The 286,180-nt window shown below is 50.5% G+C and overlaps 2 protein-coding genes and 2 long non-coding RNA genes across 8 annotated transcripts; 1 reads left to right on the top strand and 3 right to left on the bottom strand.

The window, feature by feature from the left end:
* Window positions 1–92,226: 92,226 nt before the first annotated feature.
* WSCD2 (WSC domain containing 2) lies at window positions 92,227–193,037 on the top strand. The gene is made up of 9 exons (XM_037511024.2): window positions 92,227–92,581; window positions 147,443–148,362; window positions 158,237–158,351; window positions 162,043–162,227; window positions 173,689–173,810; window positions 174,996–175,170; window positions 179,830–179,994; window positions 186,857–187,057; window positions 191,023–193,037. Exons 2-9 carry the CDS (start codon window positions 147,984–147,986, stop codon window positions 191,373–191,375), a joined length of 1,695 nt encoding a protein of 564 aa, XP_037366921.1. The 5' UTR covers window positions 92,227–92,581; window positions 147,443–147,983; the 3' UTR covers window positions 191,376–193,037.
* Window positions 130,598–135,538, bottom strand: LOC119244897 (uncharacterized). Its single transcript, XR_005125155.1, has 3 exons — window positions 135,372–135,538; window positions 131,185–131,385; window positions 130,598–130,812 (listed from the first exon to the last, which is right to left on the bottom strand). It is a non-coding gene; the product is annotated as an uncharacterized LOC119244897 (long non-coding RNA).
* Window positions 188,557–198,472, bottom strand: LOC119244896 (uncharacterized). The gene is made up of 3 exons (XR_005125154.2): window positions 198,310–198,472; window positions 190,339–190,423; window positions 188,557–189,978 (listed from the first exon to the last, which is right to left on the bottom strand). It is a non-coding gene; the product is annotated as an uncharacterized LOC119244896 (long non-coding RNA).
* Window positions 198,473–219,321: 20,849 nt separating this feature from the next.
* Window positions 219,322–271,424, bottom strand: CMKLR1 (chemerin chemokine-like receptor 1). Of its 5 annotated transcripts, XM_054695291.1 has the most exons (5): window positions 271,272–271,424; window positions 271,010–271,142; window positions 238,946–239,036; window positions 226,657–226,732; window positions 219,322–226,028 (listed from the first exon to the last, which is right to left on the bottom strand). In XM_054695291.1, exons 4-5 carry the CDS (start codon window positions 226,657–226,659, stop codon window positions 224,919–224,921), a joined length of 1,113 nt encoding a protein of 370 aa, XP_054551266.1. In that variant the 5' UTR covers window positions 226,660–226,732; window positions 238,946–239,036; window positions 271,010–271,142; window positions 271,272–271,424; the 3' UTR covers window positions 219,322–224,918. The 5 variants fall into 5 exon arrangements, with proteins under 5 accessions (XP_054551266.1, XP_054551268.1, XP_054551267.1 ...); XM_054695293.1 differs by lacking the exon at window positions 271,010–271,142; XM_054695292.1 differs by lacking the exons at window positions 271,010–271,142; window positions 271,272–271,424 and adding an exon at window positions 270,799–271,003.
* Window positions 271,425–286,180: the final 14,756 nt, after the last annotated feature.

Raw genomic sequence — 286,180 nt, 5'->3', positions numbered from 1 at the left:
TTATGTGGCAGATGACAGAACCCATTTAGAGAAGGTAGGCTTGGAGGTCCCGGGTCTCCCTCAGCCTGCCCATTATTCCCATTTGCTTTTATTGAACCTCTCAAATCTCCTTCCTAACCAGAAAGAGGACTGGCCACTGAAGGGTTAACTCTTTGGAAAGAACAAAGACAGGAGGAAAGGTGTTTCTAGGTTCCACCACATTAGGACGCCCTGCTCCATTGTGCGTGGTTTTGACTGCTCCTGAGATACTTTGTGCCCATAAAGGTCTGTGTCTGGAAGGGTTTTCAGATTTATTACTTTTGCTGAAGGTGTCTTCCTATACTTGAATGCACTTCATTTTCTTTCCCTGCAATTACTCTGAAGTTAGGCAGTCAGTAGTGCATATAATCACAGGTAGGACAACTTGTCAGACTCCTCTTGACTTTCTCAAAGGCCTTATAGGTTAGGACCTCACAAAGCTGAGCTTTCTTTTCTTACCCAGCAAAGGATCTTCTCATGTTGTCTTTTTCATTCATTCAGTCATGAATTTGTTCACTTTTGCCTTTCATGTGGATTACTCCCTCCACATTGTTTATGTGGTGAACTCTTTCTCAGCCTTTAAGGGTCGGTCTAAATGTCACCTCCTCTGAAAAGTCTTCCATGATTGCCTTCACGTCTCTCTTCCATGCTTCCATTGATCTGTGCACCTAATCAATCTGTTTTGATTATTTAATTAATGTCTGACCAGTTCTATTAGACTGAAAATTCATGGAGGGCAGGGGTTTGTCTAGGTCCTCTCTGATTCTAAGTGCCTGACATGACTTGTGACATTGAGCAGTCACTGAAAGAGTTATTAGTGAATAAATTTATGGCTGAATCTTGACTTACAATAACCCTAATTTCAACTATGTCCTAGTCTCTTATGTGTCCAATAGCTTCTTTCCCAACTCCAGGGTGATGAATGTGGTTTCTTCAATGTGGTGATGTCACAACTCCAGTGATTGGTTTAGCTGTGTGGGTGTGTGCAAACCCACCCAATGAGACGCAAGGCAAGTGTGCTGAGTAGGGGGATTCTGGGAGATGGTGTCTCCTGTCTTTGGATGGAATTCTGGGAGCCCAAGATGTCTCAGATAGGACCAACAACTCTCAGGCCACATAGAGGGTGGCAGCATCAGGATGGAGCACCTCACACGCTGTGCCTTTGAACTACCCAGTCTAGGTCTATCATAATCCCATAATAATGGGTTTTCCTTGTAATTTAACTTCTCCCTAGAAGGGGAAGGTTTTATTGTCTCTGGAAGGGAGCTGCGGAAGATGTTAGAGAGCTTCTCAAGGCCTGGAAAATCATCCACTTATTTTACTAAATCTAGCAACCTAATGTGAATGGGTTCCCTCCACAAACAATGCATAGATTTAATTTTTAGATGAATTCTGATGCGACAGTATTCCCCCGACAGGTGAGTGTGCAAAAAATAGTATTCATTGGAGAGTGTGGTCAGGAGTACTGGTGTCTTTGTTATGTGGCTTAGTAGACTTTCTGTGACAAGGAAAAGTATGCCTCCCTGTGCCTTCTCACATGACCAGTGAAGTGTAGGCTGAAGCGTTGTATGTCTCTCCCATCCTAAGGTGATTGCACACCCTCCACGCTCTCTTTCCTTGCTGTCTCAGCCTTCAGGGCTGTGTGTCCCAGATGGCATAGTAACAAGACAGCATCAATCCTTTAGCTTGCAAAAAAAGTTATTGCACTAAAAGTACTGATTGAGATATTATTTTGTTTTCTTATAGTCTGCAGTGACTAATATACAGAGTAATATATTTGAAAAATATAGACAAGCATAAAGAAAGACAGAAAAAAACCTCTTTTGTAGTTCCACCTGCACTGTTGGGCCTCAGAAGGCCAAGGTACACTGTGGGATGATCCTGGAGAAGACATACCTCTTTGCCTAATATTGCAGTGAACTTTCGGGAGTGTTCTAGGTTCTTTTGCATGCGTGACTTTCACCTGATTTCCAGGAGAGATGTGGTCCGAGTGTCCAGAAAAGACACACGAGAGGAGAAGCTTGGAGACAGCCTTTACTCTTCACGGTCACGGTCACGGTTACTGACAGCCGTCTTCATGGAGGAAACTGAGAAAGAGGGGGTGTCTATGCCTGTGAGGGGCTGTGTTATTTTCTGCTCCATGTAACTGTCTCCAAAAGTTTCTGAATCCTTTCCCATTAAAAACAATGTTCATTTTTCAACGGGGGCCACTGGCGCCTTTCTTCAGTAACATAATATATTACCATTCAAAGGTAATCCTGTTTGTGACTTTTGTTTCCAGTATTACATTTCTTTTCCATAATTGAGTTTCCACAATTAAATATTAAACCACAATAGTTATCCTATATTTATAAAGCTGGCAATGTATTGCCTGTGCAATTACAGAAAAGTCTTCTTTTTTTTTATGTAGGATATTATGAACATCTTTCCAAACCATTAAACATTCTTCTATAGCATCCATTTTAATGCCTGCCTAGAATGCCAACATCTGGATATATCCTCATGTACTTGACAAATCCATTGCTGGTGGACATTTAGGATGATTCCAAATTTTCAGCACTGAAAATAATGTCCTTGTAGATAATCTTGGCTTGTATCCATTATTAGTTCTTTAGAATAAACCCCCAAAGGGATTTCTCCAAAGTGTGTAAAAAATTTAAGGCTTCTGATCCATTTGGAAATTTGCCTTTTCTAGAAAGACTAGAAAAACGGTGTCAACCTCTAGAGGCATGAGTGTCCTTTTCTCACTCTCCTACATCACATTCTTAAAACCAGCAGCAGAAACTGAACAGGTGACAAGCTAATTTCACCTCCCTACCTCTCCCTCCCCCTCCCCCACAAACCTCCCCCATGCCAGCTTTGTGTCTTGTGATTAATGCTCTGTAGCTGCTGTTGATTCTATTTTCTTTTTTAAATCCTATCAATCGTACACTCAAATAACCTCAAAGAGACTTTTAAACAGGTCTTGTGCATATAGCTTCTATGGTCTAAATTTCTTTATTACTTGCATTTTCTTACTCCCACAAGAGCTTGGTTTCTTGATGTACTTGCTAATTTTTAACTGTGAGCTCATCTTCACTGGGAATTTTTCCCTTTGAGATTCCCAGGGGGACAAGATCGGGCAAGTTCATGGCACAACCTTGATATTTAAATATCCCCCAGTGAGTCTTTTCCCACCAGTGGTCTGTGATGTCACTCATTCACATGCCAGGCACTTAAGCCAGTGGGCAGAGTGTCTGCCCCTGTCATGGATGGAAAGCCTTTCGTGGCTCCCTCCCTGATCCTGTGGCTGTGACTCTGCTCTCCAGCCTTGGTGTTCTGACTAGCCAGGAGTCGGCAGTTCTGATAACCATGTGGACCACTTGTTTCGTTGAGTTTGCTCTTCCTCGCTGACACCTGGTATTCCATTTTCCTTTATTTTTATTTTTGATCTAAGTGATGTATTTGAAGCTTTTGATGTGGTATTTAAGCCAGCATTCCCATGTGTTTGGAGTACTCAGAGGGCTCTGATGTCAGCTCAGGCACTTTATTAGCTGGAAGTCTCTGAGCTCTTTCTGCACCTGCAGGGCTGATTTGACACTCTTTGATGGTGGTCATAGGCAGGAGAGTCGTTAAAGCAACAATTGCTGCAATTGTAAGAAATCTTGAGGCTGCATGTTAGAACACTTGAGACTTGGACGCATGTATGCAATACTCATTTGCAAGAAGCTTGTTATTGCAGGGGTGCACATGGGGAGAGGAAGAAGCATGCCAAAAGTCCTTGAGCTCCTGGTTCAGGTTATCTCTTTTTATATCCACCACCTTATAAATAAAAACAACAACTAACCTGCCGGTGCACCAATACACCATTGAGTGCGAGGCGCTGCTATAAGCACATCCCATACACTAGCTCATTGAATCATCAATAAAACCCCTGTGAGATAGAATTTGCTATTGCTCCCCCTGCTCCCTCCCACTAAACAAATAATGAGACTGGTCCAGAGAGGATGAGCAACATGCCTGAGGTCACAGAGCTATGAAATGGGGAAGATGGGATTTGAACCTGGGCAATTCAAGATCTCATATGATCTTTCCTTGTCGTCTGCATACTGTCCTATCAAACTCCACTATAGAACCTTTCTCTTGAGATGTCCTTGGTGTTCGGGCTCTGTTTCTTTATTATTAAATATTTTCATCTAATTCTATTCATTCAAAACATTTTATTTCTAGCAACAAGAGACAACTTAAACAGCCACATGATTACAGGCCCTAGTCTCTCCTCCTTACTTTCTCTCTGTCTCTCTGTTTCTGCTCTCTCTCTCTCCCTCAAACACACACACACACACCTTATAAGGTACATTTACCAACTAATTCAAAGCATTCTCCCTATGTAATGTGTTCATTTCCCATTGCGAGCAGTACCACCATCACCCTCTCTACAGCATCTGGCTAAACCCCAGCAGGTCACACTATCAGGCAGAATTTCCAGGTGTACTGGGTCCTGGCTAAATTTGCAACTCATTCTACAAAAAAGTATAGAACCATGATTCTCAACCATGTCTGTACAGCGGAATAACACAGGGAGGGTTAAAAAACCTCCTAGAGATTCTGGTTTAATTGGTCTGCAGGTAGCCCAGGCATTAGGAATTTGTAAAGCTCTCCAGCTGATTTTAATGGGCAGCCAGGGTTGAGAAACACTCAGAAGTTATCCCCAGGATTCTATCCTGATGGCCATCTAGATGGTTTTGGGTAGATATCTTGACTTTGCCTTACCCTTATAACCGTAGTCCTCGAGAATATCTTGTGGAGACTTCTTAAAAAACTGGTTTCTGGATTCTACACTATCCTCCCACCGCCCAAAGTTAATAGGTCTGTGTGGAGCCTGAAAATCTGCATTTATAACAAATTCCAGGTGATGCTGATGCTGTGGATCCCGGGCCATCCTTCCAGAGAACTACTGCCCTTTTGATGCCTCCTGTTGGTGCTGCTCACTGCCAGGATTTGGAGCGCCAAACCGCCCTGTTCTCGTTTTCCTGACTTGTCCTTCAAGGTCCTGTTCAAATCCTCCCTGCACAGATCTTCCATTTCTAGCCCAGCTGGTGGCATCTCTTCTGTCCCCCCAAGCCTTCCAGCTGCTGGAGGCCCGTTCTCTGTGCCACTCATTGTGGTTGTTAGTTACAGGTCAGAGACTTCAGAGCTGGAAAGATGCTCAGAATCCAACAATTTTAAACTTTATCTTTAAATTGAAGACCTCTTTTTCATTCAAGTGAAATCCTACTTCAAGTGGCAATATTTTGAATATACATAGGTGGGCTGGGACTAGGAAACACCCTATGTCTATCTCTTTTTCCCTATGAGGTTTTCAGGCACTTTGGAGAGGCACTTGGGACGTGGGGTGCAGAATTTAGAAATCATACATTGTCTAAGCCTTTAATAGATGAGGAAACTAAGGCTCAGAGAGAGTAAATGAAATGCCCATTCATTCATTTGATATCGTTCATCAACAACCCTGTGCCAGGCACTGTGCCAGTTCCTGGAGATGGTGAACGGGATGGCCAGCCCCCTACCCTCATGAATTTTTATTCTAGCTGGAGAGCCAACTAGTAAGTAAGCACACAGACAAAATGATCACTAATTGTGCTGGGAGCTAAAAAGGAACTGTTCCTCCAACACAGGCTCGGGCCCCCTGAGATCAAGGAGGGTCTTTATGAAATGACCTTCGTCCTGAGTCTTGAAGGATGAGAAGAAAGCAGCTATGTGAAGCTTGGCTTGTAGGCCACAGTAAAGTCTGGATTTTATTCTCAGTCAGTTGGAAAACCAGTTTAAGTCAGGAAATGACAAGATCTGATCTTGTTCCTCCAGCTGCTTGTCTCCTTGCAGACATACACACTATCGATCGCTGTATTTTTCATGGTATTCCATGCAGTGTGAGTGCTGCAAATATGACGTTGATGGCTGATTGCCTGAAATCAACAAGGATTTGTAAGCTCTTTTATGTTAGCTTTCCATCTCCCATATCTCTATCTTTTAACTTATTTGGGGTTTTAAATCCCTTCAAATGTCTGATCAGTGCTATGGAGATTTTTCCTTACAAATGATTACCAAGTACACCGTGTTTTGCATAAGAATTCATGAATGCCCCCAAGGCCAACTCAGGCCCTTATATCAGGACCCCCTGCTGCAGAAGCTGTATGGTGAGGCCTTTCCTCTGAAGACCCACTATTTGCCTGCCTGGCTGCCATTGCTAGCCTGGATTAACAGTCCAGTTTATCTTAATCTCTTAAAGCCCCAGCTTTCCTGCCTGTATGGTGGATTCAAGCATCCATCACGGGGATTGGGGGTGGGGAGGAGAGGCTGGAGGGGAGGGGAGACACTTTGAGGATTAAATGAGATAATGTGGAAAGGTGCCCCGAACACAAGTGCCAGGTAGGGTAACAACTTCCCCCCTCTTTGGCAAGAAAGAAAGTGACTCCTTGTGAGCAGAATCCCACAGTTAAGAACCTGACTCTGGAGGTAGGCAGATGTGAACTGAGTCCTACTCTGTCTCTGACTTAGTTTGTTCATCTATACAATGGGGGTCCCTATGTAAAAACACTTAGTATAGTGCCTGGCGCTTGGCAAGAACTTTGGCAATTAGTATCTGATAATTTTCATAATGACAAGGAACTAATATTGTCTGCTCTGAATCACTCTATGTCTTCTGGGTGAACAATGCCAGGACTTACAGGATGGATTTGAAATACAGACACGATTCTAAGGAGTTAGACTCTGGGGAATACCACTAGTCTGGGGAAAATCCTAGATTTTCCTGCACTTTAGAAATACTAGAGAGTTGTCCCATGGGTACCACCTTGGCTAAAGATGACCTGATACTCCCCAAATCTGTGTCCCTGGGACAGCTCTGTCAGCTGAACCCAGACAAATCAGAGTGAGAATGAGATTCCTGCAGCTTCTGAGATGGAACTGCTTTCCTCTGGTAAAGCTTGACTGTATAGAAAATCTGCACCCCCATGGAGTGCTTGGAGACCAATGAAATGAGGCCGATGCATAATGCAAGAGCCCGCTTTCTCCCCAACTTAATTCTATTTTGTTAAGTAATGGTGGAATAAAAATTCAGGATAGTGGAAGATGAGATTTGCGGCTCTATTTGATCAAATGCCTATTCTGTCATTTCAAGTCAAACAGTAGCTTCATAAACAGATAAATAAATCAGATATCAATGGCAAATGAAAAGTCATGGCCAAGAATGGAATGGGACAGAAAATCATTCCTAGCTGTGGTACTCATTTGGGGGTATCACACCCAGCTGCAGTGGCTGCCACGAGTGACTGATGGGGGATTATTAGGGTGTGGGGATGCAGTCCCCAAGCAAGCCCCTGCTAGGGAGCACCATCTCCCTAAGCCAAAGTCATCACAGGAAAGCACAGAGGCCAGTTATTGACCCTGTACCATTAATGCTCCATTTGTGGGATTAACTGGGCTGTGTGGGTAATAATTTATGGGGAATCATTAACCTAATGATATTGGGTCTCTATAAACTGCTTAGTCTGTCTCAGGGAAAATGGGTTTCATAAATCTAGGTGGAAAATTCTAGGTGACTCATAGAAGGCCTGTCAGCAAGGTGGGGATGGGTGACCCCACAGTAAAACGCTGTACTCTTGGCTTGGTCCACGGGCCTTGAAGTTCACGCCTTGATTTTCTTTTATCCACCACTGTAACAGTTACTCAGGTTGAAGCAGGAGGTGCCCAGGGTTGAAAAGCACCAGCCAGGAAAAGGTGTGTTGATTTTCCTCGCCTTCGATTTTAGGTCCCAGGCTTGCTCTGCAGATCCTAGCGAAGGAGAGAAGACAGCGTTCCCAGGGTGGTGAGTTCCTGGGATGCAGAAACCACATCTTTCCTTCTTTAGAAAAGTATCGATCTCCTTTACACGGCTTGGTTTCTGCATCTGCTCTGTGCCAAGCTGGGAGGTTCACTACTTCAAACAGGGGCGCCAGGGAAGCCTCTGGGAAAGTGATTTAAGATAGTGAATGATGAGACAGAGCCAGCATGTCAGAACTGGAGGGAAGAACAGTTCAAAGTAGAAAGAAGAACAAGGCAAGTGCAAAGGCCCTGAGGTCAGAGCAAGCTTGGTTTGTTTGGCAAACAAAGAATTTATCATCATAATTGTGGGAGAATGTATATTTATCCCCATCTGAGATACAAAAACTGAGACTCACCAGGATTTGGCAGGTCATTCCCACCCCACTGGAAGATGGGGTTTGCAGGAAGAGGTGATGGACACCAGTCTGTGTGCATAACCACTTGGCTGGGAAACTATGACCTGTGGGTCCGATCAAACCTTCACCTATTTTTTTGTAAATGTAGCTATTTATTGCATTTTTGTCTGTGGCTGCTTCATGTTACACTGGAAGCCTGAGTAGTTTCACCGGCAAACTTGTGACCTGGAAATTGTAAAATATTTTCTACCTCGCCATTGACAGAAAAAATTTGCACAACCCTGCACTAACATGAACATCTCTCCTCTCTCATTGGTCCTTTGTGGAAGCAGATGACAATCACGGCCCCTGAGACTGTGGATCATCCAGTCCACTGTGGATCCGGAGGAGAAGAAGGAGGAGAAGCAACTCTGACAACATCTTTTATATGCGAGCAAACAGGGAAGGAATGGCCCTTCCAAGTGAGCCGAGGGCACTGATATCCAGGGACCAGCATCTGATTCTTGTGACCTTGGGATTGTCTCTGCCACAGACAACACAGTGACGGCCACTTTAGGTCATACCAGACTAGAAACAGCTTGGGGTGAGAAAGCGGAGGGTATCTCCTCCATCAACAGCAGCCTGGTCTCTGTCCGATCAGAATGTGGGGTGCATGCAGCATCTTGGCATTTCCCCAATATGCTCCCCCAATCAGTAGCGAACCAGCTCATCTCCTCTTCTCCCTGAATCTGAATGGCAGGCAAGGATAACTCCCCCTGCTCACATCTCCCTCCTGCCTCCTGCTGATGCTCTGGCATCGTGTAGAGAAGGGGACATCAGAATTCCCAGTAAACCTGCCTCGGTTTAAATCTGAACCCTGCCATGTGGTAGCTGGTTGATTTGAGTGAAGCTACTGCCCTCTTCTGAGCCTCAGTTTCTACATCTGTAATATAGAGCTGTTCATACCACCGGTCTCATTGGGTATAGTTAAGATTAAGATGAGGACTATAAACCACGTGCCACTGGTAGTTTAAATTCCTGCTCTTGATTTTGAAATTGGGAGTAAGAATTGTATTTCCCAATTTCTCTTGTAGCTGGAGATGGTCATGTGAGCAAGGAGGCGTAAAGGATACTGGTGTCTAAAATTTCTAGGAAACACCTTTTTCCTCCTTGCTGGGTGCTAGGGAGATGGGCGTGATGGCTGGTGCTGGAGCATCCATTTTGAACCATGAGGAGGAAGCTTTATGTTGAAGTGTGAGAACAACAAGTTAGAAGGAGCTTGGGCCCTTGCACTCAATAGCTTGGTCTTTTGATTCTGTGTGAGAGAAATAAAGCAATATCTTGTTTAAACCATTTCACATTTTGAGTTTCTCTCCTAGAGTAGAAGTGATTCCCATTTATTAGTTGTGTGACCTTGAGCAAATTTTCATAATCTCACTGAGTTTCAGTAACTTATATTAACCTTAGTAAACAGGAACAAAATAGGTTTAAAAATCCCAAGCTCTCAGAGATGTTGTGAGGATGGATTGGATTCCACCTCTGGGGCCAGGTAACAGCTTGGCAGGCGGGCACAACCAGGTGCCTCAGAAACGTTTTGTGTGATGTCTTGTGATGGGGCTAAAGAATGTGCATCTTTATCATGTCCCCAGGTGGTGCAGACACAGCCAGGTTTGAGAAGCAGGGGACTGAGAGCTTCACCTTTCTTCCCTGCTTTCCAAGTTAAAGAGAAGACAGAGCGATGCTGCACCTATATCTTAAGGAGCTCACCTTCTGGAAGGGTCCTTACAAAGTCTCCAGCCACCCCTCCCTGACCGTCCCTGCCCCAAGTGCCCTCAGCTTCCCCTAAGAGGGGGAGGGGGATGATTTGCTATGTAATGACATGGAGTGTGTCATCCAGTACCAACAGCTCAGCCCCATCTGAACCCCTTATTCTGAATTTCTGTTTAAAATGCATCGGGCTCTGTGGATTATGGCTTTCTGGTTTACATGCTCATGATGGATCTTTTAATCTAATTAAAGGAAGGCAAAGATTTTCCCCTGATGCTTTTAACTGCAGAGAGCTCTGATTTTTAAGCATAGCATACTGGCTGAGAATATTTGTTTGAGGAGCAGGAAAACCTGGGCTCTGATGCTGGCTGTGTGTCCCTGGACAAATCACTTAACCTCTCTGAAGAGTCAGTTTCCCTCTCTATGAGCCAAGTTTTGAGCCAAGACCTTCGCATGAATAGAAAAATCCACCAGCAATCCCACAGGCCAGGTGTCCTCATTAATTCCCTTTTGCAGATGGGGAAACAGCAGTTCAGAGAGGCTAACTAAACCACCCAGATCACACAGCAATAAATGGTGTGAATCTGATGGAACAATAACCTTAGGCAGGTGGCTTCTTCTGAGGATGACATTGCTGAGTGGCTCCAGAGCTAAGCTAGCCTGTTAACCTGTGCACACACCACATGCTGTTTTAACAACTAGCTACTATTGTTATTGTCATTGTTATGTGATCATCATCCACCACGGGAGCACAGGAAACTGGAACACGGGAGCAGAGCAGCACAGGAGCATGGGAGCGGGAGTTCAGGTCATCTGTGACAAGCAGCGCTCCTGTCCAGGTGGAGGACCGTGGAAGGTAGAATGAGGTACTCCAGTCCCACAGAATTGCCCGCTCTGGTCCGGATGTGGGCTGATGTCTCAGGGGGTGGACATCTCATTGGGCACGATTCTTGACTCAAAGGTCTTGGCACCACAGGATCAGGAGACCCTGGTTTTTTGGTCATCCTATCAGCTATCTTGCTTGTTTTCATTCCACCCCCCACTGGGTCTCCCACTCTCTCCTTATTATATCTCCTCTGGTCAGAAATCAACGCACAACGATCATAAACCAGAACCTGCACTTGACCATCTGCATCTACTGTGCTTGCATCGTCACATCCCTCCATCTAGGATGTATCGCAATCTAAACGGCAGGTGTCAGCACTTTTGCAAAGCTTCCGAATCAGTTCAGCCCTGAAGTCTGGCAGCCTGGTGTGTTTGGCGCAGATGGACACGGAGCCCCTGAGGTGGTAGTGGATGGGGGAGCTGAACTCTGGAACCCTAGGGCCATTTTCTTATTTGAGCAGATCCCAAGGTTTTGGGGGGTTTGAAGAGTACCTGTTTATTATGTTTTGGCTGGTGGAAGAGCTGGGTCCTCTTGGACAGCAGCTGCTTGTTGGCCCTGCCTCCGGCCGCCTTCTGAACTGCTAGCATGCCGCCAGCTTCCTGCAGACGCCAAAGCAAATATCCCCACAAGTGTTTGGAGTCTGGACGGAGGGATGGGAAAGCCATCTCCAGTCAAAGGCCAGCCTTCCTGAGGTCTCAGAGTCTCCTCAATTTTCTTACCTACCTCCACCTCTCCCTTCTCTGAGTCTAGAGACCCCTATGAGCAGGCTGTGGGGGAGCTGGTCTGGCACTTGGGGGCCCCTGGACAGCTCTGACCAGACACATGGAGCAAGATAGAGTGTTCTAGGATCCCAGAGAGTGGGACCAGATCCAAACCCCAGAAGGGCAAATAAGGTCAAGGGCAGAAACAGTTTTCTAGTCTAAAGAATTCTGTTCACTCAACCTACAGAGCATGGTGTGGGGTGGGGTGGAGGAAGAGGCTAGAATATGAGGGACAATGAAACAGTGAGAGGAAAGGAAATATCATGAAGGCCAGGGAGGTAGTTAAGACCCTGATGTGTGGAGTCCCTCTCTCTCTCAATCCACCCACCCACCCATCCATCTAATCATCCTCCTCCACTCACCCGCTCTTCCATCCATCCATCCACCCACCCATCCATCCATCCATCCATCCATCCATCCATCCATCCATCCACCCACCATCCACCTATCCATCCTACACTCATCCATACTTCCTTCTATCCATTCATCCATCCATCCATCCATCCATCCATCCATCCATCCATCCATCCATGCATCCATCCATGCATCCATCCATCCATCCATCCATGCATCCATGCATCCATCCATCCATCCATCCATCCATCCATCCATGCATCCATCCATCCACCCATCCATCTATCCATCCATCTGCAATACCCCTCACTCCTGTGTATCTCCTCACTCTTCCTTGTGGGCTTGTATGTGTGTCTGTCTTTGTACCTACATTCACCTGATGTTTATGGAACCTCTCTCATGTGCTAGGTGTATGACAGGAATTTGGACTATAGCAGAGAATATGTCTAAAGCAGCCCCTGCCCTCAAATACCTGATATTCTAGAGTGAACTACTCAACAATCAAAAAGATAATAATAAACAGGTAATGATAAGGACTCTGATGAGATTATAACAGGATGATTTGATGGAAAGTGAAAAATGGCTTAATTTTTTAACTTAACCTTTTGAGGAGACAATACACATACAGGTTCAGACTTTATAATATATATTTAATTTTTATTTTCAAAAAGATAATAAACATGAACATTAAAAAATGAACATAAAAATCCAAAAATAGGAGAAAGAGGTGTTTGGTGCTATAGAACTTGCTTCAGATAACCAAAGCAATCCTATGTTATCTTATTTGATTCTCATAGCAACCCTTTGAAGTAGAAAACAATAATCCCATTTTACAGATAGGAAAACAGAGGCTCAGAGTCATTAAAGAGTATCATAAATTACATTCTTCGGAAATATCGGAGTTGAATCTCAGATCTTGGCTTTTATGTGGGTTGCATATACAAATGTGGACCCAGTGATTGATCCTAATGTAACAGGGTGGTCCCCAGGAAAGGGGGAGGTTCCCTGCCCCCACCCAAGGGAGGGTGGAGCTGAGCAGGAAGAGGAGAAGCTGCAGAAGAGACTAAGGAAGGAAGCAGGATGGAGCCAGGAGACCTGGAGGAGGCGCATGGAGCCTAGAGACACGTGAAGAAACTGCGCTTGTCTTTTGGTCGTGGACTGGGTGACACAGATGTGGGTGAGACCCGTGGGGAGGTGACCATGGCAGCTTTTATCTGGATGTTGATTTTGCTCTTTTCCTTCCGGGCTTGTCCAGTTGTTTGTGACCCTTTTCTGTGGGTCCCCACTGGAAGATGCTTTAGACTTGTGGCAGGCTTTGGGGCCTTGCTCTGGGCCAATCCCATTTGGATGGACTTTTACCCACAAGGGGACGGGTAACTTTGGGTGCTTCATTTAGAAACTAGACTCTTTGCCTTTCCTGTATTGTTTCCTAGTTTTATTAAAGTTCCTTCCCATTAAAGTCTCCTATGTTTTGTGTTGATGCGGCGGATGGCAGAACCCATGTAGAATAGGCAGGTTTGCGGGGTTTGGGCTGCCCCTCTCCCTGTCCTATAACACTAAGGAAATCATCTTGGATGTGTACAGAGATTTATTGAAGAGGTTGTTCATCACAATTTGTAATGTCAATACATGGAAAAAAACTTAAATTGCCACCCCTAGGGTACTGGTTAAAAAAAATGGAGGGACAGGAGAATGATATACCCGATCCTGCAAGCTGGCATGTTCTCTCTCTCTCTCTCTCCCTGGCTCCCTCCCCCCAACCCCCATCTCGCTGTGTCTCAGAAACAATACAAATCTTCATTGGAGTCTCCCAAAGAGTAACAAAGGGACTCAACCTTGTAATCCTTAGCAATCCTTCCAAAGTCCCTTCCTCTCCTTCCGTTTGCTCATACCCCAGCCACTTCCTGATGCTTTTCTCCAAATCACTCCACTGACATCTAACCATCTTAGGATCAAGCCTTTCCTCCCTCCCCTTCCACTTTTGTTCTTTTTCACTTTCAAGAATAAGAATCCCCAGGTCCTCACCATCCAGCTCTTTTTATAACTCCATTTTGCATCATAAAAGCTCAGGAACCCCATGGTTAAGACCTCTTCCTTCTCGGGGAGAGGAGGAAATGCTGAACAGGGAATCTCAGAATTATTTTTAGCAAGTGGAGGAGGGTAAAAAAATGTAAACAGGGCCTCCCCTGGTGGTGCAGCGGTTGGGCACTGGGTTGCGAAGCTGCCCACAGTCTCTGTAGCACCGGTTTGATCCCTGGCTGCTCCCTGGCCACTGGAGGAGGGTCCCACATGGCGCGCAGACCTCTCCTGCCGCCCGCTGCTCCCCTCAGCAGTGTATTTTGTCAGTCTGCCTGTTCTGATCTCCTCTCTGGCTCTGGTGAATTCTCTCACCCTCCCACGCTTCTGACTGTACCCCAGTGCTTGTATAAATAAATAAATAAATAAATAAATCTTTTTAAAAAATGTAAACAAATGTCATGATCAAATGTCATGATTTTACCCTTTTCCAGCACACGTACATTTGAAAAGATGTGTGATTTTGGACAAAGTTCCTTTCAGGAAATGGATGCCAACCAGCAGCCCATGGCTGTGTATCAAAGTGTCAGGAAGGGCTGTGGGGTGGTTGTCTGTGAACTAGAGAAAAAACTCTTGGGAAAATCCAAAGTCCCTTGCCCGGCCATGGGCATCACTTCCAGAGAGACAGAAAGAGCCTTGTCTCCTCCTGCGGCCTCTGAAGAATTGGTCCAGAAGCAGTTTCCTGGTTTGGGCCTTGAAATGAATGAAAATAAATTATCTTCATGTGACACCTGGTCAAGGAGGTCCTATTCTCGTCTCTGTTCAGAATCAACCCGGCTCAGTATTGATGTTCCTGGGTGAAGGGAAGCGGCCTCCGCAGAGGGGTAGACTTGGCAAGGCCTGGGGAGAGTTTATATTTCAAGTGACTTCTGAGGCATTCATTGGGTGTATTCACATCTGTCTGGGAGAGGTCTGAAGAGTGGAAACTGATATATATTGCTGCTAGAAATGGGCAGTCTTCTTCTCCTGGGGGCCAAGCCCCTCTGTCCTGGGGGGGGTCCATTCCACATGGTTTGGTCCGGTGGATCTGACTGATCAGCCACAACTATTGGCAGGTAGCTGCAAGGATCAAGTCAAAATAGCTCCTTCTCTGCCCACAGTGGTTCGTCCCACGATGGCTTCATGAAGCAAGCTGGCCAATCGGAGCCAGATTTTTCTACTGGAAGCAATGGGGGTGCCGAGGGAGGTGGTCCTATTTCATGAGCCAACACATAATGATTTTCCTTAAACCTGGTTTGCATGGGGTCTCTATGACTGCAAAGCCAAAGAATCCTGGCTAATATAATTCCAGTATCCAAGAGGTTATAACATTTTATGTGGCCTCTCTGATCCATAATCTCGGTCTCAACCTACCTGGCAAGAAGTCATTCAGTTCAATTCAATTCAATTTGATTCATCCAACTTGAGCACCTAGTGGCCATTTTACTAGGTTCTTGGGATTCAGAGATGAAAAAGTGCCCATCTTTCCTCTTAAGGAGTTGAAAGTGACTTATAAAGGGTCAAAGACCAATGTGATATATGAGCTTATGTTCCAAGTGCAGACAGTGCCCACATTCAGATTTTTCTTTTTACTATGATGGAGCCAGTGTGGTTCATGCTCAGGAGCGAGGAGGGCTTTGGGCTAGAGATTCATCTACTGCTTTTTAGTTGGGTGTCTTTCAGTGACTTTACCTATCTGAACCTTAATTTCTTCATCTGTAAAATGGGGACAAAGAGAGTATTGGTGTAGGCTTGTTGTGAAAAGTCATATGGAAGAATAAATGGGACAAGTGCCTGCCACACAATGGTCAATAAGTGACCAATCTCTTCTCCTTTCCTCTGTGGTGGGGAGTGGTGGTGGTTTGTAAGGGGTGCCAGAGAGCAGTGGGGGTCAGCAACACCCTTTAGTCACTGAAGTATAGGGTCTTGCACACTTTCTAGCCATAAAAGGAGCTTGAAACAAATTTCATGAGTGTGCTGGATGAAAAGTTAAGGATGTTGGTAGAACAGCAGAGCGAGGGGTCCAGGTTCCCAGTGGGGGCTCAATGTTCATGCCTCACTTTCTTTCTGGTAGAGTCTTAGGGGGTGCAACTTGGAACCATGTGCTGGGGACTTGACTTAAAAGTGTACAGTGGGCAAAGCCCTTTATCTTGGAGTCACAAAATGTTCATTTATTTCAAGAAATGGAGATAGAGAGTGGAAATTATGGGAGGGAGGGGTTGTAGGAAGTGAATCTCAACATACTGAGGATGGTCAGTGCCTCCCCAGAGCTCCGAGACCCTCTGTTTACTCGACATCCTCCTGGGGACAAACGACAAATCGCTGGAAGTTCATAGGTCAGTAACCCAATACAACAACTGCACTGTACAGGAGAAACCCAAGCACAGAGAACTTTGCCCATAGTGACCTAGCAGGTTGATGGTAGATCCCAGCAGGGACCCGTCACTCCTCTGGGTGCTCAACCTACCCTATCACCACTCTCAGAGGCTTTTATGTGTGTTACAGCTGGAGGGAGACAGGGTGGGGGGTGCTGAAGCAGCAGCCCAGCTTGTGTGTGTCCCATGCCCTCTGCCAGGCCATGCCTTCCCACCCATGAGGCCTTCCTCTCCTCACCTGCAGCATTCCCTACTTTGATCTCACCTCTGAATGGTCCATGGGCTGTTGATTAATTTCCTGCCTCTCCCTCCAACGCCTCTTGTAACCAGGCCTGCCTCTGCCAATTCAAAACAAAAACTCAAATTTTCACAGGGGTCAGACCTGTAACAAATGAGACAGCCAGGTGCAGCACTGTAGGGAATGGTGGGGACTGTGGCAAACCAGAGAATCTGTGTGCGTCTGAAAGTGGTGGGTCTCACGGACGTGGCCACAGGTGGGCTCGGTGTGGCCAGATCTTGCTTTTTTCAGAAGCCAGGAGTAGTGATTTGGGGGTACAATTTCCTATTTAGAAAGACCACACCTCTGCTTGGGGAGTTAGCTCAGGGCCCTTGGTGGCACCCCTTGCTGTGCTATCAATATCCATGGTTGACCCGGCCTCAGAGCGTGAAGATCAGCCCCACAGACCAAAGGGGGAAATGGAGCAGTCGGGAGCCTTGGCACCAAGTCAGCGGCTGAGAGGAAGGGGCCTCGGCAAAGCTGCTGAGTTTCCAAAATCCCAGGCACTCTGCGGTGTGATTTTTTTCTGCTGCACATAACAACTTCTGCCAGGCTCCTGGATGCTGACAGCCCAAGATGTGGAATTTACTTTGAAATGCTAATCACGGGAAAAAGTGATATTGATGCTGCTGACTAATTAAGGGCTGGCCTGGTTTAAACTTTGGAGGGCTCCTGCCTGTCTCGGGCCTTGGCGGGAGCCCCGGAGGATGCTGTTTTTATTAAATCAGAGAGATGGATCAAATGGCCTAAGTGGACAGGGAAGGCAGAGGGGGAATCACAGTGGCGTGGAGACTCGCGAGTTCTTCACAACTCATTTACGGAGACGCCGTCTCAGAACATTAGCGCCTGCGCCCCGTCCCTCCCGGGGTCTCTGGTCGTGGCAAGGGGTGGCCTAATGGGTCGGGCAACAGGGCTGGGCTTTATTGGAACTGAAAGCGGCACAAGATGGCTGATTAGAGTGGTCAGCTGTGATTTACTCGAGGGCTCCTTTGCAGTTTCTCTCTGCAGGGCCTGACTTACTCTTGGAGACGAGCCAGAAGCAGTCGCTGCCAAGACAGCTGGGGGTCACGGCCTCTGAGAGCCAGCGCCTTGGTAGCCAGGAATCAGGCTGGGGCCATCTCCCTGCTGCTCCGCGCAGGATCCCCTGTGAGAGCTGCCGTGGGACGCAGGCGGGTGGTGCGCTCGTGGTTTCCATTTCACAGGTGAGGAAACCAGGACCTCGAGAGGGTCCTGCAACAAGTGAGGGGCAGGACTGGGATTCGGCCTGGGAGGGTCAGACTCCAGAGTTCAAGGTCTTAATCCCTCAACTACAGCTTCTTGCTGTCTGCCCAGTATTTGTCATGGACAGACGCTCCTGCCTTCATGCATCCTCCAGCTCGTACCAGGTGCCTCCATGTTGTCTTACTGGCTCCGGCAAGAAGCTGGAAGCGTCACTTGGGGTGCTGCATGTGCAGGCATTGCAGGAGGGCCTCCCACTCCTCTGACAGTATTGATCACAGAGGATGTGTGCCTGTGAGGCAGGCCTCCCAATAGTTATGTCCATGTGTGGTGTTCTCTGATCCCCCTCTCATCCCCCCCATCCTCCACATCCTCCCCCAGTCTCCGCCCAGTCCTCCTGACTCTGGCCAGCCCAGGGACTGGCGGTAACCACCAGTATATGGCAGAAGTGAGCTGTAAGTCTGAAACGAAAGTGAGTTATTGAAATCTGGGTGGAAGCTTGTCTGCCTGAGGGTCTTCCCTGGGGCTTGATGGCCCTGGGTTAAGACAGGACAGATTAGCAACTGCCAAGTGTTAGCGACCTGCTATTGCCAGAGCGACTCCCTCCTTGGCTTAATCAGATGGATGAAAGGAAATGAAAATGGGAATGATTTTCTTGCTGCTGTTTGAGACCTGAAAGGGAATGGCTTTCTCGCAACGTGATGGGCTGCCCCACCCCCAAACCACCTAGCAGTGAGCACGGCATGTTGAGAAATGCTGGCTAGGTGACAGAGGGTTTCTAGCAAATTCTGTCCAACTGTGGGATGCTGCCTGCTTTTGGTCATGGTTCCCTAGCACGTCCCTGCTTCCCTGGGCCTTGCCCATCATCTGAACTCCCCATCGGGAACTCCATGCCTCCCCTAGGACTTCTGGCCAGGTACAAGAATAGTATTTATGGCTCAGTGACCAGGTACAGCAGGAATGGGGTGGGCAGTAGTGGCAGGTGAAAGGTCAGAGGTGCTCAGGCTGGCATCAGTTACTTACGGTTGAATTGCAGTTTTCCTCCTATTCCAGAAGGGACATTTCAATTTTGTCCTTGTCACTTTGGTTTCTTGTTAATGCATCCCTGCATCTTGCAGGCAGGAAGATAATTGGTTGCAGAGGAGAAGGGTGTGCCTGGGACACCTTCAAACCAGGGACATAACACACCCAATTGTGGCCACTTACAGAGGACTTGGGCTCGGCCCCCCTCCTTCCTCATCCCGAATTCTGACCATTTTCTCTTGAAATCACATGTGGAGTATCAATAATGTCGCTGATTGCTCCCCTGCCTTCCTGCTGCTTGGGCTAGAGGCATTTTGAGATCCCAGCCCTTGAAAAGGTGTTAACCCCAAACAGAAAGCTAATCTTGAGGTCTTGAAAGATGGACTTTTCACCTCCACTGGGGAAGTACTAGGGGCTGGACTTGAGCAAAAGCATTCCTCTTTCCAGATCAAGTTCCTTGACATCTACTCTCGTTGGCCATACTTTGGATTGCTTTGTAACTTATTTTCTTGGAAACATGGACTTTATCTGACAAGTAGGGATGCTCACTTGAGCCTATGTGGTGACCCTGTCATTCATTCCTCAGGAAGCCCCCAGGGAGACAACTCACTTAAGGGAGGAGGTGGCCCTGGTGATGACACGTCCTGGCAGCAAAGCCTGAGTGGTCACAGGACATGGGGATTCAGAGTGGGAAGATTATTCTATTTCTTTTTGTTTTAAAGGATTTATTTTATTTATTTATGCATATAAGAGCTGGGGTGCAGGCCAGAGGGGTGGGGGGGTGAGAGGATTCACCAGAGACAGAGTGGGGAGCAGAACAGGTAGACTAACTGAAATACACTGCTGAGGGGAGCAGCGGGCGAGACAGGAGAGGTCTGCTGGGCCATGTGGGCACCTCCCTGCCTGGGGATTGAACTCATCAACAGTGGCTGCTGATAGCTTCATAATGCTGCGTCTTAACACCTTGTGCCACCAGGGAGGCCCCAAGATTATTCTTTTTCAATGCTTGCTCAGAGTCACCCCTATCTAGGCCAGTCCCCTGGATACATGTGTTGGTGAAGCAGCAAAGGAGGAGCTTCTCAAAGCTTGTTGTCCAAGCAGCACCGAGACCCTCTCATCTGGTGCAACACAGGGGGGGAGCCACTCACACCTGCTCTTCCTCCCAGACCAAGGCAAAGTCTGCTCAGCTCATTAGGACTGGCTACTGGTGGGGCAAGTTGGGGAGTTGATGCCTGTGGAAGATGGGAAATGGTGTCTAGTCTTGGCCACGCCCCGTGGGGCAATGTAGGGGAGGTGCCATGCGTGGGGGGACATTTGGGGCACACTAACTCTCACCCCATCACTCTGGATTGCTGAGAGGGGTTGGGTGAAGTCCAGTGACCCTGATATTAGAATTAAGCTCAGGAGAGAACAAAAAAGGAAGGTGAAGAAACTCTGAAGAAAGCGTGTGCTTGCACGCGAGGACACAGCGTGGGTGGCTCAAAGTCATGGATAGCTGCCGAGCCAGACAGAAGCCCTTTAAAGGGCTTGAGAGAGGTCAAGAGCACACCACTAACCTGCAGGGAGTAGCCAATTAAAGGGATTTTTTTTTTTTAAGCCTGCAAATGGAGCCCCAGTGATCAATGAATGTCTCTCCTAGAGGCTGCCCCAGGCCACAGGTTAGAGATCCGCGGGGTAACTGGTGGCTGGGCTCTGGGGGTGAGCAGCTCGCCAGTCCCACACCAAGTGTGGTGAGTGTTACTTGGTCCCCAGGGACTGACACCGGGTCAGCAGCCTAGAGTGAGCATTGCTTCTCCAGGAGTGCAGACTCCTTTGTAAGAAGGGAGGCTTCCTGTTCAGATATGGGGGTACAGAGGTGTAGCCTTCAGAGGAACTCAGTTTGGCGCTTTAAATGACCCAAATTTTAGAAAGTTAAACTGAAACCACGTACCAACAATGTGGGTGCCCTGACTTTCTCTGTGCCAGGGAGATAGTGTGATTCCCCGCTGCTCAGATGATGTGGTAGATAATGGTCAGCAAATGTTCAGGCCTTGCCCGGCTGCCGGAGGCCTGTGTGTCTTGCCCTTTGCCTTGGGTTTGGTCACGTGATTTTCTCGGCCAATAGGACCTTAGTGGACACGACTCAGAAACTTGAAATGTACTTGAAATGCCTCTCGGGTCAGGCTGCTGGGGGCGCAGATGTGGACCCAACCCGACTGGAGCCAAACCCAGCACAGTCAGGCTGAGCTCAGCAAAAGCCCAGCAGAGCCACACACCAGGAGTGAGAAATAAATACTTGGGGGGCACGGATGGAGAGCTTCATCATCTTCGGGCCCCCAATGCCTGGAACACTTTTGAAACCCATTTCTGCTGCTAAGTGGGAAGTATGATCCTCTGAAAATTCCCCGACTCTATAGACACCTCTCCAGCCTTATCTCAGGCCTCTCCTCTCCCCGGGGGTCTTGGGTAAGTGTTGGTCACACCACTGGAATTCCAACACTGGGTTTGTGACTTTGGGTAAAATGAATTTGCAATCGCCTACCTCAAAAATGGTCTGAGCTTTAAATGAAGCAATGCTTGTGAGTATCACCGGGCACATAATCAATGCTTTTCCAACAGGTAGTAGCTGATAATTATCCCTTTTCCTGGAAGGAACTCATTAATCCACACCAATTACTTTTGGATTTTACTCATGGCTCATTCAGAATGGAGGCTATGATGCCTGCATTCACATCTCCTTGCTGGGGAACCTGGCCTCCACCCTCACCCCTGCCCCTCACACTTTGATTCCTTGTCGGGGGAGGACTCAGCAAATTCTGGGAGGCTAATGTCAAGTGCTGAGAAGGACACGCATCATGGTTTCCCAGGGAGGTTAAAATCCAGACCCTGGGCAGCTGCCAAAGATCACAGAGTGTGGGGTCAGCTTCTGAGTGTCTTGTAAACTGTATTCTCTCCTGATGGAGACAAGTCTGAACCCCCCTAGGAGGAATATCAAAAGCCCAGCTGGCCGTCCAGGTTCATAGACACACAGGCCAGTGGCCGGAGGATTGCACCGCCCGGGCCTCGGGAGAAGGTTCATCCGCTCTCCTGCACCCAAGCGCTGTGTCGAGGGTAATCGGTACCATTTGCTCATTTCTAGTGGTTCATGAAACGTGTATCTTATTATCAATGGCACCTTGGATTTGGTGAAATCTTTTTTTTTTTTTAATAGTGTGTATTGATATAGATTTTTTTGGTGCTAAATCCTGTGATTAGTGCTACGTGGACGAGTTCCTCAGAAGTCTCTGCAGAGGGATCTTCGTTTTGAAGATGAAGGTCACCCAGCGATGGAAAGGCCTGTGCCTTTCTCCTTGTTTTCAGGCCTGAATCCATCTCTCTTTAGTCTACTCTCTCTCTGAATATTCAGTTGTTGGTAAATCAGATTAGAGCTTACTTTGAAGGCCTTTCTTCCTTCTTCCTATCTGCCTTTCTTTCCTTGTTAAGATCCTGCAAAAAGTAAGTCTAACTGTACATACCTCAGTTTTTCCACCTTCCTGGTGGCGCAGCGGTTGAGCTCTGGGTTGCGAAGCTGCCCGCAGCCTCTGCAGTGCCGGTTCGATCCCCGGCTGCTCCCCGGCCACTGGAGGAGGGTCCCACATGGCGCTCAGACCTCTCCTGCCGCCCGCTGCTCCCCTGGTCCTTCTGCCTGCTCTGCTCCCCGCTCTGGCTCTGGTGAATTCTCTCACCCTCCCGCGCTTCTGACTGTACCCAGTGCTTGTATAAATAAATAAATAAATAAACAAATAAATAAATTAAAAAAATAAATCTTAAAAAAAAAAGTTTTCCACCTTCAAAATGGGCACGCTGATAGCAATATGTATATGTACAGATATTACATCTGTAAAATATATGTGTACAAATGTATTACATATACATATATATGTACTTACATACGAATACACACTTGTTCTGAGGCATTCTCTCTATTAATCTTCCTCCCTCCTCCCTTCTTTCTCTTTTTTTTTCCATCCTTCTATTCAGTCTTCCATCCACCCATCCTTATTCCTTCCTCACATTCATTTCTCTCTCCCTCTGTCTCCTCCTTCTTCCATCCTCTTTTTTCCCTCCCTCTACCTACCCCTCCTGCCTTATACTTTCCACAAATATGTGCATACTACAAATATGAGTAATTGGCCCCCAAATCTTTCTCTTACATATAACACTCTTGAGAAATTGGCATCATTCATTTAATCAACGTTGAGTGAATTATCAAGTTCTAGGGAAATTATTCTGTGGAATGAGAGATAAATAAATCTATCTCCCAATCTCATGTATATGTGTTTGCTTTTGGTAAACCAATTAAATGCATTAGAAAAACCTATTGATCAAAAAATGGTGGATTGCACCATTCTACCCCCAAAGCTAGGACAGGGAGCCCTGCCTGATGTCCAAAGGTGTAGAAACCTCAGAGGGACCAGCAGTCTCTGCATCCCTGCAAGCACTTTCTGCCCAGCGAGTAGTGGGGACTTAAACATCCTGTGGGGCAAGTTGTTCCTCTGTTTTGGGAAACCATCAGTCAGCCCTGTAACTACCCAAGAGTAAAGCAAGCGTGTGCCAATTGTCTCAGGGAAAGCTGAGAATTAACCACTATCCTGAGTACAGCTGGTCAAGCAAAGCTGTTTTGAATTTTCTAGAGACTTTTTGGTTTGGGGTGGCTGGGGTAGGGTGCTTCTTTCTTTTTTTTCTGTATGGTTTAGCTAGCACCTGCGTGGTTCTGGCCCTGCACCCTGTCTTCAGAGATTGCCATGTGCTGATCCTCATGGGTGGATGAGGGGGGAGTCCTGGTGGCTGCAGCGAGGACAGCAGATATCAGCTGATCCAGCTCCTGGGGTCTGCAACTGAGGCATCGTGATGGTATAGAAAAAACACACAAATGCCACAGGGCTTAAAAAAACAAAACGAAACAAGCAAGACAGGGTCTACTCACTTGTCAAGCAAAAGAATGCCAGTGAGGAGTTTTAGGGAGCAGGTCACATGTAGAGGGTAAGTGCTAGGAAGGAAGCTTGATGGTGCTCTGCCCACAGAGGCCTGGGTGTTGCCCTGTGCATGGAGCAAATGGGTCCAGAGTTCTCTACACAGACCTATGTCAGGAAAGAATCTCCAGTGACTTCCAGAGAGGCCTGTTGTTCAGGGTTCCTCAGAGCCTGTGGTCCCTTATCAGCTTCAGCTGGTGACAACCATTTGTGACAAGACAGCAGTTAAGTTTGGCTCTCTCAGACAAGTGATGATGTAAGTGGAATTCTTTTTATGGTAGGACTGAAGACTGATATTGTTAGTAAATCTCACTGACTATTAGACAGGGGAAGGTGTGGGCCAAATCTGGCCCTCCACCTTTCTTTTGTAAATAAAGTTTTATTGGAATATTAAAAAAAAGACTGAATAACTCAGACCTTGGGAAACGTACTGGGTGATTTTTTGATGTGATTTCCTGTGTTGGGGCCACAAGGCCAAGCCCTGGTGGGAGTTTCTCCTAAAGGAAATTGACAGTTCTGACACTGGATATTCAGTGACCAAGTCATCTATGACAGCAGTTCTCTGACCCACAACCCCTGCAACCACCAGCCTGGGAAGTAAACCACAGTCTCTGGAGCAATTATAGCCAAGGGCCAAGGATTTAATCCAGTACCACCAGCTTCCCTGAGTTTTGCCCCCACTTCCAGCTGAGGACCTATTAGGGAAAGGAAAGTAGCTCCCTTAACCTATCATGGATGCCTGCTTCTCACCCTCACGCTGACAGCCCCCAGCTTAGCACCCCCAAAGCCTTCCCTTTATTCCACCATGAAGCTTCCCCACTCCCCTGCCTAACTTTGGTCTCTGCCTAGACAAGGGACAGGTGACTGACTCCCTGCTTTATGGCCACCTCAGAATGAGCAACCTCTGCCTTTTCTAATTTGGGTGGTCTTCACTTATTCCCATGGTTCCTACTGTCATTTGGGGGCAGAAAAGGAGGACAGTGGGGGAGGCATTGTAGACCAAGGGAGCTCTACCCCAGGAGTGGAGGTGTGTCCAATGCACCCCTGCAGGGCAGGTTCAGCTGTCCCTGCTTCTTGGGGGAAGGATGGCAGCCAGGTAAGGGGCAGCTGGAGGCCCATAGAAGGGCTTGGTACCTGGGGGTTCTGAAAGAAGATACTAAGTCTCCCGGATGTTCAGCAAATTCTTGGAAAACCCCGATGGTCTAGTCTCACCTGTGCCATAGGGTTTGTTTCCAGGTGGGGCCAGACCCATAAAGGGCAAAGTGGAGGTCAGGAGACCACGATGCCAGGAGGCGTGGGGGCAGCGGCAAGGCCACAAATCACTTCCCTCGGGTACACGGGCTCTCCCACCCCAGCCCTGAAGGAGGAGCCTCCGTGTCCTCTCTCAAGGGTGACCCCTTGAAATGAGCATCTGAGCTGAGCCCCCACTTCCTTGATAGGCATCAAATATGGCATGGGCATCCAGAGAAGCCTAAGAAATATCTGATGGAGGAGAAAGCTCTTGAAAAGACTATCATTCTTGCTAGAAGTACATTTATATAATAAGAAAAGAGACAACTTAAGTCCAACAAGAGAAGTTTAAATCAGCCAAGTTGCAGCCACCAGTGGATCACTATGCAGCTGTGAAAAATGATGGGCACCTTACAGGCAGATGACTCTTACAATACATTGAGTGCAAAAAGAGGGCCAGAAAAATTGAACTATAGGATGCCACTTTTGTGATGAAAAGTGACAATGTGGATGGTAAGAAAGATTATGAAATTATTCACCACGTTGATATGTGCCTTCATCCTCTTGGCAACAGCCTGGGGGTCTTATGGACAGCATAAGAGGGGTCTGAAAGGCCCCTCTTCTGGGTTGTAGATGTCTCCCCATGTGGTAGAAGAGGCTGGGGACTCTCAGGAGTCTCTTACTAGGGGACTCATCCCATTCATGATGACTATCACCCCCTCAAAGACCCCATCTTCTCATACCATCATTTGGGGGGTTAAGATTTCAACATATGAATTGGGGGAACACAAACATGCAGACTACAGCAATGTGTCATGTGAGCACAGCTCTTTGGCCAGGCTCCGCCCACCTTATCTGCTGCATTCAGGTGCGTACTTAGACGTTGCCTGAATCTGTTTCTCTGGGGAAACTTTTGCATCAGGCATCCCTTCCCAACCCCCTCCCAAATCTCTTCTTCTGTGCCCTTGCTGTCTTCAGGAATAAAAAGCAAACATCCCTTTGGAAGCCTCTGGATGGGTTTGCACCATCATCAGATCTGCGTGATGGTTGGGCAGAGACACACAGAGCTATCAAGGGCAGTAAAAACCCCAGGAACCAATCAGCAGCCAAGGCAAGTTGAGGAGAAGAATCCACATTTGGGCTCAAAATTGTACCAGACAGCAGTTTTGACAAGAAGCTAAGCAAGTGCAGTGGAGAGAAAAACGCAATTGGCTTTGGGTTATGCTTTCTTGCAATTTTTATGTCTGCATTGAAATTAACTTTTTTCTCCCCCCTCTCACTTGAAGATAACTAAACTCTGATAATTAAGCTCAAACGAGCTGGACACTGTCCACTCTGTCACATAACTACATTTCCAGTTCTTGCTTCTGTTAAAGCAGTGCAATTATTTATTGTACATGGTAATATGTTTCTTTGCTCGCTGGCATCTCTTAGACCCTCAAGCAGATGCTTTAATAAAAATTTGTATAATGTTTCCTCAAAGTTGGGAGTCTGCATTATCAGGGATTATGGGATGGTTGAGTTTGGGGTGTTTTAATGAATCATTGCTAGTATTTCTTTTCTTGAGATACATATATGATTAGTAAGTGTTGTCTGCTCACTGATTAACTTTGTTTATTTCCTAATTAGGTTTAGGATCAGATGTCTTGTGGTTATAGAAATAATTGTTTGATTAATGTGTGAGGATTTACATTTTCATTACGCTCCTGAATAAGTTCTATTCCAATTAGCTGCGGCACCCCATACAGATCCGGGACACCGGAATTGCAATTTTCACCCATTAAGTAATAACTGTTACATTGATTGGTGATAATTGGGTGCAGACAGTAAATACGCATTAACAGAATTTATATACCAACTGGTTCTTTCCGTTTGCTTCCAGAGTAGCAAAGTTGTAGAGAAGAACACCCATGGTTTGGACAGAGTAGGACTTCACACATTGCTGAAGTTTTTGATGCATAAATCCCACTGAGTTCTGAGAAGAGCTATAGGATGCAGCTAGCTACCTGATGGAATTTGATATCTGAGCTTGTGAGTTCATCGCTCCTTAATTTTTTCCCTAGATTCCTCACCCTGGTTCCTCGTTGCCTCCTGGACAAGAACCCTCGATGGCTCCCCATTGCCTGTTAGGGCAGCTTAATGTGCTGGCTGGTGTCCAAAAATCTTCAGAATGCAATTCTTTTCTCAATGTATATTTACTTTAGGTTTCTGATGTGAACAGAGACATGCTCAAGGTGTCTCAGGAAAAAAGCAAAGATGTGTGTAGAGTGGAGGTGGATCCAGGAAATCCACAGGAATAGGTAACTTGGGGCATTTTCTTCTGTTTTGTTTCTTTCTGTCTGACTCCACCTTTGTCTTCCTTCTCTCCCTCTCTGTCTCTCTCTCTCTCCACTACCCCCACTCCCTCTCTCCCCCCTCCCCCCTTCCTCCCTTAGGCACATTTATTCAAATCTCCTGTCTCACCACTAATCAGTTTCCCACTTCTGCCTTATCTTCTCTCTTTCAGCTGCCTCCCTCACCTGCTCCAGGTTCGCTGTGGTTCCAACTCAATCCCAAGCCAGCCCTTCACCTTCAGCCCCTCACCAGCTCCTCCAGCCTCTCAGGTCCCTCACTTCCAATTCCTGAGGGAGGAATGTGGTCTTGGGACTTGGCCACACGTCAGTCATTCACCCTCCACTTTCCTGACTTGCTGTAGCTGCCTACCAGCTGGCCTAAAATGTACTTCATAAATTATAAAAAAATCAATTCCTCGTGAATTTTAATATCATGTATCATAGAGGGAATTTTCTATCAGGACCAAAAATGGGAACCAGCATGTTCTTGATATGCATTTTAAAAGAAGCATAATTAATTTTAAAAAATCATCCACAAGACCCCAACCAAGGTTGTTTCTTATACACCAGTAGCGTGTACATCCCAGCCCTCAGGGAGCACTGGACTAGCTCTTCCTTTCAAAACCCTGGCAGCCTCTAGACTGGTTGCCTCTAGGTCATGTGCTCAGTCCTGCCCAATTAACTGTGAGCAGGGTGCAAGCCGTGGTCACGTGATACAGAACAGAGCCACGCTGGTGCGCGGATTCTCCCACAGAGTCAGCGGTCGGTGGACTGTCTAAGCAAAGCTGGTTTCAGGTACGTCTAGGGGCCTGGGTTCGAATCAAATGCTCTACACACACAATCGCCACTTGTCCTCACAGCAACACCGCAGGGAAGGCATCCATAGCCCTGCTTCACTATCCCCTAAGGCCCAATGGGAAGGAATAACCCCACAAGGCTGCCAGGAAAGCCTAACTTGAGGCCTTGGGAAGACACAGGTCCATCTGGGACCATTCACGGACAATTCCATCCGGACCTGCATCTCTTTACTCCAGAAGCCAAGGTCAGTTCCAACGGCCTCCAAAATGGCCTTCCAAATTTCCCAGAGGTAGAACTTCAGTCAGCCAGGTCGTTTGTGGTCTTCCAATGAGTCTTTTTGTTGAGCCCGGAGGAAAAGCGTTTGGGGCTGAAGATGCTGCGAAAACTACTTGGGCTGAGAGAGCCCTTGGTTCCTGATTGACCAGGCCACCAGGGGCCTGCTGCCCTGGCTGCTGAGAGTGGAGGCGGGAGGGGGGCTGAGGCTGGAGAACGTGCAGGGTTTCCTCCACCTGCAGCTGGGATGATCCCATTGCCACTCTCTGTCCCCTGCATCTAATCACCCCCACTCTGTAGATTACACTGAGGGTGTTTCCTACCCAACCCTGTTTGTCCTTTCTCCGCACAAGCCCCAATTAAAAAGAAGTGGCTGTTTTGTGAAGGGAGCTAAAAATACAGCAGCAACCTCCTAGATCGTCGACTCGGGAGGGAGGACTGTAGCTGTGATGCTGGCGGAGGTGTCGCCACGTCTGAAACAGCATTTGACATGTGGTAGGTCCTTGGTTGTGACTTCCAAATGGAGGGGTGAGACAGAATGGTAGGCGTGACTGAGCTGAGTGTGAACTCTCGAGTAAATAGCCTCGGAGGGAGAGCAGATACTTCATTTTTAGTAAGGATCTGAGCAGAATAAGAGTCTGGCATGGAACAGTGACCCACACTGAGTATCATTTCTGATGGGATCAAAAATACCAGCTTCCCTTGAAGGAAACCAGAGTCATTTTTAGTTCTGGCAGAATTCTCTCTTGGAGGCTCAGCCAAGGAACATATTGTATGATACAGTTTTCCAAGAGGAAGCAGCTCCTGCCTCCGGAGCGAATCTCACACTGGTCCCCCAGCCACTGTCCCCAAGGGGCCAGTGCTCAGCCCTGCCTGGGGGGTGGCACAGGTGGCTGGTGGAGCTTCCGAAGTCAGTCTCCTTGGGTTTGCATCCTGGTTCTTGTGTCAGCTATGGGGCCCCGGCCCATCATCTTTAGGAGCCTCAACTTACCCCACCATAAAATGGGGATGATAACAACCACCTTATAGGAATAACGTGAGGCACAGAGCACCCATGTGGCATGTAGCCCATGCCCAGCTCATGGTAGGGCTGAATAATGATATATTCCCACTTCTTCCTGGGCCTGTTTGAATGTCTGGATTTGTGATACTCATCCCTCTAGGTTGGAGAGGTATAATATTGTAACTTTGTATGCAAGATCACTGCATAAATGGGGGAGAGCAAGACATGAAGCAATGGAGGGGTAAGAAAGGATGTTCTATTCTGACTTGTTTCTGACTTGGGATTGTGGGACACTAGCCATCGTCCAGTGCAAGCGATGTTGGCGAATCCAGACCATGAATGAAGCTCAGTGTTGCATAAACACAGACCTGAAGACTGCTGCTGTCCTCCATGAGCACACAGTCTTCTAGAAGCTGAGTGTCATGTGTGTGACCAAGATGGTAGCCTTGGGTGGCCCCAGTAGCCTTGGGTGGGTAACTTGAAGTTAGAGTTGTGTACACTATGTAGTGACCCATCCATCCTGTTAGAAAGCATTAGAGTCAGCCTTTTGGATAATCCTTGCATGGACCTTTCAAGAGAAATAAAAATATTGTTTCGGGCCTCCCCGGTGGCGCAGCGGTTGAGCGCTGGGTTGAGAAGCTGCCCGCGGCCTCTGTGGCGCCGGTTCGATCCCCGGCTGCTCCCCGGCCACCGGAGGAGGGTCCCACATGGCGTGCAGACCTCTCCTGCCGCCCGCTGCTCCCCTCAGCAGTGTACTTTGTTCCTTCTGCCTGCTCTGCTCCCCGCTCTGGCTCTGGTGAATTCTCTCACCCTCCCGCGCTTCTGACTGTACCCAGTGCATGTATAAACAAAACAAACAAACAAACAAACCAGCAAACAAATAAATAAAGCATGCCTCTATAAAAAAAAAATATATATTGTTTCTCTGCTTTAGGCAAGGGCAGCTGGCTTTTATGTTCCAGTCACTGCGGCCTCCCTGGTGTGTTACAGCTTCCTAAAGGCGTGAGATCCTTTCCAACACTTTCTGATATGCCATTAACTGTTACAACGTAAAAGAATTTAGAATTTGAGTTTAAAGGTGGACAAGGCAGGATGCAGGGCCAGGATAAGGGAAAGGCTGGGGACCAAAGACTTGCAGTCTTGTGCTCCGTTTCTGTCAGTCACTGTCATGGGCCACAGAGGCCAGCCCAGTGCAATGAAGGACAGCATTGGAGCTCAGCCCCGTGAGGACCAGCCCAGTGGCCTGGGGTTGACTGGCTAGCCTGGATATTCATCTCATCGGGGGATTCATCTTCCTGGGGCCTCAGGCCCTTCCTGCCTATTGTCCCCTACCAGGTCAGGGCTTCAAGGTTATCCCCGGGCTGTGGGTCCCATCCACCCACCTGGGAGGGATGTACACTAAGGACGCTCTCTAGTTCTCAGAAGACCCTTAGAAACTTCAGAAATGTGTGGGTACAGCAGGGGAGCCCCTAAAGCAACTGCTTGGAACTTGATGGAACCCAGTCCTTAAAGAGCTGGATTCAAATCCTGGTTCTTCTGGTTCCTCCAATGTAAGAATATATTACTGGTTTAGTGTCATTGGGCAAATTGCTTTGTCTTTCTAAGCCTGACTTTCATTATATGTGAGATCATTATGACGGTAATTTGGGGTAGCAATGCAGATTAAATAAGTAAGATACATAAAGCACTTAGCTCAGTGTGTGGCATATCTTAAGTATGTAATTATGACAGACACTATTATTTTTCTATTAAGGCAAAGTTAAACCCAAAATCAAGTGCATTGAAGAAAATGGTTGTCTTTTTATCCTTTTTTGCTCTCTGTGGAACAAGACACTTTAGGGTCTGGGTTTTAGACTCCCCAGGCCCCCATCACATGTCCAGACAGACATTTGCTAATCAATCACAGCTTCTCTCCATCTGAGCCCTGATGAAACTTTGGGAGCTTTCTTATCACAGGCAACCACTGCCCATCAATCTGAATTGGCAAGCAGATGAAATGTTCGTGCCACCCCGCCTTAGATCATAGCATCGTGCGACAGAAGGCAGATGTCAGAGCCCCAGGAGGCACCACCAAAAAATGACAGAAAATGAAGGCGGCTTTTGGGGGTGAAGAGGGGAAGGGAGAGAAAGAAAGACTAAGCATGAGAAGTGTTTTCTGCAGGAGGTTTAAGTGACAGGCCACAGATGGGACTTCTTCCTCCAGGGGTTTCTGTCTTGGAGTGTGGTGGCCGGCCTGCTCCTGGCTCCCCATGAGCCCTGCATTGGCTGGAGCTTGGGTACCAGCAGTCTCACTGGGATGCCTTCCAGGGCTGGGGTTGAATCCCCGCTATTTCATTCAGGGAGGCAGGTTCATTTAGAATTCCAAGGGCCTGATTTATCTTGTGCTGAGCTGCCGGCTGGTAACGAATGGCCGGCCATTTCACCCACCTCCCTGCTTCCCAATCATCCCTCTCGCTCAGGCCCTCAGTCACGGAAGGTCTCATGCGGGAGTGTGGCAGAGCCAACCCATCCATCTCCTGTCGATGGAGGGGAAATCTCCCTGCACCAGCCCCAGGGCCTCTCTGGCAAAGAGGAGAGAAGGAGAAGGGAGTTGACATTCCTTCCCCATGGAGAGGATGAGCAGAGCCAGGAGGAGGGTTAAGACAAATGCAAAGAAAACAGGCCCATCCATCTTTTCTTTGTTTATTCATTCAACAAATATTTGCAGGGGCCCAGGGCAGTTACTTAGGACCTGGAGGGAGGGGCTTGTAAAGATGGATCAGGCGTGGTTTCTGTTCTCAAGAGTTTACACGATGTGGGAGCAGCTACAGCCAGACGATCAATAACCGAAATAGCTAGGAAATGTCATGACACCTAAGGGAGGCCTCACCACGGCCCCCCTGCCGGCCCCCCGCTGGAAATCCTAGAGCCTTCCTGAGGCCTATGAATAAAACCCATCTCCTGACCTGGCATCATAAACCTGACCTATTGGCCCCACCTACCTCTTGGACTTCATCTTTTTTATTTTCTTAAAGATTTTATTTATTTATACATGAGCTGGGGTACAGACCAGAGGAGCAGGAGGGTGAGAGGATTCACCAGAGACAGAGCGGGGAGCAGAACAGGGAGACAGACCGAAGACACTGCTGAGGGGAGCAGCAGGTGAGACAGGAGAGGTCTGCCGTGCCGTGTGGGATTCTTGCTGGTCGGCCAGGATTGCACTCGCGCTGCAGAGGCTGAGGACAGCTTCACAGTGCGGTGCTCAACCTGCTGCCCCATCAGGGAGGCCCATTGGACCTCATCTTGATCTACTGCACCTGTTGCCTACTCTTCTCCAACTACAATGGCCAAAAGGTCCCAAATCTCTCTACAGTAAGTGCCTCAGGGCCTTTGCACAGCCATCCCCTGACCATCCCTCTGGGATGCCCACCCCACTTGCTCTTTGTCAGCTCCTTTTCATTCAAGTCTCTGCTATACAGCCTTTCCCCAGAGCAGCTTTCTCTGACTTCCACTGATCCCCACTGACCCTGGCTACTCTCAGCACTTATCACACAGCCCTGTATTCATTCTAGAGCACTTCTCTCTAGCCATTTATTTGTTTAGTACCTGCTTCTCCAGAAAGGAAACTCCAGGGACACAGGGACCTGGAACGTAGGTGATCAGTAAGTGTTTGTTTATTTAATGGATAAATAAGCCAATAGTTCATGTTTTTGGTCACCTAACAGGCATCGTGAAGAACATGTAGCATGAATTAGTCCACTGTCTTCATAACTACACTAAAAGGTAGGTGATATTCTTGTCTCTCTTTACAGAAAGTGAAGCCTTAACTCAGGAGAGGTTGACCCTCCAGCCTGGGCTCTCAGCTGCTAAGTGGTGGAGCCAGGATTGGAACCTAGGTCTGGGGGACTTGGGATTCCCCGGCCCCACACGTCCTCTAATGTGGATGTTCATTTGACTCAGTCCCTGATCTTTGTCATGCTCTTGTTCAGGTAGCTTCTACATTCCTGCGGCCTGTTATCTGGACGCCTGGGGTCAGGTCCTGGGTCCTGATGTGGGGTATAAAGTCCTGATGTGGGGTATAAGCCTCCCTTCCCCATGTGTTGGATGAAGGAGGCTGGGGAAGGTTCAGGCAGTACCACGAGGGCTGCAGCCCAGACAGCCCTGCTCTTCTGGGTTCCATGAAAGCAAGGGCCCCATTGCTAACCTGCAACAGAAACTTCTAGATGGGCCAATCTCTGCAATTCTCCTCACCTTTCACCTGCCAGGATCTTCTTGATTCTGCTTTGCATCAACATGTATGTGTGGAATAATGGTAACACCAAACTATGTTTTGAAATTGAAGAAATATTTTCGCTGACTTATCTCAGTTAATTCTCACCAGAAAAGAGGCAACATCTACAAAATCATTTTTATTTCTTATTTAGTTCCCATTTAGACAAAATATTTCCAACTTAGAGAATGGACTAAAATGGAAGACATACATTTCCTGACCCTCTGATTCAAATTCTGTAAGAATAAGTGATAAAAAGGTTTTGGACCAATCTATCTACAACATTCTGGGAGGGAAAGAGGAGCTGTTCAGAGACCAGGCATTTAATATAACTTCAGGAAGATGTAAATTAGATTCTAGCTGATCTAGAGAAGGAACTCTAGAGAGAGTCAGTTGATAACCCACCTCCAAGCTCAGAGAGATCAGGAAGAAGGAGTAGGAGCATTCTCGGGTGCTCATGGGGGATTATTTGTGGGCCATGCTCTGGCCAATTAGGCTGGGTGAGTTCTCTGCTCTCTTGAAGGGCTGTTGAAGTTGGACACTGAAACTTGAGTATAGGCTGGGCTCAGGGTGTGACTCTCCTGGGAGTGATGGGACCACCCACCTTCAGCACATCACCCCTACTCTTCTCAAAGGCAGGCAATGGGAAATGGAAATATTACTGATGGGCAGATTGTACCTTGGACACAGCCATGGGCATAAGTCAAGAATCTCTAAGTATTAGATAAAAGAAACCACTCCTGAAAGAGAAAAATGAATGCCCAAAGCAGCAGAAATAATTGAGCAAACAGAAGATGACAGACTAAATATGGTTAATCTGTTTGAAATGATAAGATGTGATATTGCATTACAAAACAAGAACAAGGGATTATGAGATAAGTTAGAGTATGTGAAATTGAAAACATAATAATAAATCCATTTTTCTCATTGCAAATAATATATGCTAATTATAGAAAACAGGATAACACAAAGAATTAAAACCATTGTTAATCATAAGAAAACTAGTTTAGTGTCTTTTCAGTTTTCAAATATATATGTGAGCTTGTATTTTTCAAATGATTTTTACCAAAAATGTATTATACTGTCAGTAATTTGCTTTAAAAGAACTCCAAAACTTAATGATATATTCTGAGCACCTTCTCGTGTCATTAATCATTTATCTACATATGATTTTTCATACATACATACTTTCCCATGGTATGGATCCACCATAATCTATTACATCGATTCCCTATCTTTAGGCATCCAGATTGGCTCCCACTTTTCACAGTTATGAACAAATAATACTGGGATAAACATCCTTGAACATGAATCTTGGCTCACATCTCTGTGTGTTTGAATTGATAGTCTTCTCAGACCCAGCTTTGGCAAGACACCAAACTGGTTTCTCTGTCTCCAGATCCCATTCCACTTTTGCTTGTTCTTGGTAGTGCTTCTATTTGGATCCTGGATTGCTGGCTTTGTCACCTGCTAATGTGTGAGCTTAAGCAGCTCTCGATTTTATCACCTGTAAAATGGGGATAACACTATTTAATTTATAGGGTTATTGTAAGGATTACATTCTTGGCATATGGAAGGAATGCAGTATATATATTAGCCACTTTTATTAGTCTGTTCACAGAGTGAATCAGGAATTAACATTATTCTTTTATTTGCACGTGCAGGGAATACTCAACTAGCTTGTCTTGATAATAATTTCTTTTTGTCAATCATTCTGCAACTGGGAGTTTTCTCCTTTGCCCTGCAAATGCATTTAATCTGGTAAGGGAGTAGAGCAGAGGGAGAAGGTGAGAAAATCCTTAGGATTTCCTCTGACTTCCTGCTGGCTGTGTAAATCCAGCGGGAATCTGCTTCTGGAGGGGCTGGCTTCCCATCTGGCTATAATCACCCGCTTGCCACCCAAAGTGTGAGCACCGCACAAATTAGGGAAATCAGAGGCAGCCACTTCAGACAGTGCGAAGGCAGCAGGATGCCAAGTAGCGGCAGAACCACTTGCTGAAGCTAAAATTAACAAGCTTCTTGGGTTGAAGGTTTTAATTAAAAAATGCTAGAGAATTATTTCCTTAATTCAGATACTTCTTCTTAGTAATCACTTTCCCCTGTGCTGCCCTGGAACTTTATCTACAGCTCCTCTAATGGTTGGTTTTGGTACCTGGAGATACACCGAACCAGTGGGTGGTTTGGGGATGTGGGTGTTAGATGGGGGTGAATGTTCTTTGGGGCTCTGCCCTGGGGTTTCAGATCTGTGTGTCCTCTCTGGTTCTCGCATCCTTCTGTCTTTTAGGTCCTGGCCATGTGCTGTGGCCCCTCCATTGACTTCATAGCCTGATGCCCCCATGATCTCAGGAGCCACATCCCAACTGACCACTGGGGGCCACCATAGCAGCAATGGGTGTAAAATAGCGCCCCCCCTCCTCCTCTACCTCTTCCCTTTCCACTCCCTGATTCAGTGCATGAGATATTGGATCTGGACACCCAACCCAGAATGATGGGGCATCCCAGATTCCCGAGCAGACACTGTGCCCTGACCATATCTCTCATCCTGACCATCAGGGTATTCCAGGCTGGCTTCATCTGCCAGCACCTGTGGTTTGTAGCAGGAGACTTTCTGTAGTCACTAGTGCCCTCTGTGGGACCAATAAGGTAGCTCAGATGTGAGCAGAAAGTAGTGCTCACCCCAAAAGTAGCCTGAGCTAATGCTGCAGGAGCTGGTCTACAAAGAGCCCAGCTCTTTGCTGACCCAGTGGGAGTCCTCAGATTGTCCACAGAAAGCCCTAGCAGGATTAAGCTGCATTTACCCCAAGTGGTAGTTGACCTGATAACCCATCCTTTTAAAAAAGATTTATTTATTTATGCATACAAAAACCAGGGTTAGGCCAGAGGTGCAGGGTGTGAGCTGATTCACCAGAAACGAAGTAGAGAGCAGAACAGATGGATCTACTGAAATACACTGCTGAGGGGAGGAGAGGGCGAGATAGGAGAGGTCTGCTGCGCCATGTGGGTAGCTCCCTGGCTGGCTCAGGCTTGAACTCGTGCTTTAGAGGCTGCAGATAGCTTCCCAGTGCCGAGTCTTAACCCCTTGCACCACCACGGAAGCCCCAAATAACCCATCCATTATTGACTGTCTTCTCTTTCTCTCTCCCTTGCCCACTCCCCCACCTCGACCCCCTAAATGAGATTCTTGCTCTTGAACCTTTGAGGGTCTACCCCGGGGGACAAATTAAGGACCCCCCTTCTTCCTTTGAGCCCCCAAGTCCATCATCTTCAATGCCTGTATCCCTAAACATCTCTCCAATCTGCCCTCTTGTCCTGCTTTTGTTGCTGCTGGTTTGGTCTAAGTCACCAGCACCTCTGATGTGGCTGTGCCCAGCCCATGCACCTCTCCCCCAGAAGGCCATCTTATGGTGCAGGTGGGGTGGCCTTTGTGGAATGCAATCTCCCCCTGGTGGCATCTCAATGCCTTTAGGAAACAGAAAAGTCTCTAATCTGACTCACAGAGCCCTCCAAGAGCCACCCTGAGGCCCTTTCGCTGTCCAAGGCAATGGACTTCCCCATGCTTGGAGTCCCCATATTCCCTTGGCCACCCCCTTTGTCAGACTCTCTTCTGTTTGTGCTGTACCTCCATGCTCACCCCTTCTGGGAAGCCTCCTCTGACTTGTCTTCCCACCCCAAAGTGAATTAGGTGACTAACTGAATCAGTTCCGTTACCATAACAGATTGCCACAGACTGGGTGGCTCCAACAACAGAAATGCATTTTCTCACAGCCCTGGAGTCTGGAAGTCCAAGAACAAGGTGTCATCGTGTCTGGTTTCTTCCCCCTGTCGGTCTGTATGTGTCTCTGTCCTAATCTCTTCTTGCAAGAAACCTCCATCATATGGGAGTGGAGCCCACCCTTCTGGTCTCATGTTACCTTAATCACCTTTTCAAAGACCCTTTCCCCAAATACAGCCCCATTCTCAAATACGAGGGCTTAGGAGTCCAACACTGGACTTTTGAGGGGGACACAATTCAGCCCCTAACCTAACAGTTACTTTTCTCTCTGCTCCCACAGTCCTCGCCTGCACACCCTCTTCTGACTCCACTCTAAGGACTTTCTCTCCCCAACTAGACGGTATGCCTGGGAGGGTAGGAACTAGGCTTTTCCACAGCTGCATCCTCACTGCCCGGTACACAGTCAGTACCTGGCAAATATATATCAAGCTCATGACTGTATTTGTCACCTTGGCCGCCTTCACAATGAAGTATTGGGGAAAAGAAGGAAAACCTATCTACACTCCACTGGAGCTGACCTACAACAGGTAGACCTCGGGTCGCTGCCTCTGGGCCACGCTCCAGGCCCAGCTTGTCCTCTGAGACGATGTCTAGAGGTTTTTTTCTCCTTTGGCCGGTCACCCTATCATCCTCTTGCTGTTAGCTCACCGACCCTGCTACCAGGCTTTCTCCAGCTGTAACCATCCTAGACAATCAATATGGGTCCTTTCTTGACGGTGGCAAGGAATGCAGCCGTCCATCTTGCCCAGGATGGGTCACCCTGCTCGGGAGGTGAGGACATCTATATTGTTTTATGTCCAACGCTGGCAGATCGAGTGGTATTTTCTTAATGACCTCCTGTGAACATGCAGAAATGACTTCTCTTTATCCCATTGATCCTCTTGCCAGCTGCCATCGCCCTTTAATTATAAGCCTCAGCTCCCCTCCCCCTGCCCAGCCTCTCTGACAAATAGATAATAATGACCTGTAAACAAATGTGTACATGCACCAGGGGAGCAAGTGTTGAGAACTCTGCGTGGCAGGAGGCAGCCAGGCAAGCAGCGCGCTGACGCCCTGCAGACCCGCAGTTAGATTCGCGGTTCTGTGCTCTCTAGACCAAGGCCTTTGGACAGCGTTCTGTGATGACTGCAGTGCTCTGTTTCTGTGCTGGCCAGCAGGGTAGCCTGTAGTAGCCACATGTGGCTATTGAGTATTTGGAATCAGCGAGGCTGAGGAACTGGATTTTTAAAAAATATTTATTTATTTATACAAGAACCGGGGTACAGGCCAAATGCGTGGGAGGGTGAGAGGATTCACCAGAGACAGAGTGGGGAACAGAACAGGGAGACTGACTGAAATACAATGCTGAGGGGAGCAGCGGGTACGACAGGAGAGGTCTGCTGAGCCATGTGGGATTCTCACTGGCTGGCCGGGATCAAACCTGCGCTGCAGAGTCTGCAGACAATTTCACAGCACAGTGCCCAACCGCCTGCACCACTGGGGAGGCCCAGGAACTGGATTTTTAATTAATTTTAGTTTTAGTTAATTTACATCTAAGTAGAGACATGTAGCTGGTGGCTACCATCCTAGACAGTGCAGTTGAAGAGCTCAGTTCTGTCACCTCTCTGAGCCTCTACTTTTCCCTAAAGTGCGGATGAGGAGCCTCCCTGGTGGCCTAGGTGTTAAGTCTCAGTGTGATCACTTCTATGGCCTGAGTTCCATCCCCGGTCAGGGAGCTGACCCACATGGTGCAGCAGACCTCTCCTGTCTCACCTGCTGCTGCTCCCCTCAGCAGTGTATTTCAGTAGATCTGCCTGTTCTGCTCCCTACTCTGTCTCTGGTGAATCCTTTCACCCTCTCCCCATCTCCACACCTCTGAACTACACCCTGGTTCTTCTATGCAAAAAAAAATTGTGGATGATCATCTCATGGCATTGGATCAACACTAGCTGCTCTGATAGACAGGCTCCATGGCACATGTTTTCAAGTTAGAAGTTTGTTTCTTGCCCATGTAACTGTCCAGAACCTGTCTCTTTCAGGGGACAGTCAGGTATTCCAGGTGATGGGCTCTGCTATCTCCAACTTGTATTCACTCCAATTATCCTGGAGGTAGTCAGCAGGAAGCAGAAAAATAGCAGAAATTCAAAGTGAGGGCTTTTCTCTTAAGTGGTTGAGGCTGATGTCGCAAATTATTTCCACGCTTCCAATCCTTGCTTATATAACCATCCATCACTACAAAAGGAGCTGAGAAATTTTGTCTCCAAGAGTTCACATCCCAAGTAAAACTCTCTTGTGTTGGGATAAGGAAAGAATGTTACCAGCCTTCCCAGGTTGTGCCACTCACCACCCAGACAGGCTCTGAACCCAGAGGTTGTTTCTACAACGGAAGCTTTTTATTAGCGAGTGGCGCCACATTGGGCAAATGGCAGTTACTACTGAAAAAAACCTGTTCCTCTGAGTGGTGAGTGAAGGAAGATTATATAGGACAGAAGGAATTTGAGGATGTGCTGGACATGGTGAGTTTCTTTGTTCTCAGGTCCAGGAGGACACCAGCGCTCGAAGGGGGGTGGGGGGTCAGCCAAGGGTTATTGATGACCTTCCTGGAGTATTTGCTTTCTTCTGCACTTACAGTTTAAAACGGCTCATGGTGTTCGTCAGGCATGGATGTTATCAGAATCATCAGCGGGAGCAAAATAGCTCATTATGCATTAAGCAAGCCTTTACCAGGGCCCTGAGGAAGGGGTTATAGTGCATTGAACTAAACTTCTAGGTTACAGACCAAGGAAGGAGTCATGTCATGGCCCTTGGCTCAGGCCTCACCATAGAATGCATTTTGAAAGATAGAAAACTGGATCCATCACACCCACTTTGAGAGCTGCAGGGGCTAAAAGACGTTCTGCATGTAATGCAGTGAGTCTGTGTCAGTTAACATTTACCGTGAGAAGAAAAACAACCCTCACACTTAGTGTCTTAGAACACTTAGATCCTAGAACAATAACTGGTTTAGCTCATAATTTGGGCTGGATTCACTTGAATATTTCTAGTCTCAGCAGATTTACACTTTCTGGTGTCATTTTGGTTGACTGTGGGTTGGTGAGTGGGGATGGTGTGGGGTAGAGCTGGCTGATCTAGGTGTCCCCACCTGGACCATCTTGTTCTGCTCTGCTTGATTTCTCATCTTCCAGTGGGCTAGCGACAGGGTTTCAAGATAGTCAGGGAATATACAGCACCTTTGGGGGCTTAGGCATTGGTACCCAATCACTTCTATCATATGCTGTTGACCAAAGAAGTTCCAGGGCCCATCAAGTTTCAGGGGCAGGAAAATGAGCTCCATCTCCTGGTGGGAGGAGATGCAGAGTCACATTGACAAGGGTACAGCTCCTAGGAGGGGAATAATTAGAGCCATTTTTGCAACCAATCTACCATAATCTGGCACACAGTTTCTTCACTATGACACTATAAATGTATGAAGGCAAATGTATTTTTCTATACTGTCCTAGGGGATCAATCTCCCAAAAGGTCAGGTAGGATTTTTTTTTTCCATTGTGCCCAATGGGCCTTTTGTCACCTTGGATGGAAACTTGAGGCTATTTGGGGTCCTGTGAGCCTTGGGAGGTCTGTTACTGTTATGTCGGGAATGTAGACTGTTTGAGTGGAGACCCTGGAGGCTGAGGACAAGCATCTATACCCAAGCCGTTGGCCCTTCCCTAATAAAAGAAGAGATTGTTAAATACTAAGCCTCTGCCCTTTTCCTAATAAAAGAGCACATCACTGCTCCTTTTTATGACCTAGAAGAATGTAGTGGGGGGGGGTGTGTCTTATACAGGTGCAGATTTATCAAAAACATGTCCCTTATTGAGGAATCTCATGGCAAGGCTCAGAGTGAGGATGCAGTTCCCCCTCCCCCACTCACCCCACTCCCACCTCGGTGCCTCAGCTCCCTAAAAGCTGGATAATACTCCCAAATCCATTCCATTTTTCTTTAGGCTTTACCACCACATAAATGCTTTTAAATGGGTTATTTATGTTATTATGTTATAATCTTATTAAATGGGTTGATTTGCCCCTTGCTAATCTATTTGATGCGGTTTTGGTTATTTGCCAGCCTACAAGAACCCAGACAGGTATAGGATGAATCCTCTGGGCCCCAACAATCCACTCATTTATTAACTCTCAGATTTATTGAATATTTACTATGGGCCAGGCGCAATGTTAAAGATAGTGGCTGGGTTTGCTCTGTTGGACATTGAACTGCTACCAAGTAGTTGAGTTAATTTTTCTGTCATGAAAAGGGAACAAGTACATTTCAGAACAGATGCTGGCTCTCTACCCTTCAGCCCGATGGATGTCTGACTTCCTTGCCATTTTCTGGCATATCTGATGAAAGGGTATCTTGTTACCTGTGACCCTGGTCATTTTAACTCTGGTGTGGCCATCTCTCTGGACCTGGGTGAATTACCAATGAGATTTGTAGCAGGTTGTGGAGGAAACCACTGTAGGATGAACCCTACGGATCCAGCATGAACTAACAAAAGCCTTTGGAGAGAGAATAAACCACTGATTCAGAGAGCTATAAAAGGAATCCTTTTTGCTACAGTGTAAAATGACTTGTCTTGCCTGCAAGATGGATCAGAAGCATAATGGGTGATGAATGGAGTGATTTCCAAAGCACTGGGAAATATCGGGGCCCCACAGTGAAGTCACATCTGGTGATTTTGAGAGACATCTTGCCCCAGTGACATCCATCTCTGTCTCTTCTCTGGTACCTGAAGCCCCGCTCTCATTATCTTGCTATCAAAACCAGCTTTCAGTCATAGCCGAGAGAACCTTGTTTGGAGAGATGCCCTCTCAACCTGACAACTCCCAATCAAAAGAAAATGTAAATTGAGATAGAAATACTCAAGACAGAGGATGCTAGAAAGACAAGCACTTCTTCGTATTTTCCTTTCCTGCCTCTCCTCTCCTTTGCTTTGGGCTTAAAGTCACTTAGACAAGCAGACAGGGACCATTTGCATCAGAAAATGGTTGGGAGTTTTCTCTTGTTGGGAGTTTTCCCCAAGATTTTATTATGAAAAGTTTCAAAACTATTGCAAAGTTAAATGGATTTTATCCATCACAAGATTCCACCTTTATTTTTCTACTAACACTTTATTTTTCTGGTTTTATCACTTACCTATCAATCAACCCACCCTTCTTATTTTTCTCACACATTTCAAAGTAAACTGCTTGTCAACAGCACACTTTGGCAAAGACTTTTTAAGACCACAGATGTCAGGTCCCTGACTCACTAGCCAGGGGAACTGCATTCTTAATAGTTGTTAACCATGTTTGGGAAAGAGAAAACGGAAGAGGCTTTGCAGGTCAAAAATCCAGAGATTCTGCTTAGGGAGAAAGACTTCAAAGCTCAAGCATGAGCCAGGAAGATGACCGCCTTATCACTCTTCTGTGTCAACCTGTTCTCAGCAGAGAAAGGGCCCTGCCAGGCATTTGCTGCCTGAATGGGATGAGCTATAAGGGAATGCAGTGGAAAACAAATACAACGATATTTCAGAACATTTTGCTACTGCACAAGGCTTTATCCTAATTTGTGAAGACTTTTAAAAGAATTACGATGATGACGCCTTTGTTTAGTCTCCTAGTCTCCTTCCTGCCATTTACATGCCCTTATTATGCAGACACCCCATTGTGATTTTTGTAATTAGGGGTATATTTTTTTCTTCCCCTCCCACATCAGCCTCTTTAACAGTTCTTCCCCCACTGGATTTTTCCCTTTTTTTATGATAAAATATGGGGTTAGACAAACATCTATTTTTCTGTGGGCTCTCCTAAAAATCATACTAAATGTTTGCTGCATACAAAACAAACCGCTTGCTTTGGGAGGGGGTGGGGGACAGGCAACAGGGCCTGTGGCCAAGAACATGGATTCTGGGATTTGCCACTTCAGAGCGGTGTGATTTCAAGCAAGTTCTTTGTTCTGAGTCTTAGGTTCTTAAATTGGAAAATGAAGGATAGTAATATGACCGACCACAGAGGGGCGCTGTGAGGACTTCAATGAGCAAATATATGGAAAGTGGCTCCTAGGGGCTTGTGTGGTTGTTGCCAGCATCTACAACAGCAAATGCATAATGTTGGGCTCTGAAGCCTGGAGTTCATCCTGGGTGTTTTCCAAGAAATGACCAGCATTCCATCTGGGTATCCTTCATTCCACTTGGCTGGGGAAGGAGAGACAGACTGGCTCTGGAAAACCATAGGGGTTGGAAAATGTCAGTCAAGGACAGGGATCAGTGAGAGGAAGGTTCTAGACTATTCTAGAGAATGTCCATTTTACAATGGACCAGAGTATCTCATGGTATCCCATTGGCCTTGAACTGGCTTTGTTAGATATAACAGTGAAGAGCAGGCCTCTTGAATTTTAATTTTATACTTTAGAGAATCCCAGTTTGGGGTTAGGAGAAGAGGGTTGGGGAAGTGTAGAAACCAGCTTTACAGCAGCTGCCATTTACCGAGGGCCTACTATGTGCTAAGCATTTTTCTAATAACTTATACTTTCATTTCATCCTGTCTTATCTACTCGGGCTGTTATAACACATGCACAGACTGGGCAGTAAAAATAGCAAACACTTATATTTCACAGTTCTGCAGGCTAAGAAGTCTAAGTTTAAGGTGCCAGCAGATTTGGTGTCTATTGAGGACCCTGAGGACCTGTTTCCTGTTTTATGGGTGGCCACCTTCTTGCTGTGTCCCCATGTGGTGAAGAGAGAGGAAGAGAGAGGAAGCAACTTTCTCCCATTTCTTATAAGTGTACCAATCCCTCCCTGATGATTCCACTTCCTAATCACCCCAGAGGCCCCACCTCCTAATATCATCACAGCGGGGGCTAGTTTCAATAAATGAATTTGGGGGGACACATTCAGTTCATAGCACACCCCCACAACAACAACCTTATGTTATGGTACCATTTGATCCTCATCTGAGAGGTGAAGAAGCCCGGTGTAGGGATGGTGACTCACCACAGTTCACCCACTATTTGGTGACAGCATCAGCATTGGAACCCAGGCTTGCCCCCGCCCCCCACCCCCATCCTGCTTTATTCAATGCTTTCCATTGAAAAGTGAAAGTCTCTTCCTCCAAACAACCCTTAAAAGCAATAGATAAACATCACGGCAGGATCATCCGCCCATTCATTGGGATTACATAGTCATGAACTTGGTCAAGCCGTTTTACCTCTCCAAATCAGTTTCCTCAACTGTAAACGAAGATGACACTTTTACCTACTTCTTGGGTTTTGTAGCGATATAACGAAACATGGTATGTAAAGTTCTTAGAATAGAGCCTGGTGCATTGTAAATTTCCCAAGAAGTATTTGCTATCTTGTTATTGTTAGTCCAGAAACAATAATCCCATGCCTTTCTCATTTCCATTATTCATCACATTTTTCTTGAATGTGTATCTGGCATCTTCACCAAAGCAGTGAGCTCTTGGGACAGCAAGATTAGGATTAGGGATTAGACCCTCAATTTATCCCTCCCCAACAGTGGAACCTTGGGAAAGAAACTTCACCTTTCTGATCCTCAGTTTTTTCTCTCCTCACATGGGAAGAATAATAATATCTGCTGCACAATATTGTGGATGCTAGAACAAAGCCTGGACTACAGTAAGGACTAAAGAAACATTAGCTGTTCTTACTGTAGTTATGAGCGTTATTATCAGTGATAGCATCCACTGTGGGCCGAGCTCACGGACGGGCTCCATAAAAGCTCTCTGGTTGGCAGGTGACCCCTTCCAGGTTAGAAAAATCAATTATGTTCCAATCAGTGGGTTTCCACTTACTGGGCAGGAGCGTGGGCCTTGCGGGAGTACATAAAGCAGCAGATCAACACCCACCCCGGCTCATCTAGGAACATGCTGGGTGGAAACAGACACTGAAATATGATGCTCCCAGCCCAATAAAATTGTCAGATGGGTTGTTCCGGGCAAGTGCCTGATTAAGAGAATCTAACTGCAGCTGTAGGTTACTCCTCGGCACCATCGATGGGCTGGGTATCGATCGATTGTCTGGGCTGGTAGCAGAGGCAGTGCTGGGAGGTGAGGGTGTCCAGGCAGCCCTCCACTGGTAGAAACAAATTAATTATGTCTCCAGGGCTGCCTGGCAGGAGGGCCATAAATCATGGTGGTAATCAATTACTTGGGGGGTGGACAATCCTCAGATGGCTGTGGGGGCTCCAGAGAATGTGGAAGGACCTGGATCCCACAGGGGATCTATCAGAACAGGCCAGATAGCCCAAAACCCACCTCTGCTCCCTCTGTGTGACCTTGGACAAGTCACTTAACCTTGTAGGGATCATTTCCTCATCTATAAAATGGCGCTCTTAATACCTTATAGGGTTCCTGGGAGGGTTACTGCACTGTCCTGGCCACTATGATGGCCATACATGGCTACTGAGCCCTTGGAACTGCTGCAGGTGCAAACTGAGATGCTCACAGTATAAGACATATGATGAAGGGAATGGAAAATATTTCTTTGATGCGTCTTCCTATCAATCGCATGTTTAGTAATACCATGCTGGATATATATTGGGTTAAATCAAATATTAAAATTCATTTCACCTGCTTCTTGTGATTTTCTAAATGTGACTCCAAGAAAAAAAATGAATGTAAACTATCTCAATAATATTTTACATTCATTACAGCTTGAAATGATAATATTTGGGATATATTGGTTAAATAAAATATGCTATTAAAGTTAATTTCACCTGTTTCTTTTTACTTCCACTAAAAATGTGGCTACAAGAAAATCTGAAGTTACCATGACTCTCGTATGATATTTCTATTGAAATTATAAATATAATCCATCGTAGGATAATCGTATTCACTATTTTGAATACTGGTCTAGTCCTTCCTTTCTCTCATGTTTGCTTCATAAAATCACTTCTTCCTGGAGTCCCGGTTCCTTGCCTGTCAGAGGAAAGCATAATCATAGTTCATCATAGTTTTATCATGTTTTTGGAGCCTCTGTTGTCTACCAGGTTCTGTTGCGAGTGTGCTTTGTGCATTAGCTCATTAATTCTCAGACAGCCCCACGAAGCAGAACTCAGTCCACTTCACAGCTGAGGAAACTGAGGTCCGAATGGCAAAGCCTTTACCCAAGTTGTGTAACTGTGAAGAGGCAAAGAGCCAGGACTTGAACCTGGTTCTATCTCACCCAGCAGCCACGTTCTTTACCACCTTGCTATGCTTTCCCCTTAAGGGGCCTCAAAGAGCTTGCCAGGACATGGGAGCCAGTAGGGATTTCACATGCACAGAGAAAATTCCTCTTCATCTCATGAACTTTAAGTACCCTGGGGCAGTGTCTTCAGGAGGCATCAGCTCATTTCTGTGTAGCCTCTGGGAGAGCCAGGCTCTAAGGACGGAGTGCCCTCCCCTTCTCTGGAGCTGGGGTCTTTATGTTTGCTGAGGGGGGGAGGGGCTATTCTAACCTGAGAGCCTCCCCCAGCTGCCCACCTCCCCACCAACTTGGCACTCACATAACTTCCTGAAATTGTTAATCTTATTACTAATGATGCTATTTCCAGATAAATAGGACACTTCATCTATACTTTTTGCACTGACTGAGGAGTGGGTGTGTGTCTCCACGACTGTATGTAGAATAATTGCATTGCATGGTGTGGGTCTGCTTTTAGGTTTGTAAATAAGAAGATGCTGGGCAGTCAAGGGGTGAAATGTAATGGTAACTTTGTGTGTTTGAGTGTGTGTGTGTGTGGGGGGGGGAGGGTGACCAGTACTCCCTCTTTCCTTTTTCTGGGACCCACAGCATCCCCTCTTATTTAAGGAACTGACCCTTTACCCCTCCATGTCTTGCCATTGGGATGCCATGAACAGAACCCCATCCCATTGACTCTCTAACTCTTGGGGTAACTGTGTAACTCAAACTAGGCCAATCAGAGTCTCTTTCTTGGGGATTTGAATCTTGAGTGGATACCACAGGACAAAAAGAATTCATTCATTGTCCCTGAGACCGACTGTCATCCCTGCTGCTGAGGTCCCTGGCACTGCTCTGGTTACTGTCTTTTCTGTGGTCTGTGGTTTAGCTCTTATTTCAATTCTAGCAGCTTCCAGTTACTTTCGAATTTTCCCCTCCCCTTTTAATGAAGCCAGTATCAATCTGTTTTTTGTTTGTTCATTGAACAAAAACATAAACAAAAATTTGTTCATGAACAAAAAATGTTCATGAAAACGAACAATTGAGACTTTTGGGGGTTGGTGGTGGCCATGGGGGATTCAACATCTCTTTCCAGCTCCAGCCTCTTGCCATCTTGCTGATTTTCCTCTTTTCTCATCAAGTTTTTACAATTTCCCTTTCTCATCTTCCACCCTGGAAAAGCAGTATTCTAATGGAGTTACTTCAGATTTTTCTCTAAAACTTCCAGAGATCTGATATCCAGGCCCTTGGAACTTACCTTCTACCCCCACCCCTAAGACTTTGGCAGCCAGCTATCAGTATAAATACTTTCCCCCTTAATTGCAGTGACTATTTTTTAGCTATGACCACAGGTCTGCCCAAGAACTCTCTCCTACTACTCTCCTTGCTGTCTTCCAAGGAAGCCATCCCCAGAATCAAGGATCTGTCTGCAAAGCTAGACATCTGCTGGGAACATGCAAACTGGTGATGTTCAGTGTCACCACGGTGGAGGAAGGGGCAAAAATCAAAGAGAATGGCTCCCATTTAATCAAGGGCACACTCTGTGCCAAGCCCGAGCTGGGTGACTGCATTGCTTTATCCAGTCTTCACAAGGACCTGGGAGATGGGGGCCAAAATGACCTCCTGGTCCCAGATGTGGAAGAGATTTGGAGAAACCAGCTACATCGGGGCCCCCAAAACCCATGGCCCTGCCTGTTTCCTGACTGCAGGTAAAACAGGATGCTTTCTGCTCGTCAGCTCAAGTGCCCACCTCCGCCTGCTGTGGGCTGACCGCATTCATTAAATCCACTCTTGGGTCATTTTTGCCCCCCGCTCAGCACGAGAGCCTGGAGTCCTGCTCTTCACACTCCAAATTGAATTACATCCATCAACCCTGGCACCAGCGCTATTGTTCCCAGGGCCTTCCCAGCTTTAATTAGAATATTTTTATTTTCCCTGGGAGAGAAAGGACAGCTGATCTCAGCTCCAGTAACCTTGCCAGGGGCCAGAACCTGGAACTTGAGGGCCTGTGGGCCATCAGATGCAGTGTCCATCAGGAGAGGGAGTGGGGAGCTGTGAGGCTGTGTGTGCATGGGGCCCTCTGCCTTCTCCCAGCAGGAAATGTCTTTGAAGGGGACACATGCATGCCTGCACACACACACACAGACACACACACACTCACTCACTCACTCACTAAGGCGTGAGGGACTAGAGAGTCAACTCAAGTCCAAGGGCAGCATCGTCAGAAGGACATGTGTGCAGAGGCTGGGCTGCATGCCTGGGGCTCACCCCCCACGGTGGTGAGCTCAGCGCTGCCCAGTAGGAATAAAGTGCATGCTTCGTGTGGAATTTTACATTTTCTAGTAGCCACGTTAAAAAAAAAAAAAGAAGCTAGTAAAATTTCATTTTTGTATTCTCTTTGCGTTAACCCAGAGCATCTAAATATCATGTCAGCATGCAGTCAATATGAAAATGGCTTATGAGCTATTTCAAACACAGTGTTCGAAATCTGGTGTGTGTGTTTATGCGCACAGCACATCGCCATTCGGATCGACCACTTCTGTGCTCAGTGCCCACCGTGGCTGCGGGACTGGAGGGCGCTGGGTGGGGGTTTGCACTGTGGAGCCCGGCCCTCTGGGCTCAGGCCCTGTGCTGTCCTTGGCAAAGTTGGGAATCTCTCTTCCCTTGCTTCCTTTGTCTGTAGATATGTGAGGATGATGCATCGAAGGCTGCTGTAAGCATTAAGTGAGATAATTCATGCAACCCCTTAGCGAAGTGCCCACACACAGTAGGTCCTCTGCTGTTAGCTAGCCCATCACTGTTGCCGTAGACTCCAGACAGCTGACAATAGGAAGGCGGAATGCAAGCTTTTGTGGGTTGCTTGACACTCTTTGTTCACGTGGAGCCCCCTGGCAATATTGAAGTTGAAACTATTAACACCTGTATTCAGTTCCTAGGAAACTAGAGGAGGCTCAATTACTCCTATTGCTTGCAGGATGGAACCTTCAAATGGCTGATTAGGGCCTTTGTGACCTGTCCCTCTAGCTGGGTAGCTGGGCAGGAGAGTGTGAGCTCACGTCTACACCCAGCCGCCCTGGGTACACAACTCATCTTTCCTACTTCCCTGCTGTGTGATCTCGGGCAGGTTACTTTCCCACCCTGAGCCTCAATCTCATCATCTGTGAACCTGGGACGACTATTGATTAGGGTCCTTGTGAAGATTTAATGAGTTAACAGAAGGGGAGCGCTTGGCACAAAGTCGTGGACGAGAGTAGCTACTTTCATTATTTTTACCAATGGCATCTCGCATCACTGCCACTCCGCTCCCCCAGCTCCTGATAGACCCTATGTTCTTTCCCATTCTGTAAAGTAATTCCAGAAGTTTCTTGTTGCCCCTTCCTACTTATTATCCTTTTTCTCTGGAGGTAAGTGCTATCCTGATTCCTATTACCTTAGAGTAACTCTGCCTGTTCTTGACCTTCAGGTGCACGAAATCTTGTATACAGTCTTGTGTCCAGCTTCTTTTCCTCCACCTGACACCTGTGAGATTCGTGCACTGTTGCACACATCAGTTCTCCATTCCTCTTTACTGCTGACTTGTATTCCTTTGCATGGTTACAAACTCATTTCTTAGCTTCTTCTCTTGTTTGTGAGCATTTGGGTTATTTCCTGCCCAAGTCTTTGTTTTCATCTGTCTTGGGTCAGTAGTCAGGAGCAAAATCGTTAGGTCCTAAGGTAAGAATATGTATTTCTTTGCTAGAAATGGATGCACAGTTTTCTGAAGTGGTTGAACCAGTTGACTTGATGACTTTAATTAAGCCTCTGTTTTCTCTGCTGTAAAATGGGAAATACGTGCAGAAGGATCTCTGTCATTGGAGACATTGTGAGGAAGAGGACAGTCCCCTGCCTGCCAGGGGGCTTCACTAGATCCCTGATCATATATTTCCCCTCCTGTGGGAGGATTTACACCAGTGGTTGGGGGAGGGGCAAGGGCTTAGTTCCCCAGGCAGGGTGTCGTTGGGGAGCGTTCATTCCCCACTAATTGTTGGACCCAGCATGTCATCATTGAACAAAAAGATGTCTTTCATCTCCACCCCTCATTGAGATTTCATTATCTCTCCATTCTGAGAGGCAATTCAAATAACCAGGATTATTTGCACATCCTTGGAGTCAGAGGGGACAGAAGACAATGGCCCCGAAAGAGCACCTTGCCTTCAGGTGTGGCCATGTGGCAATCCAAATTACCAGAATCATTGATATAAACCTCTTCCTCCCTGTGTAACTGTCCAGGAAGGGACCTTCTACCTGGAATGTGCAGCCTGGTGCCTGCACCGTGCTGAGACATGGCTCTGCAGGTGCTGTGATGAAGGCTCTGACCCCACTCCCACCAGAAATAACTGTTTCCAGGGACTTGAATTCTGTTGTCAAAATGGCTTGGGTTTGAAAGTCTACGTGTAAAATTCAAGTCCTAAAAAATAAAAAAAGCCCCGAAGTGTGTGATTTTGTTTTTTTTTTATTTATTTATTTATTTATTTTTTTAATTTTCTAGAGGCATGTCTTATTTATTTATTTATTTATTATTTGTTTGTTTTATACATGCACTGGGTACAGTCAGAAGCGTGGGAGGGTGAGAGAATTCACCAGAGCCAGAGCGGGGAGCAAAGCAGGCAGAAGGACCGAAGTACACTGCTGAGGGGAGCAGCGGGCGGCAGGAGAGGTCTGCTCACCATGTGGGACCCTCCTCCGGTGGCCGGGGAGCAGCCGGGGATCGAACCGGCTGCAGAGGCTGCAGGCAGCTTCGCAACCCAGCACTCAACCGCTGCGCCACCGGGGAGGCCCCGAAGTGTGTGATTTTGAAGGGGTGTCTCTATGGGTTTCTCTTGTTTGTAGAACTCTACACTGTATCTTTTTATACAGATTTCAAAAGGGCTGGTGGTTCAGAATGAGACAGACAGAGGCTCAATCCTGCTCTTCCTCATGCTATCTGGGTGACCTCTGACAAGTCAGTGCCTCTCTCTGAGCCTCAGTTTCCCCATCAGAGAAGCAGAATTGTTATTTCTGAGACAGACCAGTGTACTCCTTGTACCCAATAGTCATTCTCCCATGTTTTTCCCTGACTCATGGTCACCTAAAATAAAAATTTTATTTCCCACCACTCGCTGTGCTACAGGGTAGGGTAAGGAGCCTCCTTTAAATGGGTTCTGCCATCTGCTGCATCAAGACAAAACATACTCTAAGTGCATAAGACCTTCAATAAAAAAGAACTTTAGTACAATTAAGGTCCATAAAGAGAAGAGAAAGGATATAGCTTCCAAATCAAGGATCCAAAGTTACCCATTCCCTCGTGGGTAAATGCTCAGCCAAAGAGGATTGGCCCAAAGCAGGATTGCTGAGGCCGAAAAACTTGCCACAAGTCTAAGGCCCCTTCTGGTGGAACCCACAGGAAAGGGGCAGAAAGGCCAGGCAAGTCTGGGAGGAAAAGAGCAAAATCAAAACCCAAGTCAAGATAAAGGCTGCCGTTGTCAGCCTCCCCAGGGCCTCTCACCCACATCTCTGTCTCTTTCAAGTGTCTCCTTTCATGTCCCCCAAGTCTCTGGTTCAAGTCCAAGGCCAAGAAGCAAGTGCAGCTTCTTCACCTCACTCTGCTCCATGTGCCTCCTCCAGGTCTCCTTGTTGATCTCCTTCCTTCCTTATCTAGCTTCTCCTCCCTGCCCAGTTCCACCCTCCCTTGGGGTGGGTCAGGGAACCTGGAACCTCCCATTTCTCTGGGGATACCCCTATTACACCTGCCGCTAGGGTGGTCATGTGACTAGTTCTGGGGCAGGAGAGATAGACATAAATGCTTCCCGCAAGGGCGTGGAAGGACCCTCAAAGAAAGGGGTAAGCTCATCCTTGTTCCTCCTTCCTGCTGCTGGATTGTGATTGTAATGCTCGGGGGCCAGCACGAGGAGAATGTCACAAGCTGAGGACGGCAGAGCCTCAAGAAAGAAGGCCCCCCGTCATCAACTGCAGGCCTGGGCCAGCCCTCTCTGATCTTATTTCACATGAGAGAGAAATAAGCTGCTTTCTTTCTTAAACCACTATTATTTTGTTTCTTGCCCTTTCAACAAATCCTGATGGATGCCTGCTGATGGGAGCTAATTCTTATAAAGATGTGAACACAGTGCCTGGCAGACAGTTACCACCCAGCAGGCTGGAGATATCTGTATTGTTTTAGAGGCAAGAACCAAAGAGATGGGGGATTGTGCTTGGGTGATTTGCTGCAGCGTTTCTGCTTTGGTTTAGGTGAAAGAAAGAAATTCTAAATAGAGCTTCCTGTGCTGGTGTGTGTGTGTGTGTGTGTGTGTGTGTGTGTGTGTGTGTGTGTGTGTGTGTGTGTGTGTAATGAGCAACATCCTTTTCCAATTATAAAGACAATAAGGCTATTTCTACTTTGAAAAGTGGAATAAAAATGTCAGGAATCTAGCCTCACATTCACAGGATTGCTTCTTATTTTTCTCCATCCTTGTTTTTCTGCCCTCAGAGTAGATTCTTCCTCCTCAATTTCCTGGATCTCACTTTGCACAAAGTTCTCAAATCTTCCTTGGGCTCCATGCTTTGCTGGAAGCAAAAGCTCTGTTTTCTCAACTGCTCCTGGGTGTGGTGCTTCATTGTCTGCCTGGTGTGATGGCAAACTATGTCTATGACTGACATTCCTTCCCAGACTTGGGTAGCTCTAGGACCGATGCACCTTTGTTCCCCAGGGATAGGTGATGGGGATAGGGGAGGCGGGAACAAAGTGATGCTAAGTCTCTAGTTCAAGAGAGGCATTTCTATAAAGCCCATTTCTACACCAAACACAACCCCCTGCCTTATATTCTGGACAATGTTGTCATATACTTACTCTGTGCCCTCACCGAGGTCCATGCAACTTGCATTTGCTTGGGGCAGGTGCTTTCCAAATGCCAGGTCTTAGGCTGGAGGCTCTCGAGTTCAGTGATCAGGGGTGAAAAGCTTAAAGGTTTCCAGTGCCGGAGGTGGGGGCATGCCCCTCTCTATCTGCCTCGATGAAATTCTTGAGCCTTGTTTAAGAAGTCCCTTCCCCTACCTACTCCCTCTTGTGCAGCTCCACTGTGCACCAGGGAGAGCCACAGTGGGTTTTAGAGAAGCAAACATGGCATCAGTATTATGTGCCTTGGTCCCCTGCTAGAAAGGCAGGCTGGTCCGAGGTACCCCTTCTAGACAGGGCTGGGAGCCGATCCCTGGGGGCAGTGTTCTTGGAGAGAGGGGTGACTTCTCTCTCCAAATTCCATGATTAATTCTTAGTCATCCAAAGAGAACTCCTAAAGCCATCTCTGTATCTTTTTCAGTTGTTCTTGCTTAGCCACCCCTTCCCCCCTTTATTATCACAAAAGTAATACACAGGGATTGCAGAAACTTAAGAAAACAGCTTCAATTCTGCAGTCAGATAAAAACGTTTTCAAGCTTAATCGCATCACCTAGAGACAACATCCTATTTAATTTTCTCTGTATGTTTATGTACATGGAAGTATTTATATTTTATGTAACCAACTATCCTCAGATTGTAAGTCCTTAATTGCTTTTAGTCTCTTAAATCTATTATTAACATTTTTTTCATATCATCAAGTATATGTTGGCACATCATTTTTTACGACTGGATGCTGTTTCCCTGCAGCCAAGAGGAATCCCCAGAGTTCTGTGTGCTCTGGATAAAACACTCCTCTCCCCACATCACCACTGATAGGAGTGGGGAGTGGATTCTTTACTCCCGATTAGCCCCCTCCTATTCTCAGACCTCATTACCACTCCCAACCTCACCACCACTATCTGCCTTGAGACTAGCAGGCCCCAAGTAGCCCAGGACTCTTTGCTCATCCCTCATGCTCCATGCTGACCCCAAAAGGACTCAGTGAGATCTTCACTAAGCAAAATACCCACCCCTCCAGCCACACTGGCCTTGCCTCATACCCTGCCTATTTTTTTTCATTCTTCCATTATCATGTGAAAATACGTGTTTATGTATGTTATGTATGTTTGCTTATACACAGGCGTAATAAACTCCTTTTCATATACATGCTCAAACATTGGTGCATAAGCTCCCCAGGGCAGGATTTAGTCTGCTTTGTTTAGTGCTGTATCTCCATGCCTACAACAGTATCTAGCTAACAGTAAGTGCTATGTCTACATGTTGAATGGATGGATGATTTCACTGTGATCAAAAAAATGCTGCCATAAACATCCTCAATGCAAATATTTGCACTCATTTAGAAGATCCACTGCATCATACACAGCCTGCCTTTGCCACCTACTCCCATTCCCAGCAGTGCTGCCTGTGATCACCTCCAGCTGCTGATCACTGTTGCCTCTCGCCTTCAGTCAGCCTCCAGTCACCACCAGCCTGATTGCTGGCTGGCTGCCACTGCAAGTTGGGTCCTGGTTCACTGCTTCTGATCTGAGAGCTGGCCTTTCATCCCCTGGTGCCATCTTGGATAAGATTCTGAATCCAAGAATGGACATTAGGCAAAAACTAAGGAAATGCAAATAAAATATGGATTCTAGTTAATAATGCATCAATATCCATTCATTAGCTGTAACAAATATACCGTATTAGGGTAAGATATTACTAGCGGCAGAAGGAGAGGGGAGGTGTGTGGGAACTCTGTACTGTCTTCTCAAATTTACTGTCAAATTTGTTCTAGAAAGTAAAGCTTATCTTTTAAAAAATTGTCAGATTTAAAAATCTCTTTAAAAAGTTGTTAGATACAGATGAAAAATGGTATCTTGGGTTTCCTTGACTTTCTTTGTTTACTAATACAGCAAAATGCTTTTAATGCATTTATTGACAACATTTCTCCCATGGGCTGCCGATTGTCATGTGTCACTAAGATCTGTGGTTATTTGTTAAGCAGCATAATTGCAGTCCTAGCTGACTGATACAACCTCATGGAACTAGCACACCCATACAAAGTATTATTTGTTCACTTTCCATTGTCCAATATTTATTGAAGAAATGGAGACCCTGAGAGGTTAAGTAATTTACCCAAATTCACAGTCATATTTAAGTTTTGAACCCATTTTAACCTGTCTGACTCAATAATTCCCTAACCACCACGATGGTCCCTGAAGTGCCAAGTGTGATATTAGCAGAGGGAAGGGAGGGAATCCTGCACCGATGGGTGTCTAGTGGCGACTTTGAATGCTGGCCTTTAAGGTATTGATTGATCCATCAAAGACAAGCGCACTTGGGGACTTACGTAGAAGAAGTCCCCAAGTGGCTGTGGTGAGAATGGCTCTTGAAGGCACCAAACTTCCTGTCCCAAGCACAGGGCCTACAGTAGTCATTCCAGACTCTGCCGAAAACAGGAAAATGGGCTCTCTGCATTCCCCCAGAAGAAATGTAATTGTCAGGGGCTAGAAGGTGGCACAAGCCCATGTCATATAGTATCATCGTTTAATGTTAAGGCTCTGAACACTGAAGCCAGGAAAGAAAAACTCTCCTCGTCTGCTGCGGGTAACCCCACTCACTGTTATCTGCCTTCTCAGGACTTCACCTTAAGGGGGAGGGATTGGGGTCAGAATGGGGGCGCTGCAATTGTATGGGGAATATAACAATAAAATTTATTATCTAATAAAAAAACAAAAACAAAAACAAAAAAAAAAAACAAAGGGTGTGGACTCAATGAATGGGATTTGACCTCTGGCTTGACTGCTTGGTATTGTGCAACCCTGGGCAGGTCAGCTTGCCCCTCAGGTCCTTGATGTAGCAAAATAGGAACAATAGTTCCTCCCCTAGTGACCTCATAGAATTTTCCAGAGGATAAATAATAGTACTGATGGTTAACAGTTACAGCACACAATCCAAAGACCCACATTTTTGCATGCCTCATCTTGTTTAAATCTCCTAGCAATCTGCGCGCTCATCTTATCCTCATTTTAGAGGGGAAATCAGGTCCAGAGGAGTGATGTCACTTGTCTGAGGTCACCCTGCCTGCAAATACTAGGTTGGCATTGAGAGCCCATCACGGTCACCAGAGTTAGGTCAGTCGCGACGTTCCTGTGTGATGCTAGAGGGAAGAAATGCTGCAGGATGCTGCAGACTCCTAGGGAGGGACGAAATTAGGGCCAGGTGGGAGAAGTCAGACACGAATGGGTGTGGCTAAGAGCTGGAGCTTGCATTTGTCACTGGGTGGGCCTGCAAGCTGAGAGGGTTTGGAGAAGCCAGGTGTGGAGAAAACACACTTGACTGGAGAGATCTGGCAGAAAGGGAGGAGGGAGAGGTGAGGTAACTGCCAAAAGCAGTGGAAACATGGGCGGACAGAGGCACTGGAAGGGAGTTTTTAGGAACCTTTGTTCTCAGGTGGGCTTTGTCATCTCCATCCTCTGGCCTCTATAAATCATCGGTAAAATCCCTGAGGTTTTGGTCAGCACCTTCAGAGATGCATCTGTTATAGGACAGGGAGAGGGGCAGCCCAAGCCCCGCAAACCTGCCTATTCTAAATGGGTTCTGCCATCCGCCGCATCAACACAAAACACATGAGACTAATGGGAAGGAACTTTAATAAAACTAGGAAACAATACAGGTAAGGCAAAGAGTCTAGTTTCTAAATGAAGCACCCAAAGTTACCCGTCCCCTCGTGGGTAAAAGTCCATCCATATGGGATTGGCCCAGAGCAAAGCCCCAAAGCCTGCCACAAGTCTAAAGCATCTTCCAGTGGGGACCCACAGAAAAGGGTCACAAACAACCAGACAAGCCCGGAAGGAAAAGAGCAAAATCAACATCAAGATAAAAACTGCCATTGTCACCTCCCCACGGGTCTCACCCACATCTGTGTCACCCAGTCCACGACCAAAAGACAAGCAGTTTCTTTACGTGTCTCTAGGCTCCATGCGCCTCCTCCAGGTCTCCTTCTGGCTCCATCCTGCTTCTTTCCTCAGTGTCTTCTGCAGCTTCTCCTCTTCCTGCTCAGCTCCACCCTCCCTTGGGTGGGGCAGGGAACCTGGAACTTCCCCCTTTCCTGGGGACCACCCTGTTGCACATCCACGCTTGCTGTGGGAGTGGACAGCCTGGGACTGGTCATGGAGTGGATGCTGATGGACAGGCTCAGAGTCCAGCTGTTATAGAGCAACCCCGATATTAAACGGGTTCCTGGCTGTGGGTCCTCACCCGCGCGCTTTAAAGGGACTTATGAATACTCTACTACAGACACACGCAAAAGGGTTAATAAAAGGTTTATTTACAAGAGGAAAGGAAATAAGGAAAATGTACAACTCAGGGAGAAAATAGGGAAATAAAGTCTTTAATGCGTCCTACCCGATCCGACGACCTGGAAACCCAAAGTCACTCCCAGAGCTGGCCGGAGGCTCCGCGCTGGCCCAGAGCCCAAAATGGAGAGACCCCCAAAGCCCACGTGTCTGCCTTTTGTATCCACCTGGCTGCTTAACCCCACCCTCAGGTCCCAGCCACCTTCCCTTTGGTGGGGATGGGATTTGGAGTTCCCAGTGTCTTTGGCTTTGACCTGGGGTGGGGGTGGAGTCCACAAAGCCTGTATGGAATTTGCTTTGGGACATCCTTTCCCCCTAACAATTCTGTCCTGGGCTCATTGTCCTGAGGAATCCTCAGGCTGTGGCTTCCAGGAATTCTGCCTTTGGGTCCACCAAGGACAATAGTTTTTTAAGAGTCAGTTGCAAGATGTAGGATTCTAACCGTATCCTGGCAGAGATCTCTTCTCGAATATGTGTGAGTTAAATGAAGGCAGAATTATCCTTTTCCCTCCTTCCCATCTCCTCTCTCTCTCTCTCTCTCTCTCTCTCTCTCTCTCTCTCTCTCATTTTCTCCCCTTTGTCTCTCTCGCTTTCCCTTCTTCCTCAATCAGTCTTGCCTCCAGCTACCAGTATCGATCTTTCAACCACTAGTTGCAAAATACTCTGGTTTGCCAGGCACACAAGGTAAGCAACATGGGCATCCTTTCTTCTTGTGTCATTTATTATGTACCCTCCACTGGGCATGGAGCTAGGAGCCGGTCATAAATACATATGAATATAAATATATTTTTATATGTAGCTCCTACTCCCCGAGCATCCAAATCCGTTGGGAGATAGGCATCTAATCCGGTCCCCAGAATATTCTCCCTCCAGATTCAGCTCTCCAGGACAGCCAGATCCTGGGGAGATTTCTTTCATTTTCTCATTTTGTAAAATGAGGCTTTTTTCACCTTCCACTGCTGGTGTTATTTTGTAAACAATTTTTCCATGTTGCTACACAATCTCCATCCTTATTACTTTAATGGCTGCATAAATGCCACTAAATAGCCTCATTTACATAACTGGCCCTGTATTGTGGACACTAAGTAGTTTCTGGGTTTTTTTCTTTTTTTTTCACTTCTATAGGTAAAAGTATTAGGTATTTAGGGCCTGCCCTTGGAGGGGCTGTGGGTTCTGTTTAAAAAGGGGCAGAGGAGTCCTGGAGTACAGGGTTTGCATGGTGCAGAAGAGCATCTGGAGCTTCTTCCTGCCCTTTGCATGTCCCCATTGCAGCTGTGATCACACTGCACTTGCTTCATGAATGCAGCCTGAGGACGCCTGCCCAGTCTCTGTCCTAACCCCCACCACACTGCCTGCGAGCTCTCCATTAAAGCCATTGTCCTCCCACCTGATGTGACCTTCTGGTCCTCTTCCGTGTCCCCAGTTCCTGGAACAGGGAAGCCCCTCAGAATGCAAGGAAACAAAGAAGCAAGAAAAAGCTTTCCTCTCTTAACTCTGGCCACCTCCCATGAATAGGGCCTGGGACTGCTATGGGGTGTCGGTGCTGGAACGTGTTGACATTGTGTAATTTATTAGCCTGAACCATACACATTATAGTTTCCCCCCAGGACTCTCCCACAATGAGAAGCTGCTTTTCATGAGTTTATCCTGGGGACCCAAATAAATAAGCAGAGAAACAAAAACCTCATGAATTTTTTAAAGAGCTTATTGGAATCGGGGGAAAACCTGGCGTACTGAGTACAAGAGTCTCCCATAGATCAGGATTCGCTTCTTTTTCACCTCTTTACTCGTCTTTAATCCTCTTGCTTTCCTTAATCTGTGCTTTTCCTCCTGAATTTTTCTCCACTCAGGATCATCGGGGGATCATGAGGAGACCAATATCATCCCACGGGGCTTCCACCTGCATCTGCCACCACACCAGGGTTTGGGGGTGCCCAGTCGCTGTCCTCTGCTTGCAATCTGTTTGAAGGTGAGGTTAGTGGTGTTGGAATTGTCACACTGAGACCCTCGTGTCCTCCTTAAAAAAGCTTCTTGGCTACAAGCAACACCCAAGCTTATCATCCCCCAAACGTCAGCCTTGCTGAAAGTTAAGCGGTTTACAAGGTCTTGCTGAGAAATTCCATGTACTAGAAGCTAATAGAAGGTCAGCATTTTCCATTTCGATTTTTCTCCTTCTCACTGCCCAGGGGGAATGTGACTTTGGGTATTTTGAAGATGTTCCTACAAATTCTGGTGAGGTAGCTAAGCACTGGCTATGACTTATCTTCGCCAAATCCTGTGAAATGAGGGTGATTATTTCCATTTTAGAGATGAGGAAATTGAGACTTGAACAGAGAGGGACCCTTTGCCCAAAATCACACACAGCAAATAATAGAGCTGGACCTGAGATTTCTCCTTGCCCTTGGCAGGTCAAGAAAACTCCTTCCTCAGCCCCAGATTCCTTTTGCAGTGAGTCCTAGAACTGAGGTAAATGGCCTCAGATACAAGTTGAAGAACTGCAACCCTGAATAGATGGAGATTCCATCTCTAGTTTCCTCTAATTCCCTAAAACAGAGGTCAGCACACTAGAGCCTCTGCTCCAAATCCAGCCCACTGCCAGTTTATATAAATAAAGTTTTATTGGCACACAGCTATGCTCATTCAATTACACATAGCCTAAGGCAGCTTTCATGCTACAAAAGCACAGCTAAGTAATGTGATACACGACACAGTCCACAAAGCCTACAATGTTTACTTTCTGGCCCCAGAGAAAAAGTTTCTTGACTCGTAGAATCTGAAATAATGGTCTCTTATTCCAGAATAGACAAGAACAACAGTCCCATAAATAGATTGCACATCTAGAGTGCTGGCTGTGCGTCAGACACAGCTAGTTTCTTTCCATGAATGATCTCCTGGAATTCTCCAGCACTATTATCAGGTGAGTGTTCAGATTGGTAAGCAGCTCCCCATAGCTGCAGGGCTAGAAATTAGGGGGTGTGGGACTTGGTCCTGGTGCTGATGGCAAACACTTCATATACTGCAGTGTGCTTTAGAACATTTAGGCGTAATATCCAAACAGATTGTCTACCCAGTGCTTGGCATCATGCTGTGTGCTGGTCTGCTGGGCAGGATATGCCCATCTAAAGGCAGGGAACAGACATTTCATAAGGAGTCAGCGAAAACACAGTTACCACTTAGGGCTTGAGCTCAGAACTCACCCAGTTATTTCAACATATCCTGTGGCCCAAATGAAGTCACCTGGTCCAGCCCAACAGCAATGGAGTAGGAAGGTTCACACCCACAGGGAACTATTGTAAGTGTGGAGAATGAAGGGAGAATTGTGAGCAAATTGTACCATGGCCACATGTGCCAAATCTATAGCATGCACAGAACTCCCTCATCTACCCAACACCGCCCTCTGATTCTCAGAGGTTAGCAGGTCCTGAACTCCCACACTCTCATGGAGAAGTTGAGGTTTGAGTCCCTTTTCCAGGCACGAGGACCTTAGGGCACCAGGAGCCTGAATCTATTTTCCAGCGGGCACTGTTCGGTAGCCTCCGGCGTGAATTCTCAGAGGAAGCCTAACTTACTGCTGGAATGGGAAGGCAGCCACCCTCCTGCTCCCATATCAGCTCCCATGTGAGGGAAAAGGACCAAACACCTCCCTGTGAAGCAGGGGTCACTGAAATTTCGTCAGTGCTCAACGCTGCCCATTTTATTGCCTCTGGATGAAGTTTTTGGTTGTTCCATTTTCAAAACCGGGTTGACTCTATTCTGGACATTGATGTCTGCTGTTGACCTTATAGATAAATGAGATTTCAAGCTATCTCAATACCAGAAAAAGCTCATTCAAAACAATAGCAGCAACAACAAAATCAACAAGCTAGTTTTGTGGTATCCACCCTTGCCCCGGGGAGCTTGGTGATGAACCAATGAGTATTTGTGCATATGGACTACTTGGGTCTGGTCCTCGTCTACTCATTTCCTCAGTAGAGCTTTCCAGAGAGTTCAGATTATTTCCTAATTTACTCCAGATCCATTATCAGTTGTGGCTTCATTTGGGTACTGAAGTCACCAAGAGATGATTGAGCAGAGCGGTGGAGAAAGTAGGAAGGGGAAGGAAGTGCTTCATTTGTTCACCCACTCAGGTCAGCGTGCCAGTCTCTAAGCGTCTGCAGTGCCCATGGGTTGGGGATTCAAAGTTGAAGGAAGCCAAAGTTCTAATGTGTTGGGCTTTCAGCAGACCTGATCCTCATTGATTGTATCTTTTTTTTTTTATCATAAAAGAACTGGGGTGCAGGCCAGAGATGTAGGGGGTGAAAGGATTCATCAGAGACAGAGTGGGGAGCAGAATAGGCAGATTTACTGATATACTCTGCTGAGGGAGCAGCGGGGAGACAGGAGAGGTCTGCTGCACCATATATGGGTCAGCTCCCTGGCTGGGGATTGAACTCAGGCCATGGCAGTGACAGTGCTTGAGACTTAACTCTTAAGCCACCAGGGAGGCCCCTAATTTTATCTTCTTTTTTTTTTTTTATATTTTTTTTTATAGAGGCATATTTTATTTATTTATTTATTTATTTGCTTGATGGTTTGTTTATACAAGCACTGGGTACAGTCAGAAGCGCGGGAGGGTGAGAGAATTCACCAGAGCCAGAGCGGGGAGCAGAGCAGGCAGAAGGACCGAAGCAGCGGGCGGCAGGAGAGGTCTGCGCACCATGTGGGACCCTCCTCTGGTGGCCGGGGAGCAGCCCGGGATCGAACCTGCGAAGCAGCGGGCGGCAGGAGAGGTCTGCGCACCATGTGGGACCCTCCTCTGGTGGCCGGGGAGCAGCCCGGGATCGAACCGGCGCCGCAGAGGCTGCGGGCAGCTTCGCAACCCAGCGCTCAACCACTGCGCCACCGGGGAGGCCCCTAATTATATCTTCTTAAGGTGGGTAGTTGGTTTCCCATTAGCCATTGCTCTGTAGGGGGTTGGCTTAAGCTAATCTCAAGATGATCCTCTTGCCAATGATTGGCTTAGGGATAAGCTTGTGACATAGTTCTGCCCAGTGTCACAAGAGGGGCTTTTGACAAACTTTCCCCATAACTAAGGAGGAGCCACAGGAAGGGGTGAACGCTTTTCTGTACTGCTTGTAGCTCCGTGTGAATATGACACTTGCTCTGTGCCAGAAGACAGAGGATGAAGGTAACTGTAACGATGGCAGAGAGGAGATGAGAGGAACAACAGCCCCCTGCACATCACTGAGCCACGGAGTCTCTAACTCCAAAAACCACTCCTGCTTTGGGCTTCCCGCTCCACAGAATGACAGATGTTCTCGGAATGTTAGCCAGCATAGGTCGGGGTTTCTGTTATCCACCTTCCAAAGCATCTTAATCAATGTTAAACCATTATTGTAGAAATCGGATTATTTACAAAGGAGCAGGCACAGAGAAGTAGATTAACTTGCCCAGGATCACATAGCCTGAAATGCCTGATTAGCTTGTGGATCCAGGACTTTCTGCCTCTAGTTCCTCCACCCCATCATGACTTGTAGCTGGCCTCTGAGAATGAATGGTAGGTAAATAGCCAATGTTGGGTGCTCACAAAGGGCACTGGGTGTTGAGGGCACAGCTGGATGGGGGGCGGTGGACTAAGTCACACTCACCATAGCCCGCAGCTGCGTTACCTGGAGCAATTTGGTACAGCAGAAAAATTCCTGTTTTGAATTCAGGAAGATTTGGGTTCCAATCCTGTCTCTGCTACTTCCTAGCGATGTGCCAGAGTGTGTCCTATTATTTGCTTTTCTATAAGTAGACATGATATTTGCACAGTGTTGGAAACTTACAAAGTGATAACTGCGAGGATGGTAATGATAGTTCTGTGGCTATGGAGCACTTAGAGAGTCCTGGCGCAGAAAGAATGCTGTTCTGATGGCAAGAAGACCCAACACCTAGTCCCACCTCTGCCTCGACAAGCTGTGTGACCTCCAGCTGTCCCTGCCCCCTCTGGGCTATTCAGTTGCCCCCAACTATAACATGGTGGGGTTGGGCTTGACCCATTGTTTTCAAACTCCCCCATGGGGAACTGGAGTCCCCACTTCCAGCTTCAACCACAGTAGCTCTCCTTTCTTTCATGGATTGGGATTTTTTATAAAATTTCCTTTGCAGAGAGGTTTTAATGAAAAATAATAATGTCAAGTTTTAAAAAACTTGAAAACCACTGGATTAGATCACTAAGTGTCTTCCAGTTATTTAATTTTTGAGAGCACAAGCTTTGGCACTCAGCCAGCCACGCAGAAATAAACGATGGTTCTGACGCTGGCGATCTTTGCTCATTCAGGACGTTCCTGGACCACAGTTGGTTCCAGCCATTCGTGAGCTTTGCTTTGCCCGCATCTCCACCAGCAGGAGGTGTTATAGCTCTTTTTAATTTTTGCCAGTTCAGTGGGTCTAGAGTGGTATTTCTTTTTATTTATTTATTTTTGTTTTCTCGCCTCGTTCATTTTTATATGCAGTGGTATTTCATTATTGCTTTAATTTGCACTTCCCTTGCTTCTAGAGAATGTGAGCCTTTTTTTATATTTATTGACTGCTCAGATTTTTCCCATGAATTCTTCTCCTCTGCTTACTTTTCTATTAGATCATAGTCATTTTCTTCTCAATGTGTGAGAACTCTTTAACACATAGATGGATGTGGATATGGTAAAAAATAAAACTAGTTTTTCTAGAACTACTTTTTGTGCTTTTTAAAATCTCATGCTCGGAACACCCACTCCATGAGCACAGATTGCTGGTGTACAGTTCAATGAGTTATTCCTGTTACTTACAGGCCTTGGTGTGGGTCCATGGTTCTGGAGTTATTTGAATGTAGGGCGTGCTAAAATCCCATTGACCAAAGCAACTCATGTGACGGAGCAGTGCAGTCCCACGGTCAAGGGCACAGGCACGGAATTGGGGCATCCCTGCAATCTGCCACATGTCAGGGCACAGAGACAAGATGGCAGGTTATGGAGTCAGAAAGACCTGGACTCTGGCACCTCTCACTGCTGGGAAGTTCACATCCCCCACAACACAGCCCCCCTAGGTACCTGCACCAAAGCCTTTTTCCCACAAAGCTTTGAAAGCTTTGTTCTTTTTGTTCTGGCCAGCCAGAAATCTCTTTTCAGCGTTGCCTTCCAGCTGCTAATGCCCGCTCTCTCTTTCAAGGATATTTGCATGAAAAGGTCCTTATTGCTTTTCTGATTAAGAGGGAACAGAGGCTCACTGCATAATGCTGGAGCAATATAGGTAACCACGATCCAGCTCTACCCGTCCCCTCTAAGTGGGAATTCTCTGCCATTAACATTGCTTTCCAGATATTTTTCTGGAAGATCTCTTCGTTTGTCAACTATGGGGTTGAGCTTTATACCACATCCCAGCACACCTTGAACATATTGCGGCTTGGCCTCCAGTCCCCTACCGTAAATCGAATATCGCGGTAAAGTGAGCCATGCGAATAGTTTGGTTCCCTACGGCATATCAAGTTGTGTTTCCTTGCACTGTAGCCTGAAGTGTGCAGTAACAATACGTATAGACCTTAATTAAAAAATACTTGTTTGCTAAAAAATAAGAAATGAGTGAGCATGTGCAGTAGGAAAAAAGGTAACGTCGGGGTCTGGCCCCCAACTCTCACTTTGTAAAAAGTGCTTCATCTGTGAAGGGCTCTCAGCCAAGGTGTGCCTGGACAATCTTCACGTAATAGCCACAAAGAGCTGAGCGTGTTCCGCAGCTTCAGTATCAGCATTCTCTAGGGAGGAGAGCATCAAAATGCAGATTCCTAGGCCCTGCTCCTAGGGGTTTTAAGAAGTCCCAAAGGAGAGTCAGAAAAATGTGTTGTTGTTTTAAGGAATCGTAGATGTGCAGGGTCTCCCTGCCTGGTGCTAATGTTGGGTGGCCGTGGTGGAGACAGAAATACCTAATGAGGGAATGATGGGTGCAGGGGTTCCAGGCACTGTGACAGGCGGTGGGGGGCCTGCCCGGCTCAGAGAAAGGATCCTGCATTGGCTTGAAGCTGCAATGTCTTTGGCATCTGCCCAGGTAGGGCCCCCTAAGTAACCAAGTAACCATTAACCATTCTGGAACTTTCCAACTGTGTGTCCCTGGGAAAGTGCCTCCGCCGGCTCATCTGTAACGTGGGTCTGTGCTAACCCCACCGCAGGGCTGCTGAGAAAAAGCATTGCGTCCACACCCCTGACACGCGGTCTGGGTAGGGCTCAAGGTGGGTCTTCCATAAACAGCTTCCTTCCCCCACGAGATGAGGGGAGCGGGGACTCACTTTGGGGAAAAGCCAAAGAGTCCCCGAGGAGCAGCGGTCACACCAGGTGTCCTGACAAGTTAATTATGGAAAATTAGGGCAGTCAGGTTTCCACCTCCTGGGGTCGCATATTAAGGTCTGGAGGACAGTGTGGGATTTTAATCATTCTCCAGGGGCTGGCCAGGAGAAAGGCTCTTACTGCTGGGACAGAGGATAAGTAGGGGAACCAATCAAAATATGCAAATCTAGCTGAGGAAGAGTCTGGGCAAGGCCAGGGCCCTTCTGGGATGCTCCCTGGCTGGGCCTCTCACCCAGGCAGTCCTGAGGGAGGCGGCTCGTTCCTAACTCTGACCACACAGTCACGTGTAGTAGAGAGTGCAAGATGCCTGCAGATCCCCCCTCCCTCTCCCCACTCCTTTTTCAGCGCGACTGTTTCCCTTAGATGCGATCTGTTTCGGGCCTCCCTTGTGGCCTAGGGGTCAGGTCTTATCTTAGCGCTATCACCACTAAGGCCTGAGTTTGCTCCACATGGCGCTGCAGACCTCTCCTTTCTGGCCCGCTGCTCCCCTCAGCAGTGTATTTCAGTAGATCCGCCTGTTCTGCTCCCCACTCTGTCTCCAGTGAATCCTCTCACCCTCTGCAACTCTGGCCTGTACCCTAGTTCTTCTACGCAAAAAAAAAAAAAAAAAAAACCAAAGAAATGATCTTTTTCCCCAAAAGCGCTTTGAATCTGGCATGGCAGACCCTCCTGATTTCCCCTTTTAAGCCCTTTCTGAAAACATCCAATCCTTTCCCCAGGTCATTCTTTCTCCCTTGGTTGACCTTCCCTTCTTTACCTGGAAAACTCTTATTTATCCTTCAAAACCCAGCTCAGGTTCTGCCCCATCAGCTCCTAGTAGCAAGAATAAGAAATTCCTTTTTCAAATAATTAGTAATACAACATATAATACAATTTAATATTGTATTAAATTGTATTAATATTGTATTAAATTCAGCCCCACATGATTGGAGCTCCAGGCGTGAAGGAGGACAGACAGACTGACTTGGCTGCAATTCTACAGTGTCCTCACGGATCTCATCCCTCCCATTTCTTTGTTCTACATGCTGTACCCCAGGTAGATTGCAGGGTGGCTTATGTAACCTGGCATCACACCAGTCCCAGCCACATCCAGAAAAATCAAAGATGTTTTTCCTCCTTGTGCCTCTTTTTATTTTATTTTTTTAAAGATTTGTTTATTAATTTATACAAGCACTGGGTACAGTCAGAAGCACGGGAGGGTGAGAGAATTCACCAGAGCCAGAGCGGGGAGCAGAGCAGGCAGAAGGACTGAAGTACACTGCTGAGGGGAGCAGTGCCATGTGGGACCCTCACTCGGTGGCCGGGGATCGAACCGGCGCTGCAGAGGCTGCAGGCAGCTTCGCAACCCAGCGCTCAACTGCTGTGCCACCGGGGGTACCCACCTGAGCTGCTCGCTGGCAGGTAGAGGACTGTATCACTCTCATCACTCTGACACATACAGTCATCTCTGATGTGGGTGGTTTAACCACCCTGGCCATGATCCACCTCCCCAGGGAAGCCCCTCTTGACTTTCCAGGCTGATCAGCTACCTCCACTGGGTTCTCCCAGCCTCCCTAGGTTGCACATTGTAACACAGCCTCCCTAGGTTGCACGTTATAGCACAGCCTCCCTCCAGGAAAACTCCCATCACCGTGTGTTATCATGGCCACTTCCTTGATAAGATTTCACTGCTCACATCTATCATTCTCATCCTTGCCCCTTGCTCTTCCCACACTTGGAATTACTCACCCAGAGTCCCCCACAGACATGAACTTCATGACAGCAGGTGTTTTGTTATTGCTGCCTCGCTTCCTGCTGTCTACCCAGCCCCGCGCAGAACACTGCATTCACCAAGGTGTCCAGTAAATGTTTGCCGATGTCTTATTTGCTAGGATTGGAACTCTGGACCAACACGGGGAAAGGAGCCATAGGAGAAGTGTTACAATGTCACCTTCAAGGTCAGCTTTATGCAGATTTCCATCAGGAATGGCCCGAGGCTCAGTTGGGTGCCCACTGAGCAGGGCAGGACGTTTCACCAGCCACTGGGCATTACCGCTTTAACGGCAACGAATAATAACCAACAACTGTGGGGTGTTCATGGCCCACCAAGGCCCACACATTAGTCCTCTGAGCCTTGCAGCACCCCCAAGAATTTTGGGGGTCTTCATTTATAGATGAACCCCGGAGAAGTAAAAGGACACACCGAGGGCCTTGGTTGTTCATTCTTAGGCCTGGGACTTCAATCCTGAGTCTACTTTGATTTCAAACTGGGGACTTCTCTACTTCATACAAATATCAGGGGGTTTCCAGCCTCCAGAGCTGTCACCCCAGACAGATTGCACCCTTGGTGATTGTCTTGGAATAACACATAACTGTCAACCACCAGCTGTAATCAGTTTTATGGAAGAAACATTTTTCTTCCTTATACTAATAAAGAACTTTTATTAAGCAGGTGGTGTTTTGTGCTACTATCCAGCAAATATTCTCTCTCCCTTTCCTGGTCAGCGAGGAGAGTATATTTTCTCACTTCACAAGTCTGGGGCTTGGCCACGTGGATTGATTTGGCCACTGGGATGTGGGCAGAGGGCAGGTGTGCCAATTCTAGGTCCCTGCCAGTTCTTGCTTCTCCTTAGAGAACAGCATACCCAGGAACTGAGCCTTAGCCTGGGCCCCCAAATGAGAAGACATTTGAGGTGGGCCCTGCTCTGAACCTTGCAACTTTTGGACACGTGAGAAGTAATTTTGTTGGAGGCCACAGAGATTGGGAAACCGTGTTTGTCACGCAGATTGATCATAACAGCTGACTAATACACTCCGTTCCTGGATCACACGAGGACACGAGGCATTTCCCCGGCATTGGACTGTTCATTCCTCACAAGAAGCTTTGTGGGTGGCGCTAGTCAATCCTCGGCTGACCAGCCAACCCCTGTATCAGCGGAGCCCAGCACACTGCCTGGTACCTAGTGTAGACACTATCAATATCTAGGTAGGCCCTTGTGGCACTTACCTGCTTTGTGACCAACAACAGAGAGTAATAATGAATTACCAAGTGCCAGGCCCAGTTAGGTGTTTGTTAAGAAATTCTTTCAATAAATGTTTATCGAGCATCTATTTTTTTTTTTAAAGAAGTGATAGTACTTTCTTATTTGTTTCTTTTTAATTGAGGTAGTATTTGGAAACCCCCATCAGGTATTGCCACCTTGGTGCACCCACCGCCAACTCACCCATATCCTCCCCCATAGACCACAGCGCTCCCTTCCCTCCCCCCCCACCCCTCCAGTCAAGCATCTATTTCATTGCAGGCATTATTCTAGGTGCTAGGAATACAGAAGTGAACACAATGGTCATGTTAGAGCTGAAATTCTGCTGGAGGGAGAGAGAGGGAGAGAGTGAGCGAGCGAACTCCCAAACAATATATAAATCCATGATTTAATATGTTGAGCAAGAAATGTTTTGAAAAAATAAATCAAAGCCGGGAAAGAGATGGACGGGGGAAAGAGATGGACGGCGCCCAGGGCGGAGCTGTGATTTCTAAGGAGGTGATGAGGGAAGGGGCCATTCAGCAGAGAGGGCAGAAGGGTGAGTATGAGACTCAAGGAAATGTCTGGGGGAGACGGCCCAGAGAATAATAGTTATTAATCCATTTGATGGATGAAGACAGGGGCTCAGAGGGACTCAATTGCTTGCCCATTGTCAGATGGCAAATGGCCGGGCTGGGGTTTGGCCCCCCCCCCCCAGCCTGACCCTGGTGACTGCCTCTTAACTACTTATGCGGATGGTTTTAAAGGGGCTGCCTGGATTTAGCAGTTGGTCTGGGAATTCATGCACTGATCCCAGAGCCTCCGCCCTGGGCCTGGAGCAGCGTAGTCATCGGATTTCAGCCGATGACAGTGGGAAACCACTTTGGTTCCTAATGGAGTCAGCACTCTCCAAATGCTCCGTCATATTAGCCGTGGAAATGGGCTTTGTCCTGTCCAGGGAGTCGTCACTTGATGGAACAAGCAGACACTCAACCTTCCTGAGCCAGAGGTGATTTAAAAGCCCTGCAAGATCTGGCTTTGGATGAGGCTTTCGTGAAGTCTCTTTGATTTGGGGGGGGGGGGGGATCTTGTGGCCCTGCCCAGGGCCTTGAATTCCTGGGGAGGCAGTGGCGGGGTAGGGAGCAGGGTCCCTGAGCTGGGCGGGCAGTGTCCCCCACACACGCCTCCTTGGCCCTGCGCCTGGGAGCAAGACAACTTGGAAAGAGGAATCAGGCTCCCCAAGTTGTGTCCCACTGCCAGTGGGTGGAGGCCAAGAACAGGGCTCCCCACCCTTTTTGGAGATGTTAGTCCTGCTTGTATGTTCTCCAAAATTCCCATCCCATTTTCCTTTCCTCCTCTTTCTCCTCATTTTTTTTTTTTTTTATTTCCCAGCCTGGCCTGTTTGTCACCAAGCATCTGTGAGTGGAAAATTTTAAGTTTAAGTGTTGTCTGGTACAGGAGCCACCAGCCATAGGTGTCGATGGAGCACCCAACATGTGGCAAGTCCACCTTGAGATGTGATGTTGCAGTCTTAGTGCCAACTGCCACACCCCAAAACTACCTAAGAGCATTAAAAATATATTTTATGCATGTATTTCCTGTTAAAACGAGAACCTCTCTCCTAGGTCGGGTTACATAAAATATGACTACAAATGATAATATTTCACCTGTTTCCTTTCCCCTTCTGATTGTGACCACTAGGGGAAGTTTAAATTTACGTGCCACCTGCGTTTGTGCTCGTGCTGCATTTCTGCCAGAGAGCACGTCAGTCTCATCCCAAGACGTCGCTAGGATCACCCTCCCACGCTGACATTTTGGTGATAAATAAAATGGGAAGGAGTTACCACCCTGGGGCACTGCTCTGTGTCCATCTCAGTGCCGTGTGAGTGACTTCGATCAGCTTTTCCCAAATGCGGCCCTATTGATATTTAGTCTCAGATAACTCTCTGCTGCTGGGGTGGAGGGGAGGGGACCCTGTGCATTGTAAGATATTCAGCAACATCAACTAGAGGCCGGTTCCACACACGATTGTGACAACCAAAAATGTCTTCAGACATTGCAAAAAGTTCCCTGGAGGGCAAATTGGCCCCCGTTGGGAAGCAGTGATGTAAATTATTCCCTTGAATCCTTTAAATCCCCACATCTCTGTGAAGGGGTATTACTAGCCCCATGTTGTCCAGGAGGAAGCTGAGGCACAGAGAGGGAAGTCTCCCACACAAAGTCATAGCACTGGGGGAGGTGGGATCAGAACCTACATCTTTGTGACTCCAAAGACTGTGTAACCAAGGACAGGAAAACCCAGGATTTCTGCTCTACTTTTGGGCTGTTGATCTTCAATATTATGACCTTTATTACAGGTCAAGGCCGGAGCTGCTGCTCAAAAATAATGAATAGGTGAGTGGGCTTGGGTTGAAGAGAAATCATCTCTGGGGTGGGAGGGTCTGGGTGGTGGGGTGGAAGCACAACACATGCTTGATTTTTAGCAGGGTCGCCATGTTGAAAAAATGCAGGGGCCACGGATCTCACTGGAGCTTACACTGCAGGGGCCTCCACCCCAGTCCCGTCGTGAAGGGTGGTTTGAACAAGGGCGGCACCGTGCCCTGCCTCAGGCCTGGCTCACCGGGGAAAGGCAGCCCCATCCATGAAGGGTGAAGACTGGGGCCTCCACAGGGAATTGATTGTAAGTTTATTAGCAATGAGATTATCACCAGGGCTTGAGGCTGACTTTAAATCATCTACGAAAGAAAAGAGGGCATTGGACAGGAGAGAAGGCTGCAAACCAATAACGCCTCCACTCCCTCATGAATTCACTCATTAGTCTAGTCAGTCATTCAAATGTTCAACTGCACACTCATTGGCCCACTTGATAGGAGTTTCTGTAATGGGTCGGCGTGCCTGAGCTTCAGAAACTGATCTGAAAGGTTCTGATCTCAGCTGTTGTGCCCTGACCTTGGACAAGTTACTTAACATCTCTTAGCCTTCCTTACCTCCACCTTAAAATGGGGATGGTGAAATCAGCAACTTCTTAAGGTGGTGACAAGGAATGACAATATAATGTATATAAGTTGCTCTGCACAGTTCCAGAGACAGTGAGTGCCGATAAAGAGTTGACACTTAGCATTAGCAATTCACATATTCATTCATCCATTCACCTATTCATCCAGCACTTATTGAGCACCTACTATGTGTCTGATTCCTTACTGTGCGTGTATGTGTTTGTGAAAATGGGCTTCTAGAAGGCCTTAAAGCAGTGGGTCTCTACCCTGGCAGCAAATTGGAACCACCTGGGGATAGTTTAAACACACCAAAGCCTACCCTGCACCCAGACCTAACAAATCAGGATCACTGGGGATGGGCCCCAGATGCCAGAATCCCCTTCTCCAGGAAGTCTCCCCAGATTCCTTCGGCATCAACTGACTCCCTCTACTAAATGGCTCTAGTTAGTGCTTCACCTCTGGGTCCCCAGAGTCCTGTACTGTGTCAGGCACATAGTCAGCACTCAGTGTAGTTTTCAGGATGAATGAGCGTCTGCTTGGGGTAGGTTCCTGAGCTACAAATGATTTGTAATAATCTTCCGAGAAAGGAAAAGCACCTGTAGCCAAAGCACTTCCATGATGGATTCCAAGGCCTTGATGGAGGTTGGGGACTGACCACGGTTTGCTTGTCCATTCCACCCTGCAAACTTCTGGAGCCCAGACAACTGGGGCTCTTGCCCCACAAATGACAGCCCTCTCCGAAGTTGCTGCCCATAGAGATGAAGGTAAGAGGATACAGGAAGGGCGGGACAGCACCGCGGGGAGACCTGAAAGGCTTTCTCCCTAGGAATGCGGTCCTAAGAAAAAGCAGCTCTCATCTCCAGAAATGCCCTGCCCATAGCAGCTCCCTTCACACAGCAAGAGAGTGTGGGGGCCATGCAAAAACTGGCTTCAGATATAGCTGTTGGGGTTCATGGGCCTTTTCTCTCCTGCCAAAGAGGGTTGAAGCCAACTAAACAAAGGTGGACCTCAGAAAAGATGCAGCCTCAGTGGAGGGTATGGAGGTGGCCTGGTTATTCTTAGCAGTGACTCAGGGGAGGAAAGAGGTTCTCTGGGCAGCCAGGACTGCATAGCACCTTCCAGAGGGAGCGGCCAGACCACAGTCCTTTCTGACTTGCCAAGCTTGGTCGGAAATTCTTTCCACCCCAGGCAGTGGGGAATGCAGGGAATGTGGGGTGGGTCTGCCTGGACCTGCAAGAGACCCTTGACTAAAATTTCTCAGCTCTGCTGTCAGAGCAGCGGCCAGGCATAATGGGGGCTCTTCAGACAGCCGAGCTTGGCAAACAGGACCCCCGAGTCTGGGCTCCTGGCCCTGCTGTAATTTTCCTTCTCCTGCTCGAATGCTTGATTCACCAGGGGCCGGCCCAATGAAGGTGGGAGGAGCAGAAAAGGTACATGTCCTCAAATCCAAGGCAGGAAAAAGGGGTCACTACTACAGCTTTGCTGCAGCTTCGGCTTTTAAAGGTTCAGGAAGAACTGAATACAGTTGAACTTGACCTCTTGGTCCAAGTTATTGGTATCGGCCAGGGCATGAACACGGGCCTTTTCAAGGGCAGCAGGGTGGGTCAGAGCACAGGCTTTGGACTTGGAGTCCTGAGTTCAAATCCCGACTCTGTCACTAACCGCTTGACACTGCATTGGTTTTTTAACATTGCTGTGCCTCAGTTTCCCCAACTGATAATAACCCCTACCTCCAACTAGTAATAAACGCTACACAGGGGGTTGCTATAAAGATAAAATGAGGAAAACAGTTCTTAGAACAGAGCTTGGCACACAGAAAGTATTAGGCAAACAGTAACCCATATGCCTGGCTTATCGAAATCATTCCACACGTGAATAAGTCACTTTCAAGGGTGCTGGCTGACTCTCCTTACATCATGCAGACTGTTGTAGAGCAGCTTAGAATACCAAATGTGAAGGAATCTCCTCTTTACTCCTCATTCCCATGTGGTAAATGACTCAGTTTCCTCACCTGTAAAAGGGAAATAATTGTAATAGTTACTTCATAGAGTTGTAATGAGGATGAAGTCAGTAAGTGAATAGAAACTGCTTAGCACAGTGCCCAGCACACAATCCTAGTTTAGTCTTATTATTACCCATTATTTATTTTTGCTAGAATCATCCCTCAGTTCACTTGCTTAGTCATCACACACTTATTGCGTGCTTCAGATTTCTCTCAGAGAAATCAAATTCACTATTACCCTCAACAGGCTAAATCTAAGCATCTGTGTTCCTGCGGGAATGGAGGAGGGGTAGTTTCCAGAAAAATGGGGAAAGGACAATGGGAGGCAGCAATAATGACATGCACTCCGACTTCTGGGCTGGCACTTAAAGGTAGACAAGTGAAGGATGCCAGGAATCAGGGCTCACACGCATTCTCTCTGACCTTGCTATTTGGGAAGCCTGGAGCAGGGCGTCGATGTGGGGTGGGGAGCAGTAGGCTGCGGACCATTTTCTCCAGACCATCCAGGGAAATAGGTGCACCTTGATTCAATAAACTTTTTTTTTTAAAGATTTATTTATTTTTATACAAGAACTGGAGTACAGGCCAGAGGCATGGGAGGTTGAGAGGATTCACCAGAAACAGAGCAGGGAGCAGAACAGGCAGACGACAGAAATATACTACTGAGGGGAGCAGCGGGCGTGACAGGAGGTCTGGTTCACCATGTGGGATCCTCGCCGGCCAGCTGGCCGGGATTGAACCCGCACTGCAGAGGCTGCGGACAGCTTCACAGCGCGGCGCTCAACCCGCCGCGCCACCAAGGAGGCCCTTGATTCAATAAATTTTAACTGAGTTTATTTAAAAATCACTGAGAAATCCCGCACCAGACAAGCCCTCCATCTCTGCTTAATCCCCAGCACCTTGCAACCTGCTGCTTCTTCCCTTGGAACATACTACACTTCGGGGCATGCTGGTTTAGACCCAGGCCTTCGAGACCTTTGGGGAAAAGGAACTTTACAGTTCAGAGAACAGCCCCTTGTCTCTGCGCCCCCAGCCTTTTCAAAACCTTCTTTCCTGGGTCTATGAGTGGGCGGGGTTCAGCTGCATAGTATGAAGTGGTGACATTAAAGGGAAGGCGCCCTGCTTTGGGCATTTTCAAATTACCTAGACTCTCAGGAGAAACCAAGTGGGGGTGAGGCCCAGAAAATGTGGGGGCTGCAATGCATAATAACTACCAATAGGAAAAAGCAACAACATCAACTGAGGAAAGTAATTTGGAGGATTATTGAATGCCAGAACCCCAAAGCTATAAACAGGATGTTTGAAAGGATTTCAAGCATAAAGGTCACCATCTGCAATTTAAATGGATAGCTTGTTGCCTTTTTTCTTGGATATGGTTGGTTGCCACCAATTAGCTGAAGTGTGTTTGAGTGAATATGTGGGGGTGCGTGTGTGTTCACCCTCACCAAGTTCATTTTTCAAGGAGTGCATTGAGCTTTCCATCAGGCGGGGCTGGTTGACAGCTCTCAACCCACTCAGGAGTGGGCAAGTCCTTTACAGCCAAAGAACAGGCAGGACTCTTGAGAGACACAGTGAGGGCCTTCTTTCTCTTTCTGGAAAAATGAAAATATAATGCAACACAAGCCCTTGGTCACTCTAGCTCTCTGCGGGGGTTTTACCCTGAAAAAATGAATCATTGAAAAATCATGCGGGGGCTAGGATTGCCGTCAAGCTCCAACCTAGTCCAGCACTCATCAGCAACACGAGTCCCAGCGCCGACCTGTAAGTTGAGCAGGGGGAGTTTATTCTGCGGAAGCTTATGCCGCTGCCGATGCTTCAAGCCTCTGCTCTATGTTCAGACGTGTGTGGAGTTAATTTTGGGGCTTGGGGAGAGGTTAGGGGGCTCATCTCCAGGAAAGCCTGCCTGTTCTTCTCAAGGTGGCATGTCCTCTTTCTGCTGCTTATTGGGCAGTGGGGCTGTTACAGGACAGGGAGAGGGACACCCCAAAACTCCCAAACCTGCCTGCTTTAAATTAGTTCTGCCATTCGCTGCATTAAGACAAAATATACCCTAATGCGTGAGACCTTCAATGGAAAGGAACTTTAATACAATTAGTGTGTGATACAGAAATGGGGAATAATATAGTTTCTAAATCAAGCACCCGAAGTTATCCACGCCCTCGTGGGTAAAAGCTCAGCCAAACAGGCTTGGCCCAAAGCAGGATCGCAGAGGCCCAAAAGCCTGCCACGAGTCTAAGGCACCTCCTGGTGGGGACCTATAGGAAAGGGGCAGAAATAGCCAGACAAATCTGGGAGGAAAAGAGCAAAATCAAAAGCAAGATAAAAGCTGCCATTGTTAACCTCCCTGCGGGTCTCTCACCCATGTCTGTTTCAACCAGTCCAGGACCAAAAAGCAAGTGCAGCTTCTTCACATGTCTCTCTGCTCTACTTGCCTCCTCTAGGTCTTGCTCTCCATTCTGCTTCCTTCCCTCCTTCCTTTGTCTTCTCTCCAGCTTCTTCTCTGCTCCACCCTCCCCTGGGGGGAGCAGGGAACCTGGAACCTCCACTTTCCTGGAGACCACCCTCTTACAGGGCAACATGCCAGGGCAGCAGGGGGCTGACTGGGAGGGGCTGTCAGAACAGGGCTCCTCAAGCTTAATGAGGCGCTCCATGGTGAGTCCAGCGGCTGGACTCCATAATACAGCTGCCATGGCATCAGTTGGCATGGCCAAGTCGTCTGTAGGAGCCTTGACCTCACAGCAGCCCCCGGCTCTGGCCTCTCCCTGCAGCATGCCCTGGATGACAGGCGGCAGAGGCACAGGAACTGTGAACTCTCGTGGGCGCTGTGTGGGGAGTTGATCTACTATCACTCTCGCCTCCCAGGGCCCTTCCCAGGGTGCCCCTTGCATCAGACCTCCAAGAACTCATCAAAGTCTTACGAAAATCCTGCTCTTTTTGGTTTGAGTTGACCCATCTGGCCTGAGCCTGGGAACCCCAAAGCCCTCCCCCCTCAGACCCTCAAAAAGGAATGTACCCCAGGTCTACCCCCCTCTCTCTGCCCACACCTTGCCTTGGCCTCCACGGGTGGCGGCTGGTTCCTCCTCCAGGACCTGTGAGTTTTGAACTTCACTTTCACTCTGCCTTTCAGCTTTTGTCTAACCTTGGCCAATAACCAGCAACTCCCTCTTCCCCCTTAACAAAATTTAATTTAGCAAAGTCACAATAATCTTGTTGAAATGCAGATTTCAACTCAGTCAGGCAGTGAAGGAACTTGAGATTCTACACTTGCAGCCGGTTCCCAGGAGAGCAGATGCTGCCGGTAAGGACCACAGGCTGACAAGGGAGGCTCTGCGGCTGCTATCGAAGGAATGTTCTGTGCCCAGGATGGTGCTGTGGATCCGTACTGCCTAAGGGGGTAGCCACTAGCCAATGTGATGATTGAGGCCTTGAGATAAAGAAATCAATGTTACATTTTGCTCAATTTTAATTTTTTTAAGTTTACATAGCCACACGTGGCTACTGGCTACTAGAATGGACAGCACAGCTCTGGGCGATAAACTGTATGGGCAGAGATTAGATACTTTTAAGAGAAAAAAGTCATTAAAAAAATTGATAATACCAAGTACACCTCTTGTGTATGTGGGAGAGACTCAGTTAAGACAAAGGAAACTGGGGCCTCCCTGGTGGCCTTAGGGTTAAATCCTAGTGCTATCACCACCTTGGCCTGAGTTCGATCCCTGGCCAGGGAGCTGCCCCACATGGTGCAGCAGATCTCTCCTGTCCTGCCTGCTGCTCCCCTCAGCAGTGTATTTCATCAGATCCACTCTTCTGCTCCCCACTCTGTCTCTGGTGAATCCCCTCACCGCCCCCCGCCCCCGTACCTCTGGCCTACACCCCAGTTCTTCTATGCATGAATAAATAAGTAAATCTTTAAAAAAAAAAAAAAAGACAAAGGAAACTGGACAGAGCAAGGCAAGGCCGGTTAAGGCTTTCACTGAGGAAGGCACAGTAGACAACAATATGCATATTAAGTTCTGCTTTCTCCATTGAAAAGAGATGAGAGATGAGGCAGAGACCCTATTTTAATCTCACCCTTGGGACCCCATCATTTAGAAGAGTGCCTGGTCTCCACAAGGCTCTTAATAAATATTTGCCAGCTGTCACACAGGGTGTGTGCAGCAATATGACATAATATAACTGGAAAAGGAGTTTTAAAACATGTTTGTTAGAACCCTCTGATTGCAAGTGACCAAAACTTACTTTGAACTTGAACAAACCTGCCAAAAAATTTATTGGTTCTAATGATCTAACTGTGGAAAATCAGGGTGGAACTGATCATGAGACTAATTCAATGACAGTTTTTCTCTAAGCTTTTTCCTGCTTGTTTGTTCAGTCTCTGAAACTAGTTGTCCTCTCTGGACTCAAACCAATATCACAATAACTCTGGAATTCCAACCTTAGAGCCTCATGGCCACATGAAATAGGACTGTTCCCTACTGACCCAGTCAAAAAACTCCCAGGTAAGTCCTCTGATTGGCTGATTTGGGGTCATGTGCCAATTCCTGGACCAATCACTGTGGCTGGGGCAATAACATTCTAAGACTGACCCGACTAGACCCAAGGGTGGCCCCTCTACATTCAGAGATGAGGAGTGGTGTGTTCTTCTGGGCAAATAAAACAATAAATGTGGTCGCAAGGGTGGAGGGAGCATTTCTGGCTTCTGTAAATGGTTGTTGAAATTTGAGCTAGTCCAAGGACATGGAATTGCCTTCTCTGATTTTTTCAAAAGGCATAATGAGAATATTAAGATTCCATTGGCCAAACTGGTGTTCTTCTACTCTGCCTGACCCTGCTACATTACTGAGGTCAGGGAGTTCTAGAAACCAAGGATTTCCTGGGGAAGACAACATTTAAATTAAAAAAACAAGCAGGAGGGACTTCCTGGTGGCGCAAGGGGTTAAGCACCGCACTACGAAGCAATCTGCAGCCTCTGCAGCATGAGTTCGATCTCCAGCCGGCCAGGGAGAAACCCACATGGTGCAGCAGACCTCTCTTCTCTCACCCGCTGCTCCCCTCAGCAGTGTACTTCGGTCAATCTGCCTGTTCTGTTCCCCACTGTCTCTGGTGAATCCTCTCACCCCTTGCATCTCTGGCCTGTGCCCCAGCTCTTGTATGCATAAATAAATAAATCTTAAAAAAAAAAAAAAAAAGACAACCAGGAGCTTGTTGGTTGGAGCAGTGGCCAGGAAGGTGAGAAACAAAACATGCATGTCAAGGTGGGGAGTTTGCAGGCTCTGTGGGCACAGGATGAAGAGTCTACTTGGGAGGGTGGAGAGGGGCAGGGGCAGTGGGAGCAGGAGGTGGCCTGAGGCCAGACTGTAGGAGCCCTGTGTGCCAGGTGAGGGAGTAGGCTCTCATCTATGGAAAACAGGAAACCATTTTGAGGTCCTAAGGAGGGGGCTGGTATAGTGAGAGCAGTGTGTGTTCTAAGAGATTGCTGTAGCTGGGTTTGGAGGATGGACAAGCTGGTGATGAAAGGCAGGGTGCCAAGGACAAGGCTGTCCCAATATGTCTTGAAGGAGCCGTTGTGGGTGGCAGAACACAGAGCTCTGTTCTGGTGGCTGGTGTCTAATCCCACCTCCCATTCTGACCTTGACCATACTGCATCAGCTCCTTACTTTCTAGCTCTGTGACATTGGGCAGGTTTCCTTATTTCCCTGAGCCCCCAGTTTCTCCATTTGGAAAATGGGGGCAGGAATAACTACCTTGCATGGCAGATGTGAGGTTACAAAACCAAAATGGATATGATAACCTGCACCAGTAGACCCCAGACCTACACATAGAAGGCATTGCTGCTGACTGGTTGCTCCTGAGTGTATTTGCATGGAAAAAAGTTGACTACTGGAGACATGGAGGGAAAAGACATTCCAAAAATTGAAGCTCTGTAACCCGGTCAGACTGACTTCTCCTGAACATCAAAGTAAAAATCCTCCAGCCCACAAGCCCATAACTCTCCTTCCTCCCAGGAGACTCAGGTGTCTGAGTTGGAACATGCCAGAAGAGTGTAGTTTCCAAGAGCATTTCCCTAGAGGCCAGGCTAGAGTCTCCAGGGAGAATGAAGGTGTTGTACTGTGCTTTAGATTGCATCTTGAATTGGCCTGTTTGCCAAGACTGACAGCCACGTGTCCCAGTGGAAAAACCCCAATGTGGAGCCAGATGATCCTTCAGAGAATGCCAATAGCAGTGCCCACATATGGGTTGCTGGGGGCGGGGATTAAATCAGCTAAAGCATGTGTGCATGGCCTGTGCCTCCAGTTTGAGACCAGGGCTGTGCATTTGTTGGTCCCTAGCATGGGTAGGCTTCTTGCTAAGAGCTAGTGATGCACAAATGAGAGATGGATCCTGGCTCAAGGACAGACTTGGGGTACAGACAAGTGAACATACCACAAAAGATGATGTAAAACAGTGTCTGCTTATTATGGTTCCTTTCTACAAGGTAGGTCAGTGTATGTGAATCATGATTTTTCCAAGGAAGTAACAATACACAATGGACCGTCTATGTGCTTGTTGATTGCCACACGTTTCCTGAGGAGGTTCCATGGTTCCCACAGTAGGCTGTACCATCTGGGCCGGGTAAGTAGACTCTGTGATGTTTGCACCATGATGAAAACAGGTATCCATGCAGTTCTCAGAATTAATCTCCATCATTAAGGGACAAATGACTATTCATGTCTTGGAAGCTGAGGCCCTATAATTATGATTGTGAACACTAAAGGTAACCATCCATCCATAAGTCCACTTATCAGAATAGCAACAATAATAATACTGCAATAGGTCACTTCCAACAGCTCCACAGGTAGATATTAATAATAGACATGAATAAACAGAAGTTCAAGCAAGCAAGATGACTCACTTCAGTTCACACATAGAGAAGGGCTGGGTCTAAGACTGAAACCCAGATCCCACATCTAACCCCTCATCCTTGTCACTAAAATACATTGCGTGGAACATCCTCAGGAAATGTGTGGCAATCAACCAGCACTGAGGAGTTGATTAGGAGAGCTTGTCCGTCCACAGATATTAAATGAGCATCTACTACATGCCAGTCTTGTTTCCTGGACAGAATGATTCCTGCCTGGTGAAACTGACAGTCCAGAGAGAAGTACTGCCATCCAGTAATAGTTACATGGATGCTCTGAAGAGACACTGTCCCCTTCTTATAACCCAAGTACAGAGTAGACTGGTGCCCACTGGAGACTCTACAGATGGACAGTCTTTGCTCTGGGGCTCCTGCTGGGCTGCCTGAGCCTTTCTCAGAGCTGTGTCCCTGCACAGACCCCTTCTCTCCCCCTCTCCTTTCTCAGCTGTCAGACCCACATCACAGTCTGAGGCCTCTCCCTCCTCCCTCCTGCTCCCTTTCTCTCTCTTCAGCCTCTGCAGAGGTCTCCTCCAGTAAATCCTGTGCATCCCTCATCCTATCTCTGTGCCTGTTGCAGGGAATTTTTGGAGCATCCTCAAGAAGTGAGGTTCATGCTGAGGCCCATGGTGTGAGTAACTGAGGTAAGAGGGAGGATCTGCATTCCTGGTGGAATAGGGGAGAGGGACTGATGGTGAGAGAGTCAGTTAAAAAATAAATGACTCTGCTCTTGGGTGTGCACCCTTGGGTGACTCATGGAACCCCATGGTACCTCAGTTTCCTCCCCTGCAAAATGAGAATAATAATAAAGAGAATATCTTCTTCTGAGGGCTGTTGGATTAAATGAGATTCCCTAGTTGTGTCCTGGGGGAGGCTTGGCTGAGACTCAGGGCAGGATGGAGTGGGGGGCCCTCTCCTCAGGCCTCCAGAATGGCCTTACATCTCTGGCTTCTGCAGACTCTGGGGGTGGGACTCCCACAGCTCCTCTTGCAAAAATTAGAGCTGGGGGTGGTCCAGGCCTATGTGTCCTCTACCCACAGATATGGCCCTGGGCAAAGGACCGCCTCCTGGGTATTTTGGCTGGTGTCACTGTGGCAACCCAGCCATTATCTGGGTCATTTGATCCCAGGAAACTGCCAAATCAGATAATTTGGGTGGTTTGCCTGTCTCTCTGGATCGGGTGTCCTAAGTAATGGCCCTTGTCTTCACCTGGCTGGGTCCTATGTGGACTATCCCCCTTTCAGTGGGCCTGAAATGAAAGCTGTTCTCAGCTGGTGTGTTCAAGGTCAGCCCTCAGAAGGTGCCAGGTAGAGGATGACATTTACCCCTTTATTACGTGGCTCAATTGGCCATTCTACAGAAGCATAGAAATTGGTAACTAATAAAGGTTAAACTACTGGGGGCTGCATGTGTTTACATGAAAGCACATTTTTACACATGTGCAAAAATGTACAAATGATCAGTGTGTGGCTCAGGCATGTTCACAAACTCACCCACAGAATAACTAGCACCCAGATGGACAAAAGGAACATTATCAACCCCCAGACGCACCCCCAGTCCTATCCCAGCAACAACTCCCACCCCATGTAACTGCAGCTCTGACTTCTAGCTGCTGGCTTCGTTGTGCAGTTGTTGAACTTTATATAAAGGGCAGCAGACAGTATCTTTCCTCCTGGTTTCTTTTATTCACATTGGTGACACCCCCCCATGAGGCTGTGGAAGAATCCGCTGTCTCCTTGCTGGGCAGTGTCCTGGTGAATGAATACTGCACTATCTGTTCTTCCCTTGACGGACATTTGCCTGTCCCCAGTTTTGGGCTATGACAAACGGTTTGTTCTAGCACATGTATTTTGGGGAAGATATATTCATATTTGTGTAGGCATCAGCTTTTTTTTTTTTTTTTACAATTTAAGAAATATAAATTAGAAAGAGATGAACTTACAATATTCTCTCAATTTTTTCATGATGCCATAAATATGCTTTGGGATGGGGAGAGAAAGGGGTGATGCCACATTAGGATGAATCCTGCCTGCGAACTGTTTTGGCAGGTCCCCCTGCCATCCTCAGGCCCCTGGAAGGTAGTGAGGTGTCTAGGTTATTGGACAAGAGCTTTGGAGCAGGGGCCCCGTTCAGCATCCTTTAAAAAAATTTTTTTTTTTTGCATAGAAGAATTGGGGTGTAGGCCAGAGGTGCAGGGGGTGAGCGGATTCACCAGAGACAAAGTAGGGAGCAGAAGAGGCGGATCTACTGAAATACACTGCTGAGGGGAGCAGCAGGCAAGACAGGAGAGGTCTGCTGCGCCATGTGGGTAGCTCCCTGGCTGGGGATCGAACTCGTGCTATAGCTAGTGGTAGCGTGGAGACTTAATCCCTAGGCCACCAGGGAAGACCTGTTTCAGCATCTTATCCACAGGAGGCCCTCTGAGCCTCAGTTCTGTCTCCCATGTACCCTGTGAGACTTCACTTCTCCAGCTTCAGGGGTTTCACCTGTGAAAAATAGTTTAGAGTTGGATGATCTTCCTAGATGTTTCCAGTTCTGGAGTAATTTAAAATGAACTGCTGTGGATAATTAATTATGATTTTAACAATGATCATTTGTTGAATGCTTGCATTAAACAGTTTCTATACATTATCTCATTTAATTCTCCCAAGAGTTATTATCCACATTGTAATGTTGAGAACTGAAGTTCAGAGAAGTTGACTCCGTTCCTCAAGACACACAGCAAATGTCAGAACAGGGGAAGGAATGAAGTCAGGCTGTGAAGCCACACTAGCCTTTACTGCTACCTCGTTTATTTTTTCTTAAATGAAATACTTCAGGTACACAAAAAAGTAGAAGAACAATACAACTTCTATGTCTTTACCAAACCTTTTCAGAAATAGAGCATTGAGAACACAGTTAAATCTTTCTAGAATAGTCCCCGGCCCCTGGCGTCCCTCAGCAGCATACACGGATCCCATGAATGTTTCTCTGCCTTTACTATATACATAAATGCACTTGGAAAATACACTGCATTGTTTTTTAGATGTTTGAATTTTATTGAATGGTATTCTGTATGTGACCCTTTGCAACTAGCTTTCCCCCACTCAACACTACAGTATAATGACACAGAGTGTTGTCGCTCATTCATCTTTCCTGCTGCCCCCTTTTAGAATTGAATGGAATTGACCCATCATTCTCCTGGTGGGTATTTAGGTTCTTCCCAGTTTTTTTGCTACTAAAAGGTGCTGCTGTGTTCTTTTCTGTGCACCTTGTCCTCTGTCACCAAAATTTCAATGGTCAACTCTTCTGATCATACTGGGCTTTCTTTGTATCTGGATGTATAATACTGGACCACTTCATTCATTCATTGAGTTTTTTCCTGAGTGTCTATGCTATAGACTGAATGCTTGTGTCCCCCTGATATTCATATGTTGAAACCTAATCCCCCATGTGATGGTATCAGGCGGTGGGGTTCCCATGAATGGAATTAGTGCCTTTATAAAAGATGCCCCAGAGAAATCCCTCACCCATCCTGCAATGTGACAACACAAGAAGATGGCTCTTGATGATCCAGGATCCCAGCCCTGATACTGAATCTGCTGGCACCTTGATCTTGGACTTCCTGGACTTTGGAATGGTGAGAAATAAATTCCTGTTGTTTCTAGGCCACCTGGTCTATGTTATTTTGTATAGATGCCTACATAGACTAAGACAACCTACTATGTGCCAAGCACATGTGACTGTGTTGGGTGCCAGGGGCAGAGAAGTGCTTAGTCTCTACAGATTTGCACGGCAAACCAAGCACCAACCATTCTCAGATGGGTTAAGGGGTGTGTGGGGAACTTACAACAGAGAGGCCAGGAAACTCAGAGATCGTCAGTCCATGGTGGAAGTAGAAATGCGGCTTGTAGAGGGAATGGCCACCCTGGGCTTCGTGCCCAAACTCTGCCATTAAAAATCCTCTTCCAGGGCCTCCCCGGCGGCGCAGCGGTTGAGCGCTGGGTTGCGAAGCTGCCCGCGGCCTGCGTGGCACCGGTTCAATCCCCGGCTGCTCCCCAGCCACCGGAGGAGGGTCCCACATGGCGCGCAGACCTCTCCTGCCGCCCGCTGCTCCCCTCAGCAGTGTGCTTCGGTCCTTCTGCCTGCTCTGCTCCCCGCTCTGGCTCTGGTGAATTCTCTCACCCTCCCGCGCTTCTGACTGTACCCAGTGCATGTATAAACAAAACAAACAAACAAAACAAAATAAATAAATAAAAATAAAAAACATGCCTCTATTAAAAAAAAAAAAATCCTCCTCCATCGTGTACCTGCACCCAGGGCAAAGTCATGGGGACATCCACAATTCCCTCTTCTCAACCTTAGTCTCTCTCTTGCACATTAAGTGGTGATGCGCGTGGATCGCTTTTCAGTGCTTGAAAAAGATCTGACTCTGGGAAACCCAGGCATGCTCAGACTCTGGAGCAAGAGCTCTCTGTCCAGAGCGCGGAATGAATGGCATCCTCGTTTGCCTTGGAATCATGCTGCCCGTCTGCAACACTGTAATAATAGGTCATGGTTCGTGAGTAATTCACGCACTTCCGGCGGTATAGTGGATGGTCTCTGCATGCCTGTCATTTGAGCTACATGAAGTCTTCCTCAGATTGGCACTTTCATTCTCCATATTTTCAAAGATGAAGCCCAGAAGGACAGTTAAATTACCCAAGGCCCCTCATTGAGGAGGAGGCAGAGCTGGGGTTCCAGTGCAGGTCTGGCTGACTCCAGCATCCTTCATCTCAACCTCTGACCTCTGCCAGATTTGCCCGACATTTCTGGAGGCAAGTTCCCTCCTTTCCACTTTCGGAAAATACCACTCCAACAGGAGTTACTTACCGACTGCCGCAGCGCACTCACTACTCTCACATTCTCTCCATTTGCATCAGCTACTCAGGAAATTAGAACAAATCCTATTTTTAGATGCTGTAGTTCAAATGACAGTGATGTATGGGTTAGAGACTCATTTTATGAACATAGCTGGGAGTGTTACCTGATCTTATGCTCGGAAACTCTCTTACTTATATCACCCTGTTTTGATCTTTATAATTTATTTCAAAGATCACTTTCCCTTTTTTTTCTCTCCTCCAGCAGCAGATTTTGGCCAAAAAATCACATAATTCTGAGCTGAACTAGAAGGCATAGAGTGAGAAAGTGGCCCTCTCAGAAACCTGAGACACAAATGATGGCAGAGATCAGTGGAGAGAGAAGCAAGTCCTCCAAAAAATTAATTTTCCAGCAGTCTAGAAGAAGCACTTCCTTCATCCCCTTGATTGTGTGTCTTAGATAAAAACCCTATAGCTTCATGACTTACGTTTTATTGTTAATCACAACCTCTTAGTTTCAAAGGCCAGAAATGGGGCTAAAGGATGCTTGCGGGGACCTCTGGCAACCCCAAGAATTGGGCAAAGAAAGAAAAAAAGAACAAAAGGAAAGGGAGAGGAGAGGAAATGAAAGAAACAAATACAGAGACACAACTACACCCAACCACTTTCATCAATTTAATTCTCTTGTCAACACTGAAAGGGACATTTATTCCTGTTTTACAGGTTAAGCAACCAAGACCAAAGAAGGTTCAGGCAACTTAAACTAGGGCACACAGCTGGTAACGGAAAGGCTAGGACTGCAAGGTTTAGCAAATAAAAACAGAGGACACACAATGAAATTTGAATTCTAAAGGGAAATTTTACCATGTGAATGTCCCATGGAAGGTCACAGATTTATTCTAAAAATTTAACCTGAGCATCCTGAATTCTATTGGGCATCCCTTGCTGAGGTTTAGACTCAGTTCTTGCCATTATTCCTCAGACATGCTTTTACTATGGAACAGAGACCAGATCATAGACGATAACTTGTGATCTCTACCCCTTGATATATCAGCTGAGCACAGGTGCCTGCTTTTTACCTGTTATTTCACTTGGCACATTTTCACTCTTATGCCACCCTATCAATCAAGTAGGCATAATATTGTTCCCACTTAATGGGCGAGGCTCAGTGAGAAGAAGTAACTTGACTGTGGTTACACAGCCAGAAAGCAGCTAAATCCAGGTTTGAAACCAGTTTTATTCTACTTAAGAACAATCACTAAAAACTTCTTCAAAAGTTAAGTTTTAACACATGTCCAGAAAAGCAGTTGATACATAAAGGTATGGATCAATAACTTATCACAAATTACCAACTAGGTCAAAAAAGATAAGATGTCCAACACTACAGAAACCCCATGTGCTTCCTCCCAATTTCAGTTCATAATTCTCCAATCATTCTGAATTGCCTATTTGGATGTTAGGTAAGTGAATCCATATAGTAGGTCCTCCTAGTGTCTTGTTTCTCACTTAACATTGTACTTGTTGGATTCACCCCTGTGGTTGTGTATAGCTGAACTTTGCTCATGTTCATGGCTGTGTAGTATTCCATCAGGTGACCACATACTGTGAACCCATTCTAGGTTTGGAATTATTTAAAAATTTTCTTATCATAAGAAACAAAAATTCCTGCTGTGAACATTCTTTTTTTTTTTTTTTTAAAGATTTGTTTATTTATACAAGCACTGGGGTACAGGCCAGAGGAGTGGGAGGGTGAGAGAATTCACCAGAGACAGAGCAGGGAGCAGAACAGGCAGAAGGACTGAAAACACTGCCGAGGGGAGCAGTGGGTGAGACAGGAGAGGCCTGCCTCGCCATGTGGGTATCTTCCTGGCTGTCTGGGAATTGAACCGGTGCTGCAGAGGCTGTGGACAGCTTCACAGGGCTGTGCTCAATCTGCTGCGTCACGGGGGAGGCCCCCCTTTTTTTTTTAAAAAAGGATTTATTTATTTATGCATACAAGGGCTGGAGTGTAGGTCAGAGATGCGGAGAGTGAGAGGATTCATGAGGGACAGAGTGGGGAGCAGAACAGGCAGACTGACTGAAATACACTGCTAAGGGGAGCAGCAGGCAAGAAAGGAGAGGTCTGCTGTGCCATGTGGGTCACCTCCCTGGCAAGGCACAGAACTTGTGCTGTAGTAGCTGGGGATAGCTTCATAGTTCTGCATCTTAACCCCTTGCACCACTAGGGAGGCCCCTGTGACCATTTTTGTACATGTTTTTTGGTGGACATAAGCTTGCATTTCTGTTGGATGGACACCTAAGAATAGAAATGCTAGTCAGGGGGTCAGTATATATTCCGCTTTAGTAGATAATGTCACACAAGTTTTCAAAGTGTAACAATTTACACTCCTATCAGCAGAGTATTCAATTTCCAGTTGTGCCACATTTTCACCAGCACTTGGGATTGTCAGTCTTTGTAATAGCTCCTCTCATTTTAATAAACGTGCTCCTGATTTCTAATTAGATTGAGTTTATTGGTTCTTTTAATGAGTTAATTGGTTCTCTGAACATCCTCTTTTGTGAAGCATCTGCCTCAGTTTCTTGACCATTTGGTGGGGTTCTCTATCTTTACTTATTGGTATGTGCATTTTTTTTTTTTATAAATTCTAGATAGGAGTCTATAGTGATGGGTGTTGAAAATATCTGCTTCCCTTCTGTGACTTGACTTTTTACTCTCTTAATCGTGTACTTTAGTGAGAAGTTATAATTTTAATGCAATGAAATATATCAGTGCTTTTTCCCTTGTTTAAGAAATTTTCCTTCCCCAAATTTTCCTTTCTTTCTTCACTACGGGTTTCGAGAAGCTTTGTTGTTTTGCTGTTTTCATTAGATCTAAAACCTTGCTGGATAGATTTGTGTATGGTGTAAGGTAGCTGGATTGGAAAACTCAATATTGTAATGATGGCAAGTCTCCCTAAATTGACCTAAAGACTTAGTGTCACCCCAATCCAAAACCAATAGGTCTTTTATTGTTATATGATGGACCTCATAAATGGGTTCCAAAATTAATATGCAAATTAAAAGCCAAGAATGGCCAAGATAATCTTTCTGGGAAAAAGAAAATGTCTTTTTACTGATATTAAGACTATTACTAAGTTATAGTAATGGACACTATGTGATGTTGGCCATAAAGATAACAATATTGACCAACGAGACAGAATATGGAAAGTCCTAAACACTCCCCTTGCACACACACAAGGGGACATATGCTTTATGACAAAGGTGGCCCCACAGAGCAATGGGGGAAGATAGTTCTTTCAATCAGTGGTTTCGGGTCAATGGGACATTCATATGGGGAAATGCAAACTTGTCTACAGTCCGCAGGATGCGATGTTTTCATTTGCTTCTATGATGATGAGAGTGATTATCACATCACAGTTTTATTTTTACAATTTTACAGATTTTACTACTCTGAAGGTGCAAGCTATTGATTACCCCAACAACACTAAGAAGCAGGCAGGGTAGACTTGATCGGGCCTTTCAGGGATGATGAAGCAGGACTTGAAAAGGTGAGCGACCCAGCCAAGGACACGTTCCCACATCTCAAGCTTCACCTCCTTGATTCCAAGCTTGGGGCCCTTCCCAGTTCCAAAGGAGCCCAACTGCCATTCCCAAGGGGGATTAGGGAAGGGTAGAGAGAAAAAGAGGTGGTGGAAGTGGACTGGGCATTGCTGGAGGTCAGGAACTACCCTCCTAGACCCCCTCTGACCTGCAGAGGGCTCCTGGCCAGGTGCCAGACCCTCATCCTCTCCCCAAAAGAGATATGTCACCGAAACAGAGAGCCATGATTATGAGTTGGGGTGGGAAGAGATGGGCATGGGAAAGGTGTATGGTCTGCAGTGCTGGTGACTGGGTGTGGGGTAGAAAAGCTGAGGTCTGATCTGAGCTCTGCCATGAACTTGCTGTGAGCCCTTGGGTAGATGGGCCTCGGTTTCCTCATCTCTCAATGGACTAATTCCAATACCTACCCCTTAGGATGATTGTGAAGAATTAATGGAAATTGTCCCCATCACTTAGTACAGGCTCAACAATTGTAGCAATCAATGTTAGTTTCATTCGGATCACTTCTCGCTAATATAAAGCAACAGCTGCCATTAATTGAGCATTCACTTATCTTTATCTCTTATAGTCCTCAGAACAACTCCGAGGGGGTGTTGTCTTTTATACCCCCATGTTATAGATGCAGAACAGGCTCTGAGACGTGCTGCTGCCAGGGACAGAACCAGGAGTCAAACCCAGTGGCCCGGACCTTTAAGGTCCACCTCCTATTACCCCTGTCCCTTGGGGGTTCATACCTGGGCATGCTCTGTTCAGGATGGAGTGGGTGAGGGTCAGCAAGCGGGGGTGTGACACCAATAATCCCTACTCCAGGGAATGGCGTGATTAGGTCTTCCAAGAAGGAGGCACAAGGTGGGGTGGAGGAAGGGAAAGAATCGGAGCAGGGCTGCCCACTAGTAACTGGGTGAAATGCACAAATCCCCAAGCTGGTAGGATTTCTCTTGCGCTTGTAGGGTAATTACACCCGGGGTTGTTGGAGTGGTAGAAACTGGAAATCTAGTCTTAGCAAAGGATTTATGAGCTGCCTTGCCAGGCCCTCCCATCTCCTGATACAGAATGGGGCCCGTGGGATGATTCCTTTGTGCCTGCTGATTTACACGTAGGTAGAGAAAAAAGCCTGGAAGGAACTACATCAGGATTATTAACAATCAGTGTCTCTGGGTGGTGGGAATAGGGTGGATGTGCTTTTTTTTTATTCTTCTCAAAATTTTCTAAAGTACTACATTAGACAAGAATGAATTTTATTGTTGGGAAAAGAATGTGCTCTAAGAAAAGAAATGCAGACATGAATTCTTATTGCTAGACCCAAGAAATGGCCACTTTAGAGCCACTCCCTGAGTACCAAGCTTAGCAGACACTGGTTGTAGTGATCAGAAAGTTCAGGGTTCAAATCCTGGTTCCGCTGTTTTCTACCTGTGCCACCCTCAGGGAGCCCCTTATATCCCTGTGTCCTGGTTCTCTGAATGGGCATAAAACTAGCTGCTTCCAGGGCTGTTTCGATGACTTTGTGAGACGATGACCAGGTGTCTGGCCCTTCGGAGGGTCTCATTCAACGGTGACCCTTGTCACTTGTTACCTCATGGGATGGACTCCTTCCCCCGGAGAGCCTTTGACGGTGGGCTTTCGTGTAAACTCTCTACTTTACAAATGAGGGTACAGAGCACAGAGGGTTGTCGAGACTTGCCCAAGGTCACAGGGCTCTGCAGGGAATTTCTGAAACAGGCTCAGAGAAGGCAAGTGATCAGCTGGAAGCCACACAGTTGAAAGCTGCCGCCTGCTAGGACCACAGACCCAACACCAAAATGCCAAACCGCCCTTTATTGGGTGTTTGCTATTTGCGAGACGCTGTGTTAAGCTTCTTCAGCACCGGCAGCAGCAACCATAAACACACTGCCATTTGCTGAGTGCCTGCTCCATGCCAGGCGGCTTGGCACGTTGCACAAAAGTCTTCGTCAATTCTCCAAATAACTCTATGACGTGCGTCTTGAGCCCATTTCACAGATAAGGAGACTGAGGCTCAGAGCCCCAGGCCCTTGCAGAAGCTCGCAGCCCGGCGGGCACCCGGTGCGCCCAGCTGCCCGGGAGGCTGCGGGAGGGCCAGGTGGCATGCAAGGAGTTAAGCGGTAGGCAGTGCTGCGCTTCTGTGCGAGGAGCGCGCCGGGCTGAGGCGCGCTGCTGGCAGCAGCGGCGGCGCGGGGAGCTGGGGCTGGAGACGTGAAGTCCGGGGGAGCGAGCCAGTGAGGGAGGCGGCGAGCCAGAGGCGAGGCGGCCGGAGCCCGGCGCTCAGCCGCAGCCGGTGCCCGGCGCACAGCGGGCCCGGGCATCCCCAGGGTGGGTGTCTGCGCGGGGCCTCGCCGTGGCGCGGGGCGCCCGCAGTGCCGCCCGCCGGCCAGCCCGCCCGCGCGCCAGGCTCGCGGAGCCGGCTTTCTCCTGCCTGCGCCTCCGCCCGCCGCCCCGGCTCGCCGGCTGGCGTCGCCGACGCCTCCACGGCCCTGGCCACCGCGGCCGCGGCGGCTGCTGCAATCCAGGACGCACGCCCCGCCACTTTCCCGCTGGAGGCGGGAGGCTGCCCCTCGGACCAGCCCCGGAGGAACAGCCTGGGCCGGGCTGGAGGAGCCTCGGCGGCGAGAAGGGAATCCGGACTCCGTTTTCTTTGATGCCACTGCAGCATCTGGCAGCTGGGAAGGCGCCCCAGAGCGGGCTCGCCAAGCGGGACGCGGGAGTCTCGGAGAAAGACCCCGGCCCGGCCGGCTCCCGGCAGAGTTTGCAAGTGGCCGGAACCCCTCAGGTAAGGGCTGCCTGCCGCCTGGGCTGGGTCAGAGGGATCCGCAAAGAATCCATGAGGAAGCCTGCGGGGAGCTGCTGGGAACCGACTCCTGCCCTCCATCTGGGCTCCTAGTTCCAGTTGCTCCCCTGCTGACCTGGGGCTCAGCGCTCAGAGCCAGGTGAGTAAAGAACCAGGCGTGGTGACAGCCCGGCTGGCGGTGGATGACAAACTTTCTCTCCTTGGCAGAGGGTGGGACATTGGGCCTCCCGGACTCAACCTGGAGCCCTTCCTTCCCCGGCCCCAGGCATCCTGCTGGGTTCCCAAAGGCAGGCGCTGGAGGGCTTGTCAGGTTGAACTGAGTGAGAAGGAAGGCAGTGGGCCCCTTCATGAGTCACCCCCTGCTTGGCCAGTTCAGAGTTCCGAGGGAGAATGAGCTGGTCAGATTTCCAAGTTGGCTTGACGAGGGGCATGCTGGAGGTGATACTCTGGTGAATGAGGTTTGTTGTCATTTGGAACCAGCATCCAGGGCTGCCAGGGCGATGGACTTGGTGTCCAGGGCTTTGCAGGCTTGTCTGTGTCAATTCTGGGGTGTGTGTGTGTGTGTGTGTGTGTGTGTAAGGAGAGGGTGAGAACTGGAGACAGGGCTGTGCTCAGCCAGATTGCTTCCATCCAAGCCAGCAGCCCCAAGTATCTTTGCAGGAGCCTACTCACCTCCTTGGCAGACACTAGCGAAGGCAAGGACCGCTTCCAGCTCCTTGCAGCTCTGGCATGAACAAAGGCTTTGGGGGAAGTTTTTGGGGCTGCTTGATAGGGCCCTTCAGATGCGAACCTGGGCAGGTGTGAACTTTGTGTTGAAAGGGGTTGGAACGGGGAACTAGGTAGGAGCCCCCGGCCTTCTCATCGCCAGCTCTGGGAATGTGGGTGATCTGCCATACTCCAGGCCCCTAGAGGCTCTGCTGAGCTCAGTGCATAGCTCATGAGTTTGGCCAGATTATTTTTGTTCCTAATGAAAATCACACTTTGAAGAGGCCACTAGGTCTCCAAGGATTGTTTTGATGCCCCTCCTGTGATCACAGCCCCCAAATGGTGTCATGCTTCCTTGCTAGTACGGAGTTGGGGTCACTGCCATGGACTTGTTGGTCAGTGAGACAGGCAGGCAGGGAGGTGAAGGTTGGAGATCTCCCCCTGGCCCGTGATCCCTTGCTTGACCTGGGCCTCTGCCGCTGGGGAATCGCATCGCTCTGTGGTTCGCGGACAGTTGTTGAGACAGGAGCTGGAAATCTGAGGATCTCCTGTACTGGCTTGGGATTCTGACTTGGGGCCGGAGTAGGAGCTGCTTCCCTAGGCTGCTGAGACCCAGGAATTCCTCCAGGGTGTCTGGAGGCCAGTGCTTGATATCCTGGAGAGACCCACTCTCTAAGTCAGGACGTTGAGTTTCAAGTCTGCCCTCACTTTGCTCGTTGACTTTGAGAAATCACTAGACCTCTCTCGGCCCCAGTTCCTGCTTCTGCAAAAGGAAGAGATTTCACATGTCCTCTGAGGTCCCAGTTCAGACATTCTATGACCGAGTATGTCAACCGAATCACAGATGAGATTTTCAAAATCCCAGGCGGTGATGTGACTCATGTTTAAACCACCCAGGACTCAGGCGCATCTGTTTAACACGTTACTAGGCCCTCCGGCCTCTGTCCCTCCATGGAAAGGAAGAATTCACTGTTCCACTTGGGGGGACTGGATGGTGCAGGGACTGTGTCTAATACGGAGAAGGAGACTTGAGTGGGTTGGAGCTCCATGGATGCAGTGAGAGGGCCGTCTGAGTTCAGGTTTTGTGTGTGGGCATCTGGGTGCTGTTTTCCCCTGGGGAGTCTGGCGCTGCCCACCTGAGCACCAGGTGATCCTTGACTGGAGGGTGAAACCCTTGTTCTCTCCAATCACCTGACACCTGCAGTCCCCGCCCCCTCGTGCTTCCTCATAGAAGCACCAGCAGCTCTGAGTGGGGAGCCAGGCGGTCTGGGAGGGCTGGATGCACCCAGCTGCTGCATCACCATGACGACGCCTGGAGGTGGAGGTGAGCTGTCTCCATGGCTTCAACTTTGCAGCTGTATAGGGACCCAGGGCAGAGAAGTTCACATGTCTGGGTGTCAGGCATCCAGTTGGCTGAGCAGCGGAGAACAGGCCCCTGGGAAAGTGCCTGGCATGTGTGTGTGAGGTGGGGGAGGTCTCTGAAGTCGTGGGGGAAGCTGTGGATGGAGCAGTCTTATTTCTTTCTGGGTGGTGTGGAGACTTGGGACATCTATGCCCCTCTGGGATCCCGGGGGCAAGCTGACCAGCTGCACCCCTTGGCGGGAGGGCAGACCTATCCCGCTGACCTGGGCTGGGTTGGTGGAATGCGGTAGGGTCAGAGCAGCAGCCTGACCACCATGTGTATCTCCGTCTGCGGGCTTATCTTTTAGGACTCAGAAAACACAGTTTGCTTCCCTAGTGGAATAGGATATGTGGGTGTGCGTGTGTGCATACAAGTGTAGACACTTGTGCATGAACGTGTGCATGTATGTGCATTCTCACTCCAGGTTGTGCACATGTGCTTTTGTGAGTGTGATTCACACGTGAACCTTAAGTGTGTGTACACATATGTGTGAATAGTGTCAGTGTGAGTGTGCACTCGGGATACTGCCTGTCCCTGGATCTACGAGCATGTGTGTGTGATCGCCTGCCTGCAAGAGGAATGCGTACCTGGGCGAATCAGTGTGAGCGTGGGTGTGTGTGTATACATTCAGGTGTGTTTGCAGTTGTGCATGTGTGAGTTGCATGTATGTCTGTGACAGTGCAGGTGCCTGACTGTGCAGACGCTCACCTGTGCTGTGAGGGTTGGTTGGAATGCCCAGGCTTAGGAGCCGGCCAGGTCTGCCTGGTGCATGCTTTCGTGGCCGTATGGGCTTGTTTATATGTGTCTATGTGGGTGTTGGTGCCTACAGGTGTGTCAGTGTACATGGGGTGTGTGGTGATGAGTGTGAACTTGTGGCATTACTTGCACACCTGTCTCTTTATGTGATTTTCAATGTACCTCTGTGTAAGTGTACATGCCTGGGTGTGTGCTGCATTGCACGTTGCTTGTCTCCCTCCATTGTGAGTGCAGCTGCTTATCACGGGTATCTTCTGTGTGTGTACCTGTATAAATGTGAGCTTCTGAACATGTGCACATGGTGGTGTTAAGGGGCACTTTTCAATTTTGTGTCCACATGCGTGTTGCAGTGAGTGTGTCCTACAGTGTAAACTCCTGTGTACCTGTGTGCACGAATGTGTGTGTGGTGCCTGCTGTGCACAACACTGCATGTCTGACTGTATCTCCATGTGCCTGCCCGTGTTTCCTGAGTGTGAGGATCTGGGTGTGTCATTTGCCATATACACATGTGTGTGTCTCCGTGTGCATGTGGGTGTCTGTGATGCGTGCTCCTGGGTGTTGCGGTGTAACCTCCGTGCACGACTCTGTCTCCGAGGATGTGCGCCTGCCTGCCCATCTTGGGGGGATGCATGTGTGCTCCGGAGCGTGTCCGGGGCAGTGTCACTTTGTGTGTTTCTGAGCACATTCGTCCCCATAGGTGTGTGTAGAAAAGGGCTCTCCTGCCTGCCCTTTGGTCCGGTCTGGGTCTGTGCCGGGCACCTCCGGAGCGTTGATTCAGTGATAGCGCCAGCTCTGACGAGGGCAGGGGACGCCATGTATGCGTTGTCCTGGCACCTGGGCTCCGAAGCCCCGTGTTCCCTGCCCCTGGCACCCTCGGCCCCGCAACGCCCACGTCTCACCAGAAGCCTGCACTTAGGACAGTTGCTGAACGAACTCACAGATGTTGAGCGCAGGTATAATTTTAGGCAGAAGGTCTGAAAATAGGCAGCCTACAATGCACCGAACATCTCGACAGCAGTGCTTCTAATTAGGAGCAACTTGTTTTCCTTAAATAAACAAATCAAGTGAGGGAAGAAATTGCCCGAGATTAATGGCTCCCCAGAGCAGGTCCAGATGTCGGGAAGATGGGGACTGGGTCCCCACGAACAGACTGGTGCTGCTGCTAGGATCTCTTCCAGATTTTGACCCAGAGCTGATGTGGCAGGAGATGAAGAGGAAGCTGGTGAGGAGGGCAGGGCAGGGCCAGCGAGGGGTCCCTCCCCAAGGTTTGGCTGGTGTTGGGCTATTGGATAGAGGCATCCGTACTCTAACGCGCCCTCCTCCCTGCCTTTAGCTTTGCTGCCTCTGTTTTCCCATTCAAGGCGTAGGCAGGGATTTGTGCAGGTGCCTAGTTTGGGCCAGTAGCGTGAGGTGGTCTGTCCCAAGCCTAGGCCTCAGGGGGCCTGGCGTGTTTCTGCTGTGGCGGGGGTTGAACTCCCTTCAGGAAACTGCTGCCTGCTCAGCCTCACCCCCAACATCTGTCAAGCCGCTCTGAGCCCCAAACCTCAGCAAAGAGGCTCGCTCAGCTGAGCTCCAGCTGGCCGCAGACAGGTTAGCAAAACGGATGCTTTTTATTGTGCATCGCTGGGTTCTGTGGTTGGTTGCCACACGCCGTTGTGGGTAGCTCGCCGAGGGATCGCCAGCGGTTTGTGGTCCCAGCTCCGCTTGCTGTCTGAACACCTGTACTTCTCGCCACTGACATCTCATCCCTGTCTTGCCTCTTGCTTGTCCCAGCATCAGCGGTAACAGAGACAACAATGGCAGGGAATGTTTAGGGGTGTTTACTGGATACACACCCCCCGCTGGGGGCTTCAAATACCGTGTGTTACAACAACCCTGGCAGGTGATTCCTGTACCGACTTTTGTCTTGATCTGTGAGGCTCGGAGAGGTGAATTGGCTCGCCCAGGTCACACAACCCAGAAAAGGCAGACCAGGGGTCTACACCCAAGTTGCTGGATGTCAGAGGTCACAACAGCACATGCCTCCCCAGAATCCCCAGGCATGTTTGATGAAACTGATGTCATGGCGTAACTGTGGCATCTTCCTCTTAACTCACCTGGAGATTGGGTAGGATGAATCCCATCCCAGAAGTAGGAAGTGACTGGAGGGGGCATGATTTACTCATTCATTCATTTCATTCAGTCATTCATTCATTCAGATAGCATCAGTGTTGCTGATGCTCGATATTTGCTCAGAATCTTCTAAGAGTTACCGGGTGTTGGGCACTGAAGGTCCAGAGAGTTCCCAAATCTGTCCTTCAGGAGCGTACAGCCTGGAAAGGAAGCAGGAGAACTGGGGTTCTGGAGGCAGGATCCAGCCCAGCTTGATCTCTTCCTGTCATGAGGACCCACGGTAATGTGGACCAAGCCCCAGCACAGACCCTGGCGTATGGGAAGCCTCAATAAACAGATACCCTTCCTCCTCCTGTCTCTTCCTCTTCCTTATGAAGGGGGCCTCTTTGCCAGCGAGGTACAGGCCCCAGAGAGCAGGGACCAGCCATCCTGGCTTGTCTTACACTGAGAGAGGTTTTCTGGGGCACAGTATTTACTGCAAAAACTGGGGGAGATTCCCGTACAAACCCGGGAGGCTGGTTACCCCAGTGCCCAAGGAGATGTCTGACCCAGCTGGAGTGAATTAGAACAGAGCTTGGGGAGCGAGGCCCACAGGCCAAACTGCCGGCTCCTGTATGTCACGTTTGTTGGGACACTGCCACGCCCCTTCATTCACATATCATCTATGGCTGCTTTTGAGCTGTGACTGCAGAGTTGAGCAGTTGTGCAAAACCAAAAATATTTATTATCTGGCCGTTTGTAGAAAAGTGTTTGCTGACCCCTGAGCTATGGGGTCCTGCGCCTTGACTGAATGAGGCAAGAATTCAACACGCTGGGCTAAGCCTCTGGGTGGGTGATGCGTGGGGCTCACACCTGCTCACAGGTGAGGCATCCAGGGGCTCATGAGAGGGGCATCCAGTCCAGGGACCCTGTGAACTGGGGGTTCTTGGATGGGGAAGTGGAGACCCAAAGACACCCCCAGGCCACCAGCCAGTGGGAGGCAGGTGACTGAACTGTCAGACCTGGAAATCCAGTGTGCAGCTGCACACCCCTCCCAGCCCAACTCCAACAGACGCATCCTGACCGCAGCAGCAGGAGCCCCAGCCCAGCACACATCTCAGGTCTAGGTGTTCAGTTTCCAGCTCAGCTCCTGAATACTGTATTTTCCTTATTCCAATAAAGCCTGCCTTGTCCTGTGAGTGCAGGGTAAGGAGTCCCTAGATGGGGGTGAAGATACCTGAGTCCCCACTCTGCCACCTGTTGACTTAGTGTCCTTGGGCAAGCACCTGTCCTCTTGGGGGCTCACCTTCCCCATCTGTAGAATGGGAGAGGAATTATAAATAACCGGGAAGGACTTTTCCAGCCTGGCCTTTTATGGGCCTCTTTTCTTTTCTATTCAGAGTAGCCCCAAAGCTTAGTAAGTGTTGGCCTCTGCTCCAAGGTGGTCCGAAAGGACCCTGATCTGCAGACCCTCCTGATGATGATGATGGTGATGATGGTACATGCCTAGCCTCTCCACCTCTGCCTCCCCTCCCTCCCCTTTCCTCATGGCTTCTGTTGGCAGGGTGCTTACAATGCTGGGCCTATCCTCTCACTGAGTCCTTGACAGTCCTGTGAGTTAAGGAACCCATCTCTACTTTATATGTTGCCTTTGATGTTCAGAGAGATTCATTCAGTTATCCAGGTTCACATAGCCAGTAAGCTGGGGTTTCAGCCCAGCCACCCACACTCCGGCCTGCCTCCCCTCTCTGCTGTGTGGCCCCTGTCTTTCCCAGGTGGAGGTGATGAGCTATTTCGGGAACCCCACTGAAGACGCTTTCCTTTCCTCTCATTTATTAATGTGGAGGTCGTGTGAGCCAGGCCAGGTGCCCCCTCAAACTTGACCAGAGCAAATACAGGTGTGTTGACAGGGCTGCAGCCTGTGTGGGCATGAGTAGCTGAGGCCCCTCTGGGGCTCTGGTGGGTCTGGGGCACCAGGGCTGTGGGGCTCCACGCTCTGTCTCTGCAGGTTCCTGGCAAGTCTAGGAAGTAGGGGCCTTATGCCATTTGCTGTGGTGAACCATGTGGACGTTTCTGGAGATAACAGAGGACTCCTGGTTCTACCTCTCTTGGGTGGTTCCCAAGGCATGCCCCTCTTTGCCAAGATGTTCCTGGTTTCTCCTTCATGGAGTGTCCACTGACAGACCGGTGGCCTGGGCTCTGCCTGGTGGGACAGGTGGCAACTCTGGAGTCTCGCCACGGTCAGATCGCCTTTTGCTTTCAGTGCTTTGGGGTGTATCACTGTCACAGCTGCAGGCTGGAAACTCACCTATCTGGAAAGCCAAAGGAAAAGTCGTCTTTTCCACGGCCATAGAGGCCACCTTGGAAAGAGTCAACATTTCGTCACACAGAGCCTGTTTACTCTGAGCTGCACTCCACTCTGCTGGGGCCAGTGACCTGTCCCCTAGCTGACAGCCCAGAGAAAGAGAAGCAGGAGTGCGTGGGCTGGTGGAGAAAGCCCCACCGACAGCAGCTAGGAGCAGCAGCGAAAAGCCAGACAATGAAGGTACAGAGAGAGAGATTATAAACATAAGACGCATGAAAACAAAAGTATCACAGCTGGGGGGAACTTAGCACTGGGGTCAAATAGCCCCCCTCTTCTTGGTAGTTTGTGCTCATCTCAATACTGGAGAACAATATAGCCAATTATAGAAGGATTACAGAACAATGGGATACAGTCGCCGGCCTCTGTGCTGGCCTGAGAAGCCATCCAGCCCCCTCCGTGGGCAAAGGACAAAGACTAATTCATGGCATGACATATTTTCATCCCATGATGAAGCTAAATGTTTCTGTTTGATGCCTTGGATATCTCGGGAACTCACCTGGGTGGGACTCTTCACTTTTCAGTACTCAGAAGTGACATCTTACTGCATCTGGAAGAGTTCTTGGCATCTGGCAGGCACTCAAAAAACATTCTTGGAAATCCTCAGCAATAGCACATGGCTCAGTCTCTGGCCTCAGTGTTCACATCTGGAAAATGAGCACAGCTGCAAATGAGCTGCTGAAACTCACAGCACTTTCTGTCTGTGCTGAACCTCTGGCTCGTGACGTTGGCTTCCATCACTCACATGTCATGGGGGAGCCAGTCACTGTAGTCACCAGGCTGGAGAGGTTCCTAAGAAGTGGGGTCTTGACAGTGTGATGGTTAGCACGCAGGAAAGGCCACAGCCAGGGACTGGGTGCAACTGGGTGATGAGCCAGCTTGCAGTAGATGCCATGGTCTAGAAGAAGAACAGCAGAGCTTCATGCATGTCCACAGGCACGGACACTGACTCAGCAGGGGAGACTGGGATCATGGTCTCTGGAACTGAACAGGCTTCATTCAGATATGTCACTTCCAAGCTGTGCAATCTCGAGCCAGTTGCTTAAGCTCAATATGCCTCCTTTTCCCCATCGATGAAATGGAAGCAATAAGGCCGACCATAAAGAGGTGTGGGGAACCCAGTAAGGTAATGCCTGGTGTGCAGTACACACTCATCAAGGATTGTCTAAGCCAGAAGTCATGTGCTTGAGTAGGCATAGCTAAGATTCCTTGATTCCTAGTACCGTAGTATCCAGGGGCCTCTATGTAGGACCATGGGGAGATGAGTCTTCCAATTCCAGCATCTTCCTCCAACCAGCTGAGTCATTTGCAGTGAGTTCTCTCTTGGAACTTGAACCCTCTTTTCTGTGATTTGCTGCATGCAAATGCAGGTTCATGCTTCTCTTCCTGAATCCCGCTCCTTCACTGAGTGCCTACTTCATAACAGAGCTTCTGGGTTCCTGCTTGGCCTGGAAGGTGAGTCCAGCTGGTTGGGGCTGGGTGAAGAGGCCCTGTAGAAAGATGGAGGAGGTGTGTGGGTCCCTGCTGCACATTCACAACTGCACCTCTGCTGATTCCCAGTGGCAACAAGAGCTTCTAACATGCCCAGAAGTGTGATGTGTCCACCTGGTGTTTCCACTCTTGATCCCAACCATCACCTTTTGAGAAGGACATGGTGTCACCCCATTCTCAGATTATTAAGTGTGTTCATAGACAAGTGCACAATTGCGTGTCCACAATAGCCAAAACTGGAAGCAACTCCAACGTGCACGCATGAATGACATCTGGATAAACAAGAAGTGGTCTGTCCAAAATTGGAATATTATTCTGCCTGGAAAAGGAAGGAAAGTCTGGCATCTGCTACAACCAGGATGAACCTTGAGGATATTGCCAAGGAAATGTCATCTAAAAGAACAAATACTTTGGATTCCACTTATAAAGATACTTAGAGTAGTCAAATTCCTAGAGACAGATGGTCGAGTGATGGCTGCCAAGGTTAGGCGGAAAGAAGTGGAGGTAAGTGTTGAATGGAGACCGAGTTTCAGTTTGTGAAGGCAAAACCATTCTGGAGATACTGGTTGTGATGGTTGCACAGCCATGCGAATGTACTTAACTGTTCCCTTCGACATGGTCAACACAGCAAATTTAATACTGTATGTTCTACTGCAATCAACATGAACCAATGAATGAATGAATGAAGAGAGGTACAGGGAGGGGCAGTAAAGTAGCAGAGCTGGGGTTTGAACCCAGGTCTGACTCTGGAGCCTGTGCTGTCTTCCCTGCACAGCATGGTCTTATCCCTAGAGTACCACCGAAACCCAAAAGTGGATGTGTGAGCAGATTTTGAGACGAGCTGGGCAGAAGACAGCAAAGGGCAGGGCCACAGGTGTAGAGCGATCCCAGGGCACGCTGCTGCAATGCACTCCCATCCATTGGGACTCCCGCATTTGCTTGTTCAGCACATTTTTATTGAGCATCTAGTATATGCAGACTCTATGGAGACAGTGGAGAGAAAAACAAGATACTATCCTGCATAGGACTACACCTGATGTAATTGCCAGGGAGGGAGGTATCTGAAGCTGGAAGGGCATATATTAGGGCATTTGGAAGGAGGCTTTTCTGAGGAAGGAAAAAAGGGATCTGAAGTGTGAGGAGGACTAACCAGGTGAAGAAGGATGTGGACACAGAGGAAACAGCACGTGCAAGGCTCTGGGGAGAGAAGGAGAAAGGCTGAAACTAGGACTTGGGCACTCAAGCTTTTGGGGCCAGGGGAGCTGGCACACAATGAAAGTGGACAGTTGTAGGCTTCGAGGGCTCCACAAGTGTCTGGTTCTTTATCCTTTCAGCAGTGGGAAGCCTTGTAAAGATTTAAGTGCAGGGAGTGAAATGATTCCATTAAACCCTGGCCAGAGCTGCAAGAAGAAATGGCACCCCCACGTGAGGCAGGAGCTCATTGAAACCCCTACAAAGAGGGAGCCCAGCAGACAGCAGCAATTTCAGGATTTCAGCCTTATTATGCAAAGCACACAGCCTTCCAAGGGAGAGGTGCGCTTTGGAAAAAAAAGAGTCAACAAATTAGTTTTTTAATCTGCTTTAACTTCCTGAAATGCCCATCTTCCATCCATAGTCACCTGATGGCCTGTGGGCTATTTTAACTTTTATTAGAGAATTTTTTTTAATTAAAAGAGTTTTTTTCTTTCTGAAAAACAAATTCCACACTGTTTTGATAAGACAGATTAAAAATGGCACTGGGGAAATGCCATAGAAAGCTTTGATTTTTCTCCTTATGGCATCTGAACTGATTTAAATAATAATTATATATTTCATCTCGATGCTGCCCCCCCCCCTTCCTTCCTGGTCTACTTAACATACCACAAAGTACCAGCAGCTTCATACATGCTGTTTCTCAAATCTCAACTCTCAGCATCTAGAGGCAGGGGGACAGCCTCTAAGAGACCAGAATGCTGGCCTTAATGCTTTAGGTTTGGGGCAGACCTCACTCAAATCCAAGTGCTACCAAGTCATAGCCGCGTGACCTTGGGGCATTTACTTCAATTCTTTTATCCTTGAATTACTCCCATAAGATGGAAATAATGATAATATTTAATATTTGTCAAGATTCTTTGGTTGTAAGTGACAGAGAATCCAACTTAAATATCATCACTCTCTTTTCTTCTCAGTCCAAAAAGGAGACTCTCATGGTTCATGTAACTGGCAACAGCTTCAGGCTTGGCTGGATCCAGGACCTCCGTCTCTATCTCTCTCTCCCTGCTCATCCCAGTTTTTTGACTTTCCTTTTCTCTGTGTGGACTTCCTTCTCTGGCTGCCTCTGGCTGTCATATGCTGGGCATCAAGACCCCACTGGAAGCTCCATGCTTACATTGTACCAGCTGCAAGCCCAGTTCCAGCCAGTCCTGGAATTGATACCCACAACATCTTAGAATCAATCACAGTGGCCAGGAAATGGACTGGAAATGCATGGCCAGGAAAATGATGTTTGGCCAGATTAGGCTCATGTGATCAACCTTGGGGGTGGGGAGGAGGTGGGGTGAATTACCCTTTGTGGTTTCCTGAGCCACAAAGTCCAATAGTGGGAAAAGAATGGGTCCCCGAAGGAAAGTCAGGTCTTAGTTAAGGAAGAAGGGGGGTGAAGGCCGATCAGACTAAAATCACCTATTGGCAGGTCTAGTTTCTACCTTGGAGGGTGGTTGTGAGGATCTAGTGAGACCAAACACTCAAGGACTTAGCACAAGCCCTGCAGGCACCACATTTCGTAGGCTAACTAGTCCTACTACTGCTTTGCAGCTGCTGCTGCTGCTGCAGCCTGTTATTGGCTTGGAGACAGTGCCAGCCAGGCAGGGGCTCTACAAGTATCCAGAATAGTGGGAGCACCCAGACGATTCAGCCTGGACACCTTTCTGACCCCCTTGAACCTTGGACCTGTCACTTCCCCTCCAGCTTTGGCTGTCCAAAGCACTGTCCCTAACAAGCCCTCTCCCTGCTCCCTGGGTCACTTACCAGCTAAAATCCACGATACTCCAAGGGTGCAGGGAAGGTCAAAAATCTAGATGCCTCCAGGGGCAGGCAGGTGGCAGGCAGGAGGGGGACAGAGCAGAGGGACAGTGGGTGGTAAATCAGAGACTACATGTGTTGGGGGCACTGGTTCCTATCCCAGGCCCACTGTCACCCCATGAAAAAGTGAGCCCAGGGAGGGACACCTTGTGTTTCCAAGAGAATTCCAAGGTGCTATGCAAAATCCAATTGGACACACTGGCTGCTAGTTCAGGCACTCTTCAAGCACAGGGCGGAACCAGGCACGTGGGCTCACCGGACCCCTCGTGTAAAGCCAGGTCTGCACAGCGAGGGGGACACAGAGCCTGTTCTGCCTAAACCATAGAGAGCTCGTGTTGTGGCTGACCCCATCAGACCGATGACCCCTTGTTCTAGAAACCTGGCCACACACTGTATGCTTCCCACGTCCCCATGGATGGCCACGGGAGAACCTTTTTACTCTAAGCTGCGCCATTTGTAACCGGCTCCGTGGATGGGATTCAGCGAGAATGGCTGCTTTGAAGCAGTTCGTTTTGCTGCCTGAGATTATTAATGCTTTCTCTGATTTCCTGCTCCACGCTATTGATTTCCTGGGATAAAACATCCTCTGCAGAGGCTGAGAAGGTAATTCAGCTGCTGTGCCTGCACTGAGGGGTCTGTCCCTGCTCTCGCATTGCCTGCTGTGTGACTGAGGGCAAGTCACTGCACCTCTCTGACCCTCAGTTTTCTTATCTGCCTCCTTAGGAGGTGGCTTGCACATAATAGGTGCTCAACAATGCTCAGCCTCTCCTGTAATACTCGGACCCCAGCAACCTGGGGGGAGGTAGATGCTACTGCTCCTGGTATGTGCTGAGCCCTCCTCTGTGAGGCCCTCTGCTCACGCACTGCACTCTGAGGCTAGTGCCTTTGCCATCACTGTTTTTACGGATGAGGAAACAGATGGAGGGGTGGCCCATCCTGGTAGGATGGGGCAGAGCTGAGATGTGACCTCCAGCCTGCCTAAATCCAGAGGCCCTGCCTCTTGTGAAGGGCCCTGCCTGCTAAGGGAACCAGTTTGTATCTATACATAGCAACAACACACAGGAGCACCCGGGACCCTTCGTTGTGAAGTCTAGACCCAGCTCTGCCACTAACTTGCTGTGTGACATCAGGAGACTTTCTTGACCTCTCTGGGCCCTTTCTCTTTAGTTCCTTAAACTCACCTTGCTGTCTTCCATTTCCCAGTCTTTGTATAGGCCGTGCCAGCTGCCCAACACATTTCCTTCCCCACCTGCACCCCTTTCAGTTGGTTAACTGCAATTCCTCCTCCAGATCTTAGGTGAAGCATGGAGCTGGGCCAGGTTAGATCCCCCTAGCCACATACTCTCCGAGCTTTGTCTCCTTTCTTCAGGGTTTGTGATGACAGCACTATGTGATAACATAACTAATCTTTGTCACCTCTATCAGACTCTGCTTGGGGAGAGGGTAACAGGAAGCTGTTAGCACCTTCCCTGCGCTCTCACTCCAAGCCTGCCACCTGCATACAGCAAAACCTGGAGCTATTCACTGAAATTTAAAAGGAAGCCTGAGGACCCTCGCACTGCTGGTGGAAGTGTGAATTGGTACAACCGCTTGGCAATATTTACTAAAGTGGCAAGATACATTTCCTAGGACTCTGATACCTTATGTCAAGATATACACCGACAGAAATGAGACTATGTGTTCTTTTTTAAAATGATACTCAGAATCATGAAAACCCAGAAACTATACAATATACCATTACAGTAGAATGGACAAGTAAAATGAGGTTCAGTCATACCCCAGAATAGTACACAGCAGTGAAAGGGAAAAAAGTATGTGTTCCAAAAAGGATCTATCATGCAGGAATAATGGTGAGCATAAGAGCCAGACACAAAAGAGGCTAACGGACAAAATTCTTTTTTTTAAGATTTATTTATTTATGCATACAAGAACCAGGGTGTAGGCCAGAGGTACGGGGGTGAGAGGATTCACCAGAGACAGAGTGGGGAGCAGAACAGGCAGACTGACTGAAATACACTGCTGGGGGGAGCAGTGGGCGAGACAGGAGAGGTCTGCTGAACCATGTGGGTCAGCTCCCTGGCTGGGGATCCAACTCATGCTGCAGTGGCTGGCAATAGCTTGATAGCGCTGTGTCTTTAACCCCTGCACCACCAGGGAGCCCCAATGGCATAATTCTAATCACAAAATCTTGAAATAGAAGCTTAGCTGCATGATAATGTTTGGGGATGTTTGCATAATTAGATAGAAACATAAAGAAAAACAAGGAAGAACTGACCTTATGATCAGCGTGATGGTGACCTCAGGTGGGGAAGGGGGCAGGGTCTGGACCAGAAAGGAGCAGAGAAGGGGCTTCTGGGTATTGCTGTGGTTACATGGGTCTGCGTGCTTTGTGTATTGTCCTTCAAGGTGTAAGCTTTGTTTTATGTGTTCTTTTTTTTTTTTTTAAAGATTTATTTATTTATTTATTTATACAAGCACTGGGTACAGTCAGAAGCGCGGGAGGGTGAGAGAATTCACCAGAGCCAGAGCGGGGAGCAGAGCAGGCAGAAGGACCGAAGTACACTGCTGAGGGGAGCAGCGGGCGGCAGGAGAGATCTGCACGCCATGTGCGACCCTCACTTGGTGGCCAGGGATCGAACCGGCGCTGCAGAGGCTGCGAGCAGGTTCGCAACCCAGCGCTCAACAGCTGTGCCACCAGGGAGGCCCAGTTTTATGTGTTCTTTATGTGAGTGTGGTTCTCATGAATGGATCCTCTGTGTCCCCCTAGGCAACTCCCCTGGGGGGGGAGTCCCCTAGCTAGTCCATATTGCTTTGACCTGTGCGTGGAGAATCTCTTCTACCATCCTGCTTTAAGCCTAGTTGTTCTCTAGTTTAGCTTGACAAATCATTCCTGCTTAGGGCGTGCCCCTCTCTGTCCTGTAAGTCCCCCGGACGTCTATACTTCTCTGTGTGGAAACAATACCTGAGCATCTTATATCTTGGCATGAGGCCACCTGGCCAGAGGACACCATTAGCCTCTGTTTTCAGAAGGTGATAAGGATGGAGGGTTGATTGCCCATTAAAAAAGAAAATGTGAAAGAAAGAAGGAGAAAAAGAAAACCTGAGAAGTGTTTTCAAGTTTCTCGTTTTGCAGGCTACCAAAGACAGGCAGATAAGCTGTCGTGGAATGGGGGGGGGGTCAGATGACAGGGTGGAGGCAGCAGGTGCCAGACCCAGGGTGGGCTGACCTCCTTGTCTGGGAGAACTAGGTCTTTGGACTCGCTGCCCCAGTTCTTCTCCTGTGGCCTTGATCTCTCTTTCTGTACAGACAGGAGGGTGACTCTGCTATGGAACTTGGGTCTCAGCTGGAGAGCAGAAACACTGCGATTTCTATAGGTCCTTGGAGCTCGAATCAGATGGACCGGGAGTCGGGTCTTCTGGGGGCTTCCTAAAGTCTCGATACTGGCTTTGGATTATTAACTCCTTGATGGTGAACTTCATCCATCCATTCATTTTTTTTAAAAATTTTTTTTAAAGATTTATTTATTTATGCATGCAAGAGTTGGGGTACAGGCCAGAGATGCAGGGGGTGAGAGGATTCTCCAGAGACAGAGTGGGGAGCAGAACAGGCCAGTCTACTGAAATACACTGCTGAAGGGAGCAGCAGGCATGACAGGAGAGGTCTGCTGCGCCATGTGGGTCAGCTCCCTGGCCGGGGATCAAACTCTAGCTATGCTGCAGTGGCTGTGGATAGCTTCACAGTGCTGCGACTGAACCCCTTGCACCACCAGGGAGGCCCCACCCATTCATTTAAGAAACATTTGTCAATCTATTTAGCGTTCATTCAACAAATACTAACTTGAGCTTACCTTGGGCTAGACTCTGCTAAGCATCACCTACAATTAGAGTGGTTTTGGTTGGTCTGCAACTTCCCCAGTTTTAGCACTGAAAGCCTAACATCCTGGGAACTGCTTAGTCCCAGGCAAACCTGCACAGTTAGTCCTTGGTGAATAAGAATCTTGTGGTGCCTGCTATCACGGAGCTCACTGCCCCGTGGGAAGGACAGGAAATTGCAAAGCCATAGATCAGCACATTGAAGGTACGGAGTATATGAAAGCCCACAGGATGTCCCTTAATCAACAGAAGGTGTCCAGGAAGGCTTCCTGGAGGAGGTGGCATCTTAGTTGAGCCCTTCAAGAGAAATGGGGTCAGGCAGGGGTGAAGGGTGGGTACAGAAGTTACTTAGTGCATGCTTGGGAATTATCTGGTCCCTCACTTTGTCCTTCCCTTTGGGCCCTCTCTCTGCCAATCCTATCCTGAACATGGGTTCAGAAGCAACACCAGAAAGTTGTCCCCTCTTAGAAGTCCCAGCCACAGGCTGAGATGCCTGGTTTTTGAGGCCAAGTGTGGCCAGGCCTAGCAGGCCCTCCTAGTTGGAACCTTGAATCCGAAAGCAGGTGGTGCGTGCTTTGCGGTCTTACCCTCCGGTCCCTGCTTCTCAAACCAGCTTGAGTGTCCCAGAGAGCGGGGATTCCTGACTGTGGCTTCTCTCCACCCCGGCCCCCAGGGCCCAGGCTCTGCTCTCCCAGGGTCCCCCGTTGTCACCCTTCATGGGTCTCCTGCTGTCCTGCACTGTCTCCACACGCGGCTCCCAGGGTTCTCACGCTGATGATGTCCTCTGACTGATAATGTTTGCTATCTACCGTACAGCGACCCCGCCTTTCCTCTTAGCTGACAGGACCACCCTCTTCTTCTTTGAGAAGGGGAGGTGATTTGAGAAGGGAGGTCTGACTCCCTGGTTCCCTCCACTGCAGCGGTTCTCGGGCTCGGCGCCTTCTGCATTTTGGGTTGGACAGTCCTTTGCGCGGGCTGCCCCGTGTGTATTACAGGATGTAGCGCGGCAGCCAATGCCAGGACACCCCCCTCAATGGTGACAAGCAAATTTCTGCAGGCCAGTATTGCCACATGTCCCACATCACCCCAGTTAAGACTCCTGGTTTGGACCAATGTTAATACTTTCTCCCTGGGAGTTGGTTAAATCACCTCCCCTTCTCAAAGAAGAGGGTGGGCGGGGTCGCTATACGGTAGATAGCAAACATTATCAGCCATGTCATGTGGCTTTTTTATTTTTAACATTCCAGTAAAATTTTGTATTATTTATAAACACAGGTAGCCAGATTTGGGGTTTGGCTCTCTGCATGCAGTTTCCAGACCCTTGGAATGAAAAAATAACCTCTCCTCCCTGAAGGAAAGCGCTCCTTCTAGAACAGAACTGACATATTTATGTGCCACCTACTTTGGCTAGGGTTATCCACACAATAGATAATAAATCCATCCTTTTAAAAGTTTAATCCAATTTTTGAATCTCGATAAAAGACACGTAACACGAAACTTGGGCTCTTATGCACACAGTTCAGAGGTGTTGATACATTTACTCAGTGCTGTCTCTCAGCACCTCCGTCTCCGGGACTCTTCCCGAGAGTCTTTTTTTCCCTAAGATTGATTTTATTTATTTACACATACAAGAGCTGGGTTGTGGGCCAGAGGTGCAGGGGCTGAGAGGATTCACTGGGGAGAGTGGGGAGCAGAACAGGCAGGTCTACTGAAATACACTGCTGAGGGGAGCAGCGGGGTGCCACCAGGGGGGCCCCCACTCACCAAGAGTTTTTGATTGCCTTCTCCATTTAGATCTGGGGGAGACTGATGCCCAGAGAGAAAGGGGCTCGCCAAGATAAACAGGCAGAATCAAAGTCAAGGTTGGCATGAGGGTCCCCCCACCCTGTGCCCCATCCACACTGACCCCAGGCACCTCCCAGAATGCCTTGTGCACAAAGGGACCACACAAATATTTAGTGACCATGGCTGCTGGGGACACCTTGAGCCGCTCCCTGGGCCCCTTCCAGTCCCCACTTTAATCCCTGCAAGTTTTTGAGATGAAAACCTACTCCGTAGGCTGATGGCCAGTTAATTGCTCTCTCTGGCTAGATAACACTTCTCATCTTTTTTATTCTAGAAATCGCCTTGGCCTCCCCTGAGATCCAACTGACTCTTTCCAATAAACAGCCCCCTTCACTGGCTCCCCTCCCCCGCCCAGCCTGGGCCCGCGGGAGCGCGGCTCCGTGATAAGAGGCCATTGATCCCCTTTCAAAGACGTCACCACCCTCCTGGACTATCTCTAGGCGTCTGGGGCTACAGTTTCCTCACAAAGAGAGCATTTAGTGGACTCTCCTCCCTAGGGATGCTCAGAGGCAGAAACCCGAGGAGAGAGAGAGAGAGAGAGAGAGAGAGAGAGAGAGAGAGAGAGAGAGAGAGCTGGAGACCCAGCCAGCTCTGATGGCAGAGATTTCTCAGAAAGTGCCTCTGTGTGGCTTGTTTTCCACACTGGCGGGCTGACAGGGGATGGTGTCTGCGGGCAGACAACTTACAGTCCCCATTCAGGCACGCCGAGGTTAGGGCCCAACCTGAGGGGGCACAGCAGGGGCAGAACAAGAGAACAAGGGCCCTGTGTTCCTGGCTCCAGGGTGGCCGCCACTGGCTCCCACTGGCTCCGTCAGAAATCCATGAAGCGGCTGCAGAGGCCCAGGTGGGGGCCGCAGTGCTGTGTGAAGCAGTGGGGGGCACATTGTCACCGTGAGCTGCATTTGGGAGGGTGGCAGTTCCCTTCTCCAGGTCGAGCCTGCTCTGGCATGAAGATGACAGACCATGTCCTCCCAGGAGCCCCAGCGCGGGGCTGGCGATTTCTTGCCCTGGAGACACAGAAGAGCCTGGAGAAGGGGTTCAAGCTTGCATGCATTGGAGGCCAGGCAGGTGACCGAAGGAAGGTGTGTCACTGACCTTGGAAACGTGGGGAGCTCACACCATCCCCCAAAGACTTAGCCTCCCACTGCCAATCAAAGAAGCCAGGGTCAGATCCCAGCTCTTCCACCTGCCACCTGGGTAGCCTCAGACAAGTGATTTCATCTCAATGTCTCCACTTCCCCCTATTGAAAATCAGGGTAGTGCTAGTGCTTTGTGGGGTTACTGCAAAGATGAAATGAGTTAATACACAAAAGTTCTTAGAATAGGGCTGGCATTTTATCTCTCAAGACAGCCCTGAACTCTGGGTTTGTATTTAAAAGCTTGAAATCATCGACAGTTGGCCGTGAATTTGAGTTGAAAAATTAGTAAATGCAACCTGCCCCCTGGTCCTCTGTACCCACAGCCCCCGGGCCACCTTGACAGCCTCTGGCCGAAGGCTTTGAGAGATGCAGGCTCCCGCCTGGCCTACCGCTGCCTGGCTCTTGACCTCAAATAAGAGACTTTCCTTGTCTCTGTGGCATTTGCACTGTCTCTGTATTCGTTGAAACCCTTCTATCCATGGCAGGAAGCAGTGACTCACATCGGCCAGCGAAGAGAGGTGTTTTGTTTTGAGTTTGAATTTGAGGTCACGTTTTTGCTCTTCCATGTGTGCACATGTTCCGCTCACCCTTGATTTTTGAGTGTTATAGCCATGGGGATGTGAAGGGGGAAACCCCAGTGGTCAGTGTGCTGTGCCAGGGCTTAGTGGCATAAGGGGGCTGTCACCACCGCTGGTCCTGCAAAGGCAACAGGCAGGGTCAGAGATGGCCACCTGGGAATGGTGGCTGTGCAGGGAGGGCCGTGGCGCCATGGGGTAGCGGGGTGCTCAGCCAACACCCATGGCCTCGCCGAGAGAGGTGCTGGGGAAGGAAGCCCCTGACTATTTTTACCTGCTTTCCCATCTCCAGGTGGTGACTCTCATTGGCCAAGCTCAAGGGGAAGCCAGAGAACAAGAGCTCACTGAGGGTCCCCAGAGACCAGCCCCCAGAGAAGGGGCTTCAGGGTGAGAGCAAATGAAGACAGTCAAAAATCTGAGTAACCAGGGAAGCCCTGCCTGCCTCCACGCTGTGGGTAGACGTTCTTTAGTCTAGGGAAGGAGAGAAGCTGGACAGTTGTGCGATTAGAGAAAGGCATTTTCAGAGAGGGTAGATGCCTCCTTGGAACTGTCAGTCTGTGTGAGTTTCCTATTGCTGCTGTAACAAGTGACCCCCAACGTGGTGACTTAAAACAACAGACGCTTATATTCATATAGTTCCAAAGGTAGGCATTCCAAAATGGGTCTCTCCTGGTGTTGGCCCAGCCAGGTTCCTTCTGGAGGCTCCAGGGGACATTAGTCCCCCTGTTTTCCCAGGGCCCAGCTGCTGCCCACACACCTTGGCTCCTGATCCTCCATCCATCTTCAGAGCCAGCACTTGTATAGCTCAAGGCTCTGCTTGTTGTCACCTCTGGGAATCTGGCTTTCCTGCCTTGCTCTTACAAGGGTGACGTGGTGACGTGGTGACACTGGGTAACCTGGGATAACCTCCCCATATCAAGCCCCTCAACTTCATCCACCTTTTGTATGTGAGATGATGGAGTCACAGGTTATGGGGATGAGGATGGGGGCATCTTTGGGCGCTGTTAGCGGCCCCCCCACTGCCATGCCTGAGAATCCCAAACACTCTCCATAACATGACTTTTTGGGATTAATTGTGTCCCCAACTCAACCAGAATTTCCCCAGAGCTGCGTGTTTGCCTTTAAATCAACTCACTGTTTTACTCAGCTTTATCCTACGTGATCATACACGGAAAACCATGGCTTGATGTTCCCTTATAATTTTTCTAAATATTCCTATTAAACAATTTGCCTGACTATTGACATTTTAAGAAGAGTTGATATGTGAAGCACCTAGGAATGTCTCAAGGAATAACAAGAGTGTGTGTACACCACACAGGGAGAACTGTCTTACTGAAAGGGAGGAGGTCACCTGGATGATAAATGTGGCCTGAAGCCCAGCCTGCTCTGCCTTAGGATTCTCCAGGGAAACTGAACCAATAGCGTGGGTAGGGGGAAAGATAGAGGCGTTGATCTATCCCCTAATATATGTGTCCATCCACCCATAAATATATGTATATATGTATGTATGTGCGGATGGATGGATGGATGGATGGATGGATGGAATGAGATGGATGGATGGATGGATGGATGGATGGATGGATGGATGGATACATATATCTATAGATAATGAGAGAGATTAATTTATTATCAGGAATTGGTTCACACAGTCATGGAAATTAAGAAGCCCCAAGATCTGCACTTGGTAAGCTGTTGACCCAGAAAAGATTATGTATAAATTCCAGGCTGAAGGCAGAAGGCCAATGTTACAGCTAGAAGATGGCAAGGTGGGGTGGTGAATTTTCCTTCTTTTTGTTCTGTCCAGGTATCCAAAGGATTGGCTGAGGTCCATCCCCCCTGGGGAGGGCGGTCTACTTTCCTCTTCTACCAATTTGAATGTTAATTTCATGCACAGACACCTTCAGAGACACACTCAGAGTAATGTTCAACAGAATGTCTGGGCCCCCGGTGGTTCAGTCGTGTTGATAACTAAAGTTAACTATGGTGGTGATGTTTGGAAATGATTCTGAGGGAGGAGTGGAGACCTACGTTTGGGATCTGGGTCTGCTCTGTGATATTGGCCAAGTCTCATTGTCTCTTGGGGCCTCAATTTCCAAATCTATACAATGGGAATGATTCCTAAGCTTCCCTATAGCTCAAATATGCTATGACTTTGCTATTAGCCCTTTGTTATTTTAGTAATGAGATACTGAAATCAGATAGACAGGTTTTGACGCGGAGAACTAGAGAATGGGTTGCTATTGGAGGCACCACAGAGGTCCCCCACCCCAGAAACAGCATTACTTGTTCTTCCCAGGCCTCACATAGAACAACATGCACTTACAGATTGAGGCTTTTAGGGGGTTGGGGAGAAACTGAATTTTATTCAGTCTTGTAGCTATTATACTAGGCCTATGATAAGGATTCAGTATGTTATCTGGTTGTCGAATGACTGATTGACTGGGATAGTCCCAAGAGATCAACAGATTCTGAAAGCCTGCTTGTAGGATAGAAGCCCCCAGAAAGCATAGTGATGAGCATCCAGCTGCTGTCAGACAGACCTGGGTTCATATCCTAGAGCTTTGTGACCTGGGGGAAGTTACTTTGCCTATCTGAGCCTTGGTGTTCTCATCCAGACATGGGGATAATAGTAGAGTGGATTAATTCATTTGTGAAGAGATTTAAATGAGAAAATCTTCCCTAAAAAGCCAGCCTCCTAGCACATCGTTAATGCTCCATAAATATTAACAACCACATCAGTTGTTATTATTAGCGTCCTACCTCCTATGTTGTCTGGGAAGATGTGCGTGATCTGATAAGACCCATGCTTCTTCCAGGCTGCTCAGAGGCTGTAGGGAGTGGGTGGAAACCTCATTATGAGGAGACATGTTGGATTCTTTGAAATATACATTGAAACATGCCCCTCCCCCATCATTCTGTACCAACCAGCCATCTGGTGCAGCTCAAATACCATTCAAATGTAATATTTTGAAACTGTTTTTAAGATGTTTCCTAAATGCTTGCCAAAACTCTAAAAATCCCATGTGAGCAAAAAGTATAATTGTTAATTGCCTTTGCAGTGTGTGGCTAGATTGTCAGATGGAGAGAGAGTGAAGGCAGGAGAAATGACTTATCACAAAGAGGAGGGGATGAGCCCCTGCTGGGTGTACCCTGGCCCTGACACTCACCACCAGGGACCTTGGAACAGCCATTGACTGCCGCTGAGCTGTTTCCTCCCTGAGTGACACACAGGCTAACCCGTCAGGTTAACTTGGGGCCTTGTAAGCCTAACCAAGTGGTAGCTGTCAAAACTGTACTTGTGAAGCGACTGGCACGTAGTTGGAGCTTCATGGATGCTCATTTTCCTGTTAGGTGCACCCGGGAGTAGAGGGATCAGTGGACGAACTTTGGTCGGATTTGAGCAGAGCCTTTCTGAGAATGGGTTGAGACCCAACCCCGTCTGTGTATTTCAACAGCACATTAAGGACCTGGCTTGGCAGATCGCTGGCTTGTGCTGAGGCGGACAGGTGTGGGTGGTGGGTGGCAGGTATCAAGGGATCTATTTACATCCACAAATTCAGGTGAACCAGAAATATCAACGTTCTTAAATCTCTTAAAATGAATTCAAATTAGACCTGGAGGCTCTACTGGTTTGCAGGAAACGTAATTCCCATCCTTACTGGGACACCTCCCAGGTCACCCTCCCCAGACATCCCCAGGGACTTACCCTGCAACATTCCCCCCCACCCACCCACTCACCCACTGTCCTCCAAGTCAGGCAACTCCATGCTCCTACACCCAGCTTGGAGCAGGGGGGCTCCTGCCCAGGTTGGAGCTCCTGGCATTGAGGCCCCCACCCCTGCACCCCTTGGGTACTGCCAGGACTTGCTTGGACCTCTGGCCTGTTCCCTGAAGTGGAGAAATATCTTTGTCCAACCTCCCCCCACCTTCAAGGCCACTTCTTAGGCTCTTCAAATACCTTCAACAGCATTTTGCCAACAGACTGAGTGAGTAAAGACCCACTGACTTGGCCGAGTGGTTTGATTTTTGCTTAATTAATATTATAAATATGTCTGTTTTTTATTATAAATATGTCTGTTTTGATATATATTTATAGATAATACATACTTTTACTCTCTAATATAGCATAGAAAATGTGATTAAAATTATAATATTAAACTATAACACATCTACTTTTACGTATTTATATATTATCTATCTCTGTATTTGGTGGGGGGGATTTTTCAGGCTTGCAAACAAATTGAGCAGAAGCCCCAAGGCCTCCTGCAGATCCTCTCACCCCCACCTCCCACGCCTCCCTGTGATTAACATCTTGAATTACTGTGGTTATTTGTCACAACCGATGAGCCGGTATTGTTGTTATTATTACTTAAAGCCCATGGTTTACGTTCACTCTGTGTGGCTCTTTCTGTGGCTTTGACAAATGTATAATGGCGTGGATCCCCATCAGGCGCCGTGGGGAAGAGCTTGGAGGCCTTAACCCCTCCCCCCACCCCCACCCCCGCCCCGCCTTGCCCTCCTGCACCCTCCCCCCAACCCCCAACCCCTGGCCATCACTGATCTTTTTACTGGCCTCATAGTTTTGCTTTTTCCATGTTTTTGACATTAATTAATTTAGCTTCTACGATTTAGAAAATGGAATCTTTTATATAAAAACCCAGATATCCAGATCTCTCAAAAAATTGGGCTGTGCCAGGTGACTCTGGGCTGCAGTGGAACTCCAGGGCTGCCCTCCCAGAGGGGTGCTGACTTCTCTTCTTCTTTTCTTGTCAACTACATGCACCCCCCCTCCCTTCCTTGGCCCCTGAGGGCATTGAGTTGATGGTGGGGCCTGCTCTGGCCTCCTGCAGAGACCAGAGCAGCCCTCAGCTGTGGGCTGCTTTGCTTCCTGACCTGCAGATACCTCCCTGAGGCGGTGTCACCCCAGACTAGATACCTGCTTCAAATGGGGAAGAAAGGAGTGTATAGAGAAAGGACACACAGATTAACTCCTCTGAAAACTATCCTGTAACCTGTGGAAGGCTCATGGGAGGCCATGTGGGCCCCGGCCACACGGCCACCTCAGGCTGGAGCAAGGGTCAGCATCCTACCCTCACCACCCATCTGCACCCCGGCACCGCCTGAGTCTCCTGGGCCCTGGGTGGGGGCCACATGAGGTCCTTAAGTGGCTGCCACAGCTCTGGGTCAATAATTTATGCTAATGCTGCACACACCCTACTGACCTCCTTTCTGGAGTGTGTCAGGGAACTGGATACCCAGAGATTAAATTGCTTCCAGAGCAGAGAGGTGGGCGGTGGAGCGGGTGGTGGCACCCGGAGACTGAGGAGGGTCAAGGCCAGAGCATCGTGCGACACAGCCCGATGAAGACAGCCCTATCTCTTGGCTGCAGCATCTTTCTTTGGAGAGAAACCCGGGGCTCTAAGCAGTGACACATGACCAGGGAGCACGTGCCCTCACCCGCCTGCCCCAACCAGACCCCCTGTGGGCCTCGTGTGCAGGATGGCGCAGGCTAAAGAGTGGCCCGACGAGCGCTGGAACCCAGCTTCTGCCCCTTCTGTGCTGTGTGATCTTGGGCCAGTTGCTTTGCTCTCTGGGTCTTCATTTCCGTCTATGGAATGGCGGCTCAGAGAGGCCAAAAAAAAAGAAAGAAAGAAAGAAAAAAGTGAAGGTGGCAATAATGCTTGTCTCATAGGAGAGTAAATGGGGCTGGCCTATCCCAGGGGTCCCCTCTCTGTCTCTCCCCTCCTAGCCCCGTGTCAGGCGGCTTGTGGTGTGCTGAGAGCTAGTCAGAGCAGGGGACAGCCTCTCTCGCGCGCGCAGAGCTGTGTGACTCGGGGAAGTCCCTTTCCCTCTCTGGGCCTCTCAGTCCCCTAACCTGGGGACTGAGCACTGAAGAGTGAGGCCCTGGACACCACGCCGAGCATGCTCCAGCTCCCACAGTCCCGTCTCTTCTTGAACCCTTGCAAGGCCCCTGCCGCCCGGTCCTCCCTGTTTGACAGATGAGGACACTGAGGCTCACAGAGGGAAGAAGTCACTGCCCTAAGGTTATGCAAAGGCTGAGTTGCAGAGATGGGGTAAAGGCCTGCCCTTGGCATGGAGCTCTGGGCAGGGCTGAAAAAAAAAGAGGGCAGGGAGTCTGCTGGCCTCAGATTCCCCTCCAGGCAGAAGATGATTTGAACATATTACTCTTGTTTCCTTTTTGGGGGGCTTATCCAGCATCTCCCTGTAGGCCCATGTCACTCCCAGAGCTCTTGGAATCCTGCCTGTTCACAGACAGAAAGGAAGGGAAGGGGAACTTGCGGGGGGGGGGGGGTGTCACAACACCCCCTTTCGATGCACAGAGGGAATAATCAAGTGCATGCACCTTGGAAAATGCACCTCACCCCTCCAACCTTCTTCTCATCCTCGGTCCCAGGGCTCACAAAGCTTCTTCATTCCTACTTTATCAATGTGCCCTGCACATGTATGAGCAGAGTTCTGCTTTAGGGAAAAGAAAAAAAAATTAGCTCTATTTTGTTCTGCGTCTCAGCATCTGTTTTCCCCCAAGAGCCACGGAAATTTCATCTCTGATAAACAACAGTCAGCCACCAGAAAAATGAAGGTGTCTGTTGTCTGCTGGAGAGAGGGGTGAGGCTTAAGAAGAGACACTCAAAGGATAAGTGGATGTCTTGAGGGGTGGTGAATGAAGGCTGATACGTGGTGGGTGTCATCCTTGTGGGGTTACAGACCTCCTCATCCCAGAGCCCGGTGAGGGAGGTGTTGGCATTGCCACTAGACATATATCCTTCTCTGATTTATATTATTGTTGAATCCCACATCTTTGGGGAGGTGATTGAAAATCTTTTTATTGAGGTACAACTTATATCCAGTCAAATTAAACAATCAATAAATTTTTACAAATGTACAGAACCATGGACCCATCACCAAGGTCAAGGTATAGACCATTTTCATCAATCCAGAAAGTTTCTTACACCCCCTCCTAATTGGTAGCCACCAAAGGTAACCCAGTGCTCTGATGTCTGTCATCAAAGATTCGTTTGTCTTCCCTTGAACGTCATATAAATGAAATCATGCAGTGTTTTTTCCCACTGCAAGTCTTGTCCGTGAGATTTACCCCTGTCGTTGCATATGTCAGCAGTTCATTTCTTTCCTTCCGGTTTCATCCACTTTCCAGTTGAAGGACATGCTCTTATTTCTCCTGCTTGGGGCCATAATGAGCAGAGTTGCTAGGAAGGTTCCTGTTTAGGAGTAAAAGTGAGGGGCAACCTCCAAGCCAGTGGGGGTGCTCATAGTGAACTGGATGGTGGCAGGTGGAGCCTTCTAGACTCCACCTCCTGAGTGGGGGCTGACAGGAAATAGGCGCAGAGCTGAGGCTTTTGGTAATAAACTGTTGGACTTTTAGTAGTTAAAACCACTGGGCTTTTGGACAGTTAAGCTGTTGGGATTTCTGACAGTTAAGCCATGGTGAGAAAGGTTCTCTGTGGAGAAGCCACCAGCTTGCCACATGTGGCTTTGGTTTGGACCTTGGTTTCTGCTCAGTGGATGCTCTCTGCAGAGAGACAGCATCTGATGACATGCCAGCCTATAAATTCTCTCTCTCTCTCTCTCTGTGTGTGTGTGTGTATGTGTAAATAAATCCTGTTACTGCTGTTCCACACCCAGTGTCTGCTTTTGGGTCATGTCCTGTATTCATAAGTGAGCTGGTGAGGACCCACTGATGGGTCAGCTGCTTCTCCTGGGTTTCTCTTGTAAAATCTTGTGGTAGATAAAAGCACTCATTTCCCTTAGCTAAGTGCCTGAGAATGGAATTCAGGGTCAGAGAGTGGGTAGATGTCCATTTTCAGTAGACAATGCTGGTTCCACAGTCTGGAGCTAACTTTGGAAATGCCTTCCTTCTCTGGATCAGCTTTCTTTCCAGAAGATGCCTTTTGCAGACAAGGTTTTATTAGACTTGTTCACAAGGGAAAGTGCACCAAGAAGGAAAATTTCAGACTGGCTCCCAGAGTCCAGTTTCTCTCTCCACATTACACTGGTAACCAGAATTATGAGACAAGGAAGCCCAAGATTGCCTTACAACCCAGCCCAGAAGAGCATCATCAAATCTGGTGGTTTGGAGCCAGTGGGGCATGAGAGAAGATAGAGATGAGAGGGAGCTCCTGCTCCTTTTTACCTGGGCCCTGTTCTTTCTATGTTGGACCTTCTCACTTGCTGAATTGATGAGGCAGAACTCACCAACTGAGTGTGTGGTGGAGACATCGCCTAAACTGAATTCATCAACATACCACCTTCATGATTTTTGGCCACGTTTACTTATTTTTCTTTGAATTGACTTATTTTTTTTTAAACTGAAAAGTGTTTATTTAAGGGCCTCCCCGGTGGTGCAGCGGGTTGAACGCAGTGCTCTGAAGCTGTCCGCAGCCTCTGCAGCACCAGTTCGATTCCCGGCTGGCCAGGGAGATTCCCACATGGCGCGGCAGACCTCTCCTGTCTTGCCCACTGCTCCCCTCAGCAGTGTATTTCAGTCAGTCTGCCTGTTCTGCTCCCTGCTCTGTCTCTGGTGAATCCTCTCACCCTCCCACGTCTCTGGCCTGGGGAGTGCTAGTATAAATAAATAAATCTTTTTTAAAAAAGTGTTTTATTTAAGAAGACCACTGATCTGCAAATGTAAAATCAGTATAACTTTTCCTAAATAGAGGTTAATCACTATAAACACGATAAAAACACAACCAGGGCAACCAGTTCTAGTCTGACACTGTTGCCAGGCTGGCATTATGAGCCCGAGACCTCTTTTTGTCATGAAGGCAGACTGACAAGCATCAGGGAGGCATTGAAGATCTATTAGCACCAAAGAGAGACTTTCTTCTTGATACAATCAGAAAGATTGAGAGGTAATTAAAGAGGAATAAACTCACTTAGTGATCAATTTTGTTGCGGAAAGTGGGAATCTTCTCTCATGCAAGGGCTGGTCTTACAACTTGGGGAACATTAGAACACTGGTCTGGAGAACTTTGAGTGAGCTCTGTACCATTGAATTGATGACTTCCCCTCTCTGTACCTCAACTCCCTCTTTGGACAATGGGATCATCATAACATTTGTATCAGAGCCCCTGAGGCACTCATTAAATGACTCTGAGCTTGGCATTATCATGAATCTTGTGGCCTGCATGGGAATGAACACCTGGGACATTCCTGCATTGTGATTCTGTTAGGGCTTCTACTCCTAAGCAAAGTCAGCTGTTAGCTTCAGCAAAGTCCCCTGCCATTCTGGGGGAGTGTTTACCGCCCTTGGGATCCTGCCAAGGTTAAGCAGAGGACATGGTCCTGGTGAAATTCACACAATTTGTCATTTGCTTATAGGCACAGACATTATATCCCACCCACCAGAGGGAAAAGAGAATCTCCCCAATATACCTGCTATCAGAGATGTGTTAGGGCTGGGGGTTACCCTGTTAGAACTTCCTGGTTCAAACTCAGTTCTGCTGATTCCTCACTCTGTGTCTTGAATATAAAACATCCCTCTGGGACTCAATTTGCTCGTTTGTAGATAGAGATATTCATCTCCACCTGATCTGGTGGTATGGATGATCTGATGATACAATGAACACAATATAATAGTCAGATATTAATAGGCAAAAAAATGTTATGATAGTTATTCTCTCTTGAAGAAGTCATGGGGTTCTTTTGAATTCTCTGCAGAGCTGATTCTGCCTCTTGAGTTCATGATTACCCCAAATCTCAATCTCAGAAATCCTCCTCCACCCAACTTAAGTTCCAGATTTCTACTTCCCCATACCTCATACTGCCAAAATGCACAAACTTCAGTGGGAATCCTACAACAGCTCTAATGCAGATAAAACTTTTTTATGTTGAAAATGGCAAAAATACAATAATTAATTTGGGTTCACCGACATCAAGATCCACAGGATCTTGTTTCAGGTGTGGCTTGATCCAGGTTCAAAGACAAACCAACAAATCTTAGTTTCTCTGCATCTCCACCCTTCTCTGATCTTTGGATGTCCTCATAGTTGCAAGGTATCCCCAGGAACGCCAGCTCACTCTTCCTAGATGTCCATTCTGTAAGAAACTAGAACTGCTGTCACCCAGACAGTCTCATTGGTCTGTTTAGATGATCCACATAACCAACCACTGTGGTGGGAGTGGGAGATGGGTTGTGCTCAGGCCAATCAGGACCCATTTTTGGAGCTGAATGTGGGGTCAGCCCTACTCAAACCATACCGAGGCGGGAAATGTGGACTCTTTAGCGTACTGATGCTGGCAGAAGGGAGTGAGGCCTACAAGGATACTGGAGCAGCAATCAGCTAATGTCTTGACATCTTTCTCAAAGAAATGACAGATTTTCCAGTAGAAACCTAGCCATGCAACAATATGAAAGGAGTACCTCCATGCCAACCCTCCCAACCCCCCATTCATTCCAGAAGCTGAATTGCCTGAAAATAACAAGGTTGGAGTTGGAGCGATGAATGCCGCAAGATTGACTCAATACTAATTTTGCCTGGGAGCCGGAGCTATTTCAGGCTCCCACTGAGCCCTGGTTTAGCTTAGCTGGTTAGAGAGCAGGACTCACAAAGTCAGGGGTATAAAAAAGGGACAGAAATGTGGGCCTGGAGGCAGATGAAACTTCACTGGAGCTCCCAAGTAAATCACTCACCCTCCTGGGTCACTATCCCCATGTCTCCTGGCCCCCCTAGGTCCCCCTACCTGTGTCCCAGGTGAAACCTGACTTCTCACCTCAAGATTGGGTGGGATTCTCTCCCCTGTGCTTCTGTGGCCTAAGGCTCCATCCGGGATTCAAGTCCCAGTTCCCCCTCCCCCCTGACCCCCACTCTGGATAAATGACTTGGGGTAAGTTTATCAACCTCCCTGTGCCTCAGTTTTCTCATCTATCATAGTGGTAATGGGAGTAGAACCTATCTTGCCTTGGTTGGGTAACTTTTGTAAGCCTTTAACACAGGGTTTGGCTTAGTAAATGTTACTTTAAAAGAATGGTGAGTCTGAAATGCAGATAAACCATCTAGCCGGTGAAGTCCAGCTTCCAATCTCTTACTGCGGAGTATCACAAGACATACGAAGCTGGCGTTGTGTGTGATTCTCTCCTTCATCTCATTACCTAGCACACTGGCTGGCAGAGAGCAGATGATCAATAAAACTATAAAACTTGTTGAAATAAATGCCCCAGTCCAGCATGTTCTCAGGAATTCCCCCAACTCTATTGAGAGCCCAGAAATGCACAGCTAAGTCCTCTCCAGAAATGTCAATTTGCAGGACCAGTGTGTACTGGGATTGGGGGGATGTTTTGAGAGGTGCTCAGATTACCTCCCTTCTTTGAAAATTCCACTCTCTCTACTATCCACCCACCCAGAAACTTGAAGTTCAGGAACACCTGAGCATGCAGACATCCACACACATCCATGGTCACTGTGGTATCTCTGGCTGTAAAGAGTTAATTAGAATAACAGGGTGGAGGGGTTGGGGGGGTGGGTGAGGACTCTGGGCTGGAAGGTTTCGCAGGGTCAGGGATGGAGGAATGTAGTAATCACAGAGACCAGCTTTCTGGATGAGAGGAAGCACGGCTTTCGCTCTGCCCAGGCCTGGACGGGCGGTGACGCTATGTAAACTCGGTTGGCAGTCGTACTAACAATAAATAAAGCGCCCAACAAGGCCCCTGTGTTTGAGCAGCCCACGAAAGACCCGAGGGAGATTATTTCATTTGGTGTTTGGTGGCAGCCCTCATGGGTGGCCACGAAGCCAAGATGGGGGCTTTTCTCCTTGAGCCTTCTTGAACTGGGAAGGAGAAAATAAACTCCTTGGGTCCTGTGGTGGGTGACTTGTTTTTCTCTTCCTGGAGGCAAGCTCTAAGATGTAGGCTGGCACTGTTCTTTGGCCAAAGAAAATGTCCTGGGTGTAAGAGTGGAGTGTGTGTGTGCTCAAAAAAAGGACCATCTTTCAGCTTCACTGTTATTTGTACGTGTTATCGGTTGAATTTAACATAAGGTATTGCTTAACTATATTAAAAAACTTGGCAAGGGAGGCTGGCAACTCTGTGCCGGGCACTGTGCTTGGCCCCCCGAGCACACATGGAGGGGCAGAAGATGGTGACAATGGTTGTGGTGGTGAAGATGGTGGTGGTTGTGATGATGGTGGGAATGATGGTGTGGTGATGACAGCAAACACATAGCTGAGCTGGCACTACATGACCCATAGTCTTCTAAATGCTTTAATTTAACTTGCTAGTTTATTTGTCACACAACCACCCTATGAGGAAGGGCCATTTATCATTGACTCTCTCATGTGTGGGTTGTATAATGCTGGGCAAGTTGTTCTATCTGTCTTGGTTTCCCTACCCATAAAATGGGTACAAAAATAGCACTTCTCTAACATACTCAGTAGTTGCCTTCACGTAAGTGTTCAAGAGTAAAAAGTGATTCTTATGGCTCATCGCTGGAGGCTCCTGTGAAGAGGGAAGTATTATAAGGACCCTGGTTTGGCAGAACTGTGGGCAGATTCTCCCAGCTAGGAATGGCTGAGCTGGAGTTCAAAGCCACACTTGGAGTCTCAGTCCCAAAGGCTTGTAGAAGCTCCTTTAGTCATCTCCAGCAGGGCTGGGGGTAGGGGAGATGTTTCTGATTTGTGAAGTCCCAGGCTAAGGCAGGGCTCAGAGCACCACATCAGAGAGATCAGCCCTCAAGCTAGCTGGGCTCCATCAGCCTCTGCAGGGTCCTAGGCTGGGGTGGCCTGGAGCCCCCCATGGTGATGGGGGAAGGCAGGAAGAAGCTGGAGCTCCTGGGCACAAGGAATAAGTCACTTGGTACCAAGTCTGCATGCCAGAGAGGCAAGGTGTTCAGATGCCTCACTTCTTACGTAAGGAGGCCACAGAGCAGTATTGATGGAGCTGCTTTGAGTCAGGAGATTCTAGATAGTTTTCTGATGTCTGCAAATCTGTCAGATCTCTCAGGCTATGCCATCCACTATGGTGACCACTAGCCACATGTGACTACCGAACCCTTGAAATGAGACTAGTTCAAATTAAAGGGTGCTGTCAGTGTAAAATACACGCTAGCTTTAAATCCTGATAGATAAAAGAATGTGAAATAGCTCATAAATAATAATGTTTAATATTCACTTCGTGTTGAAAGGACAATTATTTCCTATTAATTGCTACTGTTAAAACTAATTTCACCTGGTTTATTTCCCTTTTTTAAATGTGGCTACTCAAATCCTTTAAGCTGTGCCTCTGACTCTACTGTGTTTCTGTTTCTCTGCTGTTTACAATCAGCTGAGGTCATCTAGCAGCTTGCTGAGGAGGTTCAGCCCTGGAGTCAAACAGTCCTGATTCCAAATCCCCTGTGAGCCACCAAAAAGCAATGGACCTTAGGGCAATTCACTTCTCCTCCCTAGGCTCGGTTTCCTCACCTGTAAAATAAGGGTAGCAAGGGTAGCTGTCTAGAGGGTTGTTTTGTGGGTACATGAGAGATGGCATGCACAGTGAAGACAATGCCTGGCACCCCAACTGAGAGCTATTGTTGCTATTTATTGTTAGCTGACATCAACTGACCTAAGGGAGCCCCAACCACTCCAGCCCCCATAACTGCCTTATTATTCCTCCCTGCTGTTTGCAACAATTTCTGTTTCTCAAACAAAGCACATGACTCTCAGTAAGAATGCCTTTCTTTTCCCACCAAATTAAAAAGAAACTATCAGAGACACTGATTACTATGGAGCAGGAATTCTGCTGTTCTGGAGGAAGAATGAGCTCTAGCGATGAGTCAGTCCAATTCTAGTCCAAAAGCACAGAGTTGCACCATTGTTGAGGACAGTGTATGATTTCCAGGGTTTCAGATATCCTAAGACATCCCATCAACCCCTTATGAGTTAAGGGACCTTTATGAGTTTAGACTAGGAGAAGAAGAGGAGGAGGCCTGTGGTATCTTTCAATCTCTTCAAATTAGACACAAGGATCCGATGATCAGAGAGGTTAGGTAATCTGTCCAAGGTCACACAGCAAGTAGGTGGCGGGTGATCAGGTGAGCACAAAACCACTTGATATATTGTGTCATCAGACTTAATCATCACAATAACCTTGTCATTCATTATAAGATCTTCTAAAATAGTTTCCTTATTTGAAGTTGAGGAAGCAGGATCAGAGAGGTTAAGTCACTTGTTTACAATCACACAACGGCAGGTGGAAGAAGTAGAATTCAGTACACTCTCTACCAGACTGGACAGTGTTTCCCAAAAAAAATTCCCATCCATCAGAAGCCTCAGAAATGGACCTTATTTGGAAATAAGTATAACTAGTTAAGATGAGGTCATGCTGGAATCTAGTCCTTTGGTGTTCTTTAGAGAAAACAGAAGTGCAGAGACACACAAGGAATGCTCGTGAAGACAGAGGCAGAGACTGGGCGGAAGCATCCACGTGCCACAGAAAACCAGGGGCTGCTGCAACCCCCAGGATCAAGGGAGACCAGACCTGGAGCAGATTCTCCCTCACAGCCTCCAGAAGGAACCAATCCCATGGACACCTTGACTTTGGACTTCTGAACTCTGGCACCGGGAGAAGAGACATTTCTGCTGTTTGAAGTCACCCAGTTTGGGTAATTGCTGCCGCAGCCCTAGGCAGCAGACAAACCAGGCTGACACCAGGGCCTCCCTTTACTGTAAAAGCACAGCTCATCCTGGGAGCAGCGGTGGGCTGCGCCCTCCTCCCTCTGCCCCAGACCCTCCCACCAGCCCTTAGAAGCTTGAAGTGGCCCCACAGGCTCGGGGCTGCGGCTGTGGTTCAACTGTGCCATCCCGGCTGCTCCTGGCATTGTGAGCTCTTGCAAATTACTGTTTTCAGTTGAAAAGAGGCTCCAGAGAGCTCTTCAGCTGCTCAGCAGGAGACGTGGATGCTCTTGAATTAACACGAAGCAGCAGAACCTTCCATGGCTGATAGCCCGGAGGACACCCGCTCCCCCCCCCCCCCCCCCCCCCCCCCCGCACCCGCACCTTTATCCTGTCCCTCCTTTCACTTGGGAGGGAGGGACAGGGCTACCTCTTCTTGGCTGCACAAGGGCAGGCTCTGCGGAGGCCAGGTCAGAGTCGCCTGTGTTTGATCTGCCTGTTGAGAAAGGGGTCAGGGGATGCTGACTTGGACTCTGCAGTTTCCAGGGGGTCACAGCCTTCCTTTGAGGGCCCCACGCAGCCTCTAACCCAACCTGGCAGTCCATCATTGGCCAACATGCATGGGGGGGGGGTCTTTATTATGGTCCGATCTGAGGGCAGGAGGCCATTGAGGAAGAGCAAAGCAGCTGTGTGTGTGTGTGTGTGTGTGTGTGTGTGTGTGTGTGTGTTTTACAGACTGTCTGGGGTTCAAACACCCCTGCCTTGCTGGTAAGACAAAAAATTACCTCTGTCTCTGTTTCCACCTTATCTGGGGCATTCTCCCCAAAGCCTTTTTCACCTGTCGCCATCCAACCAAAATGTATTGCACGGGCCATGTTCTGGGCCGCCTCAGGAAGACAGTACTGCAAAGCGTTAGCCGCTTGAATCTTTATGAAAACTCTGTGCTTTATTTTTGCAATGTCCCCATGTTACAGATGGAAGAACTCAGGCCCTATCCCGTGCCCAGTTTCAGAGAGATGGAAGTGGTCAGGAGGGATTTGGGTGCCAGTTTTTCCTGCACCAAAGTCCCCACTCCTTATGGTGTGAATCTTGGTAGTTTCTCCGCTTTGCGAGCGCATCCCGTCCCCGGGTGCCCAGACCCGTGTGTCTGGAGCTGAAGTTACAGACCCACCAGAGCTGGGCAGTAAAGTGGCGAAACCTAGATTGTATTGAGGCTTATGTGGCAATAGAAAAAAGCGACATGAATATAGAAGGGGGTTCAGCTCTGAATGCAGCGTGGGCAAGTGGGAATTTATAACCACGAGCGGGGCGGGGTGAATGAATGGAAAATTACTGGGAGGAAACACGGGGGTGGGAGGGGGCGGATCCAGGCTCCTCTGTCCTAGCAGGAGTCTTGTTGAAGGCAGGCCGGGTGATCACAGCCCCCGGGGCCGGGGCCGTGGCCGTGGGGGTGGGGGGACGCGCAGGGGACCAAGAGCCCTATTAGATATCAGGCGTGATGAGAATTGGAGGGTGGGGGGTGGTTCTGGTCGCGCTGACTTAGCAGAATTCATGCTAAATTTGGACAACGCGGAGACACCTACTTGGAAAGGAGTTCAGGGTGAGGCCGAGTGGAGTTTGGGGAAGGAGAGACTCTTTGTCACTATTTATTCCCCATCTTGTCCTTAAAAAATTCTTAAGGCTGCAGCTGCCCTGAGTAGAGTATGTAATTAGACTGGGCCTGGCGACAGACGTTCTCAGCGCAATCCCGACTCCACCACCCGCGAGGTGTGTCTTGGTTTCCTCATCTATAAAATGGGGATCACGGCGGGCCTTGAGACCGGGGCTGGATAGGGTGATGTGGAACAGCCTGGCACATGGCACAGGTCCACGCACGCAACCAGAGTCTGATGGCTGGGCAGTGTCCTCCAAGACCGTGGGTAGCCAGTGACTGTCGGCCCTCGCTTCCGCACAGCCTCACGGAGCCTCTGGAACTGGAATGCACGGGCGCGTGGGGAGAGCCGGGATGCAGCTCTCTCCTCAGCTGGGTTGTGGAAGGCCCGCCCCCAAGAGGGATGGCTGAGCTGAATTGGGGTGCTAGTGGTCTTTAATGGGGGGTATCTCCCAGGAGACAGAGACATTGTGATTGTCACCACTGGTAGATGCTGGAAGGCACGCTTCAAACATCCCGCACCGCGTAAGACAGCGCCCCTGGACAGCCAGTCGTCTCCCCACCAATGTAGTAGAGCCAAGGCTGGGAGATGCTGGTTCCTGCATGAGCGAGCACTTCAGTCCCCGCTGCACAGAACCCCGGAGTTCCAGGGGGGCTGGGAGGGAGCACGCGCCGAGCAGTCCTCCAGTCTGCCTCTCCCATCAGCTGCTTCCAGCCCAATCATCAGCCCTCCCTGTGTTTAATAGAATCCAGGCCAGCTGAGGCAAATGTAAAAACAAAATCCTGTGCAAAAGTGTTTTTATGTAAACACAGCAGGGGGTGGCGGCTGCCTGCGGTGAAAGTACCCCGTGGCTGGTACTTCTCAGAGCAAAAATAAGCCCTCACGTGTGCTACTTGCACTTGGAGCAGAGCAGGCAGAGAGCAGGGTCATGTGGGAGCCCAGGTGCGCCAGGAGCCCAACCTGGCCTGTGCCATCTCTGCCCTCCAGGTGAGCATCCCCCGCCCTGTGAGAAGTGAGCAGGTGTGGATTGTCTTGGAGGTCTCTCTTCTTTCGGGGCTCAGCCGGCCTAGCAGGAAAAAAATCACAGTGGGTTTTAGCTTAAATTTTTTTGTTGTTATTGAGCATCATTATTCACAGTAAAATTCACCCATTGTAGTTTATAGTTCTGCAAGTTTTAACAAATGCGGTCGGCCATATAACCACCACTAGCATCAGGATATAAAGCAGCTCACTCTGAAAAATTCCTCCCCACTCCCCCGGCCACTCCCCTGGCCACCAGTGATCTGTTTGCATTTGGCCTTTTCCAGAATGTCATATCAATGGAATCATGGCGCCTTTTGAGTCTGGCTTCTTTTACTCGGGGTAACGCCTCTGAGATTCAGCAATGCTGTTGTCCGTAGTCATCCCTTCTGAAGTTGAGGCGTGCTCCCTTGGGGAGATTTACCAGTTTGTCCATTTGCCTTTGAAGAGCATTTCGGTGGTTTTGTTTGGGGCAATTGCCAATGAAGCCGCTGTGTACACGTGTGTCCATGTTTCCGCCCAAGCCTGGGCTCTCGTTCCTCTTGAGTAAATATCTAGGAGGGGGATTATTGCGCCCTAATGTAAGTGGATGTTTCTTTTTCTAAGAAACCCTCAGACTGCTTTCCACGATGGCTGTCTGCCCTTCGGCATCGCTCCCCCCAGGATGCGTGGCCCACTTGTCCTGCACACTCTCCAGCACTTGTATTGTTGGGTTAGATATTTGTGTCTCTGGAGAGTTTGCTGTGGTATCGCCTGTGGTCCAGTGAAAGCACGGGCTGTTGGGTTCCGCGGTTCCAGCACTGCTGATTCCCAGGAGCTGGCTGACGACAGGCGAAGTCGGTGCTCGAGTGCGTGACATCTGTAAGCAGCTACTAGCGCTCCATCCCAGTGCTGCCACTTCCCAGCCCCGTGACCTGGCATGCACATCTCCATTGCCCTGAGCCTCAGTTTCCCTGTAAGCGGGGAGAGCTGTTAGTGTGCACTGCTGCAATACTACAGGGTGCGTGTGTGTATAAGGCAGTGCATGTGTCATGTACCTGGCTGGGCAGGGTCACTCTGACTGCATTTACTGGGCACACACTGAGGACTATAAAAGCAGTAAGTACAGGTTACCTCCTGGCTCTGCCACCCACACCCTAGCTGTGGGACCTCAGGCAAGTTACTGAACCTCTCTGGAGACCCTGACTCCTCCTCTATGCAATGGACTCGTGTCTTGTACTTTCTTTCTTTCTTTTTTTTTTTTTTTTTACAAGCATCAAGTGAGCTTAAATATAAAGGGCTGGTTTCCTCTGTTCAATATTATTCGGCCACTTGTATGACTCGAGAACGTGTCAAACTGCTCTGCGTGATAGAAGCGAGACCCGTTTGCCGCAGAGGAGCGGGGTTGGCGGGGAGGGGGGGGGCAGCGTGAGGGAGCCTCTCTGTCTTGATCTGGGTGAGGTGACGTGAGTGAGTATGCAGGTGAGAGTCCATTGATCTGTGTCCTTAAGATGTGCGCTTTTTCGCTACACCGTATGCAAAGTCTCTCGCAAAAAAGACCTGAGATGCTCTAGTGGCTTAAACAGAGATTTATTGTCTCACAGGTCTGGAAATGAAATCTTAAAGGGAGGTATCGGCAGGTTTGTTCCTTCTGAGGGCCTGGGGAAGCATTTGCTCCTGGTCTCTGTCCTGGGCTGGTACAGGCGGTCTCCTTGTGTCTTGACAGCGCCTTCCCCGTCTGTGTGTCTGTCCAAATTTTTTCTTCTGATGCCAGCACCAGCCATATGGATAGAGTCCCCTGAAGCACAGAGAAAGCACTCTGAGTACAACCATGGGAGCCCTTATTAGTGCTCATGGCACCCACGCAGGGAGGTACTGTCCACTTCCCATGTGGAAACTGAGGCTCAGAAAGGCTCTTCCATATCCCTTGAGTCTCATGTGTCTAACTGGCAAGCCTGGGACTCAAATGGAGGTGTGCTTGTCCCCCGGGCTATGCTCCCTGCCACAGGGTCAGACCCCAGTTTCTCCAGGCCTCCTATAATGCGAGCAGCTCTAATCACTTAGATGTTGAAGTTTGATTCCTGGGCTCAGAGCAGCAGCCTCACCTGGAAGCCTGTCAGAAATGCACATTTTCAGACCCCACCCCAGAGCTGCTGAAGCAGGAACTCACGGGTGAGCCTCAGCACCTCCAGAGGATTCCCCGGCATGCTTTGCACCCTCCTGAGGACCACCTTGCGTAGTCTCACTGAATCAGATGGAAAGGTTGCGTTCGGTCCCACAGGAGACCTTCAGCGCCAGGCATCTTGGGGATGATGGCTTTCTCTGACTTGATGTCTTCCTTTCACTGATGCGGGACACCTCGGGGGCCAACCTGCTGAGTGAAGATACAGAAAAGGCTTCCTGTTGCCTGGTGGAGCTGGCCTTTGCACTTGGGATGCCTTCAGGAATGGTGTGCTCCAGACGCTTAACAGGGACTGGCTGGATGATGCAATGAGTCAACAGAGAGGGAGGAAAGACTCTATCTAAGTCAGGCACTCCCAGCCCTCAGAGCTCACGTTCCCTTTGGGGATCAAACTTCTATACAAGAGGCAGCAGTGTCCTTAACAGCCCTTGGGGTCACACAGTTCTGGATGTGTGAGCTGTGACTTTGAACACAATTGCCCTTGATGTGTCTGAGCCTCAGTTTCTCATCTGTATATTGGGGAGAATGGCAACCACCTTCCAAAGTCATGGTGAACATTAGGAATGGGATATATCAAGGTCTGGGAGTCCCACAAATGACACTGCCATTGGGAGTGCTTGAAACCAACATGGACCCTGAAAGTTTAAAAGTTAAAAAATAAGAGGTCATCACCCCGATGAGAGGCCACACCTTCCTAAGGGGTGTGTCTGCTGCACCTGGCATGCAACAGGTGTGCACCTGGCACCACGATGCTGAGTAAAGTAAAACATGCTGCACCCCCAGCCCGGGGGTGGGGGAGGACACGGGGTGCCTGCTGGTGGGAGCAGAGGTGTTTTGAGGTGAGGAAAGACATTTTCTCCAGAGATGGGGCATTTACGAAGTTTGGGCGGGATAAATGCTCACCGTGGGTAGGTTGCTTGGCTGCGGCCAGGACAAAGGGGCACAGCTCAGCTTGGCAGGTGGCTGGTTCTCAGCAAATATTTGTGAGATGAATGAATGAGTGAATGAATTGTAGGATGAGTGGGTGGGGCAGTAGGTAAGAGCTAGAAGAAAATGTAAGGTAGCTTTGGCCTTGCGCCTGACAGAGCAGTCTGGAGTCATGGAGAGGGAAACCCGCGTGCGCACACAAGGACCTGGAAAGGTGGGTGGGAAGGGAAGAGAGAGCCTAGGATTGAGTCTCTCCTGCGTGCTCTGCACTGGAGGAGAGGGGCTTTCACATGAGCCCCCTCTGACCCTCAGCCCCCCAGGACCCTCATTTGCAGGGCCTGTGCAGAATGAAAATGCCCCATGTTCAAGAATTATTAAGGATTTCAAGGTAGTGCCAGCAGAACCTTCAACCAGGATTGGGACAGGGACCACGCAGGTCGCCTCTGGGCGTCGAGGATCCTGTGCCCTCGGAGAGAAGCCTCCAAGCCGGCTCCCCTGCCTCCCTCTTCCCTGGAGACAGACCTCCCTCCCTCCCACTCCTTATTCCTGGATTTATTCCTGGGGGTGCGTGGGTGGAGGCGTCTTTGCGTGCAGAGTGTTCATCTAAATTTAAAGACGTCACGAAGGCAACGACCTATTAATGCTGGGGCCGGCGGCCTGGCTTTCAGAATCGCTGATGAGTTGAGGGATGAGATGCAGGGCTAAGTTCAGTCCTAGTCCCGCCCACCTGGACAGGGCTAGGAGGGGGGCGCTGTGCCTGCCAGCCCTGGGGTGGGTAATAATAGTGCAGCATGGACTGCAGAGCCAGATGCCCGTTGGGACCTTGAGGACTGGCATGTTTGTGCCCATTTTACACCTTGGGAAAATGGAGGTTCCCAACAGGAACAGAGGTCTCCCTGAAGTCTGGATATGAAGTGATAGCTGAACGGGTGACCTGAACACATTCTAGAACCCACATGCTTTCGTCTTTCTCTGGCCCCCTGCACTGACTCAAACGCAAAGAGAATAGCGGGTGTGGTGGGGTGAGACCCACAGACAGGCCTGGCCCTGAGCTAAGCATTTTACATGCATCACTTGTGCTAAATCTCTCAAGAACCCAAGCGTGGTCCCCACGCCCTCCCATTCCATAGATCACAGGGCTGTGACTTAGAAGGTGAGTGGCTCCCTCACCTTCTTTAACCCACAGCCAATTGTGGAAAAAGAAAATACAGTTAGGCAAAAAGAAAAAAAAATTGCCTGTAAAGCTCATGCAAGCGGTAACATCTGGATGTCTATTGGTGTGCTGTGCTTCCATCCAGCTGTTTCTCTCTGCTGAAAAGGCGCTTCTTTCCCCTGGTAGCTGACCCCTGGCATTCCGTAATTGCTGGGCCATTTAGAGATGACTTGAAATATATAATTCATGGGCGTGTCTTTCATCCTGGTCACTGGAAGGCGGTGAGGCATGGCTGTCTCCTGGGAGAGCAGCCACCTCGACACAACAGGAGATGGAATCTTAGGAGCTCAGAATTTCAGTGTCAGAGAACCCGCCAACACTGAAATAGAGCTGGTAAATTCTAGAAATTGGGAATCCTCATGTGCAACTCCACGGGAGAATCCTATAGTGCATTAAGGGAAAATCCAGAATAGAGCTCTAGAATCAGGCACTCCATCGCCATTCCATCTGGAGTCAGAATCTCCAGGAGCAGCCTTCTGGCCACGTTTCTGTTTCGTCACAAAGGCGAGGTCTAGAACAAAGCCTCGAGCTGTTCTTCAGTGTCTGGCTCTGTGTGTGGGGGGAGGCGGTGCTGGCACCCGCTGGGTGGAGGTCGGGGATGCTGTCAGGCATCCTGCAATGCATAGGGCAGCTTGCTGCCCTCCTGACCACGAAGAATGATCCAGTTCCAAAAGTCAGTGGTGCTGGGTTGTGAAACCCTGGTCTAGACTTTTGAAGACAAGTGCTCGTTTATTCTTTTCACAATCCCCATGGATAAGAAATGCTGTTGGGGCAGAATGAGAAGCTTGGGTTTCTGGCCATGCTGGCCACACTGTGTGTGTCTTGGGCGGCTGTGGCGGCTGCTGGTTCTCGTCTGCGAATAGGGCTGAAGGATCCCCGCGTGTGCTGGGTGGGGACGGACGAGGAGACGGGAGAGGGTGACGTGTTCACGCACGTGTCTCTATTGGCCTGAGCATGTGTGTGGTCAGTGCCACCTTTTACCAGGAATCCAGAAGGGGGCCCAAAGGAGACCCAAGGGGCCAAGGTGTCGGTCCGTTTATGGCAGCAGTTGCCCTGGGGGGAGGGGTCCATCTCTTTGGGCCATTGAAGGACACAGTGAAGGTTCCACACAGGCCTGGGGACCCCTATACCTTCTAGAAGGGCTTCATTCCTTTACCCCGTGGAGGGGTCTCGAGCAGGGTACCGGCTTGCTGAGCAGACTCCCTGGGGATCACCCCACCCTGCAGAGAAGAGGCTGGGAGGTCAGAGGTCAGAGGATGGCACTGTGCAGGAGGTGAAGGCCCACAGAAGTTATGGTGAAGTTCTGGAGCTGGGCAGGCCTAGATTTGGCCCTTGCTCTGCCACCTGCCACCTCGGCCTTCTAGCAAGTTGGCTGTTCTCTCAGCCTCAACTGCCTCACCTGTAGAGTGAGACTAAATCCACCTGGCCAGAGAGCGCCACTAGGAGGGTGATGACACCGTGTGCGGGGAAGGGCCGGCGCACAGCAGCGAGCAACAGATGGCAGTTCATCCCTTTCCTGCTTTCCCAGAGGGGCGCCAGGGCTTGTGGCCCCAGTCCAGGAACCTGAGTCTGGCTAGAACCCCTGGATGACCATGGGGAGTCCCTCTATCTCCCCCTTCAGGCCTCAGTTTCCCTGTCCGTCAATGAGGAACCTGGCCTGGGCATTATGAAGGGTCCTCCCTCAGCTCTGACGGGCTATGAGCCCACTTCATAGTCCTGCCTGTGCCCCTGCAGGGACTGGAAGCCCCTCCATGGCTCTGGCTGCTCCATGAGGGAAAAGAACTTGAATCTGTGTAGGGGGCACAGAGAACACACATGCCCACACACGTACACACGCAGACACACAAACACAGACACACAGACACACAAACACATGTGTACATGAAAACACATACACATACACAAACATACACACAAACACACACGCGCTGACGGGCTTGGGCCATCTGGGGGTGGGCTCCGTGGTTCTTGTTGGGGAAACTCCTGATGGAAAATCCCTCTGGGGACAGAGTGGCTAATGGGAGCTGTCACACACCTAAATGAGAGTTTAATCCTCCGCAGTCCCTGGGGAGCCGGCAAGGGGCGCTTTGCTTGCTGGGTTGGGAGGTGTTGGCTCCTGAGGAAAGAGCATCCTGTGCCCTGGGACCCCGGGCTGGGCCTGGCGGTGGACCCTGTGCCACTCTCAGCCTCTCTGAGCCCTGGTTCCCCCTTCGTGAAGTAGCAGGCTTGTGCTGGTTTCCAAGGCCCTTTGAACGCGACGATTCTCTGAGGTAACAGTAGGGATGACAATAGCAATAGCTAAAGCTTCCTGAAGCCGGCTTGGGCCCAGTTCCCTGGCTTGGGCCCAGTTCCCTGCAGGCATTTCACGGGGCGGTTAGCTGGAGGGTCCCTGGACCTCGGTTTCCCCTTTAAAGGGGAATTTTTGCTGGGTCAAGGATCCCCAGGTCCATGCTGGCTCTTTGTCCCTGGCCCTGGGAAGGAGCAGGGAGGCCAGAGGATGGTCTTAAGCTCTGGGATGGTCAAGGACCCTCCTCAAGGACCTAAGCCCTCTCCCTGCAATCTCCGGCAGCCTCCACTGCGGATAAAGATCCAGGGGGGCAAACTCGGTATTTAAGATTCTGGGTGCCAGGGTCATGGTCTTCTCCCTCCTGCTCTCCCTCCTCCTTTTTCTTCCTTCTTCTCTTCCCCTCTGCTCCTCCCCCACCATCTCTTCCTCATCCTCCTTCTTCATGATTTTTGAAGTACATAAAAGCCATTCTTAGTTCTCGAACCTACAAAAACAGGCCAGTACAGGTGATATAGTCTGGCCACCCCCTGAAGGGGATGACCTCACCTCATCCAAGTGTCCTGCAGAATTGAGTCTGCTCTTCCAGCCAGATTTTGCCCCTGAACCATACCCAGAAAGAAATTCTAGAGCTTCCACCGGCCCCTGCTGTGGATCCAGACCGCAGCCTGTTCTCAGCTCCACCAACTGACAAATACTTCTAGATCCTAGCTCAGCCTCCCGAGAGCCACTGACACCTGGCTGCTGGGACTGGCAGAGTCGTTAGGGCTTCCTCCTCCATCCCCCTTGGACACGAAGGTCACACTAGAGTGCAGACATGGCCCTGAGCAGAATACACAGGGCGCTGCAGGCTGGGGTCCACTGTGCCCAGCCCCACTCTGTGCACACTGACCCTGACCTGTTCCAGCTCCTTCCCCAGCTCCCTAGCGCTGAGCCACCTCTGCCTGGGGCACCCTGGCTCCGGATCTCCCCAGACTTCAGGGCTCAGCTTCTTCCTGGTGCCCCTTCTGGGGTCACCCAGCCCAGAGCAGCTGTGGCTCCATCTCTCTATCACTAGGTGATGCAAATGGACCTACAGTGAGAAATGCACTCTACATTGGGACCAGCGCGCGCGCGCGCACACACACACACTCACACGTAAACAAAAGGTTCACAGAGTAATGCTTCCCCACAGCGGGTGAGTCCGAGTCTGCAATGGTCCGTTCCATTCCCTCCATCCCACCCCATCCTTTCGTCTCCCTCCCTCCTGCCGCCCCTCTCTGCCACCCCCTGCGGGTCTGCCCTGTGGGTAAACATTCTGCCCAGAACCAGCAGAGCCGTCCATTATCTCCCCAGACAATTAGCAGCCTATTAAGGAATTCTATGCAAATGTGCACTAATTGACCCTCAACATGGCAGCTCCCAGAGGAAAGCGATGACTCCAGATGGTTTAATGATAGGGATTTGGGGGCTTTCTTTAGACATCCCTCTTGGGGAGGAAAATGATCGGGGCTCAGTGGGGGCTGCCAGCTGCCTGCCAGTAGATTGGGTGACCGGTGCCTTGGGTCCCTTTCATCAAGCCACCAGAGAAGGGGATCTGTCATTTCACTTGCCCTCCTGCCCACCCCTCCCCTCTCCCCCCCACCTTCCTGCAACCCAGCCCCTTCCCCCTGCCCGAGTTCGTGTGGGTCACTGAAATCTACTCCCTGCCTTTTGAAGTATAGGGTTGCCTCCCCGTTTCTGAAACAGACTGCTTTTTAGAGCAGTTTTAGGTTCCCAACAAAAAGTACAGAGATTTCCCATATTCTTCCTTGCCCCGCCACAATCACAGCCTCCTGGTCTACCCTCCTCCCCGTTAGACAGGGATATTTATCACAATGGATGATCTGCATGACACAGGGTGATCACCCGAAGCCATAGCTTCCAGAAGCCATAGTTTCCATTAGGCTCCCTCGCATCTTTTTTTTTTTTTTTAAGATTGATTTATTTATGCATACAAGAGCTGGGGTAAAGGCCAGAGATGGGGGGGCAGGGGTGTGAGAGGATTCACCAGAGACAGTGGGGAACAGAACAGGCAGAGTGACTGAAATATAATGCTGAGGGGAGCAGCGGGCGAGGCAGGAGAGGTCTGCCTCGCCATGTGGGTCTCTCCCTGGCCGCCCAGGGATCAAACTTGTGCTGCAGAGGCTGCGATTGCTTCATAGCGCAGTGCTTAACCCCTTGCACCACCAGGGAGGCCCTCCCTCTCATCTTGTACTTGCTGTGAGTCTGGATGGAAGGACCACAGCTCTGTCCACTCCTGCAATACACAGAGCGGCCTTGCTGCTCTGGGCTTTGCTTCCTCAGCCCTCCCCTGACCCCAAGGCTGCCTGCCCTTGAGCCTTAGCAAGCCCTGGCAATGCTGAGGACCTGCCCTCTGGAAGCCAGGAGCCACCGCCCCTCTCCCCCAAGCTCCTCTCCCCCAAGCTCTCCACACCTGTCCTTCCCAAAAGGCTCTGGTCATGGGTTCCTTTCCTGCTGGCTGTCTCCTGGGGGCTACTGCCCCAGGCCTCCATACAGATGGAGCAACTCAGAAGCTGTAGCCTGGTGCCTTAGTCTTGCCCAAGGGAATAGCAGCCTCATGGACAATCAAAAACCTGACTCACACGGCACAGCAGACATCTCCTGTCGTGCCTACTGCTCCCCTCAGCAGTGTATTTTAGTAGATCCACCTGTTCTGCTCCGTACTCTGTCTCTGCTGAGTCCTCTCACCCCTACCCACACCCCTGACCTATACCACAGTTCTTCTATGCAAATAAAAAACTAAAACAGTCTTTTTCCTGGTCCCTTATTTAGATTTTCTAGATTCCTGCTATGAGTGAGACCATCCGGCATTTTTCTTTTTCTTCTGGCTTATTTTGCTGAGCATGATCCCTTCCAGCGCCATCCATGTTGCTGCAAACTGCATGTGTTTATCTTTTTTGATTGCCGAGTAATATTCCATGGTGTATATGTACCACATCTTCTTGATCCAGTCATCTATTTTTGGGCATTTGGGTTGTTTCCATAGCTTAGCTATTGTAATAGTGCTGCTATAAACATGGGCACAACAAGCAACTATAAACCAGAGACACACTACCTGGGGAGAAGAGGAAGTAGGACCAAAACAAGGGTGGGTGGGAATTGTACGGGGACTATAACCAAGGTGAAAATGCATACATTGTGCAAACATGAAAAATGATGTGAGAAATATATAAAATTTAAAAAAAAAATCACCAAAAAAACCCCAAACAAACAAACCCTAAAATAAACTCTTAAAATAAAAAAACCCGAAGTCTCCCAAGACGGAGAGGACCCCCAGCTTGGGAGGCCTCAGCTCCTCCCTTGGGCTGCTGCTTGCGGGTGGAACTGTGAGCTTGTGCCCACTCCCTTCTGGCTGTCTCCTGCTCTCAGAACCCCTCAAGGGTGAGACCGGCCTCCTCACGTTTAGCCTTTGTTCAGAAAACCAGAGCGTGTGATCTTGTTTGTTTTGGCACAACGAGGCATGACCGGGAGCACCAGCTGCTTTCAGATGACAGCGCACCTTGATGGGGAAGCCCGGACCCCAGGCTGCTGCTCCTGCCTTTACACCCATCCAGCCCAAGAGGAGTGTCAGACCCGCCCAGGCCCAGTGCCCCTGCGCGCTCACGGCCGCGGCTGGCGCTGGGGACCTTGGCTTAAACACTTGACAAAGTAGCTCTCCCTACGAGGGAAAGACGCTTCCCCAAAGAATAATCTTATGTCTTTCTCCTGTCCATCAATAAGTCGTTTTGGAAATAGATGAAAAGAACAGGTTCTTAGTTAGAGGAGCTTCGTGGCTGTTGGCAGTGTTTAAATAATAGCCCTTCTAGAAGCCAAAGCTTTCTGTCTTTTTCAGGGAAATAATATTGATGAATGAAAAGAGTTCCATTTTTGGAGGTCATCTCTGAAGGTCACAGCTCTGGCCTGCTGCTGCCCTGCATGTTCGTGTATTCCGTCTGATGCATCCCTGGGCTGCTGTCGCAGAATCGTTGTTGTCTTAGGAGAAATAATTTCCTTAATGAATAAAAAAAAGCACAAAGCTCTGAGCCAGATTACCTGGATTCAAACTCTGTTCCACCTCTTTGTGGCTGTGTGACCTTGTGCAGGTAACGTAACCTGTCTGATCCTCAGTTTTCTCATCTGTAAAATGGGCTAACTATACGCGCCATTGCACATACGATTGGTGTAAGAATTAGACAAGAGGAACAAGGTCTGACACATCATATCGGACATGCATACTTAGGGTGCCAGGCATGGGAAACACAGTAGGTACCCTCCCAGCATGGTGGAATTGACCATCCTTCCCTGGCCGTCCTCCCTGCCCGCCGTGGCCGGCCTGATTCCAGAACAAGTGAAGATGGCCATAAAGTTTGCCCATGGAACAAGAGGCACTGGAGTCGTAATCCAGGGAAACAAAATTTTGATATTTATTTATAATGGGCACCATATGCTCCCTCTGATTTTTTTATTTAATTACATCATGGCAGATGGCTGGGTGTTAAAGGCCATTAAGCTAATGGCACTTTGCCTTCTCATTTATTTTCTTGAGTTTTGGGAAAGATGAATGAACATGGATACTGCTGGTAGCTGTGAGCGCCGGGTGGTGGTGGCCGAGTCCCCTGCCCTGGGAGGGGAAGGGAGGGAAGCAAGCATTGGGGCTCTGGGGACTCTTCCTGGCTGGTGAAGGTGGTGGGGGTGCTTGTCTGTGGAGTGGGGGTGCTATGATTGGGAGCCTGGGACACATTATGAGCATAATCCTGGAGTCACCCCTTTTGGGGGATTTGACCCAGCAGCTACATCCGTATGCACAAAAGTGCCCCCTGCAGCATTGCATGGAGGGCCTGAAGCTGGAGGCACACGCTTCACGGACACCAGGGTCATTTCACCACAGGAGGACCGGGGTGGGGAGTTGTGGTCCAATCACCATGTGGGGGTCCAAAATTCTTCCTTAGGTTAATAAAATTTGGGATTTCGAGGATTGGCATTTGGGGTGCTATTTCTCAGGCTATTGCCTTACCTCTTTCACTTGCCTAATGGCTGGTTCAGAAACAAGGAGGATGAGAAGGAACATTGGTTAAAGGGGTGCGGGCATCCACCTACCCGGAGAAGAAATGTTTGAGACTTCTTGTCTTCCTGGCCTCCAAGATCCGCCAGTGCCCTTCCGTTGAGGCTGGGATTCAACTTGCAACAGTGTAAGCCCCACAGAAAGGCGAGGTTCTAGGCTCCCTGCCCCTCCCAAGGAAGGGGGGAGCAGCCGGGAGAGGATTTACCAGGAAGACCAGGACCAGGAGGCGTGTGGAGCAGAGAGACAAGCGGAGAAGCTGCACTTGCTTTCTTGGGCTTGGTCTTGTACCAGGGACTTGGGGGACACGGAAGGAGACACTTGAAAGAGACAGAGACGGGGCGAGAGCCCCGGGAGAGGCTGACAATGGCAGCTTTTGTCCGACTTGGATTTTGATTTTGCTCTTTTCCTCCCAGGCTTGCCTGGCCCTTCTGCCCCTTTCCTGGGGGCCCACCAGGAGGAGCCTTAGGCTTGGGACAAGCTTTTGGGCCTCCGTGGCCCTGCTGTGGGCCACCCCTGTTTGGCTGGGATTTACCCGCGAGGGAAGGGGAACGTTGGGTGCTTAATTAGAAACTATTTTTAACTCTCTTCTTTCTCTTTATTGCACACTAATTGTGTTAACGTCCTCGTCTCTTGAAGGCTTACACACCAAGAGTATGTTTAGTCTTGATGCGGCGGATGGCAGAACCCACTTAGAGCAGGCAGGTTTGGGGGTCTGGGGGTGCCCCTCATTCTGCCTGCTACCAAACTGAGAGATAGCAGTAAGAGAGGGTCTGGCTGTCTGGGTGTCAACTCGGGGTGCACCGTTGCGTCACGACCCTGAGACTTGGGCAGCTCACGCTCCGCTCCTCGCCAGCCGCCGGCTCCGGCAAGTCGCTTAATAGCCCCTGTGAGCCTCAGAGTCCTCCTCTGTGAAAGGGGCATCCTCATCCTTATGCTTTCTTGGGGTTGAGTGGCCCTCAGGTGCCTTCTGGGAGGCTGGCGCGTTTAGCCCAGCATTACTCGTACAGGGCAGGAAGCTGGAAATACCTCCCGTGTTTAGTGATAAAGCAACGGTTGAGCAAGCCGTGGTCTCGTTGTCGTCGAGATCATCACGAAGTTGAGAAGGTGAGGAGCACATGAGGGGGGAAGAGGGAGAGGGGAAGGAGAAGCCAACGAAGGGAGTGCTGGGGGCTGGGGGCTGAGGGGCTCCCATGTAAGTGCAGCCTCAGACTAGCCTGTGGAGGGAGCTGGGGCATTTCTACACGGGCCCCTGTCAAGGGCGCTTGATGGGGCCCTGCGGGGCACACACCACGCTGGTGACGCACAAAATGAAGAAGACTGACAACAGAGTGTTGACGTGGTTTCGGGAACACCCAGAAAGCTTACCTGTTCCCGGAGGGGGTGGCCCCCACAGCCTTGTTGGAAAACAAACCAGCATTTCTCGGGGAGTCGTGGGGGCTCACATAGAGCAGCCAGGAATTTCATTCCCAGGAGCGCATGTGCCCGCCCTGCACCATCAATTCCTGGTCACACGTGTCAGGGGACAGGCATGGCGATGTCTGCAGCATATATGGGAGGGGTTTCATTTGCCCCCAGCGACACGAGCTGAGAAGGAAAGTGGGGTCCTTCCACCAGAAAAAGGGGTGCTGGGCAAACAAACCCAAAATATGTCCTATGAATTTTTATAAGAGTTCATAACCCCCGTGTTAGTGCGTCCATCCACCCTAGGCTGAAAGAACTGTTATTCCCTGTGCTGGAGTTGGGAAATGAAGTGCAAAGAGGTTGGGCCCCACCTCAGAGGCTTCCCACGGGCGGCCATGGCACAGTGGAAACGAGGCGCTTGGTGTTCCCTGGCACGTGGCACAAGCTCCGTGAAAGTGGAGATTTCGGATCTTTTTTATTATTAAGCCAAGACATTTGATCTGGGTTCCCAGTTTCTTGGAAGCTCGCAGATGGCGGTCTCCGACCCATAACTTTGAAGAAGAAGCACCTCAAACCCTAGTTTCTCTGTAGCTCTTTCCTGGCCAACTTGGATGCTTAGGGAGTCAGCGGGTCTGGTCTTGAGGGGCAGCCCCTGCTCGACTCAGGGGCTCCAGCCAGACCCACCTGCCCCAGGGGTTCCAGAGGGAAGCCCCGCCAGGCCCAGGGGAGGTGGCAGAGAGGGGGAGAGGCCCCACCTTTGTTTTTTCCTCCCAAGGCCAGCTTGCCTTGCCCGCCCTGTTCTTGGCAGCACTTCACCAGAGGTTCATTCTGGTACTAAAAATAGGCTGTGTTTAGACACCCTGAGGCTCCAGCTGGAAACATGAACAGCGGTAAGGCCTGCTTACCCCTGCACAAAGGCCTGCTCACCCCGGGGGGAGGCTGTGAAGGCACATCCGCCATGTTCAACAGGCAGGGAAACTGAGGCTTAAGAGGACCCTCATGTGAACAAAGAGGGATGAAGCCTTGAGAGTCAGCTCCCAGCGAGGATCCACTCAGTCCCCCCCAGCCCCCGAAGGAGAATCGGGGTGAAGAGAGAAAAGAGCAGTGAAGACCTGCCTGCTGGTCATGCCCCTTAAGCAACAAAAGAGGGGGTGTTAGTGCTGTGTGGTTTCCAGTATGGAATGAGCAAATGGAGCCAGGAGTGAAGGGCCATGTCCCCCACCCAGTTCAGGGTTGTCCATATACAAGCTGTGAATTGGGGCGGGGGGGGAGCCTAGAAACATCGCATCTGCCCCCCCGGTTGCCAGGAGGGAGGAGTTTGTGAAAATACGCTTGCAAAACCTTTCAACACAGTGCCTGGCAGATGGTAAGCGCTCACCCAATGGTAGTTGGCTTCATTTCTCCATTCCCTTTGGGGTAGAATATCTGTCTGGGGTGGGGAAGGAAGAATGATAGACAGGCATGAAGGGCAGACATGGGGATCCCTTGGGGAGGTGGACCCTGAACAGCAGGATCACCCAGAGCAGAGGTGCTATCTCCACAGCCCCTGAGTGAGGCTCCCCCAGGCTGGCGGGGTGTTTTGGCAGATGCACAGAGCAGGGAGGCCGGTCTCCTCCACTCTTTTCACTCCTCTTCCCTGTGTGTCTTGGGGACATCTGTGCCACAGATGCTGGGGCTAACACGGAGGGGGAGCAGATGTGGCCCCCTCCGCACAGGGCTCAGAGGTCAGCGTGTCCCCCCACAAGGTGAGCCCCCTTCACCACCCCCTAGCATAGCAGGATGGTGTAGAAGGTTCAAGTCAGAAGGAGCCCCCACTCTTCAGCCCTTCCCAGGGAGCCCCCTTTTCTCCCCACATCACCAAGGCCTCTGTATCTTTCTGCTCCCTGCCAGTTTTTAATGAGCTCATTATCCTCTTAAAACCCATTTGGCACCCACTTAGAGAAAAGATGTGTTGAAATATAAAAGAACGAGAAGGGAACAACAATAAAGGACTAGACCTAGAAATATCCTCAGAGAGATGGGAAGCCACAGGGAACACAATGCTGAGATCGCTGCCGCCTCCACGGCAGCGAACGTGCTCCTGAGGCAAGCGGCTTTGAAGGCTGTTTGCCTGGGCCACAAGGGCGGCAGGCGGGGGGCAGGGTTCTTGAGATCTACCGTGTGCCAGGTACTCTTCCTACAGTTTTTACTCCTAACCTCCTAGCAGTATAGCTTTTGGGGAGTCACAGAGAATTGTCCACTTTATAGGTAAGGGGCCACCCTGGTGAGAGATAGGGTCTTGCCGTCACGTGGCTGGTGTTGGGGGCACAGGACCTGGACCCAGTGTCCGTGGTCTTGCCTGCACACCTCTGGAAGGGCTGGTGGCCCCCTGGGCATCTCATGAGGGTCACTGGTCTTTTCTCATACTCACCCAGCTGCAGAAACATCTGGTCTGTGTGTGATCTGCAGAGAATTCTATGGATTCCCTGGGGCACAGCCCTTGCCCAGGGGTTTTCAAGCTCATAGGGGTGTCAGTGTGGCCGAGAACCTTCAGTGGGTCCCCACACACTTTTTAGGAACACAGTCCAGACTCCTGAGCTTGGTAGTCAAGGCTCCACACGGTCTGGGCCCCTGCCACCTGCCCTGCGCACCTCTGCTGCCTGCACCCCAGAGACCTGCGTCCCAGGGACCACCCCAAAGTGGTCTCAGTCCCTCATTTCCCTGGGCTCCCACATTCCAGGGCTTCTCACTCTGGGATCACAAGCCTCCTGACACGGCAAGCCAAAATCTGGGGGCTTATATGCAAAGGTCTTTTCTGGGCATCCATCTGCAGTTTCTTCAGATTCTCAAAGGACAGATGCGCAGTTTGCAACACAAACTGTGACTTCAGGTGGTCCCCATTCACATCCAGCTACCACTGAGCACTGTGTGGCTCTGGACAAGTGACTTCACATCTCTGAGCCTCATTCATCTCCTCTGTAAAATATACATCTTCCTCATTGAATAGTTATAAGAACTAAATCAGAGTATGTATATGTTTGGAGCAGTATCTGACACATAATAAGTGTTCATTAAGCATTAACTAATATTAATATTAATTGCTTTTTTATACCTCATGCATATTTCTACTACAGATTTTTATCACTGTCTAAGTCAGTGATTTAATATAGTGATGTTTAAGTTGCATTTTCCTCAGTGGGCTGGATTCTCTGAATGGAGGGACTCTGAAGTGTTTATTTCTGCATTCCTTACGCACAACATATGTTTTTAAATGGACAGAGGAATGGGTGGCCGAATGGTTAGGTGGAGAGTTGGATGAATGGGCTATTGCAGTTCAGTGAATGGACGGATGAATGGATGAGAGAGTAGATGTATGGTGGATGGTAGTGGATTGATGGATGGATAAAAAAATAGATGATGGATGGGTGGGTAGATGGTGATTTAATGGATGGATGAGGAAGTGGACTGATGGATAGATTAAAGAATGATGGATTGATGATGTGGCAGTTGATGGATGGATAACATGACCTCACAAGAGGATGACTTTTTGACTGTCGATTCCAAGGCACTTGTTGATTCCAAGTGCCTAGAACAATAACTGGCACATAGTAGGTGCTTAGCTCCTTAAGTGCTTAGCTCCTTAAGGAATGGAATGACATATGGAGGACTGGAGGACTCTACTTTGAACCCCAGTTGAACTCCCACGCTGCTGTCTGCGTTTGGAGGAACATCATCCATTGACCAGCAATTTGAATTCCATGCATCGACCAACTTGGCACGGGCCCCCTGCTGGTGGCAATGTGAATAGCATCAGCCAAAGATAATCCATTTTCTTATTTACATTTGGGTTTCTTCCTGGTTGATGATCTCAAATGTTTACTCGAAAAAGCAGTGGTTCTCAAACCACTGTGCTCATTACTACCATCTGAGGACTCCTTCTTAAACCTTTAGATTTCCCCTACAGTCAGACATTCTGCTTGGAGAGGTCAGGAATCTTGATACTTAAGCCGGCACCCCCGTGATTCTGAGTCAGGAGCTCTCAGGTCCTCCTGAGGAGGTGAGTCACTACTGGCCCCTGGGAAGCTGTGGAGATGGGCTGCTGCTTCAGGGGTGTCTCTGAATCCCCATACACTGTCCTGACTGCGCGCGCAAAGCGCATTTGAACCATCCTGGGTTCAAGTCTCAACTCCACCATCTACAACTGTGTGGGCCCAGTTTCCTCTTCTGTAAAATGGGGAAATAATTACCTCCCACAAGAAGATTGGGAAGATTAAATGAGGTAACATACATAGAGGGCTTGGCCCAAAGCTGGGCAGACCGTAGATGAGCAAGGCTGAGTGAACGAGTATGTGACTAAGGGGTCCTGCTTCCCTCCTGTAGGGTCAGGAAAGGACACAGTGCAGGTTTTCTATGATCCAGCAGACTGAGGAGTTAGAGTCCTCAGTGGCTTTTGCAGGTTTTTTATTGGGATTTAGCGGGTACTTGGCAGGCAGGGGCGCTGGGGGGCTGGCAGGCCTCCTAGCCCCCAGCAAGTCTTCACTCTGGGCTCTCCGACCTTCTCTCACATTCTCTCTGCTCTTCTGTTTGTTCTGCTGCTTCTCGGCTTCCCTTTCAGCTTCTGCTGGCGTCCCCGTGACGCTGCCCTTAAAAGCCCAGTCTCAGTCCAGGTGAATCCCATCTACCTAGGCCCACACCCTACTCCAGGTGCCCGCCATCAGGCATGCGTTCAGGACCGCAAGGATCCATCATCAATCCTGATGGCGGGAGGACAGAAAAGCCTGATACCTTTTCCCTTACCCTGCACCTCCTTTCCTCTTCAGACAGAGGAGAGAGGTGAGGATTTGAGCTCTCCTGCTGCATTGGGAGCCCAGAGAGGGAAGGGACGTTGTCTCTCTGGTCCACTGCTTTATTTTCAGCTCCTGGGATAGTGCCTGCTATGTGGCAGTTGCTCACTGAATATTTGTTGGGGTGGCAGGTGGGTGAGGAATGCACTGGAGCTGGTTAAGTGTCAGCCAGATCCAGCAGGCAGTTCAGCAAGAGCTGGAGAAGTATTTTTTGACACTTCATGATACAGTGTATGTTTGACAAATATTTAGGGCGTGTGGGCCTCAATAAGCTTGTCCACAAGTGAATACCCAATCAATTGAAGTTGCTTGACCCCCAGTTTGGTTTAAAGAAGAAGGAAGGCAGTGTTCTAGAAAACTCAGACCGGGCTTCTCTCCAGCACCACTGGGGGCTTCAGGCCGTTGGCTTCCCTTCCCTTCTGGGTGCTGCATCCCTCCCTTGGGAAGGTTCAAGAACCCTGTGAGCTCTGGTCTCTGTGAGGAGGCTTCTCATGCCTGTGTCCGCTGTTTTGCAGGTAACAGCCCCGGGGCCTAATGCTTGACTGGATGGAAGCCCCCCAGCCTCTGTTTCAACCAGGTGGACACGTGGAGATGGGTCTCCAGCTGAGGAAGAGACTAGAAATGGAAATTGTGCGGTTGGACAGGCTGAGGAGCTGAGAAGGGGCAAGAAGGGACGGTGGCTGCTGGCCATCCCGACTCCTCCAATGACTATTTTCAAAGCTCTGTGGGAACTCTCTGAGGCAAAGAGCAAGATGGAGCGTAATGGGACCATCTCCTGGGTGTCTCAAGCCTCAAAACTGCTCTCCTAGCCCAAAGAAGCTCACCTTGACCTTGGGAAGGCTGGTGAACCCCACTCTCCTTGCTCTTCACCTCACCCCAACCCTAACCAGGCCGACCTTCCCCTCCTGGACCTGGTCATCACCTTCACTGAGGGAATAAGCTGAACAGCCCCAGGGGCTCCCTTCCTAAGGGAAGTTTGGGAAACAAAGCCCCCCTTCACCTCCTCCCCGGACCGCCCCAGCGAGCCCCTGCGCGTCATTCCGGAATGATCCCGCTATGGCCAAGCTCTGGTTCAAATTCCAGCGGTACTTCCGCCGGAGACCCGTGCGTTTCTTTACCTTCCTGGTGCTCTACCTGACAGCCGGGAGCCTCGTCTTCCTGCACTCTGGCTTCGTGGGTCAGCCGGCCGTCTCTCAGGGCCAGGGGAACCCCGCTGCAGGGGCCCCGGCCGAGGGTGCGGAGCTGCCCTTCTTGGGTGACTTGCATCTGGGAAGAGGTTTCCGGGACACGGGTGACGCCTCCAACATTGCCCGCCGGTATGGACCCTGGTTCAAGGGCAAGGATGGGAACGAGAGGGCCAAGCTGGGAGACTACGGTGGAGCCTGGAGCCGAGCCCTCAAGGGGAGAGTCGTCAGGGAGAAGGAGGAGGAGCGAGGTAAGAGGGTTAGACGGGCTGCACGATGGTTGAGGGGAAAGGATGGAGGAGGATGAGAATATGACCAAGCTGTGGGCTCGCAGTGTGTGGTGGAACCAGGCACATATGGGCATGGCTGCAGACACAGCACCACGCAGCACCGCGCTTCCATTTGGCGGAGGAGAAAATGAAAACTCAGAGAGGTTAAGCAGCTTGCCCAAGGCCACACAGCTTGCAAACAGTCAGGCTTGGATTTGGACCCCACCCCTGTCAGAGTTGAAGGTCAGACCCTCCCCACAGCCTTTTCCAATCCTTGTTAAATACACATGAGAATAAAAATAGCTGGCATCTCTTGAGGACTCTTCACGTGTTGAATCACTCCCATACCCTATGTAGTAAGTGCTGCTATTCCCACTGTAAAGATGCCCGTGGCACCAAGTCCCCAAGGTTACGCAGCGCAGGACGGAGCTTCAGCGCCACCTCAGTCCTCTCAGTGCCCTGCTGGAGCCCTTGGTGGTGGTGCTTGGCAGACATCAGTGCCTTGGGCATATTTTATTGCATTTCCTTTGCCTTTTACAGTCAAAAGGAGCTTTTCTCTGGGAGTACATTACCTCATTTGATTTTCGCTGCTCTGTGAACCTGAGCAGGCAGTGTGACCCTGTGTCCAGGAAACGTGTGCAAACTGAGGCTTAAAGAAGTGACGACACTTGCCCAAGGCCACAGAGTTGGTGAGCGCTGGGGTTCGAATCACATCTGTCTGACCTGAACGCTTTTGGCTCTGCTGCTGCCTCCCAGTCTGTTGGCATCTGCCATCTGACCAACGTGCTGGGAAGGACACTGCAAACCTTGCAGCTGGTGAGAGTAAAACCAGTGGATATTTCAGGAATCAGGCAGATGGTTTGGGAAGATCCACCACTGGCCGGGGCAGAAGGAAACCTCCCGGGTCTCAGTGTCCCTGGCCATGCGTCACTCACCTGCTGTGATTTGTGGAAAGCCCCTTTTTCCACCATGAGGGAAATAGGATCGATGGAGGGACCTCACCCTGGGAGCACACCACCTGTTTCTGGCCCCGAAGCCATCCCAGAAACTCACCTTCCAACCCCCAGGAATTTCCCTGAATCTGCCCCTTCAAGAGCCCAGAGTGCATAGGGGGGAAAAGGAGAAGGTAGCAGGTGGAAGAGTAGATTAGGGACTTGATTCCCATCCCAGCTCCATCTCAACCAGTTGTGAGTTCCAGGAAACTGGCTTCACCTTCTCATGCCTCAATTTTGTCCTCTGTGAAACGGGAATTATCACTCCTCCCTTGAAGGCTTCTCTTGAGAGTTCAATGAGACAGTGGTCATGAAAATGCCCAGAACAATGCCTGGGACACGGTAGGTTCTTAGAGGTGATCAGGAAAATCTCACAGATCTACACAGGAAAGGATCCATCTGTAGTCACAGGTGAGGTGTGAGGTGCTACTTTGACGCTACTTTTGCCACAAGCTTGCACCTTGGGACATGCTCCCAATGGTGTGTAGGATAAATTCTAGGGTCCCTACCATGGCTCACCTCTCCAACCTCAACTTACAACCCCCCCTCCCCCATCTCCCTGGCTACTCCCTGCCCCGCTGTCTTTATTGCTGTTCATGGAGCACACCAGTCCTGCTCCAAACTTAAGATCTTCGCACAGGCAGCCCCTTCCATCTAGAATGCTGTTCCACCAGCTCTTTGCAGGGCTCACTTCCTCGGGGCACCCGTCAAACCTCGCCTTCCCATGGAGGCCTTACTGGACTATTCTAACTAAAATGGTCTTTGAATCTGGTGACAGTCACATCCCCCGGTTTTATTTTTGCCACAGCCCTTATCACCATCTGCAAGCATCTTGGTGATGTGTCTATCGCTTGTTTGTTGTCTGCCTCTGCTCTGCAACTGTCTGCTCCATGAAGGCGGCCATGTGGCGTCTCCTGTTTGCCTGCGTCCCATCAGCACCAGGGACAGCGCCGAGCACACAGCTGGCGTGTGGTACTGGCTTGTTGAATGTCTCCCCTCTGGGTGGACATTTGAATGAATAACACCCCTCAGCCTCCAAGGGTTAACTCTACTTGTCCTCCAGGTCTCTGCTTAGCTCATCTCCAAGAAATTGCCCTCACCTCCCTCCACACTTGATGCTACTCCTTGATACTCCCTGCCATGGCCCTTGCATGAATGGTGTTGCTGTTTGTCAAGGTTCTCTGATAGAGTATGAGCTCCTTGTGGCACATTTGATACAATGACAGCACCCCCCCCCCCCATTTGTGATAGGAATGAACTTCTATTCATTCCTCCTCAGGCTACCACTACTAGTCATTATTCCCTTTCCTTGGGCACCTGCTTCATGCCAGCCACTGCCTGTGGCTTTTCATATCTTATTTGAATGGAACAAGCCATGTCAAATGCTATCACATCTCCTACTTATAATTATAGGTCACTTAATAGTTGCTGTTATTAATAACTGTGGTAGTAATAGCTGATATCTATTGAATTATCTTTATGGGCTTAGAGTCTAAGTGCTTCATTGCTTTATTTAATTATCACAATAACTCACAAAATTAGAGACAGTTGCTATCCTATTTCACAGATGGGAAAAATTAAAACCCAAGGAATAGTCACTTACCCTAGGTAGCAAATGGAAAAATCAAGGTTTAAAACAAGGTCCATTTAATTGCATAGCTTACAGTGTCTCCTACACCACACTGACCCCCTGGCCCTGGAAATCTTATATATGTTATGACATATCACAGAAAAGGAAATAGAAGATAAAAAAAGATGCTCTGAGCCCACAGCTCTCAACAGGCAGCCTTAGGAATCAGGCGGCATTATTAAGAAAACACAAATCCAGCCTGTCCTTGATTAACTTATTCAGAGTTCAGCGAGGAAGGAAAACATATTAGATTAACGCTAATAAAAACGAGACGCTTCTCTGACCTGATGGTAAACACATTTGGTTTTTCTCTGAAGCTGGCAAGAACTCTACTTGATGCGGTGAGGCAGGACTTAAACTGCAAAAGATTCAGAGGCCCTCCCAGGCCAGGAGCAGGAGGAAGGCCCTGCTCCCAGGATAGGCTGGAGCTGGGCTGGAATTCTGGGTGGAGTTGGCCTCTGCAATGTGCCCATCACTCTGCTGGGGCCTGTGCTTCACACAGATGCTGAGAACCATGTCTTGAGCAGCCAAATCAGGGTTCAAATCCTGGTTCTGCAACTTACTGGCTGTGCAACCCTGGGTAGGTCATTTCACCTCCCTGAGCCTCAGTTTCCTCTTGGGGATAAAAAGTCCTATAACATTTGATGCCTATTGATGAGTATATAAGATAAATTCATGGGGTGCTCTTTTAAGCTCCAGCTACTGTGCTAAGCACATAGCAATGATTACATCACATAATCTTCACAGCAGCCCAGTGAGGTACATGCAATTTTAACCCATCTTAGGGAGAGGAAATTAAGGCACAGAGAGGTGAAGTAACTTGCCCAAGGTTCTCCAGTTAGAGGAGGGGATATTTGAACCCAAGCAACCAGACTGTACACCAAACCTTACCTACTACTTCACCTCACTTCTTAGTGCACACACAGAAAGTGCTCAGCACAGCACCTGGCACAGAGTAAAAGCACTTAATTCATGGTCACCATTATTACTAATATTGTCATTTTACCTGTGAAAGAAGGTGCAAAGGGGCGGGGAGTGATTTGCAGAATGTAACACATCTAATTGATGGCAGAGCCAGGAGCCAGACCCAGTTTGGTTTCAAAGCCCATGCTGTTCCTATCCCCCCAGATCACAGGAGAAGTGGTTTGGGCATGACAGAGGACAGGGGTAGGCATTTTGGAAGGGCCACAGGGCGCCTACTCCCCACCTCCTCAGCTGAAGATGCAGTGTCTGCCCTGACTCCATAGTTTCCTCCAGCTTCACATCAGGGAGGAAGTACCCAGCCCCTCTCACAGATGAAGAAACAGAGACTCAGAGAGGTGTAGTCACTTGTGCAATGTCACACAGCTGCTAAGGCAGAGCAGACTCCAACCAATTCTGTTTGAGGCCAAAACCCTAATTCTTTTTTTTTTAAGATTTATTTTATTTATTTATGCATACAAGAGCTGGGATGTAGATCAGAGGTGTAGGGGGTGAGAGAATTCACCACAGACAGAGTGGGGAGCAGAACAGGTGGATCTACTGAAATACACTGCTGAGGGGAACAGCGGGTGAGACAGGAGAGGTCTGCTGTGCTGTGTGGGTTAACTCCCTGGCTGGGGATCGAACTCATGCTGCAGTGGCTGTAGATAGCTTCATAGTGCTTACACCTAACCCTTTGCACCACCAGGGAGGCCCCAAAACCCAGTTCTTAATCACTGAGCTACCACTTTCTTAAAGTGTAGAATTCCCAACTGCAGTGATTCATTCATGCATTCATCCACATGAAGTGTGCACCTACTATGTGCCCAGCCCTGTGCTGGGAGGTAGAGACACAGAATGGATTCAAGCACAGTTTTCCCCTCTGGGAATAGTCACAACTACTTGGGGAGAGCAAAAGGGAAGACACACAGGTAAAAAGATAAATTATATCTTCAAAAATGAATTTCTGATTTTCAAAATGGCACATACTCAGTGTGAAAAGTTAGAATCTATAGAACAAGAGAGAGCTATGAAAACCCCACCCCACAGCTGCCACGGGGAGCGCTGCTGGCATGTCCCCCTCCTGTCTTCCCTCCTGTGTGTTTCCATATTTGTGTGTGGCTGCCATTGTACCCACTATTTTCCCACAATAGCACTTTCTTGTTTCATTAGAAATTCTTTGATGGTGACCCTGAATTATTTCTGTGCGAAAAAGTCCTTCTACCCCAGGGAAACCCCGGTGTGAGGAGGAAATTCCATGTCCTGCATGGAAAACCAGAGAGCACTGAAGGGTCATCTGGAAGGACAACCTTCTAAGATGATGGAGAGACACAATTCGGTGAGTCCCTTCTCTGTGTCAGGCCCTTTGCTGGCCTCAGATGAGCCTCGCTTACGGTCAGTCTCAACAACACCCTTATTTTGTTTTCTGAGGCTGCCCTAACAAGGTATCATAAATGGGAGGCTTCAAACACAGAAATGTGTTCTCTCTCAGTGCTGGGGCCCAGAGTCCACACTCCAGATGTTGGCAGGGACACTGGAGAATCTGACCCGCACCCTTCTCCGAGCTTCTGAGGTCGCCAATAATCCTTGGCGTTCCTGGACTTTCCATTGTGCGGCTCTGATCTCTGCCTCCATTTGCACCCAATGGCCCCCTTGGGTCTCCGAGTCTTCCTAAAGCCATCTTACAAGGACATCGGTGATTCTGGATCAGGGCCATGCTGCCCCATCATGACCCCATAACTTAAATGACACCTGCAAGAACCCTGTTTCCAAATCAGGTCACTTCCTAAGGTCCTGCACTTAGAACTGCACCATGCCTTTTTGGGGAAGGGGGTGAACAATTCAACCCATAACACCACTGGGTTTTGGTCCCACTTTTCAGACAGGAGGGAGAGCTGTCTGCCCAGTGCTTGAGCCGTCCTGCAAAGCCGCTGCAGTGTCAGGATTGAAAGCCAGGTCTGGTTGACTCCAAAATCACTCTCCCTCTAGGACACTATGCCTGCTGGCTGGGAGTGCGCTCACAGACAGTCAAGAAGGGGAACACAAAGTAATATATGTTTGGCTATGCTTTTAACAAATTACCCTATTGAAGAGTGCAAAAATTTCTGGAAGAGGAAGATTAATGAAAGCAAAAGGCAAAGGGAAAGAAAAAAACACACCCAGAGGTCTCTTTTCCAGATGCCTGCACCCTCCCGGCCTCACCCCTGGCTGCTTTATGTGTTTGAGATAAATCACCAGGCTGGGGTGACTTTGCCATTTCAGCAATATTTGGATGACTGCAGAGATGAGCTGGTAGATTGTGTGAATGCAGCTATGAATCCACCTTCAAGTGGCCTGTGATTTTGTTCCTGTTTTACATACCTGGCCTCCCCGATTCTGTCACCGCTGCAGGTGCATTCTGGGACTTGAAGGTGGGGCCTGGGTGAATGGTTGTCCAGTGGGCTGCCTGCAACCGTGCCAAGGAACTCACTGCTCATGGGGGATGGAACTCCAGGGGCAGGGACATGGTTGTGTGGCTGCAGCCTGCTGTGCAGACCAGTGGGGAGGGAGCCCCCTGCCCGTGCCCAGGACAGGGAAGAAACTGACTTAATAGCCATGTTTTGACCACAGTGCTCAGCCCATTCATCATGCTCTGGTGTGAAATGTGCCCACATTTCTCCAGAGCATTAATGAAAGGTCATGTGTCATTTTCTGCCCCTGTGGGCAGATAAAATCGCAGACAGTCACCCGTTCATGCAGCAAGTCTTGGAGCACCTGTCGTGTAGGGATATCTCGGCCAGATAACTGGCCTGGTAGTCAGGTGAGGAAAGGTAGGCATGGCATTTAAAAGCCTGGACTTTTGGGCTGCTGGACCTGTGACCAAGTCCCAGCTCTTCTCCCCAAGGGACCCTCCGTCTCCCATCCTCCCCGAGATGTCTCCTCCTGAGCTGAATCTGACTGTGGTATGTGGGAAAGGGCAGCTTTGGAGATGACAGGTCTGGGGGTATCTTTGGGTTTGACCCTCACAATAGGGTGGAGTCACATGACTTAGCTTGAGTTCCAGAATATTCATCAGTGCTCCTTGGGCAACTCGGGACCATTCCTAACCCAGCTGAAGCTAAGTAAGAAAATGTACTATGCACCAAACTACAGGAGGGGCTGGGTTTGTAAATGAATGATTAGTGTCCGTCTCTCACTCTCCTCTCTGCTTATCTCTTCCTTAGTTCGGTTCTCCCAGACACACTTGCTTTGGTGCCAGGGATTATGGCTGTGGGTAGCTCTGGGCTTCCAGAATGTCACTGTCATAACCCAAGGAAGACAGTTTGTTCTCTCAGCTTTAATCTGTAAGAATCCAAAGAATAGGTCATGTGCCCACTCCCCAGTGTCCCTGATGGTTTGCCAGTGAGACGGACAATATGACTGACCTTGCAAGGTCAGTGTCTCCCCAAGGTCAGGGTGGGTGAGATCGGCAAGTAGAAAAATAGGAAGAGGGGATGCTTTAAAGGGGTAAAACATGTCATTACAGTCACCCCTTCACTCCCTAGTAGACACACACACTTTTGCTCCCACTAATTCGATGGCAGGAATCTTGTGTGACACAAAGCACCTACCTCAGCCTAAGGAGAGACCTCCGAGGTCCACCTGCCAGCCCAGCAGACCCCCCGAGGCCCACCTGTAGGCCCATGTCAACATGGCTCCCCATTAGATCTCTCTGAGGCGCTTCAGGACCCTGAAACCTCAAGGCCAGAAGGAAGCAAAACTTACCCCCACAGGAGATGGCTGGAAGATAGACCCAGGCTTACTTTTCAAGTGGCAGGCGCTTGCACAGAAGACATAGCTTCACCTCCACTTAGAAAGGAGGAAACGCAGACATGTCGTGTGTGGCGATGGGTCAGAACGTACACATGCGCCCAACCCAGGCGCTGCTCCTCAGGCAGACAGCTGGAATACCCCTGGGGTCAGCGTCCTCGTCTGGAAGCTGGGGGAGTAAGAAGCAGGTGGACTGTGAACAGTGACGCACTTTGTAGTAGAGTCGCCCTCACATCGATTTGGCCAAGGCGTGCACGAGCGTTTCATCCCTCCTCTGCCTCCCTCCTTCCCTCCACCCCTCCCTGTGTTGACCTGATGACACAGCCCTCGTGCCACCTGGCCCCTCCCATCTCCTTCCTCCACCTCCCTCTTCTCCCCCTCTCCTCCTCGCGCTTCCTCTGTGTCCTCCTGCCACCCTAGGGTGCATCCTGGACACTGTCCCCTGGTGGACGACTGAGCCAGGCCTGGTGCGGCACCCCCCCAGCACGGCCCCGGGGTGCTCTGTCCCCCTCAGGTGTGACAGCCTCGTGCTCCAGGCCACAGGGCCGTGGTTCCATCTGCGACAGGAGGGTCACGCGTTGTTGAACAAACACAATGACAAGGCCCGGCTGTCACTGGCTGACATGCCTGCTCCAGGGAGGTGATGTTTCTTTTGAAGATGGACTGTTCTTAGTCGGCCAGATCACCTCTGTCTGATGAAAGAAAGCCGAGGTGGTCAGGGTCGAGGCGCGGGGCTGTCAAACCCCACACTTAGCCGGGCAGCCGGCGGCTCAGGGCTGCTCAGCGATGAGGCTGCATCTTCCGCAGGCGCTGCAGGCGCAAACCGCAGGGAGACGGGCAGCAGACTGTCCAGCAGGAGGGACGGGGACCGGGGGCGTTTCCTTGGTCATTCTCTGAGGACCTTTGGGTGCCGGGGTCGGCCGGCTCCCCCTCCCCGACCTCCACTCCTTCCAGGTGGAGAAGGGCGTTGGTTTGGGTCCACCTGAATATAAATCTTCGTTCTCACACCAGCTGAACCTCTTCCCTGTTCTCCGGCTCTGTTTAACCACCCGAGAGAGAGTGAGAGAAACCAGGGCTCTCCCGCAGCACCTGCGTCTTGCACAGATCCCTGTGGGAGAAGAAGCAAGTAGTTCAGAACATGGACTCCGGGGCCTGTGTGCCCGGGTCCCTCCTGGCGTCACGCACACAAGCTGTGTTTCCTTGGGCAAGTGACTTAGCCTCTCCGGGCCTCAGTTTCCTTGTCGGTCCAGAATGCAAAATCAAGTGCTTACTTCACAGGCCACCGTAAGAATTCAGTGAGCCCGCATGTGTAAAGCGTTGGTCAAAGATCAGATCCAGATAATAATAATAATTGTAAGAACAGACTTCATAAACTGAAAATACTTTATGAACTGAACATGTGCACGTAGTTCATGTGAGAGTTATTTTTTTAACCATGAAGCACAAAACACATTTGCTACTTTAAGAAAACGAAGTATGTGGTTTATAATGGGACGGCTGTTTTACTTCATTTGAATTTTTCCTCCGGCTGGATGGAAACACTCACTTGGCTCACAACATATGCAAACTGTAAAGTGCTTACTCAGCACTGTGAAGGGCCTGTTCCTTATTTCACGCACCTTAACTTTGTGATCATCATATGCAAGACACTGTGGTAGAAACATTTGTCCAAGTCATTCTATTTTACCTCACTGGGTTGGTGTTTTTATCCCCACGATGAAGAAAACTAGATCTCAGAAAGGTTGACTGGTGCAAACTCACCAGTCCTGGGAAGTACCCAGGGCGGAGAGCCTCGGTCTCTAGATAGCCCATTTCCTCCCAAGGAAAGATAAATATCCTTTTTTAAGGATTTATTTATTTATGCATAGAAGAACTGGGGTACAGGCCAGAGGTGCGGGGAGTGAGAGGATTCACCAGAGACAGAGTGGGGAGCAGAATAGGCAGACTGACTGAAATACACTGCTGAGGGGATCAGTGGGTGGGGAGAGACAGGAGAGGTCTGCTGCACCATGTGGGTAGCTCCCTGGCTGGGGATCAAACCCCTAGGCCACCAGGGAGGTCCTGAAAAGTAAATATCTTAAGAAAACTTGTAGCTGAGAGGATGCTGTCCTCTGGTGATCATTTCAAGCTGTCTTAATGTGCATCTCTCTCCTTGGTGCTTAGGGCTAGGAAACAACACTTGGGTTCCTGGTGCCAGCTGTTTCCAGGAGAGCCCAGGGGTTTGACCATAACCATGGCGGCTAAAGGGCCCCTTCCTCTGTGTTGGCCTCCAGGCCCACAGCTGGACCCACTGGACCCACTGCCCTCATGGGTCAGGTTCTGCCAATGCACATCACATGGTTTCCAGTTTCTCCTGCATCTGTGCTTCTGCTTGGAGGGAGGAATGGATACCAAAATGTCGACAAGGCCCCATAACAGAGGTTACTCCGTATAACCCTTTCAGCCTTGCACCCCATCGAATCTGACTTTTCTCCTCTCCCCAAAGCCAAGTACATCGGCTGCTACCTGGATGACACCCAGAGTCGGGCCCTGCGAGGCGTGTCCTTTTTCGACTACAAAAAGATGACGGTCTTCCGTTGCCAGGACAACTGTGCTGAACGGTAGGGCCCCGATGTCCCAAGCTCCATTCATTACACCCCCTTCCTTCTCAGCTTCCTGCCTGTGGTGTTCTCTCCTGCTCCACAGAGGGTGTGATGGAGAATGAATATACCTGCCACAAGGAAAGGGCGACGCAAGGGGACATGTGTGTGCATGTGTGTGTTTGTATGTGCATGTGCGTGTAAATGACAGGGTTGTCTGGAAATGGGCTGGGGAAGTCTGAGCGTGTTGTTGTACGAGACCGTGTCTAGGAGTGAGTTTCTAGAGTGCAGGGTGAGCTGGTCATGTGTGTGTACTTGATACCACACATAATTATCTTAAAGTGCTAGTAGCTGTCTGTACAGGGATCTCTCAGCATTGCAAATATTAGCTCTTTGACCCCACAAGATCCCTCACATGATGTGGTCCACATTCCACAGGCTGAGAGTGCTGCATGATGAGGAATATGGGGGAGGGGGGATTCTGAAGGTTGAGGTATGAAGGGCTTCATATGGACGGCTCAGGACGACTAATAAAGGTGAAATCTTGAGTCAGGTTTTGAAGGGTGAATAGAAGTTTTCCAGATAGTAGAATAGGGCAGAAAAAAATGGCATGCTCAGAGAGAACTCCTGAGACATCCTGATACTCAGCCTCCTCAGGTAGGCAGTATAGGGGCACATGGAAGGCCCAAGGGGAGCTATTAGAAGGGGAAGCTACAGAGCTGGCTGAGACCCACTGACATGGGGTCCTGAATGCCAATGAAAGCAGCTGGCTTGGCCTTGGATGCATTGGGAGGGTGCTGGGGTGTTTATCAGGACAGTGGTCTCCATCCACTTAACAGATACTTATGAGACACCCATTGCATGGCAGGCACCGTCTCAGAATACAGGAACCCCGCAGGGTCACCACCCTCCTGGAGATTATATCCTACAGTGGAAGACAGGCAATTTAGAAGAGAAATAAATAAGCCAGATCATTTCAAAAGTCCTAAGTGTTAGAAGAAAGTAAAACAGGGAGGCGGGAGAGAGCCTGGCAGGAGGGGTGATGTTAGGGGGGTGGGTCATGGAGGATTTCTCTAGGACGGACTCTTGGAGCTCAGAGCTGCAAGGCAAGAAGGAACCAGCCACGTGAAGAGAAGGGTTAGTGTTCCAGGCAGGGGAGCAGTGGGACAAAGTCTTTGAAGCAGGGTCAGAGTTTGCAAAGGGAGGAAGGTGGGAGGTGAGGGTGAAGTGGTAGGTTGGGGGGTGCTTGGATGGGGGCCAGGTCAGCCAGAGTAGGGGTTCTTCACCTGGAGGGCAGCCGGCAGCATCACCTGGCAATCATTTGAAACATATCTTGGTGGGCTCCGCTGCCACATTTTGATCCAGAGGGTTTGGGGTGGAGCCCAAGAGTTTGCATCTTGTGTAGATGCTGCTGGGACCTAGGTTGGTTCTGAAGTTTACACCCAGAGGCACATTAGAATCACCCAGGAAACTGTTCAAACTCTTGCCGCCCAGGTCCCACCCAGGTCAATTATGTCAGACCCTCTGGGCATGGGACCTAGACTTGGCATATAAAGAATGTCCCCCAGATACTTCTAGCAGGAATCCAGCTTAGAGAACTGCCGATATGCGGGTTTGTAGGCCAAGCCATCTGAGTGCAGTGGAAGCCGCTGGGGGATTGTAGGCAGAGGAGAGCTGTGATCTGTTTTAATTTCTGAAAGGTCCTTTTGGCAAAGAGATAGCAGGAGGCCTAGTCTGGAGTCCTCTCAGGGATGGATGGGGGGCCCATGGTGCTGCCTCCATTTCCCTGAGGTATGTTATCCGTGCTGGGTGACCACTGTCCCAACATTAGCATCTTAAAACCACACATTCATTATCTCACAGGGTTTGTGAGGGTCAGGAGTTCAGAATTTGGGGATGGGATGAGCAAGGTGATGCCGCCTCAGTGTCTCTCATGAGGCTGCAACCAGGGTCCCAGCTGGGACTGCAGCCATCTGAGGGCTTGACCCGGGCTGGAGAACCCTCTTCCAAGACGGGCACCCACACGGCTGCTGGCTGGGGGTCTCAGGTGCTCTCCACCTGGGCCTCTCCACGGGGCCACTTGAGTGTCCTCACAACATGGCGGGCGGTTTCCCCTGGAGAGAGGGATCGAAAGAGGAGGCCAAATCAAACGTACCGGCTCTTCCACTGTCCGCTATTCAGTAGAAGTGAGCCCGTATTCACGGAGAGGCAAATTTTCTTCTTTTTCAAATTTTCTTGAGGAAAGGAGTAATATAAAGAACTTGTGGACACAATTTTTTTTAAGTTACAGTTTTTCCATTTATTTATTTATTTTAGAGTAGAAGAACTGGGGTACAGGCCAGAGGTGCTGGGGGTGAGAGAATTTACCAGAGAGAGAGTGGGGAGCAGAACAGGCAGACTGACTGAAATACACTGCTGAGGGGAGCAGCAGGAGAGACAGGAGGGGTCTGCTGCGCCATGTGGGTATCTCCCTGGCCGGGGATTGAACTCAGACCATAGCAGTGATAGCACTGAGTTTTAACCCCTAGGCCATCAGGGAGGCCCTGGTGAATACATTTTAAAACCACCTCGCCTCCCAACCTGTGGGGTTCCCTTGGCATAACTGTCGAACGCCCTCTGCTTGGGTCTCCGAGCACGCCCGTTCTCTTCCTCCCCAGACCTCACCCTCCCAGCCTCTGAGCAATGGTCCACCTACTGCTGTGGAGTTGATAACACCCTCTGGACCTACTCTTGGGGAGCGTTCCTTTCCTCACTGGGTCCAGTTATAGGAGAAGGGCCCCAAGGGCACCCTGAGATTCAGGTTTGAGAGAGACAGAGACTGACACAGAAGGCGGAAGGGGGGCGACACAGACCCAGAGGGATTCAGGCACCGAGATGCCCATTTACTCTCACCTGCTCTGGCCAGGCTTGGCCACATGCCACCCAGAGCAGCCGGCATGCGGGGTAGGTCTGTCTGTGGGTGAGTCTGCCTCCCCAGGGCCTCTCGGTGTCCAAAGCAGCTGGACATGAGCCGATGGGTCCCACTGGCCGGCCTGAGTGCTTGGGCTTCTGAAGATGCCACCGAGGTTCCGTGGGCCACAGGGCTGAGCTGGGCCTGTCCTCCCACACCCTCCCCACCCCTGAAGCCAGAGCCAGCAACACTCTTTTCCTGTGTTTACAGATTGGCATCCACTAAGAGTCCTTTTTAGGAAAGGATTCTATGGCTGTGGAAAAAAAGTTGAAAACCTCGTGCTGCCTGCATTTTTTTATTTCAGGGGAAAGCTTGTTGTGCTTGGCCGGTGCGAGGCCTAGACTTCCCACCTTCCCAACGGAACACAGAGTAGGCTCTGCGTCCAGCTCCTCTCAAGGGACCTGGCGGCATCATTCCTGGGAGATGTTTCCTGGAATGAAGGGGCCGGACTCTGGAGATTCCGTGTCTCCTGGCTGCAAACAGGGAGAGGCAGAAGAGGGGTGGGGGGGAGCCCCAGGAGCTGAGGGGTGTGTGTGCACGTGTGTGACGGGCACGTCATGGACGGTGTGTGCGCAGGTTGGTGTGAACATGCACGTGGTGCATCTATGTGGGCAGGCCCCTGGGGGTGGCAGACAGGTGGGAACGCAGGAGATGGGTCGCCCCTGGGGGTTCTAGTCCCCAGAGCCCTCCCATTCCCCAGGTCTCCCTGTCCCTGGGTCTCCACGGTGGCAGCTGCTCCGGCCTGACGGCAGCTTCCCCCAGGGGTTACCTGTACGCCGGGCTGGAGTTCGGCGCCGAGTGCTACTGCGGCCACAAGATCCAGGCCGCCAACGTGAGCGAGGCCGAGTGCGACATGGAGTGCAAGGGCGAGCGCGGCAGCGTGTGCGGTGGCGCCAACCGCCTCTCGGTCTACCGGCTGCAGCTGGCCCAGGAGGCGGCCCGCAGGTGTACGTGAGTCCGCCCTGACCCCCTGGCTCCAACTCTGCACCCTGCCCTGCCCCTGCTGCATGTCCCGGCTCTCCCCGCCCCTTGGCTGCCCGGAGGCTGCCCAACCTCCTACCCCACCCCCAGAGCAGCCCTCCGTGGCAGCTACTTCCAAGGTTCAGGGTCCTCTTCTCTCCCGGGCTAGCTGCCTCCTCAACAGACTCGCTCGCGCCCGAGCTCGCCCGCCCTTCCTGAGGGTCGTCTGATGTTCTCCCAGGAGGACGCTGTCCACAACGATGCCACGCGCAAGCGCCATGCCTTGCTAAGTGTCTGTGCGCATCAGCCCGCCTCATCCTCATGAGGCTCCTTGAAACAGGCACTATGACTCGCCTGCTCCCACTTGACAGAGGAGGAAATTGAGGCTCAGGTCACATTGCTCGTGAGCACTGGAGGATTTAAAGCAACGCCAGAGCCTAGGTCTTTAGTGGCACCATGGAGAGATTTATCCCCCGCTGGCCAGTGCTGGAGAAACCTTCAGGCCTCTCTTATGTGTACATTTTCTCCTGGGCGTTCAGTGACAAGTAATATCCATGATCAGAACCTGCCATGTGCCCAGTGCTGTGCTCAGCCCCGCTGGCCTGGTTTCATTTGCTATTTCTACAAGATTTTCAGACAGTGGCCAGTGCTCAGTAGCCCCATTCTACAGCCAGGAGCCCGCGGCCCCGTGGGCTAATGGCCTTGACTAGAGATAGAGGCTGAGGTTTCTTCTGGCTGTTCTTCTGATGCAGTGTGGAAGCAAGAACGGGAACTCTTTGGCCAGTGCGTGCCAAGTATGAATGTGCAGGTGCATTCCTATGGAGATCTTGCTAAAATGCAGATTGTGATTCAGCAGGGCGAGAGGCAGGGGGAGAGTATACATTTCTAAGGAGCTTTCAGGAGCTGCCAGGCTGCTGGTCTATGGACCACACTTGGAATCATAAGACTTTAGGCTTCAGTGGAGCTGACAAGTCCTGCCCAGGTAGTAGACCTGCCCAGACAGGTGAGTTTGGCAAAGAAAGGCCTCTTCCATGTGAATGCCATGGTTTGCAAACATTCTTTGTTGCTGTGCTTGATAAAGTGTGCTGCTTTTCAAATCCCATTCAACCTTTGCTCTGCAATAGGGTTGCAAAGGGGCTGTTTGCAAAGGGGCTGGTTTCTACAAACGGATGCATTGTCTACCCCTCCCTGCCCCCCTCTCACCCAGCTCAGAAGGCATGGCTGGTACAGGGCAGAGGTGGTGGGTGAAATCTGGAGAATGTCCACGCAGTGAGTTTCTGGTTTGGCCATTAGTGGAATGAGGTTTTAAGTTGCTGGTAGATTTATCATCCTCACTACTGATCCCTTGAGCCAATATTTACGTTATATTGATGGTGACTTTCACCCAATGAGGAGGGGACTTAAAGTCATGGGTATTTAAAGGGAAAACTGCTGCCACTAAAATGTCTTAGTGGATGAGGATGAGCTACATAACTACAACTATTGGCCAGACCTCCTTTAGCTAATGTTCAGATTGACTGGGTGATCTGGAAATCCTTTCTCTCTCTCTCTCTCTCTCTCTCTCTCTCTCTCTCTCTCTCTCTCTCTCTCTCTCTCTCTCTCTCTCTCTCTCTCTCTCTCTCACACACACACACACACACACTGTTGTGATTACCTGGTATAATAACACTCTCATGGGCCATCAAAGATTTTTCACTCAGCTGAAACACGCACACAAAGACCACTAGCTTATGTTCTAATAGGGTGTCTTCTGTCCTTATAGCAATATAAGAGCTGGTGGTAGCCAGAGAGCAGCCTCCAAGCTCGGCTGCAATGCTGCTGTACCCTCATCTTGCTCACCTTTGCAGGGGCAAAGATTGCCTGGGTGGTGTTTTATTCCATCTGAGAAATTTAGTATTTATGTCCAAGTAGGGGCCCAACAGAGAGTGGAACCCTGGGCTCTCTAGGTCCACCGCCGATATCCTGAATCACTGCTGTACTAAGTTTGAAGCTTTAGTCAGAGAATGCAGAAGAAAATCTAAGCCTTGTTAACCTCAAAGCTACAATGGCTGAGGTGAAAATGGAGATGGGTAAGGAGGTGGTCCAGTTGGCTCTCCCAGTGAGCTCTCAGCGGAGGGCGCATGGAGACTTGCTGAGCTCCCAAGTGCATTAGACATGGAGAAGATCAGTGGGGGATAAAGCACAGTCCCTGCCCTCAAGGAATGCACCATCCAGTACAGAGATAGACCTAAGACTAGTGAGACTAGCTGGAGCATGGTGAGGGGCAGGTGATGCTTGGGATTGCAGGACTGTGTCTGCAGGAGTCAGTGGAGTGACATTTGCACTGAATCTCATTCTAAAGAGATGTCCAGGTAAAAGGAGAAGTATTCTTCTCAAGCAAAGTATTCTTCTCAAGCAAAAGTCCAGGGCCAGCAAAAGTCCTGTGAATGCCCTGTTGGAAGCAACTTCCTTGCGATGTCCCCATTTCACAGTTTTAGAAACTGAGGCCCAGGGAGCAGATAGAACTAACTTGAATAGCCCTGAGGAGGCTCCACAGCAGGGTCTGATTAGACCTTGAAAGATGCAGAGTATTTTGCCTGGTGTATAAGAGGTTATCCAGACTCAAGGAAGGTCTCTAGGAGTGGGAGTGAAATCTATACAAAGGGAGCAGAGTGTGCAAAGGCCCAGAGGTCATTTCAGGAAATGATGGGCAGACATGGATTTTCCAAAGCCGTAGTGCCTCTTAGGGATTGGCATGGGCTGGAACCCAGACCTCTGATTCCTAATTTGGGTGCCCACTTTCTGCAGTGGAGCAAACACCTTGACCTCTTATATTGTTTTCAGTACCCCAAGCTCCTCTATGTATTACACAAGCAAGAAATGAGCAAAAATATCAGGAAACAGGTATGGTGGGAACCAAATGACAGTGGTCGAGCCATTCATGAGTATTAACACCATGTCTTAATTATGTTTTCCTGAACAACAGCATAGAGCTCTTAATGACTGTGAAGATTCAAAGGAGGCTCCTCATCCCCCAAGCACCACTCGGATGGGGCATCCTCCTTGAAGGGGGGCCAGCCCTCGTGTTTCTGAGGTGATGAGTAGCAAAAGCGTGAAAAGGTTGACAGAGCAAATGTCTGCAGGCACCTGCTATTCTGCCTTGACACAGACTCTCGGGCACATGGACTCTTTGCCCTTGTTACAAAAGAGCCGAGAAATGGACTTCCTTCTTGCTTGGATTACATTTTTCACAGCAGTTTGCTAAATGCATTGGCAAGTGCAGCTCTTCTCCCAGGGGCAAAGACCTGCTGGTGATTTGAGAACATTATGACTTTATAGGATGCTGCAAAAATTTTCATTTGCCTGAAAGATTCTTGCAAGATTTGCCTTGCAAGGTTCATTAAAACGACACTGAACACATATATGTGGGACCCATGGGTGGCTGTCCGTGGTCCTGAGCATCTTTTTGTGTTGCCTAAAAGCCCCATCACAGCAGAGGGACCTCTCCCAGAGCTAGGCACTTCTTCCTCGTATTTTTTCTTTTTCTGTCTTGGTGAAGGTATTAGGAAGCGTGCATTGTCCCCGAAAAAAATGGATCTTCGACTTTTAGTTCACAATTCACATAGCAGATTTTGTGTACTCTTGTTAGTTCTGGCCATTTTTGTCTTCCAGACATAGAAGGGGAATTTTGTTGAGGCTGTGCTTCATGCTGTCTGGCGCTGCATTCTAACCACTTTTTCTGAGGTTTCCTGCAGAGCCTCAGGTGACCATGGAAAGGTACACTGGATAGATGGACCCTCTCTAGCTCCTTCTTTGTCAGGCCTGGAGACTTTCCCCTTCCCTTTAATATATGCCTGGCACCTTGGAGCTCTATAATTCAAACGGCCCCTCAAGAGTTCTGCTGTCGAGGACCAAAGGGATGATAGGTAAGAAATGTCATCCTGTATCCTGATGGGAAGGGGTGTTGGTTTGCTTATCTCTCTTAAGCAAAACCCAGGAAGGCCCGGGAACAATGTAGAAATCAAGCAGACTTTGTCTCATCCCAGTTTTCTCTCTTACTTGCTGTGTTGACTTTGGCCAGTGCACTTATTGATTCTGGGCCTTAATTGTCTCATCTGTAAAATGGGCACAATTCCAAACTTTCAAGCACTGTGACCATTGAGGAAGGTAAAATCTAAAAAGCCCATGGCACAGTATCTGTTAGGGAGTAGCTGTGGTACCCCCCTTTCCTAGGGTGAAAACTCTTCAATTCACTTTGGGCAGCACCCAGTTCAAGCTACTGGAATTTCCAACAGCCGGCAGGAGCCTTTGGTGATGCCTAAAAATAGCTGGTTTGAATTTTCCTTGGACAGTTAGGCGCTTTGTGTAATTCGGTTTCTCTCTGATTATAGGTGGCCGTTAACAGCTCCCAGCTCACTGCCTTTCCTCCTCACCGGTATCTTTAATGCAGTAAAGCTTGGCCTAATTACCCGGGGGGTGGTGGCCTCTTTCAAACCAAGGAGAACTCTTCTACGCCTGGCTTTAAGCTGATGCCTGGTGACATTTACCTCATTTTTGTGAAGCCCTGGAACAAAGAGATGATAGGACTTCAGAGATAGATGCAGCTGGTTCTGGGCTGTTCTTCATCTGCCCCCAGCAAAGAGAGTTGATGAACCGTTGTTCGGTTTGCTTCTCGCTAGTAAAAACCCCAAGCTGCTGAGGTCAAGCTCCAGCCCAGCTGGCCTGGTCATGAAGAGCTGACATTGTCAGAATGTGGGGCGTGGGCTTTTGTGATCCTTGGGCCCCTATGGCAGGGACTGGGAGGGCTTCTGGGAAATTTAGGTGTCTGGCCTGGGGGTCTCTGCAGCCCAACCATGTTAGAATTGGACAGGCCCCCTGCAATGACAGAGAGGTGGGGAACTGCGATGTGACGTCAGATAAGATGGGGGTCAGACCCCAACTCTGCTTCCCACTAGCTGTGTGACCTGGAAAAGTAATCCTGGTTTGAAGTCTCAGGTCTCTGACTGTCAAACAACATAATAGTATCTTCTTGTCAACCTCATAGGTTGTTGTGAGGATTAATTGAGACATAGTATGTGTCACACACTTAGCACGAGTGATACAGTCTAGAACTGTTGTTAGACGCTTGTTGTTTCTCTTTATTTGGGAAGACACTGCTCGGGGTTGACACCTCCGGTGGGCACCATTCTCACAGACTGTGGGCCTTTAAGAGTGTCCCTGAACTCTGCAGACTAAAATGCTTAAAGATCCAGGATGTTGTAAGCTGGGATCCCCCAGAGACAAGGATGCAAACCTTGGTGTGTTGGGGAGGTGACCCCGGGATGCACCTGTTAGGGAGTGGAGGAGGGAGACAGGAAAGGGAAGGAGACAATACAGGTTCCTTTCCAGGGCAGATTACTACTGAGCTGACTAGCACTTAATCCCAATGAGGAGCTCTGAGAGATGGTGGGGAGTGGCATCAGCGGTGGCCTCCTGGAGGAGGAGTGTGCCACAGCATTTGTTTCCCACGCTCACCCATCCTGGGCTGAGGGTAGCTCCTGGGGAGACTGACTCCCTGGTTAGTCCAGCCTGTCCCTCCAAGGCCGTAAAGTGGAGAGTCCTTGTGGTTACAGTAGGTCACTGTCAGCCTGACCGGGGTGGCCGGGCACTGGCAGCACCTCCTAGGCAGGATCTAGCCCACCCTTCACATGTCATGGCGGGCACTGGGGAAAGGAGCAGGAGACACGGGCCGAGTCCTGGCTGGGTCTCAGGTGCCGTGGATGTCATCACTTGGACTTTCCCCCAACTCTGCAGATGTGACTCCATCTACAGATGAGGAACCCGACGCTCAGAAAGCAAATGCCTGCCCAACCACAGAGATAAGGAACACCTCTCCCGGGTCTGTCTGAATTTACAACCAATGCCCTTTCTTCTGGGCACCAGACCTTTTTGCCAGCAGGGAGGCGGCCACCTCCTGCTGTGGAAATCCACTGTTCTTTATATCACAGGAGAGTGTCAGGAAGGTTGAGGGAGCCGGTCTGGATACTTCTCTTTCATTTTTAGACTTAAGAGGTGAAAGATCTCTCAGCACCGATGGGAGGACAGGTGACCCATTTTGCAGAGAGAGGAAATGAGGGAAGCAGGAGGATTAGATGTCTCGGCTGCTTTGTAAGCTCCCAGCTCTCTGATTCCCAAGCCAAAGCAGAGTGACCCACAGAAACACCCTCCAAAGCTGTCCCCAGACCCCAGGGGTCCAGCCTTTCCACTGGCCATCATGAAGCCCTCTGTGACTCCACCCATCGTCCCCCAAAAGCTGCCAGGCCAGGACTTCTGGAAGGCATTCCATCTGGCAGATTCACTGTTCTCTGCTAGAACTGACTTCCCAAATCTGCTCCCCTTGCACCCCAACCCTAACACACACCTTGACCAAAGAGTCTCCCAATAGCATCTCATAATCCTTCTCTGGCCCTGTAAAGCCTCTGAAAACCTCGCCTTATTGAGTATTCAGGCAGTTAGCTCAGCCTTCTTCTCTAAGCTGGGAGGGTCAGGGACTCGTTAGCAGATGCTTAAATGTCAAAGGGGGACCTCTCTCAGCAGAGCTGGCCTTACTGTCTTCCCTCCTCTTCCCTCTCTTGCCGTCTGGCCCCCTGAAGTCCCAGCAGGCAGGAGAAAACCTCATGGAGAGATGCCAGGGCAGTGGCTCAGTTCCTCCGTCCCTTCTTTTCCAATTAAGCCTAAGGGCAGCTGGCAAGGAAACAGACGGCTCTACAGACCCTTGCCCGCCCCTGCCGCCCTCCTCACAGCTCGCCAGGCTCACTCATGGCCATCTCTGAATGACTCATCCAATATTCATGCCTCCATTTCAGAGATAATAACATGGGGCCCCAAAGGAGAGGAAACTTGCCCAAGGTCAGACAGCAAGGAAGGGAGGAACCGCCGGTGGCACCGTGGGGAGGAGAGCCACGGTGGGCCAGACAGACTGCCTTCCAGGGGAGAGCAACGTTGGCAGAACTCTGGTCTCCTCACTGCCAGTCTTCTGCTTCTTGACCTGGGCAGCTCCTTGACCCCGTGTGCCAGGGAAATGCCAGGCCTTCTGGTGAGCTGCCAGGCTGGAGGCCTCTTCTGGAGCCACCGAGTCAGGGCAGGTCACCTCTGGGCCGTCTGTAGACCCAGACCAAGGTGGCCCTGTCAGCAGAGGGGCCTGAGAGACAGGCACCAGGTGGGGGTGGTGGGAGGCAACAGCACTGGCCAAGGAACCCAGATGAAGAGCACCAGGGCATGGGGCTGCAGGATGCCCCAGTGCCTGCAGTTACTCAAGCCATGTCTGCAAGAGGATGCCAGGGTGACCCCTGACCGCAGGCGACCCCAGACACCACTTGGGTACACCCCAGACGTCACACCCCCTGCGTCACACACGTACTCCACACTGCACTACCGTGTTGTCACAGGAAGGACCTGAACAGCAGCAGCGCCCTGGCTACCGGCACGAAGGTCCCACGCTCAGCATGCTGGGGAGAGGCTCAGTCAGGGCTGGACTCCAGCAGAGGGACCTGGCCCTCCTGCTGCTCTCCTGGGATGATGCAGGCCGGAGACGGCTTTGAACAGGGCAAGTGAACGTTTCTGTTCCAACCCCGGCACTGGCTGTTCAGGGGTTGTTGAGAAATTCCCAGTCTGGGAAGGTGGGAGGCTGGTGGGGCTCATCCTGGCCCTCTGCTCGGGGAGCAGGGAAGCCCTCCCTCAGCTACGTGGTTGCCAGGCAACTCAGAGAGCACCCTGGGAGCTGTGTCTCCACGCCTGGTGGACTCACCCAGCGGAGGTCCCGTGCACAGACCTGCCCACACAGGTGCACACACACCTGCCACACCGGGGCCCATGATCCCGGGCAGACAGGCCACAGGGGCTTGGTGAACTACGGGCACATTTAGTCTCAGGGCTCGACATTCACCCACAGACAGGTAGATCTGGACCATATTGCCTCAAACACACACACACACACACACACACACACGAGAATCACGTGCAGCCGCCCTGTGACACACACACTGTGCACGCATGTCCTACCCCCCAAACACCCCCCACCAAACCCCTGCTGCCCCCAAGGTCAGCCCCTCCTGGGTGCACACACAGGTACACCTACCCCGTCTTGTGCCGGAACACCCCCACCCCTTCTGATACAATTCTGTCTTCTCCTGCACAGTCTTATGTTGGGGGTCTCAGATCCCAACAGTGTGGCGAGAGGGGGCTTCGGGAAGGAAGCACCCGAGGCCATAAAATGCAGTCTGCCTAGGATGGCCCCAACCCCAAGGGGGCCTCCCTTGATCTCAGCCCCAAAACCCCCACCTGTAGCCACCCTCCTGGCCCCAGCTGTGATGTAGGGGGACTGTTGTAGGGTGGACCCTCAAATAAGAGATGGTCTGCAGTCTTGGAGTCCACATCTAGACATTTTCGAGAGCTTGAAGGAGAATCAGAGGCCTGTGTCTAGAGATGGGGTTAGGACTGATGATGAGGGCGGGAAGCGGAGCGAGGTGAGGGACAGGAGGGAGCAGGCCCGTGCTACAGTGTTGTGAAAATGCTAAAACGAAGCTTGGGGGTGGCTTCCTCCAGAGTAACGTCCCAGAGAGCACGGAGACTGGGCGCTCGACACCCCTGGGTCAGAATCCAGAGGCGGCTGCTCATGGGCTGTGTGGCCTCTGGCGAGTCACTTCCCCTTTCTAGCCTCTGCTTCTCCTTCCACGCTGGGGAGGAGGCGGCCTCCCTGGCAGGAGCTGCAGGTATTGTAGCCAGCATTCGCCCAGCGCCTGGCCCACAGGGAGCGCTTGGTAATGTTATCCAGAGTGGAACCACTTCGGCTCCTGGGTCAAGCGGTTTGACCCTGAACCTTGAGTTTCCTCCTCTGTGAAAATGGGGGTTCTTGTGCCATTGGGGTGATGTGAGCGCTCAGTGAGATGGCACGTGTGAGCGGCTCAGCCTCTTTCTCCACAGAACAGTGATATGATAATACCATAAACATGGGATGAGATATGATATTACCATAAGCATCTCGTCCTGATAATAGCATTATTTATAATCAGTATCATCATCATTACTATTATTATTGGAAGAAGCATAGGTGGGAGACAGAAAATTGGCTTTAATCTCATTCCGTCATTTATTTATTTATTTTAAAAAGAAAAGCCTGTTGTTTTATTTATTTTGATTTTCATTTTTGTATAGAAGAACTGGGTGCAGGCCAGAGGTACAGGGGTGAGAGGATTCACCACAGACAGAGTGGGGAGCAGAACAGGTGGATCTAGTGAAACACACTGCTGAGGGGAGCAGTGGGGAGACAGGAGAGGTCTGCTGCGCCATGTGGGTAGCTCCCTGGCCGGTATCAAACTCAGGCCTTAGTGGTGATAGTGCTGAGACTTATCCCCAAGATCACCAAGGAGGCCCCATTACTCTCTTATTTAATGATTCTGTCACCCTGGAAGTCAGAGAGTTTACCTGAACCTCAGTCTTTTCATCTGTAAAATAGAAGCCTCTAGGCACTTTAATGGACCTAAGTGCCCAGCACCAGTGAGCCTGGTGGCTCAGTAAAGGCAACTGGAGTCTAAAGAGAGGGCCATTCTCTTATTTTGAGGCACAAGGCCAGCCTCTCCTGGTGCTGCCACCTGAGCTGGCATCCAGTTAACTGTGCTTCCTGGTCAAGTGGGGATGAGCCCCTGCTCAGGCCTCCCACCGCATTGCCTACATGTTTAGCTCAAATGCCTGCCTCTTCTCCTGCCCTATATGGCACATCCTGTGAGCATCATCAAAGCTTCTTTGGGATGGTTGTGAGCTTGTGGGATTCCCCTGAGCTCCCCAGACCACAGAATGGGAGACTGTCCTGTATTTCCCTGATGGGGCACTCATGGCACTTGGGATGTGATGATTCCTTCCTCATTTAGGGAGTAGAGGGCTGTACTGGACAGAAGAACATCACTGTCTAGGCTCCCTGGCCTCCCACTTGTCTGTGGGTAACTGAGCCCCAGGACTACATGGTGAAGCAGCAGCACTCTGACCTCCCACCCCACCCACTGTTGCCGCTGCCATCTGTCTCACCAGCCTGGAGCCAGAGATGGGAAAGCGGGGCACAGAGCCTGGGTGTGTGTGAGCCTGTGGCCTGCTCTGGAAATGAGCCACTTAACCAAATTCCAGCTGTCTCCTGAGTTTGCTAGATTTGCCTCCACAATGAACACCTTCAGGCTTGGGTGCCAGGTGGTGCAAGCAATCGCTAGGGTGCCTTTGGCAGCTAAAATGTAAAATTATCATTCATGAGCTCCCTCCCGTCCTCTGCCATGATTCCCCCCAGGGAGTAATTCCATATCCTTCCCTTGCACGTAAATATACATCTCCGTGTATGCTTTCAAAATTGGCTTTACGCTAGCGATGGACCCAATATAGATAGAGATGGAGCTAGATGGCTTTTGCAACTTTGCCTTTTCCCAGGGGTTAACATTTTGTTTCCAAAATAATCCTCCCTTAACTGGAAATGAAGTCTCAGCGATAGTTAGACAAAGGGCTTGTTAGACCATCAGAGAGCATTTGAACCTCGGAAGCAGCATACAGATTTTACTCTGCAAGCGCTGTTTCAACAAACCCAAGTTTGATGAGTTCATACAGGTAGGAACAGTGAGTCACTAACATTAAAAATGGCTATTATTTTTGCCAGGGGGTTTCTGGTTCTAAGTTCTTTTGACCTAAAGAGATGTTGATACTATCTATGTGCAGAGGAGGGCGATGCTGGGATTTGATCTCTTTCTTTTTAAAGAATGCACCGTGCAGACCCCAAGGCTGAGCACCCCTGGATTGGTGCTCTTTATATGGCTCCCTCGTTGTTGCGGGAAGGCGGGTGTGGTAAAAAGACTGGTTTACCCACAGTTTGCTAGATTTGCCTCCACAATGAACACCTTCAGATTTTGGATGGTTTCAGAGTCCAGTCTATGAAGATGGCTTTGCTGTCTGTCTGCTGAGCAGAGAGGGTCTTGTTCCAAGAACATTTTATAGGATGTTCGCAGGTTTTTGGTAAAGGTCGGTCTTCAGAATTGTCGTGGGGTCCAGGGTTTTGCCTCTAAAGCCCAAGATGACGGGAGGGAGGGGCACACCCTGGTGCTGTGAGAAGGGGCAGCTTCGGGCCCTTTGCTCATCCAGCCCCCAATGCCCAGCTCTCTGCGATGGAAGCATGACATCCACCCTGGAGTCTATCGTTTCCCTGAAAGAGTAGTTGCCACCATCGAGCGTGAGGAAGTGAGGGAATAAGTGGCCCAGGAATTGCTTCTCGGTGCCCTGGATTGTTGACAAATTTGCCAGGGTGGAGAGAACATTCTTTGAATTATCTACTGCCTTCGTCTCCACTTGGGCTTACTCTGTGAGCCTGGGCCAGACGCACTTCCTCTGGGCTTCCCCGAGCGCTCCCTCTGGAGCTGGCTCCCCGGCCTGCATCTGACTGCTGCCTTTGCCTCCTGCTCTCAGATGGCAGCGCTGTCTTCCGAGGCTGCTTCCGCAGGCCCGAGAACCTCTCCCTGGCCCTGCCGGTGACGGTCGCGATGCCTAACATGTCTGTGGACAAGTGCGTGGACCTCTGCACAGAGAAGGTGAGCCCAGGGGCCTGCTCAGGGGCTCCGCGGGGGCCGTGAGGAACATCTGGAGGAGCGGGGCTCGGGGCTGAAGAAGCAGGAGCTCAGCTGGGATGGGGGTGGTTGTTCCCGCTTTGGGCCTCCCACCGCACTGCTAGATCCTGATCTGCAGCTAGATGCCACAGTTCATATTTAGAATCTGTTAGAAAGAAATAAAATCTATTGTGGCAAAGCTCCCTGGATCCAGGGACTTCATTTTGCTACCAGATTTTTCCTGGACCAGCTACTGGGGAGAAATCAGGGCTGTGAGTCTGGAGCCGAAGCCAATTGAACAAAGGACAGCTCATTGCCCTTCAAATCTCAGGGCATTCTGCTCCTACTTAGCTGTTAGATAGAACAAATAAAGCAATTAGAGCAGCTCTCCCAACAAAGGCTGTGTCTGCACTTAGGTGTTAATATCCTTTTTGGCTTAAAAGAATGGATTCAGGCAGCTTTTCCCAAAGCCTGGGCTTCATGTTACCGTCAGACAGAGGGACGGGGCACTTACCGTGGGATGCACGCCCCGAGACAGGCATTTCTTTTTCAGTTTTCTTTCAAATCCTCCACGAGAAAGCTCCATCTCAGTGCCCAAGTGTCTTTTACCTCCTCTCTACCCTTTGCAGGGAGGAGGGAGCCGGCCCCGGCCCAGGGTCTGGGCTGGCTTAGTGCCCAGTTAGACCTGACCTGCGTTGTTCTGTCTCTGTCGCGCTCGCTGACAGTGTGAGGGTGTGCGGAGGTGCTACTTCTCTCCACGTACTACTTGTGGGTGTGAATCGAGGTTTTCTTTGAAATCTAAGTTTCAAAAAGTGGGTTGACTTCAAAGAAACATTACAGGGGAACGGAAACGAAGATGGTAGCGTGCAAGACAAGGTGTGAGCTCCTTGGGCTGCGGGTGGTTGCACAGAGTGTACAAACATCGAGTATCTGCTGTGTGTGCGTGCACCTTATACTACACACTTTTTGTCAACTATCCCTCAGTAAAGCTCGGGAAAAGACACACAGATGGAGCAGAAATTATACAAGTGGGATTTTCGGGGTATCCTCAATTTGGGGAGAACGATGCAGGAGGGGCGGGTGGGATGTACGTCGGGCCCAGCATTGGGAGTCTGGCCGGTCCAGGGGGCTCATGACCCTCTTCCTCTCCCGCTCATGTCCTGTCTGCAGGAGTACCCGCTGGCGGCCCTCGCGGGCACCGCCTGCCACTGCGGGTTCCCCACCACGCGCTTCCCCCTCCATGAAAGGGAAGATGAACAGCTCTGTGCCCAGAAGTGCAGCGCGGAGGAGTTTGAGAGCTGCGGGACCCCCAGCTACTTCATCGTGTACCAGACACAGGTCCAAGGTAAGCCAGGACCCCCAGACTTCTCCAGCCGCTCCCCGCTGAGGTACCCAGCCAGTCCCTTCCATACAGCTTGTTGGGCAGGAGAGAACTGTGCAGGCCTGAGAGCACACGGCAGTGGCAGGGGCGTTGGTGACCTGACCAGGCTCTGCATACAAGGTGGGCAAAGAGGAAGGGCCTTAGGCAAGGGGCGGGGCTTCTGAAGACCCTCACCGCTCTCCCTCGTACTGAGGACCCCCACGGCGGCCGTGAGATGAAGTGGGAGACATCCAAGCTGGGCGGGGGAGACCTGGGTCTCCAGCACAAATCCTGGGCAAGTCACTTCCCTCTCTGGGCCTCAGTTTCTCCATCTGTAAAATGAAGTTATGGATTGTTGACCTCTGAGGGCCCTTCCACTTTGAGAATTCTCTGGGCCTCAGTTTCTCCATCTGTAAAATTAAGTTATAGATCGTTGACCTCCGAGGGCCCTTCCACTTTGAGAATTCTATACATTCTCCTCTTTCTCATCTCCATCTTCTCCTTCTAGCCTTCTTCCTTGACTCGTGGAGCCCACACTTACTGTTTTTCTCCTCTTCCATCTCTTGGGGTCACCAGACTATGATGATGATGGTGATGGTGACGGTGGTGATAATGGAGGTGATGATGCTGGTGATGATGATGATGCTGGTGATGCTGGTGATGGTGATGCTGGTGGTGGAGGTAGCAGTAACAGCACTTAGGGTTTCCCAATTATTTTCCTTGTGCCCGACCCAGGATTGGGTCCCTGTGCTGCCCAGCCTACAGGAAAATCGGAGCCTGAAAATCAGCCCACGCTGTGCTCTGGATGCCAGAGCATCCGCCCAGAGGAACGGGGAGGTGTTTTTCTTCTGATTTTCACAAAGGTGTTGTAAAAGCTAGAGGCAGCCCCATCAGCCTGATGGGGGCACTGGTGGTGGGCAGCTGGGCAGTTTTTGAGGCAGCTCAAGTCCAGTTGAGGGCCCTGCGAGCAAGCCTGTGTTTAGCAAATTCAGCTCTTGGTGTTATTTACACTGTGACGAGGAAGGGTGAGCGTTTGTTAGTTTTCAGGAAGTGTTGGTTAGTCTGTGCAAAACTGTGATGTCCCAGCCTGGGGGGGAAAGTCATGCACAGATTAATTATCCCATGACCGTGAATGGCTTTGATGTGGACAGAACAGACGTTGGAGCCTTTTCAATAGCAGATAAAGAGCCCCTAATTGATGAGTTTGCTTGTTCCCTGTGCCCTGCCCCCAGGCCATTACTGCTCTTCAATTTTTCCATGTCACACTTGCAATCCCTACACACTGGGAGGTTTGAGAGACGTGCAGTTCATTGGATTGCCAAGAGCCTGATCTACTATGCCATTTATTAAGCTAAACACCTACTATGTGCCAAGCCCTGGCGTTCCTGCCAGGATCTAAATAACTGTTGAACACCTACTGTGTGCCAGGTTCTGTCTAAACCTATAGACCGAATTAACTCATTGAACCCTCACAACAATCCAGTGATGAAGAGGCTGCTGTTATTACCATTTGACAATGAAGGCAGCGTGGCACAGAGGGCACTTCAAACCCAGGCAAGCTGGGTCGAGAAACTGCAGTCTTTGCCACAGCTTCTCAACATACGCCACAAATACCTTACATGCATTAGCCATTTGATCCTGTAAGTTTTATTATTTTATTAACCCCATTTTACAGGCGAGGCATAGAGAAATGAAGAGCCTCATCACACGATGAGGCTGTCACAACCCTGGATCGAAACCCCGGTCTGTCTGGTTCCAAAGCAATATACAACACAGATGCCTCGGGCGTCTGCTTTGATTTATGGAGCTTCAGAACCAAATAAACTTGCTTCCTTTTTAATGCGGAAAACATCAGACTTTCCCTCAGAGTTGGTCTGAGCCTCCCAGGCAATATTTGAATGGGGAATTCTATTTTCAGAGGAAAACAGATTGAGAGGCCAGATACTTTCTTCCTCCCAACATTTTATTGTGAAAAAAAAAAAGAGAGCGCTCCAGAAAAAAATGGAAAGAATTACGTAGCGAACACCCATAGACTCGTCCCGTAGAGCTGACATTTGTTAACATTTATATATTTACTTTATCATGAACCTCTCCACGTCACCATCTCTCTCTCAATCCTTCTTATATTTGATGCATTTCCAAGGAAGCTGCAAATGTTAGTACACTTCATTCTGTGTATCATTAATTATAATTCAATATTTGCCTCTGATGTTTTGAAGTAACATTACGTCGAGCGAAATGTACCAATTTTAAGATTTCTATTCAAAGCAGCAGGATCATCTACCCCCCTATCAAGAGCTGAAAATAGCCACCATCCAGAAAGTTCTGCAGCTCTCTTCCTCCTTTTGCAATGTGTTCTTAGGAAAAGCACTCTCACACACCTCCTTGGTTTTGACAAAGACAAAGCCTTGGTTCACTTTTTCCAAAGTCTGCTCGCCTCTGAACAAACAGATGCAAGAAGGCTTGGCGAGAGGCGGACCTTACTCTGGGGGGAGTGACAGTGCTAAGCGCTCCCAGGGATGGCGGCCACAGTGAGTGAGCCCCTGCGAACATTCCAGGCATTCTCTCACCTGGCCCTCCAGGTGTCAGTAGTCCCATTTTACAGGTGAGGAAACTAAGGCTCAAATACATCATTTTCCCAAGGTCACCTGGCAAATGGGTGGCAGAACTGGAATTTAAATTTTGGGTTTCAAACATCCCCCTCGCAGAGCTGCCATGAGAAATCACCGTGGCTCAGGGGCAGATGTCAATAATGGCAGCTAATGTAGAACAGGAGCAAAAGGATTTTGGAGGGAATCGCAAGGGCAGAGTGTGTTGCGATCAAATGCTGCTGAGCAGGCACGGGAGCTGGGATGGACTGAAAATGGATGGGGTCCTGGCTGCCTTCTGCAGAAGTTGGTCTGTACAGGTAGCAGGGAGGAGCCCACTGGGAAGCAAGGAAGTAGGATGTGGGCGTGTGGGCAACTCTGCCAGAAACCAGCTGAACGAGGTGAGAAGAGTGATTGCTGGAGGGGAATTTTTTTTCTGATGATGGAGCTATTCAATCGTGTTGGATACTAATGTGACCAAGTCAGCAGAGACGGGGAGAGAAGATACAGGGGGACTGGTGAAGCAAGGAGACTGGGAAGGAGGGAGCACTACAGTAGGGGACAGTCCCTTCATTCCTGGAAGGGCAGGAAGGAGGACATAATGGAGTGCAGAGCCATCTTGTGAGCCCAAGGGGCGGGGGAGCCCCACGGGGAGAGGCAGGTTGATCTGCTGTCCCCTACGTGGTGGAATAAGGAGTGAGGTCCTCAGCCCAAAGTGAAGAAGCAGGGCTGGCACGGAACATCTGGGGGTCCCCCCTCTTCCTTTCCCATCCCAGAGCCCTGCTCTGGGGCTTTCCTTACATCACCTCTGTGCCTTCTTACCTCCAGTAGGGGTGTGGTGGGAGAGGCTGAGGCATAATCTTTGCCTCAGCTCTGATGGTAGTGGCATGCGGATGCCTCTGTAAAGCCAGAGAACTGAGAGTATCAGGATGGGGCTCAGCTCCCCAACCCATTTTACAGGTGAGGAAGGAGAGGGCTAGAGAAAAATAGTAATAGCTTCCTCTTTTGAGTGCTTTACTGTATTAACGTCTTACATGCCTTATTTCATTGGATTCTTATAAGAGCCCTATCAAGTCAATATAATTATTTACTCATTGATTCTCCATCCATCCTTTACCACCTACCCACCCATCTACTTACCTGTCACCCACCCACGGACCCACCCACCCTTCCACCTACCCATCCACCCATCCACTCATCCACCCACCCATCCATCCACCTACCCACCCAGCCATCCACCTGTTCATCCATCCAACCGACCATGAAATATTTACTATCACATGCCAGATGTGATATATGTTACACCAGTACTAGGGAATCAGCAAAGAACAATACAGTCAGGGTTTTGACTAACAGTTATTTGAATTGCAGCAGTGATAAGTGATAGGAAGGAGATGAACATGACATACTCATGAGAGCCCGCGGAGGCAGGGGAGGCAGGAAGGAAGTACCAGTTCAGTTGAGAGCTGAAGGATAAGATGTGTCTACCTGGCAAAAGCAGGTAGGAGACTTTGAGGGGAACCGTGTGAAGGTGCTGGGCCAGGAAGGAGCAGAGATGGAAAGTAAAGAGATACCAGGTGGCTGGTGGGTGCAGGTATGGGTGGTGAGAGTGGGTGGGTGGGATGTGCCTCGGCCGGGCCAGGGCCAGGCCAATCCGGACTGGGAGGCCAAGATAGGAACCTTGGACTGGATCTCATGTGGATGGAATGAGGGTTTGATTCTGGAGGAAAGTGTGGGGGTGGTATGTGAGAGTGACTCACTGTGCCGGGGGAAACTGAGGCAGGGGGAAAGACATCCTCCCAGCTGACTTTTGTTCTGTCCCTGCTCAGTGTTCATCCCTTTTCACACAGGGTCTCATTTATCTCTCGTATCAATCCTGAGAGAGAGGAATGACTTCTCCCACTTTACATGTGGGGAAACTGAGGTCCAGAAAGGGTCCCATCCTGTGCACTGAGTCACATGAATGGAAAGTGGCAGGGGAGGGACTTATGCTGGCCCCTCCAGACAGGCCCCGATGACCCCCCACTGAGCACTCCCCATGCCCTGCCCTTTGCAGACAACCGCTGCATGGACAGACGGTTCCTGCCAGCCAAGTCCAAGCAGCTCATCGCTCTGGCCAGCTTCCCGGGCGCCGGCAACACCTGGGCGCGCCACCTCATTGAGCTGGCCACCGGCTTCTACACTGGCAGCTACTACTTCGATGGTTCTCTCTACAACAAAGGTGAGGAGGCAGAGGGCAGCAGGCAGGGCAGGAGCCTGGCAGGGCTTGGGAAGGACCCACTGGGAGATTGTGGGAATACCCCTTCCTGAGCACCTACTGTGCGTTGCTCCTCTCCCCTCAAACATTATCTCTCAAACATCTCCTGGACACCACATCCTGGGTACCTCACGTGCATCCATTCAATAATGGACATATGTCAAGCACCTACTAAGCGCCTGGTAACTTCTCCCCAATTAGGTCACTACGAACATGTGTTGAGCACCTACTATGTGCTGGGGACTGCGCCATAGACATTTGTTGACCAGCAACTCTGTGCTCTACACAGAGGTGCAATAACTATGTTCACTTTGGGGGTATTTATTGACATTTACAACATTTATTTATTATGTATCTCATCCACATTAAGTCAGTGATACTTGTTGTGTGGGTATTTTATTTTTACTCTGTTCATCGGCATTTACTGAGCTCTACTATGTTCTAGATGTGCTTCCTAAGTTTGGTTTGCTGACAGGTGCTGATGGAGTGCCAACTGTGTGCAGCCTCTAGATGTAGGTTTGGATTCTCACAGATGTTGTCTTGGCCACTATTAGGTGCCAAGAGCCATGCTGGCACCCTGCACAGTGGATGGAGGATGATGACACCATTTCCCAGAAATGAGACCTGAGGCACCTGCAGAGGAGAAATAACTTCCCCAAAGCCACACAGTAGGGGCCTATGGGCTATGGCCTAACAAAGAACAGTGCCCGATTAGAGGACAGGTCACTGTCTGTGGGTTCTCACCCACGAGCACAATTGCAAGAGACCTCAGGCTCCAGGAACAACAACCATGGGGTTTATTTTACAAACAGGTTAACGAAGAGCTTACTGTATCCACAAGCGACGGCTACCTCACCAGATGGCATCAGTGATGGTCGCCACCAGTCACCAGAAGTGAGGGACAGCACTGTCCAGTAGTGACCATCAATACTGGTCCCTCAGAGGCGGTGTCAGAGACACCCAGTGTTAACAGCCCTTTGTGAGTTGTTGGGCTATACCAACAACAAACAGCTTCTTTGAGACACCAGGCCCGGGGCCTTTGCTTCTTTCAGGCAATGTCAGAGGCAAAGGTCCTTTGGCTTCTCTTCAACCCTCCTTGGTCAGAGGTGGGCTGCTAGATGCTTCTTTTCTTCTTTCATCAGAGGCCAGGAACCGAGTCTTCCCCTTCTTCCTTCGGAGGCTGGAACCATCGTCTCTCTTTCTTCGGAGGCTGGGGTCGTCTCTCCTGTTGGGGGGCTAGCATCATCTCTCCCTCAGCTCCCTCCAACCCTGGCTTATATCCTCTTTCAGGGTGCCCCACCCACACATCTGAATGGACCATTTTTCAATTCTGTGGCTGATTGGGCCATGTAGCACCAATCAGCTCATAGCTTGCACCTGATTGGTCCATTCCACAATCCAAGTGCACTGTTACATACACTGCTACAGCAGTACACTGTTACATAAAAGGGCTCTGAGGAGCAACTGCCACAACTGACGTGGTGGAGCAGCAGGGAAAAAGAACACCACTGCTGCTGCCGGCTCCCACCACTGAGGCAGCTGGGTTCTGGTAACAGCACATCTATGTACGAGGTTCCCAGCTGGGGAGAGTTGCATGCTTAGGGCAGTATCCAAGCTCTTAGCCATTGGGCAGTGTCTTGGAGAAGCCCCCTGGGAAGAGCCCCAAGCTGCCTCCCTCCCTGGCCATGGCAGCGCTCCTGCTCCTGGACTCTCACAATGTCACAGGTTGGAGGGTCCTTGAGAATCATGTCATTCAGGGACCCAAAGTAGTTTCATCTCGTGTGCCGGTCCCGAGGAATGCCTGCTTTGGGATGCTGTGTTTAGAAGGAGTCTGAGGATCTGTTCTCCCTCGGTGACAGTGTTCCTTGACCTGGTAGTGATGCTGTCGAGGGTGTAGAACGGGGAACGGCGGTCTACCTGCCAGGTCTGTACCATCTCTGCTCCAACTCAGCCTCAACCTCAGAGAAAGAGCAACGGAATCTCAGATGAAGCCTGCAGGGTGAATTTTCATTCTGAACGCTCGCTTACCACCTCTGGGAGCTTGGACCAGATTCTCCACCGCTCCGAGTTTCTTTTTCCTCATCTGTAGATTGGATTGTCAGCACCAAAATCACAGATATTTAAAAAAAAAAATAAGATAGTATGTGATATATGTATTATTTATTTTTAATTATTTAAATTTGCCCACACCACCCCTTGTCCCTCTCCCCCGCCCACCCTTAACCTCAGAGCCCTCATAGTATTGCTTAATGTCTGTTGCTTTCCATCTTTTGCTTTATCTAATTGGCTGCTTTGTGAATGTCCAGTATTTGTTTTTGTCACCTGCCTTGCTCTACGTTACATAATTCACTCAAAATCCCTCCATCTTGCTGAAATAACTGCATTTCACGTATCCGATGGCTGAATAGTAGCCCATAGAGGGGTGGACCACGTCTCAATTCAGTCCTCTATCGATGACATCCGGGCGGCGGCGGTGTTCCGGGGTTGTAAATGGTGCTGCGATAAACATTGCAGGGCGTATATTTTGTTTCATATTTTTGGATAGAGGCCCAAGAGTGGGATTGCTGGGTTCAGCAGTACTTTCGTTTTTTCCAGCCTTTTAAGGTAAATCCAGATTGCTCTCCAGTCTGGCTGCACCAGTTTCCATTCCCACCAGCAGGGTAATAGGCTGCTTCTTTCTCTGTAGCTTCTCTTGCGCTTATTGGGGGGTTTCTTCCTGTGTGCTGTTCTCAGGGGTGTGAGATGGGATCTCATTATGATTTGAACCTTATCAGAAGCCACGATGAACATTTTTCATATGTCTCTTGGCCTTCTGTAGCTCCTCTTTGGTGAGTTATTTGTTCATATCTGCTGCCCGTTTATGAACTGGGTGATTTGTTTTTCCGTTGTTGGATTGTTTGAGTCTTTATGTATCTTGGATATTAACCCCTTGTCAGTTTATATTGTGGAAATATAAAATACACATTATTTTTAGAAAGAAACATAACAAGGACAGTCAGCTATTTAGCCAAAGTCAGGAGGCTCCATCTCTAACCACACACCTGGGGAGTTTTTAAAGTCTTGATGCCCAGGATATAGCCAAGATCATTTTGATTAGATTCCTGGGATTGGGGCAAGCCATCAGCCTTTTTTAAAGCTCCCCATGTGATCCCAGTGCAAAGTCAGAAGGAAACCCCTGACCCTAGACTAGGAACCCAGCAGTCTCCTTCCAGACCCACGACACTGCAAAAATGGGTCTCTGCCTTATGCTTTTTTATACTCGAGTGTTGGGGGATATCAAGAGTTAATAATTAATTGGGTTGATAATAAATTTAAATAGATAATTGAAATTTTAAGGAGAGGAAAAGAAGAGAGAGAGAGAGACAAGAACAAGAAGGAAAGAAAGAAAGAAGGAAAAAGAAAGAAAGCAAAGGAAGGCAGGCAAACCCTCTGACAACTCCCCTGGCTCAAGCTGTGTAAATGTTTCCTTAAGCCCCACTGAGAAAGGCAGGGGGTTGTGGGTTGGTCACAGGCAGCTGAGGCTTTGCTTGCAGCTGCCTTTTCTTTAGGGCTTAAAAATCTTAAAAATACTTCCCATGGCCTGAACCCTTGCAGAGAACAATGCGCTCTCCCTGGGAATTCAGGACTGGCAGTGGGGTGCAGGCAAAGAGAGGACCCTCCATCCCCCAGCTAAGCCCCCAACCTCTCTCCCATCACGTTTGCAGCAGAGAAACGCTTAACTTCATGAAATCCTGGAGGGCCCTGGAGGGTGCGAGAGGGAAGCTTGGAGCCAGAGGGAGGCGGGGCTGCTTGTGCCCTAATTTGCCCCCACTGGGCTGTGGTCCTGCTGCCCCATTCAGGCAACAGACTCCAGGCATATGAACAATTTGCAGGGGATGCACACTCATCTGCACCTGCTCTTTCTTCTCCCTGGGAAGTCAGTCCCCTCCCCACGCTTGCCCCAGCTCATCTGTCTGGAAACCTGCTCCTCCAGCAGAGGGGCACCTCCCCCTTTGCAATGTCTCTGGCGGACTCCGGTGTCCTTCTCTTTCACCCTCCTAGTACCCAGGATCCTTCAGTGTGGCCCCTATTGATATATTCTTGTCACCATTACTAATACTAATCATTGTGGGCATTCACTGAGCGACGGACCCAGCACTGTGACAGTGATAGGTGCTTTCTATTTTTTTTATAAGTCAGTATTGGGGTGTGTGCACACAAGGAGAGTAGGATTTAACGAAAAGAAAGGAGGAAGCGTGGGCAGAGACACAATGAGGGGAGCCCCCAAATGTCCTTTGAGAACTGTTCACCCTATCCTGGGGGCAGTGGGCAGAGAGCCTGGTGAGCAGTAGGGGTTTAAGGGGTATTAGGCAGAGAAGTGGTGTTCGCAGATGAGTGGGGGAGAGGGGTTAGCTGCAGGATCACCCAGCTGAGTGACAGTGGGGAGGAGAAAGGGGCAGTGGGGAGGGACATTGAGGAGGTCATTGATTAGAAATGAGGGCCCCTAGGTGATGGGGTGGGCATGGTGGCTTCTGTCGTGAGCTGATCCTCCAGCGACTCTTGTTGCTTTAAGTCCTTTAGAATTCCCCCCCCCCATTCCTGCTCCTATCTAAGTGGGTAGCTGCGGGCATGACCACCTCATCCCCCACGCTGCTGGAGACCTCCATTCCTCCCGTGTCTGCGGGTCCTCCCCTGGGCCCGTCCCAGTTCAGAGGGCTGCCTGACGTTTACTCACTGCCCTCCACTCTCTCTCCCATCATCCTGGCGATCGTCCTCACCCCTCAGCCCCTCACACTCTCACACAAAATACAGAGGCGCTGTGAAGGCGTTTGAGTGAAAGAGAGAGGCATGGATGGAGGGCGGATGGATGGTTGGAGGGGTGGATGGTTGGGTGGATGGAATGAGATGGGTGGATGGTTGGGTTGATGGATGGGTGGATGGATGGGTGGATGGAATGAGATGAATGGATGGAGGGATGGATGGATGGATGGACGACCCTATCCTTCCAGAAGCCAAGTGTCTGCCCCCCTTGAATTCTGCCTTCTCTTCCTCTTACCGAGTGAGCTGCCTATTTGTAATGCAAGCTTCTCTCTGCATCTGTGCATCTACCCACCTGTCTTTCTGTCTACCTGCCTGTCTGTCTCTGTTCATCTTTCTCTTGCCCCTGTTATGTAAGTGTAGTTCCCATCTATTCTTTCTGTCTTTGTGTCTCTGCTCTTCTCTCTCCTTATTTTGTTTTTGTGTTTTTCTCTCTCTCCTCTTTGCCCGCCGTCTCTCTAGGCTCCTGTCTGCTTATCCCCTCTCTCCACTCTCCCTCGGCTCTGTGTCCCCTCTCTCTCCCTTGCTCCACCTCAGGGACCCCACAACCTCAAGTATATGCTCAAATTCTGTGGCTTGTCAGGACCACAGAGGGCCCGAGGGAGAGGTGCGAGGAGGCCCAGCATGGGCAGCAGATTGAAGAAGCAGCCTCTCGGCAGGAATTTCTGTTTTGTGGACAATTTGCCTCAACACATACCCCATTGTTTCTGGGGGCCCCAGCCTCCAGGACATCCATGTTTTGGGGTTAGGAGTGGACATGTCCTGCCCCAATAAGCTCAGGGCATTCAGAGTTGTTGAGTGTCTGCCACTGCCTTTCTCTGTGCCTGTTTTCCTAACTGCAAACTATATAGGCTAGTGTAAGATGGGGTGGGTGTGGGGGTAGGAAAAAAAAAAAACCTTATTCTCTGTGTTCCTGAACCCACAAGATCATTTCTGCAAATCCTGAGACATTGTCTAGGCCCTCAGGTGATCTCTATCTGCCTCAACTTCCTCACCTACAAAAACCCTCATAGGATGGTTGAGAGGGCTGGGGTGTCTGGTGTATGTGCAGGACTCAAAATCAGTGTCCAGCCCAGTGCCAGTGCTGTCACCCCCTCCCCCAGCCACGCAGGCTTCTCTCGGTTCCTCAGTTGTGAAATGAAAACCTGATCAAATCAGAGTCCCCCTTCCTTTTGCTAAATCCTTTTAAGGACTCCCCAGTATTTTGAGTCAGGTGCTGATCTCATTATCACGATCCTCACGACCCTCCCACTCATGTGCTCCCCGTACTCTCTTCTCCCTGGGTAGTCACTTGGTGACAAGTGTCTCCCGCCCATCACAGGACCTTGGCATTTGCTGCTCTCACCATCTTTTCCTCCTCTCCTGGGCTGGAAAATTCCTCTTTATCCTTCAGTTCTCAGTTTAAACTCCTCTTCCCTACCTCCCAGAAACCCTTTCTGGGTGCCTCTTACTACGTCAGTGATCTTGGCCAGGCCGGCCGGCCACTCAGTGCCAGATCACAGATTGGATCTCCGTCTCTTCAGTGTGTCTCTTACCATCTGCAACCCACAGCCCCCCAGGGCATGTCCTTCTCACAGAGATGGTGGAAGCACAGAGACGCAACAGAATGATGGAATGCATCTTGAGGCTTCGCTAGAAACCCACTTCTGCCCTCATTCCACTGGCCAAAGCAAGTCCATGGGCATATCCAACCTCAGTGGGGTAGGGGAGTCGATGCCAGCCAGAGGAATCCTCCATTATGCCACCACCTGGCCCCCTTCGGGGCACCCAAGCACAAATACTCTAATGTAGAATGGACCACGGCAGTGATTTTACAGTCCCTTGCATTCACAGGCACTTTTGCAAACCATTTTATCCCCAGCTCCGAGGACAGTGTCTGGCACATAGTAGGTGCTCAATAAATATGACAGTAAATGAAAGAGTGAAGAAATGCATGCACGAGGCTTCCGGAGGTGGCCCAGAAACCGGTGGGTGGGGTTCGTGCCTCCCCCAGCTCACTGGCCTGTTCCCTGCCCCCACCTGCGGGAAGGGTTTAAAGGTGAACGGGACCACTGGCGCAGCGGGAGGACCATCTGCATCAAGACGCATGAGAGCGGCCAGAAGGAGATCGAAGCCTTCGATGCCGCCATCCTGCTCATCCGTAACCCCTACAAGGCCCTCATGGCAGAGTTCAACCGCAAGTATGGCGGCCACATCGGCTTTGCTGCCCATGCCCACTGGAAGGGCAAAGGTATGGCTTGGTGCAAGGGCAATGAGTGGGGCAGGGCCCTTGAGGGCACGGTGTGAGGTGCAGCTGCCGCTTTCCATGTCCCTGCGGACCCACAGGCACCACCCGCCCCTCCATGCCCCGCGACAATCACAGTGCAGTGGGTAAGGGCAGGAGCTCCTGGGCAAGACTCCCTGGGTTCAAACCCCGCTCTGCCACTTCCCAGAAAAGCTGCTTTGCTACCCTGAACTTAGATTGTCCCGCCACTTAATAATTGGGGCAGAGGGAGATGGACACCCTGTGGGTCTTGAAGCAGGTTCAAAATTCCCAGGAGGGGGGAAATGTGGATCCAGCCCAGGTTGGAGACCAGGTGGCCATGGGCTCATCGCTGAGCTCCTGTGCGCTTGCGTGCAAGTGTGCCTGCCGCGGACCCTCCCGGCAGCTCTGGGGGTCGGGTTGGGAGGCACAGAGACCGCTAGTGACTTGCCCCAGGTCATCTGGGAAGTGACAGAGTGGGGCACTGAGCACCACCTCTGGCTCTTGGCACTTGGCAGGTGACAGCTGTGTGCGTAAATGACTCAGTGCAGGAAGTGGCCCTGCCCACTGACAGTTAAGAGAGCTTTGGAGTGGAGCCCACCTCTGCCATCTTGAGTACCTTGTAACCCCTCCGGGGGGGGGGGTGTCCTTAAAATCTGCCTTTTTGTAAAAAAGATTTATTTATTTGTTTGTTTGTTTGTTTATTTATACAAGAACCTGGGTATAGACCAGATGCGCGGGAGGGTGAGAGGATTCACCAGAGACAGAGTGGGGAGCAGAACAGGCAGAAGGACCTAAGTACACTGGGGAGCAGTGGGCGAGACAGGAGAGGTCTGCGCGCCATGTGGGACTCTCACTAGCCAGCCAGGATTGAACCGGCGCTGCAGAGGCTGTGGACAGCTTCACAGTGTGGTGCTCAACCGCCTGCGCCACCAGGGGAGGCCAAAAATCCGGTGTCTTTTAGCATCCACATCTCCATCACCATAACCAGAATTTTTATTTTTAAAAAAAGATTAATTGATTGATTGATGCATACAATAACTGGGGTGTAGGCCAGAGGTATGGGGGGTGAGAGGATTCACCAGAGACAGAATGGGGAGAACAGGCAGATCTACTGAAATACACTGCTGAGGGGAGCAGCGGGTGAGACAGGTGAAGTCTGCTGCGCCTTGTGGGCAGCTCCCTGGCCGGGGATGGAACTCACGCTGCTGCTGAGGCTGTGGATAGCTTCATAGTGCTGACACTTAACCCCTGGGAGATTTTTTAAACAGCAAATCCCGCCCCAGGCTGGATCAGAATCTGCATTTTAAGGAGATTCCCCCAGAAGCCTCATGTGCCCTTTAAAGTTTGAGAACCACAGCTGTAGGACGCCCTCAGCATGCACTATGGAGACTCCTGCAAATCCCCCACTCTTTTGGTTCCAGAACGTTAATTTTACAATCTCCCTGGAGTGGGTCCAAAGCAAAGTTTTATGTGATATGATTACACAAGGTGAATTGTCCTGGATCTGTTTAATGAAACAGAGACTGTGTTTAATGATTCTCTGGGGAATTAAGTACAGTTAAGCTATTAATCAGGCCCCGGTTCCTCCCGACGACAAGACGGAGCTGAGGGTGGCCAGCCGGTGGCCCGCCGGGCCCGTGGCGGCAGTTCCGGCGGAACCAGCACTCATTACCAATGGTCCGCGGCTCAGCGGGTCTTTATTACCCGCTTTGAAGGCAGACATCAATTACTAGAAATCCTGAGCTAATTGAGGGCCTTTGTTTTTAGTTTTTGTTCTTCCTACAATGAAGTAATTGAGGAGCTTCAAATGAAGAGGCTGTGCCATAGGGTTGGGGGGAAGAGAGGGGGTGGGCAAAGCTCTGGAACTGCTGGGACTCCAGCGTGGGGAGCTCTCCCCTACTCGATGGGCAGGTGCGTGCCTCCGCGATGCTGGGCGCCAACATCAAAACAACTGTGACAGGGACCAGCACTTTCCGAGCCCCGCTGGGTCCCAGCCACTGGGCCCGGATGTGGGCAAATCATTCCACCCCCTCTTCCCAGCTTGTCCAGGCTATAGGTCTTGGCACAGCCACCGTTTTGCAGGTGGGTAAACTGAGGCTCAAGGAGATGGATGAGCATCTGCAAGGTCACGCAGCAGATCTGGAGAGGGGCTGGGGTTTGAGCCCTGGCAGGCCGTCTCCAAAGTCCCCATGTCTACATTCACCTGGAGGGAGACTAGGATCTAGCGAGGACAGTGGGGTTGGTGATCAGATCCGGTGCTGCTAGGGTTTGCTACGAGGGTTTGCTGGAAGGGCAGGAGCCGGGCTCAGTCTGGGATAGCTGTGGGTTCGAATCCTGCATTTGATGCCCACTATGTGGCCTTGGCTTCCTGCTCTGACCCTCCCTTTTCCCAGGGCAGCTAGTAATTCTACTCCCCTAGCTTCTTGTGAGCACTTCTGCTCCTCAGAAGTGGGAGCTGGTGTCCCAGGGAGGTTCGCAGTCAACAGGGTGTGATCTATCACCATCCTACCTGCGTTCAAAGCTGGGGGAGCCCTTCTCCAGCAGCGGCTGGCAATGGTGAGAAGTGACCAAGCCTGGCAGTCGGGGTCTGGGGGCTCCATCCACCTGGCTTGTGCCCCGGGAAAGCAGTGGTCCTAGACCATTGGGGATGCTGTGAAGTGACTCAGAAGTGGGAAAATTCTAAAACAGGGCAGATTATACATGAGCTGGATTTTTCTCTAATCACTTAGATGCATCTGGTCTTAACCCATTATAACAGTACGGGCCCAATTAGCCAGATACATTGTAAATAATCTATTTTAAGGATAAAAACTATCCTTGTCACTGCATAAATATTGCCCAAACAGCCCTGGTGCTCCAGCGGGGTGGTGGGGGCGCAGGAGCTTCACCGCGGATTCTGATGTGTTCTGCAAAGAAAGAGGAGCCCTTTATCACATTGCTGTTTGGAGTTGGGAATTTCAATTTAGTTCAACAACCATTTATTGAGCCCCTGCCGGGTGCAAGGCAGCAGGAGGAAGTGGGGGTAAGGCTGCTGGTGATTGGGATGGGGCCTAGAATCAGACAGGCCTGGTCTGGGGGGTGCTTCCCTGCTGTGTGACCCCAGGCAAGTCGCTTCACCTTCTCTGAGCCTCAGTTTCCTCACTGCTCCTTTCCCTTCAGGGTAATCACTAGGATGAAATGAGATAATTGGTCACCCCTCCGGCTGGGGTAAGGATTTGGTGATGAGCCTGTCCTGACTTTGCAGCTACCTTGGGAGACCCACTGACCTTTGTTCCAGAAAGAGCAGGGTGGGGCGAAGAGTCTTTATGCCTCGGTGTCTTCTTGTATTGAATGAAGACAGTGGGGGCCTCCCTGGTGGTGCAAGGGGTTAAGCAGCGCATTAGGAAGCAACCGCAGTCTCTGCAGCGCGGGTTCGATCCCCAGCCCGCCAAGGAGCTACCCTCATGGCGCAGCAGACCTCTCCTGTCTCGCCCGCCGCTCCCCTCAGCAGTGTATTTCACTCAGTCTGCCTGTTCTGTTCCCCACTCTGTCTCTGGTGAGTCTCCCCCCTACCCTGTCCCACACATCTGGCTTGTCCCCCAGATCTTGTATGCATAAATTAATAAATCTTAAAAAAAAAAAACCTTATGAATGAAGACGATGATACTTACTTCATAAGGCTGTGAGGAATAAGTGGAATGGAGAACTGTTCATATATTATTATACGATGCTGTATATTAATATAAATGTATTAAAATATAGAAATACAGTAACCCATGTGGTATAGGGCTGTGCGGGGTTAGTCACCCACTGAGAGAAGGGAGGGAGGGCTCTGAATACTCAGGCAAAGCAGCAGCGCTGAGTTGAGGTGGGGGTATCAGGTGAGCCTGGGGCTCTAAGGGAAGCTAAGGGTGTCACGGCTGCTGTGAATGACCCCCCTCCTGTCACCGGCCCCCCTGCTCTCTCCACAGAGTGGCCCGAGTTTGTGAGGAACTACGCCCCCTGGTGGGCCACCCACACGCTGGACTGGCTCAAGTTCGGCAAGAAGGTGCTGGTGGTGCATTTTGAGGACCTGAAGCAGGACCTCTTCATCCAGCTGGGCCGGATGGTCAGCCTGCTGGGGGTGGCCGTCCGGGAGGACCGTCTGCTCTGCGTGGAGAGCCAGAAGGACGGCAACTTCAAGCGCTCGGGGCTCCGGAAGCTGGAGTATGACCCCTACACGGTGGACATGAAGAAGACGATCTCTGCCTACATCAAGATGGTGGATGCAGCCCTCAAAGGGAGGAACCTCACGGGGGTTCCCGATGACTACTACCCCAGATGATGCGGCAGAAGGGGGAGGGAGGCTGGGAGTCCTGATCAAGCAGGGCCTGAGACTCGAGACCCTGGGGGGCCCCATCTGTCAGCTCTTTGGTTTGGGGAAAACCCCCTTGGCTGCTTTTGCCTTCAGTGAGTTTCCTGCATGACAAAGGGAGCTCAAGAGAAGAGATTGTCCAGGTACTCCCCACCCTAACCTCACCCCCTGGAGAAGGAGAGGGCTGCTGGCTGGAGGAGTTCCAGCCACATGAATCCTTTGCTGTCTCCCCCTCTCTACTCCACCACTTTGGGTTCAACATGAGGGAGGAAGTGCCGCAGCCTGTGGGTGCCCCCTGCAGGTTTGGAGGACCTTGATGCACGAGCTAAAGGGACTTTTGTAAGAAAAGGGGCTGGGGCTGCGTTTCCCCCCTGGGCTGAGCATTAAGTGCCCCCCCCTTCTCTTCTCCACCCGGGCAGCCATGTCACCAAGGTTTTTGCAGGTCACCTCCTGTCTGAAGAAAGATTGCTGGGAAGCTTCTCCGTGGCCTTAGGTTTCTGACACTCTGGGTGGGGGGCGGAAGGCAACGGTGCTCGTGGTTCATTGGCACCACCCTGTGGGGGTCATGGCATCAGCAGCCCACCCCAGGTCACAGCCTCCTGAGAAACAGTCTTTCCACCTGCCCTTTTCCTCCCTATGTCAGGTCATCTTGGGGTTCTAGAACCTACTTCCAGGGGTTCCTAAGGCACCAACAGTTATCCCACTGAGGCGGCCCTGTAGTCTCGCACGCAGAGCCTGCGTCAGACCGGGAGCCCCAGTGACACCCTCTCTCCATGGGCCCAGCATGGATCTCATGTGCCCTGTTGACCACCAGCGGGGCCTGTGTGCCCAGGTGTGAGAGGGCGCCCAATCAGGCAGAGCCACGCCCAAAAAGAGACCCCCTGGATCATAATCCCACAGGGCTGCTTAGGGGACCCTTTAAGGAACAGGATGAACTGGAAGGCTTTTCACTTTCATGCAAATGCTGCTTTCTTGATGCCGAGACATCAAACCAAAGGATTTCCAAGAACCCGAGTCACTGATCACCACGGAAAACGTGGAGCCAGGGTCCCAGCTCTGCCCCTGCCTTGGCCGCCAGTGGCCGCTCATCGGCCACACGGGCACCTGCTCCGGCCCCACCGTGTAGAGGCAAAAGCCATAAGTCACAGCTCTTTGCTCTCCTGTCCAGAGCAGCCCGCCCCAGCAGTCCCTCTGAAGCCTCAGGGGGCAGGTCAGTGCTCGTTCCCAAATAGCCAAGAGACTATGGAGATGGCGAGTGTAAAGAGATATATTTTTTTAAGAGGAATATGACTAGTACATTCCCCCCCGGGACCTGGCCGTGCGTAGAGAAAGCCCAGGCACGAGACCTGGGCCCTCCTCCCGGACCCCCCACCCGCAGGGTCTGGGCCTCCCCGGGGCCAGCCAGGGGGCTCTGAATGTATTTTGTACCATGTTTCTTTCCCCGGGCTTATTTCTAGTCTTCTTCAGAGAGGCTGAGGAGGACTTGGCCTCCCTCCCTGGAGGTCGGCTCTCTCCGGGAGACTCTTGGCCCAAGAGCTGGGCCAGTGCTTTGCGGTGGCCACTTCTGGCCACCCGCCTCTGTCTGAAGATTCCTCAGGTCAACACCATCATTAAAAGCAAGTTTTATTGAAAATTCTACCCTGTGGTACAGCGTCATGTGAGGCAGGCTCATAAATGGGGGGGTTTCGTGTGTGTGTGTATGTGAGTGTGTGTGAGAGTGAGTGTATGTGAGTGTATGAGTACATGTGCGTATGTGTGAGTATGCTAGTGTGAGTGTGTGTGTACGTGTGAGTGTGTGAGTAAATGCATGTGTGAGTGCATGAGTGTGCATTCGTGTGTGTGCTAGACGCCCCGAGTGTGCTGTGCACTAGCATGCACAGAAGGGAAGCTGGTGAGAGCGCGGGGGACTGACGAGACAGCTGCTCTGTTCCCTGGTAGGCAAAATGGGTTCTCAGTTTCCAAACCCACGAACACCCCTGAAGGTGGCCTTGTGTCCTGTGTCCTCACACGAGAGCGGCCCCTGTGGAGCGGCGCGGGGCCCAGCCGGGGGGAGGGACAGCATTTCCCTGTGGAGGTGAGGAGCCCAGCGTGGGAGACAGGGGGGCCAGGCAGAGGTAGGGGAGGGCGGGGTTCAGGAGGACTGGGGAGGGGGAGGCCTGTCTCCCAGCCTGGGGTCCTCTGAAGCAGGGACGGGGAAGGAAGGGCTCAGAAGGAGAGAGCGAGAGGTTGCTCCAGCGTCGTCCCTGCCTGGAGATGGGTGCCGGCTCCGAAAAGTCTTCGGTGATGACTGTCGGGGCCCAGGCTGAGCTCTGACCCCAGCCTCCAGCCAAGCCTCACCTGGCCACACAGTCCCAACCCTAGGCTCTTCACCCAGGGGCCCGTCTAATCTCTAATCCTCATCATAGACTGAGCCCCGATCCTGGGCACACACTGATCCACAATCCTGGTCTCACACTGGTCCCTGACCCAGCTCCACAGGAACCCTGACCCAGGACAGTCCCAGATCCGGCCCTACTCGGTCTCACCTGGCCTTTGACACGCCCCGGCCCGCACAGGCTGCGCCCTGACTGGCCCAAACAAATGCTGACATTCTCCAGGCTGAACCTGAATCTCTGCCACAGACTGCGCCCCGGTTCTGACCTTGGCCTCGGTCTGAGCCCTCACTTGACCACAGACTGGCCTTGGCTCTGGCCCCAGGCTGAGCCCAGCATTTCCTTCCCTTTCTCTGAATAGCACCTAAACCAAATCCTCCCTGACCGCAAGTGAGCGGAGCCGGGGGCACCTGGCGCCAGGCTCTCCTGGACTCTCCTCCTCGGTGGCTTCTCCTCCTCCCACGCCGGGGCCCTGCGGGCGATAGGCCGACACCCCGCCCTGCAGGACAGGGGGACAGCCAGCACCTCTTCTCTGCCCTTTGCATCACACCTCGTGACCGTCTGGACCCGAGTCTGTGTGTTTCAGACCTGGAGGGAAGCGAGGCCGCACTCACCGACTCACTTCAACAAACACTTGCAGGACATGGGCGGGGCGGGAGGGGCCTGGATGCTCTAACTTCTAGAGATGAAAAAAATAAATAAAGCCAACAAAAATCCCAGCCCTGAGGAGTTTACATTCCCTAAGCACCAGCAGTGCCGGTAATGGTCGGAAAGCGTTGGGGAGATCCTGGTGGGTAAGGAAGGGAAAGACTGGGGGTTGGGGGCTCCTGACCCACCCAAAAAGTTATTAACCCCATTTTATGGGGGTGCCACTGACGCACAGAGATCATCAGTAACTGGCCTGAGTCACCCAGAGGTTAATACCAGAGCCGGGCCAGCTGGTGCCCTCTCCAAAAAGCCCCAGGGCAACAGGGGGTCACAGCGCCCCTGCACCCCAGGAGGCAGGAAAGCAAGGGACGCCTGTGCTCCCGCCCCCGCTGTCGCCTTGGGCACAGGACGAGGGACTCAGCATCCGCTACCTTCTGGGGTTTCCTCGGGCTTCTCCTGCACCCCTAGAGGCGCGGCACGTGCATTCCCGGGGACAAGGTGTGGGGAGGGGGAGGCCAAGGGGATGCTGGGCCGGGGCTCCAGGGGAACCCTCTCCTGCCAGACTCAGCCGCTCCCTCCTGCCACCCCTTCCACTGGGCTCCTCCCCCCTCCCTCCCTGCTGTTCTCTTCACACCCCTGCTCAGGGGGTCCCTCCTCCCTGTCCATCCTCCAGGGCTCAGCAAACCTTTTTTCTTTCTAGTCCTTCCCCTCCTCCTCTCCCCTCCTCCCTCCTCTCCTCCCTTCCCCCTTCTTCCCTTCCCCCTCCCCTCCCCCCTCCTCTCTCCCCTCCCCTCATCCCTCTCACCTCCTCCCTCCTCCTCTCTCCCCCCTCCCCCTCATCCCTCTCACCTCCTCCTCTCTCCCTCCCCCCTCCTCCTCCCCCTCCTCCCCTTCCCCTCTTCCCTTCCCTCTCCCCCTCCTTCCTTTCCCCTCCTCCCTCTCCCCTTCTTCCTCTCCCTCATCCCCTTCCTCCTCCCCCTCCTCCCTCTCCTCCCTCCCCTCTCCCCCTCCTCCCCCTCCTCCTCCCCCTTCCCCCTCCTATTTTGTGATGCTCTTTCTCAATTTCTGCTTCTGCTTGTGCCCGCATCGCCCCATCTCCCTCCACCTCTGAGCTGCCTCCTGGCCTGCCTGCCTCTTGCTTGCTCCCTCCATGCTCCCCACCCCTGCTGTCCTCCTCCTCCTCCTCCTCATCTTCCGGGAGAGTGGGGGCGACTCAGCAGGATCCAGACGCAGGGAGACAAATGCTACCCAGGCCTGTAACCAAGGAAGTGGTTTCCTTAGCAACAGCATCCGCAGGCGCGCGCTCCCGGCCCATCCCTGGCTGCTCCAGTGAGCACGCAGGGGCGGGCAGCGAGCCCGGGAGGGGAAGCCAACAGAGCCGCATCCCCATCGGGGTCCTCTCGAGATGTGGTCAGAGACCAGCTCAGTGCCTGGCATTTTGGGGAGACTCAAAATTAGGAGCAGTGGCGGGGGTGGAGTCAGAGAGGCCGGTTGCCGGTGGAAGAATCCCTGGAACTTGGGGACAGACCGGGGGTGGGAGGGCGAGGTGGTGAAGACGGCAGAGGGGCACCGAGGCTGGGTCTGTGCAGCCCGAGGTGACGTCACAGGCAGAGGAGCAGGGGGTGGTGGGCCAAAGATGGTCAGCTGCCAGCTCCCTGTCTCAAGAGCGCCCCGTCTAGGGGGGGACAAAGGGGCGGGAAGGTGGAGACCCACACAGGAATGTCTCCCTTCATCCTCCCTGCAAACGGGTGTTCAGGAGCATGGGGGTGGGGGGGCAGCACAGCCCCAAGGACTGTGCGAGGCTCAGAGAGGTCACTTCCTCGTGTGACCCAAAAGTGGGTGGCAATCCTTGGATTTGAACCTGGAAATGATCCAGACACTATCCAAGAAGATAGAAGACAGAAGAGGGTAGGAATAAGGAGAGACAAAGAGAGGGCGAGAGAGAGAGAGAGAGAGAGATTTAAGTCATTGCTTTGGCACTTTTTCCCACTGGTAAAACAAAAATATGTTCAATTTTAGAGAAATGAGAAGAGGGGAGGGAGGAAGCAAATGCCCCGTAGTACCATAGATTTTGCAGCTATAAATAACTGTCCCCAAAGAAAGCACCTGTCAAGACACATTCCTTTCCAGAGAGACGGATTGTGCCCCCACAATCCCTGATATTTAAGGGACTCACAGGGTCACGGGGGCAAAGGGCAGAAAGTTGATCGATGTCACACAGAAACCTCCTCGGTTCGGCTTTTCCCCAAATGCAATCAGCACAGGCGAGGAGGGCTGTAAATCTGGATGATAATAATATCCGTCCTCACAAAGGCAACATGTTTATTTATCATGTTCGCACGTTTACTATTTCCCCTCAAATTTACAGTCTGCAATCTGCCAGCACGCAGGGGGAGAAACATGGAAATGAGAACAAACTGGCAGAACACGGACAAGGAAGAAATGATAAAATATTTATCCCTTCCGTCCATCCCCCCACAGCCCGACCACCTTAAATCCAATTTTCAAACAAAGGTGGTGATGCCTCTGGGCCGGGCCCTGTGTCTATTTTGGCCCTGGCAGCTAATTGAAATGAACAGTCATCGTGGAATGGAATGTCTTGCAGCAAAATGATTTTCGTGTATTCTGGAGTCATCTGCTGAACAATTATGGGGAATGAAGAGTCGGCCAGAAGTGAGAGAAAGGGTTGAGCTTGGGGAGAGGAGGAGGGGAGAGCCGTGAGTGTCTTGGGGGGGGACTAGCAAGAGGGGGACCCTCCTCCTCTTTGGCGCTGCCAGCAGAGTTTGGAGTTTGGAGCAACCACCGGTTCTCTTTCAAGACCTGAGTTAGGCGCCCATGCTTCTGAATCAGAATTTCCAAAAGATGGAGTACAGCAGTGGGGAGGGAGGGAGGGGGAGGGATCCTGTGGACTTGCCAGGAGGCAAACGTGTATTTACACCATGGAAAATGGCAAATGCTGCAAATCAGGTGGGTGTGGCGTTTTGTTGCTGTTCAAGCACCAGGTGTTACGTGTTTACCTGCACTGTCCAAGCACGCAGGCCACTCTGAACTGTTTATCTTTTCCCTGTCTTTATCCATCCTGTCCACTCTACCCGGAAAGCCTTCATCTGGCTTCACCTCCTTAAGACGTGACTCGGGTTCTTCCTCTTCCAGGCAGCCTCCCCAGATCAGACAGAACAAAGAGATGACTGTTCTTCTAATCCCCTTGGATCATGGCTCCAGACATGGCCACTGGTGATTGCTTCAGTAATCTGGGTGTGTGTGTGTGTGTGTGTGTGTGTGTGTGTGCGCACGCACGCGTGCATGCGTGCATGCGTGCACATTCTCAAGTGTGTGAGACCAGGATGTGAGCTCTACTAGAGCAGAATCCACGTCTTTACCTGAGTATTTCCATATGCCTCTTGACACTAAGTGATGAACAAATGTTTAGCCAATATAAGAATGAAAACATCGATTACATTTAACACCATCCACCAACCTTTTAGCTCTCACAATTTTTGAAATAATACTGAATTGTTTTTGGATAGAAGGATCCACTCAGATCCTGCTCAGACAATGGCCAATAAGAAAGGGGAATGAGGGGCCTCCCTGGTGGTGCAAGGGGTTAAGCACAACACTGTGAAGCTGTCCGCAGCCACTGCAGCACGAGTTCAATCCCTGGATGGCCAGGGAGCAACGCACATGGCGCACAGACCTCTCCTGCCTCGCCCGCTGCTCCCCTCAGCAGTGTATTTCAGTGGTTCCACCTGTTCTGTTCCCCACTCTGTCTCTGGTGAATCCTCTCACCCCTCCCCACATCTCTGGCCTGTACCCCAGCTCTTATATGCATTTAAAGATTAATGGATCTTTAAAAAAAAAAGGGGGAGGGAATGAGAAACTCTTACCAAGACCCAGCCACCTCAGCGTGTTCTCCCGCCCTGCTGCTCCAAAAGTCAGTTGTGGCAGTTGCTCCTGAGGGCCCAGCAACCACCCTTTATTCAGCTGCCCTTTTATACTTACTTCCTGGATTGTGGAACAGGCCAATCAGGTGTGAGCAATGAGCTGATTTGTGCTAAATGTTCCAATCAGCCACAGGATTAAAAAAACGCAGACTTGTGGGTGTGGCACCTGAAAGAGAATATAAGGCAGGTCAGGGGAGGGGGTTGCGGAGGAGGTGGGAAGAGAGACTGTCCCAGCCTTGGAAGAAAGAAGGGGAAGACATTGTTCCTGGCCTCCAAAGAAAGAAGAAAGAAGGGCCAGAAGTTGAAAGAAGGAGGAAAAAAATAAGTATCCAGCAGCTGACCTCTGAGGAGGGAAGAGAAGCTGAAGACCTCTATCAGGGTCTCTCCGGTCTGGTCTCTGACATCACCTCTAAAAGAGCGCCAATGACTGGGCCTGGTGTCACAAAGAGCTGTTAACACCACCTCAGGGGGCCCAGTAGTGACCAGCACTACTGGCCAGTGCTGTCTAGCACTCCTGGTGACAAGTGGCTGGTGCTCTGCTTGTACTCCTGGTGGACACTGTCTGGGTGAGACAGCCAGCCACTTGTGGCTACAGTAAACTCTTTGTTGCTCTGTTTGTGAAATAAGCCCCGTAGTTGAAAGAGCCTGAGGTCTCCTGCAATTGAGCACATGGTTGAGAACCCACAGAGAGTGACTCAGCCTCTTGTCAGGCACTGTTCTTTGTTCGACTATAGCCCATAGGCCCCTATGTACAGGTGTTGTATTGCTATAACCCTTGGCCTTGACTTTTGGTCTTTTGGCCTCTTGGGGCTCTTTGGCACCTCTCTTGTCTCAGAGACCAGGCAGGTGGGTAGCCATTCCAGCCTATCCTGGTATCCCATCCAGCCTCCTGCCCCTACCTCCCCTGTTTCAACACTTCTCACGGTGATAACACGAGCTAATATTTATTGAGTACTAATTGTATGCTGGGCTCTGTACTGAGAACATGCATACAGCATCATTAAACTATCTGAGCCAGGGACTGAGGTAGAGGACTAATAATCCACCCATTTATAGTCAAGGAAATTGAGGCTCAGAGACGGTAAGTAATTTTCCCAATGTCACACAGCTGGGAAATGATGGAACTGGACTTTGAACGTAGACAGTCTAGCTCTGGAGCCCATTAAGTTTAAAAACTGCACTGAAATCTAGGGGTGAAAGGAGTCCAGAACCAAGAAAATGTTTGTCTTGGGCCTCCCTGGTGGCGCAAGGGGTTAAGCACAGCACTGTGAAGCTATCCAAAGCCTCTGCAGCACAAGTTCGATCCCTGGCTGGCCAGGGATCTACCCTCATGGCACAGCAGACCTCTCCTGTCTCTTCCACTGCTCCCCTCAGCAGTGTATTTCAGTCTGCCTGTTCTGCTCCCCACTGTCTCTGAGTGAATCCTCTGGACTATACCCCAATTCTTGTATGATAAATAAATAAATCTTAAAAAAAAAAAAAAGAAAAGTTATGTCTGGCAAGGCACCTGCAGCAACACAGGTGATAAGGGGAGAACAAATCATGCAAAGGGTGAACTTTCTGGGGTTGAGGATCCATGGGGTGGGGTGAAGGTGGAGGCAAGGCCACCATTCATGAAGCAGGCTGGGAGCTGGCACTCCAGATGACTTTGGGTTCTTAGCAGCAAGGTTGGTTTATAGGTTCCCATGGCAACTGCCAAGCAATAATCTCTTTTTCCACAGTTCAGTGATTCTCTAGAAATTCGTTCCTCCTTTCTCTCACTGCCACGCCTCCCAGCCCACAGAGGCACAGTGACAGCCTCTTCTCCAGGAGAGGCTGCAGAGAAGAGAGAATGACCCAAGATTCTCTCACTGTATCAATGGAGGAGGGAAATTTGAGGGTGAGGGCAGAAGAAGAAGAGAAAGAGGGTCCTAACACCTCAAAGTTCCAATCATCAGACTGGGGAGGGGCTGCAAAGGGGCATTCTCAGACCAGCTGAAAAATCTCATGGAAGCTATGAATTGTCTCCCCAGAAAAATCAAAGAAACAACCCCTCTATTGAAACAAGCAAACTGGCAAAGACTCTGACAAAATCAACTTTTTTGGAGCCTTTAGAATCTAATCCAAGATCAAAGCAACCAGGGAAATGCTTGAAGAAAAGCTCTTAAGGATAGAATTTCAGTACTTAAGGAAATCCCTGTCAGGTATCTGACTGAGCACCAAGATAATGCAGTAGGTACTTCAGTTACCACACAACACAAGGAATATGGTTTTTATTTTAACTTTTTAAAAAATTTACTTATTTATATATATTTTGCATCATTGTTACTTTTTTAAACAATGTTGGCTTTTTTTTTTTGTCAAGTGTCGCCCCATAGAATTCCCTCCACCAATGCACCCGTGCACCATCACCACAGCCCCCTGTGCTCCTTCCTCCCTCCTTCGATCCTTCTCAGCCCCCCTCCCCTGCAGGATGTCTCTGGTTTATAATTGTCTGTTTGTTTTTGTTTTGTTTTGTTACTATTTTTCCCCCATGTCTAATTTGTTTCCCTTATATTTCTTCTATAAGTGAAACCATCTGATATTTTTCTTTTTCCTTCTGACTTATTTCACTGAGCATAATTCCATTCTCAGCAACATGGATGGAGCTAGAAGGAATATAATTTTTGAAAAAATAGTTTGGAAAAGTCACAAAACAGACAATTGCAGCACCCAACAATCAACAACAGTAAACTTTGGGTAAAGGGTGGGGGGAATCTGATTTTCAGAGTTCTCACCTCATCAAACTCAAAATGCCCAGTTCTCCACACACAAAAAAATTAAAACACAAAGTATGCAAAAGAAACAGCAAAGCATGGCCTATTCAGAGAGGGAGAAATTAATTGGAAGAAACCATCCCTATGAAGTCCACATATTGGACTTAGAGATAATGACTTTAAGTCAACTGCCCCAAATTTGCCTAAAAAGTTAGAGAAAGCCATAAACATCAGAAAAATAATGTGCAAGGAGAATATCAGTAAAGTAGAAATTATTAAAAGGAACCAAATAGAAATCATGGACCTAAAAAGTACAATAACTGAAATGAAAATGACCGGAGGGATTTAACAGAAGATTTGAGAAGGCGGATTGCGTGGCTCTGCATGCTCTGCTCCCCACTCTGTTTCTGTGAATTTGAAGATAGGTCAATTGAAGTTATCCAGTCTGCGGGACAGAAAGGAAATTGAATGAGGAAACATAATGCCTGAGGAACCCACGGGACACCAACAAGCATAACAGCAGGTACATTATTGGGGGAAGGGGTCTGGGGAGGAAATAAAAGGATAAGGAAGGTTATTTGAAGAAATATTGGCCCCAAACTTCCCAACTTTGTTGAAATGCATGAATGCACATATAAAAAGTTCAGTAAACCCCAAGTAGGAAATACTCAGGTCGCACTGAGACATGATAATCAAACAATAAAAGACAGAGAATCTTGTAAGCAACAAGACAGAGGCTACTTAGCACACATAAATTATCAGTAAGATTACCAGCCAATTTCTCATCAGAAAACCTGGAGGCCAGAAGGCAATGGAATGATGTATTTAACATTCTGGAGGGAGAAATTTGTTGACCAAAAATTCTATGTCCAGCAAAATAGCTTTCAAAAAATGGAGAGATGGACATTCCCAGATCAACCAAAATGGAAGAATTTCATTGCTAATCAAACTGCCTTATAAGAAATGCCTTGTAGGGCCTCCCTGGTGGTATAGGGGTTAGTCTCAGTGCTATCACCACCATGGCCTGAGTTTACTCCCCGGCCAGGGAGGTGACCCACATAGCACAGCAGACCTCTCCTGTCCTGCCCACTGCTCCCCTCAGCAGTGTATTTCTACTCCCCACTCTGTCTTTGGTGAATCCTCTCACACACACACACACACTCCCGCACCTCTGGCCTGCATCCAGTTCTTCTATGCATAAATAAATAAATTAAAAAATGTATTGTAGTCTTTCAGTCTAGAAAGAAAGGATATTGGACAGTAATTCAAAACCATGACAAAGTAAAGAACTCTGGTAAAAGCAAATACATAGATAAATAGAAAAGTCAGTATTGTATTTTTACGTAGTCTATTAGCACAACAACATGAAGGTGAAAGGGGTGGAGTGGGTGATAGAGATGTATAGGACTATGTCCGGTAAAGGAGTCAGCCAGGTGGACATGGTACTAGGGAACCCAAGACCCACTGGCATTTTACTGAGAACTATGATGTAGCCTCTGCTGGCTCTGCTCTGCATGGATCACTGAATGACTTCTGCTTCTTGCTCAACTCTCTCCTTCCAGATTCCAGGAATACCCCCTTTCCTTCCTACTTGGGGCCCGAAGGTGGTTACAGTTTCTTGGGTAGCAGCCCCAGATGATGACACAATCTTGTGGGCCCTCCACATGCCGGGAACAGCTGTGTAATGACCCCTTTGTAATGAACCCTCCTCCAAAATTCCTAATCTCCTACTGATATGCTGACTGAGACACTTGGAGGCTGAGACTGCTGGCTGCCTCTCCAACATCATTCATTCACCAATACATCCATCATTTATTCACTTGCTTGCTCACCTGCTTCTTAACTCCTTAACCGCTCATTGGCTCACACATACACTTATCACCATGGCTCCCCCACTCACTGCTGAGTGGTGTTGACCCAACGTGCTCCAAAAATGAGTCTAGTCCCCGCCCCAGAACCAAGCTTCAAAAAGACTACCTAAGCAAGGCCCCACCTTCTAGGTCTCAGGGTCCCCTTCTGTAGAATCAGGTCATTGAATTGGGTGACAGCTGAAGGGTTCAGTCATCTATGCAATGGGAAGACCCAGGTGAACACGGACTTTCAGTCACACAAACCAACCCACTGGAGGAACCAGGCCTGGAGAGTGGAAGGGCCTTACTCAGAGGCAGGGTTTTTCATACCTGTGCCCCCTATTGTCAAAATCATGTGCCCTCTCTGTGTGTTGAAGGGCTGAATGCACAGAGGCCACTGGGCCCTAACACCAGCCTGAACTGGGAAGAGCCTCACCTAGTTCTGGCTTCATTGACTGTCCCAGAGAGCCAGCCCCTCCTCCCCTGGCCTCCCAGGGCTGGGAAAAGTGTTTAATTAATAAACGTGCCTTGAAAGCAAGCTAATGTTAAAGAGCAACGGTTAAGTGCTAATTATTGTTATCATAGGCCGCTTTCCACCTCATTAAATGCATGGATTCTGTAATTGTTAGCTAATTCCCAAGGAGAAACCAAGGGCCCTCAGGTGTTAGGATTGCATGTTTCTCCAGCAATTGATCCAATTCCCAAGCCTCATAGTGGCAGGCTGGTTGGTCTCAGCCTGGAGGAAGGGTCCTGGGGAAAACGTATGAGGTGAACCTGTGCTTTCCCGGGTTGAAGTCCTAGCCCTGCCACTTCCCGGCTCCATGGCCTTAAGAATGTCACTTCATGTCTTTAAGTATCAGTTTTCTAGTCTAGAAAATGAGGCAAATGTTTTTGAAGTGCCTGACCCATTTTTCTCTACCCTGACCTTTGTGTTTTGTCTTGTTTTGTGGTCAGGTTTACAGAAATGTACTTACATATGACACAATTTTTCAGTGTCATATATATGATTTGATGTTTTAACAGTCATGTTTATAATCATGGGACCACCATCACTCTCATACTATAGAACACTATCATTTCCCTAGAAAGTTCTTTCATGTCCTTTGCTGTCAGTTACGTCCCTCCACCCCCATGGTACCTGGCAAACATTGCTTTCTGTGATTATGATTTCCCAGAATTTCATATAAAAATATAATCACAGAATCATTGAATCTAGTTTTTTTTTTCAGTTACCATAATGCTTTTGAGATTTATCTACATTGTTACATGTATCAGTAGTTCATTCTTTTTATTGCTGAATAGTACTCCATTGTATGGACATACCACAACTTTTTAAAAACTCATTTACCAATTGATAGAAATTGGAATTCTTTCCAGGTTTTGCTTACTCTCAATGAAGCTGCTATAAATGTTCACATATAAGTCTTTGTGTACACATATGTTTTCGTTCTCTGAGTTAATACCTAGGAGTGGAATTGCTACTGGGTCACAAAGCAAATGGGTGTTGAACTTTGTTTTAAAAAAACTGCTGAATTGTTTTCCAAAGAAACTACCATTTTGCAATCCCACCAGCAGTATATCAGAGTTCAGTTGGTCACATTCTCACCAACCCTTGGTGTTGGTTGTCTTTTTATTTTTAAATATTCTAGTGAGTATGAGTGATATCTCCTTGTGATTTGAACATGCATTTCTCTAATGGTGAATAATGTATATCTTTTTGTGCACTTACTATCTCTATATTTTCTTTGGTGAAGTGTCAATTAAAATATTCTGCCTTTTTTTAACATTTGTGTTGCTTATCTTCTTTTTAATGATCAGGCATTGTTTGTATATTCTAGATACAAGAGCCTTATTTCAAGTCTGTGTCTTTGCTTTTCATTTTCTTAAGTGTCTTTTGAAAAACAAGAATTGTTCATTTTAATAAAGTCCAATTTATCCATTTTCAATTTGTTTCCTGTATCTTACTTAAGAAATCTTTACTTAAATTCCATCTGTTCTTATGAACCCAGGCATAATAGGGGTGCTAGCCTCAGTGAATTACATAAGTATGCTTAGCATTTCCTTTCTCATCTTGATGAAGTTTATACATCACAGAACAAGTAGAGCTGTGTCTTAAGTATCATTATTTATATGGCTGATTTCCTGGATGTTTGACAATCCCTTTATGTTTCTAAGTAGAAATTCACCTCCTTCCCTGCTCTGGACAATTTGGGTAGGGGTTACCAGTGCCTCTATCCTCCAGTGCCATGCTTCTGGTCTTACGCTTAAATATACAGTGTGGATATGATCAACTAAATCCTCATTATGGTTGATAATATTTACAATCGCAGAAATATCTGACCCACAGTGAGCTCATAATTCTTAAGCAAAACCCTAAGAAGTAAGCCCCAAAACTTTGTGGTTCAACAAATGAAGTAGAAAAAGCCACTTTAAAAGATAGGGTTTCCTTGGAGCTTTCAATGTCATGTATTGAAAAGTCAGGAGGATTCTCACAGATCTCAGAGATCACATTAATTTGTAAAAGTGGTCCTAGTTCGTCACCCTTCCTCTTAGCTGTCAGCATGTGACTTTGAAGTGTCCTCTCACCCTGACTCAGGGCATGGTCATGTAATTTGCTTTAGTTGATGGGATGGTAGAAAATATGATGTAATCACACTGGAAAAATACCTGCAGGATTGAGTTTGATTTCTCTCTTGCTTATCTGCTACCTTTGCTGGAGGATGAAAGCAAAGCTCACTCACCTCAGTTGCCCACACTGAGGCCTTCCCAGATTAGCCACAATTGGTCATCCCAGACATATGAGTGAGCCCAGTCAAGATCAGTAGAACTTTCTGATCAACCAGTCCAGATAGATAAGCAAGAAACCCTAATTTTTATATGCACTGAAATTATATGATTGTTATATAGTATTATTGTAGCAAGAGGTAACTAATACACCACTCATCCCAGGAGTTTAAAAACAGGACTCCTCAGAGTTCCAGAGGTGAGTATGGAGTAAGAGGTCCAAGCCCCCAACTTAGCTTTAGCTAGAACAGTGCAGCTTTTCTGTTTCATGTGTTTAAGTTTATTTGTGCAGAATTTCATCTGACAAATCATCTTCCCTTATAAGTTTGGAATGTTTTGAACAGTAAATATTAGAATATCTGACCCACAGTAATACATATGTGTTGTATAAATATATGCACATATATATCATTGTCCCTTATCTCACTTGATGATAGACAGTTTGAGGCCCAATTCAACAATTCAATAATGATGCCAACCAAGAACCTATATATATATATATATATATATATATATATATATATAAAATCCATATATATATATATATATATATATATATAGAGAGAGAGAGAGAGAGAGAGAGAGCTCTTGTCTTTTGATGATCTCCAGTTGTAGCCTCATGGCCTCATGGAAGATAGTTCCATAACCCCAAGGCAGCAACACTGACATTTGAGTTGGGAAGAAAGAAGAAGTGATTGCCAGCCACTCTTTCTTCTCTAATGCATATTCCTAGGACCAGGGTCACATGACGACTACTAACTATAAAGAAGCAGAAAAAAAGTGTGGTAAAGAGAGAGTGAAGTATGAGTGCTTAATTGAATCAGGATTTAACTCCTGGGGCTGGTCATATTGCTGCCCAAACAAATCAGAGCTCTGTCAGCAAGAAACAGTTCAAGGATGTCTGTGGGATGTGGTGTAGAGGACTTTGGGATGGGCTGCCCCTTTCCATCAAGCCCTAACCCTTGGTTATCAGCCCCTCCAGGGACTGACTCAGCTGCAGTCAAGTAACCACATCAAGGTCATACCCTTTCTAGGTAGCCAAGGTCATGCCCTTCCCAGGCAGCCACATCCAATGGCTGATTGATATAAGATTTAAAGGTCTGAACACTTCAGCCCAACTTGGGACAACCCCATGGGAGCATTCTCTCTCTACAGGCTAAGTTGAGATGTCACTGAGCTTGCATCGCAGCTTAACGTAGCTCTTTCTTTCGGCTTCCTTCCTCACTTTCCACATAAGTGATCCAAGGGGGATCACCTCCAGCTCAGAGCCTGCTTCACTGCAAACCCAACATGTAACAGGCAGACAACCAAAAGTTGCCACTTCCTGGAGAATCAGTTTACTCAACTAGAGAAAGGAGCAGCATTCAGGGAGAGGAGAGTTACTTTTACATAGAAAAGCAGAGTCATTTGCAAAATAGCTGTGGAAGTTTAAAATAAATAAGACGATCCCAATGTGCTTCCCCACCCAGGCTGCAAGACTGTCCTGCTAATGTCCCAGGATAGCTGTTCCCCAACATTCTGATGGACTCATGAAAATGTAGTGTGTTTGAAGAAGGCAGGTTTGGGGGCAGAGTGTTGGGTCACATTAACTCTCTGCCTTGCTTATTTGGGGTGTGGATCCCAGTCCAGCCCCACCAGCATCACTTGCTCAGGTTCTATATTAGACCCATGGAATCAGAATCTCCATTGTAACAAGATACCCCAGGATTTGCAAGCACATTAAAGCTTGCCTCTAGCCAATTCCTATTCATTCTTCATTCTCTAGCCAAGTCCTTTTCATTCTCCTATGTCTTCTGGGATGCTGTCCCTGGAACCCCAGCCTGGGTTAGGTGACCCTCTACTTAGCAAGCATCACACCTGCAGGCAGCTGCCACTTTATTTGGCTGGGACCCCTGGGGAGTGGGCAGGCCCTACGTGAGCAAGATGATGACCCCCCCCCCACCCCATCCTGGCTTTTGTTATTAGTGGTCTCCATTTTGGTGAACGTGTTCATCAACAGGCGACTTATCAGCATGTCATTCTCACACTGACCCTACTGAATAGAAACCAATACTACCCTGTTTCGCAGATGAGGAAACTGAGGATTAGAGGATTAAATGAATTACTTGAGATGAGCATAGAAGAGGCAGAGTTGACACTTGAACTTCAGTGGGTCTGAGGCCTAAGCCGGAGGGTTTAACCACTTGTGATATGGCTCATAGCAGGTGGGGAATTCCGGAGGGTGGGAAAATGTGCAGCCGTGTAGGAAATAAGAGAGGGACACAAATACACCAACAGTTTATTAGAAGGAAATCGGTGCCTTGTGCAGCATGCTCCGGAGGTGCAAGGAAGCAGAAAATCTGAAATCTCTAAAAGCCCTTTTTTCTCTGGCTCCATGGTGGTTTGCAGTCCCCAAGCCAAGCCTCCCCTTAATCCAATTAAAACGGACTTGTTTATGCTTATCAGCTCTTTATTTGGTTTGTTAAAAATGTGCAAATTACCCAGAGGCCTCTTGGTCCCCTGAACCAAACGGCATCGATAAAACTATTAAGTTAAATCCAATTAAACGCAGCTGCTGCAGTTTGAGCTTTGTGGAGCAGAACTAAGGTGAGAGAGGGAGGGCCAGGTTTGAATGGGGAGAGAGGAGATCTGGCTCCCCACTTCGCCAGCTGCTCTCAGAATGTTCCTTGTGCCTGGGAAGGCGAAGAGCAAAAGGAGACATGGTTTACCACATGCTGGTCCATGGACCTGCCATGCATCATTAATGCACCCACCAGTGTGATTGGACCCATTTTGCAGATGAAGGAACTGAGGTTCCGAGAGGCGAACTACTCCAGAGGTGACATTGATGGAGAATAAGAATAAAAATACTGGAGACCAGGAAAAAGAATACCTATAAGAAAGAAAAAATCAAAATCAACAAACAACTATGAACCAGAGACACTCTATGATGGGGGGTGGTGGGGGAAAGGAGGGATTGTGGTCAAAATAAGGGGGTTGCAATTGTATGGGGAATATAAAAATAAAATTTATTTAAAAAAAAAGAATAACCATACTGGAAAGGAGACACCACAAGCTCAGGAAGCTGTCTCTCACAAGGAGGTGGGGGGAGGGGCGGGGGGGGGGGAGAGGGATTAACATGGCCATTAATCCAGAGATAGAAACCGTCAGACTACTGGAGGGAGTGTCAGGAGCACAGACCTGAAGGTGAAGATATGGAGATTAAGGAACAAACCCTCCCCCCACAAAGATGAGCCCTGCCCAGCCGAATGAAGATAAAACCTAACACTACCCCCACAAAGGGGCAGCGTCCTTCCGCCCACCTGTGCCTAAGAGGGTGCTTCTTGTTACCAACGCTCTCCGTCCGCAGGGCAGCAGCCTCCTGGCCGCCCATGAGCTGCACCTGCCCGGGCTTCTCCTCACTGACCCCTCTCAGGCCGCCCGCCTGCGACCATGCAGGCCTCTCAGCAAACCCGTCCCTCTGAGGCAGCTCTTCCTGCCCGCTGGTGTCCATGCAAGTGTCCTTCACTCTTCTGTCCTTTTTCTAATAAACCAGCTCTTTTAAGTATAACCAACATCTCCGCCTCGTGGAGAAACTCGCCTGGGAAACGCCGTGTGCTGCTGAAAGGGGAGCTCTGGTGACACCTTCCCCAAAGTGAACCTGAGTGTAAGGGCAGGAAGACCACTGAGCAGGTTCTCTATGACCCGAGCAGAAGGGGTAAAGGAGGAGAGAGAGTCCCGGAGCCCTCAGTGGCTTTTGCAGGCTTTTATTGGGATTTACCCGGTACACGGCAGGCAGGGGTGGCGGGCGGGGGGGGGGTGCGGGAGGCTGACAGGCCTCCGGGGCCCCCAGCAAGTCTTCACTCTTTCTGGACTCTCTGGCCTTCTCTCGTGTTCTCTCTGCTTCTGCTTCGTTCTCAGCTTCTCTCTCATGGTTCTGCTTCTTCTCTGCTTCTGCTGGCGTCCCCGTGACGCCGCCCTTAAAAGCCCAGTCTCAGCCCAGGTGAATCCCATCTAGCTAGGCCCACACCCTGCTCCAGGTGCCCGCCATCAGGCATGCGTTCAGGACCGCAGGGATCCATCATCTATCCTGATGGCGGGAGGGCAGAAAAGCCTGATACCTTTTACCTTACCCTACACCAAGGACCCCAAACCCCAAACCCACTGACTCCAAAAACAACATCATCATGACTAGGAAGTGACAGAGGCAGGATTTGAACTCTAATCAGGCTTTTCTGTCAGGCTTTTCTGCCCTCCCACCATCAGGACAGATGATGGATCCTTGTCCTGAATGCATGCCTGATGGCGGGCACCTGGAGCAGGGTGTGGGCATAGGAAGATGGGATTCACCTGGGCTAAGACTGTGCTTTTTAAGGGCAGCGTCACGGGGACGCCAGCAGAAGCCAAGAAGCCGAAAAAGAAGCCAAAAGAGAAGCCGAGAGAGAAGCAAGAGAAGCTGAAGCTGAGAGAAGGCTGGAGAGCCCAGAGTGAAGACCTGCTGGGGGCTGGGAGGCTGCCAGGCCCCCAGCCCCCCAGCCTGCCTTGTATCTGGTAATGTAAATAAAAGACCTGCAAAAAACCACTGAGGACTCTGACTCCTCCTTTACCCAGTCTGCTGGATCCTAGAAAACCTGCTCAGTGGCCATTCCTGCCCCTACACCGTCTCATTTCTCTGCCTTCAATTGTGGAATGTCAGCGTTCACAGGGGGCTTAGAGGCTGTGTGGGCAAGAGCAAGCCGAGTCCCCACCCTTGTAAGACATGCCTGCCTGTGCCACCTCCTGGGGGGCGGGGAGGAGTCGCTGAAACCTGCGCCTCTCAAGGAAATTACAGGCTGCGTCTCAAGCCCCATCTGCTCTGCTTCCTTTGTCTCAGGAGAGGCTGACACCTAGGAGGGGAATGAACCTGACCTCAAGGCTACACGGGAGCCGGTAACTCAAACGCAGTCTCTTGCCCTCTGGTTTTACATCCCACATCAGACCCTGCTCCCCTCCTCACCACTCCCGATCCAATGAACACTTGGGGCGCAGGGAGTCCGCAAAGCCTGCGAAAGGCCTGTGTAAGCCGGGCGGTCTGCAAACGGCTCCACACACGGAGCATCGGGGGAAGCTTTCAGGAGCCGTGTTCTTGGTCTCCAAAGACTCAGGACAGGTTCTTAAATCCTGGCAACCTTCAGGCCTGGTGGACACAGATGGCTGAGTCGGGGGAGCCCAGGCGCCCAGGATTCCAGGCAGCGCTAATCCCACTAGAAACGCATTAGGAACCCGAGGGGGCGCACAAAGTGCCTTCTTTTCCAGCCCTGTCCCTGACTGGCCCCCAGATTCTCAGAAAACTAGTAAGTGGCTCCACATAAGCAGAAGACTTGCAATGTGCCCGGGAGCCTGGCCACACCCTCACCAACACCCCAGGCCCTGAAGCTCTGCTGGTACCGTGACCAGCACCTGAAAGTCCAGCAAAGATGGCTTCATTCCCCTCCCATGTCATCTCCCCAGCCCGGTCACCCCCCAGAGCCTCCGTGCTTCACCTGTGCAGTGTAGAATAATTGCCCACTGCAAATAAAGTGTTGTTATGAACCATCTTCCAAGTGACTTCATGACTCTTTCATTCCAGTTTTTAAGAGGCAAAGCCTGTTGGGAGCAGCAGAAAGCCACAGTAAAGGGGAACTTCTGGAAATTTTGAGGAGCTGTTATTGTTAAGCATCTGAACACCTGACCTTGGTCCAGTTGGCCCCCAGGGCCCTTGCGCCTGGGAGGAGAGGCAGAGGTGTCACGGCGGAGGGGGGCGTGTGATACTCTGCTCACAGCGATGGCTCAGAAGGACAGTGGACGAAGGTCAGGCGGTTGTCTTGAGGGAGCAGTTTTCTGACGTCTTTAATTCCCTTCCTTTCACACACAAGGCTGCGCCCGGCAGCCAGCTCCAGGATTCGCCAGGGTGAGGAGCACACCCCCGCCCCCCGTGGTGTGAGGCTGTGCGCGCCTGGCCACGGCAGAACCTACCCAGGAGAGGAGAAGAAAAGGCGCGTCCTTCCCAGCAGCGGGCTTGTAGGATAAGGGAGACTCAGGAGAGCGGCCCGCAGGGGCTGCCCGGTCTTTCCTCTTGCAGGGAGCACGCGGGATGGGGCTGGGGTGAGGAGGGCCCACCTCGCTGACTCTCTGGGCTGCTCCATTCCCGTGTGGCCTGGTGGGAGCCGGCAGCCGCTGGGCACAACTGAGTCACCTTCAGACAAGATGGGTGCTTCATTCCAGACTGAGCTGGGGGAGGGCAGGGCAGGGGTGCCAGGGGTTTCCATTCAGGAGAGCCCGGGAGAAGCTAGTCAGCACTAGTCAGCATGAGTGCCTCCTTCCAGGGCTTTCCATGGGCACATTTGGGGAGAATGGAGGCATCTTTGGTTGGGGGGTGGGGGGGTGTGGAGCAGAGGGTCCTGAGCAGCTCCAGACCCTGCTAGCTCCACTGGGGCCCTCTGACTAAGCTCCACCCTCCCTGCACTCACAATCAGCCCAGGAGAAAACTGGGAGGTCAGCTCAGAAATGCATGTTTCTCCAGGGGGGACTTCCCCAGGAACCTGTAAACTATCATTTGCACAAAAAAAGTAAAAATCAAAATCAACTGGCAGCTGTAAACCAGAGACACTCTGCAGGGGGGAGAAGGGAGGAGGCGCAATCCAGGGAAGGGAAGAGCACAAGGGACCACGATGGCCCTCCCGGTGAATGGGGGGTGGGGACTTCATGGGGACCATAACCGAGACGAAAATGCATACATTGTGCAAAAATGAAAAATGATGTAAAATATATATATAATAAAATAATAATTAAAATAAATAAATAAAAGATTTCTGTAAGGGAAAAAAAGTTAGACTGGCCGTGTTGGTTTGCTAGGGCTGCTGTCACTAAGTGCCACAGGCTGTGACTTACATCACAGAAAGGGACTGTCCCCAACTTGGGGTGTTGGGAGGCTGGAAGTTCAAGATCAAGGAACCGAGCTGGGTCCTCTGGGCGCAGGGAGCAGCTGGTCCTCTGTCCTTGGCTTGCAGGTGACCTTCTGGCTCTTTCTGGCCTCTTCCCTCTGCAGGTGTCTACATTCAAATTTCCCCATTTTTATAAGGACTACAGTCCTATTAAATTAGGACCCACCTTCAGGATTTCCCCATTTTTATAAGGACTACAGTCCTATTAAATTAGGACCCAGCTTCAGGATCTCATTTTACCCAGTGGACATTCTCTAAAGGTCACGTTCTGAGGGTCTGGGGGTTAGGACTTTAACATATGGATTTGGCTGTGGCGGGGGCAGTGGACGGGGGATACAATGCTGCCTGTAATATGGATTCATTTTTGCCTTCTAGTTTGTTTTGTTTCCTGCCAACAACAGGGGAGTGGGAGAGGTGAGAGGGATATCATCAGGGAAGACCCGAGCAGATGCAAACAAAGAAATTGCATTTTCTTCACACACCCAAATGGTAACTAGCATTCCATGTGCGACCCCAATACATAATTTAGGCAGATTTGTGCAGCCTCCTGAATCAATGGCCTGGATTAGGCACAGCCCCCAGAGATCACAAAGTAAACGCAGTCTTATAGCTCCAGTAAAAAAAAAAAAAAGAAAAAGAATTTACAACAGCAAAAGCTAGCAACTCTTAAGCACATGATATCGGCAGATGCTGTGTTAAGCTCTTTACATGTATTATTTTATGGAATCCGCATACAACTCTACAAGGCATTTCACTCCCAGTCTTGCAGATGGGGAAACTGAGGCTCAGACGGGAAAAGTTATTTGCCCAATCAGCCTGAGCTGAATCCACAGCTATGTGTCTGCCCGATGGTCACCCACGGCCCCACCAGCCCTTCTTCTCTGAGCTGGCTGACCAACTCTCCCCTCTGCGCCAAGGGGTGTAGGGACCCAGCGGTAGAGAGTTCTAGTCACCCAGATCTGCCCATGTGGGAGCAAGGTTTTAGAGGCTCAGCTCTGCCTTAGCTACTCCAGGGCACTCGGCCAGGGAAACTAACACCAGCAACACTTTTAAAAAGATAAAACCTAAATATCTAGCAAAGGGGGTTGCCTAGATATGGCAACCTAGATATGGCTGTACTTCTACCAGGTCTACGACTAGGCAACTACTTGAAGAATCAAGATGATAGCGAGGACTATTTGGTGACCTGATTTAAAAAATGGATAAAAAATGCTGGAAAACAGACGATATGTACAAATCTCTTTGCTAAATAGACGGAGATTGAAAGATCTAGGCATGTAGACCAGACTGTAGATCAAGAATTGAGATGGTAATAACGCAGAGCCCCCGGTGATCTCTGCGATTACGGGGATCTCTCTCTCATTTTTCTTTTCTTTTTGCTTGTTCTATATTTTAATTTTTTGCCAAAGATTGTATGCTGCTTAGCATAAAGGGAAGGAGAAATCATTATTCTCAGGAGGGAGAGCATTCCGATTGTCTAAGGAGTGTCATCTTAGTTTCTAAGCCCTATCTCCACCCTCTTCCATCCCACCATGCACCAAGACATATTTTTGTTCAGCTCTAAGAATTTATGGTTCTTTGTAACAAGAAGATGAAGCTGTGGTCTCATCTGCTTGCCATAATATCTTCGTGGTTGGCCTGTCTTCCATGCTGGAGACTCCACTGGGTGTCCATCTCGAACCCTTTTCCTTTCTTCCTGATGTGGACTCTGGTTGTGTTTGAATGGCCACTGCCCTCTGAGGAATCTTCTGGGAAGACCCTTATTGATCCAAGCCAATCTCCCTTCCCTGTCATTGATTTGTTTAACCGTCACCATTTGACCCGGTTTGGACTGATGACGTGAGGGAATCTGCTGGGGCTGGGACATCTGACACTACCCAACCAGGGAACAATGTCCTGTAGGAGAGATGTCATCCAGGGGACAACGACCATTTGCTGCGACAGAGCAGAGAGAAGGAAACACTCAGGTCCTTGACTTCGTCGTCATTGTTGAGTTACAGCATTCCCAACCCACAGGGGTTCTTACTAGGTGAAGGAAAGCGCTTTCCTCATTCTGAGCTGAGCTTTCTGTTACTTGCAGCCCAGACCCTCCTGTTCACAAATCTGACATTTTCCTACCTTTGCTTTGTTTATTTCAAACTGTGAGTCCAAAGGTGAATGCTAATGGGCATGGACTATCAGGAATGTTATTCATATCGTTTATAGTCCCAGCTTTTTAAGATACATTCATCTTCTGCCTCTTTGCTTCTCAGATTAATGTGGGCTGATGTATCCAAACCAAAACACGAGAAAAATACTGAGGCTTTGAAAAGATGATTGCGTTGAAGAGCAGAGAGCACAGTTGCTGGGCATGGGGACTTTTGGGATCTTCCCCTGGAACCGGGGGACTGTTTTCCCACCAAGAATCTTGGGAAGGGGCTCTCCTCAGCAGACCAGAAGGGCCCTGTCAGCTTTGCCATATTAAGACCAAGCAAGCCGGGCCTCCCCTGGTGGCGCAGCGGTTGAGCGCTGGGTTGCGAAGTTGCCCACAGCCTCTGCAGCACCAGTTCGATCCCTGGTTGCCGGGGAGGGTCCCACATGGCACGCAGACCTCTCCTGCCGTGCCCGCTGCTCCCCTCAGCAGTGTATTTCATCGGTCTGCCTGTTCTGCTCCCCGCTCTGTCTCTGGTGAATTCTCTCACCCTCCCGCGCTTCTAACTGTACCCAGTGCTTGTAGAAATAAATAAATAAATCTTAAAAAAGAAAGACCAAACAAGCCATTTCCACATATCTACCTATCCACACCCTTGAACGTGCTGTGGTCAGAGGCCCAGCATGAGGTTTCCAAGTGGGTGACATGCCTGAGAAATCCAAGAACCAGAAATGAGTAACCTTTCAGATTCCAACAAGCTGAAATTTCAGTTGTCCCTGAGGTGATCCTGGAAGGAGACCATGAAATCCTGTTCTGTTCCCAAGTTCTTGCTCCTTCAACCCACCTGGGTACCTGCAAGTCCACGTTTAGCAGCCATTCGTTTGGGTTAAGCAGGGCTAGTTCCCTGCTACTCTTCCAAGGACTGGGAGAACTGTCGGATCAGATCACTCTCCTACTTAGAGGAGTCGGGAAGGAGGGCAGTTACTGACAGCTGCATCCTGACTCCCAGAGTCAATCTCAATTCAGCGAGTTGCAGCCAAGAAGTGTTTTTCCTCTCACTCCCAAGAGGTTCAAGACTTTATAAGAAAAAGCCTTTCTCTCCCTTCTGTACAAATTCCTCTAAACCTAATACATATAACTCAGAAAGCAGCACATCCAGTGAAACAGTATAAACCACAAAGCTCTACAGACATGGGTAAAAAAGTCCCAGTTCATGTACACACTAATATTGTAGGATTGATTCATAACAATAAGGATGGTGACCATTGGGCCTCCCTGGTGGCGCAGCGGGTTGAGTGCTGCGCTGTGAAGCTGCCCGCAGCCTCTGCAGTGCAGGTTCAATTCCTGGCCAGCCAGGGAGATTCCCACATGGCGCGGCAGACCTCTCCTGTCTCACCCGCTGCTCCCCTCAGCAGTGTATTTCGTCAGTCTGCCTGTTCTGTTCCCTGCTCTGTCTCTGGTGAATTCTCTCATCCTCCTGCACCTCTGGTCTGTACCCCAGTTCTTGTATAAATAAATAAATCTTTTTTAAAAACTTTATTAAAAAAAGAAAGGATGGTGACCACTGACTGTGCCCAGAGCTGGGTATGGTGCCGGGCACATAGTAGGTGCTCAATAAAATCAATGGCTGACTATACTTGTGGTTCTGGGAAACATTACTTGGCCCCTTTTGGGATAGGGTGGTCCCAGGGAAAGGGAAGTTTTCAATTCCCTGCTTGGAGCTGGGCAGGGAGGAAGGAGATCAAGAAGAGGATCTGGAGAGGTGCATGAAGCAGAGAGAAAGGTGAATTGAAGGAGCTGAGCTTGCTTCTCAGTCTTGGATTTGCACCAGGGGCTTGAGGGACACTGAAGGAGACACTTGAAAGAGACAGAGACGTGGGTGAGAGACCTGACAATGGCAATCTTTATCTTGATATTGATTTTGCTCTTTTCCTTCCAGACTTGTCTGGCCCCTTATGCCCCTTTCCTGTGGGGCCCACCAGAAGGGGCCTTAGACTTGTAGCAAGTTTTGGGGCCTCAGCGGTTCCGCTTTGGGCCAACCCTGTTCAGCTGGGTGTTTGCCCATGAGGAGATGGGTAACACTGGGTGCTTGATTTGGAAACTCTAGTGTCTCTTCTCTTCTCTTTATTGCACACTAATCGTATAAAATTTCTTTTTCATTGAAGGTCTCATGCACTAGCGTATGTCTTGTCTTAATGCGCAGACAGCAGAACCTATTTAGAGCAAGCAGGTTTGGGGGTTCTGGGGTGCCCCTGCCCTGTAACATTTTCAGTTTCTTCATCTCTAGAGTTAAGGGATTTTGCCCTTCAGGCTTCCGATGAGGATGAAGTGAGAGGAGGGCTGTGGAATTGCCGCAGACCGCTTGTCCCCAGGCCGAAAGCCTGTCATGAGTCAGTCCTTCCCAGTAGAGCACTGGACCTGGGCAGCCCAAACATCTGTATGGACAAACCACTGGGTTCTGCCTCTCCCAGTGCTAGGCATCTGGGCCCCAGCGACACTCAGTCACCAGGTATCACCCAGTGCCCAGCACAGACCTGGCACCCAGTGGATTGCTCCATCCATGATTTCCAAATGGAAGGACAAACACAGGAAGTTTGTGGTCATGCTTGTATCGGCCAAATCCTTAACCGAGTCCTGGTCTGGAAAAGAACCACAAAACAATAGGAAGAGGGAGAGGAGGGGGCAGGCATCTGGTTCCTTTATTTTCAGGCTGCAATTAATCAGACAAAGGGGAAGGGACAGGCCAGGGGAGGGAGGACTTAATGGAAACCTCCTTTGTGGCTGTGCCTGATAGTACAAGGGAAAGAGCCTTGACTCCTCCGCTTCCTAATTCAGTGACCTGGCCTCAGTGTCCATGCCTGTGGAATGGGGGCTAACCCAACCCACCACCCCTGCAAGTTTCGCCAAGATAGAAAAAACTGTGACCACATTTTGGAAATGATGTATTGGAGCAATAGTCACGACACGTGATAAGGATGATGATGAGGAGGAGGAGAATGATGATAGAAATAGGGTCCTCTTAGGGTTCGCTCTTCATTTGTTCAACAAGATACTGTTCGTGTGCTGAGCGCTGCCCCGGGCGCTTGGCTGCAGAGGTGAGCAAGGCAGACAGGGCCTCTGCCCTGAGCATTCTGCCCAGAGGGGGACAGGCTTAAGACAGCTAAACACATAAACAAATAAAATCATTCCAGATGGCAGGAAGGAGGGTAATGAAACAGAAACAAGGGATCTGAGAGACGGCGAATGGGGACAACTTTGCCAGGGGTCAGGTCAGGAAGGATGTGGCCTTTGCGCGGAGACCTGCAGGGCAGGAGTGGCCCGGCAGGCATCAGTGGCCCAGGGACAGCCAGACAGCAAGTGCCAAGGCCCCAGGGGGAGCAGACTTGGGTGCATTGCTGCTGCGGATGACCCCTTTGTTCTGCTTTGCTTTGGGTTTGGAGGCAGAAAGGATCCGGAGAAGATGGGGCAGGCAAAGCTGGTCCTCTCGGGTCTTCTCAATCATGAGAAAGGGACTGGATTATTGGGCTCTGTGATGGGTGCTTGCTCGGGCTGCTTTGGGGAGTGTGAGTGGTGAGGGGGTCAACCTGGAAGTGGGGAGACCAGTGAGGAGGCAATGCACATCCAGATGAAAGAGTGGGGCTCATGTGAGCCCCACATCTGCTGCATGCACGTGTGGCATCTCATTTAACCCTCCAGGCAACCTCATGGGCAGCAAACTCTTGTTAGACTCATTTTAGAAATGAGAACTAAACCTTTGGAGATGTCAAGTAGTTTGCACAAGGTCTGAGAGATGAAACCCTAGCCCATACCAGCTCGTGTATATGAAGAGCAGAAGCCGAGCCCAGGCCATCTGGCTCCTGGGAACGTGCAATCCTGTGTCAGAACCGCCAAAGACCTTTTGAGTCCCTTTTGGGAGGGCTCAGTCCTCCCTGAGCTGCTGCCTCTTTGCATGGACCCTGCTGGCACCTCCTTCCTTAAAGATGCTCTTTTGAATCAGAGAGAAGCCGCCAGACCTGACTGTGCAGGACTCCGAGGGAAGTGGGAGTCATCCCGCAGACGCTGTGAATTACTTTACTTTTTTTTTTTTTTTTTTTTTATACAAGCACTGAGTACAGTCAGAAGCGCGGGAGGGTGAGAGAATTCACCAGAGCCAGAGCGGGGAGCAGAACAGGCAGAAGGACCGAAGTACACTGCTGAGGGGAGCAGCGGGCGGCAGGAGAGGTCTGCGCGCCATGTGGGACCCTCCTCCAGTGGCCGGGGAGCAGCCGGGGATCGAACCGGCACCGCAGAGGCCGCGGGCAGCTTCGCAACCCAGCGCTCAACTGCTGCACCACCGGGGAGGCCCGAATTACTTTACTTTTAAAAATACTTTCAGGGCCTCCCCTGGTGGCGCAGCGGTTGAGCGCTGGGCTGCAAGGCTGCCCGCAACCTCTGCAGCGCCAGTTCCTTCCCTGGCCGCCAACAAGGGTCCCACCAAAAAAAAAAAAAAAACAACAACAACAAAAAAAACCTTTTATTGTGGCATTACTGAATACAGTAAGTGCATCCAACTTATATGTACAGATAAGTGGGTTTTTGCACAGAAAATCACATAACCACCACTAGATCAAGAGAGAGCATCCCTCACCTGTATCCAGGACATCTTTGAAGGGTAAAGTTTTTGCCCTAAATACAGTGTGTCTTTGCCCCGTACTGGGTTTTTCCAAGATCTCCTGCCTCCACGTCAGCCAGGATTCTGCTGGAAACTTCACAGTGATTCCCAGATCCCGAGCAGAGGCCCTCTTGGGTGGCTGAGCACCAAAGCCTTTGTCAGCAAATTAAAACATGAAGAGGGCAGTTTGGTGAATGCCCAGGTCTTTAAAAGTGACACACGAGCGTGTTTGCCCGAATCTCACAGCAGTGATGGAGGCGGTCTCCCAATCTTATTTGCAAAGACACCTCAACTTTACCATCTATAAAATGGGAACATGGGCAGAGATGAACTTGATGAAATAGAGCCTCTTCCAAACAATAATTTTTTTGAAGATTTATTTATTTATGCATACAAGAGCTGGGGTACAGGCCTGAGATGTGGGGTGGGGGGGTGAGAGGATTCACCAGAGACAGAGCGGGGAACAGAACAGGCAGACGGACTGAAATACACTGCTGAGGGGAGAAGCAGGCAAGACAGGAGAGGTCTGCCTCGCCATGTGGGTTGCTCCCTGGCCTGCTGGGGATTGAACTCGTGCTGCAGAGGCTGCAGATTTCTTCACAGTGTGGTGCTTAACCCCTTGAGCCACCAGGGAGGCCCCCAAACAATAATCTTAAGATCCCCAGGATTAAGAGGAAGTGATAAACCCATCAGGACACTATTTCCTCCCAAAGGAAAAAGTCACCCCTCAGTGACTTTCCCCGCTCCCAATTCCTTAGAACAGGCTCTGGGGAGAGATCACACCTTGCTCTGCTCCCTCCAGGGACGTCCTCTTCAAAGAAGAGCTTATGTGTGCGAGTGGCTTGGGAATCAGACCGCAGGTCACATCGTAGCTGTCACTGGCTGTGTGACACTGGGCAAGGCACTGCACCTCTTTGAACCTCGATCTCCTCCTCTGCACGCGGAGATAATAAGGACTCAGTGAGATAATGAAAATGGAAGGGCCTAGAGGGAACCCACACCTTGGTGAGTCCCCAGGAAAGGACTCGGGGAGACTTCTGAAGTCAAGCCCTGAATCCAGTGACTTGGGAGTCTCATCTGCATAAATTCCCGCATCGCGGTGGGCGATGCTGCATTAGCATGCCTCCCTTCCTCTTAGGTTAATATATGTATTATTTATAGGGCTTTATTATGTGCTCAGAGGGCTCCCCTGAGAAATATAATTGTGCACTGGGAGGTAAATTTGAATAATATTTACAATTAATTTCCGTCAATAAAGCAATGCAGCGAGGACTCTGCGCAGCTGAAATGGGCCCTGGCTTGGTGTCTCACTAACTGCTCCCCTGACCAAGGGTGGGGAGCTTTTGAGTAATCTCTGAGTTCCACCGTGGCTTTGGCAGGCCACACGCCATCACGATCCCCCTGGAGACAGTGCGGGGGGGGCCCCCTCCTGCCTGACGCGCTCTGCCCTCCCCAGAGCAGCCGCTTCGCTTCCAGACGCAGGTCCAGGCAGGCCACTCGCCTGCAGAGGCTGCCCCTTCACCCTGCATCTGGCCTCGCCCTCCTCTCTACCACATCAGGCCCCGGCCACGCCGTGCCCTCTGCGGGGAGTCCCCTCTCCCACACCCCGCCAAGCCCACGCCTGCGGCCTGCACATCTCCTGCATCTTCCCCGAGGGAGTTTCCTTGGCCTTGGAGCAAGGTCAGACCTTTATCATATGAGTGCAGCACGCACTATTGTCTTTCCCACTGGGGTGTGTTTTTAAAAATTATTGGCTGTCTCTCCCACTAGCCAGTGAACGAGCTCACGAGGACAGAGGCTGTGTGCGTCCTGGTCATGCCCGTATTCCCAGTGCCAGCCACGGGGCCTGGCAAAGAGTAGGTATTAAATCAATTTTATGACCTGGAGGAGAGGATGGGTGCAGAGTTGGGTGTGCAGATGGATGGGTGCCTGACAGGTGTGGGAAGAGATGAGTGGAGGGATGTTGGGGTAAATGGGCGGGACGTTAAGGGGATTAGGCTGGTGGGTGATGGGTGGGTAAGCAGATGCATGGATGAACGTGTGGAAGGAAGCTTCTGGGCACAGGAGCTCAGGCAGAAAAACCGGCTCACAGCCCAGCTCTGTGGTTTGCTGCCTGTGTGGCCCCGAACAAGGGAGGCGGGCCCTTTCTGCATCACCCATCCTGCGGAGGGCCTCCCCGCAAGACCCTTCTGATAGTTTGATGAGGCTTTGTGACTGCTGATGGCACTTGGCTAACATCGGCCACTTCCCTCATCGCCATTCTCCATGTCCTCCATGCGTCTCTCTCCTCCTGACCTGTCCCCAAGCACCCTCTTCTCTTCTTGTGCCTCTGCCTGCTTCCCCTGCCCCGTCAGCCACCCACCCCACCCGGGAGGAGCTCTGAGGCCCAGCTGGCCAGACCCTGGCTCCATGGGAGGGGCCTCCGCTGGCTGCCTATGCAATAATGCAAGTGAGCACAGTTTGTGAGCCCCGGGGCATACATGCCCCCTGCCAGGGCCTCAGAAGGAGCTGTAAGGATGAGGTTAAAGGGACGGTTGTGGGTGCATTTGGATTTTTTTTAAAGATTTATTTATTAATACAAGAGCAGGGGTACAGGCCAGAGGTGTGGGGCGTGAGAGGATTTACCAGAGACAGAGTGGGGAGCAGAACAGGCAGAAGGACCGAAGACACTGTTGAGGGGAGCAGCGGGCGAGACAGGAGAGGTCTGCTGTGCCATGTGGGAATCTCCTTGGCCGGCCGGGATTGAACCCGCGCTGCAGAGGCTGCGGACAGCTTCACAGAGCAGCGCTCAACCCGCTGTGCTACCCGGCAGGCCCCTGCATTTGGATTTTTAATGGGAAACCACAGTCAGAGCAGGAAGACTGGTGGGCAGCCAGAAAGAAGGAGGCTGACGCGAAAGGGGAAAACAGCCGGTTTGAATTTTGCTCCTGCTCATCAGCTTTCCCAGTGACAAAATGATTCCCAGCTCTGCTGGGCCTGTCCTTCACGCAGCCCAGGAGGAGCGAGAAACTGGGCCTGAGGAAGCAGCACGGCCCTGGGGGGTAGAGTCCCGGGTGGCTGATGTCCCCTCTGGGGCCTGGAGAGGGCCCAGGGCACCTTGTGCCTTAGCTGCTCCCTCTGTTCCACTGGAGAGGGAGGTGGGGGGGGGTGCACTGGGCAGCCCTGCAGGCTCCCCTTTTGCTCTCAAACTGCCCATGTTCAGACTGTTTGAGGCAAGTGGAGGCCCCAACTGGGGTCAATTCAGCGCTGCCTTGTCATCAGCATGAAGACCCAAGGAGAAAAGGAACAATTTGTCTCTTAATGAGCTGTGATTCCAAACAGCCCGTGGCCTCGGGAACCTGCCTGACATGCAGACACTACATCTGTTCACTGTATCTTGTTGGAGAGCTGGCTTCGCAACTAAGAGATTTGCAAGAGAACAGAATGTGGACATTTGGGGGCCAGAGGGCCTTGAGTCCACAAGAGGCTGCTTCCTGCCAGGATTCTCTCCCCACTGCCTTCTGGAGTGCTCCCGGGGTGCAGGAGGTGGGGGTCCTGCTGGGTGCATGCTGATGGGCATCAAGGAAGAAGGCCAAGTGCATTTTCTTTGCCATGTTGAATCTTTTTTTTTTTTTTTAAAGAAGATTTATTTATTTATGCATACAAGAGCTGGGGTATAGGCCAGAGGTGGTGGTGGGGTGGTGGTGAAAGGATTCACCAGAGACAGAGTGGGGAGCAGAACAGGCAGATTGACCGAAGTGCACTGCTGAGGGGAGCAGTGAGTGAGTCAGGAGAGGTCTGCTGCGCCATGTGGGTTGCTCCCTGGCTGGCCGGGGATCAAACTCAAGCTGCAGAGACTGCGGACAGCTTCACAGGCTGTGTCTTAACCCCCGGCGCCACCAGGGAGGCCCTGTTAGATAATTTTTGAGAACGATTTGCAAAGCTGATTTAAAGGCTGTTAAGATGTTTGCATTAACCCACTGAGGATTCTATATTTATGGTCAAAACCCCAAGATTCTGCAACTTTCCTTGAGCGAGGGGTAAGTTTAAATCCAAGCTTTGGCAGGGACCAGCTGGGCACCTCAGGCAAGTTACTAAACCTCTGTGAACCTCTGATATACGTAAAGGCAAAGTAATAATTGTACCTAACTCAGGGCTGGTGTAGGAATAAATGAGATAACATATAAAGTGCTTAACATAGGAAGTGCTAAATAACATAGGGTAGTATTATCGGCTAGAATATTCTCAACAGATACATTCTCCATAAAAGAACAGGGTTCTGGGGCCAGACCAAGCTGAGTTCAGATCTTAACTCTGTCTCTGGCTCACTGTGTGATGCTGAATGAATTTCTTCCTTCTCCGAGTTTGAGCTTTGTCGTTTGCAAGCGGGACAGACACTGCAGCTCTGGAAGCTGTCGCGCTAGATGAGGAAAGTAGTGTGCTGTGCACAGAGGTGCTTCTGCGCAGAATCAGGCTCCAGGTTCTGCTTTGTCCTGCATGTGCTCCCAGGGTGCTGGTGGAACCCAGCTTGGGGCCGCTGTCTAGCAAGGCTTGGAGGCAGTGGAGAAGAAAGGGATGCCCAGCCCACTCCCACGCCCCCACCTCCACTCCCATGCCTGGCCCTGGAATGCTTCCTTCTGGACGCCTCCAGCCAACACCAAGTGGATTAGGAAGGAGAGAAGAATCCCTGGGAAGAGGTGGAGGCTGCAGTCATACCTATCTCAGACTGTCCCGCTAAGAAGTGCAAAGTAAGAGCAGAGCGGGGTGCCACCCCTTGCTCACCCCCCAAAACAGCTGAGTCCTATAGCACCATGGTGTGGAAAGTTCCAGAGTGAGCTGCTCTTTGAAGGGTCTTCTTCCCCCAGACCCGAGTCCTCACTGCAGCCCCCCTTCTCTTGTTCTAGCAGAGAGCTCACGTGACCCTAGGACCTATTGTCTGTCTTCACAGCTAACCTGAAAGCCAAGTGCCAGGCCTTGGAAGGTGGTGGCCTCATAGGTCCTCTTCCTCCCAGGAAAGCTGGGCATTTGCACAGGCTTGAGTGGCGGGATTTCTGGCCACAGCTGATTAAGGTATACAGGGTGAGTGTGAGCTGCATGACATTGGGTTTACTCTGACATTCTCTGCTCACACCAGGAATGGGCATGTGGAGTGCTCGAGTCTTTCCTGGGGTGAGCATAGTAGGTAGCTTAATCCCACTGTCCATGGCAATGCCCTTGAGAATGCTCCCTTTTTTGCCTTGCACTGTTCAAGGCAAGTCTCCCCAAAAGGGATGCTGGCGTAAGGCTGTGACCAAGATGGCATTCCTCCACATGCCACATGAAGAACAGGGTCCCAAGCCCTGAATTCCCAGCCCTAAACGCTGTTCATACCCATGCAGAAGTAGTTCATGGGGGTGCTGAAGACATTCCGGCTGTGGTCTTGAAAAGGCATGGTTTTGGGGCTCCAAGTTTGAGAGTGTCGGCTGGGCATCTCCTGTGCATTCAAAGCATGCTGGTCTCTCTCTCGTTCACCGAGGACTTCTCGTTCACCGAGGACATCTTGGTAAAGCTCCTGTGGCTGGGGAAGGAGGAATGGCCAGTGTCCTCACTCAGAGCATTGACCAGGCGGGAGAAGAGGGCCACCTTGAACTTCTTGAAGTCCTGACCCATGAAGACGTAGAGAATGGGGTTCATGCAGCTGTTGGCAATGGCGATGGCCATAGCCAGGGGCAAACCCAGGTGGAAGACAGAGCTGGGCACAGCAGTGTGGTGGAGCTCCAGGAGGTTGAGCGTGTGGTAGGGGCACCAGCAGAGGAAGAAGGTGATGATGATGGTCATGATGATCTTGAAGGGCTTCTTGGTCTTGGCCAGGCGGTTGCGCCGTAGCTTGCAGACGATGGTGAAGTAGCAGGCTGTGATGATGAGGACCGGGGCCAGGAAGCCACAGACGAAGCGAGTGATGGTTATCGCCATTTGTTGGCTGAAGCCCACAGGGTCCTGTCCGAGGTGAGCCAGGTGTGGGGCAGAGCCAGCCGCTGACAGGCTGAAGTTGTTGAAGCAGATGATTTTCCCTTGCCGATCGACCGTGTCCCGGAAGACGAGGGTCGGAGAGCTCAAGACGAAAGCCAGGACCCAGATGAACACACAGGCCATGTAAGCCAGCCGGACACTACGATGGTTCTGGGACCAGACCGGGAAGACCACAGAGATGCAGCGGTCCAAGCTGATGACAGTCAGCAGGAAGACGCTGGTGTACATGTTGTAGATGAGCAGGAAGTAGCTGACCTTGCACATGGCCTTCCCAAAAACCCAGTGGTAGTCCATGGCGACGTAGGCGATGTAGATGGGGAGGAAGACATTGAACAGGAAGTCTGCCACGGCCAGGTTGAGGAACCAGACCGTGTTCACCGTCCTCTTCATCTTGAAGGAGACAATGGTGATCACCAAGCCATTGCCCACGATCCCGAGGAAACAGACAATGCTGTAGATCACCAACAGGAAGATTCTGGCAAAGCCGCCTTCCAGGCTCGATAACTCCTCCAAAACCACGATGGGGTCATGCTCTTCATACTCATCATCGTAAACGAGGGAGTTGTTATAATCTTCCATTGTCTGCGAGGGAGCACAGGGGCTGTTAGGGGAAGCCTGATTGGAATGGGCTTTAAGAGGTGGGTCCCAACGCCCTCCCTGAAAAAAGGCCATTTGGTGGTTTCACCGTTTCTTGTTTCATATTTTACTTTATTCAGCCTCTCCAGCACTGCCTAAACACCGGGTACTGTCTGAAGGCTTGACCTATACAAACTCCTTTAATCTTTGAAACAGCTCAATGAGGTAGGGAGGTAGGTCATGAACCCCACTGTACAGAAAAAGAAACTGAAGTGCAGAGTTTAAGTCACTTGCCCAAGGTCAGACAGCTGGGAAGAGGTAGAGCCGGGAGTTAAACCCACTTCAGAGCCTATCCTCTTGACAAGATGTTTTGTTGCCTCCTTGGGACCCTCTGCTTCCCCTCACAGTCTGGTGAGGGAGATGAGCATTCATCAACAAATTCCCAACATCTCACAAAAATTGCAACAATGCCAATGGCAATGAAGGAGAGCTGTGTAATTGGGGTGCAATGAAATTGGTCCCAGCTGTGTGTCCCAAACCCAGAGAACAGCCAAGCTGGCATTCTCCGGTGCTCCCACCTTGCCAGTGGTCCTCCACTGGTACCCTGGGAAATCTGATCACAAGTGTCCCTTACCATGCGCTCCTACGGTGTCTGAAGCTCTTCCGCGGGGGTCCTCGGCTAGTCAGTCCCCGTGCACAGCTAGAAACACCTGCAGAGAAGAAAGAGGAGGCAGAGGTTGGATCCAGGTCTCAGCCAGAGAGATGATCTGTTGTGATTATGCTCAGTTTGCAGAGGAGGAACCAGCAACTTGGAGAGGCTGAGTGACTAAGCAATGGACCCAGGATCGATCATCCAGGCCCTTCGGGTCCCCCACAGCTAATCCCAGCTGAGAGCCTGAGCAAAGGTGGAACAGAGGAGAGGGTGCAGATGTCATGATGCAAATATATCTGGGGGAGGGGGACCAGGAAATGCCATTCCAGGTTGTGATGGACACCCAGAGACAGAAAAGGAACTGCTCAGAGTACCCACTATGTGCCCGAAGCACCTGCTATGTGCTAAGAACCGTAATTCAATCATGTCATTTCGTCTCCCTGGGGCTTTTCCAGACAGGTGTCATCACTCATGTTTAGAGTTATGGAAACTGAGACCCCAAGGATGAAGCCTCATTCTCTCTGGGTATTCGGGGACACAGGCCCTGCTGTCAGCACCATTTGAAAACAGTGCTGACAACAGCACTGAAAACAGCCATGAGGCACCTACTATGTGCCAGACAACTTCACCAGGACTTCCCACAACCCCCTAATAACCTTGTTGGACGGTTTCCCGGTTTATGGGAGAACAAGCCGAGACACAGGCGCTTGCAAGCCTGGGAGGTTTTGAAGGCTGAGCTCACGTGTATGGTTCAAAACCAGCCTCAGCCACTCACCAGCTGTGTGGCTTTGAGCATAGGACTTACCCTCTCTGAACCTCAGTTTTCACTCAGTAAAATGGGAATTCTCATTTATAAGCAGAGTATAAGTAAGAACAGCAGCACCGGGAATGAGGAGCATTTAGGTGAGCGTTGGGATGCAGGAAACCCTCAGCATATACCAGTGATTGTATTGGGCCCCAGGATACCAGCTGCAGCTTGAATCCAGGGCTTTGGCACCCCCAGAGCCCATGTACTTTCCACCATCTAAGTTCTCCCCATCTGCTCCAAAGCAACTGTTTTAGCTCGGCAAGACAGCCAATGGGGGCCTCCCTGGTGGCGCAAGGCGTTAAGCACCGCACTATGAAGCAATCCAAGCCTCTGCAGCATGAGTTCTATCCCCGGCCTGCCAGGGTGCAACACACATGGCGAGGCAGACCTCTCTTGTCTCGCCCGCTGCTCCCCTCAGCAGTGTATTTCAGTCAATCTGCCTGTTCTGTTCCCCGCTCTGTCTCTGGTGAATCCTCTCACCCTCCTGCATCTCTGGCCTGTGCCTCAGCTCTTGTATGCATAAATAAATAAATCTTTAAGAAAAAAAAAAAGACAGCCAATGGATGCTTCTTTACAAACAACGCCAACCTTCCTCCATATAAATTCATTACTGCTCCTTAATGGGTTTGAGGTTACATTTTATTGCATAAAAGTCCTCTTTTGATTTTATTAAATAAAAACCACTTGGAAAATTCCATGGCAGACGCTAGGCTCAGGAGACTCCGGGTTTCAGCTTGGGTGTTGTCCCACCCTGCAGGCTGGAATGGTATTCTAGAGGCGTCCCAAGGGCTCTGTGTGGCACTAGAGTGCACGAGAAGACGGGAACCCAGCAGCTGCCTCCCATTTCCACAGTCAGGTGAAGTGTGACTGGTGGGCCTGATGATAGTGTGTAGCAGGGACTGTGCTGGGCACGTCGTGGCCCTGAAGGGCCCAGACGGGCTGAAACAAGGCCTCGGGAGGGGGAGACGCTGCCCTAAGGCATCCAGACGGGTAGGAGAGACAGGGTTTGAACCAGGGCTGCAGAATCTGGGCTCTTGGCCATCATCTACATTGCCCCCCAAACCATGATTTGATGACAGCCACCGAGTGTGTCCTTGGGGAACAAATGAATGTGTCCACGTCCCCTGAGCTGGGCCGTGCAGGCTCAGGAACAAGGAAATGGCTTCCTCAGGGTCTCTTCCCACAGAAGCACCGAGTCACAGGCAGAGACAGTACTGGGCCAGGGCAAGGCCAGGTACCCCAACCAGCCCCAAGGAGGGGTGTTCCCCAGCCCTGGTACCCCTGGCTTTCTGGGGCAGGAGATCTCTGAGCTGAATTTAAAAGAGGAGTGTGACTTCAGAAGGTGGAGAAGTCACACCTGGCCATCTCCCCATCCTGCCACCCCCCTTGTTGGCAGTGGGCCGGGTGCCTGAGCTCTGCTGAAGGGCGAGAAGGCAGAACCCAGAACCATGCAGTCTCTGCAGAGACGAGCCGGACACAGACAACGTCACGTCTCTCTGGCCAGCGGGGCTGGCAGTAGCTGGGGTCAGAGGCCACATCTTTTCATTTGGAGCAGAGGCCAGGCCTCCCCGGCCCTAGGGGGTGCTGACACCCACTGAGCAGGTCTGTGCCTGCACCCCTCATTCCTCATCCCAACAGGAATTGAGTGAGTCGGTGTCCCCAACTGGCATGAGTCCCCCTCCCAGTCCCCAGCGTCCACATCATCTGTGGGCATGAAACGCCTGTGACCCTTAGCAAGTTAGTGTCTTCTCTGCACCCCAGCTGCCTTTCTGCTCGGCCCTAGTGGTGTCTAACCTGGGGGATGGCTGAGAGGATTAAACATCCCAGGTGAAGTACCAGGCACAGGGTGCGCACCTTTGCCCGGCAGACTGTGTTGATGTTACTATCACGTTGCTGCCCTTCTCGCCTCCTCAAAGCCTTTGTCTGGGAAGACAGGAGGGGCCAGAAGACCAGGGCGTCCCGCCCACTTGATTCCCTGGCCCTGGGTTTGAGGGCAAGTTCAGGGCAACACAGGCAAGGACTTCCATATCCTCTAAGCAACCTTCTCCTCCTCTCTCCAGGGGGGAGGGCCCCAAGGGGGGGGCTGGGAGGAAGTCATGCTGTTGGAGTGCTGTGACATGGCAATGATTCCTTTGCCAATTATAAATTGGAAGGGGCTATAAAACTCGTTACTCATAGTCTTTGAAGACGGCAGAACCGGGGTGGGTGGGGGGCAGCATGACTATACAAATATATATGGAGATACATATGTGAGCGGGCACACCGAGGGGCGCCCAAGAACCCTAAACCTGCACCGTCTAAATGGGTTTGCCATTCACTGCCTTCAGACAAAGCATATTCTTAGCGTGTAAGAACTTCAATAGAAGAGAACTGTGGTAGAATTTTGTGGACAGAGAGAAGACAGAATAGTTTGCCAGTGGAACACCCACAGCTACCCACCCCCTCGCGGGGAAGTGCTCAGCCAAACAGGACTGGCCCAAAGCAGGATCTCTGAGGCCCGAAAGCCCGCCGCCAGGCTAAGGTCCTTGCTGGTGGGACCCACAGGGAAGGGGCAGAAGAGGCCAGGCAAGTCTGGAAGGAAAGGAGCAACATCAACATCAAGATCAAGGCTGCCGTGGTCAGGCTCCCCACGGGTCTCCCACCCACGTCTCTGTCTCCTTCAAGTGTGTCCCTCCACGTCCCCCAAGTCCCTGGCACAAGTCCAAGGCCCAGAAGCAAGCACGGCTTCTTCACCTGTCTCTCTGCTCCATGTGCCTCCTCCAGGTCCTCTCCGAAGTCCTTTTTAACTTGCCCTGAAGTCTCAGCTCCACTCTTCATTAGGTGGAGCAGGGAACATGGAATCTCCATGTGTGTATATATATATATAATGTATACGTATATATATGTGTGTGTATACAGCATTTACAAACTTATCTATAACATAGCCAACTCTTATCTGAGCACCCCCTCTAAAACACAGCTGTGCAAGAGTCTGTTCAATGTTCTCAATAGTCCTACAAAGAGAACTAGTTCACAGAAGAGAATATTGAGGTTCAGCGAGGTAAAGCAACTGGGCCGAGGTCGCCCAGCTGGGAAGTCTTACTCCAGAGCCTGACGTCCAAAGATCCTAATGAAAAGTCTCTTGGGCCCAGACCATAGCACATTCTTGATCCTCGAACACTGTTGACCCCTGTGCTGCCTTCCCAGGTTTCTCGTTGCCTTTTCTTCAGGCTTCTACAAGCAACAGTCACATGAAAATCATGCCTACAACGCTGTGGAAGTCCTGCTCAATGACGCTGCCCACTGCCTCCCTCATGGTGCCCTTTCTGAAACTGCCTGCCCAGTGAGAAATGTCCTGGAGAATTCAGAGTACCGAGCAACATTGTTTCCCTGAGGTACTGGGCTGAGTCCTCATTCTTGATCATCCAAGTTCTATAACCAATCACATTTCCCTTTTTGATATGGCCACAAGGAAGCTCAGAGTCACATTTGCAGGTCAAGGGCAGTAATGCCACTAGCCCTGTTGGTCGTCAGGTTTCTATGTAGGTTTAGGTTGATACTTATGTCTAATCTGTATTGGTTTCACATCCTTGTGACAAGCAGTAATTGGTTAGTGCACTCAATAGCCCAAACACTACACTAAGCATTTTAATTGCATTAACTCACACATCCCCAGCAATCCTCAGGAGGGACACTGCTACTACTCTCACTGTAACGGTGAAGAAGTGAAATAATGTCACACATTCAGCTAATGGCCAATTCACAGCCCAGTTGCTCTGACCCTGCTCTTACCCTCTTGCTTTTCAGAAAGTGGAACCATCTTTCCACGTCTGTGCACAGCCTTTTTGATGTCCCGGGGTCCCCGGCTCACTCTCTAGGGACACCTCCTTGTTGCTCTTGTTGTCCTGGCTTCTCAGGAAATCTACTTTCTCAGGTTTCTGGACAATCTGGGGCACACATGGGAATCGTTTGCCAAAGGTGACATCATCCGTCACTGTCCAAGCAGGCAGGTCAATTTGCACCAACCTGTTCCCCTTTCTGCCCCCAGCCTCCCCAGAGAGCCCAGGGGGCAGATGAGCTGTCCCTACCCAGATTCTCCTGTGAGTTCAGGAACTCACACCTATTTGGAGCCAGTGCCCGGAGCTGGTCTGCTCTGAGGCTCTGGGCACAGACTCCCAGGCCGGCCCTTCTCTTCCAGCAGTCCGAGGCCCCCGGGAGCGGGTGCCAGGGGGAGGTGCTATGGGAGGCCCGCTGTACCACCTGAGCAACTCACCTGAGTAACAGTACCCGCCCTGCCTACTTGTCAGGGTTGCTGGGAGGAGGCGCTAAAATAATGGTGAGCATTTAGAACAGAACTGGGGAGGTGTGGGGGCCTGACTCCACTCCCTGTGGCTGTCCCGGCCACCCCATCTGACCTCCGTGTCCTCTTTAAAGCCCTGTCTTCAGAATGCAGTCCCATGCTCAGGCTCTGGGGATCCGCTCCCAACACCAACCAGTCTTTGTCATTATTTTTCCAGCTTACCATTGCTACCTGTGGCTCTTCAGCCTGCTCACTGCACTAGGAGACTTCCCAATTCTCTGCCCCACATCCTCACCCATGCTGGGGCCCAGGCCCTGTCCTGATCAAGGGACACACACACACACACACACACACACACACAAAACATGATTGCACAGACAACCAAATACTCATAATCATAGAGGTACACACACTGTGTGCCCGCACCCATACAAACACCCAGGCAGACACACAGCCTCACAACTACATATATCTAGAAGTGCAAATATTTGAAGTGTAAACCACGACAAGCATTTTCTGTTTCCCAGGCTGTGGCAAGAACTAGAAAGCTGGCAGTGGGGGGGAGGTACCCCTCAGAGTTGTCAGGTACGGCCACAGTTCTCATGCTGTTCCAGGGCAGGAGGAGGGGCACCCTGAGACCCCAAACCTGCCTGTTCTAAATGGGTTCTGCCATCTGCTGCATCAAGACAAAACATACTTAGAGCATAACACCTTCAAAGGAAAGGAACTTTAATACAATTAGTATGCAATAAAGAGAAGGGAAATAAGAGATAAAATAGTTTTCCCATGAAACACCCAAAGTTACACATCCCCTCTGGGGTAAATGTCCAGCCAAACAGGGTTGGCCCAAAGGAAATTTAATACAATTAGTGTGCAATAAAGAGAAGGAAAAGAATAGATAAAATAGTTTCCCATGAAGCACCCAAAGTCACCCATCCCTAGTGGGTAAATGTCCAGCCAAACAGGGCTGGCCCAAAGCAGGACCACTGAGGTCAGAAAACTTGCCACAAGTCTAAGGCCCCTCCTGGTGGGCCCCACAGGAAAGGGGCAGAAGGGCCAGGCAAGCCTGGGAGGAAAAGAGCAAAATCCAAGTCAAGATCAAGGCTGCCGTTGTCAGCCTCCCCAGGGTCTCTCACCCACGTCTCTGTCAAGTGCCTCCTTCCATGTCCCCCAAGTCCTGGTACAAGTCCAGGGCCGAGAAGCAAGCACGGCTTCTTCACATGTCTGTGCTCCATGTGGCTCCTCCAGGTCTTCTTGACCGCCATCCTTCCTTCCCCATCTTCTCTAGCTTCTCCTCCCTGCCCAGCTCCACCCTTCCTTAGGGTGGGGCAGGGAACCTGGAACCTCCTTCCCCTGGAGATGACCCCAGGCTGTGGGGACCCATGAGCCCTGTTGGGTGTCCCTGCCCTGCACGAATCCCACTACGGCTCGCTTGTGCACAGAGCTGGGGAGGCACGCCTTGGCTTCTGCTGTCCAGTCCTCAGATGAGGACTCCTGGCTTATTAAGGAAGTATTAAAAAAAATGCTAAGGGAGCGGAGAGGTAGGATAGGGAAAGGGAGGAGGCTGGGGCTGCAGGGCCAGGAGAGCCCCAGGGAAGGTGGCCTTGACTTTGGGCCAGGGCTCAGGGAACAATGGAGGTCACATTCCTGCAGGCAGAGTATTTATATCTCCCCACCCTGTCCCGGGGAAGGGGGTGGCTGTGTTCCCAGGCTCTCCCAGCCCCAGAGGGCAGTTTGCCGACAAAGAGCCACAGGTGCTGGCTGTCAGGAGCGAGGCCCTGGGGAGACAGCGAGCACAAACTGGGTCCAGGATCCAGGGGACTGGGCAGCCACAGAGGCGTCTGCTGATGGCTGGAAGCTGGAGGCCCCTGGCAGGAGAGGGACCGCCAGAGCCAGGCAGCTGCTGGAGCGACAGATCACCAAGCAGAGGCACAGCAAGGGAACGCGGAGTGTCTTAAGTCTTAAAACCATCTACCCTAATAGCGCAAAAGTACATTGAAAACAGGCCTGGCAAACAGGAGCGCGTGCTTTGCAAGAACACAGTCAAATAACAAGATACACAGGGAACAGATTAGCTCGGCTCCGTGGGAGCGGAGGTGGGAGGGGAAGGAGTCGGAAACGGGCCTGAAAGGAAATGAAGGCTGCAAAGAAAGAAAATAAGGAAAGCACCGAGGCTTCCAGAGGCCAACGAAGCAGAGGAGGATGGACAGAGGGGGTGGCCGTGTCGTGTCAGCCTGCCCACCCCCCCGAGGCCCAGAAAAGCCCCAAAGAGGCACCCCAAATCCCTGTCTGGGGTTCCCTCTTGGGCAGCTCATGCCTGGGTCACTGAATGCCTGAGGAAGCCACGCTGGGCAGGCATAGGGCTAAACAAGCAGCCTTGACCTTGCGTGGGGAGGGCCCCAGCAGCCTGGCAGGGCCCGCCTGCCAGCCTGCTCTGCTAGGTGGGGATGAACTTGGATGACCCCAGCCCAGCAGCAGCCCAAGTGCCAGGCTTCCAGGCCGCCATGCGCTCCAGGGCCCAGGCACCTCCTTGGCCAGCCCAGCCCCGCTGCCACCGGCTGGCTCCCAGGTCGAAGCTCCTGCCACAGACGGCCCTGCCCACACCCCTACCGCTGCCACCGACCCTCGCTGGGGAAGGGGCACGGGTTCAAGGCCACATCTGGTTCCCCAGCCTCGGAGAACAAAAACCTCAGGCAGATGTTATTTGCTTAATTTTTATTAAACAAACATGTATATGGCCCCATTGCTTTCCAGGAACTGCTCGAAGCACTAGTGAAGTTGAGGGACCCGAGACTGAGAAAGGGCTGTGCCCAAGGTCACAGATGGCCCAGGTTGCAAGGTCAGTTACTCTGGACAGAAAGGACGTTCTGAGCAGGCGGTGCCACGCGGGGCATCAAACTCAGCACCTGCTGAGCTGCCGAATGCTCACTTTCCTTGTTCCCTGCCTTACCTCCTAGGAACTTCCAGAACCCTCTGGTCTTTGCCCAGTGGAATCTCCCAGAACCCTCTGGTCTTTGCCCAGAACTCCCACTAGCTCAGTCTGGCAGTCTGCAGGTGGTGCATTTTACAGAAGGGGAAAGACGAGGTTCCGGGCTCCCTGGAAGCCCCTCTCACACAAGCCCTCTGCCTGCCGCTCCTGGCTGGGTGGGAAAGGCCTCAGGAGCCCAGGTGCTGCGGGGAAAACCCTTCAGAGGGGCTCATTCACTCTTCCGCCCCTCAAGAAGCAAGGATCTGGCTGCTCCCTGGCCCTGTGAGACTGCAGGCGCTGCAGACAGGCTTTTTCTCATCTCCCCTCCCCCTGAGCCGACAGGGTCGCTGTCACCAGCCCTACCTAACCAGGGGCCCTCGGAGACCAGGCCAGGGGTCTGGGGGGAGTGTCACATGCCTGGCAAGCAGCGGTGAGGGCTCTGGACCCGCTGGGCCATGTGAGGCCAGCCCACTCTTCCAGCTGCCCGTGTCCCTGAGGGCCCCGGCAGGGGTGGGGCGGCATCTGGGCAGCAGATGTTTGCCTTCCGCTTCCTCCCTGCGTCACGGCCCCAGCCCCTCGGCAAGTGGGCGCCCTGAGTCCACCAAGGACCCGCTCCCTCTCTCCAGTCGCTGTGTCTGTCGCGGCCTCGCGCCCTCTGTCTCTCGAGGACTCTGCCGCTCGCTCCCTAGCTCTGTGCGCCTCTCTTCCTGCCTCTCCTTGCCTCCCCTCTCCGTGGAACAGGTCTTCTCTCTCAACCACTCTCCTGACAGAAAGGACGTTCTGAGCAGGCAGGTGCCACAAGGGGCATCAAACTCAGCACCTGCTAAGCTGCCGCCCCATCTCCCCTGGAAGCTCAGCCGCCCCCCAGCTCACCGCCCACATCCCTCTCCTGGGCCCCAGTCAGTGCAGCCGGCAGCAGTCGGCCACTCACTTGCTCCAGCAAGACCCCAGTTCTCCTCTCAGCCAACACTGACCTTCTCCTAGACATGGGCCCAGGCGCCCAGGCCCAGGCAGGGGTCTCCCAGGGCCCCCCAGGCCCCACTCTCCCCTCACAAAGGCCCCCGTCTCCCCCAGACCCCTCTAGGCCCGCAGAGCTCCCTGGATGCTCCCAGCCACCCGCCCCTCACCCTCCAGGCCAGAGAGAAGGGGCTCTCCGCCCCCACAGCTGGCTCCAGGAGACACCTTGAGCTCATAATCCCTGGATCTCCCGCTCTGAGGGTCTGGGGAACCTCGAAACCACACAGCCCCGGCGGATGTTCCAGCAGCAGGCCTGGCTGCCAGCAGCAGGACAGAATTAGCTCGTGCCGGGAGAGAATTTCCTCCCTGGTCCCACGCCCACGTGGGGCTCTCGCTGAGTCACCGCAGCGGAGCTAGGAAGCCCGGCTGCCCGACAGGCTGGCCCATCTTCCTTGGGTTGGGATGGGGCCATGGTTGAGCTTAGCACTCTGCCGGGGGCAAAAGCTAGGAGTTTAGTTTACACCCCTGGACCTGGCCAGCTGCTTGCTCAGAGGCCAGAGGCCCCAGAAAACCTCCAGTAACTGATGAGACATGGAAGCAGGATGCCCCAAAATATCCTCTCTCCCACCACACGCCCGGCTTCCCGCCATTGAAACAACGCTCCTGAGTCTGAGAGCCACTCCCCCTCCCTGGGGTGCTCTGTCCCCAAATCCACTGCCCCCTGCTCTGGCCAACAGGCGACAGGTGACCACTAAGAGCAGCATCAGCAGCCCGCTTGCTCTCTGACCGCTACTTGGCTGTGATCAACGAGAGACCCAGCGAGGGTGGCAGGAGCAGAGCAAGGTCAGGCTTCTCCCAGCAGCTTCTCTGCAGGGTGTCCACGAATCAGCCGCAGCTAAACTCCCTGGGTGCTGTGGGGCAGTGGCCATGCCCTGCCTCCTCCAGGCCCTCAGCCTGCGGGGGACGGTCCCCTTGCTTCCCAGCCCCTGCATCATTGCACTGTCCACTGCCCACTGCTGTCTACCTCCCACCAAGCACCCCGATTCAGTGGCTCATCAGCTTCAGGCTGAAACCCTGATCAAGACACCAGGCTGCCCATACTACCCTGTCCCCACGTCTGTCCAATCTCCTCATTTTATCTCCAAACAGCCCACCAAGCTGTCTGTGTTTCCTGCCCACGGGACCACTGGGACAGGACCCTGACCACCTCTCTCTAGGATTCCTTTATCCATTAAGTAGCCAGAGAGATCTTTTTCCCCCATGTAGGGAACATTTACTAAAATCTAAAATTTCTTAAATCAGTCTTTCAGCCACCTTGATTAAGAACAAAAGAACTTGGCGGCAGGCAGGGGAACATACCCAAATATAAAAAAGATGAAGCCCTATCATTTGCCACGTGGCTGGACCTTGAGGGCATCGTGCTGAGTGAAATAAGTCAGACAGAAAACTCAGAGCCAGATGATTTCACTCGTATGTGGGAGATAAAGAAACCAAATAAATGAACAGAACAAAACAAAAGCAAACAGGCTATAAAAACACAACAGTGGCGACCAGAGGGGAAGGGTGGTGGAGGAACAGGGTAATAGCGGCCAAGTGCAGGGTCAGGGTGAAGCATAACTGGTGGCTGCGGACACTGATTGACCAGACTGGCCACCTGAAGCCTATATACTGTGATCATGTGCTGTCACGTCAATAAAAGAGAGAGTTTTTCAAAATGCAAACGACATCCTATCACTCCCTGCTTAAGAGCCTGCAGCAGCAACTCCAGTTCTCAGGGGAACACAAACCCCTGATCAAAGTCCCTAAGCCCCAAAGGGTCTGGCCCCTGCCTCCTCTAACACTGAACCAGGGCTGGACCCAGCCTCAGAAGGCCGCCTGGCCATGGGTTCCTGGGCCCCGCCACTGGGGGAGGTGGGGGGCGGGCTCTTTCTTGCCAAGTCAGCCCCACCAGTGTATGGGAGCCCCAGCACCCATTCCCAGCCACAAAAGGCCCCCAACGAGTGTTTTCACGGGCGGCTCTCCTTCCAGGCCAAAAGCCTTGCTGACTAGTAACAATGGGTCCCCTGTACAAACACAAGGTCCCTCCGGCTGCTCAGCCTGTATCCCAGGCCAGAGGGCAGAGCCTGGGCCTCTCCCCATAAACACTGCCCAGCCCCTGGGGATGGGCTGTAAACAGATTTTCTCTACTGCTTATGTCTCACTGGCCAGGAAGGCCCAGCACCCCATTTGCTTAATCCCTTGAAGTCAGCCTTGAGCCCACTCATGCAAATAATCCCTGAGATGTGTACACAGTGTGTGGGGAAGCCTGCCCCGGCTGCTGAGCTGCTCAGGATGTGGTCTGCGGTGGTCGCCCTGCCCTCTCCCAGCGGGAGCCAGCCCTTGGTCCAGCCCTGCTCCCGAAATCCAGGCCAGCACAGCCCTCTGCAAGGACCCCGATACTGCCTGCAACTGATGGCTTCTCCCTGGCATGTTGAGGTGCCTGTCTGCAGCGAGGAGGAAGAAGTCGTAAGTGGGGGGCCAGCTTCTGAGCTGGTTTCTAACCCAACTGGACTTTGCTCCTCCCTCCCTACTCCCAGTTGCTCTGTGGGATGAATGGGGACCTTCCAGGCCCCTGGAACTCACAGCAGAGCCCCAGGCTGGGTGCAGGAGCCCAGCAGGCCCTCTGCCGAGGTGCCTTGGAGCTTAGGCAGGGCACAGAGATGCTGGGCCCAGGGAAGGTAAATCTCACCCATATCAGTGACCAGTGAGAGCTGAGACTAGAGCCCAGATGAAGAATGAGGTGCTCTCGCTTTTCTCTCTCACAGACTTTCCTTGGCAAATGTCCTTAGATAAAAGGACCCTTTGGGGCCTCAGTTTCCCCATCTGTTAAGCCAGGAAGTTGGAGTTGATAGTCTCAAAGGCCCCCTTGCAAGTTTAAAAAATGCCAGAGTTGAATAGACCAAGTGTCTGTTTATTCCCAGCCTGTGCCAGAAGTCACTAAAAAGATAGCACGACTCAGCTTCATGCTGTGTGACCCTGGGCAAGTCAGTCTACCTCTCTGAGCCATAGTTGAGTCAACTATGAAATGGTAATAATACAACCTTTTTCCAGGAAATCAGGGGGTCTGGACAAAGTGATTTCTTGGGACCCCTTGGAATTAATTTACAAGTCTCCCCCTCAGTCCCCTATGGGCACGTCTGTGGTCCTTGATGACTGTGACAAGGTGTCTGAGATGCATCCCCCACTCCCAGCTGCACGGTGGCAAGGAGCCCACACTTACCAAGTTCAAAGCTGCTTCCTAGGTCCGAGTGAGCATGTCGTAACACAGCGGTGTGGATCCAGTGCCTGGTGCAGTTAGTGCTCAGCAGCACCTGCAAAGAAAAATCAGGCTGCAACACATCTGCGAGCACAGCAGCACCTCTTCCCACAGTGGGGAGGAAGTCAAGCCTCATCCCGTTTGCAGCGTCTGAACCAGAGCAAAAGACTGTGTCGGGAATGCTTAGAGCTCCAGGGCCAGCTGGGTGGTGTCTGGAGCGGAGCAGGGATGGGAGCCGGGTGCAGCCAGCGGGGTCTTGCAGCCCCGCGCCAAGACCCACGCTGCCCTGGCTGGACAAGGAAGTGCCCAGGCTGCCGACTCTCTCCACCCTCGGCTCAGGCCCATGCCCCTTCTTGGCATCCCCACATCCTTGGCAAGAGCCCCTGCAAAGCATGTTTCCACTAATTAAAGCCTCCCCTGCCCCCCACCCCCCATGGAAACCAAGGTATTGTGCCCCTTCCACCCCCCTGTCTGCAGAGGGCCACCGTGCCACAGGGGATGACCCTGGTCGTGTGGCTTCAAGCCCTCCGCCCACATCTCCAAGCCTCCATTTCCATGGCCAGGACACGGAGATGCCCACTACACTGTGAGGACGGGAAAGGACCCATGTGGCCAAGCAGCCAGCCCTCCTAGGGGCCAAGGGGACGCCACTGTCCCTTCTTGACTAGATGAGAAAACTGAGGTTCCACCGGGTTCAGGATCTTTTTCATCACCGGTTAACTCAGGAGGCTGAGCTTTTGATGGGCCCCTCTGTTCTCATTGTCCTGGAAATCCCGTTTCCTAGCAGGTTCCTCCAGAACCAGGTTTGGACCCCAGCTCCAGCACTCGCAGGCTGCGTGACCTTGTGCAGGTTACTTCGCCTCTGTGAGCCTCAGACTCCTCTGGAGCATCAGACACTGTGAGAAGTCAATGGAACAAGCCTGGGGAAGTACTTGGCCTCTCGCTCACCACTAGTTATTCGTTTGGTAGGGAAGGGAGGGTTTTCTCGTAGCAGGGAAACGGGGCCACGTGCTCCGGGGCTCCCTCAGAAGGCCTGTTGTTTTAGGGAAAACTCAGCAGGGCTCAGTCCTTCTCTGGAGCAGGGTCTGGAAATGCAGGATGGATTGGAGACGGCAGCAGCCGGCAACCAAGCTCCCAGGCCCCTTGCTCGTCTCCTCACGTCTGAGCAGCACACAGGCCCAGCACATCTGGCAGAGGACAGCCCCGCCCGGGGCCCCTCGCTGGCCGCCAAACAGCCCCGTTCACTTTCAGGCCACCTAGTTCCAGAGACTTCCTGCCTCCAGCCTGGAACATTCTCCTCCAAGGCCCCATCAGGGGAGGAAATGTGCTCAGCATGGCCCCGGGTTCCAGGAGTGCGGTTTGGCACCTGTGGCTGGGAGAGGTCAGAAAACAGAAGCCCTATTGGAGGGTGGGAGAGGGTGGGGCAGGGACCCTCCCAGACAGGCTGACTCAAACCCTCTGGGAGTCTGAGAAACTTCCTACACGATGGCCTTGACATTGGGCTGACTGACAGGAAAGCTCGGAGGCCAAGGATTCTTCCCTCCAGTTCTTGATCCTCTGTCTTCCTGCCTCCTGCCTTCCAAGAAATGTTCATGAAGCACCTATTTGGCGCCAGGTCCAGATCTGGGGATATGGCAGGGAACACACTGTCTCCCTCAGGGGACCGGCATCCTCAGGGGAGCAGAGCTGATCGCAAACATAAACAAGTTCGGCATAAATAAGGCTAACACCGCTGGGGCCACGCTGCCTGGGTGTGCATCCTTGCTCTGCCACTTCCCAGCTCTGTGACCCTGGGAAATTCAATGCACTTCTCTGTGCCTCAATTTCCTCATCTGAGGAAAAAGAGGAGTGAAGAGCTTTCCTGCCAGGGGTGAAGAGTGATTCCAGCTTCTCCTTTACAGGGTTGTTAAGGATGAAATGAATTTACATTGGTAATATATTAAAGCATGCCGGGTTTATTGGAAACACTATGCAAATACCGGAAAAAATAAAATGAACGGAACAGCAGGTGGTGATACGTGCCATGAATAAAATATAAAGAGGGATAGGGCATGCTATTTTAGGCCAAGAGCTCAGAGAGGGTCTCTCTGAAATGATCACCTTTGAGCAGAGACCTGAATAAGAGAAGGAGACAAGGAACTGTCTCTGATGAAGGCGAACTCCAGGTGGTGGGAGCCACAAGTGCAAAGGCCCTGAGGCAGGAGCAGGCTTGGCAGGTTCAGGAAATAACCTAGGTCCAAGCATTGAAACATCTGTTCAAAAAGCTGCTAATGGGTATGGTACTTGTTAAATACTAGCAGTTGCATGGCCCAGCCCGGAACATTCTCCAGGGGAATGCAGGAACAGATCATGGCAGGGTCAGTGCTCTGAGATGTCACTCAAGGTCCAGACTTCCAACAAACTGACCACGTTACCTTACAGACAGGCTAGGGTTCTGCACAGTCTCTACCCTAATGTTCCCTTGAGGCTGGAGAATGAGTTAGCTCCAGTTCACCACAGAGTTGGCCCTGGAGGCCTGCTGTTGCAGAATAAGCAATCTGATAAGAGAAATCTGAACGTAGTCACTCTTACTTTCAGCTTTAACAGGAGAGGGTGCATCTCTTTGTGCATGTAAAGACTATCCCTAAGTTAGTTATTCGTGTCTCTTGCTGGCCTTGTAGTTGCTGAGTTTGTGACACTGGCTCTGTGCAAAGTAAAAGGAAGTGGCTGAGGTAATCAGGGTTAAGCTTCTTGAAGGAGGTAACATTTGAGCAGAGACTTGCAGGGCGCAAGGCTTTTGCTAAATGAAACAGAGAAGGCATTCTTATAGAGGGAACTGAGAGAGAGAGAGAGAGAGAGAGAGAGAGAGAACACATATAGGAGAGATAGGAGAGACATGGCTGAGAAAAGAGGTTCAGATTGTGAGACCTTCTGCAAGGCATCAACTTTATCCTGTGGGCAACAGGGAGCCATGAATGGTTTAAACAGAGGGGTGTTCATCTTTCTCAAATGACCCCAGCTCCAGCCCACATGGGTGATGGCGTTGGGGGTTACATTGGAAAGACCAGACTGGAGACAGGAGACTAGCAAGGGACCTGGTGACCTGAATGAGGAGCCTTCTGCCAGTTCCAGGTCCATACCCAAGTGGCAGTTTTGGAGGCTCCAGGAACCAGAGATGCCAGCAGAGAGCTGGGGAGTCTGGCAATCTTCCCATTTTCTTGAGGAACTTTTCCTCAGCCCACATGGGTAGATTTGCCTCAAGAGCCGTTTCCATGGCAACTGCCAATGCTCGAAGGTCTTGGATGAGCAGAGGCGGGGGCGGGTTGGGGGGTGGTGAGAGATACCCAGATGGGGCTTCATGGGAGAAGTCATGTCCCAGAGGGTCTTCACTGGCCAGTCCCAGGGACTGAGACACACCCTCTCCTCTAAGTCCTTGATGACAGGGGTGAAACCTGGTCACCATGGCAATGCCCATCCCCCATTTCTGGAGTTCTCTCACCCGGGTATTTCAGCATGGGGGTGGGGAGGAGCAGCAGTGGGGTGATGCCAAGGGTCAGCAGAGCCTGCAGCTCACGAGATATGCTCCTTTTCGGATGGGTGTGTGAGGCAAGCAACTCAAGCCCTCCAGGAAGTGCAGATGAAGGAGCAGCCTCCGGGATCTGATTTTTAGATTCCAGAAAGGCACTACCCCCCCCCAAAATTGAGGCGTGATATACCCTACAGTTATGCCTTGAATGCCACCATTAGTGATCTGCTTTTAAATACACACATGCACACACACACACACACTTTCACCTACAGTAAAACAATAACAACCATAATGACTGCAATAGGTGATGTCTGTGTGCCCCCAAATGCATAGGTTGAAAACCTAACATCCAAGGTGGTATTCAGAAGTGGGGCTTGGGGAAGTGCAGGATGGTGCCCCCACAGAAGGTGCTTTTATAAAAGAGGTCTCAGGAAGACCCCTAACTCGACCTTGTGAGGACACAACAAGAAGAGGGGCAGTTATGAAGCTGGGAGTGGACTCTCGCCAGCCACCAAATCTGCAGGTGCCTTGCTCTTAGATTCCCCAGACTCTGGACATGTGAGAAATAAATTTCTATTGTTCCTAACAGTTTATGATATTTTTGTTATAGCAGCCCAAACAGACCAAAGCAAAGGATAGCACTAATTGAATGTACCAGGCACTGTTCTAAATGTTTTATGCACATTCACTATTATAATCCACACAGTAGTGATAGAGTGGGTATTATGTTCCCATTTTATCGATGAAGAAATTGAGGCACAGAGAGGTTAAGCAACCTGCCCGAGGCCACACAGGCACACAAGTCACAGAACCAGGAGTTGGATGTTGGTACCAGTTCCAGGGCCTATACCCCACGTATTCTTCTATTCCTCCCCACTCACCTCTCTGGAGTTTCCTTCTAAAACCTACACCCACTCCGGCCACTGTGCAGCAGGCAGGGCTTAGCCTAGGGAGTGACCCAGAGCAGAGGCTCAGCAATGTCCAGTCCCTTCTTCCTTCCTGGCATGTGAGCCCAGAAAGGAATTCACACATAAATCAAAGGTGTGTGTGTAGATGTGCATAACCCCCTTAACAGCAGAAAAACTGGCCTTTTATCCAGAGAAGGTAGCTAAAAATTTCGGTAGCCTCAGACTCTGATAAGCTGCCCCCCTAGAATCCAAGCAGGCCCCCCTAACCCACCAGTCTGTTCACCTCTTCTTTGTCAAAAGTCGTTTCTCACCTTGTAGGGCTGACCCCACCCCTTGCTCCAAGCCTGGCCAATGAGAATGCTACATTCCCCTGGCCACCAATCACAGCTTTTGGAATTGGGCACATGACTGTCAGTGGGCCAATGAAAGTCTTTCCTGTGACTCTTTCTAAATGCCCTGCAAAAGAGGCCACAAGGATGAAAGCCTGAGTTGCTGGACACCATCAGTGCCACCACCTGGCAGAACTTAACAGAAACCAATAGGAGGAAGCCGAGCTCAGTGGTGGAGACCAGCCACATCTGAATCCCATGCTGACACTGGATGGAAGAGTCCCCATCCCAACCACCCCCCCACCATGGGTTCTGTTACTGCTTTAACCAGTTTGATCTGGGTCTCTGTCACCTGCAACTGAGAGACTCCTGACCCAAATGACTGACTAGCTCTGCCATCCTGCCAGCTGAGGCAAGACCTGGCCACAACAGCACCCTGCTCTCCAACATGGAAGGCTTGGGTGTGGGTGCATCCATAGAGCTGATCTTCATTGAGGGCAAAGACTTTTGTCTGTTTTATTCACTGCTAAATCCTTAGCCCCTGAAATAGTATATGTCAATTGCTGGTGCTCCCTATCTGTTAGATAAATCTGAGAGTTTATTATGTGTGAAGCATAATAACTCAGTCCCCACAACAGTCCTTCAAGGTTAGAAATATCATTAGCCCCACTTTACAGATGATGAAACAGAAGCTCAGTGAGGTTAAGGAACTTGTACCAGGTCACCCAGCTAGGATTCGAACCCAGGTAATCACACATTGCAGGGGCTGCGGTGGACTGTGTGGGGCAGGAGCAGGCATGAGAAAGACCATCCTAGCTGAGGGGGAATCACAGAGGAGGCAAGAGAGGACAGTGTGAGAAGGCAGGGAGGCAGGACAGAAGGAGAGCTGGCGGCTCACTCTCTCAGGAGTGGAGGAGGGCGGGTGGGGGAGGTGGGGGGAAAGAGAAATAAGACTGAGAAGGTCCAGATCAGGAAGGTCCTTCAGACCACAGAGGTGTTTTCCACTTCCCCTGAGGGTGACAGGGAGCACAGCAGAGCGGGGGCGGGGGGTGTTGGGGGAGGGCACAGCTGGCTGAGAGACCAGATCGGTGGTGCTTGCACTGGGGTGGGCTGACATTGGGTGTAGAGAGAAGGACACTGGCACAGAGCTGATAGGACATGGGGGTGCATTGAATTTGGAAAAGGAAGCAGAACAAGGCATCAAAGATGCCCCCCAAGATTCTGGCTGCTGTAACCTGGTAAGAAAGTCCCCCAGGAGAGGCAGGACACTCATTCAGAGCCTGGAGTGTAGGAGGCAGGGGCTTCCCTTCCTTTTAGCAGAGGGCAGAGCCCACCCACCTGGAGTCACCCTTGCCTCTCTCCTAACTCCCCTGAGACCCCCACCCCGCCCCCGCTCAGTAGACACCAAGCACTGCTTAGGCTGGAGCCTCAAATGTGGTGCCCTTTGGGGGACCTGAGTGCTGGAGACTCCAAGCCCAGGCCTCATTGAACCTGACAGCCAGGGCCCCTTCGCCAAGTTCCCACCCCCAGGCTGGCCCCAGGAGTTCATGCAGGTTCCCTGGGGCCCTGGGCCAATAGCCCCTTCCACGGACAGGTGTGGGGTGTGGCAAGCATGGCAACAGGAGAGGAGAGAATGGTTGATGGCGCTGGGGAGGGGGGACATCTCAAGGATGCACCTCGATCTCCCTTTCATGTCCCACAACAGGAAAGTGGGGGGATGCATGAGGGTTGAGCGAGAGACCATAGTGGTTTGCTGTGTGACTTTAGGCAGACGCTGTCCCCTTCTGACCGGGTCTGGGTGTCCACACCTCTAAAATGGGCAGGTTGGACTGGGAAAAGGAAACCAGAGTTGAGGAAAGGGGTGCAGGGAGGAGGAGAAAGAAAAGAAAGTTGGGGTGTGGGTGTGGAGGAATCACAGGGTCACAGAAGTGTGAGAGACGAGGGCTGACACCCAGGAGGAAGCGTCTGCGGAAATGTCACTATGGTGCAATCATCAGTTATTCAGCGAGGCGGGGCTGAGGCAGACAAATGTCTGGTCTCTCCGTCTCGGATTCGAATCTACTCGTTTGTCCTCCCCCGTCTCTTGCAATTCCCCCCTTGTTTGGCAAGTTCGCCTCCTCTATGACGGGCCTCTCACAGAGGCATTAACTAGTTTGTCTTTCCCAAATTTCTTGCACTTCCCCCTTGTTTGACAGGTTTGTCTTCTTGCCTTCCTTCCCCGCCCTTTGCAGACCCTTCCGTTGCCCCCTTTTTTCCCCTTGGTATAAACACCCCTGGACTCTGCCAAAGACCAGGACGGTTGTCTTTCAGACATGAGTCTGCTGCCTCCTCATCTGTCAACCAATTAAACCACTTTCCTTTTCCTCAAACTGTTTCCTTTCATTGGCCGAGGGAAACTGAGGCCGGCGTTCAGTATCAGGTTTTCTGGGAAAGGCTAGACCGTCGCCCACCCAGCCCCGCTCTGGCTGAGGCCGAGCCCTGGCTGCGGAGCCAGGCTGGTGGGGCCAACTCTCAGCTGCCTATGGTCCGGGAGGGCCATTCACCCCCACATTGCCCCATCTATAAGAGGGGCGCTCAGGAGTACCCCTTACAGAGACCTGCTCTGGGGTTAGGTAACTCAACATACAGAAAACCTTCAGATAAGGCTGTCCTTCTATCGCCAGGGAAGACAGAGCTAAAAGCACACGTGGGGAGCAGAGTGTCAGGCCCTGCGGGGCCGGGGGAGGGGGGAGGTGGAGGTGGGGGGGCGCGTGTTAAGGGCATGGGCAGCCAGAACAGGAACCCCGTGGAGATAAGCCAGAGAGAGGAAGGGAGGCCCCTTTGCAAGCTCTGGTTCTGTTCCCTTCTGGCCAACCCCTGGGTGAGGTCAACTGCCTGGGGTACATGCACTCACCCAGGACAGGGCTGCAAGGCTTGTGGGGAACCCCTGGCTGGGGTCAGTGGTGGACCAATGAAAAGTGAGGGGACCACAGAATCCAGGTCATTCCAAACCAGCCTGCTCCCCCGTGCTCCAGGAGGCCAGTGTCCCCCTCCACGGTGTTCATCAACCCTGGGCTCTGCCCTTGCAGGTCCCTCTGCCAGGGGTCCCCTCTGCTCCACACAGCCTGGGGTACAAGCAGCAAGGTAATGAGGTATCCCAGGGTCTGGCTGGGCCCTAGACATTTTTTTTCCCTGTCTACTGATGAGGCGTCCGGAGGGGGTGACCATGATCCCCACCCCACAGGTATTGGAGCCGGGTGGTGGAAGCAACCAGATCAAGTGGAGACAGGACTGGGATCTAGGTGTCTCCAGGGCCCAAGCTCTGACTAAGCCCCCCACAACACCCACAGTTGTGGACTCCCCTCTGTCTCCTGGCACCCCCTCCTGACTGGCCTGCAGCCCCTGCCACCAGAGGGCTAGAGAAGCAGACAAGCAGCACCCCCGTCCCTCACCAGCAAGGCTTCTCCACTCCCAGGGCCCCAGCTGAGAGACTGGGGGCGATGACATGAGCCCCCACTTGCCAGGTGCTGACTGAGGACAACGTCTCTACTCAGAACAAACTTCAAGGGGGGTATTTTAACTCCCATTCTTCAGGTGTGGAAACTGAGGCATAAAGAAAACACGGCCACTGGCCCGAGATCCCACAGCTAGAAGGCAGAGGAGGGGTCTGAACCTGGGCTGTCTGACACCCTGTCTTCAAACTCCAGGACAGACCTGGACGGTCCATGACATGCCCCTGGGAACCCCACGGGGCCAGAGTCCTGCGTTCTTGTGCCTGATGACGCAGCTGTGCCCAGGGCTGGTGGGGCTGCAGCGCCCTCAACCCGCCACCCGCCTCCAGGAGCCTCGGTGACGACTCACCCGCCTCCAGACGACGAGTGGCCACAGGCTGGACTCCGGGGCAGCAAGGGGCTGCAGGCGCCATCCTGCTGGCTGCACCCCTGAGAGAGCCCTGAGCTGCTGCAGCCGCCTGGCCAGGGCAGCCAGCCCTGGGCACAGGGGCCCAGGGGCATTCAGGCAGGTTCTGGCCCCTTGGAATTCCCTGGCTGCGGCCCAGGCAGCTGACGACAAGGCTGGTGCTGCTGCCAGTCTAACGCTGCACGCCCCCCTCCCTCCCCCTGCCCTCCCAGCCGCACCCCTACCCCAGCCTCCCCTGTTCCCTGGCAGGGGGCGGAGGGACGCTGCCCTCCCCCTCAACCCAGTCCCGCTCTCACAAGGCAGAGCTCCTCCCTGACCCGGCAAGGACCTGGCTGGGAAAGCTGCCGCCCTGCCATCCCCAAGGAGGGAGGGAAAATAAAGTAGTTGAAGACCTGGGGAAATTCCAACAGCCCCAAGCCACCGCTGGGAAGGGCTGGGGAGTGAATGGCCGCAGCCCTGGGGTTACAGAGAAAGGAGCGTGGCCGGGGCCGTGAGAGCTGCCCCAAAGCCAGACGCCAACACCCGCCAGTCCCGAGCCCGCATGTATCTCGGGGCACAGAATTAGCCCCCCATCTGCAAAGTGGGTCCCTGTGAAGCTCACATGAGCTCTCACGGGCATGTAGAAGGACCCGTCATTCTAGCTGGGGGGTGTTCTGAGGGGCAGGAGTTTTGGGGCCAAGGCCAGGGTGCCATGGGCAGATCGGGTGGGGCGCTATGTGAAGGTGTGGAAGGATCCTGGCTCCGCGGTAGCAGCCGTCGGCTGTCCTGCTTAAAGAGGCCCCCTCCAGAGTCAGGTCACACGGGGTCTGGAGTCTTCTCTACCATCAGAGACTTGGTCTGGTGTGCAGATCGCGGCTGGTGTGCCAGGCACTGTGGGAACGCCCTGGGGAGCAAAACGGGCAGGGCCTTGCCGGGGAGCCACCTGGGGGTGGGAAGGGCGGGCAGGAGGTGTCCTCACACAGGCAGCACGCACCTTTCTGAGTGTTACTTTCATCTGAAATGGGGGGTGCCTCCACCTGGGACCTTATCTCTGGGTATCCCCGACTCTTGGTGTCTCCCTTCTCCAGCCACCTCCTCCCGCAATCCATAAAGAGGCTCCCAGCTCCCCCAGCCCTCCAAGAAATGAAAGCATCCTCTCTCTGCCCTTCTCCACCCCATCAGCAGAATTTCTAGAAAAGACAAGTGTCATTAGAAAGCATTTCCTTTTTCTACTGAATGAACTCGAACAACCTGTCCGGTTCACTCGAGCCTGGCTCGGGCCCTCCTGGCTCAGGCCCGGAGTCACACGGGATCGGCGGGCGAGCGTCTTCCCTAGTGGAGCTGCTTCCTCAGCTGTGACCGCGGCTGCGCTTCCTCTGCCTCCATAACCCTGGCCACTTGCTCTGCTAACATAGTAGCTTGGTCCAAAAGTGGGGGTGGGGTGGGGGGAGCTCAAAATAGGCTCACTTGCCCAGGGGAGTGTAAATCAAATAAGAGTGGTGGGAGGAAGGGAAATGTGGGTGGGGACAGAAAATGGAGCCAGCACCGAGGGAACATGCAGACGATAAGTCATGTCCTGAATACTTAGCATGGGTGGGCCACGCTGGACTCCCAGACTCTAGTCTGGAGAAGGGGAGCCTGGTCCAGAAGTCATGTGACCAGGGCTAAAAACAAAGCCGTCCTAGGGCACAGCAGGCCTCTCTGAACCAGAGGCAGAAGGCCTTTCTCCAGCGGTCTCTGTAGCCAGACGGCATGATACAGTGATTAGCACCCAACGATGCCCGATTGCTCTGGTCTGGGATGCAGCCTGGAGCTTCCAAAAGGTTCTGGAGGCCTCCGGGCACTTGCTACCTGAACATTACACTCTTCCCCGCTCCCAAACCACAGCTCAGTAAGGATTGGCTCTTCCTTTCAGTCTAGACACCCAGGGCTGACTCAATTTGAAGAAATTTCTAGAATATCTGGGAGAGAGCCTGCACACTTGGGTCTTCCAGCTACTACCCCCGATGTCATTTCTCAGTAAACAGCGTGCTATTTTCTGTGGCAAACGCTAGAACCCAGCTGTGCTCTCAGCCAGTGGGGGGCTGGCCTGTGGCATCATCACGCTCCCCCTCCCCAAGCTCACACATCTGCCACCATGCTCTATAGGAACAGGATGCCAGCGCGGTCACTTGAGACCCTTTCCCCACTTACGGTGACCCTCCATCCTGGCTTATAGCTCTTGCCTCAACATGACTATTGAGTCCCCTTTCACTTTCAAAATCTGGCCTGTATCGCAGGATTCCCCCACTCCCAGAACACCCTCTCCTCTGCCCCAGAGGGGAGAAGGGCCAGTGGCATAGAAGCTCCAGGCTCTGATCTTGCCCTCCCAGCCGTGCCACTCAGGTGCTGAGCGCTGGTTTGTGTCATTAACTTGCCACACGGGTCCTGTAGGGCAGGTACCCCCAGGACCTTCATTTAGCAGATGAGGAATCAGACTCAGAGAGGCCGCGGCTGCTACTTAAGGCAGCCTCTGCCGGGCACCTGTGCCAGCAATGGCCGAGGATGAAGATACTCGCTGGTTCTGCACTGGGATGGCTGCTCATCTTGCAGCTAAAGGAGAGCCTGCTGAAGCCCTGACAGTCTCAGCCGAGTGCCCAGATTTCAGAGGCAGCTTTCTCCAGTCCAGGCTTACAAGCCACAGGCCCTTTGGCTAGTGACTGGCCTCTCAGCCTTGGTTGAACTCATCTGGCCAGCAGCTTCTGTCGAAGGAGGGCTGCCTGGAAGGAGCACCTGGGGAGACTGGAGGCACATGCAGGTTAGAGACCTGGGGGGAGTGGGTGGACAAGGAGCGGAAGCAGGACTAGACATGACATTGCCCCAGCAGGTGTCCTCCCTGGAAGCTCACACTTCTCAGCAGAACCCGCTGTGCACTTGGTGGGACCTGCAGCAAAGTGAGCATAACCCCGTGTGACGGCACTGGTCACACACTCAAAAAGCTGGCCCTGCCCCCCAGATCTGGGGACTTGGGAGAAGAGACCTGTGCACCCCAGGGCCTGAGACGCAAGGGTTTGGAGGGCTGAGTAGGAAAGAAGGAGCAGGGGAGCCAACAGGGGACTGAGAGGTGGGAGGCAGAGAATGACACCACCGTGTAGACAGAATGAAATGGGAGGAGGCAAGTGGTGGAGGAAGCACAGAGGGAAAGGGACAGAGAAATAGCACAGGGTGACAGAGAAAGACGGGAATGCAGAAGAGACAGAATGACAGAGACAGACACAAGGACAGGGTAAGTGACGAAGGCAGTAGAACCACAAGAGCAGGGAAGGAAAATCAAGGCAGAAAAAAACACAAAGACTCAGAGAGAGACAGAGAGAAGGGAGAGAGGCTAAGAGGAGCCTTTCTGCAATGCCTGAGAAGGTGCTGGAAGACCCAATGGACCTAATACAGAGGGGACAGATCATCCTCCCAGGAGATGGGGGTGCAGAGCAGCTGTCTGCAGACGGTAACGGTTGTATTCACACAGGTTTAAGCACAGTAAGGACAGCCCTCGGGGATTTCCAAAATTCCCAAAGACTTGGAGGCAAGTTGTGAACCCCACAGAAATGTGAGAAGCCTTTGCTTTGGGATGAAAAGCTGGACCCAAATACCACTGGTGACAATGTGCTGCTAATCAGAATATTTAGTAGGAGCTTATGCAGCTCTCAACTTTTGTTTTCATGTCTCCTCCCAGAGTTTCTTTAGGCAAATAATTTCTCTCCTGTTTAGCATAAAAGGTGGTAAACTACACACATGATTTTACAATGTGTCTTACCTAACAATTTATCTTGGAGGTCCTTTCATAGCAGTATGCACAAAGTCCCTGTTATTTTTGATGCGTGCATAGTATTCCATTGTTGAGTTTGCCATCAATGACTTAATCTGTTTCCTGGGGATAGGCATTTGTCTTGTTTCCAGTCTCTTTACTCTGTGTGTGTGTGTGTGTGTGTGTGTGTGTGTGTGTGTTGGTGTTAAAATCAATCTGTGTGTGTGTGTGTGTGTATGTGTGTATATGCCTCATTTTCACTTATCCTTAATAGAGTCCAGGGCTCTCAAACTCTTGCCTTTTATGATGAGCAAATGAATTTTGGGCACTGGATATGATTTTTTCTTTTAATATTTAAGGTGGTTCTTCTTTTTTTTTCCTTTGACCCTACTTCCTTCCCCACTTCCTCTTCACCCCAGAATCTTTCAAATTAAACTTCAGTTTGGTTAACGTGTCAACTAGTTTCTAATTGTTTTATTTGTCAGTTCCTCCACTTGGTTTTCTTATGTTACTCAGATATGTGAAATTGTCTAATATTTGTCTTTATCTTCCTGGCTTACTTCACTTCGCTGGCTATGCTGTGTTTTAATTCACCAAGAAAATGACCCACTTAATCATCAAGTCCCCACAGAGTCTGGAACGTGTCTGTGGTACAAGGTCTCACGGGAATCAGGGAGTTGGTTTATCCCAGCTGTACCAGTCGTGCTAACTCCTGGTCCTCAGTTTCTTCCTCATCAAGGGGAGGTAACTATGGTTCTCCGGGTCACTGCGGGAATCGGGAATTGGGAATGAACTCTGGGGATGCAGGAAATGATCTACAGTGTGGGGGAGGTGGATACATGCTCCCTCGCCAACCCCAAAGGGTAGATCTGGACACTGTGGGACCCAGCGAAAAAGTCAGTCAGGCTACAAGAGGCCGGCTCTTGGGGAGCAAGTAGTGACCAGTCAGCCTGGTCTCCAGGGTCACTGCATCTTGGAGGCTGAAGGCAATGCCTGCCAAGAGCAGTGTTCTGGAGCTGGCTTGGTGGCCTTGAGCAGCCCAGAGCAGCTGCCAACTTCAATCCTATTTTAAAATAAAGCAGTGATTGCATTCCTGGGGTGTGGAGAAATCTTTCTCCTCCATGAACGGCCCTAGACTTCCAGCCCCTAGAAAAGGATCCAAAGTAATTTTCCACCCATTGCTCATGAAGAGCAAATCCTGGCTGGTGAGAGTGCCCGCCCGCCCCACCTCTTCCCAGCTCTCCTGCCCCAGGGAGGGCCCCGTGGCTGACAGAGGAGCCTTTGTGTCCCTCCTCCCTGTCTCACTGTCCTCCTGCTGAGAACCCTATGGCGTCCTGTCTGTGCAGGTTTCAGCACGGTGTGCGTGGACACGAGCAGTGACCCTTGACACCCAAAGCTGAGCCGTGCGAACCATCGTCAGTTCTCAGGGTCCTTCTTGCCCCTCACTCTGCGCCAGCCTCCTGACAGCCCTGACCACTTCCTCCACCGCTCTCTCACAGTTGAGGACACAGAAGCTCAAAGAGGGGGTGTCAAGCTACCTGCCCAAGGCCACACAGCCACAGAGGAGCCGAGACCAGGGCCCAGGGTCATGCTCAGCAGGTGGTGGTGCGGGGCCAAGCTCTGCAGTCAGACCCCCTAGATTCAAATCCCAGACCTTTTTGTTGTTTAAACTCTCTGTGCCTTAGTTTCCCTTTCTGTAAAGTGGACCAGCAGTGACACATAGCTCACCAATGGGTATGAGGATTACACAAGAGAAGGACCATAAAGCGCCCGGAACAATGTCTGGCTTGTGGAAGCTCTCGGTAAGTTACCTGCTACTGTTTCTATTGTTGTTGCGTCTGATTGTGAGTCTTACCATTAAGTCACATTGTCCCGGACATGCACGTAGTAAGTCCTAAGGGAGTGTGACTACACAAAACCTCCTCTCAGAGAATCTTTCACATGGAGGTGAAATATCTGACGACAGTATTTCTCATTCATGCATTTAATAAGGCTTGCCGAGGGCATGTGATTGGCCCAGGTACCGGGCAAGAAGCTGGGAATGCAAAGATATTGTTCCTACACCCAAGAAAGCCAAAGCAGGTGTGGGGGTGTGGAGGGGGAATCAAGGACTGATCATAACAGAGGAAGCCCTGTGCACTGCGGGAACATGTGAGCAGGGTGTCAGCTCCAGCAGCCACAGCTGGGAAGGCTGCTGGAAGAAGTGGAGCCTTCTTCCAGGCCATGACAACGGCAGAGGCCAAGGTACCAGAGCTTTGCACATTCAGGTAATATGGCTGGAGAGAACGTTACGTACTGACCTGGGATTTTGAAGCATTGGTGCTGGAAACCAGGGCGCTGTGTGGAACGGGGTAGAGGCAGAGAAAATATGGGCCCTGGTGTCTCTCTGAGATCCCAAAGGGAAGAAGCCCTTGTCCTGGGAGGTGTGTGGTGGGTTCCCCCAACACAAGGAATGTGTCGTCCCCGCTCCAGGGGATCTGGGACTCAGAACTAAACACCCCAGGCCTCCGCCATTCCTTTCCCTTCGCAACGTAGAAAATCCCAAGTGCCCTCTCACCTGCTGAGAGCCACCCAGGACCAAGCTTCATCTTTTCCTCCCTCGGCCTCTTCCTCCTCCCTCAGCTTCTCCTTCCAAAGCCAGATTCACACTTGCTCCCCCGTGGACTCCCTCTCCACGCTCCCACCCGCCAAGGAAATGAACCAGCAGCTGGGACGAGTCCACCCCTCAGGACACACCCGTACCCTGGGGGGCTCCACCCCACAACCCCCGCTTCACTCACCCCCAGCCTGGGACACCCTCCTTGCTGTAAAGCATCCATTTATCCAAGGCCCATCCATCCTGTGATGGGGAGAGAAACGGGTCCCGTGCAAGCTCCTGGCAGACGCAAAGAAACACCCTCCCAAGGCCAAAGCACTAGCACATCACTCAGCTTCTTACCCCCACGACACCCAGGAGTACCGTGGCGTGGCGGATGCTCTGCTGCCCAGTCCAGAGCCCCTTTTCCAGCGGGAGGTTCCCAACCCACAGTGCCTCCTCCCCTGGAGAATTGCCCTCAGCCAAGCAGGAGCTTCCTCTCCCCCCCTTCAGGCTCCAGGGATCCCTGTGGGGTCAGACTGAAGCAGGCCTCCTCCAGAGACCCCATGCTTCTCCCCTCGCCCTGCCCTTGAACGCAAATTCAAATTTAAATCTGAATGCAATGTTTCTAAAAACCTCAGATCTAATGTATAAAATGCACAATGAGCAAAAACCCCAAGTTTTAAATAAAGATGGGATTCAACCCCGAACTTGCATGACCCTGCCTCTCTCCCCTCACCCCCACCCCATCCTGCCTGAGAGCGCCCCTCAGTACCTCACCTTCACCCAAATCCCCGTGACAGGCCCGGCTTCTGGCAAACCTGACCTAAGACAGGGATCCAGCCCACGGTTCGCAGCAGGCTTCCTGAATTTTCTTTGGCTCATACCTCTCCTGCAGCAGAGTCCCCACCTCTGTGGGCAGGCGGAGCCACCTTCCCCTGACCCCCGTGGCTGTCTCCCCTGCCCTCGTCTTCCTGCCAGTCCTTCAGGCCCAAGATCAAGGTTTTCTCCTTTCCCTCCTGCATCTTCAGTCCTCGCCCTCCTGCCGTCTCGGAGGGTGGGACTGCCTCCTCCGTCTCGGAGGGTGGGACTTGCGGGTAATCATTGTTACCCCCCTGCGCATCCTGCCCCTGCTGCGGGAGCAGAACTGTTCCCTCCTCTGCCCCTCCCCTGTCTCTGGATTCTTCCCAGTGACCCCACCTCAGCCACACCCAAGCCAGGGCCCAGGAGACATCCTCGCTCCGTGAACTCCAAACTTGGGGATTTCATGAACCAGTGATGGTTTGGTTCATGAGCCAAATGGTTTTCAGCTGTCCCAGAGCTGTGACTTTTCTGTTTCCCGACTCAGGACCTTGCAAAATCAAAACCATTCTTTTCTATCACCACCTTCTCAGAAAAGAAACAATTACGTTAATGCTGACTAAAATCGGTAGGGCATGGATTCTCTTCCTTGGAAGAGACATTCCCTGTTCCTGGTGTTGGCTGTCCTTTCTTCGTCTCTCTGCGGGCTGGAAAAACCCGGCCCCATGTGGGTCCCAGCAGGCTGCAGCTGTCAACCCTCCTGTTTGACATCAGGGGAAACTGAGACCCAAGGAGAAGCTGTGACTTTCCCATGCAAACCCTGTCCTTGACTGTTCCCTGGGGGAAACAAGGATGAACAGGAGCTGGGAGAAGCAGACCTGGGTCCCAGTTCCAAGTCTGCTCAGAATTTCCAGTCTCTCCATAAATCTCTTGCCCTCTCTGAGCCCCAAGTCCACAGTTGTTTCAGATACCACTGAGCTGGAAGGCACCCTCTGGTCCAGCATGGGACTTGGGGTGCAGTCCCTGCCCCAGCACAGGGGCTGGTGAGGCTGGAGAAATAGGACTGGACACCAGGCCTCACTTTCTGACATCTCAAAACAAGTACTAGGATCCTGGCCGGCTCCCAGCTGCCTCCCAGACAGGGAGGGACACAGGAGCAGCGCCACCTGGACAAAGAGGCTGCCTCCTGAGCCAAGACAGGCACGTGGGCCTCGTTCCAGCTCCAGAGAGGCCAGTGGGTCCAGAGAGCCAGCCCAGGACAGGGGCACAATGCTCCAGCGGCGAGACCCCAGTGTTTGCATCTTTGGGCAAAACCAAGCACCTGAGGCTGGTGGAAGGTTCCTTCAGGCTGGCTGGGTTCTGGGGGGCTCTCCTCACTGGGAGCTGGGAGCGATCAGACAAGAGGCTGTAGGTCTCTGTTGTCCAGGGAACTGTCCCAACTGCCCAGTCTCGGGTGTGGGGATCTGACAGGACTGTTGCTCCTTTGCAAGCGTTGTCGTTAAGGTTGCCTGGATTCAGCCTCTGGCTTTGCCGCTGCCGGCCTGCTGGCCCTCTCTTAACCTCTCTGCTGTGCGCTCTCATACACAGCGGAGAAGTGAGCAACTGGACTCCGTGCTTCCCCCTCAGACCTGTTATCCGCACATCTCTACCCCCGTTCTCCTGATGAGACGCGGAGACCATGAGCGAGAGCTCAGCCAAGGGCCCACTTGCTGGTGCCCACTTGCTGGTGCCCGCTTCCTGGTGCCCGCTTCCTGGAAGTCTGACCCACAGACTTCCAAGGGCCATGGGGTTTTGTTCTGAAAGAAGCATGATGGACCAGGCGCTGCATGCACAGCGCCCATATATATTTTTTAAGCAAAGCTTTGCCCTCCAAAGAATTTTACACGGGTTAAGAAAATAAACTTTTTCCCACAAAATAATCCTAGTGAGGGTTTGGCCTTTCCCTGAGGAAGACAGGGCCTTGGGGGATGCCCCAGGTCCTGTTCCCCAAAATAGGAGGCTGTGCTCCTCTGCTGGGGGGGCTCATTTCTTCATTCCCTCCCCTGTGTGCTGGGGGTGGGGGTGGGGTGGGAGGGTGCCCAGCATGTTTCCTGGCCAAAGGCGGTGCCTCCAGTGCCCTCCCGGCCACAGCCAGCCCCTCCCAGCCATAGTCAGCCTCCCCAGGGAGAGTGACCAAGACCAGCCCACACCTGGGGCCTCGAGGACCCTTCCACCTGCAACAGGCAAGTGCTGGGTGCCACCCAAAGACCCCCGGCCCAGTCTGGAGGACAGCAGCTGCGTCACAGCACTGTCTGCAGGAAGGGAGGGGGAGGAGACCCAGGAAGAAGGGGAGGGAGGCTGGGTGGAGGGTCACAGGGGTGTGAGGTGCCCTGAGAAGTTAGGGCCAGCAACCTCTCATCACACTCCTCAGCGTAGCCTTGCTCTGCACCCCAGGTCTGGGGGAAACAACCCAGGAACCCATGATCTTGCAACCCCTTAAGGAGCTTGAGTGCCTGGAGATGCCCCCAGCATTTCCAGATGACATCCTAGGAGAGAAACAAGCTGGCCACCAGCACCCGGGAGGAGCCAGATGATGCCCAGGGAGGCTTTTCAGATGGTTCCAGAACCTTGTCCCAACCCCAGGGCTAGGGGTGAATCTGACCTCACCCCGGCACTCCCCAACCAGCTGAGAGCATGACTGTCAATGGGGTGAAGCAACTCGCCCAAAGCCATGCGGCAGGAAAGCAGAAAAAGGCAAAGCTCCTTACTCAGTCTGCCTGTGGCTGGGGACATGGACAGCCAGGGGCACACAGCGAACGCCCCACTCCTGCTAAGTGTGGGCCTCCAATTCCAAGGTCTTTCCTATAAATTACTGGCTTTGGCAAATAAAAAAAAGGATAAAACATGAAGTTTGCCCTCCCCTAGACACAGCTCCCGGGCCCCCGCCCCAAACTCCCATGAGGTGGAATCATTCTCAGACCCATTGCACAGACATGGAGACCAAGACCCCCTAGCTAGGAAGTCCAGAAGCTCCAACACTTCACCCCGCTGACTCCCCAGCACTGCCCAGCCCCTTCCACACCCCTCCAACTCTGCACCGGGGGAAGGGTCAGTAGGAAGATGGTTTTGCAAATTCAGAAGGTGATAGGAACCCAGGTCCTCACCCCAGACACAGGATGCAACGGGCATAGATACTCTGCCCAGTGCAGGCCATGTAGACCACACGGTCGTGCACGACTGCAGCACTTGCTCTGCGCCTTCCAGGCCTGCCCTGCTTCTCTCATCTCTGCAGATAAGCACCTTTGTCAGACACAGGTCAACCCGGCATGGAGGGCCGGGCAGAGGTGTGAGGGAGTTGGAGCTACAAATTTCTCCCATGGAGTAGACTTGGTGGCTTCTGGGCCTCGGGTCCTTATTAGGAGCGGAGGCCGCAGTCCTGGCCTCCAGGATGGTTCCTGGCCTAACGGCGCCTGTCACTGTATCCATAGGACCCATCGTGGACATGTCGTGCTCCCAATCGCATTGTACTCATAAACGCACCGTGCTCGTAGGCCTCCACCCCGGGGGCTGTCATCAGGCCCTTATGCCTCAGTGTGAAGGAGCCGCTCACTCTGACTTCCAACTGGACATTGGGATGAGGACAGGTTTCTCTGGGATGGGGCATGAGATTGCCCAGTTGTGACCCAATTATCAAAGGTATATGAACTAGCCCTCGGTCAGCCAGTTTCCTGCCTCTCCCTCCTCCTCCCTCCCTTTCCAGCTGGTTCTCTGGCAGCTGGTTCTGTCCCATTCAGGGCAGCAGTGGTCAGCAAGGAGCTCAGGACAGAACTGGGACTCCAGTGGAAGGGGCTGGGCAGTGCTGGGGAGTTAGCGGGGTGAAGGGTTGGAGCTTCTAGAATCCGACTTCTGGACTTCCAATTCCTGGACTTCCTAGCTAAGTGGCCTTGGTCTCCACGTCTGTGGAAGTTGGAGGTCTGTGGTGTAGGTAGAGAGGACAACACAGAGCAGAAGGGTGGGTGGACACTGAGAAGGAGGCCAGGAGGTAGAAAGTGGTCAGAGACTAGCCTCAGGCGGCCCGTCAGGAGCCCTGTCTCCTTTCCTCACAAGCTGTGTGGTGTTAGGCAGTGAATTAACCTCTCTGAGCCTCATCCTGAAGAGGATGACATGACTGCTAACATGCCAGGGATTGGAGCAGGAGGGGGCATTTAGGAATTCAATCTCACTCCAAGAAGCATTCACTGGGGATCACGCAGGCGCCCCATCTTGTTTAAAGCTCCCAGAAGTCTGAGGCGTGCTCCTCTGCAGGGACCAAGTTTGGAGCCCAAGTAGGCCCTTTGCATGGATGATCTCATTGACGCCTCACCATACAATTCAAGGCAGAGTCCATCACCCCACTCTTTTACAAGCAGGGAAACTGAGGCTGAGGAATTACAGCCATCCCGAGGTCATGCAATGGGTCATTAAGGACACAGGATTCGAACCCAGGACTGTCTACCTCTGAGCTGCATCATTATGGCTGCAGGGCCCCCAGGTGCAGAGAGCTACAGCCCCGGGGGGTGCAATTCAAAGGCAAGAGGGAGTGCGACTAGGAGATGGAGCCAGAGGAGGAAAGAGGAGGTGCGTGCACATCCTCTGGGCCTCAGTTTCCTGGGCTGCAGAGAGAGCATTTTCCTGCCAGGATCCCAGAAATCTGCCTGACCCCTGGGAAGGAGCCCCGAGCCCCAGATGATAGTCTGAGCACCAGGAAGAGGAAGCGCAATTGGACAGAAGCCCAGGAAGTCCCAGCGACCTGCCCCTTTGGGCAGTGAAACTGACACAAAAGGCTCTTGGAAGGGGGAACTTTGGGGCGCTGTTGGCTTCCCAGCCCCTTGGGGAATGGGAACCAGAGATGGGAGGGGGCCGAGAGAACAGCGCAAACAGAAAGCGGGGACCAGGGTCCAGCCCAGCAGGACAAGGAGGGCCCCTGGCCCCCAACCTGACAACCCCCTTCTCCCCAGTCCATCAAGGATCAGCCTTCAGGAAAGTGAGGAGCCCCCCAAGAGCCACTCCTGCCCTTCCCCAGAGCCCTGTTTCTGCGTCCCTCTGCAGCCAAGGCTGTTCACAGGAGGGGAGAACACAGAGAAAGAAAGGCCCATTTAGGGTCCGCAGGGCCCCACCTCCCCGGAAGAGGGTCCGGTGACCCAAGGTCTGCTCAGCCCCTGCCATGCTCTCAGGCCCAGGCAGGAAATGGAGGGAAAGTTTGGGGCGAAGTTAGGACGCTGGTACCATCTGCAAGCGGCATGTCGTAGCCTCTCAGGCCCGAGACCTCCAGTCTCACGGCCACCCCCGCTCAGCCCCCTCGGGCTCAGTCCTCATGTCCATCTTCAGCCCAGTCTGTGCCACGCAGCCACACCCTGCAAGGAAACCCCCGAGCTCCCCGATGTACAGTGGAGGAAACTGAGACTCGGGGCCATTCAGTGACTTTCTGCAAGTGGCAGACGTGAGTTCCCAAACAGGTCCGTGCTGGCAGAGCTGCGGCTCCCACCCACGGAAGGCTGCGCCCGTCCTGCTGGAGGGAGGCCCTTTTTCTTCTTGACCCAAATCCCTGACAGCTGAAGAGGCCCCCTGTGAGCCTGGCCTGCCATGAAAGAGGCTGCAAACTGCCCACACTCCCTTAAGACCTGCTCCTGACGTCAGCAGCGCCCCCTCCGGTGCTGGGCCAGCGCACCCTTTAGTGCCCAGCCCCAGAGCCTGGCTCCAGCAGGAGGTGGCGGCGGCTCTCCCCCTCCACACCAGGGGCGCCCACAGGTGCCATCCGACATGGACTCTTTAACCCTGCAGGAAACAGGAAACTGCTCCGTCTCCTCCCCATCTCCCTGCCTGCAACTGTCAGCAAGTCCTGGGTGTGGCAGGAGACAAGGCTCATCATTCAGTCCAGAAGCCAATACAAAGAAACACTCTCCTCTCTGAGCTGATTTATGGACCAGACAACCCAGCAGACAAAGCCATAAACCAACATGCCCTCTGCAAAGTTGGAATTTCAAACCCAATTAGCTTTGGATTGTCTGGAATCTTCCATGGTCCAAATGTTTGAGTTTAAGCATTGAGTTCGGAGAAGGCAGGGTGTGGGGATAACAGGAGGCCATTCCGGTGAAATGGGGGTGTATCGGACCACCCAGAAAATGGGATGGGACCATCGGGGCCTATGGAGCAAGAATCCAGACTCTCTCCTGCCTCTCCCTGCTTCCGGCCACCACATAAGACACCCCTTTCTCATCAGGTCTTCACATCTCTGTCCAGGCTGCTCTCAATGCCTGAAACATCTTTTGTTTCTGGCCAGCTTCTCCTCGAGGGAGTCCAGGCCAACTCATCCTTGGAAGCAGTTCAAATACATGCTTCCTTCTCGAAGCCCTGTTTCCTGACTTCCCCATCACAACCACCTCCTCTTTGTTCCCGGGCACCCCGAACGCACCCGGTGGGCACTGATAGGGGGGGCTGCTGATCATAAGCTTGCAGTCCAAGTCCAAATGGCACAGCGTCACCGACTGTGCTTAATAGATGATGGATGGATTGTCACTGCTGATTGTCACCCGGGAGCAACTGGTCCCATGCTCTGCCTGCAAACCAACCTCCCGGCTACGAGGACCCCATTCTGTTTACATATCCACTTCCTGCTCTGCCAAGGGCTACCTGGGCTCAGAGCTCATCTCTCCCTGTATGTGGCACACAGTAGGTCCTCAGTAAATGCTAGCTGAGTTCACGGAGACTCCATCTCGCTCTCACAACCTACCTGGCTCCTCTGGACAATCCCTGTGCTCTCAGCTTGTTTTCCAATCTGAAGGATGGAAGTGTGAACCCGCTCAGTGCTACAGTCTGAACATTGTGTTCCCCCCAAATTCACAGGTTGAAATCCCAACCCACAAGATGATGTTACTAGTAGGTAGGAATTTGGGGAAGTAACTCAGGCACGAGGGTGAAGCCCTTATCAAGGGGATTAGCACCCGTATAAAAGAGACCCCCAGAGGCCTCCGGCCCCTTGCACCATGTGAGGACATGGAGAGGAGTCAGCAGTCGGCGACCCCAGAGAAGGCTTTTGCTCGAATCCTCTATGCTGGCACTCTGCTCGGGAATTCTGCCCTCCAGAACTGTGAGCAGTGAATTTCTGCTGTTTCTGTCACCCAGTCTGGTATTTTTTTTTTTTTTTTTTTAATGCAGAAGCCCCAATGGAGTAATTAGATGCAAGGATGACAAATGATTATCTCAGCTGACCCGTGACATCCCTGGGATTTCAGGGTCAAACCTGCTTGGCAGAAAGTCCTTAAATATAGACTCAGGAGCCTCCCTGGTGGCACAAGGGGTTAAGTCTTAGCACTATGAAGCTATCTATGAAGCAATCCGCAGCCACTACAGCACAGAGTTCGATTCCCTGTCAGGTGACCCACAAGGTGCAGCAGACCTCTCCCGTCTCTCCTGCTGCTCCCCTCAGCAGTGTATTTCAGTACATCTGCCTGTTCTGCTCCCCACTCTGTCTCAGGTGAATCCTCTCACCCACACCTGCCACACACCGCTGGCCTGTACCCCAGTTCTTGTACGCATAAATAAATCAATCTTAAAAAAAAAAAAGATCGACTCTGGCATCACTCCCTCCTGAACACGCACGCCACTTTTCCACCAAAAGGTAGACTCTATTTCTCCTCCCTTTGGCTCTAGGCTGCCTGGTGGCTTGCCGTGGCCAACATCACGTGGCGGAAGTGACGCCGTGCAGCCCCTGGCCCCCGTCTCAGGATGCCTGGGAGCTTCTATCCCTTCCCCAACCCTGACCATTTAGAGAAGGTGGGCAGTCCTGCCACCTGGAGAGTGACATCCCAGCACGGTGCCCGCTGGATGCAGCCCCACGAGTGACCAACAACACCACACGGAACAAAGACGGGCCATCCCACAGAACTCGCCAGTGACAGAACCATGAACAAATCAGTCATTTCAAGCCACTCCATTTTGGGGTGGTTTGCCACAGAAATAAACAGTCAAAACATTCGGGTTCAGCTGGAAGCAGCAGGATGGGGGTTTGTGGTGTGTGGAACTCTGTGCCTGAACTAGGTACATGAGGTCGATGAAAGAGTCCATGTCATTTTGAAATCTTTCTTGAACCTACTGGAAGTGAAGGTTCCAGACTGAGAGGGGAGTTGTCCACCATCAGAGAGAAACCTAAACCCCACGAGGGCTCCACTGGGAATCCTGACAACACTAAAAGAAGCGATGAGGGGGTCTTTCTGGGGCGGCATTTCCACTGGCGACTCAGGGAAAGGGTGGGACCATCAGTAATCAGGCCAGAAGCACTGTGCGAGAGAGAGTTAGAGGAAACTGAGTCACACTTACACTAGAAGTGACCATGGAAGCTGCAGGCTCCCGCAGCCGAGGGAACAAAAGAGATGACCCATCCCGGGAGCCACCCCGGATCCTGAGGACCTTCGAGGTGGGCACGAGCCTGGCTGGGCAACTGCTACCTGCCTCCCCCTGAATTTGGACACTGTGAGTGAGTTGAATTTGCATACAAGAACTGGGGTACAGGCCAGAGGTGTGGAGGAGAGGGATGAGAGGATTCACCGGACAGGGTGGGGAGCAGAACAGGCGGAATGACTGAAACACACTGCTGAGGGGAGCAGTGGGGAGACAGGAGGGGTCTGCTGCGCCATGTGGGTCAGTTGCACACACGCCCTCAACGATGACTCCCCTGTCCTCGGAGGAAGAAGGGAAGACCTCTGCTCCTGGCAGCCCGTGAGCAGGTTAGAATTCCTCCTGGGCACAGACCAGAAGCAGAAGGGGCCTCGTGTCCAGAAATCGCCAGCGCCTGACAGCCAGCCTGGAAAACCCCGCCGCGGAGGGGCCCTGCTTTGTGAGCCCTTTCCCGCGCCAGGGCCTCTGCTCAGCACTTGCTCGGGCCCCGCTTCGTCCTCCAGGGGTGTGTGTTACCAGCCCATTTCCCAGACAAGAAATCTTCCTGGCTCTGAGCCCAGGGCTTGTAAGTAGCAGCTCAGGGATTTGAATCCAGCGTGAACCAGGTCAAAGCCCAGGGCCTCGGTCAGGCCTGTTCCTCTCCCGCAGGCCCTGGTGCAGCCCCAGTGTTCACGCTGCATCCGCGCTGGCGGGTCGCAGCCCTGCTGAGCCGGCTCACTCACGGTGTCCAAATTCAGGAAGCCAAATCGAGGCTGGTCAGAGTTTGTGATACCCCTCGCTGTGGGGGCAGGATGTTCCCACACTCCCCAGCGTCCTAATCCCCGGAACCTGAGATCGTATTGCTTGATATGGCAAAAGAGACTCTGCAGACATGATTCTGTTAAGGACCGAGAGCTGGGCAGATGAGCCCGGATTATCCAGGTGGCCCAATGTCATCACATCGGTCCTTACAGGTGAAAGAGGAGGCAGGAGGGCCAGGCAATTGGATGTGAGGACCCAACCCTCCCACTGCTGGCTTTGGAGCTGGAGGAGGGTCGCTGGAATGACCAAGGCGTGCAGCCTGCAGAAGCCAGAATGCAAGGGGCTGGATTCCCTCTGGTGCCTCCAGAAGGAACACGACACTCACCTTGATTTTGCCCCAGTGGAACACCTGCGGACGGCTCACCTCCAGAACGGCAACTTAGTACATGTGTTGCTCTAAGGCGCCAAATTAGCAGTGACTCTTATGGCAACGACAGAAAACTCATACACTGGCTGACTGAGCTCTTTGCTGATCTCCCTCTCAGGTAGTCCCAGGTTCTGGTAACTGCTCACACGAGCTCAGAAAACAAGGGGTCAGCATACTCTGGATGCGCCCCCCACCCCGCCCTGCCGCTTCATCATCACCCCAGATCACTTATTGAACCCTGCAGATGCCCCAGGCTAGTAGGCTCAACAACTCTGAGACAAGAGGAAGCAGAGGCTCAGAGAGGTCATGTGATTTCTGGCGCTCACACAGGTGGTCAGCGCCCAACTCAGGGAGGAGCCCAGGAGTACCTGGCTGCACCACACACACCCTGCCCTCCCCCCCAGCCCTCCTGTCTCTCTGACCCCCAGGAGGAAACACGGAGAGTGTTCATCTTTGTTTCTTACGCCATATGCCTCCCCACCCACCTCCTTGCACAAGAGTGGGAGCCAAGGACAGGAATCAGAGACTTCAAGTCATGTACCCCAAGAAAGCAGAACCGATTTCAACACTGCCTGGAGGCCAGCTGACCCCCTGCTGAGTCAGCTGCTAGCCCTTGTGTGGTTGCCAGCACGTGTCCTGGTGGGGGAGGCAGGCCAAGGCACCCCTGACACCCGAGTGCAGGACTCCCCGTGGGGAGAGGTGTGAGGTCAGAAGACTGGACAAAATGACCTTTTCCAGGGGGGCAGCCCTGGTCACCAGGCACCAGACACCTTAGATGTACAAAGGCAAACTTCAACGCCTACTTTACTGACACTAAACATAGAAATGCGGTCACTGAACCAACCATGTCTGCATATATGAACTCGTTTAATCCCACACCAACCCTGTGAAATAGCACTAAGAGAACACACCACATCGAGCAGCAGGAGGGGGCGGAACAGAGGTGGGATGTGAACTCTAGAGCAGTTGGCGTGGATGTCTCTGTCCATGTTTTCTGTCAACTGATGCCAAACAGACATTAATGTTTCCTTGGTAGCCTGTGTAGAATTCTTGCCTCTTGGTTCATGCTGCAGGGCAAGCTATTGCACTTTCTTTATCATGCATGTGCCCATCACTGAAAGAGGCTCTAAAAGAGAAGTAAATTAACCCGTTTCCTAATTTTGCCTGGAACCAGCTTATCCCAGAGTCCCAAAGCAGCACAAAGTGGCTGCCAAGTCACAAGACCTCTTCCCTTCATCTCAGGCCCGGCCACCACCTCCTCCTTCTATGGGGCATAGAAAGAGTCCTGGCCTGGGAACCAGGAGTCCAAGATCCTAATCCTACCCAGTGACCTCGAATATGTTACTCAACAGTCAAGGTCTTGGTTGCTTCATCTCTAAAGGAGAGGCAAATCTAAAGAGCCCATGACCTCTCCAAAATCCCGTGAGGATAAGAAAAGAGTTGTCTTTTCACTGTCCTACCCTGTGGAATGCCTAACACATAGTAGGGCTTGTAAGTACGCTCAACAACATACTTGTTGAGTCAATGAATAAAAGTGTATAGTACAAGTTTGCCTCCTGTCCCCCAAGGACTGTAAGAACAGGCCTGGAGCTGATTCCTCTTAGGGTCTCAGACTGGTATAAGCCTCAAAAGGTTTCTTCACACAGAAAAACATTCCCAGGGCCTCTTGGGTGGCGCAGGGGTTAAAGACAGTGCTATCATGCTATCGCCAGCCACGAGTTTGATCCAGGGAGCTGACCCACATGGCGCAGCAGACCTCTCCTGCCTCACCTACCGCTCCCATCAGCAGTGTATTTCAGTAGATCTGCCTGTTCTGCTCCCCACTCTCTCTGGTGAATCCTCTCATGCCCTGCACCTCTGGCTTACACCCCAGTTCTTGTATGCATAAATAAATAAATCTTAAAAAAAAAAATTCCCAAACACCCTCTATAAGTCCAGCTCAGTCAAGGCCTCAGATTGCCCAGGACCCACAGACACCATCAGGGTCCTGAGCCCTCACACGCCATCCCCACTCTCTTCTGGCCAGTGGCAGTAACACCTAGTCACACTGACTTCCAGGCTGGGACAAGTACCCAGCTGCCTTATAACCAGCACATTTAATTCATTCTAGGAACTTAAATGGTGGTTCCTGTACTTCTGCTTCCCCAATGTCCAGTCCTGGAGGAAACTTCACCCCAAGGAAATTCCCTACCTTAACCACCCCACCCCTGAAAAATGTACACATGCATATTCGCACACGCATACTCCCAGGTGCAATGGGACCCGAGGACAGGACTAGGATTTTCTGGATTCAAATCCCAGCTCTTTTGCTCGTGAGTCATGTGACCTCAGGCAAGCCCCTTCATCTCACTGAGCTTCACTTTCCTCCTACAAAAAATGAGGGTGATAATTGTGAAATTTTCACATAGACTTATAGGGGATTCGATGAGATAAATGCTATGAACACCTGTGGCTCGACAAATCCACTGTACTCAATAAAATTGTCTTTTTTTTTTTTTTTTTTTTTTTTTTTTTTTGCCTAAGAGAGAAAGAGAACGCAGTTGCCCAAGTTCCAGGGAAATCCATGTTTAGGGGCCTGGAAGATGTGCGTTTACTCAGCAGACTGGAAGGGAATTGCGGTAAGAACGAGAAAGTGTTTGTATCACCCAGATAACTTTCAGATGAAAGAAATGAAAATTTAGACTTGGAATCAGAGAACGGAGAGACCCAGGAGGTTGCCACATTTGTGGCACAGACAGCTGGCTGTCACAAAAACCCACCTCCTATTGCATGGTACACAGCTGTAGTTGGAAAGCGATGTCCTCACAATGCTCTTTCCCAGCCTCCTTTGCAACTAGGTTGGCCACATGGTAGTTCTTTCCCACAAGAGGAAGGCAGTTAAGAAGCAAATATGCCCCCTCCATGCTTTCCGTTCATCAGTGGTGCCACCCAAGGGAGTAGTAGACAGGATCATAAGACAGAACACAGAATGGCTGCATCGGGAGAGCCACCCTCACTGAGAAACACCTGCTTGATAATAAATGTCTGCTTGTTTTGAGCCACTATATGTGCTGGTTCTATTTGTTACATCAGCTACTACCTTGACTGATTCAACACTCAGCCTCCTCGTTTACAGGTGAGACGATTGTGGCCGGGGAGTGAGAGGGCCTTGCTTCAGGTCACACAGCAAACTCAGCTAGAACTTTGCTATCTTACCAATCGCAAGTAGCTGTGCAGTTTCCAAGCCGCCCTTGGAGATCTTTCAGCAATGGGAGCTGAGGCCTCAAGTCTTCTACTTCTGTCTCAACTTCAATCACACCAATTTTGTCTGTTTTTGGATTGCACGTCTCCAGATATTTTCATTGGGTTCTGTGATTTCAACTATTTTCTGAGCCCATACATGGGCTAACATGATCTTTTTTGGAATCACAAGACAAGGTTTCACTTCTTCTCCATGCCCCCTGCCCTCAAATGCTGACTCTACAAGATATGTAGTCTGCAGAGGACTATAGATATTTGCTAAGAAAGGAAAAAGAAACCTCAGTGTACAGCAAAGAACACAAAAACCTGGACAAAGGGCAAAAAGGAAAAGCTGTTCAAATGCTCAAGCGCAGTGGTTCTCAAGTTTTAGGGGTACAGCAGAATCATCGGAGGAGATGGTACAAAATGCAGACTTTCTCAAACCTCACACTCATAATTCTGACTCCCAAAACTGAAGCTTTAAGAAATAAGCATGTTATTCTGGTGCTGGTGGTTCCAGGATTGCCCTTGAGAAGCCCCAAGGCTACTTCATAGCCTTGAAACCGGCAGTGATAACCACACCCATGCAGTGTTGCTCAAAAGCACTGAAATACGCCTTTGGTTTTCCCCTACATCTGGTGGGACACTGAGCATTAATAATCCAATAATAAAGGATTTAATAATCTCAACTTGCTCAGAAGAATGTCACAGGCCCTGACTGTGGTGGTCTGGAAATAATAATAGCTAATTTTTATAGATCCCTTGTGATAGAACAAGTTTTCTGCTAAGAGCTTCGAATGGGTGATCTCATTTAATCTTTATAATAATCCTATAAGGCGGCTACTATTTAGGTTCCCATTTTATAGGTGGGGAAACTGAGGTTTAAAGACAAGAAATAACTCACTCCATGTCACTCAGCTGGCAGGCGAAAGTCCAATTCCAAACCCCAACCCAACCCTGCAGCCACAATGTTCTATTGCCTCTCACGGAGGTCAAACACCAGGACCTTTTCTGGGCATCAGTCTCCTAATCTGTAAGATGGGTATGTTAATAGTGTCATTATCACATATTCATGGCAAGGATTCCAGAAAATCATCGCGATAAAGTGGTTTGCAAACTGAGTGCAGACGTCTGAGATGCTAAGGAAACATCTAAAAGATGAGACTTTAGTCCAACTCCCCAACCCATTTTACAAATGCTGAAACCGAGGCTGGGTGGGTTACTTTATTGATTCAATGAACACTGACTGAGCACTTGCTATATACTAGGTCTTCTGCAGGGGATTGAAGATACAGAGAGAAAAACACCCAAGTCTGGCCTCAAGGAGCCCCAGGCTGGCAGGAAAGGCAGACAAGATAACAGCAGTTACAAAACAGGGTGACAGATGCCTTCATGGGGGGAAGTGCAGGCACTGCCAAGAGGACCGACCTTGACCCCATGAGGGGAGGAGAGCTGCTCAGACAGGTCAAACCGGTGACTTGTCCAAAGTCAAGTTTATCTACTTCCTGAAGTTTTGAAGGCTCCAGAAAAGATAACTCACCCTGAAAAGGTCCCTGTGCAGCAAGAGATACCCTTCCCACGGACCGCTTAGGTGACACTGGCTTAGATCAAACCTTTTTTCTTTTCTTTTCTTTCTTTTCTTTTGAAGATGGGATTTTTTTTTTTAAAGATTTATTTATTTATTTATACAAGCACTGGGCACAGTCAGAAGCGCGGGAGGGTGAGAGAATTCACCAGAGCCAGAGCGGGGAGCAGAGCAGGCAGAAGGACCGAAGTACACTGCTGAGGGGAGCAGCAGGCAGCAGGAGAGGTCTGCGCGCCATGTGGGACCCTCCTCTGGGGGCCGGGGAGCAGCCAGGGATCGAACCAGCGCTGCAGAGACTGCGGGCAGCTTCGCAACCCAGCGCTCAACTGCTGCGCCACCAGGGAGGCCCTCTTTTCTTTTCTTTTTAAAGATTTATTTATTTATGCACACAAGAGCTGGGGTACAGGCCAGAGATACAGGGGGTGAGAGGAGTCACCAGAGACAGAGTGGGGAACAGAACAGGCAGCCTGACTGAAATACACTGCTGAGGGGAGTAGTGGGCGAGACAGGAGGGGTCTGCATTGCCATGTGGGTTGCTCCCTGGTCGGCTGGGGATCGGAACTCATGCTGTAGAGGCTGCGGATTGCTTCGTAGTGTGGTGCTTAACCCCTGCGCCACCAGGGAGGCCCCCAAACCTTTAGACAATTGTCTTAAGACAATGCCAAGCCTTCCTCTGCTGGAGGCCTGGATTAGCCAAGCATGTTCTCAGCAAGTGAGGCATTTTGAGGAGTGTTTAGAGGAGCAAGTGTGGCGGAAGCAGGAGAGACAGCAAGAACCGCAGGGAAGATTGGTCTTGAAAAGGAGAGAGGAGATGCCAAAGGGAAGTGGGAGGAGGATAGCGAGAAAACTGCATTTCTGGCTGACCTCGCTGAACCACAGGTCTGAGCATCAGTCTTACATCAATTTACAACTACTTGCTGTTGTGTTGGGTTGTTTATCTGTAATGTTGCCAAAAGTTAACACCCACTTACAATGTGCTAGTGTGAAAGCAGAGGGATTAGTGGAATAATTGCAGCATATAGCACTGGCAAAAGATTGTTATCCTTCATATGCAAAGAACACTTAGGTATCAATAAGAGAAATATAAATATGCCAAAAGGAAAAAAAATGGGAATGGACTTGAACAGGATAGTCATCAAAGAAAATGGACCATAAAATTATAAAGAATAATCAACACTAGTAAATGGGAATTGAAGCATGGGGTATTATTCTTACCTTTCTCATCCAGGGAGGGGTTAGGTAGCAACCAGTATAGAGGAGACCAGAAGAATATCACACCCCAACAGGTACCAGGAGGGTGCAGACCAGCACAACCTTCTGGAGTAATGTGTCCAAAAGCCTCAAAAACCTTGGAACCATTGAGGTTTCTGGACCTGAGGTTTCTGGCAATTTCACCTCTGGATATGTAGCCGTAGAAAAAAAAAACATGCAAACAGGATGCCCTAGAACCTCATTGCAACACCATTCATAAAAATAACAAGACAAAGGAAGTGACCACAACCAGGAACGACTAAATAAATCCCAAGACATCCTTGCCATGCAGACTTTAAATTGTGCATTGGAAGTGTAGCTGATATCTCGTTGATGGACTCCGGGTGCCTGGCACTCCACAAACATCACAGGGAAATTAGTGAGTGAGCGATGGACAGGGGTACCTGAAAGGCCACCTCTGGGTCAAGACTCCCGCCTTTGCTTCCGTAGGAGAGGGCGTGCAGCCAGCTGCTGGATCAGGAGGTGAGCTTCACCTCATCCTTGTTTTATCCTCTCTTTCTCTCTCTTATACACACACACACACACACACACACACACACCCTTACAATCTCCATAGGCTGAGCCACCCCTTCCCTCCCGAGCCTGTTTTCTCACCTGTAACACGAGGACAATGAGGACAAGGACAGAAACTCCCGCCCAGGGCTGCTGAGAGCGTCAAGGGCGGCAGGAAGGAATACACGGAGCCCGCTGCTTTTCAGACTGCGGTGCGCGTCCTTGCTCTGGCTCTCTGAAAGTCATGATAGAGTTACTATCATTTTGACACAGATGAAATTTTACAAAGAAGCAAAGAGCTTTTCCCTCAGCTGGGGCTCCCCAGTTCTGGCTTCTCCGGAAGATGCCAAAGCCCAGGTGATACCTTGTGATCGTCCTGTTCCCCCGGCGCTTCCTGAGGGCTCCCGGGGACTTCAGCAGGAGACCTGTGTTCCCCAACTTCTTTCTCCCAATCAAGTCGTTCTTCGGCTGCGGCTGTTTTCCCAGAAAGCAGCTCATCCATTCATTCCCGACCCCCTCCGGCCCCCCAGAGCACAGCCCCCGCCCCGGAACGCCCTCACCCCCTGTGAGGCTCCCAGCGAGACCCAGTTCTGTCCTGAGCTCCTTGCTGCCCGCTGCTGTCCTGAATGGGACAGAACCAGCTGCCAGGGAAACAGCTGGAGGGGGTGGGGGGGGAGGAGGGAGAGGCAGGAAACTGGCTAATGAGGGCGGGGGCGGCCAGCTGTGTGGAGTGGGGGCGGCGGGAGGCTACCCCTGCCAGCCTGGGACTGGACTTCTGGGTGTTGGCTGGTGGCAAAGCCTATAGGGCACAACCCCCCACCCCCTTGCAGTGAGCTCAGGGGGAAACTCCACCGTCTGACCGCAAGGCCAGAGCACATGCAGGACCCCAGCAGCGGGGGAGCGGGTGGCTCCCTGCCAGCGCCAGGGCTCCAGACACCACAAGACTGGCTGCCTGTCCGCCTGCGTGACATCCCCCCTCCCACCTGGGTGCCCTTCATGCTCAGTGGCCTGGCGACCTTCTGCCACCTCTTTACTTGCTTTACTTTCCTTCTCTCTTGTTCCTTCCTCCCTCCCTCCCTGCCTCTCTCCCTTCCCATTACAACAGCAATGAGATGCTTGTGTTTTTTTAAGATTTATTTCTTTATGCATACAAGAATTGGGGTACAGGCCAGAGGTGCAGGGGGTGAGAGGATTCACCAGAGACAGTGGGGAGCAGAACAGGCAGACTGACTGAAATACACTGCTGAGGGGAGCAGCGGGCGAGACAGGAGAGGTCTGCTGCGCCAAGTGAGCCAGGTAGGTCAGCTCCCCGGCCCGGGGATCCAACTCGTGCTTTATTCATTCAAACTAGTGAATGAATAAAGATTCAAATGTTTTCTGTTGAATTTTAATAAATGTTACAGGGATGCAAAAGTCCTTCCCTTCCCTGCACTACACACTGCCACCCCATTTCTGGAGAGCTAGCTGGCAGAATACATCAAAAGGTTTAAATTCCAAGCCTTTGTTGTTTAAATGTAAATCCTGTTCTCTTCCCAAACCCTGCTCCCCATAGAAATATCATCAACACTTTGGTATGAACACACACACACACACACACACACACACACACATTCTGTGTTTTATATTTAAATATGAACTGGCCAGATCATAGCTTAGGTACCACATTGTAACCAGCTTTTCCTGTATCTACTCCTTACCCTGTTTTTAACAGCTGCTGTTCCATTAAATCGGTGCATCAGTTTATTTAATCATTATCTTTTTCATTATCTTTTTAGTGAAGGTTATTTTCAACTTTTTGACTATAATAAACACACCATTTTACACTTGTCCAATTACTTTCTTTTCAAAATTCCCACGAGCATATTTATTATTTAAAGTGTTGCCTGTTCCTTCAGGCCTCTGTTTGGGGACCACCTCCTGGGGAGCCTCCCTGGCCCCATGGGGGGCTGCTGTGGGCTTCTCTCCATGCCTTGGGCTCCCCCTCTCACTGCCCTGACTCGGCACTGCCCCTGCCCCAGTCTCCTGGTGCACAGGAGAGGCCATTTCCACAACGCCATGGGGGCCCCGAGTATCCCCCCCTAAAGCCTTGTTGCTAATAGAGACCAGTGGCTCCCGAAGAAGTGCAGCTCCCAGACCCCCAGCGGCAGCGTCCCCAGGAGCTGGTTAGAAACACCAGTCTCAGACCTGGGCCTCAGGACTGCTGGGGGCAGGCAGGGAGTGAGCAATTCTGAGGCTGGCTCGAGTGTGAGGACCGCTAATACACACGTTTCCATTTGGAATAAATTCTGGCTCCCAAAACAAGCGATCTGATCAATCCACAAAGTAGTAAGAATTGAGGCTTTTGGGATCAGACAGACCTGGGGTGACTGGATCCGTCTCCACCCCCCAGAGCCGTGGGGCTCCGGCACGTCCTTTCACCTCTCTGAACCCCGATTCCTCATCTGCTGTGGGCAGTGGAGGAAGGGGCGGGGGAGAGGAGAGGAGCAGGAGGGAGGGGAGGACACGGGGGAGGAGGAGAAGCTGGAGTGGGATGAGCAGGAGGAGGAGGACCAGGGAAGAAAGGGAGGAGGGAGAAGGGGGAGGGGTGGGGGCGGGAGGGACACCTTCTAAGGTCTGAAGAGGGACAGTCACCCTCAGGGGAGCAGGGTGAACCCAGCCCCTAGACAGATTAGTGAAAACTGACTCTTCCTCCTTGGACTTGGATGCGGCTACCACGGGCCTCCCTGAGGCCTCTGCCACCAGAGGCTGTAATGAGGTTCTGGTTTTATCAGCTGGGAGTCACATCTGGCAAAGCCAGGACGCCTGGCTGCAGGCCAGCCGGGCCTCTGGATGCCGAGGCGGAGGAGGGGGGGGCGCACAGCCCCAAGCCCCGAGGCAGCGCACAGAGGGGAGCTGGGAGAGCTGGGCTGCCCCGGCCGATCAGAAGCCACAGATCTTTGGCCACCACTCTGAAAATGGATGAAAAGTTGAGTTTTTTCTCCTTGAGATGAAAAGGTTTTCTGTTCTTTGGGGGTGAGGGGGAGCGGGTGGTTTTTTTTTTATATGATTCTGAAATGTAAAACTTGACATAGGGGTAATGAGGCCTGACAAAGAGGCGGTGCCCCCAGGGCATGTAAAGACACTTCCGTCTATACACTTGGAAATGGTGCCCACCTCCAAGATGGCAGATGACGCTTCACCCCAGGCCCTACTCCAGTGGGTGGGTTCAGGAGCCCTGGAACCTGTGTTAAAGGGAATCTGACTTTGCACCCAGGCCTGCCTGGGCCCAGCACAGTGATCAGCTAGGCCGGCCCTGAGCCGGGTGGGAGTGGGGGGTGGAGGGGGTGGCTTTGACTTTCTCATCTGCCAAGTCTTCCAACAAAAGACCATCCCATTGACCTAGGAGCTGGGGGACTGATTCCAGGGCCGCCCCTCTCCCAGCCAGGGGTTGGCTGACGCCAACGAAGACCAACCTTATACGTTAATCCCCACACCTCTGGGCAGCTATTTGTTTGCTCTTTAGCATTCATGGCTTCTCAACATTCTAGTTAGACCTAAATGGTTTCCTCAATCTCTCTGACCATCAGTTGCTAAATCAGGTCCTTCATCAAGAGGCTCTCAACCCACAGGAAGCCTTGGAGATGCTGGGAGCCGTGCTACTCATGTCGTCTGACAAAGGTCCGGGCATGGGGCAGATTCCTGAAAAGTCAGGAATCTCGGGAGCTGACTCCTGCTAGATTCTCCTCATTTGTTTATGGCTAGTTTGTACCATTGTTAAAATTAAAATGCAAATGCTGTTTGATCAATTACTGAATAACCAATTGATGGCAAATGGCAGTGCATGATACAAATAATTACATTTTTTATAAAATTAGTAATTCCCTGCCAAAAGGCAGTAATTCAACACTGGCTTTACATTAACAAGTGAAAAAACTTCTGGGAACAAAAGGCTGTAAACATCCCTTGGCCAAGTCTTTAATATGGAGAGGGGGGCTTTTGAGGCTAGGGCTAATTGGAGAAGGAAATTCTTTTACTTTAAAGTTGAGGATAACAGTTGGGTGGCGGAAGCGAGCCATGCTCCAAGTGTAAGAAAATTCCTAATAAGCCAGGAGGCGCCCTAGCTGGCTTCTGCTAAACTCTACCTGTTTGTTTAGGGCTGACTCCCCTGGAGGTGACATTGGTATGGTAGCTGTTAGAGTGTGCATTCAAGAATAAGTCAACAACAGTTTTGTGACTGGTTGAGTTAATAACCACGGCAGCACAAATAATGCACTTGGAAATAGTCAAGGTTACAACTACTGATATGTCACGTGTTAACCATTCTGGGAACCAAAAGCTATCACCATCTCCCGCCCTGCCTCTGCTGAAATATTTGTAGATTCTTAAAACAACAATCAGCAATCCTGCAGAAAAAGGAATTTTCCCTTGATCTTAATAAAGTATTTACGGAGGCTGATGAGATAAATATAAGAGTAATAGGAAGAAAAACCCTCTGTTCAATTAGGAAAATGCCTCCCTTAATTGAGAGCTTGGGGCTAGGGAAGCATCGATGCATCTTCCATTCCCCAGGTAACTTCCTGCCCTTTGTTTCCCGAGCCCTTAGTTAGTCGTTCCCTATGGCAAACATGGAAATGTTGGTTTCAGTCACATAAGGTTTTTGCTGGTAATAAAATGACTGTTTAAGGTAAATGACTGTTGTAAGAACACTTTTGTTTAGCAACTGTGCCTTCTTTAAAACAAAGAATAATAAATGTCACGACCTCTGCAGGACGGCAAATAGACCCTTGGCTGTTCTTGAGAAAGATGTGATGAATTTTATCTTCCTGCCTTAATGCATGTGCTTATGCACTCTCGGGGTTTGCTTGAAATGTATAAATACTAGGCTGCTAAGCCCCTCAGCAGGATGAAGTCTGCACCCTGATCAAGTGTTTGGTCTCCTCACTCCCCCTACCCCTCATTTTCTACAATTGCGCAGATGCCATCCCATCCTTCAGGAACCCCTGACACCCAGGCTGCTGCGGCTCGGGGCAGAAAGACACTTGCTTTCTGGGACATGAGGGAGTCTCTTTAAGTCCAAACTGTGTATTTTTGGATTTTAAGATGTGGGAATGAGACTGGCCATGTGGCCTTGGACAAGTTGCTGGCTTGCTCGGCTTGTTCGGTGCTCTCGTGTGATGACAGGTGTGATTAAGGCATGGATGGAAGGGGAGGAGTGTCCTGGATTATCCAGGTGCATCCAGTGCAGTCACAGGCATCTCAACAGGACCAAGAGGAGCTCATTTGGTTCAATGCCACGCCACTGCTCTACAACACTCCATGGCTCCCGAGTGTAAAGTCTTCACTGTGGTCAATCAAAACCCCCATATCCTGGCTCCCACCAACCTCATCTTTCACAGAGGAGAAAACTAAGGGGATGACAAAGCTGAAAAGGGAGGTTGAAGAGCCAAACCTTCAGGTGTCAATTGAAATCTCCCTTTCTCCAGTTCCCAAGACAGGTCAAGACCCCGCCTGGCCTCCACTGCAGACCAGTCTCCACAGTAATGGGATGACCCTTTGTGCTGAGACACAGGGCAAGCTGGGGTTATTAGGCAGTTTTAGGGAGGCTTCAGAAGAATTTAGGGAGGCTTCAGAGATAAGGACAACCAAGGGAATGTAACCAATTCCACTGGGAAAAACAAACATCCCAGGACCATTGTTAACAATAGGGGAAAAACAAACATCCTAGAACCACAGACAATATTGTTAAGGATGGTCCTGGTTTTCTTCAGGTGATAAGATAAAGTGTAGAGATGCTCACCTGGAGGACTAGACCATAAAGATAAAGCGATAAGCATAACAAATGGGGAAAGAAACAGCTGTTAGATAAGGAATGTGAAATTCCCCCACTTAGTACCCTCTGGGAGTTAGCCAATCAGGAAGAGAGACTGAAATTTTAACATAATGAGAGAGAGAAAGTATATATTCCTAAAGTAATATCCCGTACTGGCTCATCTCGGCCCCTCCCAGGTACCTTATACCTGGGAGTCTTTCTTCTTTGTCTCTTTTCTTCCTAAATAAACTCTTCTTTCAAAGACAAGATTTGTCTCTCTCTGCTTACTGACTTCAAAAGGTCTGTGAATTCCTTTCTACGGTTTCTCGAGACAAGAACTCGCGAGACAAGAACTCGTGGTAAAGTGGCGACAGTTGTTACACACGCCGGCATCAGTGCTGTGCACATACCACCCACTTCCCCCCTTCCAGGGGGCGGGGACTGATGCTAGACACATTGTCAAATGAATGGGTAGAAGTGATACCAGAATTGTCAGGCCTAGTCTCCCAGCCAGGAACGGATCCCAGGCTGCAGGGGCAGCGCTGAGCCCCAGCCACTAGACCCCCACGGGTTGGTGTCTCACGAAGCCAGAGCAGGAACTTCGCAGATGCTCAGGCAAGCAAGCGAGAAGAGGCAGTTTGTTTAGAGAAAGAAAAAGTTTACTGAGGAGAAAAAGAACAGAAATAAAGTGGGACTCCCAGGCCAGGGAACCAGGCCTGGGAGGGGCAAGGAAGCCAAAGTGGAGTCGTGTCTCAGGGAATATAGACCTTTTTTCCCTCATTATCCTAAAGCTCCACCAGTCTCTTTGTGATTGCTTAGTTCTCGGCTCTCTCACTTAATTTGCTACTGAGCGGGGGATCTTCACATTCCTTATCTAGCAGGTCTGTCTTTCCCCATTTGTTGCATCTTTATCTTCATGGCCCAGTCTTCTGGATGGGCATCCCTGCATTGAAGTTAAACAGCTGCCCTTCTAATGTGTCCATAAATTAAACCACGCTCCATTTCCCCAATCTCTACCTCCCTTTACCACCTGAAGGAAACCAAGGCCAGCGTTAACAATGTCGTCCTTGGTTCTGGGATGTTTGTTTTTCCAGGTGGAATTAGTTACATTCCTCTTGCTGCCCTTATCTCTGAAGCCTTCCTCAATTCTCCAAGGTCTTCTCCTGCAGTGTCCCTAAAACTGCCTAATTACCCTAACTTGCCCTGTGTCTCAGAAGGGCCACCTAGGTCAGCACCTGCCTCCGATGGCTGGGGCTGAGGACCCAGAGACTTCTCCTGATGGCCAAGTTCTGGTTCCCAACCACCGAGAGGACAATCATGTATCCAAGTCAGGGGAGCTGAGCCCTGGGTCAAGTGTCAGCAGGTACCTATAACATGCTCAGCCAACAGTGTCAGTGGAGGTCTGCTTTGTGTCTGCAGGGCATGTGTGCAAGTAACAGCAGGAGTGGATCCCCCAGCCTATAGACCAGGCTCTGAGAATGGGGAGGACTCGAGCCCTGGGAGACTGTCTGACAAGGAGAGAAGGAGCACAAACATGAGAAGTTGAGTTTGGGGAACTGAGAAGGAGGAAGGAGGCAGATGCCCACAGTCCAGCTAATCCTGCGCGATGAGCAAGCACCCAGGCACTGGGCTTCAGCCCCTGTTGGAGTTAGTGGCGCCCAAGGGGAGCTGGGGGGGGGGGGTTAAGGAGAGAGGAAGCATTAAGTGTGGGGAGGGCGCCTTCTTGGTGGGGGATGGATAAAAGGCCCATCGCTTCCCCATGAACCCTGGACGCCACCCTCCTGGCTTCTCCTACTGGAAGAGACAGTCTCCACTGGGGAGGTGCTGGGTAGTGGACCACCCTGGGTGTCTGGGTTGGGTAGGAGAGGTGGGAGGGCCTGGTAGGGTTGTTCTGGTCCCTTTCTCCAGGACAGGGATGGGAGGAGCTGGGCATGAATCCCCGGGCCGTTCCCTAGCTCTCAGGTGATGCCTGATTGCACATAATTTGGTTCTGGGAAAGTTTCCATTTTCCATGAGGTGGAAGGGCCCAGAGAAGATTAGCAGCTGCTCCCAGCCAAAGCAAGACCTTAGCAACTTTATCCTCCCCATTCCCAGAGGACCCTCCCATCCCTGCTACACACACACACACACACACACACACAGGGTTTTTGTGATCTTGTCTCTGCCTATTCTCCTCCTTCTACTCTGAACCCATTATGCAGTTTCAAATCCCAATGCCTTTGCCCCAGCTGCCCCTTCTTCCAGAAATGCCCTCTCTTGTCACCCTGTGCCCAGTCTAATAAACTGGTCATTTTTCAAAATCTAACTCAAATGTCATCTCTTTCAGGCAGCCTTCCAGGATTGCCCCTTATCATCCCACCTACCGGGGAAAGTTGATCTTCTGTTGGGCATGTGTGTACTTGACCCACACATTCAACCTTTCTGAAATCACACTGCTTTTTTATTTTGCTGAGCACACCTCGGTCTGCCCCTTGACTCGTGTTACCCCAGCTCCTAATACAGACCTGACCCGTACTAAAAAATGCTTGAGCCAGTGCCTACCCCCGCACCTCCCTCTCCAGGCCAACTGTTATATAAGCTACTAGAAAAGGATCAGAAGCATGAGAGCCGCTGCATAGTAGCAGTTCAGACTAGTACACAGACTTTTGCTGGGTTTGACATCCCCCCAGCCTTAACACTTTCTTGCTGTGTGGCCTTGAGCAAGGCATTTACCCTCTCTGGGCTTCCCTTGACCTTTCTATAAAACAGAGATTGTAATCTCGCTCTTGTAGGGCTGGCTGGGAGGATTCTCTGAGATGACGCACATAGTAGCTGTGCACTGGGCCCAGAAAAACATTTAACAGGTAACGTGGCCACGCCTCTGTGCCCCATGTCCAGAGCCCATCTGAGCCATCCCTCACCCCCACCCCTGTGGGCCTGGCTTCACATCACTCACTGACGTTTGGGTTCCTGCTGTGTCACTCACATGAAGGAGGGAAAGCCATGCTCAGAGCCAGGTGCTAGGATTCGCAGCCCAGCTCTGCCTGTCCCTGGCTGTGTGGCCGTGAGAAAGTGACTCACCTCTCGGATCCTCAGTTTCCTTGTGTAGAACACTGGGATAGTAACAGAAGCTGCCTGGCAGGGAGTTGTGAGAATGTAAAGTACCTAGAACAGCATCGGCAGGTACTGAGCTCAGTGGCAAGGGGCTGGCAGTAAGTCTCAGAATCCCCGAAATCACCATCTGAACTAGTTTCTCCTCCTCTGCCCGACCCACCAATCTGCAAACAGTGACTTCTTTTCCCATCACTGTTAGAAAAACCCAAAGCCTCCCCAGGCACAGGACTCAGGGACCTTCAGCCTCCCTTAGCCCGTGTCTCTGCATCCATGGGTCTCTGACTTTTCTTGAGAGGACCCCTTCCTGGGCCTTCCTGGTTGTGCAAGGGGTTAAGTCTCAGCACTGTGAAGCAATCCTCAGCCACCCTGGCCAGGGAGCTGACCCACATGGCGCAGCAGACCTCTCCTGTCTCACCCGCTGCTCCCCTCAGCAGTGTATTTCAGTAGATCTGCCTGTTCTGCTCCCCGCTCTGTCTCTGGTGAATCCTCTAACACTCCCGTACCTCTGGCCTATGCCCCAGTTCTTGTGTGTATGAATAAATAAATGTTTAAAAAAAAAAAGGACGCCTTCCTTCCAGAAGAATCTGTCTGGGTCCACACAATGTAAGGCGCATGAAGGTGGGCCTGAGTGGCTAAATGGGATAGGGAATAGGGAGCCGTACCCCTCGACCCCCTAGTTGCTCTGGCGCCCTGCTGGGCTCCTTGTGAGCACAGTGAGAAAGCTTCTCATTGATCTACCCTCTCCTGTCTTCCCACCCTCGGGCAGAAGGAATTTTTCATTTTTTTCATTTTGATATAATTTCAGCTCATTTTTTCATGTTGATATCATTTCAAACTTCGAGAAAAGCAGCAACAATAGTTCAAGAAACTCCCTGATATCCTCACCCTAAGTCACCTCTGGTTTCTACTTTGCCCCTTTTGCTTTATCACGCTGTCCCTCTGTCCACCTCTGCCTCTGCACATCTATTTCTGAATCGCTCCCATTTTGTGTATGAGAAACCTAGTCCCAGAGTTGCCTGAAACCACAAGCAAACCGCCCCTGGAACACCAGCAGGCCAGAGAAAGCGCAAAATCGGCAGCTGTCAGATTAAACGCCCAAGGTCCAGCAGCGAGGGGACTCCAACTTGCTGGCGATGCGGAGCAGCGCAGGCCTCAAGGAGACGGCGCCTAATGTCCTCTTCATAAACCCCATGTAGTACGGATTATTGGAAACCCTTTTCAGATATTTTTGTAAGAAAATCTTGTGTGTAATGGGATCTGCAGGGACATTTCTGAGGTTTGCTGTGATGTAGGGTGGGGTCCCCAACACGTCAAGAGCCCTGAGTCTTCAAAGGCCTTAAAATGAGCTCTCCTGGCCCCACAGCCCCTTGAACTTCACTCAGATCGGGCGCAAGATGGAGATTTTTCCATGTGTTTTCACAAGGAGGCTGTATGTACCTTTTTATGTGGGTCATAAAAAAAATAATTTTTTTTAAAAAAACAGAGCAACACAGGGAATTCGTCATAGCAACGGGACTGCCTCTCTCATTTTTGAAAAGCGAGCTTCTCCCTCCTCCCTTTAGAACAGAAAGTTTATTTTCCTGCCGGGGGCCTCTGACTCAGAGGAAAGCCTGAACTCGGTCGGGGCCTCTGAGGACAGACAGGAGGGGTGGGGACGCCCAGGGGTGCCAGGCTTCAGATCCCCCTCAATTGCAGTGTCCCAGGTGCCACCACCCGGCTCCCCACTCTGTGCTCACCCATACACCCCCGCCAGGGGCGCTCTTCAGAGCAGCCCCACCTTGTAGGTAAAGCTGTAGGCACAGCTGGGGGCCTGGTAGGCAGCCTGTAAGTATTAAATATTTCCGGACCACTTGAAAGCCCCAGCTGTACAGAATCCCCTCCTAGGGCTGTTAGGGGGAAAGGCTGTCCTAAAGCTAATTCCATACAGGCTTTGTGGACGCCACCCCGACTCCAGACCAAAGCCAGACACTGAGAACCCCAAATCCCATCACCACCCAAGGGAAGGTGGCTGGGACCTGAGGGTGGGGTTCAGCAGCCAGGTTGGTATAAAGGCAGACACGTGGGCTTTGGGGGGGTCCCTTTTTGGCTCTCCACCAGCTCGTGCCCGGCCAGCTCGGAGAGTGACTTTGGGTTTCTAGGTAGACGGATCGGGTAGGACGCATTAAAGACTTTATTTCCCTATTTTCTCCCTGAGTTGTACATTTCCTCAATTCCCTTTCCCTTGTAAATAAACCTTTTACTAACCTTTCGTGTGTGCCTGCAGTGGAGTATTCATAAGTCCCTTGTAAGCGCGCGGGTGAGGACCCACAGCCAGGAACCCGTTTCATATCGGGGCTGCTCCATAACAGGGCCACCCTATGAGCCAGGAACTGAAAGGGTAACAAGATAAACAGGACCCAGGATTCTGGCTTGGGGCCGCCTTCCAATTCACCAGTTAGGGCCAATCAAAAAGTAAAAGAAATGGGCCTCCCTGGTGGCGCAAGGGGTTAAGACGCAGCACTATGAAGCAATCTGCAGCCTCTGCAGCACAAGTTCGATTTCTGGCCAGGGAGCAACACACATGGCGCAGCAGACCTCTCCTGCCTCACCCATTGCTCCCCTCAAGAGTGTATTTTAGCAGAACCGCCTGTTCTGCTCCCCACTCTGTCTCTGGTGAATCCTCTCACCCCCCAAACCTCTGGCCTACACACAAGCTCTTGTAGGCATAAATAATAAAATCTTAAAAAAAAAAAATAATAAAATAGGATATTTACTCTCTGGCCCTGTAAGAACAAACTTGCCTGACTGGTGTCACCACGACCGTCTTTACCAGCAGCCATTGCAGTCCATGCGCTCTTCACCTCCCTCAGTGGTCTACGCAGCTAAGACTTGCTCTCCTGAACAGCCGAGGTGCCTACGGCTGGGTGCCAGTGGTCCGAAGCCACCTCAAATTCTACGTGATAGAAATGCAGGGAGACAGAGGCCCTCACTCTCACTGGCTTCTCAAAGGTGTGTGTGACCCGGGGGGTAGGCCACCCCCACAGGGTCCACCACTGGAGCAGCCAGCCTGGGTCTGAGTGGACGCCCCTCTATATTCCCAGGCTCGCCCAAGCAGTCCCACCGCGGGGCGCTGGACATCGAGGGCTTGTAAATAAGATTTCTCTTTGTGCCGCCCATTGCCTGTTCTGAAGCAGCCCACTGCCTCCTGGTTCAGCGCACTCCACATCCTCTTTGTGTGATATTGGGGCGAGAGGAAAGAGCCCAGGGCCCACGAGAGCATTTAGAATTCAGCAGAGGGAACCTATGAATCATTCACCCTGGAAAGATGTGTCTTCCTCTCTCTTCTGGGACTCACTTCTTTGGGAGGCGGGCCCAGGCCCTGCCCTTCCTCACTGGTTTAAGAGGATTTGGGTTGTGAGATGGAAAACTGCACTGAAAGCAGGATTTGGACCTCCCAGATCGCGGGGCTCGTGGTGGCGTCCTGGCATCTTCCCATGCCCACATGTCCACCTTGTTTTGACTCTTCGAGGCACACTGGTTCTTAAAACCCTAATGGGGGCCTTATATGGTCTAAAGACTAGATTGGACTCAGCAACCCACAGCCTCCTGTCGAGACAGGAGGTCACCAGACCTGGTAAATCCAGGCACCCTAACACCCCGGCCATGTGCATGTCCCTCTTCTGCTTATTCACCTTCTTTCCTTCCCAATGCAATGCTGGAGGGAGCCAGAGGTCAAGTGCTCTGCTGAGATGCAGCACGTGTCCCTGGGTAGCCCAGGTCAGGAGGGGACAGGATTGTCCGCTGCTTTGCAGGCTCACTCTGGGCTGGGACCATGTCGGTCAGATTTTCTGCTGAAGCTGCAGCACCTCCGACAGCCCACATGTAGAACCTGGGATCCCAGGTTCAAGTGGCAAAGTCAAATCCTGCAGCAGGAGGAAGGAAACCTAGATTAGGAGTTGAACTTCAAGGTGTTATGTACTTATAATGATACCAATATGCCAACGACATCATTTTTTTTCATTTATTAGATCATAATGATCTGGATACCTGGCATCTGTGCCCCCTCCCTGGGAAATCCACTGATGGTCTCCTAGGAGACAGGTGTATGTGCCTGTGTGGCATAAATTTTCTGGGTGGGAAGGTCCCAACATTTTCATCAAATTTCAAATAACCACAAATGGTGACAAACATGACAGCAGAGATCTGCCCCACCTTTGGGTCCCTAGGGCCTAGGACTAGGGCTGGTGTTCCTGACATTTGCTGGATGACATCACCAAGTGACAAGGTGCTACTCTGCAGAATAAGCACATTTCCTGGATGCTCAAACCTCTGACCTAGAATTGAGGTCAAACTTGAATGGATTCTTTGTCGCCACCAGGAAGGAAAAGAGAAATTCAGGCGGGCACAAGCATGAGTGGAGACTGCCAGCCAAGTGTTCTTGGAGTTGCCATTTCCTGGTCTGTGCCATGAAAACAGGCTCCCAGAGGAACTTTCCATGGAGATGCTTTCTCATCTCAGAGAGCTGTCGTCTGCACATTGGAGCAGCGAAGCTGCGTCTCTTGAAAGATCTTCTGGAATGTAATTAGTTATCCCTTCTACCTAGACTTGCTTCTGAGCGACCTCAAATTTCTTTCCCCAGATAAGGTTCTAACAGACCTGAGGCCCCATCAGCTCATAAACACACATCTTAAGAGTCAGTGAGAGTCAGCAAATTTTTCTTTTGTAAATAATAGCACGAGGAGATGCAGTGAGCAGACCCTCGACGGCATGGCTGGGGGTGGGTGATGGGCAGAGGGGGGCACGTGGGTATTTCATCTGGAAAGCAAGTTGGCACAAGTCATACCCTTAGGAAATGATCATATCTCAATGGCAGTGGGGGGAAGCAGGCATAAAGCTGTGTGTCGAGGATGTGAGTCCAGTAGGGGGCAGGAGAAAGGAAAATGCGTATATACGGAGGGAAAAAAACGCTAGAAGGAAATGTGCCAAGGTATTAGCAGTGGTCATCGCTAGGTTATGGGGTGGAGATATTTTTTTCTAAGTTCTTCATGATACTTTTTTCCCTTTTTCATGTTCTTAATCAATGTTGCATAATATTAAATAACAAACATGGTTAGTGCAACAGATGAGACCCAGGAGGGAAGATATTAAGCAATGTTTTGCTGGAGACAGCTTGGCGCACAGGCTTACAACCCTGGGGTCACAGATGGATCCTAATAGGCTGCCATGTGCACACATGGAACTCCCAGCATCCTCCAATTTCTGCAGGTGCTGGCAGAGTACATGGGTTTATTCTAAGAGGGGAGATGAGGCCAGAGACTTTGCAAAACTCCAGAGAGGAAGAAGAAAATCATCATTCAATGACAAGAGCTAGAGGAAGTAAGCAAGGATTGCCATGTGTGAGGACAGATGTCTGGACCCGATGGGCACCAGGAGATGTGGGTTCAAGCCTTTATCTTGCTGCCCACCAGTTGGGTGACCTACTCACGCCACCTCCTTGCTCCAGGCCTTAGTTTCCCCTCTGTACAGTGAAGGTACCAGGTCCTTCTAGTTCTTTTCTAGTTCTTTTTTTTTTTTTTTTTAAAGATTCATTTATTTATGCATACAAGAACTGGGGTGTAGGCCAGAGGTGCGGGGGGTGAGAGGATTCACCAGAGACAGAGTGGGAACAGAACAGGCAGATATACTGAAATACACCCTTGAGGGGAGCAGCGGGTGAGATAGGAGAGGTCTGCTGTGCCATGTGGGTAGCTCCCTGGCCAGGGATCGAACTTGTGCTGCAGTGGCTGGCGATAGCTTGATAGCATTGTCCTTAACCCCTGCGCCACCAGGGAGGCCCAGGTCCTTCTAGTTCTGACGGCTTATGATCCTGTGGCCTCACATCTGCTGTCCTGTTTCTACCATCTGTGACAGTTTGAAACTGTTCTTACTGACTACCCAGCACAGCTCCTGCTCCAAGGATTTCAAGGGCCATGCTGTTCCCAAAGACAATTGACACACGACACTTCTCAGCTGGTCTAATAAAAGAAGTCTTAGAAGAAGGCAGCGCGAGCAGACAGCTACCCCGTACTCCTCAGCTTGTTCACATCTAAGGCTATTTATTGAGGAGGGACCAGGTGCCAGCCACTGGGGCTGTGGCCGTAAGACAGACACTATTCTTTCAGAGTGTACAGGATCGATAGTAACTACCAACGACCAGCCACATGTCCTGTCTGAGAGGGGATTCACATACCACACTTTTCTATAAGCCTCACATCAGGCCTTTGAGGCTGATATGATTATTCACATTTTTCAGCTGAGAAAATGTAACTTAGAGAAATGAAATGCTTTTCCCAAGAGCACAGAACAAATAAGAGGTAAAGCCAGTGTTCCAACCCTGGTCACTGACACCCCAAAGGTACCTGTGTGTTGATTCG

This window comes from Talpa occidentalis, unplaced genomic scaffold (assembly GCF_014898055.3).
Source record: "Talpa occidentalis isolate TD23 unplaced genomic scaffold, MPIMG_talOcc4v2.1 talOcc4.14, whole genome shotgun sequence".
Taxonomy (NCBI): Eukaryota; Metazoa; Chordata; class Mammalia; order Eulipotyphla; family Talpidae; genus Talpa; species Talpa occidentalis.
This window is presented reverse-complemented; position numbering and strand designations above follow the sequence as displayed.

Excerpts from the sequence above, each read along its gene's own strand:
- WSCD2 (XM_037511024.2), top strand. The coding sequence starts at position 147,984 with ATGGCCAAGCTCTGGTTCAAATTCCAGCGGTACTTCCGCCGGAGACCC. Across the intron at positions 148,363-158,236 it reads GGAGAAGGAGGAGGAGCGAG|CCAAGTACATCGGCTGCTAC; the intron begins GTAAGAGGGTTA and ends CTCTCCCCAAAG. Across the intron at positions 158,352-162,042 it reads CAGGACAACTGTGCTGAACG|GGGTTACCTGTACGCCGGGC; the intron begins GTAGGGCCCCGA and ends AGCTTCCCCCAG.